The sequence below is a fragment of the Vanellus vanellus genome (assembly GCF_965231255.1).
Source record: "Vanellus vanellus genome assembly, contig: HAP1_SCAFFOLD_33, whole genome shotgun sequence".
In the NCBI taxonomy this organism is placed as follows: Eukaryota; Metazoa; Chordata; class Aves; order Charadriiformes; family Charadriidae; genus Vanellus; species Vanellus vanellus.
In genome coordinates, this window is record NW_028128339.1 from 1,004,994 (window position 1) to 1,287,680 (window position 282,687).

The 282,687-nt window shown below is 52.4% G+C and overlaps 6 protein-coding genes and 2 long non-coding RNA genes across 8 annotated transcripts; 4 read left to right on the plus strand and 4 right to left on the minus strand.

Annotated features, from left to right (window-relative positions):
* Positions 1 to 14,600: 14,600 nt before the first annotated feature.
* Positions 14,601 to 15,833, minus strand: LOC309684564. Its single transcript, XR_014270306.1, has 3 exons — positions 15,775 to 15,833; positions 15,233 to 15,328; positions 14,601 to 14,662 (listed from the first exon to the last, which is right to left on the minus strand). It is a non-coding gene; the product is annotated as an uncharacterized lncRNA (long non-coding RNA).
* A 25,074-nt stretch (positions 15,834 to 40,907) lies between these two features.
* Positions 40,908 to 68,683, minus strand: LOC309684575 (electroneutral sodium bicarbonate exchanger 1-like; the record flags this gene model as incomplete). The annotated part of the gene is made up of 26 exons (XM_082500462.1): positions 40,908 to 40,995; positions 41,506 to 41,603; positions 42,020 to 42,154; positions 42,256 to 42,429; positions 43,707 to 43,775; positions 44,568 to 44,819; positions 45,416 to 45,577; positions 45,931 to 46,044; positions 46,747 to 46,908; positions 47,792 to 47,897; positions 48,000 to 48,245; positions 49,130 to 49,263; positions 49,398 to 49,572; positions 50,062 to 50,153; positions 50,318 to 50,464; positions 50,899 to 50,986; positions 51,360 to 51,517; positions 51,648 to 51,757; positions 51,904 to 52,092; positions 53,045 to 53,205; positions 53,397 to 53,532; positions 53,936 to 54,079; positions 54,791 to 54,872; positions 63,566 to 63,637; positions 65,262 to 65,391; positions 68,664 to 68,683. The coding sequence occupies 26 exons, from the start codon at positions 68,681 to 68,683 to the stop codon at positions 40,908 to 40,910; spliced, it is 3,444 nt and encodes a 1,147-aa protein (XP_082356588.1).
* A 16,738-nt stretch (positions 68,684 to 85,421) lies between these two features.
* On the plus strand, positions 85,422 to 196,453 carry LOC309684576 (sentrin-specific protease 2-like; the record flags this gene model as incomplete). The annotated part of the gene is made up of 8 exons (XM_082500463.1): positions 85,422 to 85,445; positions 192,949 to 193,026; positions 193,742 to 193,873; positions 194,289 to 194,492; positions 194,620 to 194,699; positions 195,194 to 195,278; positions 195,725 to 195,820; positions 196,391 to 196,453. 8 exons carry the CDS (start codon positions 85,422 to 85,424, stop codon positions 196,451 to 196,453), a joined length of 762 nt encoding a protein of 253 aa, XP_082356589.1.
* Positions 196,454 to 204,281: 7,828 nt separating this feature from the next.
* On the plus strand, positions 204,282 to 205,697 carry LOC309684577 (inositol 1,4,5-trisphosphate receptor-interacting protein-like 1; the record flags this gene model as incomplete). The annotated part of the gene is made up of 1 exon (XM_082500464.1): positions 204,282 to 205,697. The coding sequence occupies one exon, from the start codon at positions 204,282 to 204,284 to the stop codon at positions 205,695 to 205,697; it is 1,416 nt and encodes a 471-aa protein (XP_082356590.1).
* An 8,883-nt stretch (positions 205,698 to 214,580) lies between these two features.
* On the minus strand, positions 214,581 to 217,651 carry LOC309684578 (T-cell activation Rho GTPase-activating protein-like). The gene is made up of 9 exons (XM_082500465.1): positions 217,626 to 217,651; positions 217,233 to 217,394; positions 217,045 to 217,148; positions 216,486 to 216,681; positions 216,141 to 216,258; positions 215,868 to 216,013; positions 215,215 to 215,306; positions 214,969 to 215,130; positions 214,581 to 214,600 (listed from the first exon to the last, which is right to left on the minus strand). Exons 1-8 carry the CDS (start codon positions 217,644 to 217,646, stop codon positions 214,986 to 214,988), a joined length of 984 nt encoding a protein of 327 aa, XP_082356591.1. The 5' UTR covers positions 217,647 to 217,651; the 3' UTR covers positions 214,581 to 214,600; positions 214,969 to 214,985.
* Positions 217,652 to 219,068: 1,417 nt separating this feature from the next.
* Positions 219,069 to 223,167, minus strand: LOC309684596. The gene is made up of 4 exons (XR_014270308.1): positions 223,076 to 223,167; positions 222,788 to 222,954; positions 219,388 to 219,429; positions 219,069 to 219,094 (listed from the first exon to the last, which is right to left on the minus strand). It is a non-coding gene; the product is annotated as an uncharacterized lncRNA (long non-coding RNA).
* A 2,455-nt stretch (positions 223,168 to 225,622) lies between these two features.
* LOC309684579 (acrosin-like) lies at positions 225,623 to 228,156 on the plus strand (the record flags this gene model as incomplete). Its single annotated transcript, XM_082500466.1, has 4 exons — positions 225,623 to 225,631; positions 226,728 to 226,926; positions 227,184 to 227,323; positions 227,797 to 228,156. The coding sequence occupies 4 exons, from the start codon at positions 225,623 to 225,625 to the stop codon at positions 228,154 to 228,156; spliced, it is 708 nt and encodes a 235-aa protein (XP_082356592.1).
* A 19,776-nt stretch (positions 228,157 to 247,932) lies between these two features.
* LOC309684580 (electroneutral sodium bicarbonate exchanger 1-like) lies at positions 247,933 to 270,991 on the plus strand (the record flags this gene model as incomplete). The annotated part of the gene is made up of 24 exons (XM_082500467.1): positions 247,933 to 247,962; positions 256,444 to 256,525; positions 257,208 to 257,351; positions 257,755 to 257,890; positions 258,081 to 258,241; positions 259,159 to 259,347; positions 259,494 to 259,603; positions 259,735 to 259,892; positions 260,266 to 260,353; positions 260,787 to 260,933; positions 261,098 to 261,189; positions 261,680 to 261,854; positions 261,989 to 262,122; positions 263,009 to 263,254; positions 263,357 to 263,462; positions 264,346 to 264,507; positions 265,210 to 265,323; positions 265,677 to 265,838; positions 266,435 to 266,686; positions 268,137 to 268,205; positions 269,469 to 269,642; positions 269,743 to 269,877; positions 270,296 to 270,393; positions 270,904 to 270,991. 24 exons carry the CDS (start codon positions 247,933 to 247,935, stop codon positions 270,989 to 270,991), a joined length of 3,252 nt encoding a protein of 1,083 aa, XP_082356593.1.
* Between the last annotated feature and the right edge of the window lie 11,696 nt (positions 270,992 to 282,687).

Below are 282,687 nucleotides of genomic sequence, written 5' to 3' on the forward strand. Positions count from 1 at the left end.
AAAGCCTCCACGTGTAGGTATCAAGTTGAGATTGAGACTACTATTTCTGATTACCATGACTAAAATTTTATTTTTGACCTCAACCCTGACCAGAGGTGAAAGTCAAAGAGACGTACTTCCTATCCCAGCAAACAAGATAAGACTAAAGACACCCCAGTCCAGCTTTGCAGGTCAACCAAGTCAGTGCGCTAAAGATTTTGAGGCTATACCCAACACGTGAAAGGGGAAGAATCAAAACCGTATAGTGTAGTGTGCTCCTAATAGTCCAGAAACAAAATTAACGGCAGCGGAAAACACTTGGCGATAGCGCTACTCATCAAATAACGCTCCCGCTTTCCCGGGGAAAAACAACCTGGGCAAATACAGATATTGTTGAGGAAGTCATGTGAAGAGTGCTGAAGTTTCTCATCACAAAGAGCTCTATTTTCCTTGGGAATAACACAAGCTTACCCCTGCGATGGTTTCTTTCACTGCTCCTTCCTCTTCCGCAGAGTTTTCTTCTGGTGTGCAGTACCTGCCAGGAGAGGGAGAGAGAGAAGCGAGCTCTATATCCGTCCTGTCCCATGGAATTCTCAAGAATTCACCCTCTGGACAAGAAAGGCTTTTGCAAGGCTAAATACAGCACTAGTTTTTAAAGCGGGGAGAAGAATAGGGACAGAATTAGCTACAAAACAGGACTGCTGCAACTGAACCTCCCTCTGCTCCCATCTACGCTTTCTCCTCTCTCATGTAAGGGCAGGTCACTGCAGAAAGATGCGTGCATCTTACCGCCGTACAAAATCTCTCCCTGTAGCTGCACCTACTGCCCCCAAAAACCTGTTTCCATAAAGACCGCAAAGCCGTCGCAACTCACAGTCCTGCCAGCTCAGACAGCCAATACCAATGAGGCCGCTGGCCTCTCAAACCCAACTGCACGCTGCCTTTTTCCCCCTCCTAGGCAAACCCCAGGCATCCTTTGGGACTTACAAAGTCCCCAAAACTGCCTCAAGTCCCACCAGGCTTTACAAGCTCTCTAATCCTTCTGCTTAGGATGCGGGTTTCCAAGTGAAAGAAGTGAAATGTCAGCTCATTGATGGCTCGGCAGAACGACTCACAAACAAAAACGGATTCTGCACATCCAAGGACAACTTGGGACGGCCACCACTCGCACCCTTACTGGCTTTCTTCCCACAGCAAACACCACACCAGCACAACCCTCTTTGTCACGCAGCACGGCTCTCGCTTGTGTTGGAGATGCAACTGGCTTGCGAGCAATTCCGGAGCCGCAAGCTAGCTACTTCTCTTTCACAGCACTGAGACGATCAAAGACCGTTGGTCATCTTCGAGACTCTACCAGCGGCTGAAAGAGATACACGCGCAGAGCCAAAAGGAACAAGAAGCATCATTAGAAGAGACTCTACCTGATCGTATCACCTCTCTGCGACCGCTGCGGGCAGCAAACATCTATACATTCGACACCTGCACAGAAAAGCAGTAGTAAGAAAACAAGAAGTCGACTTTCAATCACCATCAGATGTACACAGCTCTCCATTTCTGAGTGATAAATAAAAAAAAAGGAAAAACTTTGAAGGATGACGGTATGGTCAGGAAGTTCGAATTCTGGCAAGCACTTTGAACTAGGAACGTCATCTGCGAGTGTGTAAGAAATGCCCTATTTGGATTTGACGTCTACCTACAAAGTGGAACGGATTGGAATCATGGGGATACTCACCGGTCCTGAGTGTTGCACGTGGATAGACGTCTCCTCCGTATTTTGGTTCTTCCCGGTGACTCACAGTCGCCACTGGTTCCTTGGAGGAGGCTTGAACACTTTGGGGCAGGAAACAAACAACAGAGGAGAATCACAATTTTTATACGGGGGGCATTTGTTATCAGTGCGTACCAATTCACACTGGCTTTTGGGGTTTTTCTTTAAGAAGAACAAAATATTCTTTGCACATCCGACAAATATCTGCATTAACCTGAGGAGGCCACTTTACTCTGTGGGACAAGACAGCGTTCATTTCAACCAGCCCTGACCAATTCTGCTCAATCTATTTGTTAAAGGTTATGCTGACGCTGAGAATGGCAATGTCCACAACATCCATACTGCTGGGACATTTTACTTCAGACCTGCCCTGCTCTGACCTCAGGGACTATATGCTCAGTAGCGGTTGGAGTGCATTAGACACCTTCCCCAGGAACTTCTCTGGTTTAGCTTCCTCTGAAAGGAATCTCTTTCTCAGGCTCCAGATCTGCTCCAAAATATGAGCCAAACCACAATAAGCAACGACTGGCAGATGAGACGCCGACAGCAGAGTCTTGACCTGCTCTCAAATGCAGTGCGCTTAAACTCAGCGCACCCAAAATTACATGAGAAACTCTCTTCTGTATCATTTTCATGGTATGGATTTTCATCTGCAGTGGCGGATTCTGGCGCAGCGCACTCCTTAACTGGTGGCCTCAGTGGTAAGAAGCTGTCTGGAGCAGCTTTGATGCTCTGTTTGCCCTTCCGGCTTGTGCTCAAAACATCAACGGCAAAAGAAACGGTATCAAGAGAACATTCCAATGTGCACCTCCACCACCACCTGCTTTGTCAAGCACGTACACCGATGACGATGGAGACAGACACGAGATGTTTATGACTTTCAGATGAAGACCTGCTGTCTTCAACTGGCTAATGGGGAAGTAGAGAGAAGTAAAAGTGAAAATCACAACAACTGCCTTGAAGATACGCTGTTGATTGTGTCCTCAGCCTCCTCTCAAGTTCAACGCTTCCTCTTACCGCAGACCTTTAATCTCTAGCTAATCTCCTGTGTCAATTAAGTAGCTGGATTTAAAGAAAAAGTTTAATATTGGTTCTTCGGGGGGGAAGCAGCTGACGACCTCCCTTACCATAGGCAGTAAACCTTTCGGGGAAGAAGTCAAAGAAAACGGAAGGATTTTTACCTCAGACGGGGAATTGTCTTGTCAGGACGAGAGAGTGGTTCCTTCGTCAAGCGAGCATGGGTCCCACACGGCATTTGACCTACGAGAGAAGAGCGTAAGGCATCGGTAAGTATAAAAGGAAACTGAAGAGGTTTATGAGTTTACAGTAACGAGCTTCACCAAAGATAAATTGTCATTTTCTCTCTCACATCATCATATGATTTGTGTTATGTCACTTTAGGACATTTTCAGGTTTTCACACCGGCAACTGCAGCAAGTTGCGCGCACAAGGTATTGCCAGCCGAAACCTGAAATACAAAAGGCTCCTCAGGATCTACTACCTAAAAGGACCATTGAAAACAATTTGCTTCTGGCAAGCTAACAGTGGACCTATCAGAACGGAAGGACTGCATCCAAGGCAGCTCTGGTACCGAGACGACCAGATCGACGCCCGGCTCCACTCCAGAAGCAATGCAAGGATGCGGGTAAGAAACAGAGGTCACGCTCAAGTATTCCCAGATGCTGCCTCGTCCCGTGCCTGCCATAATCCCTACAGAACCCTAGGGGTAGACTTGGACAGTACACAAGGTAGGGTGAAAATGAAACAAGTTGTACAACTTGATGTCAGCCTTACCAATTTGCAGCACGGCTACCTCGAGTGACGAAAATCGTGGTCTTTTAGTGGAAGGCTCTAAAGAAGTGGACCCAGGCTTAAAAGAAAACAACAAAAAAGCACCAGCGTGAGTGTAACCTGAATGTGAATCCCAGCAAACACACTTCCTGAGGCTTAGTCAGCTCTACTATGACTTGGGGACCATGACTTGCTGGTTCAGATTGCAGAAGGCGGCAAATCTTGGCAGGACCTTTGACAGGTACGCTTTAAATTTTGAATACAGGCTCTCATATGTGCAGCAATTAAAAGAATACAGTCTTGTCACTGAGTTATCACTCAGTCGGCTTCTAAACATTCCAAAGGGTGATAGTTCGGCCCTTGAGAAATATATTTTGTACAAATAAGAGTTAACGACTCTCTCAGGAACGAAGAACTAGAGCCCGACAGTCTCTTAGCCCTCTAATCCCATGGGGCAATAAGAAAAACTGCACTACACCTTTGAACCAAACTAGGCAGTCAAGGTGGCTCATTTTTACAGAGCCAAAGTCCTACAGGAACGCTCTCCTGGACTGGTGGATAATGAGCAGAAAGCGGTTTATCCAGAGCAAGTATGCAGTTTTTCTTGTCAGGTAGTGTATATTGATTCCTTAACCACAAGCTTGAGAAAGAGAATAACAGTTTGCAAACACACTAAAACTATAAACTTGAACCATTCTCAAGTATCTGGAAGACAACAAACAGTTTGCTCCTCCCGCAGCTGCCAGTGCCGGAGCAGAGGACGCAGGCTTGAGTAAGGCAAACCCAGCCCACATTAGAGCTGCCTGCTAGAAATGCAAAAGAACCACCTACTGCTGTACAGGCTCAGAGCAGGCTCAACCTCAAGATGCAGTAGGGAGAGCCGCTTGCTCTCGCACCTTGCACAGACCCTAACATTTCAAAGCCCTCGCTAACCTCTTCCGCAGACTCTGTGAATGGAGCATCTTCGCTGACGGAAGCCGCCGGGCGTTTGGTTGCCTCGGTCGGCAACTGCAGCACTGCAGAAACGTCAACTTTCTCTTTCTGCTCAGAGATGGAATAATCTAAAAAACAAAGACAGGCCGTATAAGAACAGGCTAGAAAACCAACAGAGGTACATTGCGAATACAGACAGGAGGGAGCACACAGCTTGGATTTAAGATACTCTTTCTGCTGACAGGCGCGGGCTCAGCGCCAGAGACCTGGGCTATCTCCTGCTGGCAGTAAAAGTATTGGGCCCTGCCACAGTCACCGCAGAGAACGTCCGTCATCTATAGGGCTAAGCCCTACCGGACACCCTCAAGCCATTGGCTATAGGCATAGAGAGCCACAAGGCAAGAAGCCAACAGCTTGAAAAGCCACCGTTTCAGGAACAATGCCAGAGCACAAAAGCCAGACTTTTCCAAGGGACACGAAACCTCAGAAAAATCGGGCATATTCAGTACTTGTGTAATGCGCGATACCTGATTTTTGCTTTTTCGGCGGAGTCTCGTCATCATCATCATCCACAACTATGCAAACGCTGAGGAAAGAACACACACAACAGTGTTTTGCAGCCCTAGGGAAGCTCCCAGCAGGCTGACTTCCCTTCACAGGGCCCAAACTTCCCAAGTTACTTTTCCTATCCCAAAGGTCTCCCCCTCCAAGCGCCCCTGGGATCATCTCAGGCACATACACCTAACTGCAGCCCTCCTCAACACCCCCCAACCTCTCCCAGCCAACGACCGCTCGCAGAGAGCTAATGATCCCGCTGCAGCACATTAGGCCTCTTTGGCTCATTCCGTTAATGCTTCCCAACATTTTACCTTTCTTCCTATCGCCAACAAATTAAGTTCGTTTCGGAAATCCCTACACTGAGTTGCAAAGAAAAGTCTAAGGAGGACAGGACATAAAAGGTGGGAAAGCAACTCGGGCATACGCCCACTTCAATCACTTTGTCCTTTGGGAATGGAGCACACAGGTTGGTCCGAGGTGGGTTTTTTCCTCTCTTTGCCCCCCCAAATGTCAGGACAGCCGGATCCTTTGAAGAACTCTTTGGTCTTTCTTACACAAAGGAATTTCTCTTGAACTGTTATGCCCCCGACCCCTGCTGATAGCATTGCTTCTGGCCGGGGAGATGGGGGGGGAGTGGGCGCCGGGGCGATGCCCGGGGGCGGCCCTGAGGCGGCGGGGCGGCTCGCTGCCCTGGGGGGCGGCCTCTTGCGCGGCGGCGGGGCCGGGGGCGGCGAGGAGGGCGCCGAGGGCCCCCCGCAGCCATTAGTGGAGGGGAGGCTGAGGGGGGAGAGAGGGGCGGGGCGGGGCGGGGCGGGGCGGGGCGGTGGATGCGCGCGCGCAGGCGCGCCGCCGTCTGTGCTCTGCCTGAGGGAGCCGTTAGCGGCCGCCCGGCCCGCTTCTGCCCCTGCCCTGCGGTGGGGCCGGGCCGGCGCCGTCCCGCCCGTCCCGCCTCGCCCTGCTCTGTCTGGGGGAGGCGCTTGCCCTTCTCCGGAAGCCCCGAGCCGGGCCCCGGCTGGCAGCTGGGCGCCGGGAGGCCGGGGAGTGCCCGGAGGAGGGGAAGAGGCCTTCGGGGAGAGGCCCCCACGGAGGCCGGAGGGGCCCCCCAGAAGCCCTCCAGAGACGGAGGGGCCCCCCAGAAGCCTCCCAGAGAGCGGAGGGGCCCCTCGGAGAGCGGAGAAGCCTTTCGGCGTCCCGCAGGCCTGAGGCGAGCGACAGCGGCCGGCGGCGCGGGCTCTCGCGCGCCCCCTCCTGCCTCCTCTGCCCTCGGTGGGTGAGGGAATGCCAGTCCCGGGCTTACCGAGCCCTTTCCTCCGCGCTCGCACGGCGCTTTGCGCCCCTCTGGCGGGGAGCTGCGCTCGCTGCACCCGGCTGCGCCATGGCTGCGGTGCGACTGGAAGGACGCGGACTGCGTTCGGCGTTCCACCATGGTGAGCGGCTGTGACGGAGCGGCGCCCGACCGCCGGCCGCGGGCAGCCCCGCTCGAGCCGCTGCTGCGGGGGCCGGCGAGCGTGTGGTGAGTGCTGAGCTGTGTGCTGGGGGGTTGGGCTGGCTCTTGGGGCGCTGCCTTGCTCCTAAGGGGGCTTTGAAATGCGGTGCTCGCCCCTCGTTAACGAGCTGTTTCCTGTGGGGTGGAAATGTGCGGCTGTTGCTGCAGCCCCGTCCTGGAGAGGCTTTTTTTCCAGGGCTGGGAGCGAGAGCGGCGTCCAGGCTGGGCAGGGGAGCCGGGTCTGCTCGTCCTCCAGCTGAGCAGTGGTGGTTTGCAGGTAGCATCCGGTTGCACTTGCTGGAATGCAGAGCAGGAGAGAGTTGTGTCGTGGTTTTCCCCTGCAGATGCGGGACACGGGCGGCAAGGTGGCAGCGTGGGGGGAGTGGGGGTAACTGGGAGCCCCCGTCTGCCTCCCAGCCCCATGGCGCTGGATGCAGCTCAGATGCACCCACGCTCTGTGAGGGGGGGTTTGAGGGCCTGAAGGGTTGTCCCCGTGTCCCTGCCGGGCTTATGGTGGTATCTTGCTGCTGTGCGTGGGTCTGGGGGTGGCCGGGAAGGGTCTGGCATGCTGGGGCCATCACTGACCCTCATTTTCTCTCCCACCATAGAGCTCCTCGGCGGAGCTCTCAGCCAGCTCTCGGCGGAGCTCCCCCAGCCAGCGCCTTCCCACATCAGCACCCTTTAGGTGCCTGTCCCCCCTCTCCAGGAGATCTTTGCTGGGGCACCTTGGGAGAGTGGGCAACCACTACCATGGGATGGTGGGATGGGGACAGCCACCTCCTTTGTCCCCTGTCCAGCTGGTGCCCTGACCCTCTCACTCTTCCATGCCCCCGCAGCTTCCGGAGCAAGAGGTTGTGAACGTGTTCATCGGGACGCAGGCGGTGGGGGCCATCATCGGGAAGAAGGGGCAGCACATCAAGCAGCTGGTGCGGTTTGCGGGTGCCTCCATCAAGGTGAGGAAGGCGCTGCGGGGCTGGTCCTGCGCTTCGTGCCTCAGTTTCCCCTCTGCACTGCCGAGGTCAGGGAATGGGAGTGTGCGGGGAGCAGTTTTGCTCCCCAACTTATCACAGAACGGTTGAGGTTGGAAGGGACCTTGAAGATCATGGAGTCCCACCCCCCTGCCCTGTTCAGGGACACCTCCCCCCAGCCCAAGTTGCTCCAAGCCCCGTCCAACCTGGCCTTGAACACCTCCAGGGCTAGGGCAGCCACAGCTTCTCTGGGCAAGCTGGGCCAGTGATTCACCACCCTCACAGTGAAAAATTTCTTCCTGTTATCTCCTCTAAATGTCCCCTCTTCCACTTTGAAGGCACTCCGCCTCGTCCTGTCACCCCATGCCCTTGTAAAAAGTCTCTCCCCAGCTCTCCTGTACCCGTTGGCATGGGCCCACCTCTCCCGCCTGTGTTTAGTAGAAGGCCAGGCCTGCAGCACCCTGGTTATGAGCCCGGCTCGGGTGGGAGGGGATGCTCCTGCATGGGGGGATTGCCCTGCGTTGTGGGGGGACATGCCACCGAGGGAAGGTCTTGCTGAAGCGGTGGCTGCACTCACGCTCCTTCTCCCCCATACTTCCCCAGATTGCACCGGCAGAAGGTCCCAAGGGCAGCGAGCGCATGGTCATCATCACAGGGCCGCCCGAGGCTCAGTTCAAGGTGCGCTGGGTGGGGGCTGTGGGTGTGGGGGACAGTAAGGGCCAAGTTGAGAGCGTCCCTGTGGTCAGCACTGTGCTGCCAGCCTGGCTTGGCCTCCCTCAGCGCCAGGGGAGCTCTTTGCTGGGTACCATGATTTTGATGCTGCTGGATGTGGGGACATTGTGAATGGACTCCTCGGTGCAGGCAAAGCCACCCGCATCCCACCTGGGTTCATCTTCCATAACCTTGTCTCCTGTGCACTCGAGCGGGATGGCGGCCCCCCCCCCCCAAAAATTGAGCCTCTCTCAAGGAGCGATGGAGGAAGCACAAGTTAAAAAAACCCAGAAACCTGAAATTAATTAGGGCTTGTCCGGGGTGAAAAGTTGGGAGCGGCGAGATGCTCGGTGGGGGCTCAGGGGTGGGTGGTGGTGGGAGAAACAGTGCCCTGACCCCCAACTCTTGCTTTTCCCTTCTCCTCCCCAAGACTGCACAGCGCAAGATGAGGGAAATGGTCCAGCAGGTGAAGCAGCAGGAGCAGAAACACGCTCCGGGAGCCCCGGCCTCGCAGCACAGCAAGTGATGCTCCTGTCGTGCCGCCCAGCACTGCCTGATGAATGTAACCCCACTGCCGGACAACCCCCTCCAACCTCCTCCACCACCCCCAGCAGGTCAGGGGAGCAAACCAAAGACCCGCCCAGACACACAGCCCCCCATTCCCGCGGCGCTGCGAGGATGCGCAGCTGAGGGGTACGGGGAGGGCTCTCTCCATCCCACAGCCTCCCCCTTCCTCCTCCGTCGCCTCCCGACGCTGTCCCTTTAGTTGGACTAACAGGGGCAGGTTTTGGTACCTCAGCACCTCACGCTTGTGTTTCCCTTTTAGAGATTTTGTGTGCCTTGTAAAACTGAGAGTTGGAGCATTTTTTTATTAATTTTTTTAATAAAAAAGAATGAGTTGGAAAAAACCATGTCGAGCGAGTGCGAGGCGGGAGAAGGAAAGCAATCCCAGGGGTGCTGACGTGCGGAAAGAAACTCCCCAACTCGGGGCGAGTTACAAAGCAGCATGTTTATTGCAGTGCTGGGTGCAAGGGGGATGGCTCCCAACTCGCCCAGGGGCTGGTAAAGCAAGCGTTCCTTTCTGATGCAAAGGCGTACGTATTCATTAGTGTAGGCTGGGAATAGGCACCACTCTGGTCATGATCTGTGGGTTGTTGTGGAGGAAGGCTCCCAGTCTTCCTGCCGGTGTACTTTTCCCCTTTGGCTCAAGAGTGCTGCTGTGGCTGAGCTCTGAGCCGCCAGACCGGTTCTCAGCAGATGGTTACTTCGCGCAGACAATAAGGCCCTGAATAGCCCTTCCTGTTCTCTGGATGGCTCTGGGTGGCTCTGCTCCTCTGCTGCTTCTAAGGTCGGGCTGCCCCAGTGTCATCATTGAGGAGCCTTTTGTCTATCCAGTTCTCACTTGTGGGTGTTCCTGCCCATGTCAGTGCCAGAGCTCTTCCGTAGGCTCCTTCTGCTAGCGGAGAGCCAGGGGCCGTTCCTTCAGGAGAAAGCTTGAGAAATGTTTAAAAAGAGAAAAGGGGGAAAAAAAAAAAGGGAAAGGAGGAAAAAAAAAGTGGGAAAAGAAAAAAGAGAAAAAGAAAAAAAGAGGGAAAAAGCAAAAAAGGTCAAAAGAAAAAAGGGGTAAAAGAGAATAAAGGGGGAAGCGAAAACATATTAAAAAAGAAAGGTAGAAAGGAAAAAAAACCAACCAAACCAAGCAAGGAAAGTGGGAACAGCTGCAGGGCAAGAGGAGGGACAGGAGCTGGGGGGGGGAGGTGGCAGTGCCGGCGCTGACCCCGGGGGCTGCGACACCACGTTTTTGTCCTCTACTGCAAAGTGTTGTGTGAAAAACAACCAAGCAAAACCCACCCAACGACAACATCAAAAACCAAAGAGAAATCTCTGCAGCTCACAGGAGCCTGAGCTTGCTCTCGGTTGCTTTCTTTCCAGTGTCTTGGGGGCGTCACAGCCGAGCTGAGATTGGGGTGTGGTGGTGGTGGGAGTTTGTCCCATGGCTGTGATGGGGGGAGAAGGGGTGGGCGGGGAGTGGGGGATGTGGTGTGGGGTTTTCTTTGGGTGATGGTGTTTTTTTGCCAGGCGTCGCTTTACCCAGTGGCTCAGGGAGGTGTTGGCATCACAAAGCCTGCGCTAAAGCGGGGTGGGGGCCTTGCCGCAGTTGGTTAGCAGAGCCAAAGTGGTTATTAATGGTTCTTAAGGGCGCCCTAATTATGCCCGTGTAACTGGGAAGCTCAGATGCCCCCTAAGCACCCCCCCCGGTGCTTCTCTAGCCAGGCGAGTGCTGGGCGTCCCCCCCTGCAGGAGAGGAGCGCACCTCCAGGGTGGGTAGAAGGGCATCACCCAAGAGGGAGAGGACCAAGATGGGGCTTGGGTGTCCTTGGGGTGGCCGGGTGGCGGGGTAGGGCTGCTGGGGGCTGCCACGATGAGGGACACCCCCATGCCTTTCTCCATGGCTCCCAGAGCTGTGCTCCCTCCCTCCCTCCCACCCATCCAGTGCCACCGGAGAGGTGGTGTCCCCCCTCCCGGGGCGGGCAGGGGCTGCTGCCACCCCACCTAACACCTCAACGCACCAAACCAGCTTTCAGCAGTCACAGCCACCCGGGCGCTGCCAAGGGGGCAGCAGGGGCTCCCCACAGGGGGTTTACAGAACACAGAGAGCGTCCGTACACCGCTGACCCCTCTCCAGGGGCGGATTTTCGGGATGCTGCTTGCTCATCTCATCACTGAACGACACCCCGATTGCCCCTGCAGCACTGTGTGACCATCGCTTCGCCGCTTCTGTGCTCCGATGCTCCTCCTGGCTCCAATCCTCTTCCTGGGGGATTGTGAGGGAGCGAAAATCCACATCGCTACATCCAACTTTTTTTCAGTTAAATAAAAAAAAAAGAATAAATCACCCTCTCTCATTACCAGGTAGAGGTTCGTTCCATTAAGGCTCTTTTTATGAAAATAAATATTTAAATTCTATAAAGAAATAAATACTTCTCTTTTCACATTAGATAACTCCCTGGAGACAGCAAAAAACAACCCAACACCACTGTGCACCAGTGTCCACCAGGGCTTTATACTTTTGTGGCTCTCATGTGCCAGGCCATCGAATCCACACAGTCCAATAAAGTCGGTTGTCCCTCTCCTCCTCCTGGCTGGAGGCAGGGCACCTCTACTGTTGACCGTAGTACCTACGATTATCAGATTGGTTCCTACCTGGTCCGTAGGATCACCTACCGTAGGTTGGAGCAACCTTCTTCCTGTAAGAATCCTTTCTTCTATCGACTTCATTTTGCAACTCAAGCACCCGTACCTGTAGGGCTGAGGTAGGTTCTCCATCCCACTTCTTCATGTCTTCTGCATATTCACAGAGGCAAACCCACAGGATATCTCGCATCAGCTTTGATTTGTCTTGAGTCGGAGGGTGGTTTTTCTCTTGAGTAGGAGGGCGTTTCCTCTTAGCAGCTGCAACATGAGTCTGTACAGGGAAAGAATGGAGTTTTTCCTCCACCTTGGTTAGTTTATCAAACAGTTTATCGGTTTGCTCAACTAATCTCTGGGTCATTTGCTCTATTTTCTCAGTCAGTTTCTCAGTCATTTTCTCGGTGGTCACAGTCAGCTTTTCTATGGCTGCCACAGAGAAGGGACCAGAGAGACTGTCTTCATACTGTCGTACCTTCTTAACCCCTTCATTTACAGTTGGTGTGTCAGTATCGGATCCTCCCCAGACCATTGTTGACAATGTGTGGGAATATGTTGATGGTGCACTTTGTACAAACTTTTTGAGCAGAGATCGTTTGCATGGCATTTCATCAGGGTCTACTGTCGCTTGCCCATCACTATAAATCACCTCTCGCACAGGCAGTTCTCTCAGGTACTTCATACCTTTTCCCATGTTGGTCCATTTACTTGGACGGCATTCGATATCGTCCTTGAAGGGATACCTGCGCTTTATGGCTGACACCAGTCGCCTCCAGAGACTGAGAGTGCTTGTCTTTCTCCCAATTTCTTTATCAATCCCTCCATCCTTGGCCAGGTTTCCCAATCGCCTAGCTTCTCTGCCATCTCAGTCTAGGGTATCTGCCCCGCTATCCCAGCATCGGAGCAACCAGGAGACAAGTGTTTCGCCTTCATGACGACTAAAGTCCTTCCTGATACTTCTCAGATCTTTCACGGAGAAGGATTGAACAACTCCCTCTACATCTGAGTCCTCCTGTGGGGAGGCTGCCCCAGAAGGGGCCTCTCCAGCATCTGCTCTAGAAGGACTCTGGCCTTTGTCTGTTTTCAAAGGTCTCTTTCCCTTCTGTGGTCTTGAAGGACCCTCCCCTGGATCTTGTTCAGAACCCTCCCCCAAGCTATGTGACTTGAGGTGGTCTTTGTGGTAAGGGGCAGGGGAAGGAGTTGACCTCCTCTTCCTGCTCCTGGTTACCGGGGCGGCTTGTACCGATTTTGATGGAGTTGGAGTAGTTTTGGTACTGGTTGTAGTGGCTGCAGTAGGTTGTGCCGGGAGAGGCGGCGGCGTGGCTTGTGCCGCTGCAGGGGGGGGCGCGGCTTGTGCCGGGACGGGCGGCGGAGGGGCCGGTGTTGTTGCGGTGGGGGGGGCGGCTGCCGGTGGTGCGGGTGCCGGTGCCGGTGCAGGCGGCGGCGGAGGCGCCTGTGCCGTGGCGGTGGGGGGGGCGGCTGCCGGTGGCGCCGGTGCCGTGGAGGAGGCGGCTGCCGGTGGTGCCGTTGCTCCGGGGGGGGGCAGCTGCCGGTGGCCCCGGTGCCGTGGGGGAGGCGGCTGCCGGTGGTGCCGTTGCTCCGGGGGGGGGCAGCTGCCGGTGGCCCCGGTGCCGTGGGGGAGGCGGCTGCCGGTGGTGCCGTTGCTCCGGGGGGGGCAGCTGCGGCCGGGCCGGGCGGGGCCGCGGTTCGCGCCGCTGCAGATCGCCGAGCGGCTGCGCGGGTCTGAGTGGCGGCAGCGCACGGTCCCCTCCAGCAGCCCCTGCACAGATGTTTCACAAGAAACCACCCCTGCACCACATTCAGGAGCATCAACAACAAAATCACGATCTTAACAAGGTACCAGTCCTTATCCTCAGAGCCCAGAAGGTTGCCATGCCCCAGCTCTGATGGGGTCACATCAGCATAATTATCAAAGGGCGAAGTAAACATTCCCCAGGTAGAAGAACCCTTTGATCCCTTTGGTCCCTTTTCTACTGAGCATGAGGCAGATGGGATGGAATACCCTGTTGGTCAGTTTTGGGTCACCTGTCCTGTCGCTCCTCCCCGCAGGTGGGACCCCACTATGCTTTTCCACTTCCGACCCTCCAACGGGGCAAATAACAAAGCTGGTTGGCCGTGGGGGTTATAGCAATAAGTATAAGCAAGAGCCTCTCTGCATCCCATGCCTGGGCATCAGCTGTAACCATTGCTCTTATCGCTCTGAGAGAGTGAACGCTGACGGCACAATAGGCAGTTAATTTCAGTTGGTAGAAGAGGCCCAGCTAAGAAGCCAAGTTACTGAACAAAATTGGTTCTCTTTTACCTCAAACCAGGACACAGGGAGAGTTTCCTTCCATTAAGGCTCTTTTTATTAAAATAAATATTTATATTATATAAAGAAATAAATACTTCTCTTTTCACATTAGATCACTCCCTGGAGGCAGCAAAAAAAGCCAACCCCAAACCAGCCCAAAGGACAGGGGCTTTGGTGAGAAATCAAGAGATGGTAAACGCTTTCTTTCCGTGGTCGTGACAAATCCAGTTTTAGGAATCAAGGAGATGGTAGATATTCCAGAAACAGAGGAAAACTCTCTTTGAGACGGTAGTTCAGCACGTTGTCCTTGGGAAGGTAAGGTGGGCAAACACAACTGTAACCACCACCACAGATGTTTCCCATTTGTCTGTAACGTGGTCGCGTGCGCTGCGAGGCGCGAGCGTGCGGCTCAGCCATGGAAGTTGACGATGTTCCTTCTTCACTCTGCCCTTAACGAGGTCACACCCACCTTTCTGGCTTTTGCTTAAGGTGCGTTAGCTAATTTCAAAGAGAGTTACTGTCTCCAAAATAAGGGGGGGTGGGGGGTGGTGGTGGGGAAATAAACTGTCTTAACCACTACTTCATAACTTGAAGAGGAAAACTTGTGTACCAAAACCCCAGAGTTACTGTCTCCAAAATAAGGGAGGTGGGGGGAATAAACCATCTTAACTTCTCCTTCATAAGCTAAAGAGGAAAACTTGTGTACCAAAACCCCAGAGTTACTGTCTCCAAAATAAGGGAGGTGGGGGGAATAAACCATCTTAACTTCTACTTCATAACCTAAAGAGGAAAATTCGTCTAAGAAATGTAACTAAAGGTCTAAGAAAACTAACTAAAGGCCTAAGAAAAGTAACTAAGGTCGAAGAAACGTAATCAAAATAAGAACTCTAAGAGTCCACGTGTCACAGCAGCTGTTGGTGGATTATCTCCCACACCATCTTCTTCCGGAAGTATGGCATGTGAGTCTGAAAAGAGAAGAGAAAGAAAAGAGAAATTAAATAATGACGTCACGGTAGAAAGAGGCGGCAAACACGCATAAACGCCCAGCGGAGTCCTTAATAGGAAGTTCCCTTTAGGAACTGTCAACCGTTTGGGTATAACACCCCACGCGGTTCCTAAGAGGGTGACACGACAACCCGACAAAACCAGATTGACTTGACCGCGCGACAGCTTACAAGCACGCTAATAAAAGACCCGTCTAAAACGAAATCAATAAAAAGAAGCGGTGTCTTGACTGGTCAAAGGGTAGAAGCCATTTCTCCAAAAGATACCGAGCCCAGATATGCCAAACCCGCTGGCGGCAGTATCTTGCCCAAGAGGAATCTCACCGGCAGCAGCTCCCAAAGGCGGGGATGGAGAACCACAGCTCTGCCCTGCCCAGGCCACTTGGAAGTTCTGATCCCAGCAACTACGCACCGAAACGGGGTACGAAACCTCAGCCCCTGCCCCGGACACAATGAAGAGCTGCTGCCTAACCTCCCTGGCTCCTGTCCCTGGGCGAGAGGGGCTTGGAGGGGTTTATGACCTTCACTCACCTGGCTAAAGTTGAATGGTTTCTCTCTGGCGATGTAATCTGCGTATTTACACATAAAGACGCCGCAGTCGCTTCCATTCAGCTGCTGAGGGATCTCCTAAGGAATGCAAAGAAGATGGAGGATTTCCCTCTGTCTCAAAAGAAAAGCAACTTGGAAGCAGCGCACATTACCCACACCGACACTGCGCTCACCGCACACTCCTGACCCTACTTGCCTAATCCCCAATACCCACTCCCGCCCACGAGGAACAGACCCAGTTCACTGCTCACCATCCCTCCCCTCTGCCTCCCGGACTCGGACACTACGATCCAAATTTTTGGCAGGCCCAGAAGGCGCAGCAGCCCTCCCCCCTGCGAGGTGTCTCAAGGTTCGCACCGCCTCTTTCTTAAGTGACCTTTCTTAAATCCGGTCTTTAGGGACTGCTTTTTACTATCAACTCCTCGAGAAACATCAGCTCAACCCTTTCTTTGCCACGGGCCAGGATCTGGGCCCCAAAGCAGCACTTACAGTTCCCATTTCAAACCCAAGGGGTGCTCACGTACACGTGGCTCCATGCTGTGAAGAGTCCACTCTGAAACATCCAGCTCCAGCTGTCTTTTTTCCCAGCTTTCTTTTTGCAGGTATTGGCTGGTTAAAACAAAAGGGAAAAAAAAAATCCCTTTTCATCTCTGTAATTTAGGCCAACAACAAAATAAAGCGGCTGAAGGATCACAGGAAGACGGACGGCAGGACGGTAAAATGTCAGAGGATCCTCACCGCAGCTGATTTAAGGCTGATTTTGAGGAAAAATCCCAATCTGAAACTTACAAACACGGGGAGAGGCTGTGAGCTAATGGTCAAGAACGAGGCCAACGACTCCATTGCTTCGGAGAGGTCAAAAAGCCCCAAATCACATGTTATCAGAGCACAAAGAGACAAACCAAGCAAGGAACTGTAATGCCGTAATTCCACCGGGTGCCTTGATCCCACATCCTGGGCTCCGACTAACAAAGTCGGCACACGTGTGCCACGGGTCTATGGCGTATTTGGCTGTGCCTCTCACGGGAAGGTGGCAGAATCCAGGCACCCCAGACCCTGGGTGCAGGGGACGCTGTGACAGCAGATAAGCAGTCGATGCCAGACAAGTCGCAGCAAGCAACGCCAAGATTCCTGCTTGGTTATCTACAAGCCACGTGAAAACTGGCAGTCGCCTTACAGGGACTAAATCTAAAACCCCTCTCCTCATTCACACCAGAAAAGCAGTGACGGAGCGGTTACTTACAGCAAAGTCTGACAAATCTTGTCCCCTTTCTGCCCAAGCGAGTCCAAGTACGTGATGGTGTTCTTCCTCAGATCTATGACCTGTTATTAAAAGGTGACCGTTAGGCAAAGCACAACCTTGTGCCGCACACCCCCCAACACCTACATGACTTCTCTTGCCAGTTTTTGCTCCCCGTCCAATTCTAAAGAAAAAGCCCGTGGGACTCACGGCTAGTGTCCAGTGTGCTCGCGAGTTCACAGGCACGAAGAGGATGTCCTGCTTAAAGACATCGACACTCTTGGTCCACCTTCTGACCGACTCGTAGCCCCCAGATGTTAGTTTCGGATAAAAGAAAGTACTAAACGCGTGGACTGCTGGATAGCCTTCCTTCTTGCCTCTTTCCATCAGCAGACCCATGTAGAAATTAACCACCTGTACCATAAAGAGGAAACGTGAGGTGTAAACATATGACGCTGCCTTCCCCAACCAAAAATACAGCACCACGTCTTTTCTGGCCACCCTTAAGCATGCAGCGGAGAGAACTCCAGCCTCAGCTGTCAGCTTTTGTTCCCAGGATTTCACACGGGGCTACATCGGCAGTTTGATCAAAACACCTGCCACCCACGCCAATAACCCGGACGAACTCCTGGAAGCTGCGTCATACAAGAAGTAACGGAACTTCCCGAAACGCTCGACCCTTCAACACCTCAAATAAGAAGTGTACAGAGATTTCTAGGCTCTGCAGCGGAGGTCGTCAAAGAACGTTGACGCGACTTCTGTACAGGGCGGAGGGGTATTTTTCAATAAAGGCTGAGTGAGACTAGCCCTGTGCTGCAGCTGGTTTTACCTCATCGTTTAGCCAGCAAAGGTTCCTGAGCGTGCGGATGTCTTCGCGAGTGACCTTTAGTTTGAAGGCACTGCTCATGATCTCATCTGGCTCACCTCTGCCAAATGCGGCACTGACCTCTCTCTCCATGGCCTGAAAGGAACAATTCAATGGGGAAGGACTTGTGAAACAGAGCATGGAGCACGCTGACCTGGGGGCAGCTTTCCACTGAAACACGGCCTGTAAATTCAGCTCAGGTGACAGAGCAACTGCCTTCGACGGTTTCTTGCCTCAGTGAGCGATAGCGCTTTTGCCTTGCTTGGTTGGTTTCAGCATCCTAACTTTGAACTTCACAGCCCAGGCTTGCTGCCGTTTCTTTTCACCAAGGACGTGGGGATAAAACCCGTCAACTTAGCAAACACGCTCAAGCAGCTGAAAATGGAACACAACTCTGGCAACCCCCTTTCCCAGGTGCTGCTGCGGCCCTCGCAATACCCAGGTTTAAGCCAACCCCAGCGGGCATCCTCCGTACCGAGGCAGCTAAGTCAGGAGCCTGAAAGAACGTGAAGGTGGGGGACTTCAAAGGGAACGGCAAAGGGGGAAACTGAGGCAGCCGTCCCGCTAACAGAAGGCCCACAAACCCTTAGGGCAGCACAACTGAAGGAGCGCGGGGAGCACACAAAATCCTTCAAAGCAGCTTTAGTGCTGACCCTCGCACTGTGAAGCCACAACCACAGCCACTCGCTAACAGGTTCAATGCAAGTTCTTCAGATTTCAAAGCGCCTTAAGAACCACCGAGAAGAAGAGGACTTCCTTGCAGCTCTGCCACAACCTTCTCTTTTGTCTCACAGACTGTCGCCTACGGTACCTCTGTGAGCGGAGGAAAGCGTTCCGCTGTTTTTCCCAATCTTGGCACTTTCTTTTCCTCCACATCGAGGCTGGCTGACTTTTTGGACGGAACAGGTGTAGGGTGTCCTCGGAATAAGGCATCTTCTAAGATTTCTGTGCCACGCTGCCTCTGTTAGACAAACGGACGTTAAGCTAGCAATCAAGCACAGATTTGTTTCCTTGGGGACAGGACAGAAAATCTTGCTTATATAGAAAACTGGAAGGGTTTTTGTACACCCATGCAACCAGCAAACTCCAAAGTTACTTCTTCTTGACGACTGCATTCCAACTGTGCACCCATGGAGTGCTGCACTCGGAGGCAAGAGAGGCAGAAAGCTCCTTTGCCTTGGGCTAGCGTTAAGAACCCCAGCAAAGCCTCCACGTGTAGGTATCAAGTTGAGATTGAGACTACTATTTCTGATTACCATGACTAAAATTTTATTTTTGACCTCAACCCTGACCAGAGGTGAAAGTCAAAGAGACGTACTTCCTATCCCAGCAAACAAGATAAGACTAAAGACACCCCAGTCCAGCTTTGCAGGTCAACCAAGTCAGTGCGCTAAAGATTTTGAGGCTATACCCAACACGTGAAAGGGGAAGAATCAAAACCGTATAGTGTAGTGTGCTCCTAATAGTCCAGAAACAAAATTAACGGCAGCGGAAAACACTTGGCGATAGCGCTACTCATCAAATAACGCTCCCGCTTTCCCGGGGAAAAACAACCTGGGCAAATACAGATATTGTTGAGGAAGTCATGTGAAGAGTGCTGAAGTTTCTCATCACAAAGAGCTCTATTTTCCTTGGGAATAACACAAGCTTACCCCTGCGATGGTTTCTTTCACTGCTCCTTCCTCTTCCGCAGAGTTTTCTTCTGGTGTGCAGTACCTGCCAGGAGAGGGAGAGAGAGAAGCGAGCTCTATATCCGTCCTGTCCCATGGAATTCTCAAGAATTCACCCTCTGGACAAGAAAGGCTTTTGCAAGGCTAAATACAGCACTAGTTTTTAAAGCGGGGAGAAGAATAGGGACAGAATTAGCTACAAAACAGGACTGCTGCAACTGAACCTCCCTCTGCTCCCATCTACGCTTTCTCCTCTCTCATGTAAGGGCAGGTCACTGCAGAAAGATGCGTGCATCTTACCGCCGTACAAAATCTCTCCCTGTAGCTGCACCTACTGCCCCCAAAAACCTGTTTCCATAAAGACCGCAAAGCCGTCGCAACTCACAGTCCTGCCAGCTCAGACAGCCAATACCAATGAGGCCGCTGGCCTCTCAAACCCAACTGCACGCTGCCTTTTTCCCCCTCCTAGGCAAACCCCAGGCATCCTTTGGGACTTACAAAGTCCCCAAAACTGCCTCAAGTCCCACCAGGCTTTACAAGCTCTCTAATCCTTCTGCTTAGGATGCGGGTTTCCAAGTGAAAGAAGTGAAATGTCAGCTCATTGATGGCTCGGCAGAACGACTCACAAACAAAAACGGATTCTGCACATCCAAGGACAACTTGGGACGGCCACCACTCGCACCCTTACTGGCTTTCTTCCCACAGCAAACACCACACCAGCACAACCCTCTTTGTCACGCAGCACGGCTCTCGCTTGTGTTGGAGATGCAACTGGCTTGCGAGCAATTCCGGAGCCGCAAGCTAGCTACTTCTCTTTCACAGCACTGAGACGATCAAAGACCGTTGGTCATCTTCGAGACTCTACCAGCGGCTGAAAGAGATACACGCGCAGAGCCAAAAGGAACAAGAAGCATCATTAGAAGAGACTCTACCTGATCGTATCACCTCTCTGCGACCGCTGCGGGCAGCAAACATCTATACATTCGACACCTGCACAGAAAAGCAGTAGTAAGAAAACAAGAAGTCGACTTTCAATCACCATCAGATGTACACAGCTCTCCATTTCTGAGTGATAAATAAAAAAAAAGGAAAAACTTTGAAGGATGACGGTATGGTCAGGAAGTTCGAATTCTGGCAAGCACTTTGAACTCGGAACGTCATCTGCGAGTGTGTAAGAAATGCCCTATTCGGATTTGACGTCTACCTACAAAGTGGAACGGATTGGAATCATGGGGATACTCACCGGTCCTGAGTGTTGCACGTGGATAGACATCTCCTCCGTATTTTGGTTCTTCCCGGTGACTCACAGTCGCCACTGGTTCCTTGGAGGAGGCTTGAACACTTTGGGGCAGGAAACAAACAACAGAGGAGAATCACAATTTTTATACGGGGGGCAATTGTTATCAGTGCGTACCAATTCACGCTGGCTTTTGGGGTTTTTCTTTAAGAAGAACAAAATATTCTTTGCACATCCGACAAATATCTGCATTAACCTGAGGAGGCCACTTTACTCTGTGGGACAAGACAGCGTTCATTTCAACCAGCCCTGACCAATTCTGCTCAATCTATTTGTTAAAGGTTATGCTGACGCTGAGAATGGCAATGTCCACAACATCCATACTGCTGGGACATTTTACTTCAGACCTGCCCTGCTCTGACCTCAGGGACTATATGCTCAGTAGCGGTTGGAGTGCATTAGACACCTTCCCCAGGAACTTCTCTGGTTTAGCTTCCTCTGAAAGGAATCTCTTTCTCAGGCTCCAGATCTGCTCCAAAATATGAGCCAAACCACAATAAGCAACGACTGGCAGATGAGACGCCGACAGCAGAGTCTTGACCTGCTCTCAAATGCAGTGCGCTTAAACTCAGCGCACCCAAAATTACATGAGAAACTCTCTTCTGTATCATTTTCATGGTATGGATTTTCATCTGCAGTGGCGGATTCTGGCGCAGCGCACTCCTTAACTGGTGGCCTCAGTGGTAAGAAGCTGTCTGGAGCAGCTTTGATGCTCTGTTTGCCCTTCCGGCTTGTGCTCAAAACATCAACGGCAAAAGAAACGGTATCAAGAGAACATTCCAATGTGCACCTCCACCACCACCTGCTTTGTCAAGCACGTACACCGATGACGATGGAGACAGACACGAGATGTTTATGACTTTCAGATGAAGACCTGCTGTCTTCAACTGGCTAATGGGGAAGTAGAGAGAAGTAAAAGTGAAAATCACAACAACTGCCTTGAAGATACGCTGTTGATTGTGTCCTCAGCCTCCTCCCAAGTTCAACGCTTCCTCTTACCGCAGACCTTTAATCTCTAGCTAATCTCCTGTGTCAATTAAGTAGCTGGATTTAAAGAAAAAGTTTAATATTGGTACTTCGGGGGGGAAGCAGCTGACGACCTCCCTTACCATAGGCAGTAAACCTTTCGGGGAAGAAGTCAAAGAAAACAGAAGGATTTTTACCTCAGACGGGGAATTGTCTTGTCAGGACGAGAGAGTGGTTCCTTAGTCAAGCGAGCATGGGTCCCACACGGCATTTGACCTACGAGAGAAGAGCGTAAGGCATCGGTAAGTATAAAAGGAAACTGAAGAGGTTTATGAGTTTACAGTAACGAGCTTCACCAAAGATAAATTGTCATTTTCTCTCTCACATCATCATATGATTTGTGTTATGTCACTTTAGGACATTTTCAGGTTTTCACACCGGCAACTGCAGCAAGTTGCGCGCACAAGGTATTGCCAGCCGAAACCTGAAATACAAAAGGCTCCTCAGGATCTACTACCTAAAAGGACCATTGAAAACAATTTGCTTCTGGCAAGCTAACAGTGGACCTATCAGAACGGAAGGACTGCATCCAAGGCAGCTCTGGTACCGAGACGACCAGATCGACGCCCGGCTCCACTCCAGAAGCAATGCAAGGATGCGGGTAAGAAACAGAGGTCACGCTCAAGTATTCCCAGATGCTGCCTCGTCCCGTGCCTGCCATAATCCCTACAGAACCCTAGGGGTAGACTTGGACAGTACACAAGGTAGGGTGAAAATGAAACAAGTCGTATAACTTGATGTCAGCCTTACCAATTTGCAGCACGGCTACCTCGAGTGACGAAAATCGTGGTCTTTTAGTGGAAGGCTCTAAAGAAGTGGACCCAGGCTTAAAAGAAAACAACAAAAAAGCACCAGCGTGAGTGTAACCTGAATGTGAATCCCAGCAAACACACTTCCTGAGGCTTAGTCAGCTCTACTATGACTTGGGGACCATGACTTGCTGGTTCAGATTGCAGAAGGCGGCAAATCTTGGCAGGACCTTTGACAGGTACGCTTTAAATTTTGAATACAGGCTCTCATATGTGCAGCAATTAAAAGAATACAGTCTTGTCACTGAGTTATCACTCAGTCGGCTTCTAAACATTCCAAAGGGTGATAGTTCGGCCCTTGAGAAATATATTTTGTACAAATAAGAGTTAACGACTCTCTCAGGAACGAAGAACTAGAGCCCGACAGTCTCTTAGCCCTCTAATCCCATGGGGCAATAAGAAAAACTGCACTACACCTTTGAACCAAACTAGGCAGTCAAGGTGGCTCATTTTTACAGAGCCAAAGTCCTACAGGAACGCTCTCCTGGACTGGTGGATAATGAGCAGAAAGCGGTTTATCCAGAGCAAGTATGCAGTTTTTCTTGTCAGGTAGTGTATATTGATTCCTTAACCACAAGCTTGAGAAAGAGAATAACAGTTTGCAAACACACTAAAACTATAAACTTGAACCATTCTCAAGTATCTGGAAGACAACAAACAGTTTGCTCCTCCCGCAGCTGCCAGTGCCGGAGCAGAGGACGCAGGCTTGAGTAAGGCAAACCCAGCCCACATTAGAGCTGCCTGCTAGAAATGCAAAAGAACCACCTACTGCTGTACAGGCTCAGAGCAGGCTCAACCTCAAGATGCAGTAGGGAGAGCCGCTTGCTCTCGCACCTTGCACAGACCCTAACATTTCAAAGCCCTCGCTAACCTCTTCCGCAGACTCTGTGAATGGAGCATCTTCGCTGACGGAAGCCGCCGGGCGTTTGGTTGCCTCGGTCGGCAACTGCAGCACTGCAGAAACTTCAACTTTCTCTTTCTGCTCAGAGATGGAATAATCTAAAAAACAAAGACAGGCCGTATAAGAACAGGCTAGAAAACCAACAGAGGTACATTGCGAATACAGACAGGAGGGAGCACACAGCTTGGATTTAAGATACTCTTTCTGCTGACAGGCGCGGGCTCAGCGCCAGAGACCTGGGCTATCTCCTGCTGGCAGTAAAAGTATTGGGCCCTGCCACAGTCACCGCAGAGAACGTCCGTCATCTATAGGGCTAAGCCCTACCGGACACCCTCAAGCCATTGGCTATAGGCATAGAGAGCCACAAGGCAAGAAGCCAACAGCTTGAAAAGCCACCGTTTCAGGAACAATGCCAGAGCACAAAAGCCAGACTTTTCCAAGGGACACGAAACCTCAGAAAAATCGGGCATATTCAGTACTTGTGTAATGTGCGATACCTGATTTTTGCTTTTTCGGCGGAGTCTCGTCATCATCATCATCCACAACTGTGCAAACGCTGAGGAAAGAACACACACAACAGTGTTTTGCAGCCCTAGGGAAGCTCCCAGCAGGCTGACTTCCCTTCACAGGGCCCAAACTTCCCAAGTTACTTTTCCTATCCCAAAGGTCTCCCCCTCCAAGCGCCCCCGGGATCATCTCAGGCACATACACCTAACTGCAGCCCTCCTCAACACCCCCCAACCTCTCCCAGCCAACGACCGCTCGCAGAGAGCTAATGATCCCGCTGCAGCACATTAGGCCTCTTTGGCTCATTCCGTTAATGCTTCCCAACATTTTACCTTTCTTCCTATCGCCAACAAATTAAGTTCGTTTCGGAAATCCCTACACTGAGTTGCAAAGAAAAGTCTAAGGAGGACAGGACATAAAAGGTGGGAAAGCAACTCGGGCATACACCCACTTCAATCACTTTGTCCTTTGGGAATGGAGCACACAGGTTGGTCCGAGGTGGGTTTTTTCCTCTCTTTGCCCCCCCAAATGTCAGGACAGCCGGATCCTTTGAAGAACTCTTTGGTCTTTCTTACACAAAGGAATTTCTCTTGAACTGTTATGCCCCCGACCCCTGCTGATAGCATTGCTTCTGGCCGGGGAGATGGGGGGGGAGTGGGCGCCGGGCCGATGCCCGGGGGCGGCCCTGAGGCGGCGGGGCGGCTCGCTGCCCTGGGGGGCGGCCTCTTGCGCGGCGGCGGGGCCGGGGGCGGCGAGGAGGGCGCCGAGGGCCCCCCGCAGCCATTAGTGGAGGGGAGGCTGAGGGGGGAGAGAGGGGCGGGGCGGTGGGTGCGCGCGCGCAGGCGCGCCGCCGTCTGTGCTCTGCCTGAGGGAGCCGTTAGCGGCCGCCCGGCCCGCTTCTGCCCCTGCCCTGCGGTGGGGCCGGGCCGGCGCCGTCCCGCCCGGCCCTGCTCTGTCTGGGGGAGGCGCTTGCCCTTCTCCGGAAGCCCCGAGCCGGGCCCCGGCTGGCAGCTGGGCGCCGGGAGGCCGGGGAGTGCCCGGAGGAGGGGAAGAGGCCTTCGGGGAGAGGCCCCCACGGAGGCCGGAGGGGCCCCCCAGAAGCCCTCCAGAGACGGAGGGGCCCCCCAGAAGCCTCCCAGAGAGCGGAGGGGCCCCTCGGAGAGCGGAGAAGCCTTTCGGCGTCCCGCAGGCCTGAGGCGAGCGACAGCGGCCGGCGGCGCGGGCTCTCGCGCGCCCCCTCCTGCCTCCTCTGCCCTCGGTGGGTGAGGGAATGCCAATCCCGGGCTTACCGAGCCCTTTCCTCCGCGCTCGCACGGCGCTTTGCGCCCCTCTGGCGGGGAGCTGCGCTCGCTGCACCCGGCTGCGCCATGGCTGCGGTGCGACTGGAAGGACGCGGACTGCGTTCGGCGTTCCACCATGGTGAGCGGCTGTGACGGAGCGGCGCCCGACCGCCGGCCGCAGGCAGCCCCGCTCGAGCCGCTGCTGCGGGGGCCGGCGAGCGTGTGGTGAGTGCTGAGCTGTGTGCTGGGGGGTTGGGCTGGCTCTTGGGGCGCTGCCTCGCCCTGCCCTTGCTCCTAAGGGGGCTTTTCAATGTGATGCTTTTAAATGGAGGGCTGGGAGCGAGAGCGGCGTCCAGCCTGGGCAGGGGAGCTGGGTCTGCTCCTCCCCGCCCTGAGCAATGCTGGTTTGCAGGTAGCATCTGGCTGCACTTGCTGGAACGCAGAGCAGGAGAGAGTTGTGTCCTGGTTTTCCCCTACAAATGCAGGACACAGACGAAAACATGGCAGTGGGGAGGGTGTGGGGGTAACTGGGAGCCCCCATGTGCCTCCCAGTCCCATCGCGCTGGGTCGGGGCTGCAGCTCACCCCAATGCACCCTCGAGTGCACCCACGCTCTGTGAGGGGGGGTTTCAGGGCCTGAAGGGTTGTCCCCGTGTCCCTGCTGGGCTCACGGTGGTGGCACGCTGCTGCGCATGGGGCTGGGAGTGGCCGGGAAGGGTCTGGCACGCTGGGGCTGTCACTGAGCATCGTTTTCTCTGCCACCATAGAGCTCCTCGGTGTACCTCTTGGGTGTGTATGGAGCCCCCCCCGGCCGGTGCCTTCCCCAATCAGCACCCAGTAAGTGCCTGGCACCCCTTTCCAGGAGATCTTCGCTTGGGCACCTTGGGAGGGTGAACAACCACCACCATCATGGGATGGTAGCATGGGGACAGCCACCTCCCTTGTCCCTTGTCTGGCTGGTCCCCTGACCCTCTCGCTCTTCTGTGCCTCTTCAGCTGCCGGAGCAAGAGTTTGTGAACCTATTCATCAGGACGCAGGTGGTGGGGGCCATAATCGGGAAGAAGGGGCAGCACATCAAGCAGCTGGTGCGGTTTGCAGGTGCCTCCATCAAGGTGAGGAATGCGCTGCGGGGCTGGTCCTGTGTTTCGTGCCTCAGTTTCCCCTCCCCACTGCCAATGGCAGGGAATGGGAGTCTGCGGGTTGCAGTGTTGCTCCCCAAATTATCGTAGAATGGTTTCGGTTGACAGAGACCTTGAAGACCATCCAGTCCCACCCCCCTGCCCTGATCAGGGACACCTCCCACCAGCCCAGGTTGCTCCAAACCCTGACCAACCTGGCCTTGAACACCTCCAGGGATGGAGCAGCCACAGCTTCTCTGGGGAACCTGGGCCAGTGATTTACCACCTTCACAGTGGAAAAACTTCCTCCTGATATCTCATCTGTATCTCCCCTCTTCCACTTTGAAGCCATTCCCCCTTGTCTTATCACTCCATGCCCTTGTAAAAAGTCCTTCCCCAGCTCTCCTGTAGCCCTTTAGGGACTGGAAGGGGCTCTAAGGTCTCCCCGGAGCCTTCTCTTCTCTGGGCTGAACCCCCCCCAACTCTCTCAGCCTGTCCTCCCAGCAGAGGGGCTCCAGCCCTTGCAGCATCTCCGCAGCCTCCTCTGGCCCATCTCCATCAAGTCCGTGTCCTTCTGCTGTTGGAACCGCCTGAGCTGGAGGCAGCAGTTGAGGTTCTCATCAATCAGCACCGCCAGGTCCTTCTCCCCAGGGCTGCACTCCATCCATTCTCCGCCCAGCCTGGATTTGTGCTGGGGATTGCCCCGACCCATGTGCAGGACCTTGCACTTGGCCTGGTTGAACTTCAAGAGGTTGGCATGTGCCCACCTCTCCAGGCTGTCATTAGTAGAAGGCCAGGTCTGCAGCACCCCAGTTATCAGCCCAGCTCAGGTGGGAGGGGATGCTCCTGCATGGGGGGGTTGCCCTGCGCTGGGGGGGGGACATCCCACTGAGGGAAGGTCTTGCCGAAGCGGGGGCTGTGCTCACGCTGCTCCCCCATCCCTTCCCAGATCGCCCCGTCAGAAGGTCCCGAGGCCAGTGAGCGGATGATCATCATCATGGGGCTGCCCGAGGCTCAGTTCAAGGTGCGCTGGGTGGGGGGGACAGTAAGGGACAAGATGAGAGCGTCCCTGTGGTCACCACTGTGCTGGCAGCCTGGCTTGGCCTCCCTCAGTGCCGGGGGAGCTCTTTGCTGGGTACAGTGGTTTTGATGCTGCTGGACATGGGGTCATTGTCAGCTTTGGGGATGGAGAGGCACAGCGGGCGCTGCCTGATGGTTTTCCTTCCTGTCCGTCTCCTCCCCAGGCCCAGGGGTGAATATTTGGGAAGCTGAAAGAGGAAAACTTCTTTAACGCGAAAGAAGAAGTGAAGCTTGAAGCCCACATCAAGGTGCCTTCCTTCGCCTCCAGCTGCGTGGTAGGCAAAGGTGGCAAGACAGTAGGTGTGTGGGGGTGTGTGCATGGGTGCCCCCCCCCCTCTTTGCCCCGGGGACGCAGAGTTGGGTGTCAGCTGTCACCCCTGCCCACCCCAGGGGGACAAATCCCGGGTGCACAGTGGTTTCAGCGATGTCTTGACCCTCAGCCCCCACGTCCTGGTGGTGGTTCTTGTTGGTCCCAAGGAAGGGGGAGACACACAGGGTGCCTGGTGCCGTGGTGACACCGACAGTGGAGGATTTTGGCTCTTCCACAAGAAAAACACTCTTGTGGTTCGCTCCAGGTGAACGAACTGCAAAACAACCAGTGCGGAAGTCCATGTGCCACGAGACCAAACCCCAGACGAGAACGAGGAGGTCATCGTTAAAATCATTGGGCATTTCTTTGCCAGTCAGGTACGGTTTGGCCGTGGCTTCACCTGATATTCCCCGGCCACTTTCATCCACCGAGGAAAGGCGCGGGGTGGCTGAGCCCAGCACCACCCGAGCGTCCTGCCGCTCTTCTTTCAGGTGGTCCCTGTGCCCCCAAGAGGCACTGAAGGTGTTTCAGTAGCTCCCCCCGGCTGTGGGAGTGCTGAAATTGAAGATTGGCTCGATTGAGCTAAAAATGGGTGTTTTGAATGCTGTGCAGAGCGGCACCCAGGGTGTGAATGGACTCCTCGGTGCGGGCAAAGCCACGCGCATCCCACCTGGGTGCATCTTCCATAACCTTGTCTCCTGTCCACTCGAGAGGGATGGTGGCCCCCCAGAAAAATTCAGGTGGTCTTGAGGAGCGGTGGAGGAAGCACAAGTTTAAAAAAAAAAACAAAAAACAAACAAACAAAAAACAAACAAACAAAAAACAAACAGACAAAAAAAAAAAACCTTGAAATTACTTACAGCTTGTCCAGAGTGACAAGTTGGGAGTGGCGAGATGCTCGGTGGGGGCTCGGGGGTGGGTGGTGGTGGGAGAAACAGTGCCCTGACCCCCACCTCTTGCTTTTCCCCTCTCCTCCCCAAGACTGCACAGCGCAAGATGAGGGAAATGCTCCAGCAGGGGAAGCAGCAGGAGCAGAAACACGCTCCGGGAGCGCCGGCCTCGCAGCACAGCAAGGGAGGCTCCCGCAATGATGCCCAGCACTGCCCAATGAATGTAACCCCACTGCCAGACTTTGCCCCCCCTCCCCCACCCCCAGCAGGTCAGGGGAGCAAACCAAAGACCCCCCCAAACACACCTCCCCCCCACCCCCCCATTCCACGTGGCACTGTGAGGATGCGCAACCGAGGGGTGTGGGGAAGGCTCTCTCCATCACCTCCCGACACTATCCCTTTAGTTGGACTAACATAGGCAGAGAGAGAGAGAAAGAGAGGTTTTATTATTCTTTTTTAAAAATTTTTTTATTTCCTAAAAGCCACCCGGTTTTCATCCCAGGCACGGCCAGAGGAGCTCACCCAGTGTTCAGGGGGGGAGGTTGGGCTGCGTCACGCAGCGCAGCGGCTCATCAGTTTTTAGAATTAATGTAACAATAACGAAACTAACGGCGATTTTTAAGTTTTTTAAGGATTTTAATTCTTTATTTATTTCATTTCAGAGGGGGTGGGGGCAGGAGGAGGATGTTTATTTTTTAGCACAAGCCGGCTTTTCTAGAGGTTAAAGAAAGGCCGTGCTCGGCCGTAAACACTTTGGGGAATGATCCCGGTTGTAAGGAGAGAAGGGGGAAAGAGGGGCAGGGGTGGAAAGCCAGATTTCCAAGAGGTTGTCAGCCCAGGGCTGGGGGAAAAAAAAAAAACACACTAGCAAAATAATATTTTTTTTTTTAATTTCAAAAATAAAACGCATACAACCCTCAACCCCAGATGACACACACACAACCACACACAAAAACTACCTCAGGGTTTACCTCAGCACATTGCGCTTCTGTTTCCCTTTTAGAGATTTTGTGTGCCTTACAAAACTGATAGCTGGCACATTATTTTTGTTTCTTTTCTTAATAAAAAAAAAAAAGAGTTGGAAAACACACTCTACTGAGTGCGAGGCGGGAGAAGGAAAGCAATCCCACGGGTGCCAGAGCTCTTCCATAGTCTCCTTCTGCTGGCTGAGAGCCAGGGGCTGTTCCTTCGGAGAAAGCTTGAGAGATGTTTAAAAAGAGAAAAAGGAAAAAAAAATAAAAGAAAAAAAGGGGGGGAGGAAAAAAACGAGGGGAAAGAAGAAAAAAGGGAAAAAGAGATAAAAAGGGGGGAAAAGAAAAAAAAAAAAAGGGAAAAAAACCAACAACCCCAAATTAAAAAAAAGAAAGGTAGAAAGGAAAAAAACCCCTAAAAAACCCAAGCAAAGTAAGTGGTGAAAGCCGTCGGGCAAGAGGAGGGACGAGAGCCAGCGGTGAGGGGGCGGTGCCAGCGCCGGCCCCGGGGGCTGTGACACCACACTGCAAAGTGTTCTGTGAAAAAAAAACAAACAAATCCCATCCAACGACAACAACATCAAAAAACAAAGAGGAATCTCTCCAGCTCACACGAGCCTGAGCTCGCTCTCCGCTGCTCTCTTTCCAGTGACTCGGGGGGGGGGGAGGGGGGTGGGTCATAGCTGAGCTGAGAGTGGGGTGGTGGTGGGAGTTTGCCCCATGGCTGTGATGGGGGGAGAAGGGGTGGGTGGGGAGTGGGGGATGTGGTGTGGGGTTTTTGAGGGTGGTGTGGGTTTTTTTGCCAGGTGTCGCTTTACCCAGTGGCTCGGGGAGCGTGACGAAACGGGAAAAAGGACTTCACTGAGAGGTTCAAATTAACAATTTCTTTGGACTTCACTCACAGGTCCAATACGTCACTATTGCAAGTTCTGTGTGTGCGATGGCGATTGCACTATTGCGGTTTAGAAGCAATTAGCGGGATCCACTATTGCGAGCTACAAATGCCCCCGACAAGTAGCAACACAAACCACAAGGGCGCTAGATATTAATGCCTTAGAAGAGCGCACCAGTTACAAACTCAATCGCATGCCCTATACCGTACGGATGTTTCTTAGTCACTTACCCTCTCTCTCTCAGGTGAGGTCACTCCATCCCTGGGAAGTTACCCTGTAACGTCCATCGTCCTGGATGGGGGGGCGGATCTCCTAGGGGCCAGCTGTTTCCTTGGAGGATTCCCCATTTGTCTCCCCAGACCCTGCGGTTTATATTTCCTGACTCGGTGAGGGTGCAGGATTATGCCCGAGTGGATTACACTGTCTGGGATATTTCCCTCTGGTGGTGCCATAACGAAGTCTCTGTTGCCAGTTTGTGATGTCCAGCGCTCAGCGTCACGGGAAGAGTGGTGGGATGGGACTCGGGGCATTTTGATTGTTAAGGCCCATTTGGTTTTGGTTGTTCTGTGCCATCTTGAGATAAGCCCGGGCTGAGCTGTTTTGCAGCTCCCCCCACGTTCTCTCTGCACAGCCAAGGCACGGCGGGGATGGAGCTGAGTGGGATGGCAGCTCCCTGCCCCTCACCTCTGGTGCTCTGAAACCGGCTTGGCTGGCTGCTCCCACACAGGGAGGCGTGTGCATCAGGAAGCCTGCGCTAAAGTGGGGTGGGGGCAGTTGGTTAGCAAAGCCAAAGTGGTTATTCATGGTTATTAATGGCACACTAATTACGCCCGTGTAATGCGGAAGCTCAGATGCCCCCTAACCACCCCACCCCCCTGGTGCTTCTCTAGCCAGGCGAGCGCTGGGCGTCCCCCCCGCAGGAGAGGAGCGCAGCTCCGGGGTGGGTGGAAGGGCATCACCCTCTTGTGGTTCGCTCCAGGTAAACGAACTGCAAAACTTAACCAGCGCGGCAGTCATTGTGCCACGAGACCAAACCCCAGACGAGAACGAGGAGGTCATCGTTAAAATCATTGGGCATTTCTTTGCCAGTCAGGTACGGTTTGGCCGTGGCTTTACCTGATCTTCCCCGGCCGCTTTCATCCACCGAGGAAAGGCGTGGGGCTTGCTGAGCCCAGCACCACCCGAGCACCCTGCCACTCTTCTTTTGGGTGGTCCCTGTGCCCCCAAGAGGCACTGAAGGTGTTTCGGTAGCTTCCCCCCGACTGTGCAAGTGCTGAAATTGAAGATTGGCTCGATTGAGCTAAAAATGTGTGTTCTGGAGGCCGTGCAGAGCAGCGCCCAGGGTGTGAATGGACTCCTCTGTGCAGGCAAAGCCACCCGCATCCCACCTGGGTGCATCTTCCATAACTGCACAGCGCCAGATGAGGGAAATGCTCCAGCAGGTGAAGCAGCAGGAGCAGAAACACGCTCCGGGAGCCCCGGCCTCGCAGCACAGCAAGGGAGGCTCCCGCCGTGCCGCCCAGCACCGCCCGATGACTGTAACCCCGCCGCCAGACATCCCCCCCCCCCCCCAGCAGGTCAGGGGAGCAAACCAAAGACCCGCCCAAACACACAGCCCCCCATTCCCCGCGGCGCTGCGAGGATGCACAGCCGAGGGGTACGGGGAGGGCTCTCTCCATCCCACAGCCTCCCCCTTCCTCCTCCCTCGCCTCCCGACGCTCTCCCTTTAGTTGGACTAACGTGGGCAGGTTTGGGTACCTCAGCACCTCACGCTTGTGTCTCCCTTTTAGAGATTTTGTATGCCTTGGAAACCTGAGAGTTGGAGGGTTTTTTTTTTAATTTTCTAATAAAAAAAGAAACGAGTTGGACAAAACGATGGGAATAGGCAGCACTGTGGTCATTCTCTCCGGGGCGTTGTGGAGGAAGGCTGCCAGTCTTCCTCCCAGTGTACTTTTCCCCGTTGGCTCCAGACTGCTGCTGGGGCTGAGCTCTGAGCCGCCAGAGCGGTTCTCAGCAGACGGTCACTCGGCGCAGACAATGAGGCCCTGAATAGCCCTTCCTGTGCTCTTGATGGCTCCGGACGGCTCTGCTCCTCTGCTGCTTCTAAGGTGGGGCTGCCCCAGTGCCCTCACTCAGGAGCCTTTTGTCTGTGCAGGTCTCACTTGTGACAGGGGGTGGGGGTGTTGCCAAACTAACTGCTGTGCTGCGATGTGGGAGTGGGTGTTCCTGCCCGTGTCAGTGCCAGAGCTCTTCCGTAGGCTCCTTCTGCCAGCGGAGAGCCAGGGGCCGCTCCTTCGGGAGAGAGCTTGTTTAAAAAGAGGGGAAAAAAAAAAGGGGGGGGGGGGGGAAGTGGGAAAAGAAAAAAGGGGAAAAAGAAAAAAAGGGGGAAAAATGAAAAAGAAAAACAGGGGAAAAGGCGGGGGGAGAGAAAAAAAAACGGGGGGGGGGGGGAAGGGGAAACAGAAAAAAGGAGGAAAAAGCAAAAAGGGGAAAAAGAAGAAAAAGGAGGGGGAAGCAAAAAACGAAAGGGAGAAAAAAGAAAAAGGGAAAACGGAAAAAAACCCCACATATTAAAAAACAAAGGTAGAAAAGAAAAAAAACCAAACAAACCAAGGAAGGAAAGTGGGAACAGCCGCCGGGCAGGAGGAGGGACAGGAGCCGGGGGAGGGGGGGGGGGGGGGAGGGGGGGGGAGGTGGCGGTGCCAGCGCCGGCCCCGGGGACTGCGACACCACGTTTTTGTCCTCTGCTGCAAAGTGTTCTGTGAAAAACAAACAACCAAATCCCACCCACCGACAACATCAAAACCCAAAGAGAAATCTCTGCAGCTCACACGAGCCTGAGCTCGCTCTCCGTTGCTCTCTTTCCAGTGTCTCGGGGGGGTCACGGCCGAGCTGAGATTGGGGGGAGTGGTGGTGGGAGTTTGCCCCATGGCTGTGATGGGGGGAGAAGGGCTGGGTGGGGAGTGGGGGATGTGCTGTGGGTTTTTTTGGGGGGTGGTGGTTTTTTGCCAGGCGTCGCTTTACCCAGTGGCTCGGGGAGGTGTTGGCATCAGGAAGCCTGTGCTAAAGCGGGGTGGGGGCCTCGCCGCAGTTGGTTAGCAGAGCCAAAGTGGTTACTAATGGTTATTAATGGTGCACTAATTACGACCGTGTAACTGGGAAGCTCAGATGCCCCCTAACCACCCCCCCCCCCGGTGCTTCTCTAGCCAGGCGAGTGCTGGGCGTCCCCCCCGCAGGAGAGGAGCGCACCTCTGGGGTGGGTGGAAGGGCGTCACCCAACGGGGAGAGGACCAAGATGGGGCTTGGGTGTCCCTTGGGGTGGCCGGGTAGGGCTGCCACGATGAGGGACACCCCCACGCCTTTCTCCATGGCTCCCACAGCTCTGCTCCCTCCCTCCCTCCCTCCCACCCATCCAGTGCCACCGGAGAGGTGGTGTCCCCCCTCCCGGGGTGGGCAGGGGCTGTTGCCACCCCATCTAACACCTCAACGCACCAAAGCACCTCACTGGGGGAGGGACCCTGTGCCTGGTAGCCCCGTGCTCCCCAGCACTGTAAGGATGGGGCTGAGCCCCCACCACGGCCACCCTGTGCAAACCAAAGACCCCCACACAGACCCCCCCACCCCCATTCCCCGTGGCACTGCGAGGATGCACAGCCGAGGGGTACGGGGAGGGCTCTCTCCATCCCACAGCCTCCCCCTTCCTCCTCCCTCGCCTCCCGACGCTATCCCTTTCGTTGGACTAACACAGGCAGAGAGAGAGAGAAAGAGAGGTTTTATTATTCTTCTTTTTTTTTTTAATTTTTTATTTCCTAAAAGCCACCCGTTTTTCATCCCAGGCATGGCCAGAGGAGCTCGCCCAGCATTGAGGGGGGGAGGTTGGGCTGCGGCACACAGCGCAGCGGCTCGTCAGTTTTTAGAATTAATGTAACGCTAACGAAACTAACGGCGATTTTTAAGTTTTGCAAGGATTTTAATTCTTTATTTATTTATTTATTTTCAGAGGGGGCCGGGGCAGGAGGGGAACATTTGTTTTTTAGCAAATGCCGGCTTTTCTAGAGGTTAAAGGAAAGGCCGTGCTCAGATGTAAATGCTCCCCTCCAGCGTCCTGGATGGGGGGGACAGATCTCCGAGGGGCCAGCTGTATCCTTGGAGGATTCCCCATTTGTCTCCCCAGACCCTGCGGTTTATATTTCCTGACTCGGTGAGGGTGCAGGATTATGCCCGAGTGGATTACACTATCTGGGATATTTCCCTCTGGTGGTGCCATAACGAAGTCTCTGTTGCCAATTTGTGATGTCCGGCGCTCAACGTCACGGGAAGAGTGGTGGGATGGGACTCGGGGCATTTTGTTTGTTAAGGGCCATTTGGTTTTGGTTGTTCTGTGCCATCTTGAGATAAGCCCGGGCTGAGCTGTTTTGCAGCTCCCCCCAAGTTCTCTCTGCACAGCCAAGGCACGGCGGAGATGGAGCTGAGTGGGATGGCAGCTCCCTGCCTCTCACCTCTGGTGATCTGAAACCGGCTTGGCTGGCTGCTCCCACACAGTGTGTTACTGGCTTGCCCAGCAGGTAAAGAACCCAGATTTGGGACACCACTGGTGTGTCCGTAAGGGGTCCTGGGCGGCCCTTATGGGGTCCTGGGGGGGACTCTTGCAGGCCAGAGGGAGTCTGGGGCAGCCCTTCAAGGATCTGGGGGTCCCCTCTGGTGCCTCTGGGGAGGGTTTTGTGGCTGGAGAGGGCTGAGCTGGTTTCCAGAGGTGCTTCCTCCCTTTCTCCAGCCCACCCAGCTCCCCCGACACCACCACCCCCCCAGGTTGGTGGGTGCCTGCAGTGCCAGCCTGTCCCACTGGGTCGGGCACTGAGGGGGGCACAGCCCCAGCCGCGGGATGGCAGGATGAACCACAGCACCAGGGATAGAGACCAACATTTTATTTCTTTAACATTTCCCACGGCGGGCACCCCAGGGTTGCGCGGCTGCACCCTGCAGCCTGTGCTCGCTGGCCAACTCGGAGGACTGCAGCAGCCTGTTGAGGAGCAGCTTCTCTTCTCAGAGCTCCCTCTACCACTTCCTGGAGACCTGGCCCAGTGCAGCAACAGAGCCAGTGGTGCTCACACACTCAGGACACACCCGCTCTCCCATGGCTGCTAGTGGCGCAGTGGGGAAAACGGGGCCGGTCCTGGGCCAGGAGCCTCCACAGGAGCTGCCAGCAGGGACGGAGAAAGAGTGGGTTTCCAGGCAGGGGACGGGACTGAGTGTGGAAGCATACGCTGTGGAGCTCTGAGCTGCTGCGTGGTGCCAGGTCTATCCAACGTCAGGCAGTACGTTCCCAGGAGACGTCACCGCTGACAACTCTTCCGAGGAAGTGGGGCCATTTCTGTAGTCGTAGCCTGCCTGGAGAAACAGCCCCACGGAGCCAATAGTCTGCTGAGCAGCAAGGGAGCAGAGTCGCTGACTCTCAACCAAGGACTGAAGTACAGCAACACACTCTATTGCCTTCCCCCTTCGCCCGCTGCCTCCCACAGTCTAGAAGAAAAGAACCAGGGAGCTCCAAAGGAGGGGACCCCTCCCCCACTCCCCCAAATCTGCCCAACATCCCCAAAGCTCCCCAAAGATACGGGACTCCTCCCACACACCTCCACTCCCCACACCGACAACCCTCCCCCTCCCCCAACGCTCCAAAAAGCAGCAGTCCTTAGGGCAGACTCCTTAAGCTGACTCCACAGCTACGGCTCCCCGTCGGCTCTGGGGGAGACAAGGGGGCCCCGGGGGTCTCCGTGGGCTTTAAGGGGGTCCCAGGGCTGCCCACGGGCTCCCAGCAATGCCCGTGCCCACCACCCACCCCCGCTTCAGGGGGCCCAGCGCTGACACCCCCCCGACCCATCTCGGGGGTACCTGGGGGGATTCGGCCGTGGGCTGGAGGCGGGCGAAGGGGGCACGGCCGGGCTGACCTGCCGGGGGGGGCTGAGAGCGGAGCCCAGAGCGGAGCCAAGCGCCCGGCCAGGCCGGCCCCGGGCACCCTGCGCTGCGGCCGGGGCTGCCGCCACCTGCGGGGAGCGAGCGGGGGGTGAGGGGGCGGCAGCGGGGGACGGGGGAGCCTGAATCGGCCCTGTCCTCCCCGGGGACCCCCCACTCGGCTCTGTCCCTCCCAAAAAGGCCCAGGCCGCCCCCCGAGCCCCCCAGCCCGGTCCCGCCACCCCACAAACCCCCCGAACTGGCCCCGGAGACCTCCGTACCACTCCTGCCGCTGCCGCTGCCGCCGCCGCCGCCGCCGCCCCGTCCCACCCCGCTCCCGCTCCCGCTCCCGCCCCCCTCGGCCCTGGTCCCCCCATCTCTCCCGGTACCGAACGCCGCAGCTCCCGACCACCGCCGCACAACGGAAACGTTCTCCTTCGCGTCCGCCCACCCGCGCATGCGCCGAGGGGCAGATCCGGGCCACGCCCCCCAACGTCGCCGCGGCAACGGCGGGCGAGAGGGGCGGGGCCGCGCCGAGGAGAACGAGGCCCCCTCAGCCCCGCACCACCGCTTCTTACCGCCCCGGGCACTGCGAGGCCGAAACCAGCGCAGCCCTCCCCCAAATGCGCCGGGACCCCCCTAAACCAGCCCAATCCTCCGCAAAATGAGCCGGGACTCCCTGAAATCAGCTCAGCCCTCCCCAAAATGAGCCACACATCCGCCTGCAGAGCTCCGCCAGCCCCCCCGACGGACATCACAGGGGTGGGGGGAAAGAAAACAACCAGAAAGGTACTGAAAATAACGTGGAGACGGTGCTTAGAGATCCTTCCGAGAGGCAAAACACGGCCTTTGTTCTCATTTTTGAACACGGGGTTTCGCAGTGCTTCGCGGGCAGTGGTTATCCAGGGGCATCAGCTATCCCGGGAAGCGAACGTTCCCATCCCGTGTGGCAAAAGTCCACTCGCATGAATAACTTAGACAAAACCCGCCCACAAAAGGACAAGAGGCACCTTTGGTCACCCTTTGCTTGAAGCTTCGCTAAAACTGTATCCTCAGATTGGCCCTGTCCTGCAGTTTCTTTCCCAGAGTTTTGCCCCAAACCCACGCTTCTAGCCCCGCTCCCCAAGCCCTCCCTCGGGGCCCACCACCTTTCCCCAGCCCGGCCTGTCCTTAAAGCTTTTCTTTCCACACACAGCCCTTTCCACTCAGCTCCCTCCGGGGCCTCCTCTCTCACAGGCACCTCACAGCCCTGCAAACCTCCTCTCCTTCGCCTCTCCCACTCACGAAAACCCCTTCCCCCCTCACAAACACCCATTCCCCTCACTCCCCCCTCACACGCTCACTCCCACACCCCCAACCATTCCCCCCACCATTCTCCCCTCCCCCCTCGACTCTTCTCTCTTCTCTCCTCTCTCCTCTCCTCTCCTCTCCTCTCCTCTCCTCTCCTCTCCTCTCCTCTCCTCTCTCCTCTCCTCTCCTCTCCTCTCCTCTCCTCTCCTCTCCTCTCCTCTCCTCTCCTCTCCTCTCCTCTCCTCTCCTCTCCTCTCCTCTCCTCTCCTCTCCTCTCCTCTCCTCTCCTCTCCTCTCCTCTCCTCCTTTTTTCTTCTCCTACCCCTCTCTCTGCCCATGGGCAGCCCTGGGACCCCTTTAAAGCCCACGGAGAGCCCCGGGGCCCCCTTGTCTCCCCAGAGCCCACCGGGAGCCGTAGCTGTGGAGTCAGCTTAAGGAGTCTGCCCTAAGGACTGCTGCTTTTTGGAGCGTTGGGGGAGGGGGAGGGTTGTCGGTGTGGGGAGTGGAGGTGTGTGGGTCCCTTCTGCCAAAGTGCAGTGAGAACCACGTTCACTGAACCCCCATTCTACATGGACAAGGTCAGTTGGATGTATAGGACCAAGTTGTTGGAATAACCTCAGCTCTTTTATTAGCAATTCCAAGGCATTGGTATGTTGGTCAGTCCATTCCCAGGATTTTCCCTTCCTGAGCAAATCATCAAGGGGCGAGCAATGATGGAAAAGCCAGGGGTGTGTTTACGCCAACAGCTTAAAGTTCCTAGAACTTGCTGTAACTCCTTCACACTGGGTGGATTCTGCCCCTGTTCTGGTTTTTTTTAGGGTATCTTGAGGGACTGAAGCAGCTCCTTTAATCCACCAGAGCCCCAGGAATTGCACTTCCTGCGGCGGTCCTTGACACTTGGTGGGGAACGGCCCCAGTTTCAGATCTGACCTTGGGGGATGAAACCAGGCTTGGGTCCAGTGGGATTTGATTCCTAAAGCAACTACAGCAGCAGCTTTGAGAGGGATTTTTCCTCCCGACTCCTCCCCATAAAATTCCCCTCTGCACAGGGAAATATTAAATCCTCCCAAAATACGGAGCCGGCTGTGGGATCACGGGGCCCGAAGGGGGGGACAGGCGCAGCACTGTGTCCCACAGTCAGCCCGGGGGGTCACAGCCACCTTTTAGGTGGCTCAGAGTCACGTTGTTAACCAAGACCTCAGCTTTCATTTAATTAAAAATAAATACATAAATATATAAATAAATAAAAATCTCACCCTGTAAGCAGCAAAAACCCCCGAGCTTCAAATGCAGGAGAGGGCCGCGCCGGGGAAATCTGCTTTGATTTTAAGTAAGGACTTTTGGAGGCAGCTGCCAAGGTTTTGTGGCCCCCGGGGAAGGGGGAGATGCAGAGCCGGACTCAGCCCGCTCTGCCCCAAAACCGGCCGCGTTTTCCCTCCAGGGTGACTTTCTTCTTTTCCGTCTCCGCTGGAGTGATGCCTGGCACATGCTGAAAACCATCCCAGGCTCTGGCCCCGGTCCCGGCCAGGAGGAAGTGAAGCTCAGCCCCACTCCCTCCTTTTACAGGGAGGAAAACAAAATGGAAAAAAAAACCCAAATTGCTCTATATTAGAAGTGTATAATTCCATTTTAAGGGCAGGGCAGCAACAGGGCTGGTACCACAGCCCCCCAGCCCCACAGCCACTGTGGGTCACCAGTGCAACGATTAAATTAAAGTTTCTTTTGGGAAGGGGGGAGAGACGGGGACTCTCCTGCACCGGGACCTTTCCCCTCCGGGGAGGCAGAGCCGGAGCAGCGAGCACAGTCCTGCCCGGCGGGCAGCGTGGAGGGGACACGCACGGGCATCCTGGAGGAACAGCAGCAAGGAAACCCCGGTGCTGCACCTTTCCCTTCCTCCGAGCCTTTTTCTTTTCCTCTTTTTAAGGGCTCAACCAGTTTCTTCCCCCTCCGACCGTCACCGTGGGGCACTGGCACCAGCCGCTTTGCAAAACCCCATCCCGTAAAAGCCGCCTGATTTTGGCCCTGTTTGGGGATGCGCCGCTTCCATCCTTACAGAGCAAACTGATAGATGATTTGTTTTTCTCCCCCCTCCCCATTTAGCAAGAAGCACCAACGTGCCGTTGTCGTTTTGGGTCGGTTTGCTGCAGAAAAAGGCTCCCACGGGGGACGGGATAAGCCGATGGCAGGAGGGTCCCTGCACCCATCCCACCGCTGCTGGTGGAGGGCGGCAAGGGGACCTTTTCTTCGGGGTTGTCCTCTCCTCCCAGGCTCTGTGGCCCCACGCCGCAGCCCAACGACCCCCCCGAGATGGGAAGAGAGCACGAGAACCATCTCTGCTCAACAGCTTCTTCCTGCAAAGGGGCAGGAAAAAGGAGGAGGAAAAGGCACCTTCCCACTTGCCTCTGGGCTCATCCCACCCTGCGAGAGAGACGCGGCTTTGCGAGGAGAGGGGAGGAGGAAAAAACACCACAGAGAGAGAGCCAGGGAGGGAAAAGGAAGGAAAGCGGAGGGGCAGCGGAGGGGCAGCCCGGGGACACAGAGCCCCAGGTCTCGCCTGGCCGCTCCCGCCACCACCCGGCGGATTGGAGGGGTTTGATCTGAAGCGCTGCCTTATATTAATTTAACAGCCGGGGGAGGAGAAGGCGCCATTTCTGCCTTTTGCAGCTTCCAGGCTGACGGCAGAGCTGAAACAAGAAAAATAATTATAATAAAAACAAACAAACAAACAAACAAAAATTAAAAAAAAACTCCAATGTAAAACTGGAGCGCAGGGAGCAAATGCTTTTCCTTCGCCTCGGCCCAACCGCTCGGGCGCTCCGCGCTGCCCCGCCACGGAGGGCATCCCTCTCCTGCCAGGGAGAGACAGAAGGGCGAACTGAAGGCAGGACCCCAAACCAGACCCGAAAACCTGGTCGCGATGAAGAAGAAAGTGGAGAATGCATCACATACAACAGAAACATTCAGAGTTTATTTTGGGGGAACAAAAAGAGAAACAGAAGAGGAGGAGTGAGATATTAAAAAAATAGCACTGAACGATGAAGCGGCAGCAGTCCCTCTACCGCTACAAAGCGGCAACAACCCACACACGAACACACGGAGGCGGAACACCACCGAACTCCCACTGACTGTCATGTGCACCTCAGTTTGCTGCTCTGGAGAGAGGGAATGCCTGAAGCACACCAAGGACAGCTGAAACCATCGCCGTGGCTTAAAGGGGAATCCGCCAACTGGAAAACAAAATAAAAGCGGTTTCTGCCCATGTCTGCATGGGCACATCCCCGAGTCATGTTCTCACGCCTCTCCTTCAAAGTCAAGATTCCTACACATGAAAACTGGAGTTGGGGGGAAGGAGGAGAGAGAAAAGGAGGGAGAGCGTCATCAGTGGGGCTGTTGCCCCGCTCGTGGGACCACGCCGGCAGAGAGGAGCTGGTTCGCGTGCCGCAGCCCTCGCCGCTTGCTCGGCATTGCAGGCAAAAAAAAAAAAGCCGTAGGCACGTGCCACCGCTCGCAGAGGAGCACGGCCACGTTCCCACGCGATCCTTTACCTCTTTCCTCCCCAGATTCAGACTGTTTCCGTGCTCATAGTGAGAGCCTTCCACACGGTTGTTTTTGATATCTCTTCCGAGATATTAATCTCCGAAGGATCAGTCCTGCAATAAATATTTGAGACAGCAATCTGTGACTGTGGGAACTGACGCCACCCAGCGCATCAGCACCAGCAAGAGGAACGGGGGGGAGGAGAACCAAAGCTGCGCATAAGCACAGCGGGTTGGGCGGGAGGAGGAGGTTTGGAAGGCGAGCCGGAGAGCCGCAGAGCTACAGCTCTGTGCAAAGGCTCTGCACAGAATCCCAGACTGGTCAGGGCTGGAAGGGCCCTCTGGAGCTCCCCCAGTCCCACCCCCACCAGAGCAGGGGCACCTACAGCAGTGGCACAGGACACCTCCAGGCGGGTTTGGAATGGCTCCCGAGTGGGAGACTCCCCCACCTCTCTGCGCAGCCTGTGCCAGCGCTCTGCCGCCCGCCCTGCCCATAAATTTGCTCTTCCCACCAAGCTGAGTGCATGGCGCTGGGATGCTCAGCAAAGATAAACGTGGAGAAAATTCTGCCAACCCCCTTCAGGCTAATCTTGCCGGGGGTCCTGCTGCTTGGTGGGGCTTTACCTGTCGCTGCTTGGCTTTGGGATATCCGCGGTGCTGCTCTTGCCCAGCTGCAGCCGAACGGAGTTTGCAGCAGCAGCTTCCATCATCTCCTGGGACTCCTGACATAAAAAGGGACAAATCAAAGTTCTCTGTCTATGATCGAAGTGGAGATAAACTAAACACCCAGCAAAAGCCACGTGCTGCTCTCTCCTTCTGACCTTCTGTTAGCGCAGCCGGGGAAAGACCTTTCACTCCAAACATTTTGGGAGGGGGTTAAAACCACCCTTATGAGCAAATCTTTTCATCATAATTATAATGTTTATTATAAATGGCACCTTTAAAAATTATACCGCTATTCAAGTGTTAAGCTCACTGCTAATTTAAAAACAAGGTTATGATGCGGGATCCAGGCTGTCAGGATCTATTTCTATTGAGTTTGGATCTTCCCCCAACATTTCAAGAGAAGCTGTGACAGAAAGAGGCAATCTCAGAGCCCGTGGGAGACACCCACCCCCGAGCACCCAGCAAGCATCACCTCTTCTTCTTTGGCTTCATTTTTGGCATCGGCCAACTTCTTCCTGCTTTCTGGCATAAGGTCATCCAAAAAGCTGAGCTCCCGCTTTGAGAAGCAGAAGTCCATCACTTTCCGGACAAACACGAGAGCCAAAACCTTCACAAAATAAGAGGGAAGAGGGGGTTGAGGTGTGAGATGATGCTACGTCTCACTCTGACGCTGCAAACGTCTCGCTGCCGAGCGGCACCGGCTCTTACCATCATGGGAAAGATGATGGCAGCACGGGACACCTTGATGGCCCAGAGCAGGACGAGGCAGATGAGCTGGATCACGGTGAAGAAATGCACCTTCCGCAAGGGAACGTGCCGCAGGTAGATGAAATCCGGCTGGTGTTTTGCCGGCATCCAAAAGAGCTTCAAGCGGTCGAAGAACTGCAAAATAAAAGCGGAAAAGTTACCCCTTGGGGCTGCGGAAAGTTTCCGGCCCTGTTGGGACGTGGAATGAGTTTTCAGGATCTCGCGTGCAGTGAGAAATCCTGGATCCCACTTTGTTCCTCCCGGGAGCAGCACCCGTTTTCCCTTTGCTCCATCTATAAACCAGTGTGTCCATGAGAGCTGCCCACCAAATTGCAATTATTCCACGTCCTTCTATTATAGAATCACAGAAGGGTTTAGGTTGGAAGGGACCTCGAAGATCATCCAGTCCCACCCCCTGCCTTGGGCAGGGACACCTCCCACCAGCCCAGTTTGCTCCAAGCCCCGTCCAACCTGGCCTTGAACACCTCCAGGGATGGGGCAGCCACAGATTCTCAGGGCAACCTGCGCTGGTGCCTCACCACCCTCACAGGGAAAAATTTCTCCCTGATATCTCATCTCAATCTGCCCTCTGTCAGTGTCAAACCATCCACCCTCGTCCCATCGCTCCCCTCCCTCATCCAGAGTCCCTCCCCAGCTCTCCTGGAGCCCCTTTAGGCACTGGAAGGGGCTCTGAGGGCTCCCCAGAGCCTTCTCTTCTCCGGGCTGAACATCCCCAACTCTCCCAGCCTGTCCTCCCAGCAGAGGGGCTCCAGCCCTCCCAGCAGCTCCGGGGCCTCCTCTGCCCCCGCTCCACCAGGTCCATGTCTCTCCTGTGCTGCAGCCCCCGAGCTGGAGGCAGCACTGCAGGGGGTCTCCCCAGAGCAGAGCACAGCAGAGGGCACAATCCCCCCCTCGCCCTGCCGGCCACACTGCTGATGCAGCCCAGGATGCAGTCGGCCTTCCGGGCTGCGATTGTGCATTGCCGGCTCATGGTGAACTTCTCATCAGTCCGCACCCCAGGTCCTCCTCAGACCATCTCACCCCCCCTCGCTGTTCTTCTATAAAAATATATTTTTAATATATTCTATTCTTCTGTTTGCTATTTGGCATTTCTCAGCCCACTGAATCCCCCAGCGAGGATTCCCACCGGCAGTAGAAATCGCCTTCGCTTTGCACTGAATTCCCCCATTTTCACCACACCAAACACTGCCCTGTCCCAAACCGTGACGCAGAGCGCGCTGAACTTGCCTGGTCCTCCCGCCCTACGTACCTCCTGTGCCCCCACCAATCTTCTCCTTATACAAAATACTTTCACTGCCTGCTTTTGGGGAGGTTTTCTCCCACACCACTGCTTTTTTCCTGCCTCTCTGGAGATGACACAGCAGGGAGCTGCACGCTGTAAGAGTCCGTACCTGAATCCCTCTGAGCGATGACACACCCATGTAGAGAAAGACACCGTAAAGCACAGGCATGGGTATAAACTGGGAAATTAAAAAAAAAAAGAATGCAATAATTTATTTTTTTAATTGCTTTTTCAGTATTACTGCTCTCTTCTAGAGGCACTGCCTAAAATTGCCTAAAACTTTCCAGTTTCCACAGGGTTAGAGATGTGTCACCTCTTAACCCGTAGAGGTTTTGTGTGTGCGAGTGAGTGAGTGAATGCTCTGCTTTAGGCTGAGCTTCTGAGTTACGTTTCATTAGAATAATCCTATTTTCCTGAAAGGTTGGAGGAAAATAGGTCATTTCACCAATGAAACTGTACACCACGTTCTGTGATGGGAGAAGAACATTTCTACACATTTTTGTGGCAACACGCAAAAGCGAAGTGCCTCCTTTTGCCTAGAGCTGTGGTGACTTTGTGGGAGGAACACACAAGGAAGCCCACGGGGATGATTTTGGTATGTTTAGCTACTGGGAACGGCTGTTGGGAGGCATTTGGGGGAGCCAATTGCATCCCATAAGGTGCTGCCTGCTTGAAAGAGAGCAGTGTACTGGTCTGAATCCGCTTCATCGTAACCCATAAACACAGGTGGGCCTGAGAGACACCTGGGAATTAAAGCAGTTGTCCTGCTCGCTTGCCTCGAGGACACCAAACTGGGGTGTGAAGGGCTGGAAAGTATAACTAAGGCTGGTTCCCACCGTGGGCCAAGCCTCAAGATTTGGGATCGCCTCCTCCTCTGCTCCACACCTACTCAGGCCTGGAGGGAGGGGATGGTTTTTGTCAAACCTCCAAAAAGCTCACGCTTGTTGGGCGTTTTGCATTTTCCTCTTACCTTTAACACCGAAGTGAAGAAGACAGAGCAGCCCATGAGCACAAAGATCATCAAGCCGGTGACTCTCTGCTCTCGTATCCCCAGAAACTTGGGTTGTTCTCCTGGAGCTGAGCAGCCAGACTCCACTTTGAGGCTATTGACGTGGGTGATGGACAGGACAGTCGCAGCCACAAACCAGGGCAGCCCCATCACGGAGCACACCCCGAGCATCACGGCCACCATGAAAAGGTCCAGGTGGTACCCGCATCCTTTCTGTGGGCAGCAAAACAAGGAACAGAGCATCTCACAGCACAAGAGCGAGGACAACGTCGCGACTCAGACTCAAACCCTACTTGGGCGCAAGTCACCCTCTTGAAAATTTAAGAGAAGAATTGGCAAAAATAAGGATGGATCCGGTCTTTGCGCAAGCACCTTGCATGAAAATCTGGCAGGAGTTCAGACCAAGTGGATTTGGGAGGTTTGTGCAATAGCTACTTCTCAAACAAACACACAAACAAACAGACTATTTTCATTCATAAAGAAATTTCTACTGCTTGTAAGCAAGATGTGACCCTGAGTTATCCCTGGCAGTGCGTCAAAACAGTTCGTTCCCCCAGCTCCTGCTGGCATTCTGAAACAAAAACACGCTTCTATAGTGCTCGAAAATTAATTTGCTCCTCCAAAAGATTGCTCATCTGAACTGCCCTCGTTTGCTCCCTGTGACATCACTAATCCAGCAGAGCATCCTGCCACACAGCCTGACCTTGTCCCAAACCAACGCCTTCACAAAGCACTTGGCATAGGAGCTTCTCCCCACACCTGCAGCCCAGAGTGGGGTGGGGATGGGGTCAGCTCTTGCAGCCCCTTACCTTCAGCTTGTGCTCCTTCCTGTTGACAATGACAGCCGTGATCTGCTGGTCCATGAATATCAAGATGGTGCAGAGCAGAGCTGGGATGGGCGCGGCCAACACCGTCCACCAAGGGTTGGGCCCTATGGGGTTGACCAACCACCCGCGGTCGTCTCTGGTAGGCTGCAACAAAGCCAAAACACACATCAGGATCAACTCCCAGCCCAGCCACTTCACTGGCTTTGATTTTCCTCTCCATCGCTGTGCCGCCTCATCTCCTGGCCCTGCCTTCGTGTCACCCTCTCCTACGGGGTTCAGCAGTGCCAGCGTCCTCGTCGCAAGCACCTATAGATACTTCTGTAGGTATCAAGTTTTGGGGCTGGCGTCTTCTTTCCAGAAGGAAACGATGCATTCGGAGGTGGAAGAGGAGATGGTAACACCACCAGCATCCCCAGACTCAGCCCTGTCCTGTCCCAGCATCACCCTGTGGCATCCCCAAGGGCCGAAAGCGGCTCCACACCAAAACACCCCATTACCTTGAACATGTGGGGGACGTGGAGCTTCGGCGATGGGATCCCAACCAGGAAGTCAATGAGGACCATGATGACGATGGTGAGGAAGACACCAAAGTCACTGACTGTGGACCGTACCTGGGGCAAGAAAGCAGAGCTGAAAGGGACAGCACAAACGGGGCCATACCGTGAGATGGAAAAGTTAAAGACATCAACAGCATTAAGGCTGGTTAACAAATTCCCACCACTCTGAGAAGATGCAGCCAAATCCCTCGTTTGGATAGTGTTGCTGTGTTTGTACCTGCAAGATCTGGTGTCAGGCAATAAAAAAAGTTTAATTAGGTGGAAAAGGGTGGTTTAAATTCAAACTTAAAAAAAAAGCCAATAAATATTAAAAAATAATGAAACAGACGTCTGCCACTACAGCTGCACTCACAGCTACAATGGGAATAAGGCACTGAGGCATCATTTGCTCCTCAAAAGGAAGAAACAGTGTCTTTTGTGTCTTTTTCTATGGCAGTTCCTCATTTGAATCAACTTTCCCCTTGGGCACACAAGGTGAAAAAAACCACAAATGAAAATACAACAAACAACCAACTTTGGAAGACCGATTTCCCACTGCCTGGGGAAAAAACCACTCCGGGGCACGTCACGAGGCAGGTGGGAAACGCTACGATCGTTTTGCACTCCTGGAAATGAGTGAGAGACATCCAAGTTTGGCCTTCAAGGTCCAATATTTCCCAGTTTGACCAAGCGGTGGCAAACACTGCTTAGTGCTCCGGGAAAGCCATTTTGGGAAATGAGTGTGGAGACTGCTGCTGGCCACCGTCTTCTACCTACTCTGGTCGGGAAGTAGCGGCTGGTTTTAAACTTCTTCAATAAGCCTGACAGGACAAAGGTGGAGAAGAAGAGGATGCAGCACCAGAAGAGGACATCGGGCGTGTAGGGGCCATCGTGTCCACAGGCAGGTCCACGAAACTCTCCATGCAAATACCGACATTCCTGGGGAAACAGAGCATCAGGACACAAAGGTAGTGCACATGCGTCAAGGAAACCTCGGATAACTAGGGGGTTTGGAGGATCTTGCTCCAAGATCTGTGACCTCGGGACTGCTGCAGCTAGCGGAGATTTATATTTAACGATCAACAGCAGCTGAATAAGTGACACATGGAACTACACAGACAGCGGAGAGAGGAGATGTGATGGGACACTGTACCACAGACCTATGGCACATCCTCTGCTTGAACAGCAGGTAACCGTGGCTGAAGAAGACACCAGAGGGGAAGGAAACACTGGGAACTCTTGGGGAGAGTGAAAGAGGGAACGGGGAAGGAGGGCTAAGACAACAGTGACAGGAAAGGAGAAGAGACAAATTGTCCCTTCCCAGGGTCGGGCTCACAGGACACGGCCAAGGGGGGTGAAGATGTCCATAAGAGCGTCCCACCCTGTGCCTGAGCTCTGCTTCCAGCAACAATGGCCCAAGGGGCTGCTCAGACATGCAAGTTTATGCACGTACCTTCAGACAGCGCTGAGTAAGAAAGCAAGGCCTGGAGTTACTAGGAACCAATGAAGGAAGCTAATTACAGCCTTCAAGCATGAACTTAAGTCCTCCAACTTCTCCAATAACCAAAGCACCCACTGAACCTTGCTCCCAGACAGAACCGCTGTCCTGAGGATAACAGTTATTGCCCACCATGTCGGGGATGAGGTGAACTCTCCTTCCCAGGCCCAAGGAGGTTAAACACACTGAAGTAATGACTTTTCAGAGCAGCACTGGCACAAGTTGAAGCCCACCATCACCTGAAGGGCTCTGAGCTTTGCACCAGGCCAGTGCCCCTGGACCCTGCGGCCGCGGCACGAGGAAGCAGTGACTCGGGGCACTTACAGTCACCGTGAGGTTCTCCCAGGTGATGCCAGACACATTGATCTTGTTGCTCTCCCAGAACTGCAGGGTTTCGTTGCTGGGATGGGTCGGTGCCTCACACTTACAGCTGGGAGGAGAGAAGCCAAGACAGGGGTGAGGGGAAGGCGATGGAGGTGCAGCCCTGAGCTCCTGCCAAGGGGCAGCGGCACTTTAGGAGGAAGAAACCCACTAGGAGATGGTGAGGAAGTCCAGCTTGCTGTGCGTGTGCACAGGGTAGGTCTCTCGCAGGTGACTCAGCTTCTCCAGAGCCTCATAGATGAAGATGATGCAGATGAGGGAGGCGAAGGCTTCTTCGGTGAAGCGGGTGATGTAGCACACCAAAGAGCTAGCATCGGTGGCCACCAGCACTATGCAGAAGAAGGCGGTCCACAGCCCGATGCATGCCCGGAGAGAGAGATAAGAGAGCGCGTAGTCCCTGGGAAAGCAAAAGAAAACGCAGGGTGGAGAGGGCAGCAAGAGACTCCGAGCCGTGCCTTCCTTCGGGGAAAGTCGGCAGCAATTCAGGAGCGTGTCAAGGCTGCGGATGGTAAATGCAGTTTCCGGTCCTACTACAGACAGCCTCGGGGCTGCGGCACAGGGTGTGGGCCCGCAGGAGGAGAGGCTAATTAATCCTTATTTAACAATGACCTTGTGTTAATGCCTCGGAGGCTAATTGAGGTCAGGTCCCTGTTGTGGAAGGTGGTGTTCTCCCACATCACCCCAATGCCCTAACAGCGAAACCGGCTGGGTTTGCACCCAGTTACCTGCTGCCAGCAAGTTGGGGCTTCATAATAAATTTAATTGCAATAAGGGGGTTAATCTCCCATCACAGTTGCCACAACAAAAAGACTGTCATGGAAAATATCCATTTCGCGTGAAAAGCTCCTGCTTTCTCAAAAATCATCAAAACATTTGACCAGAAAACTCTTTGGATATGTGGGTAAAATATATTTCCACTTCCAGCAAAAATCATACAAAAAAGTGCCCGAGTTTGTACTGAGAGGAAAGCAAATCTTCCCTCATTCCCAAACCAGAGTCATTTGTCTCATCTTCCCTGTGCAGCCCATCTCGGGCATCCACATCCTTGTGGTTTCTCCTCCTCCTGCTCTTTCACTTTAACCCTAAAAAACCCGAACCACCCATCCATCCTTCAGAGACTGAGGGCTCCTGCACCGTCACATACTAAAGCAGCAGCGCGTGATGTCTGTGACACAGAAGACAACTTAAATCTACCAACTACCACTAAGAAAAACATCCTTTCTCCATCCCTGCCTTCTTCCAAAGGCGCTCGCAGCACCTGGCCGCAGAAGCCAGCCTTACTTGCAGAATTTGTAGAGGATCTTCTCGAACACGAGGACGGGGCCGGTGCTGCCGAGGATGGTGAGAGGTTGGCCAGCAAAGAGGGAATACACCACGCCGGTCATGGATGCGCCCAGCAGCGACTCCATGGCACTCTGTCCGGGGAAGAGAGGCAGCAGCGAGTAATTAAATCATTAGGGGGAAAAAAACAAGTGCAAATTCACTGCAGCAAGGACTTTTGCATGAGTGTTGTCCTCCCCCGTGCCACCCAACAGAGAGAGGTGCTCACTATGTGGCCGTTGGTCGCCTCCCCCAGCAGTCCCCCGAAGGTGATGATGGGGGACATGCAGGCACAGTAGAGGAACAGGAAGGACGCCAGACACTGCAGGCTCAGACCATCCCGAAAGTCACTCCAGAACCAGGGGGCTTTTCGCTTCACATCCCGGATCAAACCGCCAAAGAGCCTGGAGGAAGGAAAAAAAAAACAAAACAACATTTTCGTGGAAGACAGCGTTGAGTTTTCTTGGCTGAGGAAGGACAATCACAAGCACAGAGTAACTTCCGTTGCTAAAAAGAAGTCTCCTTCTCCCATTTTAGCCCCAGTAGAAACTGAGGCATACAAAAAACCCCTCCAACAAAAAGAAAAGGAGACCAAACCTGAGAGCCCGTCCCCTCTTATTGCAACAGTCCCTCACTTTGAGAAGCAGCAGAGCTCTACCTGGAGGTACTTACACATCTGCTTCCACCCCAAAGCAAGAAAACCTGTGTGCAACCATGCTGCGGCTCAGCCCAGCTGCCCGAATGTCCCACCCACCCAGCCCAGGGGACCAAGCTGGGAACCTGGAGCCCCTTCACTGACCCAGTTAACCCCAAAACTCTGCTAGAAGGGAGGTGCACACTCAGATTTTAGGGGCAAACAGAAAAACACCCCACCAAACTATTTCAGTTCACACCTTCCTGTCCGCTCCAGTTCAGGACCGCTGTGTTTCTCCAGCTTGCTGTGAGAAGCGCTGTCATCGAGAGCTTCTGGCAACTTCCTTTTTTCCTGTTAAAATGCAAATAAGATAAAGATATGTCTTTGCAGCCACTGGCTTGTTTTGCTTTTTGGGCTGGGTACGTGACCTGTGAATTTGGGCCCCTGAGCAGCACCCCCAGCTGTGCTGCCCTCCTGCCTGTCCTCCTCGTGCCTCCTTCTGCCGCAGCACTCACCTGCGAAGGGACGTTTTTCGGGGGCTCAATTCGGATGGAGGGATCCCACTCTCCTGGCGGCAAAACCATGACCTGATCCAGAAACTCATCGATGCCAGCCACCAGGTCAGCCCGGTTCTTGGCTTTATAGGCAACGTCGTGGAAAACCTGCCGTAGGAGACAACCTGGTGAGAGCATGACCCATCTCGGATGTCCTAACCAGTGTAATAAGCTCTTGGCTAAATGCAAGGTCATTTCCCCCAAATCGCCTGTTGGAAGTGGCAGGAAATATTCCCCCCAAAGCAAAAATCTGTGCATCACAGTATTTGTAACCATCTCCACCAGGCTCCCGTCCCCCATGGCACACCACAGCCTTCTGCTTCAAGAGGAGAAGTTTCACTGGCCCTGGCAATGCCACCACTGGGGACAGCATGCTGGGGACCCTGGGGAGAAGGATGAGGCGCGGGCTGCAGCCCAGGTGGGATTTTAGCCTCCTGCAGGCAGCTAAGAGAGACAACAAACCCTCTTCCTCACTACTACAGAGACAGGGAGAGGTGAAGCCCCAAAAAAATGACCCAGAGATATCTCTTATCTCGTCACACCTCATCCGTCATGATAGTAGCCATGGACCTGCCGATCTCATGGTACTGATGGGCTTTTCCTCCTGGTCCAAGCAAAACAAACAGGAACCTAGGCAAGAAAACCAAAATGAGAGAGAAGAACATGGCCTCACTCAAAGGGCACCCAAGGAAATCCCTGGGAGCTCCCAGCCCAGAGCGTGGCTCCAGGGGGGACGTGTAGGCTCACCGACTCCGGTGATGAATTTGAAACGCATCAAAACCAAACACAAATTTGAGGTTTGGACCAACTTTCATTAAAATTGGCCAATGGGTTTAAAAGCTCCAGCAGGGAAGGGAGGAATGAAAGCAGGGAGATGTGGGTGGGAGAAACGTGCTTGCTCCCACTGGCTGTGTTCCCCTGGGACGCCCAACTGATGCATGAATTTGGTGTTTTGTTGTGGTGTTTTTTTTTTAAATAAAAACTTTGCGCTTCTCATTCAGACCTCGTTGGGATGGGAACTTCCATCATGCCCGAGAGGAGGACAGCTGGGCTCAGGCGGACAAATGCCACGATGGGCTGGCGAAGGAAATCCAGCTCTCCTACGAGCACGCTGCACGCTTCAGCCCCGGTGGGAATTTTCTTCATGAAGCGCAGCTCCGCCTGGGCACGACAAGGGATTTTCAGCCATTACCCCAAAAGCAAAGCCCACAGCACTCTGCAGAACACTCTGCAGCCAAGTTTGCAAGAGCAAATCTGGCCTAAAAGCGTAAGAAAGCTACGAGTGTCTCACCTTGCTTAGATCCATCGGATGGCTGTCATGGTTCACCCCATTTTTAGCTTCTGCAGTGGTGGGAGATGGATGAGGAGTGAGTGTTTGGGTTGGGAGGAGAAAGAAAGACACTGAGAAAGACAGGCAAGGAGCAATCGGGACACTTCTCCTTTGCCGGGAGAAGTCTAATGGGGCCAAAGCCCTGCAGAAACCTTCACCTGGTGCCAAAGCCTGGCAGAAACCCTCACTGGGTACCAAACCCTACAGGAACCCTCACCTGGCTTGCCAAGGGGATGCACGTCTAACTGCTTCTTGCTCATGTCAGCAAATGAGCAGACGATGGGGAGAAGGTTGTTTCTTTTCTTCTCGTTCTGATGGTGATGCTTCTTCAAAAGCACTTCTCGAACTTTCGCCCGCGTGCACTCATCAAACTCTGCGGACTGCTCTTGCTGGCCCAGGATCATATCTGGAGATGGCAACGGGAAACGAAGCCGTCAGAGCAGAAAGTCCCCAAGCCCCCGACCCCTCAAGCCCCCGGCGAAGGCTGCGCCACGCAGGATACCCTAACGCGGGCTCAGCCTTGCTTAGCAAGACGTTTTAATGCAGTTCAGCCTTTGCAGCGAAAGGAAGAATTCTCTTTTGCTAAAAGCCATCATCAAAGTGCTTATTCATCACTCCGCTCAGATAATTATTCCCCATCCTAGATAATGACATTTTTTTGCCCGATCTGGCGTTTCTAGACAGACTCTCTAGACTCGACACATTTCAACAAATTATAAGCAATCTCTATCACAGACTTTCCCAGAGTTTCCTTTGCCCATCGACTGCAATTTGGCAAGCCCGGGGAGAAACGTGCTAATAACGGCTCCGATTTCTCCAGCTCTTGCAAGGGCTGAATGGAGACCTGCCAGTCAAAGATAATTTCTCCAAAGCCGCTTTTTCAATTAACTTCAATTATCTTCCCCACAGAAATATGCTGCTTGGTCACCTGCCAGATAAACTCTGCCTTTAAAGCTCTTAAATCCTGGATGTTAAGGCAATAGGAAAAAAAACCAAAACAAAGAACGGGAGGAAACAGCTTGTAGTAAGTAGTTTATTTAAGGAGGTTCAGCTCTTAGGCAGACTCCGTGTTCCTGAGAGCAGCCTGCCAAGCCCTGACACTCCTTTCTGGCCGGAGAATATTCTCTAATCGCCTCTCTGACCCCACAAATTGCTTTCAAAAGGCTCCCATACTGGGAGAAAAAGCTGATGTGACTGTTGTACACCCAGTCTACATCCAAAAAGCAACCCACCACTTAAAAACACAGCGGAGGTTCTGGAAAAGGACGTGCCATTGGGGCAGGGTTTGATACGGGAGTGAAGGGCACCGCGGCAAATTGAGCTCGGCCGTTCCCGGCGGGACGCAGTGCGCTCAGTACCTGCGATCTCTTCGATGCTGTTGGCACAAACATCCAGCAGCACTGTCCCGTTCATGATGCAGCTCCGCAGCTCAAAGAGGCTGTGCAAGGACAGCGTGGCCACGTAGGGCTTGCTCCAGCGCTCACCACCATCTTCCACGTCCTCCTCAAACTTCAGCCACCTGCGGACATCGGGCACGATCAGCCCCGTTGCAAGAAAATAGCCTCAGCTCTGCAACCCCTTTGGTGCAGCTACGGGGCGGCAAGAGGAGAAGGCTCCGCGCATCGGCACCTGCAGCTGCAAAAGCTTCGCGTCCCGGAGAGCGGAAGGCAGAGCCCACAGCTGCCACCGCAGCCGGCAGCAGGGATTTACCTTGCCGTTTCCTTCCACTCGGCATCTTCACCCTCCTTCAGGAAGATCTCATCCAGCTCAGTGAACAAGTGGTGGGGAACGTGCTGCTCGTCCTCCTCGGTGCTGAGGATGAACTGCACCCGCTGGGATGGGGTGTCTGGGGGCAGAAGATAAATCCCGTTACCACACCTGCATTCGACCCATCACGCTCACACACAAAGTGGCCATCGATCGGCACCAGTTCAGCCCTAAATATTGGGCTAGCCCCTCTCCCCCGGGTCTGGCCGGGCTTGCACAGAGCCACGGAGAAGGAGAAGCATCTGTTCCACCTCTGCATAAGGACGGGCCACTTTCCTTCCCCACGTTTCCATTTTTAATGGCAGGATCCCTCTAAGGAAGACCAGCCTCAATCCATTATGCCTTCAACTGCCTCCCAAATAACGCCACTTTCCCTCAGAAGAACAGCAAACCACACAAATCAGCCACACAGACCTGCTTGCAGAGGACCCCGGCACCCATGCAGCCCCGAGAAGGCTCGTGAACGCTGCGGCGGGACTTACAGTGGTAGCCCTGCTCCGTCGGGGCACAGTCCTTCTCCCTTTCCTTCTTCTGATGCTTCTGGCGGTGGGGTCGGTGGTGCCGGTGGCACCGGTGGCTTTGCCTCACCAGAGGCATCCGCACGCCCACGGACAGGGTGCGGTGGCCTGCAAAAAAAGCAGTGTTCGCATCACTCTCGATATTGCGGAGACGGTTGACGCCGCTGCCACGATTAAACCAGCACATCCATCCCAGGAGGAAACACCAACTTCTCTTCGTTTTAGTTTCACTGCATCCCCGAATGTCAGAGACCCCTCCCTTTTTCCAAGCCTGTTTTACTCTAACTTTGCAACAACAGAGCAACAACAAGCGATGGCTCCAGGTCACCTAAAAGTGCCCTGAAAGTATCAACCCTTGTCTAAAATTCCAGCTTCGGCTGGACAACACTCAGGCCTGCTCATTAAGCAGCGACAGAAGGTAATTATTTTTAAAATCTTTGTATGGCACAAGGCAACAAGAGGATATCCAATCAGTCCTGTGATAATGAAGTCTGGAACAAAAAAAAAAGAAAATCACAGCCCTGTGTCTGCAGCCATCAACTTATTCTCCTGACCTCTCCAAGCCAAGAGCAGCCTCTGAGAAAACAAGCTGGGAACTACCAAGCTCTGTGGCCAACGCTCACACCGCAGATGCCACGGGGGCTTTTTCCCCTCTGTCTAAAAGCCATAATATTAAAACAATGTGAAAATAAATGTGCTTGTTTATTTAGAAGCACGCCACGTTTCGCTGCAGGTGATGCGTATGCTGAGCACGGGACGCAGCAGGGACTTTGCGCGACGGGAAAACGCGTGGGACTGGTGGCACCTCTCCCGACTCACCTTCCAGCTCCTCCTTCTCATAGTGAATATTGACAATGGTGCTCGTTCTTCCCTGGTCAATCACCGCCTCCTCGTCGTGTCTCTGTTTAGTGAGGAGAAGAAGATATAAGTTGGGGCCAGGTGAGGAGAGCTCCCTTACGTCCTCCCAGTCATCACCCATCCCTGCGCCACGCGAGCCCAAGAGCATCACACCTCCGTGTGTCTCCTCCTCCAGGCACAGCCCTAAAAACACGGACTTGGAGGTTTTTATTCCCATACCCAAATAAAACCACCTGTAATGTCACCTGTATTGTATATACTGTGAGTCTGGAAGGATTTACTAAAAGGGGAGAGAGTTGAGTGTTTCAAACCAAAACCAAACCTCCTGCTTTGTTCTTGTGGTTCCTTTCGAAACAATAAAATTAAAAAAGGGATTTCCAAACTGGGAGTGGAGTGGGGTGGGGTGGGGGAACCCAACTCCACACTTTTGATCACAGCCAGTTTCATTCTCCAAACGTGATACCTGCAGAACTCACTAGATGGCACTTGGCCACAGGACATGGCCACCACCAACCTCCAAAGGCCCTCAAGAACCTGCAAGGGTGAAGCTTCGACTTCAGCCCAACCAGGCTCGGGCTTCTCTTGCTGCAAGCAAGACTGCGTTTTTCTCCTCAAAAGAAAAGCCAAAGGCTAACAGCTAATGCCCTCCTTGGCTGAAATACCACTGCCAGCGCTGCACAAAGAGCATCTGTGCCTTAAAAGCCAAAGGAGAACTACAGGCGTTCTCTTCTCCCCTTGTCCCTGGGCTGGGGAAGGGCATCACCGGGATCACCACGCTCAAAGAAATAAAAACCCAACCACATCTCACACTCGAGTCGCAACTGCAACTTTGAAAGGGCCTCCAGGAAACACTTCGCTTTAGAGAAGAGCAAAATACCGGAAATCTGCTTTTTATCCCCCAAATCCCTGCTTTGACTGAATGGCATCACCTGCCGCTGCGCAGCAGCAACGCTCGGGAAGCTCACACCTCCCCCGCTCACCAGTTAATTTAATGAGCAAAAGGAACAAACGTTCCCATCTGGAAATGAGTTTTTTCTGGCCCCCGAGTACTAATTTCAAAGCTGACTTGCTGCGACCTCCCCACCAGCTCCCGGCACTCGCCCACGTCACCCGGCAGCCGGATTATGACGCGCCTGTGGCTTTCTCGTCCTCTCTCCCACGACGATCTCCACCACCCTCTGTCCCTTCTTAGCAATGCGTCTACTCCCCTCCAGATTTACCGGAAAAAAAACTCAAAACCCCAAACCCCAACCTCAGAAAAGGCATGGGACAAAAGGGGCTTAATCAAATCGCTTTAAATGGCAATTTTAGTAAAATCGTTACTTAAGTAAAACACCAATTTGAATTAAATCACAATTTAAGTAAAATAGCCACCGAAATAAAACCCCAATTTGAATTAAATCGCTATTTAAATTAAATCGCAACTTAGATACAATCACAATTGAAATAAAATCGCAATTTAAATACAACGGCGAGCTTGAGTGTGTTACAGGGGTGTCAGAGTGGGAATAAACGGAGCGATTTGGGCATCACAGCTCCCCAAATCCCCCCCGAGCGACATGGGGAATGTCTGCTTCTCTCTCAGAAACCATTTTGGCTCCGTGCTCCCACCCACGATGCTAAACCTGCCCCCGGCAGGGCACAAAGCATCGTCCCCCCCGCATCCTTCCCTGCTCTGGCGACATGCCAGTGGGATTTTGGGAAGTCTCCCCCCCTTTTTGGGGGATGCGCAGCCCCTCGGCACACCCCTCCCACCTGTAACTCTTCCAGAAGTGTCATTTTGGGACCCTCCTCCTGCTTCATCCTCAAGTCGGTCACCGGTTTTGGGGGATAACTGAGCCTCCAGATCAATCAGAGGACCAAACCCTCCGACTGCAGCCCAGTGACTCCCAGTCTGCACCATCTCCAGCACATAAACAGCGACCGTTGCTGGGATCGGAATGTTCAGGGTGACCCCGGCAGTTATTTAAAGCCATACACCCCAATACTGATCCTGCTTGGAAAACTTAGCGGATGGGGAGAAACCTGCTCTGTTTTGAGGAAAAACTATCCAGAATAGAGAAAAGGGGTGGAAACGCTGCATCTCGGCAGGGCAAAAGGTGTCACACAGTGTTTGAGTGTACTTGAAAGCCCAAACTGCCAAAAGACCATGTGAGGCACAAACCGCTGGGGAAATGCCCGTTATGGGGCAGCCCTGATTTTCATCAACATTTCCTGCATCAAATCAGGGTGTTTCAGGGAGGTCTCCCTTTGGCACGGCCTCCGTCCCTTCTCGGCTTCCATAAACCCTCGTTAGCCAGACCAAGTCCTACGCCGTATGGAAATGTCCAGAGAAGCCCCATGTTTTACTCTCCTGGCTTCCGCCAGCTATCTCCAGCCCTACTTTATGTTCCGAGCAGAGCTAATCCCTCATTTCCAGCCTACAGATTCATTTGTTGTCATGAACTTCCTCCCCGGCGCTGCTCAGCACAAAGGTTAACGGCCCCGGCTCGCCCTGAAAGGTTACATGGGATGTAAAAATAACACAGCGAAGGAGGGTGACACCGAGGGCTAATCCGTTAAAATCCCATCGGGATCCAAGCTCAGATCTCTGCTGCTTTTTTATTATTTAGTATTAAAGCTTCAGGCACAAAGACAGGAGGAAAGAAGCCAAGTGGGTCCGTGGCAAGATGCTCCGAGCATCCCATCGCCCTTCCCCAGTTGTTGCAGCATCCCCGAAATCGTGGCAAACCTCGCACAGAGATGCCACCGAAGGAAACGGTGCCACTCAAAACCCTCTTTTTCCCCGATTAAGCCACTCAAATGGACTCAGAAAGGTTATTTCATTGAGGAAATCGCTGGAGGATTTAAGAATTTAATAAGTCTATGGGATCTGTAGATGTGTGGGCTTGGGATGGGACAGAGCAGGACGGAGAGATGCCTCCAGAAAGCAAATTATCCCATCCCAGGATGGGTACCAGCACTCACAGACGCTTCGCCTTCCCTCTTTGTCCTTTGCCGCCGCTGCCAGGTGCTTGGAAAACATCAAATCATCGAAACTGGGCTGGGAAAGGGGATGGCGAGCTCACTTTTGAGTTTCGGAGCAGAGGGTGTTGTTCCCTCTCAAGAAAACTTCTCCAAATTATTATTTTGCTGCAGGGTTTTTTTTGTCCCAGCAGGAGGGAGAGGGACTTTTGACTGTCCTGCCTCAGTTTACCTGTCTCAGTGCAACTCCTCCGGTTAGAAAGAAAAATCTTTCCCTGGGGAAGCTTTGGTGTAATTGAGGATGAGGAAAAGCACAAAGCAGAGGTTCAGGTCCGGCTTTGAGTCCTCCCGGTGCCGGGGGAGGCCAAAAGCATCACACAAGCAGGCAAACCTCCCACCTCGGCCCTCTCATCCCGTCACACGCAAGCTGGACTGGCCACCAGCAGCCGGAGGGAGGATTGATGTAATTAATCTCGCACAAAATGTAATTAATAACACTGATCCCAGTGTTATAAGGGGATGAGGGGCCAAACTGGGGGAGCTGCTTTGGTGGCGGAGCAGGAGACCCCCCTCCTCGCCCCTCTCCATCTCCATCCTACCCAGACGAAGCCACCGGTCCTGTGGCTCCCTCCTTTGCTATCGTGGGGATCAGCACCGTCCCCTGCAGGGACCCCTCTGGCTCCTGAGCCAGGATTTGGGCTGTGACGGGGACTGGACCTGGGAGAGGACACATCTCCAGAGCCCCAAAGTGGGGCTGTGAGGGGGGACACACACGCAGGTCACAGCTGAGCATCACCAGGACGTGACCGTCATCCCTTGCTGGCGGAGACGCAAATTCCTCTCAGTCTTTCCCGTGAGCTGTAATTTCAGGGCAGATTAATTAATTGCCCACCTCTCGTTTGCACCTGAGAGCACCTCCTGCAGCCGGGTCCCATGGGTGCAGCAGGGGGGCGGACAGGCCCTCCCCCAGGCCAAGGAGATGCAGAAAGATGGGGGGACCACCCAGCCACCTCCTGCCTGCACCCCGACACCGGGCACATCCGCGCGAGCGCCCGGTGGGACAATAGCTGAGGTGACCGGGTGGCATGGGGCTCTGCGGGGACAGTGGCCTTTGTCCCCCTGCTCTGAAGGGCCGCAGCATCACCAGGGGGTCACATCGAGATGCGGAGGAGGGGACAAGGAGGGGGGGGTCTGGTGGGGAGACCCCCAACAGGCATCGCCCAGGTGCCTCCCTCCCACACCCACCTTGGGTACCCCTCACCTCCCCCTTTGCGCCCCCACCCCTCCGCCTTGCAGATGCCTTACACCCACCTTCAGGGGCCTGCTGCCCCCCCTCCTTGCACACCCCCAGCACCCCATTTTAGACACCTACCCCCCTCCTTACCCCCTCCAACCTTGCAGATGCCCTTCACTCCCCTTTCCATGGCCCTCACAGCACCACCCCCCTTCTATTGCCTCTCGTAGATTTCTGCCATCCAAGTAGAAGGCAAATTAATTTTTCTTATTTTCTCTTTTGACTGATTCCCTGTCCAATCAATACACCAAGGAGTAGATCGCATGTAATGCCATTCTCCATGTTCTGCCGTCTTCCAAACTGAAGGGAACTGCATTCGAGAAAGTGCTCGAAAGCCCAGCAGTTATCTGTTTTGGACCTGCACTTAAAGGAGATGCAGTTTCTCAGCCCCAGCCTGAGAAGCGAGCTGCACCAGCCAGTGAGAACCACGCTATTGCGGGTTTGCAACCACCAGTCCCCATCTGCCACCCAGTCTGGGGTGCCAAACTCGGATTCCAAAGCCACAGGCGCAGATGCCGGCAGCCAGCTGCCTGCTCGCAAGGACCCATGCGCCAGCGCCCCGTCTCAGAGCAGCTACGACATCCTTCTGGGGTAGGACCCGATGGAGAGCATGCCCGAGATCCACCAGCAACTGGAAAACTACATCCTGGAGCCCCTCTGCAAGCGCAGCACCAGCTGCTGCGCTGGTGGAAGAAGAACGAGCATCGCTTCCCGGCCATGGGGCAGCTGAGCAGGCAGTACCTCGCCATCCCCGCCACCGCCCTCCTGCCAGACCAGGCCTTCGCTGCCGGGGAAAGCGCCCTGAGCATTGGTGCACTGTCCTTGTGCCGGAGAATCTGGTCCAAATTCTGTTCTTGTATCCGCCATTCTGATTTTTTAGAATCAATGTGAAACAGCAACAAGACTTGGAACAGGAACTGGCACGCGGAGCCCTTCCCTGGGTCAGCGGAGGTTTAAATCGACCCGCGGGGTTTTGGACGCCACAGTTAGATACAGTGCCGGGTATTTTTCCCAAGCTCCCGCCTTTTTGGCATCGCTTTGGCAGCACTGGCAGTGAGGAGCAGGCTTAGGGAAGAGGTGTGAACACGCCAATGCCTCTTCTGACTTCTAGGGTAGTTTTTTTATAAATACAAGTGATGGGAAACAAAAGGAGAATGTTCGTACCCGCTCTGCAAAGCGGGCGCTTCGGGGAAAGAAGTTTACCATGGCCCAGACCTGAAGATCAATACTTTAAAGACAAAACAGAACCAAAATACAGATTTGCTTCAACCGGGCGGGAATATTCAGCCACACAAAAAAAAAACCAAACCAAACCAAAACAAAACAAAAAAAAAAACAAAAAAAAACCAAAGCCATGAAAATCAGGTGGCCTGGCAACGAAAAGTAAACCTTTTCTCCCTCCCAGTACACCGCCAGCAGAGACCAGCCCCCTTCTTTAGATGTCATTCCCTGAACTAACCCAACCACCATTGTCACTGCCAAACGCTGCGTTATTTGTGCAAACAAACACCGATGGGTGCTACAGCGCAGCACGAAAGGCCAACGCCGACTCTGGCAAATAACCAAGAGGCCTCGCAGACATCCAATGCCTTCACCCGCCCCAATCCTGCTGCCGGCTTTGTCATGGCAGTGCCGCTGCGCTCTCCAGTGGGAAAACCAACCCGGGAACAGCACTGTGTGGCGCAGGCCCAGGTTCTCCTTTGCTTCGCACCACCAACCGCACACAGAACGGGTTTTGACGGCTTCGATTATTTCTGGCTCAAACCCAGCAAGAGCAGCCCCAGGACTTGAACGTTCAACAGCTCATTTTAATAAATTGAGGAGAACACATAAAAAAAAAACCAACTTACTCCTCTCAGAAGAACAACAAACCTTACTCCTATCAGAACAACACTAAAGCCTAAAACTAAGAGCTAAAAGATGCCTAACTAAGACCGAAAATCTACACGTCACTATCACCTAAGGGGGAAACACTATTAAATACAATACCTTATTCTCTGCTGTTCTTATCTTCTGGGTCTTTCTGGAGCGGGGGTGACCTCGTGGTGGTGGACCCTCCGCAGAGCTCAGGCGCTGCCGAAGGCGAGAGATGGTGGGTGGGGTTTTCTTAGTGGAGGAAAGGGACCTGGTTGCTGGGCTGAACCGGCAGTTGCCCAGTTGCCAAAGGGAGGAGGTCACCCTCTGGGCTTCTGCCAGCTTCGCTGCCCTTTGAAGACATCTCCAGGGCCTTCTGATCCTCCCGTGGGCGATGGTATTTCACATGCGCGTTCCTCCCGTTGACTGTCCCAAACACCCTGGAAGGGAAAAAACAAACGGGGATTTTTAACTCCTTTTCTAAGAAAAAAAAATTCGTTAGACGACGTTTCATTACTTCTAATTTTGTGAGTTTCTTGTGCGTTTTGCTGCGTGGTGCCATACAGTCTCTGCCGGTACCCCCGGCTGGGTGGGACCTAGGTGGTTAAACACGGCAGATCATTGGGGATTAAAATAGGAGAATTAACATCACGATGGATTAAAATCGGGTCGGACTGAAACTCGAGTGGCTCTGCGTGGCACGAGCGATGTCGCTTGGCACGAGCGACTGCAGCGCGGGAGCCCTCGGGCCGCAAACCGCAAGAAGAAACTTCAGTGGAACCTTTTTCTCAGCCAAACAAAGGAGAAACGCTGGGTTTCTCGCCCAAGGAGATGAACCGCCCTGAGCCTGTAATGGGAGGAAAGGGCCTTCAAAGAGAGAGAGAGAAACCGTTGTGGCTGCAGTCAGCGGGAGACGGAGGAGCCCCGAGTGCAGGGAGACGGGAGGAGGATGGAACTGAGCAGGAACAATCCCAACAGGTTCGTTGCTCCAACGGGCACAGAGGAAAAGCAGCTGTTAAACAAATGGTGGTGACAACACGTGGCAGCGTGCGGCATGGGACAGGTGCCCCAACACCTCAGGGAAGAGACCGTGAGGCCTTCAAAGGCACAGGAAAACACAGCAGTTTCGGCTAAAAGTCCAACAAAAGCAGCAGGTGGCAGCGGGACAGGGGGAATCCTCCAGCTGCCCTTAGTTCTGCTCCCCCCCGGCCATCTCGGAGAGTTTCCATCTGTTTGAGCCCAAAGCAGTGAGTTTCAAGAAGAAAAAGCGAGCAGCTCACCTTCCACACTGCCCGCAGGGAAACCCAGCTGCATCGCCTGCGCCCCCAGCCCCACGCGGAGCGTCCCCGGGATGGCGGGAGGGACTGCCTGTGCCACGGGGCATCTTTTCGCTGCTCTTCCGCTTTCTTTTGGCATTCTCCTTCGGCCCGAGCCGGCGCCTCTTCTTCGGGCTGCAACCAGCCTGTAAAGCAGACAGCCTGTGCTCATTTCTCCATCTCCTCAGCAAGGGGGACAGCTAAAGCGAAAAACTGGCTGGAAACATCCCCAAACGGCCCAGACACTGAGGGGTTTATTTGTGTGCTGGGTGGAACGCGTTCTATCAGCCCCAGCCTGCCCCGCTGAGCTCCTCTGAACGTTAAAACAGCCAAAACAATGCCGAAATTCGAAAGGGAGGATGGGGTGCAAAGACAGATGGTGAAAGAAAAAACGTATTATTTCCACTGTCCTCAGCAGAACAGTAGAATTTCTGAGAACTGAAGTGACATGCTTACCCAGTGGCTGCCACCAAAAAAAACCCTAAATAATATATATTTCTGTGAGCCACATTTCTGCTTCCTGGCAAGGAACGTTTTGGCAACACCCGCGCAGAGGCGGGTCCCCGGCAGTTCCTCTTCCAGAGCACTGGGACATTACAAAACATCCCCGAAAATCATCAGCAGCAGCAAGTTTAATGCGAAGGGTATCGTTTCCCAGAGCCCGGGAGAAGGCGATCATGGAGGAGCGGCATCTCGCACCCACCCCCAGCGGTTTTCCTACCTTCTCTTCAGCCTCCTCCACCTCATCCGTGCCTCCCTGGAGCCTTTTGGCTATCTGTCCAGGTCGGGTGGCGCCAAACCTGACGTGTTTTTTCCAGGTATAGTAATATTCCACACACTGGGCCACGGTCTTCGTCTGAATCTGTCGGGAGAAAACCAGAAGCGATCGATGAGGGAAATAGCGCAGCAAAACACCGAAGGCACAGACCCAGGACGGATCTATCCAGTGCTCTTTGTCTGTCCCCCCCTGCGTCTGCAGTTCCCACAGGTGAGATCAGGCTGAAAACGAGCCCCCTTCTTCTGAAAGGGCCATAAAGAAGCCTTGGGAGAGCAGAACTGTACATTACACGCCGATGGTCAGCGGAACGTGTCATTATTCTTTTAATATTTCCCATATTTTGTACCGGAGAGATTAAATATTGTTTGGTAATTACACATTAGGGAAAATTATGTTTCGTACCAGTGTCTTTTTAGCATGAAGCTGCATCCCAAGGACAGGATTCTGACACGCCGATCAAAAGACTTTTCTGGGTTAAAACTCCCCTCCACGCAACCAACCCGTGACCCGCCTCGGACTAACTGCTTTACCTTCTTCTGTATCAGGTGGAAATTCTTCTTATGCACATAAAAAGCCTCTTTAAACAACTGCTCCTCCAGGGGCGTCCAAGTGTCTGAGCCTGGGAAGAAACAGCCACGTGCAAATGATTAGACCACTCGCAGCCTACCTGAAATCCGCACAAGTTATTCATCACACATCCACATCTCTCCTCCTTTGGAAAGTGATTAGCCAATGCCGCAGGGAGTTCGTTAGCACGAGCAGTTATGGCTGCCAGCAGAGCTGCCGTGAAGCCGGCGTGCAAAAGGAGGAGCGTACGGCAGCGTGGGGCATCACTGCACAGGACAGCAGTGGGCTGGAACACAGGGACAAGGCACTCCCCGCGCCAAAAGGCCCCCGGAACAGATTAAAACGACTATTTTCCCTGCCCCGAAGAACACGAACCGCTGCTCGCATGTTTCTAAAAATCACTTCTTTCAATCAGAACAAAGGGAACGGCAGTACCCGCTCGCATTCCCAGAGAAGCAACAAGCTCTGCTTCCGCTTTACCTGCGTAGTGATAATCAGCCAGGGGATGGGATTCAGGTCGCTGGGGTGCCCCAGACTGCAACATCTCCAGACCCTCCTGCGGGAGTTCAGAGAACAAGACTTAGATTCCCCCTCAGGAGGGACCTCAACTCTTCAGCCCACTGTGGGAAGACGGTGCTCAGTCGATGCTCAGAAACAGCGCGTCGGGGTCACCTCCGCCCATGGCAGTTGATGGGAATATTTCCTCAATCCACACTGATGTGTTTTAAGAAACCAGAACCTGCGCAGATCTCCGGGGACCAAGCTGTGGCACCCCAACAGCCATTGCTTGCTGCTGGAGTCCTTCTGGGCTCGTCCCTGCTGCAGGCAGAGCTGCCTGCAGGAGTAGGAGGACTTCTATTCTCCAAATTGGCACAGAATTGACAAGAGACACAACAAGCTCTCATTGATACACAGGGTCTGTCATCCCACAAGACCTTAATGCAGAGGGCGGCCAACAGGCAGCACGCAAGAACTCTGCCCCTTTAGCAAAGGGACTGGAGCCTGTGGAACAGAAAACTCAGGAGCGACTCCCAGCTCACCCCAGTAACAAAGGCTGTCCTAGTCCGGTAGGAATTCGAAAATAGCTGCTTCTTACCAGAGCTTCATGCAGGCAGTGCAAGGCGTGCTCCAGGTTGCCTCTTCCCCCCGGCACCATATTGGAGCAGGCGAAATTGAGCAGATTTGTCACTAGAAATGCAACAAAAACCAACAGAAAGTCAGTTCCCATCAAGAAAGAGGAAAAGATACGATACAAGGCCGAGGGCAAACAGAGCAGACAGACTGGAGACCCAGAAAAGGCACTGAAAAAAAGGCAGGTTATCCGCTATCGCTCTCTCTCCCTTCAGAGCAGCTTTGGGACCAGAAGCTCCAGAGACAGATCTCCCCTCTACCAAGGTCGCTGCAGTTGAGGTGGGACAGCTACAAACACCCCTGACCGTCTCTCCCAGAGGACGCGACTCAGAGCACCACCGGTTATCTGTTCACTGTCCCATCAGATCTGAGCACCCTCGGGTGCTACCAGCCATGAAGGCAGTCAATGAAAGGAGGGAGAGGGTCCCAACAGACAAACAGCTGCTGTGAAAACGTGCAGTTTTCGACCCTTAGTATCTCGGGGGGGAACTGACAAGAAAAACGTTAAGAGAAACCTCTGTCCTGTGTTTCCGGGTTTGTTGCGATGTCTCCCCAGGGCTTCCACACTAGCGACGCTCCCTCCTCCTCCTCTTCCAAACGGGATCTCTCCTGCAGGTCTGGGATCTCTGCCTGAAAGTCGCTGCCAATGTTGACGTGTCTGAAATCGTTAAGGCAGAGGAGGTGAGAAAGCAGAGCTGGGAACAGCACGATAGCACGCACCCGCTTCAAAGGAGGGGATGTGTCAGGTACGGCAGTTATTTCCCAGCACAGCGTCACCAACTGCCCTCTAACAACTCCCACAGCCCCTTCTCACCACCAACAGCATTACCGTTCCACCACGTGAGCCCTTTTGCGCCCCATCGGGCAAGAAAATTGCCGCTTCCTTCCTCAAAAGCCTGAGCAAACTCGCAAAGTTCACTCCAAGAGCCACAGCCAGCAGCAGAAGAGCTGCGACGGTGGGCCAAGACCACCGTCGGAATGTTGTGTAGAAGGCGGGAGGCCGGCAACCGGCATCATGAGGTCAGCCTGAGTGGCAAGCCCAGCCTGGGCTAGCACTGGCCATTTCTGGCCAGCACAGGGGTATACTCCAGCCAAAAATAACCCTCCATTACCCTCCGCAGTGCTGTGGGGCAGTGGGAGAAGTGGCCGAGCCACAGGGAGAAGGTCAACGGCAACAGTGAGGGCTGGCAGAGCCCCGGCGCCGAACCAACCACGCACCCACTCCTCAGCCCCCTTTCCCCAGGGTTTGCGGTTATTCTGATCGCTGGGCCGGAACTCACGGCCCAATGCGGATTTTAGAGTTAACCTTCATTGGCCAAAACACAAAGTCCCCGTCCATTCTGCCCGAAAGATATATGAAAAAACCCGCTCACGGTAAAAATCATTGAGACCATCCTTTAGCCTTCTTCGCCACCCTCATCATTGAACACCGCTCCCCATTCTCCCAGAATGTCCCTCCTTTCGGGGAAATCTCTCACTGGACACGGAAGGTGTGGAGATGGACCCTCCGGATCTCCTGGCACAGCTGCCCCTCACCTGGGTTACAGTCGGCCCCGCAGGGATTGAGCCATTCAGGGCTTTTTCCAATCCAAAGCCAGGAGCGGAGCAAAAGCCCGGTGGGCTGTTTCCATCCCCTCTGCCACAAAAGCAATCCCAAAGGAGAAAGGCACATCCTTTTTCACTTTTCCAGACTTTCTTTGCAAGGCACGAGTCTTTTAACAATATAGTTTAATCACCGTCAACATTAGATCCGCGCTTGCATTCACTCAGTAGAGCTCACTGCCTGTCTAGCTGGGAAATCTCTGCTGCTCAATTAGCGGCAAAAGATGGGAACTGAAGAAAAATCCCCAGCGGGACATCAATCCCTGGCGTTATCACGATACAGCCTGAAATAAGAGATGCGGTTAAGATCCATTCTCCTTCCAGCGACTACGTGAATTGCACCCATTGACAAATACGTATAAATATTTGTTTCAAAGTTACAGATGTCGCTTTTTAATTGCGACACCAAAAAGGAATAACCTGCATTAAAAATGCCAGGAGTGTTTTCTTCCCATACCGTGCTGGAATTTCTGAAAAATCCCGTTTCCTGCACAGAATAACACATCGTTTGTGGATAAGAAATAGCGAACTCAGCGTTTGGGGAAGGTGAGCTCCAAAGTGCTGAGGATTCATCTCTCCATTCACAGGAGGAAGATAGCAAAGGCAGTCAAAGCTTCCCAGCACAGCATCCTTACTGCCTGCCTGTTCCTATAGCCCGGGAGATCCTTGGAGACTTCCCACAGGGAAAGGGAGGAGGGGGCTGACCACCAAGGCCGGCTGGACCACGTAATGATTGTCACCACATTCGTTTCTTGCCAAAGAACGATGAAATTCATCCATCTGAACAAGACAGCAGGTCCCTTCCCTGCCATGGTTCCAGCGCTGGAGGAAAGGTGCCTCTCCCGAGGCTGCATTGGCATGGCACTGCTACACAGAAGGACAGAGATTTTTAAATCTCTTTATTTCTTCCAGGGAAAAACTTGCTTTCTCACTCAGTAAAGGACAAGCTCCCCAGGCCGGGCAGGAAGGCGGCACAGCCACGATTTACTTACAGAGAAAGGACCAGAGGGGTGTGCGGTCCCTGCGCCCAAGGAAAGCTGCCATTGCCAAAGCAGAGGGCAGGACGTGTCTCATCTTCAGCAGAGAGAACCGAGTCACAGAGTCACTCTAAAAAAAAAAGAATTAACCACAAAATTAGCTAATGGTTTCCTAAACCTAAACTCAGGCCCTGTCTCCATGATTATAATACAATAATGGTCTTAACAGGCAGGCAGCTCACCAGGAATGAGATGGAGAGTGACCCCCATATTCCCCTGGAAACCCTTCGGCCAGGCAAGACCCTGAACGCCCTCCCAGATTGTCGGTTCTTTACCTCCACGAGGAACTTGTGGCCTTTTATTGTCATATTGGGTGACCAGAACAAGCCCCGCCATTCCTTATTCCAGCCTTAACAGCCTTCAGCGTTTCACTCCGGTCACCTCCCTGTCCCACTTCCGTCCCTGCACAATTTTTAAGATGGCGACTCAGAAATTAGGTCTTCTGGTTCTCATTGAAACACGCATTAATTCATACAACCAAAAGCTAGGCAAATGAAAAGGCCATAGAATCAGTGAGGTTGGAAGGGACCTTTAAGATCATCAAGTCCAACCATTAACCTACCCTGATAAAAACACCACCACTCCTAAACCATGTCCCTAAGCAGCTCATCTACCCTTTTCTTAAACACCTCCAGGGATGGTGAATCCACCACCTCTCTGGGCAGCTTATTCCAATGTTTAATAACCCTTTCAGTGAAAAAATGCTTCCTAACATCTAATCTAAACCGGCCCTGACATAACTTGAACCCATTTCCTCTTGTCCTATCACTTGTCGCCAGGGAGAAGAGGTCGGCTCCCATCTCTCTAAAACCTCCTTTCAGGTAGTTGTAGAGGGTGATAAGGTCTCCCCTCAGCCTCCTCTTCTCCAGGCTAAACAACCCCAGATCCCTCAGTCGTTCCTCATAAGGTTTGTCCTCCAATGTTAAACCTCAGCCCCCAGGGAAAAGAAATGTGCCCGACGAGGGGCTAAAAGGCACTCTGGCAAACCACCCCCCTCTCCAAACTGCAGTTTGCTCTAGGAAACTGACAAGTTTTCTTCCTCTGCGGCCTTAGCGAGGCTGTAGATTTTTCCACCCTGCAGGGAAAGAAACAATCCTCAAAAACAGATGTTATTCTGCCTGCAAGGAAAGCTTTAAAATAGGCATTCTGCCTTTAAAAAAAGAAAAATAAACGGAACATCTGAGCTGGTTTCTCCATGAAAATAACACTTTGCACTTGCACGGCAAAGCAACGCTCATTAACCAATCTCATAAAGCTTCGAAGGCATTAAGAAACACTCCCAGTAACACACATGCGAAGAGGAATCCCCATTTACGCACCCCGGCTATATCAAACCGCACTATTTCCCTCACAAGCTGTGATGGAAATGGGCCACGCTCCCATTCCTTGGCTCCAGAGCTCCGGCAATGCCGGGATCATGCCGACACTCAGCTGCTGTGGGCATCAGCTCTGCTAACACCCCGCTGACGGGCCAGCGACAGGAATCTGGGAGCAGGAAGGGGATTGTACCACCCAGGCTCCCCAAAATCCCACGCAGGTAAGAGGAATGCAAATCTCAGGCTCCCCTAAGCCAACACATTTCTCACCGTGACTGCTGCACTAACACCCAGAGCAGTTTTTAAGCAGCACGCACCGGGTTTAACCTCTGCACTTGAGAAATACCCTGCCCTGAGGGCTGCCGGTCCCCTTGGCCCAATGCAGGAGGCAGCAGCAAACCCCTCCAGACAGGGCAAGAGGTGCTTCTAAGAGTGACATCCAGCTAATAACCAAAAAGCACTTAAACCAACCCCAAACTGTGGAGACATTTAGTCTCGGGCCAGCAGCAGCATGTTGCTCAGTAAGGCACGCTTCCACAACTCCCCTCAATTAACCGTCACCTCCAGAGCCCGATCTGTGAAGGTGAGAAGTTCCTTTAGGTTGACTCTTGACGTCCCTTTCCCTCCCACAGGCAACAAGACCCCAAGTATTTCCACTTGAGAGTGTGGTTCCCCTTCCATGGGCACCCAGCTCGCTCTGCAGTTTTGGATTATCACCGACCTTCAACGTAACAAATTTTACCATTTTTCCACCCCTCTTTCTTGGGAAAAGACAGAGGGAATGAGACAACTCCAAACCGCTCTCTTTTATTTGATCTGCAGCGATTTGACCTGGTATTTGATCTGCAGCAACCTGACAACCCCAGCACTTCCCGCTGGATTAGGCTTTGGGAAACAATTCAAGGGTCCCAACTACAAGTAAGGACCACGCGTAAGGAACGAGCCGTTACTAATTGGCGAATCAGTAAAAACACCAGCCCCAATCATGAGGAGAAAGTCTCATTTTTCAGTCATGGATTTTCATGTGTTTTGTTTTCAGGCCACCCAAAGAGCGCGCGCTTTTATAGCCATCAGCAATTAAGTTCTCTGTCCCCTCCAGAAAAGCCTTTTCCTAAAGGCGCTCTCCTTCCAAGGGCAGACCCACAAAAAGAAGCCCTCTCTGCTTAATCCATTTCACAGAGAATTTCAAATGCAAAATAGAATTGAACAGGACATCTTTTCCCCGCTTCCGGGAAAGCCAGTAATAGAGACCTTGGCAACATATTTAGCAAATCTATCATTGTAATGCCTTTGCATTGCCCATTTCCACCTGGAGAGCAGGCTGAAAGGACTCTCATAAAAGAAAAAAAAACAAACCATCCACAAAACATATTCCTGTCTAGGAGGTAATTTTATGAAAATAGGACAGAAGTGAAATTCCTGTGAAACAGAGGGGTTATGATTGTTACCATCTTCTTCAGCCTTAACGATTTGAACGTCTTTTTACAGGTACAAGGCAACAAGAAACATTCTCAAGGTGCAAAAAAAAAATACAACTAGTCACCTCTTTACCCCAAAGATCTTTTCACCACACGGATTCCACCACCAATACACAGCTGCTAAATATCCCCAGCTGCTGCCGATCCGTAAGAAACCCTTCAAAATAAAAGAGAACGCCGAGCCCGGCACGCTGACGGTGCTGCCAGGGCTGTGAGTCAGAGCTGGACATAGTCGCAGCCCCTGAGGTTGAAATCAGCCCCATGTTTAGGCACAATGCGGGGTTTTAAGCCTCGCTACAAACCAGCCCCCTGCTTCTCAAGAAAAACAGGGAGATTCACCTTGAAATAAACCACTTTCTTGATGCCGCATGGGCGCTGGTCCATGGCTGCTGCCGCCCTTAGGGCCAGTTCCATGGGGCTTCGCTTGACCTGGAGCAGAACTCGAGGGCGTGAGGACAACGAGCCCCCTACACAAAATCTGAAAAAAGGAAAAGTTCAATAAGATTTGCTCTTACTCACCCACTGTAATAAGTAATTTAGCAAAAGAATTTTGCTTCAGCTAAAATGGATGTGTGTTCGCTATGGCTTCAGCTAAAGATGGGTATATGCTTGCTATGCGTTTGATAGATGTGTGCTCGCTATGGCTTCAGCTAAAGATAGTTATGTGCTTGCTATGCGCTTGGGAAAGGGGATAGTGTTAGATAGGGTATCAGACGAAACCAACAGTTGGAGGCACCGAACCATTGCAAAACAAAGGGTGGTGTCTCTAGCTAAGACAACCACAGAAGTGTAAGGAGTGAAGAAGCCACAAGAAGGACATGGTGATAAAGACTTTGGCCCTCCCTCCATGGACTATCAGGAAGACCCCAGAGGAAGCATGCCGCCTGGGAAGGGGGCATGTTGCATTCCCAGAACTCATTGACTATGTATTTGGGGGCATGTTGCATTCCCAGAACTCATCGATTATGTATTTGGGGGTGGGTCGCGTTCCAAAAACTCATTGACTATGCAAACTATGTTCCAAGAAGAAACATGAATAATTATAAGGAATATGAAATAAAAACAAGCGGTTGTAAAGGGAAAAATGAGACACAGGAGGAGAAATCCCCTGTGTAACTCCCAGCGCTGCAATAAATATTCTTTGCTCCACCGAATTTGCCCCGGACTAAAATTCAATACAGTGAGCGCGTTTCTCACACCCACCAAAGCCTAACCACTACAACTGGCCCTTTCACAACCAGGCCTGATCGCAGAAGAAAACTGAAATATCCCAATTCCCAGTTCACACACAAGGCGTGGAGCTGCCCAGACCCCACGTGTGGGCTGGGGAGATGGGGGGCTCTTCTTCTCAAAACCCGCAGGAAGAGAAAGGGCAGGAGTGTTTTCCCAGCCCTGGAAGAGGTGTGGGGAGAAGGTGGGAGGGAGGAAAAGGCTGCCCAGGAGCGGGGTTGGGGGAAGGAGAGGGCTCCATCCATAGGGGAAACGCTGTTCCTGGCCACACAGGCAGCTGTGGGACCACCCTGGGGATGGATTTGGGGGCTTTCCCTGAGGGAAACCCCTTTCCCGGACACACAGGAGGCTGTGGAGCCGCCCGGGGGACAGAGTTGGGGGCTCTCCCTGAGGAGAGCCTGTGGGGAGGAGGGAGGCGGGGGCCGCCCCAGGGCCGGGGCCACTCCTGGAAGGGGAGGGGGGGATCTCCAGCCGCCCACGCGGGGCTGCCCGAAGCCTGAGGAGATGAAAAGAAGAGGAAAAAAGAGGAAAATTCCCTCACCGCCATCGCCTCTCACAGCCCCGGCCCTCCCCGCCGCGCCTCATGGCGGCTGTGTGCGGTGTCACCTGAGCGGGGGGCGGGGGCTGAGGCAGGAAAAGGCGAGAGGGGGAGGGAAGGGAAGGGCGGCGCCATTTTGATGAGAGGAGAGGGAAAGGGGGGCCGAGAGATGGGGTGGGCGGGAGATGGGAGAGGAGGAAGAGAGGATGGTGGGGGGTGTGGGAGCGAGTGTGTGAGGGGAATAGGTGTTGCGTGAGGGGGGAAGCGAGGGGGGAATGGGTTTTCGTGAGAGGGAGGTTTGCAGGGCTGTGAGGTGCCTGTGAGAGAGGAGGCCCCGGAGGGAGGTGAGTGGAAAGGGCTGTGTGTGGAAAGAAAAGCTTTAAGGACAGGCTGGGCTGGGGAAAGGTGGTGGGCCCTGAGGGAGGGCTTGGGGAGCGGGGCTAGAAGCGTGGGTTTGGGGCAAAACTCTGGGAAAGAAACTGCAGGACAGGGCCAATCTGACTATACAGTTTTCACAAAGCTTCAAGCAAAGGGTGACCAAAGGTGCCTCTTGTCCTTTTGTGGGCTGGTTCTGTCTAAATTATTCATGCGAGTGGATTTTTGCCTCACGGGATGGGAACGTTCGCTTCCCGGGATAGCTGATGCCCGTGGATAACCACTGACCGCGAAGCACTGCGAAACCCCGTGTTCAAAAATGAGAACAAAGGCCGGGTTTTGCCTCTCGGAAGGATCTCTAAGCACCGTCTCCACGTTATTTTCAGTACCTTTCTGGTTGTTTTCTTTCCCCCCATCCCCGTGATGTCCGTCGGGGGGGGCTGGCGGAGCTCTGCAGACGGCTGTCCGGCTCATTTTGGGGAAGGCTGGGCTGGTTTCGGGGGTCCCGGCGCATTTGGGGGAGGGCTGGGCTGGTTTCGGCCTCGCACTGCCCGGGGCGGAGAGAAGCGCTGGGGGGCGTGGCCCGGGTTTCCCTTCGGCGCATGCGCGGGTGGGCGGAGGAGAGGGGGAGCGTTTCCGGTGTGCGGCGGCGGTCGGGAGCTGCGATGGTCAGTACCGGGGGAGACGGGAGGACCGGGGCCGAGGGGACCGGAAGCGCAAGCGGGACCGTGCGCGGGCGGGGCGGCGGCGGCGGCGGCGGCGGTGGTGTCCAGGGCCAGTTCGGGGGATTTGTGGGGTGGCGGGACCGGGCTGGGGGGCGCGGGGGGCGGTCTGGGCCTTTTTGGGGGGGGGCAGAGCCGAGTGGGGGGTCCCCGGGGGAAACAGGGCCGATTCAGGCCCCCGCTGCCGCCCCCTCACCCCCCGCTCGCTCCCCGCAGGTGGCGGCAGCCCCGGGAGCAGCTCCCAGCCCCGCGCCGCAGCCCCCCACCCCTCCCCACGCTGCGGCACAGTGCGGTGCAGCAGTCGCCTACCTGGAGCCGCTTGGTCCGTAGCACAGAAGAGACCGCGCTGAGCCCCATCAAAAGCATCACGCGCGGAGCCAGGTGAGCTGTGGGGGGGACGTTGGAGTCCCTCCTGGCACCAGCTGCGGTGCAGCCGCGCAACCCTGGGGTGCCCCCCATGGGAAATGTTAAAGAAATAAAATGTTGGTCTCTATCCCTGGTGCTGTGGTTCATCCTCCCATCCCGCGGCTGGGGCTGTGCCCCCCTCAGTGCCCGACCCAGTGGGACAGGCTGGCACTGCTGGCACCCACCAACCTGGGGGGCAGGGTGGTGTCGGGGGAGCTGGGTGGGCTGGAGAAAGGGAGGAAGCACCTCTTGCAACCAGCTCGGCCCTCTCCAGCCACAAAAGCCTTCCCAGAGGCACCAGAGGGGACCCCCAGATCCTTGAAGGGCTGCCCCAGACTCCCTCTGCCCTGCAAGAGTCCCCCCCAGGACCCCATAAGAGCAGCCCAGGACCCCTTACGGACACCCCAGTGGCGTCTCAAATCTGGGTTCTTTACCTGCTGGGCAAGCCAGTAACACACTGTGTGGGAGCAGCCAGCCAAGCCGGTTTCAGAGCACAAGAGGTGAGAGGCAGGGAGCTGCCCATCCCATCCCACCACTCTTCCCGTGACATTGAGCACCGGACATCACAAATTGGCAACAGAGACTTCGCTATGGCACCACCAGAGGGAAATATCCCAGACAGTGTAATCCACTCGGGCATAATCCTGCACCCTCACCGAGTCAGGAAATATAAACCGCAGGGTCTGTGGAGACAAATGGGGAATCCTCCAAGGATACAGCTGGCCCCTAGGAGATCCGTCCCCCCCATCCAGGACGCTGTACAGGGTAACTTCCCCGGGATGGAGCGACCTCACCTGAGAGAGAGAGGGTAAGTGACTAAGAAACATCCGTACGGTATAGGGCATGCGATTGAGTTTGTGACTGGTGCACTCTTCTAAGGCATTAATATCTAGCGCCCTTGTGGTTTGTGTTGCTACTTGTCGGGGGCATTTGTAGCTCGCAATAGTGGATCCTGCTAATTTCTTTTAAACCGCAGTAGTGTAATGGCTATCGCACACACAGAACTTGCAATAGTGATGTATTGGACCTGTGAGCGAAGTCCAAAGAAATTGTTAATTTGAACCTCTCAGTGAAGCCCTTTTTCCCGTTTCGTCCCACTCCCCGAGCCACTGGGTAAAGCGACACCTGGAAAAAAAACCCACACCACCCCAAAAAAACCCCACACCACATCCCCCACTCCCCACCCACCCCTTCTCCCCTCATCACAGCCATGGGGCAAACTCCCACCACCACCACCCCCCAATCTCAGCTCGGCCGTGACCCCCCCCCCCCCCCGAGATACTGGAAAGAGAGCAACGGAGAGCGAGCTCAGGCTCTTGTGAGCTGGAGAGATTTCTCTTTGTTTCTTGATGTTGTCGTTGGGTGGGGTTTGGTTGGTTTTTTTCACAGAACACTGCAGTGTGCTGTCACAGCCCCCCGGGCCGGCGCTGGCACCGCCACCTCACCCCCGGCTCTCGTCCCTCCTCTTGCCCGGTGGCTTTCACCCCTTTCCTTGCTTGGTTTGGTTGTGTTTTTTTTTTCCTTTCTACCTTTCTTTTTTTTTTATATTTAGGGGTTTTGTTTCCTTTTCCTTTTTTCCCCCCCCCCCCCCCCTTTTTTCCTTTTCCCTTTTTTTCTTTTTCCCCCTTTTTTCTTCCCCCCCTTTTATCTCTTTTTCTCTTTGTTCTTCTTTCCCCTCTTCCCCCCCCCCCCTTTTTTTCTTTTGTTTTTTTCTTTTTCTCTCTTTAAGCATCTCTCAAGCTTTGTCCGAAGGAACGGCCCCTGGCTCTCAGCCAGCAGAAGGAGACTATGGAAGAGCTCTGGCACCCGTGGGATTGCTTTCCTTCTCCCGCCTCGCACTCAGTAGAGAGCGTGTTTTCCAACTCTTTTTTTTTATTAAGAAAATAAACAAAAATAATGCTCCAGCTATCAGTTTTGTAAGGCACACAAAATCTCTAAAAGGAACAGAAGCGCAATGTGCTGAGGTATGAAAACCTGAGGTAGTTTTTGTGTGTGGATGTGTGTGTTTCATCTGGGGTTGGGGGTTGTGTGTGTGTTACTTTTGAAACTAAAAAAAAAATTAATATTTTTGCTAGTGTTGGTTTTTTTTCCCCCCCAGCCCTGGGCTGACAACCTCTTGGAAATCTGTTTTTCCCCCCCTGCCCCTCTTTCCCCCCTTCTCTCCTTGCAACTGGGATCTTTCCGCAAAGTGTTTACGGCCGAGCACAGCCTTTCCTTTAACCTCTAGAAAAGCCGGCTTGTGCTAAAAAACAAACATCCCCCTCCCGCCCCCACCCCCTCTGAAATGAAATAAATAAATAAATAAAATAAAATCCTTACAAAACTTAAAAATCGCCGTTAGTTTCCTTATTGTTACATTAATTCTAAAAGCTGATGAGCTGCTGCGCTGTGCGCCGCAGCCCAACCTCCCCCCCTCTACGCTGGGCGAGCTCCTCTGGATACGCCTGGGATGAAAACCGGGTGGCTTTTAGGAAATAAAAAATTAAAAAAAAAAGAAAAGAATAATAAAACCTCTCTTTCTCTCTCTCTCTGCCTCTGTTAGTCCAACGAAAGGGACAGCGTTGGGAGGCGAGGGAGGAGGAAGGGGGAGGCTGTGGGATGGAGAGAGTCCTCCCCGTACCCCTCGGCTGTGCATCCTCGCAGCGCCGCGGGGAATGGGGGTGGGGGGGTCTGTGTGGGGGTCTTTGGTTTGCACAGGGTGGCCGTGGTGGGGGCTCAGCCCCATCCTTACAGTGCTGGGGAGCACAGGGCTACCAGGCACAGGGTCCCTCCCCCAGTGAGGTGCTTTGGTGCGTTGAGGTGTTAGATGGGGTGGCACAGCCCCTGCCCACCCCGGGAGGGGGGACACCACCTCTCTGGTGGCACTGGATGGGTGGGAGGGAGGGAGGGAGCAGAGCTGGGGGAGCCATGGAGAAAGGAGGGAGCAGAGCTGTGGGAGCCATGGAGAAAGGCGTGGGGGTGTCCCTCATCGTGGCAGCCCCCAGCAGCCCTACCCCGCCACACGGCCACCCCAAGGGACACCCAAGCCCCATCTTGGTCCTCTCCCCGTTGGGTGATGCCCTTCCACCCACCCCGGAGGTGCACTCCTCTCCTGCGGGGGGGACGCCCAGCGCTCGCCTGGCTAGAGAAGCACCGGGGGTTGGTTAGGGGGCATCTGAGCTTCCCCATTACACGGGCCTAATTACTGTGCTGTTAATAACCATTAATAACCACTTTGGCTCTGCTAACCAACTGCGGCGAGGCCCCCACCCCGCTTTAGCACAGGCTTCCTGATGCCAACGCCTCCCCGAGACACTGGAAAGAGAGCAATGGAGAGCGAGCTCAGGCTCCTGTGAGCTGGAGAGATTTCTCTTTGGGTTTTGATGTTGTCGGTGGGTGGGATTTGGTTGGTTGTTTTTCACAGAACGCTTTGCAGTAGAGGACAAAAACGTGGTGTCGCAGCCCCCGGGGCCGGCGCTGGCACCGCCACCTCCCCCCCCCCTCCCCCCCCCTCCCCCCTCCCCCCCCCTCCCCCCTCCCCCGGCTCCTGTCCCTCCTCCTGCCCGGCGGCTGTTCCCACTTTCCTTCCTTGGTTTGTTCGGTTTTTTTTCTTTTCTACCTTTGTTTTTTAATATGTGGGTTTTTTTTTTTCTTTTTCCTTTTTTCTTCTTTCTTCCTTCTGTTTTTCACTTCCCCTTCCTTTTTTCCCCTTATTTCTTCTTTTTTCACTTTTTTCCCCTTTTTCCCCCCCCCCCCTTTTTTCCCTTTTTTTTGCTTTTCCCCCCTTTTTTGTTTCCCCTCCCCCCCCCCGTTTTTTTTCTCTTTTTTCCCCTTTTTTCTTTTCCCACTTTTTTTTTTCATCCCCCCCCCCCTTTTTTTTTTCTCTTTTTAAACAAGCTCTCTCCCGAAGGAGCGGCCCCTGGCTCTCCGCTGGCAGAAGGAGCCTACGGAAGAGCTCTGGCACTGACACGGGCAGGAACACCCACTCACACATCGCAACACAGCAGTTAGTTTGGCAACACCCCCACCCCCTGTCACAAGTGAGACCTGCACAGACAAAAGGCTCCTGAGTGAGGGCACTGGGGCAGCCCCACCTTAGAAGCAGCAGAGGAGCAGAGCCGTCCGGAGCCATCAAGAGCACAGGAAGGGCTATTCAGGGCCTCATTGTCTGCGCCGAGTGACCGTCTGCTGAGAACCGCTCTGGCGGCTCAGAGCTCAGCCCCAGCAGCAGTCTGGAGCCAACGGGGAAAAGTACACTGGGAGGAAGACTGGCAGCCTTCCTCCACAACGCCCCGGAGAGAATGACCACAGTGCTGCCTATCCCCATCGCTTTTCCAACTCGGTTCTTTTTTTATTAGAAAATTAATAAAAAAAACCCTCCAACTCTCAGGTTTCCAAGGCACACAAAATCTCTAAAAGGGAGACACAAGCGTGAGGTGCTGAGGTACCCAAACCTGCCCACGTTAGTCCAACTAAAGGGACAGCGTCGGGAGGCGAGGGAGGAGGAAGGGGGAGGCTGTGGGATGGAGAGAGCCCTCCCCGTACCCCTCGGCTGTGCATCCTCGCAGCGCCGCGGGGAATGGGGGGCTGTGTGTCTGGGCGGGTCTTTGGTTTGCTCCCCTGACCTGCTGGGGGTTGGGGGGGGGGGGGGGAATGTCTGGCGTTGGGGTTACACTCATCGGGCAGTGCTGGGCGGCACGGCGGGAGCCTCCCTTGCTGTGCTGCGAGGCCGGGGCTCCCGGAGTGTGTTTCTGCTCCTGCTGCTTCACCTGCTGGAGCATTTCCCTCATCTTGCGCTGTGCAGTCTTGGGGAGGAGAAGGGAAAAGCAAGAGGTGGGGGTCAGGGCACCGCTTCTCCCACCACCACCCACCCCTGAGCCCCCACCGAGCATCTCACTGCTCCCAACTTGTCACTCTGGACAAGCTGTAATTAATTTCAGGTTGTTTGGTTTGTTTTTTTTTAACTTGTACTTCACTCCTCAAGAGAGCCTGAATTTTTGGGGGGGTAGCCATCCCACCAAAGTGGACAAGAGACAAGGTTATGGAAGATGCACCCAGGTGGGATGCGGGTGGCTTTGCCCGCACCGAGGAGTCCATTCACACCCTGGGTGCTGCTCTGCACAACATCCAAAACACCCCTTTTTAGCTCAATCATGCCAATCTTCAATTTCAGCGCTCACACAGCCGGGGGGAGCTACCAAAACACCTTCAGTGCCTCTTGGGGGCACAGGGACCACCCAAAAGAAGAGTGGCAGGTCGCTCGGGTGGTGCTGGGCTCAGCCACGCCACGCCTTTCCTCAGTGGATGGAGGTGGACGGGGAAGATCGGGTAAAGCCACGGCCAAACCGTACCTGACTGGCAAAGAAATGCCCAATGATTTTAACTATGACCTCCTCGTTCTCGTCTGGGATTTGGTCTCGTGGCACAATGACTTCTGCACTGGTTAAGTTTTGCAGTTCGTTCACCTGGAGCGAACCACAAGAGGGTTTTGTTGTGGAAGAGCCAAAAACCTCCACTGCCGGTGTCACCACGGCACCAGGCACCCTGTGTGTCTCCCCCTTCCTTGCGACCAACGAGAAGCACCACCAGGACATGGGGGCTGAGGGTCAAGACGTCGCTGAAACCACTGTGCACCCGGGATTTGTCCCCCTGGGGTGGGCAGGGGTGATGGCTGATGCCCAACTCTGCATCCCCGGGGCACCACCACCTACCATTTTGCCACCTTTGCCTATCACACGGCCGGCGGCGAAGGAAGGCACCTTGGTGTGGGCTTCAAGCTTCACTTCTTCTTTCGCGTTAAAGAAGTTTGCCTCTTTCAGCTTCCCAAATATTCATCCCTGGGCCTGGGGAGCAGACGGACGGAAGGAAAACCATCAAGCAGCGCCCGCTGTGCCTCTCCATCCCCAAAGGGGACGATGTCCCCACGTCCAGCAGCATGAAAACCACTGTACCCAGCAAAGAGCTCCCCCAGCGCTGAGGGAGGCCAAGCCAGGCTGGCAGCACCGTGGTGACCACAGGGACGCTCTCATCTTGTCCCTTAGTGTCCCCCCCACCCACAGCCCCCACCCAGCGTGACCATCCGCTCACTGCCCTCGGGACCTTCTGACGGGGCGATCTGGGGAGGGATGGGGGAGAGGGAGCATGAGCGCGGCCCCCACTTCGGCAAGACCTTCCCTCGGTGGGATGTACCCCCCCAGCGCAGGACAACCCCCCCATGCAGGAGCATCCCCTCCCACCCGAGCCGGGGTGATAACCTGGGTGCTGCAGGCCTGGCCTTCTACTAACGACAGGACGGAGAGGTGGGCGCATGCCAACCTCATGAAGTTCAATGAGGCCCAGTGCAAGGTCCTGCACGTGGGTCAGGGCAATCCCAAGCACAAATCCAGGCTGGGCGGCAAATGGATGGAGCACAGCCCTGGGGAGAAGGACCTGGGGGTGCTGATTGATGAGAAGCTCAACATGAGCCGGCAACACGTGATCGCAGCCCAGAAAGCCACCCATATCCTGGGCTGCATCAGAAGAAGTGGGGACAGGGGGGAAAGCAGCAAGGGGTGCGTGCCAGCACCCCAACCCAAGTCAACCCAACCCAAAGCCTCGTCAACTCTTCCATGTCTCAAATCCATCAGAAACTTCCCCTGGCAGTAGACACAACTCTCTCCTGCTCTGCGTTCCAGCAAGTGCAACCAGATGCTACCTGCAAACCACCATTGCTCAGGTGGAAGAGGAGCAGACCCAGCTCCCCTGCCCATGCTGGATGCCGCTCTCACTCCCAGCCCTCTAGTTAAACCCGCTGTGCCAAGGTTGTGCTCCCTCTCACATTGAGCCCGTGCTCCCCGTGTCCACCCTCTGCTTCTGGCCACGGGCTGCTCCATGGCTCCTACACCAACATGTTCTCTCCTGCCCAGCCACTCCTCAAGGCCAGCGTGGACACCGCACCTCCTCACTTCCCTCCCTTCACCAGGAGCCTCATTCCTTCTCCTCCATCCTTGCCAGGTCTCTCGAGCTCCACAGTTGAAGCTACACCAACCGGCCCCAGGTCCTGCTGAGAGTGCAGTCAGAAATGACCACTCCACGGTGTGAAACGTAAAGTACTTGGGTGGAAGGAGCAGAGTCCTCACCAGGGTGGCTTCAATAAGGTCCCACAAAGCTTTGGGCTGAAGGGGGTCCCACCAAATGCTGCCCTTTGGGACATCTGCCCAGCTCTTCTCCAGCACGCCAACAAACGCTCAACCAGACACTTCCCCAAGATCGCGCTTGCTCGGGCGGTCGCCACGGGCAGAGCATCCTCCCGCACGGCCAGACCAACCGACCCTTCTCAGTGCCCTCCGGGGCCACCGCGCATATCACACTCACACGCCCCTCCGCACCACCAGCCTGGCACTCACCCTTCTCCTCCGACCGCTCTGCTGCTGGCGGTGCCAGGAGAAGAAAACAGCACAAGTAAACTTCAGACAACAGCACAAGTGAACTTCAGAACTCAGCTTGGCCACTGCAGTTAAAGACAATAAGAAGAGATTCTTTGAGTATATCAATAGAAAAAGGAAGACTAGGGAAAATGTAGGCCCACTGGCGAATGAGACAGGTGCCCTAGTGGTGGAAGACACAGAGAAGGCAGAGTTCCTGAATGCCTTCTTTTCTTCGGTCTTCACTGCTAAAGCTGTCCCTCATGAATCCCACACTCTGAAGGCAAGGGAGAAGGTCTGGAGAGAGGAAGATTTTCCCTCAGTTGAGAAGGACCGTGTCAGAGACCACTTGGCCAAGCTGGACATTCATAAGTCCATGGGCCCTGATGGCATGCATCCGCGAGTGCTGAGAGAGCTGGCGGATGTTATTGCTGGACCACTCTCCATCGTCTTTGAACGGTCATGGAGAACAGGAGAGGTGCCTGAGGACTGGAGGAAGGCTGACATCACTCCGATCTTCAAAAAAGGCAAGAAGGAGGACCCAGGGAACTACAGACCAGTTAGTCTCACCTCTGTCCCTGGGAAGGTAATGGAGCAACTCATTCTGGATGTCATCTCCAAACACGTTGAGGAACAGCAAGTTATTGGAAGTGGTCAACATGGATTTACCAAGGGTAAATCATGCTTGACCAATCTGATAGCTTTCTATGATGTTATGACTGGTTGGCTGAATGAGGGGAGAGTCGCAAATGTCATCTACCTTGACTTTAGCAAGGCTTTTGACACTGTCTCCCATGACATCCTCATTAGGAAGCTGAGGAAGTATGGGCTAGATGAGGTGACAGCGAGGTGGATTGAGAGTTGGCTGCGGGACAGAACTCAGAGGGTTGTGATCAGCGGCACAGAGTCTAGTTGGAGGCCTGTAACCAGTGGTGTCCCCCAGGGGTCAATACTGGGTCCAATTTTGTTTAATATATTCATTAATGACCTGGATGAGGGGACAGAGTGTATCCTCAGCAAGTTTGCTGATGATACCAAACTGGGTGGGGTGGCTGACACCCCAGAGGGCCGTGCTGCCATCCAGCATGACCTGGACAGGCTGGAGAGCTGGGCAGAGAAGAACCTAATGAGGTTCAACAAAAGCAAGTGCAAGGTCCTGCACCTGGGGAGGAAGAATGCTAGGCACCACTACAGGTTAGGGGCGGACCTGCTGGGAAGTAGCTCGTAGGAGAAGGATCTGGGGGTCCTGGTAGACAGTAAATTATCCATGACCCAGCAATGTGCCCTTGTCGCCAAAAAGGCCAATGGAATCCTGGGCTGCATAGGGAAGAGTGTGGCCAGTAGGTGGAGGGAGGTCATTCTCCTCCTCTACTCTGCACTGGTGAGGCCACAACTGGAATACTGTGTCCAGTTTTGGGCTCCCCAGTTCAAGAGGGACAGGGAACTGCTGGAGCGAGTCCAGCGAAGGGCAACTAAGATGATTAAGGGCTTGGAGCATCTCCCTTATGAGGAAAGGCTGAGAGAGCTGGGACTCTTTAGCCTGGAGAAGAGAAGGCTGAGGGGAGACCCTTACGGACACCCCACTGTCCTCCCAAATCTGGGCTCTTTACCTGCTGGGCAAGCCAGTAACACACAGAGCAGAGGTATTTCTCTGTTTATGCCATTAATGCACAGAAATGGGTGCTTGTCCCAAAACGGGAGCGCTCACACCTTAGTTCCAAAAAGCTTCACCTTTACACATTGATTATTACATATTCAAACAATTCATACATATTCACTGTTATTCCCTCCAATGATTGGTCGAGGTTTCTTTGCTTCCCACATAAATGAGTGCGCAGACTCTGTCTTCTTTTTCCACTCTTATGTTTTTAATAGGTGGTATCGTTTGGGGAGGTGGTCAATGAGTGGGTTGCCACCATCTCCCCCTGCCGGAACTCCCTTTTACCTGCTTTTCCTCTGATCTCGGCAGTTTCAAGTGGGTTTCTGGGTTTGCTGACCAGGCCTACAGTTCGTCGCTCTCTTGATAGGAATACCCTGCTTATCAACAGTGCTACACTGTCTGCTGGGTAGTTCCTTAACTGAATCATAGAGAAATCGTGTCTACTAACTATTTCTCTATTTTGAGATAAGGTAAATAACTAGTGTTGGGGCAGTAGAGAGGACTTGAGCAGCAGCAGGTTTCCTTTGTTGCTTCAATTACATTTTACATTTAATTTTCCTGGTTTATGTCGATTTTACTACAACAATTCCCTCCCTTTGAGACTTAGCCAAGTCTTTCTGTACTTCAGTGAGCCTCATTTCCTATCCCGTATCACTAATACATAAGGTTGAGATAATTGCATGATAACGATACTCTTAAGACATCAAAACAAAACACAAACAAAAATCACTACGATCACAAAAATGATTTGGTTTCACAATAGGCTTTGCAGCCATCCGGTCCGGGCAAACTCAAAGCCAAGCAAGATCTCGTTCAACCATCCGACTTCTATTGCCTCTCATAGATTTCTGACATCCAAGCAGGAGGCAAATTAATTTTTCCTATCTTCTCTTTTGACTGATTCCCTGTCCAGTCCATACACCAAGGAGTAGATTGCACGTAATGCCATTCTCCGTGTTCTGCAGTCTTCCACACTGAAGGGAACTGCATTCCCCGAGGGAATCGATCACATGGTCCTGTTTGCTTAACCAATACAGGTTGCTGGGTCTCGTTAATATGCCAACACCAATTTTTAGAATCATTCCCCAGAACCTTCCATTTCCCTAATCCAAATCCCCTTTCCTTTTTCAAATTAAATCTTAATATTCCAGTTCCACTCATGAAGATGGTATCAAAGGTCCAATTCAAAGCGAGGGTTCAAATTCCCTGCTCCAAAGGAGAGTTTGCTGTCTTTGGTAAAGGCAGACATGCTGTAATTGAACCCATGTTGGGGATTTTACTACAGCACCAGGACACCGCAGCGGACACGCAGTGTCCTCAAGGGCCCGTCCAGCACAAACCAGGAAACCAAAAAAGGGACCCCCGACCCAAAGAGGCCTCTGATTTGGGCAGCGCTTCCAGGAGATGCGGCTTCTCAGCCCCAGCCTGAGAAGCGAGCTGCACCAGCCAGTGAGAACCACGCTGTTGCGGGTTTGCAACTGACAGTCCCCATCTGCCACCCAGTTTGGGGTGACAAACTCGGATTCCAAAGCCGAGGGCGCAGATGCCAGCAGCCAGCTGCCTGCTCGCAAGGACCCATGCGCCAGCGCCCCATCTCAGAGCAGCTACGACATCCTTTTGGGGAAGGACACCATGGAGAGAACCCCGAGATCCACCAGCAACTGGAAAACTACATCCTGGAGCCCCTCTGCAAGAGCAGCACCAGCCGCTGCGCTGGTGGCATAGCAACGAGCATCGCTTCCCGGCCGTGGGGCAGCTGAGCCGGCAGTACCTCGCCATCCCCGCCACCGCCCTCCTGCCAGACCAGGCCTTCGCTGCCGGGGAAAGCACCCTGGAGCATCGGCGCGCTGTCCTGGCGCCAGAGAACCTGCGCCACATTCTCTTCTTGCATCAGAACTTTTTGGAAGCGGTGCGGAACAGCAGCAAGACTTGCAGCAGGAAACTGCACGTGGAGCCCTTCCGTGGGGTAGCAGTGGTTTAAATCCACATACGGGGCTTTCGGACCTGTATTTCAATACTGTGCTGGGTATTTTCCCCAAACTCCCACCTTTTGGCATCGCTTTGGCAGCACCCGCAGTGAGGAGTGGGCTTAGGGAGGAGGTGTGAACACAATGCCGCTTCTTTAATTTTCAGTTCTTTTTACGTACAAGTGATGAGGAGCAAAAGGAGAATGTGCCGTTAATGTTAATTACCTAATCTAACTCTACTAAATGTGTTTATACTTCAGCTCCCGGGTTGCCTTGTTTTACCCGATTCCCTTTCCCGGGTGGGGAGGGCTCATCGGGTGATAGAATGATTGCCTAAATGACAATAAATTGTTATGGGTCTCTCCAACCATAACAGCACCACCAACCCAGCAGAATGAGTTTTAATTGCTTAAATGCTTTACAGCACAAACAGCAAGAGCAGTCCCAGAACTTTTACATTCACCAACCCAATTTAATAAGTTAAAGACATAAAATTTGCAGTTCATTGCATGCTGTTGATTGCATGCTTTTGATTGCAGAAGCAAGGGCGGTCACAATTATGCCATGGGGGGTGATGATGTTGCTCCTCCTCCTCCTCCTCCGATTGCGCTTCCTCCTCCTGGGAGGTGCCTTCTTCCTCCATGGTTGCTGGAAGCGGCTCTGTGGCATCCCACGGCAAGCTGAGCAGCTATCCGCCTCCCTGCGCCGGCTGCTCCCTGGCAGGCAGATGCGCTTGGGCTCCACGCTGTTCTCTCGTGGGCTTACAGCCATGCGCTGTGTGCTGTCGATCGTGGAAGCGAGGTCACTCGCACCTGTGCCATGAGGAGTGACATTCCTCCTCCGCTGCTTGCGCTTTCTCCTCCTGGCAGGTGCCTTCCTCCTCCCTGGTTGCAGGGAGTGGCTCTGTGGCCAAAGTGGACGGCCATCTGCCTCACTGCCCTGGCTGTTCCGTGGCAGGCAGATGCGCTTGAGCTCCATGCCGTCTTCTGGTGAGCTTATGGTCAGGCGCTCCATGCCTCTGATTATAATATCGAGGTCATCCGCGCTTGTGCCATCAGGAGTGGTGTGCTGCCTCTGCTCATTGAGCTTCCTCCTCCTGGGATGAGCCTGCCTCCTCTGCGGTTGCGGGGAGTGGCTCTGCAGCGTTCCACACAAAGGTGGGCAGCCATGCGCCTCGCTGCTCCAGCTCCTCTTCCTTCCAAGCATGCTTGGCATCCGAGGGCCTGGAAGCTCGGCAAACTGTGGGCCAGCTGCAGGGACCCCTGCTTTTATAGGTCCCCAAGAACAGGCAGTGTGAGGTGGCTGATGACATCAGGAAGCCATTGTGATGTTGATTGGGACTGTGGCTGATGCGTGTGGCCAACTATGGTATGTTTGGGCGTGAGGGGGCTGTGGCCTGAAACATGCCCAAATGTGGGAAGAGGAGGAGGGTCGAGGGGGCTGAAAGCCTCTTTCCTGGGGCTCGTTCCTGCCCGCCATGTTGCTTGCCCGAGAGAAAGGCCACCCCTTGGGCATAGGGATCACCTTCCAGCTCCCCTCATGAGCCCTGGGCTCCAGCTCTCTCCTCATCCCGTAGCTGGGGTCTCAACAACATGGTGGCAACAGTGTTCCAGGAGGGCTGGGGGTCCTCAGTGCCCTCCCACCGACCCAGTGCCCTGCAAGTGGCAAAGCCCCCCGTGCTTGATAGTGGCTCTTCATCTGAAGTAAGGGCCTGGGTGGTAGTGCGACAGGCCGCCTTCCACAAGGTTGTGGCTGTCGCTGCCCATCTGGGGAAGGCAGGACAGCTCACCTTCGAAGAACCACAGAAGCATAGAGGTTGGTAGAGACGCTTGGAGGTCTTCAGTCCAAGCTTCTGCTCAGAGCAGCCACAGCTGGATCCCGTTGCTTGGGACTTAGTTCAGTCATGTTTGGGTACCCTCAAGGACAGGCTTCACAACCCCTCTGGGCCCTTGTGCTGTGTCTGAGGAGCCTCATGGTGACAATCTTTTCATTTTGTCTAGCTGGGATTTCTTCTGTTCAGCTGTAGTCACCAGTTGGGTCCACCCCGAGCCTCCTCTTCTTGATGCAGACCAGAGGCAGCTCCCTCTGCCTGCCTCTTGTGTGCCCCTCACCATCCCAAAGGCTTTGGGCTGGGCCCACAGCAAGTCTTTTCTTGGGCTGTGGAAACCAGGAGGGGGACAGAAGAGTCCAGATGAAGTTTCCCAAGTGCCAAAGAAGAGAGGAGGCATTTCAATTGCATTTTCTGGTGTCGTTTAATTGTCTGGGTTTTTTTTTAATGGTTTATTGCACAGTCTTCTTCCATGTTGTCAGTCACTTCTGTTGCTCTTTTCCTTAAAATGTGTTCATGTAAGGCACTGGGGCATTTGGATACAATGAAGGAAGTCTGTCCCTTTGTGTCCTTTGCCATTGATTTGTGAGGAGAAGAGCAAGGGGGAAGGAAGAGGAGGACAATCAGCAAATGGTTGCGGTAGCTCAAGAAATCCCTTAACTTGAAGCTGTTATCCAGCAACCTAATCAAACCAAGACCTCTTCCCATTGCAGTTTCTCTCATGGGACCTGTGCTGTGCTTTTTATCGTCTGGACTCTAAGTAGCTACAGATTTTATAAATATTTTTCCAGCTCCCCTGGTGATGAGTTTGCAAAGAGAGTGACAGTTCCCTGTTCATGCAGATTGATTTCTGAGGTGCATTGGGGTAAGGACAGTTTTCCAGCCTATTTGGAGCCAAGTGTTGAATCTGACTGGGGCCAGTAGGTGGAGGGAGGTCATTCTCCCCCTCTACTCTGCACTGGTGAGGCCACAACTGGAATACTGTGTCCAGTTCTGGGCTCCCCGCTTCAAGAGAGATGGGGAACTACTGGAGAGAGTCCAGCATAGGGCAGCTTAGATGATTAAGGGATTGGAGCATCTCCCTTATGAGGAAAGGCTGAGAGAGCTGGGACTCTTTGGCCTGGAGAAGAGAAGGCTGAGGGGAGACCTTCTTATTGCTTCTAAGTATCTAAAGGGTGGGTTGAAGGAGGATGGAGCCAGACTCTTTTCAGTGGTTCCCAGTGACACGGCAATAGGCACAAGTTGGAAGTTCCATTCAAATACAAGAAAAAACCTTCTTTAAGGTTAGAGTGATCGAGCACTGGATCAGGCTGCCCAGGGAGGTTGTGGATTCCCCTTCTCTGGAGATCTTCAAGACCCACCTGGATGCAGTCCTGAGTCATGTGCTCTAGGTAATCCTGCTTTAGCTGGGGAGCTGGACTAGATGATCTCTAGAGGTACCTTCCAACTCTGAAAATTTCATGATTCCTGAAAACCAAACCTTACTCCTATCAGAAGAAAAACAAACCTTACTCCTATCAGAAGAACACTAAAGCCTAAAACTAAGACCTAAAAGATGGCTAACGAAGACCTAAAACCTACACGGGACTATCACCTAAGAGGGAAACGCTATTAAATACGATAACTATTTCTCTGCTGTTTGCTTCTTCTGGGTCTTTCTGGAGTGGGGGCGACCTCGTGGTGGTGGATCCTCTGCAGAGCCCAGGTGCTGCCCCCATGCTAGAGGTCGGTGGGGTTTTCTAAACAGACTAAATTGACCTTGTTGGTGGTCTGAGATGACAGTTGCCCAGTTGCCAGCTGGAGGAGGTCACCATCTGGGCTTCTCTCGGCTTCGCCTCCCTTTAAAAAAACTGCTGGGGCCTTCCAATCATCCCGCGGGTGATGGCATTTCATGTGAGGATTCCTCCCATTGATCTTCCCAAACACCCTGGAAGGGAGAAAACAAACGGGAATTTTTAATTTCTTTTTTTAGTTTCTTAGACCACGTTTCATTAGTTTTATTTTGTGAGTTTCTGCTGTGTTTTGCTGCGTGGTCCTACACGGTTTCTGCCGGTACCCCTGGCTGGTGGGACCTTGCTGGTTAAACAAGAGAGATTGTTGGGGATTAAAATAGGAGAATTAACGGTGCGATTGCTTAAATTTAAGGTGGATCGAAACTTGAGCAGCTTTGCTGGGAATGAGTGATGTTGCTTGGCACGAGTGACTGCAGCGTGGAAGCCCTCGGACCGCAAACCGCAAAAAGGAACTTTAGTGGAACCTCTTCTTAGTGAAAATAGAGAAACGCTGGGATTCTTCCACAACCAGATGAAGCAGAGCAAGCCTGTAATTCGAGGAAAGGGCCTTCAAAGAGAGTGAGAAAGCGTTCCAGCTGAAGTCAGCAGGAGACAGAGGAGACCCAAGTGCGGATTAGATGGGAGGAGGGTGAAACTGCACGAGTAGAAACAATCCCCACTGCATTGTCGCTCCAATCAGCGCAGAGGAAAAGCGGCTATTAAAAATATTGCTGGGACAAAAAGTCGGTGCATGCAGAACACAGAGGTGCCTGAACACCTCAGGGAATAGACCTTCTAAGGCACTGGAAGACAAGCGACAGGGCACTCTGTTCGGAGATACCCAGCTTGAGCTGGAACAAAGCCACTCTGGGGCAGAGACGGGGCTCCGGACTCTCCTTCCCAGTCGGAAGCTGAGGCTGGATACAGCCACACCGGGACTCCTCTCCCAGAGGAGGTGAGAAAGGAAAGGGGGTCTGGTCCCAACCTCGTGACTCGGCGGGAGGGTCTCCCCACGTCAGAAAACACAGAGCTTTGGGTTTAAAGTCAAACAATACCGCCAGAAGGCTGTGGGGCAGGGGGAACCCTCCAGCTGCCCTTAGCTCAGCTCCCCCTGGGTGCCTTTAAAAGTTTCCATCGGTTTGAGCCCAAAGCAGCAGGTTTCAAGAAGAAAAACGACCAGCTAACCTTCCACACTCTCTGCAGGGAAACAGCCACATCGCCGGCGCCTCCACCCCAGCACGGAGACTCACGTGGGCGTCTTTTCACAACTCCTCTGCTTTTTCTTGGTGTTTTCCTTCGGCCCAAGCCGGCGCCTCTTCTTCGGGCTGCAAGCAGCCTGTAAAGCAGACAGCCTTTAGTTATTTCTCCTTCTCCTCAGCAAGGGGGACAGCTAAAGTGAACAACTAGCTGGAAACATCCCCAATGGCCACAGCAGCGAGGGGTTTCTTTTTGTGCTGGGTGTAACGCGTTCTGTCAGTGCCAGCCTGCCCTGCTGAACTCCTCTGAACACGAAACAGATGAAAAAATGCTGAAATTCGATGGGAAGGAAGGGGTGCAAAGACAGACCTTGAAAGAAAAACCATAAAATTCCTACTGTCCTCAGTGGAACAGCACTTTCCTCCACAGAAGTCTGTACAACGGGTTTAAAGTGTAGAAGTACTGAGCACTGAAGTGACGTGGTTACCCAATTTCTACCAACGAAAAAAAAAAATTCTGTGAACACAATTCCCGTTTCCTGGGAAGGAATGTTTCGGCAACCCCTGTGCAGAGCTGTGTGACAAGCAATTCCTTTTATGGAGCACTGGGATGTTACGGAACATCCCTGAAAATCAGCAGCAGCAAGTTTAATGTGAAGGGGATTATTTCCCAGAGCCCGGGATGATAGCTTCATCGAGGAGCGACATCTCGCACCAACCCCCGGCAGTTTTTCTACCTTCTCTTCAGCCTCTTCCACCTCCTCCTTGTTTCCCTTCAGCTTTTCTTCTGTCCATTCAGCTTGACTGCTGGCAAATCTGACACGTTTTTTCCAGGTGTAGTACTATTCGACACACTGGGACACGGTCTTCGTCTGAATCTATTGGGAGAAAAACAGAAGCGATTGATGAGGGAAAGACTGCAGTAAAACATTTAGGGCACAGACACAACAAATCTATCAAGCGCTGTTTGTCTGTCCCCCCTTGTCTCTGGTTCTCACAGCACAACGTATGGGAGAGATCAGGCAGAAAATGAGCCTCCTTCTTCTGAAAGGGCTGTAAAGAAGCCATGGGAGGGCAGAACTGTACGTTATATGCCGGTGGTCAGGGGAACGTGTCAGTATTCTTCTTTTAGTATTTCTGATATTTTGCACCAGAGAGATTAAGTATTCTGTGGTCATTACACATTAGGGCCAATTATGTCTTGTACTGGTGTCTTTTTAGCGTGAAGCGGCATCCCAAGAACAGGATTCCAACACACCATTCAAAAGACGACTTTTCTGGGTTAAAACTCCCCTCCATGCTAACAACCCAAGACCCGCCTCGGTCTAACGGCTTTACCTTCTTCTGTATCAGGTGGAAATCCTTCTGGTGTACAGAAAAGGCCTCTTTAAATAACTGCTCCTCAAGAGGCGTCCAAGTGTCTGCGCCTGGGAAGAAACAGAGACACGGAAACGATTAGACCACTTGCAGCCTCACGGAAAACCGCACAATTTTTTCGTCACGCATTAAAATCTCTCCTCCTTCGGAGAGCAATTATGCAATGTTGCAGGGAGTTCGTTAGCAGAACCAGTTATGGCTGCCGGCAGAGCAAGCCCTGCACGCAGTAAAGCCAGCATACGAAGGAAAGGAGTGTACGGTGGCGTGGGGCGTCACCGCACAGGAAAACAGTGGGCTAGAACATAGGGATAAGGAATTCCCCATGCCAAAACCCCACCAGAACAGATTAAAATGACTGTTTTCCCCGCCCCAAAGAACACGAACCGCTGCTCGCATGTTTCTAAAAATCACTTCTTTCAATCAGAACAAAGGGAACGGCAGTACCCGCTCGCATTCCCGGAGAAGCAACAAGCTCTGCTTCCACTTTACCTGCGTAATGATAATCAGCCAGGGGATGGGATTCAGGTCGCTGGGGTGCCCCAGACTGCAGCATCTCCAGACCCTCCTGCGGGAGTTCAGAGAACAAGACTTCGATTCCCCCTCATGAGGGGCCAAAAGGTCAACTCTTCAGCCCACTGTGGGAAGACGGTGCTCAGTCGATGCTCAGCAACAGCGCGTCGGGGTCACCTCTGCCCACACGGGAGTTGATGGGAATATTTCCTCAATCCACACTGATGTGTTTTAAGAAACCAGAACCTGCGGAGATCTCCGGGGACCAAGCTGTGGCACCCCACCGGCCACCACCTCCGGGAGAAGACTGCTCGCTGCTGGAGTCCTTCTGGGCTCATCCCTGCTGCAGGTAGAGCCTCCTCGTGCAGACGCAGCAGACGCCGAGTCCTCTGCTGCAGCTCAGCACTGTGAAATCCCTTCTCCGAAGAAGAGGGAGCAAAGCAGACCCGCTCGGGGGTTCACTGGGGTCAGGCTGGAGGCGTTTGCTCAGCAAGGAGAGCCCAGGGACGGTGCAGTTGTCAAGCACAGGACGTTTCTCCGGGGTAGACCTCGGGTTTTAGCGAATATTCCTTCATTCCCAGCACTGGGAGTAGGAAGACTTCTATTCTCCCAATTGTCACAGAATTGACAAGAGACAAAACAAGCTCCTATTGATACATGGTGTCTGTCACCGCACGAGACCTTAACGCAGATGGCGGCCAACAGGCAGCACGCAAGAACTCTGCCCCTTTAGTAAAGGGATTTGAGCCTGCGGAAAAGAAAACTCAGGAGCGACTCCCAGCTCACCCCAGTGCTAAAGGCTGTCCTAGTCCAGCAGGAATTCGAAAACAGCTGCTTCTTACCAGAGCGTCATGCAGGCGGTGCAAGGCATGCTTGAGGTTGGCTCTTTCCCCCGGCACAACGTTGGAGCAGGAGAAGTTGAGCAGATTTGTCACTAGAAATGCAACAAAACGCAACAGAAAGTCAGTTTCCATCAAGAAGGGAGAAAAGGTGTGATCCAAGGCAGAGGGCAAACAGAGCAGACAGACTGGAGACCCAGAAAAGGCACCGAAAAAAAGGCAGGTTATCCGGTATCACTCTCTCTGCCTTCAGAGCAGCTTTGGCACTGGCAGCTCCAGAGACAGATCTCGCAGTTGAGGTGGGACAGCTACAAACGGCCCTGGCCGTCTCTCCCAGAGGACGTGACTGACAGCGCCACCGGTTGCTATCTCTTCACTGTCCCACCAGATCTGAGCACAGATCACACACATAACGACATGGATTCTGCCACCAATACACAGCTGCTAAATATCCCCGGCTGCTGCCGATCTGTAAAAAAACCTCCAAAATACAAGAGAACGCTGAGCCCGGTGCAGTGACAGTGCAGCCAGGGCTGTGAGTCGGAGCTGGACGGAGTCGCAGCCCCTGAGGTTGAAATCAGCCCCACGTTTAGGCACAACCCGGGGTTTTAAGCCTCGCTACAAACCAGCCCCCCGCTTTGGAAAAAAACAGGGAGATTCACCTTGAAATAAACCATGTTCTCCATGCCAAAGGGGTGCTGGTCCATGGCCACTGCCGCCCTTAGGGCCAGTTCCATGGGGCTTCGCTTGACCTGGAGCAGAACTCGAGGGTGTGAGGACAACGAGACCCCTAAACAAAACCTAAAAAAAGGAAAAGTTCAATAAGATTTGCTGTTCCTCACCCATCTAACCCTAACCACTACAACTGGCCTTTAACAACCATGCCTGATCACAGAAGAAAACTGAAACATCCCAATTCCCAGTTCAAACACAAGGCGTGGAACTGCCCAGACCCCACGTGTGGGCTGGGCAGACGGGGGGCTCTTCTTCTCAAAACCCGCAGGAAGAGAAAGGGCAGGAGTGTTTTCCCAGCCCTGGAAGAGGCTGTGGGGCTGCCCCAGCGCTGAGGTGTGGGGAGAAGGTGGGAGGGAGGAAATTCTGCCCAGGAGTGGGGTTGGGGGAAGGAGGGGGCTCCAGCCCTGAGGGAAATGCTGCTCCTCCTTTTATGAATTGGAAACTGGGATGATCATCATTCCGCTATTGCAGACGCTTCACAAGCAATTGAACAGAGACAAACAGATCGCACTCATAGAGTCTCTGCTGTGCTTTGGCCGGTGCGACAAGCCAAACCCCACTGCTTCTGGCTCCTCACTTGAAAGGCAAGGACGTACTTTGCTTTCATATCAGTAATGTTGTGAAAACTCAGAAATCACGGGTTAGTCATACAGTCAGAATTACATGTCTGCACACCAACAAAACTGCTCTTTCAGACTACTCAGCGTTGCTTACAATCTTGCAGGGTTTCGGCTGGGCAAGTTTGAAGAGCGCCTTTACATTTCCTAGGTGGGGAGGGGCATGTTGCTTTTACTAAAAAGACTGAATTGTAAACATTTCTGTCAAACAGTTACCTGAAGAGTTGTTTTATACTTAGACAAGGGGTTTGCATGTGGATTTCTTCTCCTCCAAGCTGGTGCGTTGTAAGGTCCTGAAGTGTATTTGTCTATAGAAAAAAACATAGACGTTGCCTCTTAATTCCGGCTACATGAGAGACGAGATAGAGGTCCAGGAAAGACTCTCCGTCTGATACGTGAATTGAATGTTACATCAGCTGAAGTGTCAATGAAGGCATCAGGTGAATCCTACATTGTCTCTCACATACAAGCTGGTATTAAATACAGACTTTCTCTCTGGTAAAGATAATTTGTAACTTGCAGTGTTTGCATCAGGCTCACAGGATCTTCCAAATGAGGCAATTCTGCCACGGACATCCTTGACCTGAACAAAGTGAATGTTGCCATGCTGAAAACCTTCCCAAAGGCATCGAGTGCTTTTAGATTCAACAAGTCTATAATCCAATCCCCTCCTTTATCTCTGCTTGTGAAAGCACTAGAGGCAAGGCAACATGATGGTTTTGTTCTAGGCAGTTGATTTGCATCAGAGCATGCTGCATAATGACTAACCATTTTCTGTAGCGCTTGGTTAAAAAACATTATCATTAATACTCTGATTTGCTGTTGATTCCAGACTATTTCCATTAATTCCAATTACTAATTGCACAATAATCTCAAAAGTTGCAATTTATACAAAACGTGTAAGTATTACCGTAGTTTTCCATTTAGGTGCAAAATCTTCTATTTATGTCAAGCTGGTTCTTTTGTTTGGAGCTTTTCCCACCACATGGCTCAGGCACTGCTGAAAATAAAGGTAGAGAAAATGGTAATGGTTGTCTCTATGATAAAAATGCTGATCACCTTTTTTTTTTTAAATGCTTTATCCTTTTGTAACCTGGAAATTTGATAAGATGTATTCTTCACTTGAAGAATGTTTTCTCTGTAATCTCTGTACAAATCTGTCCACATTTCATCAACGTAGAAATTCTATTCTTCAACTACTCTTCATCCCTGAGATGAACCAGTGATGTTGGGATTCATTTAACTTAAATTTATTCATCTGAAAGTAGGGGTTACTTTGTCTGAACGAAGGTTCCTTGTATTGGAAATTAAGGCAGGGAGGCACCTGAAGAGGAGAACCCAGCTTAGGAGAGATGACTGGAACTGGCAAGATAAAATCACCTGATTAACTTATGATTATTTACATTATTTACCACTTAATTTCTTGATGAAGTGACAGATGAAAAACCACAATTATCCAGAGAAACCATGGAAACGGAAAGTAGAAAGGCAAAAAAACCCCAGTGATGTACTGTACTAGATTGCATGAAGCTCTATTAGCAATGTAAAAATAAAGTGAAAGATGTACAATTATTGTTATGTCTGAAAAAGATTGCCAAAAAGAAAGATACAAGACAGAATCCCACCTGTAGGCTTCTTGTCAAATTTATGACATAGTACATACTATCAAGAGGAAACGGAAAAAAGATGAAGGAAAATATCATAGAATCGTAGAATCGCTGAAGTTGGAAGGGTCCTTTAAGATCATCAAGTCCAACCATTAACCTACCCTGACAAAACCACTTCTAAACCATGTCCCCGACTACCACATCTACCCTCTTTTTAAACACCTCCAGGAATGCTGAATCCACCACCTCCCTGGGGAGCCTATTCCAATGTTTAACAACCCTTTCAGTGAAAAAAATGTTTCCTAATATCCAATCTAAACCTCACCTGACATAACTTGAATCCATTTCCTCTCGTCCTATCAGTTTTCACCAGGGAGAAGAGGTCAGCTCCCACCTCTCTACACCCTCCTTTCAGGTAGTTGTAGAGGGTGATAAGGTCTTCCCTCAGCCTCCTTGTCCCCAGGCTAAACAACCCCAGTTCCCTCAGTCGTTCCTCATAAGATTTGTCCTCCAGACCCCTCATCAGCTTTGTAGCCCTTCTCTGGACATGCTTCAACACCTCAATGTCCTTCTTGTAGTGAGGGGCCCAAAACTGAACACAGTACTCGAGGTGGGGCCTCACCAGTGCCGAGTACAGGGGGATGATCACTTCCCTAGTCCTGCTCACCACACTATTCCTGATACAGGCCAGGAAGCCGTTGGCCTTCTTGGCCACCTGGGCACACTGCCAGCTCATGTTCAGCCAGCTGTCCACCAACACCCCTGGTCCTTTTCTGCCGGGCAGCTTTCCAGCCACTCTGCCCCAAGCCTGTAGCATTGCATGGGGTTGTTGTGACCCAAGTGCAGGACCCGGCACTTGGCCTTCTTGAACCTCATACTATTGGCCTCACGCCATTGGTCCAGCCTGTCCAGATCCCTCTGCAGAGGCATCCTACCCTCAAGCAGATCAACACACCCGCCTAGCTTAGTGTCATCTGCGAACTTACTGACAGTGCATTCGATCCCCTCATCCAGATCATTGATAAAGGTATTAAAGAGAACTGGTCCCAGCACCGAGCCCTGGGGGACACCACTTGTGACCGGACACCAACTGGATTTAACTCCATTCACCACCACTCTCTGGGCACGGCCATCCAGCCAGTGTTTGATCCAGTGAAGAGGACAACTGTCCAGGCCATGAGCAGCCAGGAGAATGCTATGGGAAACGGTGTCAAAAGCTTTGCAAACATCCAGGTCAATACCATCCACAGCTTTTCCCTCATCCACTAAGTGGGTCATCTTATCATAGGAGGAGATCAGGTTTGTCAGGCATGACCTGCCTTTCACAAACCCATGCTGACTGGGCCTGATCACCCCGTTCTCCGGCATGTGCCGTGTAATGGCACTGAGGATGACCTGTTCCATGACCTTCCCAGGCACCGAGGTCAGACTGACTGGCCTGTAGTTCCCTGGATCCTCCTTCCGGCCCTTCCTGTGGATGGGTGTCACGTTTGCCAACCTCCAGTCAGCTTGGACCTCCCCAGTTATCCCGCACTGCTCATAAATGATGCAAAGTGACCTGGTGAGCGCTTCCACCAGCTCCTTCAGTACCCTTGAGTGGATCCCATCCGGCCCCATTGATTAGTGCACCTCCAGGTGCTGAAGCAGGTCCCTCACCATTTCCCTTTGGATTACAGGGGCTTCGTTCTGCTTCCCATCCCTGTCTTCTCGCTCAGGGTTCTGGGTACTCAGGGAACGACTGGTCCTACTGCTGAAGACTGAGGCAAAGGCGGCATTAAGTACCTCAGCCTGTTCCTCATCCTTGGTCACTATGTTACCGGCCTCATTTACTAGAGGAGAGAGATTAGTCCTCTTTTTAATGCTAATATATTTATAGAAACTTTTTTTGTTGTCCTTGACAACAGAAGCCATGTTTACTTCCAGCTGGGCTTTGGCCCTCCTGATTTTTTCCCTACATAGCCTCACTACCTCTTTGTAGTTCTCGAGTGGCCTGCCCTTCCTTCCAAAGTCCATAAATCCTCTTTATTTCCCTAAGTTGCAACCCTAGCTCCCTGTTCAGCCAGGCCGCTCTTTTTCCCCAACGGCTGCATGAATGGCAGGAAGAATGAATTCAGTCCTCCATCCAACATAAATCATGTGAAAAAACAACAGTATAAATCACAAACATTTAGAGTACGTTTAAATCAATAACAGAAATTTGAGTAAGACCCAAGCCCTTGTTTATTCAAGATGAAAAATAATCCTAAATAATGAAAACAGTCACAAATCCATCATAATAAAGACTCCAGAGAAATCCTAGCTGTGGAAAAATACCATGCAAAGCAAGCATTCTTTCGTCCCCTGCTGGGAGGAAAAAAGTTGAACAAGAAACATTTCTTGAGAGGAAATGGAAATTTTACTGCAAAACTAGTACTATTGCTATCGATATTTAGATATCAATTAAAATGAAAAGTTAAAGGTGGACTAATCCACAGCTTATTGCATATTTCAAAAGAGTAAATCTCATAAAAGATGCTGTAAAAAGTGGGGATGAGTATGTTAGTGCACATCGGCAAATCATTGCATTCATCCTTTTTTGTTGGCAGAGACATGAATTCCTGCTATGAAGGTGGCTAAATTATTGTTCATGAACTGTCTGACTAACTGTAAAGCTTTATAAAGCTTTACATTTCTCCCGATGCATACCGCTGCAATCTGCGTCTGAAAATTGTGATGGATCAAATTTACTCTTGCCCGTATTTAGGCAGAAATAACTTAAAAGTCACCTGCAGGGGCAAAATCAAAAGCAGCACAATACAGACAGATATATTTGAGGCATTTTGAGAATCTCGTGCAAGCAGGAACCCACCTGTACGTCCACTGAACTTTGGTTTTGGGGTGACGGTGACAGTAGGGTACACTACATGTGCTGCTCGTCAAGGTTCTGAAGAATTGAAATAAGCCTTTCTTCCAGTTTCCCTCACTAAGGTGCAGAAGAAGCAGTTTCATCATCTTTACGTTGACCTCTTTGTTGGTGATGTGGTTTTACTTTGGGGTCTGAAGCATGATATCCTAAAAGGGGAAAAAAAAAAACCTTAAACAATAACGTTGTGCTGTTACTCAAAATTTGACACATTGCAGGAGACTGGAGGCTGGAAGACAAGATTAAATAAATGTTCTTTGTCGTTAGTCCAATCCAAATATGGACTGTCCATCTTTGACCCTGAGAACAGAAATTAACTAGGTGGTGCTAAATCATCTAACAGTTTAGTCAATGAAAAGGAATAAGCCAACTGTTTTCTCCAAATACCTTTGCCTGTTACTGCATTAGGTGAGTTTCTTGGCTCCGCAGAAATCCATTTCTTTTCTTTTACTTCTTTACAGTGACTGTTCTTTACCAGCTCAGTGTGGTTTGTTTCTGAGGGATTAAAATAACACATATTTACTTTTTTAAGAAGCATACAAAATTTTCTTATGATGAGAAATGCTACGATGTTTTGAAAACCTAATGTCCAGCTTCATGAAGCCTTCTTGGGTGGATCACGTTTTCACGTGTTAATTATTCTAAAAGTCTCACTCCGCCAAAAGAAAGCAAATGTTGCTATATTGCCTCTAGCAGAGTTCCCGGTCGCAAAATCTTGAAAGCAAACTCAAAAACTGACTATAAACACAAAGATCAACATTACTTTGAACTCCTACCATTGCTTTGATCAGTGTTGGCTCAGAGTGCTTCTCATTATGAATTAGAAAATCTTCATGAATATTGCATTTAGGGTTTACCATTTAAAACTACAAACATTTGCTTTAAACCAAATATGTGTTTGTAATAACTGAGAATCAAAAGTGGCATGCAATTTATATGTGTGTCACAGGGGGAACAAAACCTTTTCCAAAGTCAGTGTAACACCTGAATGGAAGCCAATGCAAACGGACTCCAAAGTGCAAGGTGACAACTTGTGAGCTTGAGCCGCATGTCCTTACAAGAAAACTCGCTTAGCAATAAAACAGGAGCCTTAATATGTTCCTGTCTACCAGTGCTTATTGCTCATCCCTTGCCCACGAGGTGTGCTTTGCCTCTGTCTCGGTTGTATCAGCTCAGCTGTGTGTTGCCCTGCAAGCTGAAAAACTAAAATGACATGGGATGAAAACAACTTCACTTTATTAAAGGATAATTTAAATCCTCAGTGATACAGTTTCTAGCATGGGCCCACGCATAATTCTAACAGCTGAACGGGCATTGCTGACAAATTGGCATTGGTGACAAACAACATTGCAGAAATACCATTGTATGGCGAAAGATTCAACCTTCATATAGTACCTTTACCTCTGACGTCAACATACCTAGTGAATAAGGGTATTATACTATAGACAGGTCTTTTTTATAGCTCCACAGAACCATTTTCTTTTCCAAGATTAAGCAGAAAACAAATCGATTGGAATCAGCATAGAGGATTCCTTTTTTACTATAATCCTAAAACAAGCAGAATCATAAATGGTGTTTTGGATTGTTATAATTAATGAAGCAGCATGAGAAAGAGTCTCTAGAATGTAAAGAAAAAAGAATAACTCAAATACAAAATGATGAAGTTTAATGTGTGCCTATTCAGTTATTTACCACGTGATGTTCAGCAATGAGAAGTGATGCTTAAGTATATTACCTCCATTTTCAAAGGATCTGTGGTCTGTTCTGGGAAGACTCTCTGTGGGTACTCTCCTTCCGGAACATTCTCCTTCTCTTTTTGTGCTGCTAATGTTTGTAGGAATTGTATTACCATTGCCTGGAAAGGCAACAGAAAGAATGTTTGAGCTGCTTGTGTGTAAGCACAGGGAACGGCACTGCCGTCCTCTTCCTCCCACCCCTATGAGCTAATGATGTGTTCAGGGCAATGTCCTTGAACCTCTCCGTCTATATTCTTCTTTCTCTATTGTTAGTTACCTGGATGCTGTCTGGTGTACCTCGAGCACCTGATGCGTACCTCCCACGCTCTCTAAGAAAATATAGGTCAATACACAGGTTAAAGAAGACTATGGCTCCAAAGTAAAGAACCAGCTACAAATAACCCGCTCGTTCTTTAGCCTCTCACTTTTCGTGAATGGTATTTGGGAACCCTATCTGATTGAATTTATGGCATTTTCAAGATGCGTGTCATCATAGTACCTGTGATGTGCCTCAGAGAATTCAATTAAAGAAGCGGTTTGGGGAAACATCTCTATCCTTTTCTTGGAAGGTATCTGTCTTTTCAGACTCTCTCAACAGCAGCTGTGAACACAAACGCCTCATCCACTCCGCTCCTCTCAGTGCTGACCACCTGCCCAGGTACATCCTTTCTCTGCACTGTATCGGTGGCATGCGGACCTCTGGAACATCCATGGTTGAGCCCATGGAGACCAACGCATGCCAAAGGACACCCCCTGGCTGAACTATGAATTACTTCTTCTATCTCTAGCATCTAGACACATCCTGGCAGTTTGTGAACATAACAAAATACTGCCAATGATGAGGCTACTGGTGGCAGAGGTAAGCCCACTTCGAACTACAAACGGAACCTCACAAAGCAAGTGGCACTATAAAGTAGCCACAGTGCTCTTCGCCCGGCCCCTGCTACTCTGCCTGTTCTTCCTTTTCTCCTGCTAATGTAAATTAAGCAGTTAGTTCCTCTCAGTTCAGGCCACAATGCAGCAGAAATTGTGGACTTCTGCTTCAGTTTATGGGGTGGCTGAAAGCCAAACTCTGTCCTTTTTTTCTTTTTGCTCCAAAACTGCAAAGTAATATCAGGTGAAAATTTACCTGCAGTAAACAGATTGATACATTTTATACACTGCCAAATCTACTCTAGAATTCTCTTGTGAAAAGGATGAAGCCTATCCACCAAGGTACTTAGGTGTCAGTATTTTAATTTGCTGTATGTGACTAGCTTCTAAGTGCACTTTATGGAGGGTTATGCTCTTTCCTCGACCGTAGTCTGACTGGTTCTGTAAGGCCCATGTTCTGTGAGATATCAACTACATGCAAATCTGTTTCACCCGATGGAAGTGGAAAATGCACAGCACATCACATGCTCAAACATGTGGACGTCAAAGCTTTTGGGAACTCAGGGACTGATCCTGCTCACATTGAATTTAACAGAGGGTGCAGACTGGCTAAAAGAAGCAGAACTGGTACATAACATAGAACAACTTCTGCCGTCTTGCAATGAAAGAAAATTTCACTTCAGATTGGTTTTATGGAGAGTGTATAGCGTCCAGCGCATTTGCAGGCAAAGAAAAGTAATCTCATCTAAAAATTATGAAATACATCATAATTAGGTACCTTTCACGTTGGGATACTTTGATGCAATTGCTTCTCTTTCCCGAGGTAGTGCCTCGCATCTTTTCCCTTCAACACATGTGTTCCTCTGCCACAGAGCAATCACCTCCTATAGGAAAGAAGTCTCACAGTCATCTGTACTCAAGAGCACCCTGAGAAATGAGAACAATGCAAAGACTCTGCTCTTCTTATAATTACATGAAGTTTATAACAGGAATGAATAAAAATATGCATAGAATTCCACAAAACCAAATAGATGATTCACTAAGGCTCACAAAAAGTTAGATAAACAGTCCACTTCGAAAGCTTTCTATAAATATGGGTATAAAGAGAGATTTCATTCTAGAATTTTTTCTCATCTCTATCCTTTTCTCGGAATGTACGTAGTTATAAATGAAGATATATCTTAAAAGCGATATTCATATATTGTTACTGATTTCCTTGTTTATAGTCTAAATATATTGAAATACTTGCCAGAAATAGCTTATCAAAACTATGTTAATAACAAACATTTTAAATGTAGAAATGAGAAGAAAATAATGTTGCCCAATTCTATTTAACAATTTAGGCTGGCAAAAACGATCAGTCGAAAAACTGTGACTTCACTTGTCTGCATTATTCAAAATTGAGACAGATTTTCCATTCCCAATTTTTATCAGCACATCATCCTACTCAAATCTGCTTTACATAGAACAGTATTGTGGGAAACCTCGGCTGGTCCGAGGCATCAGAATGCGAGTTTAACATTGACCTTGAGCAGATATCCGTGTACCCTTGAAGAGACTGGGGAGTCCTGAGAAGAGCTAAGTAAAAAGATAAGGGTTGGCAAACATCCTGGCTTTGACCAGAGCATGAACAGCGTGTGATGTGAGAGCGTATGGGGCAAAAGTAGAATGCTGAATATATGCATAGATAAGCACCTGGGTAAGAGAATATAAAAAAACACTGCTTGTTAAATGAAGAAATTGGATTGCTGCAACTTGATGTCCAGTGTCGTGTCCATCCCAACAACAACAACTGGTGACCCCGACGTGATTCTAAGGAAGAAGACGACTGGAAATAGTCGTGGGGACGGAGCCCAGTGAAGCTGAGGACAGCGGGCAGAGCTGTTAATGGATCCGGATCATATTTAAGAAGACACCTGTAGTAGGTGAGCCACCGGGGACATGGGAGGGAAGTTAACTAAGGAGGAGCAGACTAGACTCTCCACATGGACGCTGTTGTTGAAACGGCAAGGTGTAATCCTCCCTGAAGTGACTTTGCAAAAAATGCTATTGTGGGGAAAAGAACGGGGAGTAAAAGTAACATCGGTTACAGCATTTAGTATAACGCAATGGACAAAGCTGGGGCAGACTTTATTTGAGGAAGCTACGCGCGGCTCAAAAACGGCTGTTGAGTTGTTAACTACGTGGCGACTTTTATTAGAGACATTAAAGAACTTTAGGTAGCAGAGAGATTTAGCAGGAGGGAGTGAACAGCCGTCCGCAGCCCCTGCGCTGTTTGCCTCTAAACCTCGTGTTGATGATTTAAAGGGGCAGGAGATTGCTGCTCGGGAAAATAAAGGACTGCTCCCGATGAACACAAAAGATAAACAATATAAATATGTATTACCTTGCGACCAAGCTGCAAGTGAAGGTGCTAACCGATCGGGATTTGTATTGCCTAGAGACCAAGTCGAGAGCAGTGAAGAGATCCAAAAGACCCTTCCGGAGGAGGTGCTCATCCCTTGTGAACCTCATAATCCACCGTTCCCTTATCCACCTTTGCCCCCTGAATCGGACAATGAGGAGGAAAGCAATTTGATCGACTGGGGCTATTCCCCTCCAGTTTCTGTCCCTTCTGCCCCACCTCCCCCTTGGCCTTCTCACACTGATGTAAAATCGCAAATAGAACAAGGGGGTCCTCTCTGTTGTTCAAAGTATCCCCGAACTTGGGACTTACCACCAGTTCAAGCGACGGTTAAACCCCGAAACCCTGTCCGATTTTGGAGGGAGGTGAAGCAAAAAGCGATGGAATTGGGTGAATGGGACTTGCTGGAGAAAATACCTGTTTCACTTTCTCATGCCGAGTCTCCTAGTACTGAAATTGCCGAGCCTGCTGCTTTTCCTGTAGTATACAATGACCCTGCATCAGGCAGCCCCATGAACATATGCCCTATTCCTGGAAAGTGATTCAGGATTTGCAGAACGCTGTTGCTCAGTACGGCCCGAACTCTCCTGCAGTAATGCAACTCATAAGATTGCTGTCCTTAGAAGCGATGACTCCTTATGATATTCAACACCTCGCTCAGATTATTTTTCAGCCGGTGCAGTTAACAGTTTTTAGAAGCATTTGGCAACAAAGAGCTGAGGCACAAGCTGTGGCTAACTTACAGTTTCCGCAAGGGGACCCTCGCTACGGTAATGGCGCTGAAGTATTAACAGGGATGGGTCAATTTAATAATCCACAGCACCAGGCGCAATGGCCCCCCCTTGTGTTAGAACAAGTGAAGCAAGTAGGAATTGAATCATTAATCCGTACTGCCGAGTCGGCAGAGCCAAAACAGAAATATACCACTATTAAGCAAGGTACTCGTGAAGCATTTCTTCCGTTTGTTGAGAAACTGCAGGCAGCCATTGAGCGACAGGTGTTTGGCACTCACCTCCGTGAGATGCTACTGAAACAGCTAGCCCGAGGTAACGCGAACGCGGACTGCCAAAAAATAATTGAAGCTTTGCCAGGTGATCCCACCTTAGAGGCCATGATAACCACATGTGCTAAAGTTGGGTCTATGGAACATAAAATGACTGCACTTGCAACAGCAACGGCAGTAGTGCGTGTGCAAAGCCTAAAATGTTATGGGTGTGATCAGTCGGGCCATGTAAAAGCAGAGTGCCCTAGAAAGAAGCCACAGAGAACTAGCCCTCAAAAGCAGAGTACAGGAGGTGCTGCAAGCATGATGTGTCATCGATGTGGAAGAATGGGACATATTGCTAAGCAATGTCGCTCAAAATATCACTTTAATGGGCAACCTATACCATCGGGAAACGGCAAGAAGAGCACGAAAGGGTGTGCGCAGACACAAATACCCCGCCTCAACAATCCGTTCCTGGGAGTAGTGCAAGAGCAACCCTCTGTGACAGGCTATCAGGAGAGACAAGAGGGGCAGCCGGGATGGATGGATGTATCTACTGCCGAAGCAGTGACAATAAGTACGAAAGAGGTACACAAGGTGCCCCAGGACGCTTGGGGACCAATTGGCAAAGGTTTAAGTGCCTTACTCATAGGAAGATCTAGTACCACCTTACAAGGCCTCATGGTATATGTCGGAGTGATTGATGCTGATTACACAGGACAAATACGTGCCATGGTATCAACAGCTACACCACCTGTGACTACTGAGAAGGGAACTCGACTTGCTCAGTTAATCCCATTTCAAAGTTGTGTTCCATGAACAAACTACGTTACACGTGGTAATGGTGGTTTTGGCTCTACAGGAAAGCCACAAGTCTATTGGGTGCAGAGAGTATCTAATCAATGCCCACAAATGCATTGTGTTCTTGAACTTAATGATGCCACCCCCAAGAAGATCTGACTGACTGGATTATTAGACACTGGAGCAGATGTGACGATCATCTCTTTACGGGAGTGGCCTGTTGCTTGGCCATTAACCTCCAATGCCTTGGGAGTGGCAGGACTCGGAGGAGTTGCCAACAGTTATATGTCCACTAACCCTATTGTGATTGTAAACTCAGAAGGGCAAAGGGCTACAGTGCGGCCATATGTGACCTCAACTCCTTTAAACCTATGGGGAAGGGACTGCTTAGGCCAATGGGGAGTTCGCATAACTACGGATTTTTAGTCGGGGCCACTGTATTGCAGGGTGTTTCTCAACCCACTTTAGCTCTAAAATGGCTAACAGAAAAACCGGTGTGGGTTGATCAGTGGCCCCTTGGCAAAGAGAAATTAACGGCCCTGCAGTCTCTGGTAACGGAACAACTTGTTGCAGGACACATAGAGGCCACACATAGCCCTTGGAATACCCCAGTATTTGTTATCAAAAAGAAATTGGGGAAATGGAGATTGTTGCATGATTTGAGAAAGATTAATGATGTCATGGCAACAATGGGAGCACTACAACCGGGATTACCTTGGCCTACTATGATACTTATGGGGTGGGAAATTGTTGTAATAGATTTAATTTTTTTTTTTTTACCATCCCTCTGGCAAAACAAGACAAAGAAAAATTTGCATTTACTGTTCCGTCTGTGAATAACATGGAGCCTACCAAAAGGTATCAGTGGAAAGTGTTGCCACAAGGTATGAAAAACTCACCTACATTTTGTCAATGGTCTGTAGCAAAAGCGTTGACCATTTACCTTCACACCCACTGATTTAATTGGGCACACAAATAACCTTTGGACAAAAAAAAAAAAAAAAACTCAGTCGTAGGAAATCCAGTGGAGGGCCCCACAGTGTTCACAGATGGGTCAGGAAAAACTGGAAAAGCTGCCATTGTCTGGAGACAAGGAACACAATGGCGACATAAGATTGAACATCAGGAAGGTTCGCCCCAAGTCGTAGAACTACAAGCAATGACCATGGTGTTTCAGAGTTTCCCCGGCCCAGTCAACATTGTGACAAATTCAGCTTATGTGGCCGCTCTGGTACAACATTTAGATAAAGCTGTTTTAGGTAATGTAACTAATGAATTACTGTTTGATGTATTGAAACTGTTATGGATAACAATGCAGAGGCGACAGCAGGAATATTATGTGATGCACATTAAAAGTCATACCCAGTTACCAGGATTTATTGTAGAAGGCAGTGCACAAGCTGATGCTTTAGTATCTGCAGTGGCCCTGGGACCTGTGCCCAATGTTAAACAGCAAGCGATAGCATCGCATAGTTTTTATCATCAGGGATATCGTGCTTTAAAACGTCAGTTTAATCTTAGTAATACTGAAGCCCGCAATATTATTGCGGCCTGCCCCGATTGTCAAGATGAACATGTACCTGTATATTATGCCACCAATCCACGAGGATTACGCGCTTTACAGCTTTGGCAAACTGATGTCACACATATTACTGAATTCGGCCGTTTGAAGTATATACATGTATTGATCGATACCTTTTCTTCTGCCCTCGTAGCCACTGCTCACACTGGAGAATCAGCTCGAGATGTCTTACGCCACTGGCAGCGTGCATTTTCTGTTTTAGGTGTCCCACAACAGATCAAAACTGATAACGGTCCTGCTTATGTATCGCAAAAGGTAGCTTGTTTTTTACAACTCTGGGGCGTGACACATGTCACAGGCATCCCCCACTCACCCACGGGTCAGAGTATTGTTGAGCGTGCACATGGAATTCTGAAACGCCTTTTACAAAAACAAAAAGGGGGAATGATAGGGGAAAGCCCTGAAGCACGATTAACTAAAGCTGTATATGTATTAAACTTTTTGCAGCTTGCTGATGATACTCCTGCTGCGATGCCACCCCTTCTTCGGCACTTTGGTTGCTTGTGACCCAGGAACGGGTGGGTCCTGGAGCAAAAGTGCTGCTGTGAGACCTAATAATCGCAGCATCCTTTTTAGCCCCTGGAGTGGCATCAGCTAGAGCGTGCTACGCTTAACAAGCTTGGGTGTTGGCTGGGTAAGCAATCTAATGCTACATCTTCAGCTTTAAGTAGTTTACTACTAGATGTAGACTCAGACATGCCACACTGCAGAATCGAGCTGCAATAGATTTTCTGTTGCTGGCTCAAGGTCATGGTTGTCAAGATTTTGATGGAATGTGCTGCATGAACTTATCAGACCATTCTCAATCTATTCATGCACGCATACAAGAGTTAATGGAATGAATGAAAAAGTTAAAGGAAGGGGATGGGTTCTTCTCTTTTGATCACCTTTTGCAAAACTGGGGACTCTCGGGATGGCTGGTTTCAGTGGTCAAAGCAGGATTAATAATATTGTTGATAGTTGTAGTTGTGCTAATGATGGTGCCATGTCTCATCTCCCTACTGCAAAGGGCCCTGCAGCGGGTGATGGGGGCGGCATTTGTAGCACAAATACAAAAAGGGGGAATTGTGGGAAACCTCGGCTGGTCCGAGGGATCAGAATGCGAGTTTAACATTGACCTTGAGCAGATATCCGTGTACCCTTGAAGAGACTGGGGAGTCCTGAGAAGAGCTGAGTAAAAGGATAAGGGTTGGCAAACATCCTGGCTTTGACCAGAGCATGAACAGCGTGTGATGTGAGCGCGTATCGGGCAAAAGTAGAATGCTGAATATATGCATAGATAAGCACCTGGGTAAGAGAATATAAAAAAACACTGCTTGTTAAGTAAAGAAATTGGATTGCTGCAACTTGATGTCCAGTGTCGTGTCTGTCCCAACAACGACACAGTATTATCAAGATTTTATCCCACACATTTACACAAAACAAACAATAATAATCTTTTTTATTAAAAGTGGCAGGTCAGTGGCAATTCTTCATGCCTAATCTACTGATTACTCTGGTGTCTTGTCATGTTAAGAACATAACTCTCCCTCCTATAGTGGAATTATATTGTTACTGATTCATTGCATAAACTAGTTATATTTTCTTCAGTTATGCCACTTAGCCAAGAATAAGGATAAACATATTAAAGGAGGTAAATATTTATTAGCTTGTCTTCCTCTGACCTTAATTATGTTGGATAAAGCCCAACATTCAAAACAAAACGGAACTCTCTTGTTACTACCTTTTACAAGACACTTCAAGGGGGTATTTATTTAATCTACATTTAGTAATATAAAAGTTTGGTGTATCACTGCATCTAATCCTGTAGACACTCAAGACAGCCAGCAGAGAGCACGGAGCACCTCTGGGAAAGTGAGTCATAGAATCATAGAATCATAGAATCATAGAATCAGTGAGGTTGGAAGGGACCTTTAAGATCATCAAGTCCAACCATTAACCTACCCTGATAAAAACACCACCACTCCTAAACCATGTCCCTAAGCACCTCATCTACCCTTTTCTTAAACACCTCCATGGATGGTGAATCCACCACCTCTCTGGGCAGCTTATTCCAATGTTTAATAACCCTTTCAGTGAAAAAATGCTTCCTAATATCCAATCTAAACCTGCCCTGACATAACTTGAACCCGTTTCCTCTTGTCCTATCACTTGTCGCCAGGGAGAAGAGGTCAGCTCCCATCTCTCTAAGACCTCCTTTCAGGCAGTTGTAGAGGGTGATAAGGTCTCCCCTCAGCCTCCTCTTCTCCAGGCTAAACAACCCCAGATCCCTCAGTCGTTCCTCATAACGTTTGTCCTCCAGACCCTTCACCAGCTTTGTAGCCCTTCTCTGGACACGCTCCAACACCTCAATGTCCTTCTTGTAGTGAGGGGCCCAAAACTGAACACAGTACTCGAGGTGAGGCCTCACCAGTGCCGAGTACAGGGGGATGATTACTTCCCTAGTCCTGCTCACCACACTATTCCTGATGCAGGCCAGGATGGTGTTGGCCTTCTTGGCTGCCTGGGCACACTGCTGGCTCATGCTCAGCCGGCTGTCCACCAACACCCCCAGGTCCTTTTCTGCCAGGCAGCTTTCGAGCCACTCCGCCCCCAGTCTGTAGCGCTGCATGGGGTTGTTGTGACCCAAGTGCAGGACCCGACACTTGGCCTTGTTGAACCTCATACCATTGGCCTCAGCCCATCTGTCCAGCCTGTCCAGATCCCTCTGCAGAGCCAATCTACCCTCAAGCAGATCAACACGCCCCCCTAGTTTAGTGTCGTCTGCGAACTTACTGAGGGTGCATTCGATCCCCTCATCCAGATCGTTGATAAAGATATTAAAGAGAACGGGCCCCAGCACCGATCCCTGGGGGACACCACTCGTGACTGGACACCAACTGGATTTAACTCCATTTACCACCACTCTCTGGACATGGCCATCCAGCCAGTTTTTTACCCAACGAAGAGTATACCTGTCCAGGCCATGAGCAGCCAGTTTCTCCGGGAGAATGCTATGGGAAACGGTGTCAAAAGCCTTGCAAAAATCCAGGTAGATAACATCCACAGCTTTTCCCTCGTCCACCAAGTGGGTCACCTTGTCATAGAAGGAGATTAGGTTTGACAGGCATGACCTGCCTTTCACAAAGCCATGCTGACTGGGCCTGATCACCCTGTTCTCTTGCATGTGCCGTGTGATGGCACTGAGGATGATCTGCTCCATGACCTTCCCAGGCACCGATGTCAGACTGACTGGCCTGTAGTTCCCTGGATCCTCCTTCCGGCCCTTCTTATGGATGGGCGTCACATTTGCCAACCTCCAGTCAGCTGGGACCTCCCCGGTTATCCAGGACTGTTCATAAATGATGCACAGTGGGCCGGTGAGCACTTCCGCCAGCTCCCTCAGCACCCTTGGATGGATCCCATCCGGCCCCATAGATTTGTGCACCTCCAGGTGCTGAAGCAGGTCCCTCACCATTTCCCTTTGGACTACAGGGGCTTCACTCTGCTCCCCATCCCTGTATTCTAGCTCAGGGGTCGGGGAATTCAAGGAACAACTGGTCCTACTGCTGAAGACTGAGGCAAAGACGGCATTAAGTACCTCAGCCTTTTCCTCATCCTTGGTTACTACGTTACCAGCCCCATCTACTAGAGGACAGATATTATCCTTGGTCCTCTTTTTATTGCTAATATATTTATAGAAACTTTTTTTGTTGTCCTTGACAACAGAAGCCAGGTTTAGCTCTAGCTGAGCTTTGGCCCTTCTGATTTTTTCCCTACATCGCTTTACTACCTCTTTGTAATCCTCCTGGGTGGCCTGCCCTTCCTTCCAAAGGCCGTATATCCTCTTTTTTTCCCTAAGCTGCAACACTAGCTCCCTGCTTAGCCAGGCCGGTCTTTTTCCCCGACGGCTTGTCTTACGGCACACGGGGATAGCCTGCTCCTGCGCCTTTAGGACTTCCGTCTTGAAAGACATCCAGGCTTCCTGGGCTCCTTTGCCCTGGAGGACTGCCTCCCAGGGGACTTTGTCAACCAGGCTCCTGAAGAGCCCAAAGTCCGCTTTCCGGAAGTCCAAGGTGGCAGTTCTGCTGACCCCCTTCCTTGCTTCTCCCAGAATTGAGAACTCTATCATTTCATGGTCACTGTTGCCAAGACGGCCTCCGACCATCACATCCCCCACAAGACCTTCCCTGTTTACAAACAACAGATCCAGCAGGGCACCTTCCCTAGTTGGCTCTTTCACTAGTTGTGTTAAGAAGTTATCCCCAGTACCTTCCAGGAACTTTCTAGACTGTTCCCTCCCTGCTGTATTGTATTCCCAGCAGATGTCCGGCAAATTGAAGTCTCCCACGAGGACTAGAGCTCGCGATCTTGAGACTTATCCCAGCCGTTTATAGAATATTTCATCTGCCTCCTCATCCTGGTTGGGCGGTCTATAACAGACTCCTACTACAATATCTGCCTTGTTAGCCCTCCCTCTGATCCTTACCCATAAACACTCAATCTCATTATCACCATCATTTAGTTCAAGACATTCATAACACTCCCTGACATACAGGGCCACCCCCCCGCCTCTCCTCGCTTGCCTATCCTTCCTGAAGAGTCTATAGCCATCCATGGCAGCACTATAGCTATGCGAGTCATCCCACCATGTTTCTGTGATGGCAACTACATCGTAATTACCCTGGTGTACAATGGCTTCCAGCTCCTCCTGTTTGTTGCCCATGCTACGTGCATTAGTGTATAAGCACTTCAGCTGGGCTATTGGTCCTTTCTCCTTTTTACTGGAGGGAGCTGAAGTTCTGCCATCCCCAGACATCTCTCACCTGTCTTTGGCACTGTCTTATGATTCAATAAATAGCCTCAAAAGAGTGCCTATATCTCTCCATTTCCAACAGAGAGCCTACACGAGAAATTTAAACTACATTCCTAACCTTAGGGTGGCTAAACTTAGACCACACAAATCTTGATCATGAAGAAAAACTCAGGGAGTCACCACGTGTGTGACAATATATATAGAATCATAGAATCATAGAATTGTCTAGGTTGGAAGAGACCCTTGGGATCATCGAGTCCAACCATCTACCCTACTCTACAAAGTTCTCCCCTACACCATATCCCCCAACACCACATCTAAACGTCTTTTAAACACATCCAGGGATAGTGACTCAACCGCCTCCCTAGGCAGTCTATTCCAATGCCTGACCACTCTTGCTGTGAAAAATTCTTTCCTAATGTTCAGTCTAACTCTACCCTGTTAGAGCTTGAAGCCATTCCCTCTTGTTCTGTCATTAATTACCTGTGAGAAGAGACCAGCACCAACCTCTCTACAGTGTCCTTTCAAATAGTTGTAGAGAGTGATGAGTTCTCCCCTCAGCCTCCTCCTCCTCAAACTAAACAGTCCCAGCTCCTTCAACCGCTCTTCATATGATTTGTTTGCTAGGCCCTTCACCAGCTTCGTTGCCCTCCTCTGCACTCCCTCCAGCACCTCGATATCTCTCTTGTATTGAGGTGCCCAAAACTGGACACAATACTCGAGGTGTGGCCTCACCAGTGCTGAGTACAGGGGCACAATCACCTCCCTACTTCTGCTGGCCACGCTATTTCTAAGACCAGCCAGGATGCCGGTGGCTTTCCTGGCCACCTGGGCGCACTGCCGGCTCATATTCAGCCCCTTGTCAATTAGAACCCCCAGGTCTCTTTCTGCCAGGCAGCTTTCCAGCCACACCTCCCCAAGCCTGTAGCACTGCACGGGGTTATTGTGGCCCAAGTGCAGGACCTGACACTTGCCCTTGTTGAAACTCATACCATTGATGTTGGCCCAATGATCCAATCTAAGTCTCTCTGTAGAGCTTCCCTATCCTCCTGGGAATCAACACTCCTGCTTAACTTGGTGTCATCTGCAAACTTGCTGATGATACACCCTATGTCCTTATCGAGATCATCAATAAAGACGTTAAACAGAAATGGTCTCAACACTGAGCCCTGAGGCACACCACTTGTGACCGGCCGCCAGCTGGATTTAAATCCATTGAGCACCACTCTTTGGGACCTTCCAGTCAGCCAGTGCTTGATCCAGCAGATCGTATGCTCATCCAGGCCGTGCGAAGCCAGTTTTTCCACAAGAATTGTATGGGGGACAGTATCGAATGCTTTTCGAAAGTCCAGGCATACAATATCAACAGCCTTTCCCCCGTCCAATATTCTGGTTATCTTGTCGTAGAAGGAGATGAGGTTCGTTTGGCAGGACCTGCCTTCCACAAACCCATGCTGACTAGGCCTGATCCCCTGGTAACTAGGCCTGATCCCCTGGTACTAGGCCTGATCCCCTATATATATGGGGAAAAATTAAAAGTGTTTCTATCCTCTTTGTAATATGCTATCTTTCATCATCACTAAGTTCAAAAAGCGGGGAGGATGGGCAAATGATGTCATAGTTTCTCCCTCTAACAGTAATTTAAAAACTGGTAAACATTGTCTGAGAAGATGGAAAGTACTTGCCTTTCTGCAAGTCTCGCCCGGTCGCTTCCAAGGGTAATAGCTCATTTTCCTGAGGTGAAGACACAGTTTTTGTTGATTGGTGTTTGTGAGGGTACGGAATCTTGTAATACTCAGCTAAATATATCCCAAGAGGGAAAAAAAATGCAAAGTTTACTATATTGGCAGCACTGCTGTTTAGGAAGGAGTGACTAATTCCATACTTACCAGATTTATAGCACATTTCCTTTATTGCTCTTTCCTCTTCAATATCTGCAGCAGTCTTAGGCACCCAATTAGAAACGTCTATAGGATAGATTTTTAAAAGATTACTAGTTATCTATACAAAGGCCTTCAATAATTCTTAAGAATCAAATACCATAATGAATTTCATTTTTGTCATGGGTGTTTCTTTTCTGACTGCAACCTCTGCTTCTGGACAGAAAAATGATTCCGTAATATTAGGTATTGCCAAGTGCAATGGAATTGCAGTTACAACACCTAGTAAGAAGTTAATGTTTGTTGATTTAAAATGAGTGAAAAAAAATCTTCAGTACTTATTTGCAAAACAGTCCTTCATTTACACCCAAAAGGAAATCTTGTGACTAAACATGTCCCCAGGGAGTGCTTGTCACAAAACCTCTGCCCAAAGTTACTGTCCAGCAGAGCTGGTGAAATGAGCGCTCCTTATCTGTCTCAGTTCAGGCTACTAAGACGAGCAAAGCCCTGCTCTTTCTGTTGTTGAAGTTAACGTGGCCAACTCAGACTGAAACCGAGTTTGGAGGCCCTAACAGGCAGCCCTGCCCGCTCACCCAAAGGACAGCGGGAAAAGGAAAGGCTGCTCGGGGCTGCCTGAGAACTAGCACCGTCATTTGCAGGGTGCATGCAGGAGAGTAGGTTGTTCTCTCACGCTCTGGGAATGTGCAATTCATTCCATCACTATGAATCTCTCATCTCTGAGTGAGATACAGTCAACGGTTTAACTACAGTTCACAAAAAGGGAATAAATAATAATGTAAATATATACATATAGACACTGCAGTTAATCTAGTGAAGAGTTTTGTCTGGTTTCTCTTCGCTAGACTCGAGAGTAACTTTCTGCAATAAAATGAGACCTCCTTCAGAGTTTAGGAAATCAGTCAAACAAATTATTTAAGTTGAGGTCACTCGGCTATCTTTTGTAAACAAACCTGTGACTTCACCTTCAGTGATGAGTGTCTACAGCCCCTGTTCCAAAGTTTGTTTCCCGGGAAAGAAGTACCTCCTGAATTTGTGATTTCATCCCCAAATTCTGAGAATTTTTGAATGGTGGATCACATCATCTGAATAGTGGATCACATTTTAAACTTCATTGAATGAAAAAGAAGTGAATTGTACCACCATTGAAATATACAGCTAGGCAATTCACAGGAGTTAGAAAACATTGCCTCACTCACATCTGGGAACTACCAGTTCCAATATTTTGAGGATTAGCTGGAAGCTATTTCCAAAACTTGTCAACAACTCTTTTCTAACAATGTAATTGTTATTATAATACATCAGTTGTGATGTATACACTGCAAGAGTCCAAAAAACCTATTCTGCTTCCTTGTAAAAGAGAGAAAAAAACTCTTTATAGTTCTCTTCCTCTTTGTCATCCTCTTCATCCTCCTCGTCGTTGAGGTTTATAATCAGTGGAGGGTGAACGGGTAGTAAAATATTCTTTTGATTTCTGAGTGATTCTTGATGATGGGCCGGAGGCAGAATCCCTTCTTGTACACCCTGTGGCAATGGGGCATCTGCAGACAAGAACATTATATTTATTTTATTAGGAGGGAACTAGAATAACAAGTCCAGGTTCAGACCAGCAGGTACAGTTTTTAAATCATTATATTGAAGGAATCATTAAATAGATAGATTGTGCCTTTTAGGAAAAATCTTCTGCGGAAGTTGACGTCTTCCAACTACAAGAAAGTAGGAAAGACGCTCTCTTCCGAGAGCATCTTCCAACTACAGAGAGTAGGAAGAATCACGGGCACTCACTCCTCTGACTGGAGAGATGAGGCAGTGCTGAATAAGGCCGTTTGAAAAGAGGAACATTTTGACCAGGATGACCTCCCTCCACCTGCTGGCCACACTCTCCAGCCTGGCCAGGTCACGCTGTATGGTGGCACAGCCTTCCGGCGTGTCAGCCACTCCTCCCAGTTTTCTGACATCAGCAAACTTGCTGATGGTACACTCTATCCCTTCATCCAGGTCACTGATGACTATATTGAACAGGACTGCATCCTGTACTGACCCCTGAGGGACACCACTTCTTACTCACCTCCAACTAAGCTCTGCAACACTAACCGCAACCCTCTGAGCTCTATCTGTCAGCCACAAGTCAATCATTATTAATTGAATTATTATTCATAGTATTAAAAAAATATTATACTTGTAATATTAGCAGACTAATAATAGATAATCATGTCTTTTTATAATTACATTATATTGTTATTCATATAAAAATATCATTCGATGTATAATTATAATAAATTGTATTATTAATAATATTAATGTATTCTTATTAAGGACTGGTTCAGTGACATTTTCCCCAGAACAACAGCAAGCAACTCACAAGGACTGGAGGAGCAGTAGATGGAAAGGTCACTTTCTGCGCCTTAGTAGTCAGCTTCAGTGAATTCGTATTTTGCCGTATTTTACTCCTGCGGAAAGAGGATTTAGTGAGTGAGTCAGCAGGTGATTAGTGAGTACCACTGGGTTGTGTCTTTCCCACGTAGGCAGAAAGCCTCCCCCCGATGTTTTAGGCAAAACCCCTCCATTTAACCCAAACCCTAAGTTTTACTCTAGAAAGCCACTAGCGTAACAGAGGCGGTCTCATTTCACTCAAGTGCAGCCTACAGATTGTCTTGCCGAGTTTGTGCAGATGCTCTGCAAGCACAAGTCTACAGCAGAGGTGAGCAGAAGACAGAATTTCAGCTCTCTGTCCCAACAGCCCCCAACAGCTAAGGTCCTGTACCTGATGCAGACCATAGCTTTGATTTCCCTTTAAAAAACAAGCAAACAAACAGAAGAACCACCACCAGAAACAACAAAGCAAACACCACAGATCAGAATTTGACACTGAAGCCACGTGACCCCTCTGCCCCCTACGCTTATTCCCTAACGCGACTGCGCTTTCATTCCAGAGTGGCAATCCCCATCCTACGTGGCTAAGCTCACAAAAGTTCCTAAAGTCACTTTTGACACTATGCTCTTTTTCACCTCGCTCGGTGCACCTGGACAGACAGACGTAGGTGCCGAGCGTCTTGGTACAGAACACACACGCAGCCTTCCCGACAGAGGGAGGCAGTCGTAAACAAGACGCTTTCCAGCGTGCCGCACCGCTTATCCCTCCCAGCACCAATTTCAGAATCACAGAATTGCAATAAAGAGGAAGGCCATCCCCAATCACCGGAGGTCGTCTGGGCCAGCCCCGCTGCTCCAGCAGGGCCACCTGTAGCGGGCTGCCCAGGACCGTGTCCAGGCGGCGGTTGAATACCTCATTCTGAAACATACTTTTACAAAGATGCAACGGACTGAAAATAAAAATGATGAAAAATGGTAAGTCTATTTGTGTTGTTCAAGCTGACCAATTTGCAGCTCTATATACAATCAGGATTCTGTGCATTATATTAAAAATATCAAAGAAATAAGATGAAGCGTGGGCATTTTCTGTTATTCCAGTTGCTGTTATTCTTCCGCATATCTTGCTTGCCTAGGAGCAGCATGTGTATCCTAGCAAACCCATTTTAATAACACTCCTGCAGATCAGATTTGTTGTATTTCATGCCAGAGAAAGTAAGATACAACACTTTACCTTGATAGAGCCTTTGTCAGTGTCCAGAATAGGATATTATTAGCCCTGGGTAGTGTAAGCCAAATCAAACTTAAATTCGTTTAACAAGATTTCTAAGTATTAAAACGAATCAATGCACTTTTCGTATTTGCAATGTTATTGTGCAGCACACGAACTTTGAATTCATCCATATTGCAGTAAAAAGGAAAAGGCCTGCGTCCATTTTCTCTTTCTGATTGTTGGACGTTGCTCTTCTACAGGATGCCCTTGTCCGCAGTGCCTCTTAGGCACAGTCTCTGACTCACACCAGACCCAATGTCATGCCTATGTGGTGGGCACGGCAGCACCAGCTGCCTGGCGCCGACACGGGGGAAGTGGAAACTGCACTGGAAGCAGTATGGGCACTCACAGAAAGAGCACACAACCCCTTGCCATGGGGTTAGTTAGGCTCAACATGCCCAGATATGACAGGCTACCCTTTCCTGGGGGAATTTCAGGAACTCAAGGTGTTTGCTTCTGACTAGAGGTCTCTCTGGAGTTCTCTGGTGACACCTGTCCACAGCTCTGGAGATAAGGCCCCTGGTTTAGTCCACTTCTTCATCTGTCTATGACACGCCATGCCGACTCGCTGAAATGAGCAGTGCTGGTACAGGCACGGCCGCAGCAGAACCCCTTTTTGGCAGCAAACCGGGCCTTTCTGGAGCTTTTATGAGGCAGGAAAGGCTGGGCCAGTGCAGGGACACTCGCAGGGTGTTATCAGGATGGCTGTGACAAGCCAAGGGACGACACTCCAAGGTATGAGGAATGGGGCGCGAGCGAGGGCCCTCAGCCTCTTGCTCCAAGATGTGCTGGGTATACTGCAGCACACTCGTAGTCTTAGGAAGAGGAGCCAGGGGCTCCTGAGGCAATAGGAGCCAATGGGGAAACACAGGTAAACACCTCAAAGGAAGGCCACCTGGAGAACAGCACAAAGGAACTGCAGCCATTCCAGCCACTAAGTCACCTTCAACGGGGACCCAGCTTAAGTGCCTCTATGCAAACGCACATGGCGTGGGGAGTAAACAAGAGGAGTTAGAGACGTGTGCACACCTCCAGGTCCATGATCTCATTGGCATCACAGAGACGTGGTGGGACGGCGCCTATGACTGGAGTGTTGGAATAGAGGGATACGGGCCCTTTAGGAAGGACAGGCAGGGGAAACAAGCAGGGGGTGTTGCCCTCTATGCCAATGACCACCTGGAGTGAGTGCATGGAGCTCCACCTAGGGATAGATGAGGAGCCAACCGAGAGTTTGAGAGTCAGGATTAAAGGGAACCAATCTTTGTCGGTGACAAGGATGGTGGGATTGAGTGCACCTTCAGCAAGTTTGCCATTGACACCAAGCTGCCTGGAGTGGTTGACACGCTGGAAGGAAGGGATGCCATCCAGAGGGACCTGGACAGGCTGGAGAGGTGGGCCCATGCCAACCTCATGCAGTTCAACAAGGCCAAGTGCAGGGTCCTGCACCTGGGTCGGGGCAATCCCAAGCACAAATGCAGGCTGGGCAGAGAATGGATGGAGAGCAGCTCTGAGGAGAAGGACTTGGGGTTGCTGACTGACGAGAAGCTCAACATGAGCCGGCAACGTGTGCTCACAGCCCAGAAGGCCAACCATATCCTGGGCTGCATCAAAAGAAGCGTGGCCAGCAGGGCGAGGGAGGGGATTCTGCCCCTCTACTCCATTCTTCTGAGACCCCACCTGGACTATTGTGTCCAGCTCTGGATGCCTCCACATAAGAAGGACATGGACCTGTTGGAGCGGGTCCAGAGGAGGGCCACGAAGATGATCAGAGCACCTCTGCTGGGAGGACAGGCTGAGAGAGTTGGGGGTGTTCAGCCTGGAGAAGAGAAGGCTCGGGGGAGACCTTATAGCAGCTTTCCAGCATCTGAAGGGGGCCTACAAGAAGGCTGGAGAGGGACTTTTTACAAGGGCATGTAGTGATAGGATGAGGGGTAATGGCTTCAAACTGGAAGAGGGGAGATTTAGATTAGACATGAGGAAGAAATTTTTCACTCTGAGGTTGCTGAGCACTGGCCCAGGTTGCCCAGAGAAGTTGTGGATGCCTCATCCCTGGAGGTGTTCAAGGCCAGGGTGCATGGAGCTTTGAGCTGGGGGAGGTGGGAGACCTCCCTGGTCTAGTGGGAGGTGTCCCTGCCCATGGCAGGGGAGTTGGAACAGGATTATCTTTAAGGTCCTTTCCAACCTAAACTATTATATTATTCTATGGTTCGATGACTTGCTCTCACTTTGGCTTCCCCCGATTTCTGACATCTGTCTTGGTTCCCTGCCCTGGAGTCTTACCCCGTTCCAGGTTCCGGCTGTCTACTAGGACTCCTGGTAGACAAGAGCTCTTCTTAGAATGGACTGAGGGAAGAATCCCAACTTATAATTATGTTTTTTCCATAAATACTCTGATTTTCAGATATTATACTGCCTTGTACACTAGTACTGTACTTCAATAGCCTGCATCCAGTGTTCAAGCCTGAAAAATTTATTCGAAACGATGAACTGGAAGTACACCTGCACACACCGCATTGTAATCTGATGTTATCTGTCTGAGGGGGGTCTCATCCATCTCACATGTTGTGCTCTGTCAACAGATATTGCTACTCGTGGCCCTACCAACCTCCTCCCACCACCACACACACTACTTTTCGTTTCTCTTACATCATCACCTGCCTACTCACCACTTTTACTACTAGAAAGATTTGATCTAGCAAATACCCAAGTAAAGCAACACTTTTACTCTGTGGACCTTGGCAACCTCAATTGCTGTTTGCGAGTTCATCTTTCATGTCACTGACACTTAGGAAGATCCCTAAAATGACAGCTAAAAAAATCATACGCAACCCTATTCAAATGCCAATACAATTTCCTTTCTTTGCCTTCAACTTGCTGGGATAGCAGATCATACCTGATTTCTTTGCCATGGTGCACATCTTGACCTTAACATATACGACATAAGCACAGGAAGTAAGCACTAGGAGTACATTCTCCTGCATCTACTTACTCTCATGAACAAATTGTTGACAATATGTTTTTACTCACTGTTGCTAGGTGGCAAAAAAAGTCCATTTATATAACGAGGTTTGCTATGATGGAATGCACAAGTGATCCTCAGACAGCCTGAGGGTTGTCTTTCCTAGAAACAGGAGATGTTGCTGTTCTTCTGCTGCAGGAGAAAACAGTTTTCAGGTATTGTAAATACAACAATAAAAAATGACTAAACGGATTAATACGGGGTGTGCTGCTGTGAACACAGCCAAGAGTTTTTTTCACAGCGACAGAATCTGCACCTGGAACCCCTTATGTGCGGTTTTTAACTTGTGTGTTCTTTGGGTATCTGAGCAGAGTTCCCAGGAGAAATTGCCCATAGTTTAGATGATCATTAGCTCTTCTCACCACTTCCAAAGATCAGATATTTGATCTACAGATGCTGCCATAAGCCAGGCAGAGTGACATATCAACTTCTAACTTTACACAATAAACCTCACTTTCAACATGACATGTCAAGAAAATCAAGGATACAAACCACTCTAAAATCTACAGCATTTACCTGTGCATAGCGGCAATAAAAATGGAAACAGCAGTCATTCCCAGCTGTGGCCATTTTCCCCTTTTGTGCTTCTCCTCCACTCTCTTAATACTGCCAGCACATACATGAAAACATTAAAGCTATCAACAGTCAGGCAAACCGTGTTCTCATCCTGAAAGCAGTACTTTTCTTTCAAAAACTAAACTATATTTTCTGCCAAAACTATTTTGCCCCTTCACCGAACACCTTTAAACCTCCAAATGGTTTAGCAGTACCGATGATCAAGGTCCAGGTCACGGGAATACTCACTGGTGCTGTTTAATTCAATGCCACAGATGCTGCCAAAAGCTCTCCCTCAGACAGCATCCCACGCTGACATACGCAGGGGCGGTTTCTTCACACTGCCTCAATGATACAAGAGGGGCTCAGTATCTCCAGAATACAGCCTAGAGAGCATCTGGCGTCAAGACAAGTGTTCACTTGTAATTAATTTTTTCCATTACTGTGACGAACAGGTAGAAGGGGTGTGTGGGGTTTTTGTTTGCTTGTAAACTTCTTACTTTTAAATAAAAAAGGGAACAAAAGACATCAAGTATCTACAAAGACACAGGCCTGTAAAAACTACGTGAAAACTAGTAACAACTACGCCTGCTTGAACCCTTGAAAAGCTTGTGAGAACAGCGAGTTGGAGCTCACGCTGCTGCTAACAAGGACTTTCTCCCGCCCTGTGGCGCCTGCATCCCCTGCTTGTGTCCCTCTGCCCGGGCGTTGCTGCGGAGACGCCCCAATTTGCAAGGTATTGAGATCACATTTGTTCTTTGTCTTTCATCCGTGGTCTTGTGGTCGTTCCTGCGTCCTGCCCGAGTCGGCTCACACAGAAGCCTTTTGATTGTATCCCTTTCCTTAACGTGTGACCAATGCTGTATTATTGATCATTTTTATTAATCTTTCCACGGGGGGGGGCGTTGCAGTCCCTCCTGGCACCAGCTGTGGTGCAGCTGCGGAACCCTGGGGTGCCCCCCATGGGAAATGTGAAAGAAATAGAGACCAACGTTTTATCCCTGGTGCTGTGGTTCCTCCTCCCATCCCGTGGCTGGGGCTGTGCCCCCCTCAGTGCCCGACCCAGTGGGACAGGCTGGCACTGCTGGCACCCACCAGCCTGGGGGGGGTGGTGGTGTCAGGGGAGCTGGGTGAGCTGGGGAAAGGGAGGAAGCACCTCTTGAAACCAGCTCGGCCCTCTCCAGACACAAAACCCTCCCCAGAAGCACCAGAGGGGACCCCCAGATCCTTGAAGGGCTGCCCCAGACTCCCTCTGGCCTGCAAGAGTCCCCCACAGGACCCCATAAGGGCCACCCAGGACCCCTTACGGACACCCCACTGTCCTCCCAAATCTGGGTTCTTTACCTGCTGGGCAAGCCAGTAACACACAGAGCACAGGTATTTCTAAGTTTATGCCATTAATCGCAGAAATGGGTGCTTGTCCCAAAACAGGAGCGCTCACCTTAGTTCCAAAAATCTCCACTTTTACACATTGATAATTACATATTCAAACAATTAATACATATTCACTGTCATTCCCTCTAATGATTGGTTGAGTTTTCTTTGCTTCCCATGTAAATGAGTGCGCAGACTCTGTCTTTTTCCACTCTTATGTTTTTAATAGGTGGTATCGTTTGGGGAGGTAGTCAATGAGTCGGTGGTCACCATCTCCCCCCGGACGGAACCACCTTTTACCTGCTTTTCCTCTGATCATGGCAGTTCCAGGTGGGTTTCTGGGTTTGCTGACCAGGCCTACAGTTCGTCGCTCTCTTGATAGGAATACCCTGCTTACCAACAGTGCTACACTGTCTGCTGGGTAGTTCCTTAACTGAATCATAGAGAAATCGTGTCTACTATTTCCCTATATTGAGATTAGGTAAATAACTAGCGTTGGGGCAGTATAGAGGACTTGAGCAGCAGCAGGTTTCCTTTGTTGCTTCAATTACATTTTACATTTAATTTTCCTAGTATATGTCGATTTTACTACAACAATTCCCCCCCCTTGAGACTTAGCGAAGTCTTTCTGTACTTCAGTGAGCCTCATTTCCTATCCCGTATCACTAATACATAAGGTTGAGATAATTGCTTGTTAACGATACTCTTAAGACATCCAAACAAAATACAAACAAAAATCACTACGATCAAAAAAATCATTGGGTTTCACAATAGGCTTTGCAGCCATCCGGTCCGGGCAAACTCAAAGCCTTCAAGATCTCGTTCAACCATCCGACTTCTATTGCCTCTCGTAGATTTCTGCCATCCAAGCAGGAGGCAAATTAATTTTTCCTATCTTCTCTTTTGACTGATTCCCTGTCCAATCCATACACCAAGGAGTAGATTGCACGTAATGCCATTCTCCGTGTTCTGCAGTCTTCCACACTGAAGGGAACTGCATTCCCCGAGGGAATCGATCACATGGTCCTGTTTGCTTAACCAATACAGGTTGCTGGGTCTCGTTAATATGCCAACACCAATTTTCAGAATCATTCCCCAGAACCTTCCATTTCCCTAATCCAAATTCCCTTTCCTTTTTCAAATTAAATCTTAATCTTCCGGTTCCATTCATGAAGATGGTATCAAAGGTCCAATTCAAAGCGAGGGTTCAAATTCCCTGCTCCAAAGGAGAGTTTGCTGTCTTTGGTAAAGGCAGACATGCTGTAATTGAACCCATGTTGGGGATTTTACTACAGCACCAGGACACCGCAGCGGACACGCAGTGTCCTCAAGGGCCCGTCCAGCACAAACCAGGAAACTAAAAAAGGGACCCCCGACCCAAAGAGGCCTCTGATTTGGGCAGCGCTTCCAGGAGATGCGGTTTCTCAGCCCCAGCCTGAGAAGCGAGCTGCACCAGCCAGTGAGAACCATGCTTTTGCAGGTTTTCAACTGACAGTCCCCATCTGCCACCCAGTCTGGGGTGCCAAACTCGGATTCCAGAGCCGCAGGTGCAGATGCCGGCAGCCAGCTGCCTGCTCGCAAGGACCCATGCGCCAGCGCCCCGTCTCAGAGCAGCTACGACATCCTTTTGGGGAAGGACACCATGGAGAGAACCCCGAGATCCACCAGCAACTGGAAAACTACATCCTGGAGCCCCTCTGCAAGCGCAGCACCAGCCGCTGCACTGGTGGCATAGCAACGAGCATCGCTTCCCCGCCGTGGGGCAGCTGAGCCGGCAGTACCTCGCCATCCCCGCCACCGCCCTCCTGCCAGACCAGGCCTTCGCTGCCGGGGAAAGCACCCTGGAGCATCGGCGCACTGTCCTGGCGCCAGAGAACCTGCGCCACATTCTCTTCTTGCATCAGAACTTTTTGGAAGAGGTGCGGAACAGCAGTGAGACTCGCAGCAGGAAACTGCACGTGGAGCCCTTCCGTGGGGTAGCAGTGGTTTAAATCCACATACGGGGCTTTCGGACCTGTATTTCAATACTGTGCTGGGTATTTTCCCCAAACTCCCACCTTTGGGCATCGCTTTGGCAGCACCCGCAGTGAGGAGCGGGCTAAGGGAGGAGGTGTGAACAAAACGCCGCTTCTTTGATTTTCAGTTCTTTTTACGTACAAGTGATGAGAAGCAATAGGAAAATGTGCTGTTAATGTTCATTACCTAATCTAACTCTACTAAATGTGTTTATACTTCAGCTCCCGGTTTGCCTTGTTTTACCCGATTCCCTTTCCCGGGTGGGGAGGGCTCATCGGGTGATAGAATGATTGCCTAAATGACAATAAATTGTTATGGGTCTCTCCAACCATAACAGCACCAACAACCCAGCGGAACGAGTTTTAATTGCTTAAATTAGTTACGGCACAAACAGCAAGAGCAGTCCCAGAACTTTTACATTCACCAACCCAATTTAATAAGTTAAAGACATAAAATTTGCAGTTCATTGCATGCTGTTGATTGCATGCTTTTGATTGCAGAAGCAAGGGCGGTCACAATTATGCCATGGGGGGTGATGATGTTGCTCCTCCTCCTCCTCCTCCGATTGCGCTTCCTCCTCCTGGGAGGTGCCTTCTTCCTCCATGGTTGCTGGAAGCGGCTCTGTGGCATCCCATGGCAAGCTGAGCACCTATCCGCCTCCCTGCGCCGGCTGCTCCCTGGCAGGCAGATGCGCTTGGGCTCCACGCTGTTCTCTCGTGGGCTTACAGCCATGCGCTGTGTGCTGTCGATCGTGGAAGCGAGGTCACTCGCACCTGTGCCATGAGGAGTGATGTTCCTCCTCCGCTGCTTGCGCTTTCTCCTCCTGGCAGGTGCCTTCCTCCTCCCTGGTTGCAGGGAGTGGCTCTGTGGCCAAAGTGGACGGCCATCTGCCTCACTGCTCTGGCTGTTCCCTGGCAGGCAGATGCGCTTGGGCTCCACGCCATCTTCTGGTGAGCTTATGGTGAGGCGCTCCATGCCTCTGATTATAATATCGAGGTCAGCCGCACTTGTGTCATCTCCTGGTGAGCTTATGGTCAGGTGCTCCATGCCTCTGATTATAATATCGAGGTCATCTGCGCTTGTGCCATCAGGAGTGGTGTGCCGCCTCTGCTCATTGAGCTTCCTCCTCTGCGGTTGCGGGGAGTGGCTCTGCGGCGTTCCACACAAAGGTGGGCAGCCATGCGCCTCGCTGCTCCAGCTCCTCTTCCTTCCAAGCATGCTTGGCATCCGAGGGCCTGGAAGCTCGGCAAACTGTGGGCCAGCTGCAGGGACCCCTGCTTTTATAGGTCCCCAAGAACAGGCAGTGTGAGGTGGCTGATGACATCAGGAAGCCATTGTGATGTTGATTGGGACTGTGGCTGATGCGTGTGGCCAACTATGGTATGTTTGGGCGTGAGGGGGCTGTGGCCTGAAACGTGCCCAAATGCGGGAAGAGGAGGAGGGTCGAGGGGGCCGAAAGCCTCTTTCCTGGGGCTCGCTCCTGCCCACCATGTTGCTTGCCCGAGAGAAGGGCCACCCCTTGGGCATAGGGATCACCTTCCAGCTCCCCTCATGAGCCCTGGGCTCCAGCTCTCTCCTCATCCTGTAGCTGGGGTCTCAACAACATGTTGGCAACAGTGTTCCAGGAGGGCTGCCCTCCCACTGACCCAGTGCCCTGCAAGTGGCAAAGCCCCCCGTGCTTGATAGTGGCTCTTCATCTGAAGTAGGGGCCTGGGTGGTAGTGCGACAGGCCGCCTTCCACAAGGTTGTGGCTGTCGCTGCCCATCTGGGGAAGGCAGGACAGCTCACCTTCGAAGAACCACAGAAGCATAGAGGTTGGTAGAGACACTTGGAGGTCTTCAGTCCAAGCTTCTGCTCAGAGCAGCCACAGCTGGATCCCGTTGCTTGGGACTTAGTTCAGTCATGTTTGGGTACCCTCAAGGACAGGCTTCACAACCCCTCTGGGCCCTTGTGCTGTGTCTGAGGAGCCTCATGGTGACAATCTTTTCCTTTTTATCTAGCTGGGATTTCTTCTGGGCCTAGTGCCACTTGTTCAGCTGTAGTCACCAGTTGGGTCCACCACGAGCCTCCTCTTCTTGATGCAGACCAGAGGCAGCTCCCTCTGCCTGCCTCTTGTGTGCCCCTCATCATCCCAAAGGCTTTGGGCTGGGCCCACAGCAAGTCTTTTCTTGGGCTGTGGAAACCAGGAGGGGGACAGAAGAGTCCAGATGAAGTTTCCCAAGTGCCAAAGAAGAGAGGAGGCATTTCAATTGCATTTTCTGGTGTCGTTTAATTGTCTGGGTTTTTTTTTAATGGTTTATTGCCCAGTCTTCTTCCATGTTGTCAGTCACTTCTGTTGCTCTTTTCCTTAAAATGTGTTCATGTAAAGCACTGGGGCATTTGGGTACAATGAAGGAAGTCTGTCCCTTTGTGTCCTTTGCCATTGATTTGTGAGGAGAAGAGCAAGGGGGAAGGAAGAGGAGGACAATCAGCAAATGGTTGCGGTAGCTCAAGAAATCCCTTAACTTGAAGCTGTTATCCAGCAACCCAATCAAACCAAGACCTTTTCCCATTGCAGTTTCTCTCATGGGACCTGTGCTGTGCTTTTTATCGTCTGGACTCTAAGTAGCTACAGATTTTATAAATATTTTTCCAGCTTCCCTGGTGATGATTTTGCAAAGAGAGTGACAGTTCCCTGTTCATGCAGATTGATTTCTGAGGTGCATTGGGGTAAGGACAGTTTTCCAGCCTATTTGGAGCCAAGTGTTGAATCTGACTGGGGCCAGTAGGTGGAGGGAGGTCATTCTCCCCCTCTACTCTGCACTGGTGAGGCCACAACTGGAATAATGTGTCCAGTTCTGGGCTCCCCACTTCAAGAGAGATGGGGAACTACTGGAGAGAGTCCAGCATAGGGCAGCTTAGATGATTAAGGGATTGGAGCATCTCCCTTATGAAGAAAGGCTGAGAGAGCTGGGACTCTTTGGCCTGGAGAAGAGAAGGCTGAGGGGAGACCTTCTTATTGCTTCTAAGTATCTAAAGGGTGGGTTGAAGGAGGATGGAGCCAGACTCTTTTCAGTGGTCCCAGTGACAGGACAACGGGCACAAGTTGGAAGTTCCATTCAAATACAAGAAAAAACCTTCTTTAAGGTTAGGGTGATCGAGCACTGGAACAGGCTGCCCAGGGAGGTTGTGGAGTCCCCTTCTCTGGAACATCTTCAAGACCCGCCTGGATGCAGTCCTGAGTCATGTGCTCTAGGCAATCTTGCTTTAGCAGGGGAGCTGGACTAGATGATCTCTAGAGGTCCCTTCCAACTCTGAAAATTTCATGATTCCTGAAAACCAAACCTTACTCCTATCAGAAGAAAACCACACCTTACTCCTATCAGAAGAACACTAAAGCCTAAAACTAAGACCTAAAAGATGGCTAACGAAGACCTAAAACCTACACGGGACTATCACCTAAGGGGGAAACGCTATTAAATACGATAACTATTTCTCTGCTGTTCGCTTCTTCTGGGTCTTTCTGGAGTGGGGGCGACCTCGTGGTGGTGGATCCTCTGCAGAGCTCAGGCGCTGCCCCCATGCTAGAGGTCGTTGGGGTTTTCTAAACAGAGTAAATTGACCTCGTTGGTGGTCTGAGATGACAGTTGCCCAGTTGCCAGCTGGAGGAGGTCACCATCTGGGCTTCTCTCGGCTTCGCCTCCCTTTAAAAACGCTGCTGGGGCCTTCCAATCGTCCCACAGGCGATGGCATTTCATGTGAGCGTTCCTCCCATTGACCTTCCCAAACACCCTGGAAGGGCAAAAACAAACGGGAATTTTTAATTTCTTTTTTTAGTTTCTTAGACCACGTTTCATTAGTTTTATTTTGTGAGTTTCTGCTGTGTTTTGCTGCGTGGTCCTACACAGTTTCTGCCGGTAGCCCTGGCTGGGTGGGACCTTGCTGGTTAAACAAGAGAGATTGTTGGGGATTAAAATAGGAGAATTAATGGTGTGATTGCTTAAAATTAAGGTGGATTGAAACTTGAGCAGCTTTGCTGGGAATGAGTGATGTTGCTTGGCACGAGTGACTGCAGCGTGGAAGCCCTTGGGCCGCAAACCGCAAAAAGGAACTTTAGTGGAACCTCTTCTTAGTGAAAATAGAGAAATGCTGGGATTCTTGCACAACTGGATGAAGTGGAGCAAGCCTGTAATTCGAGGAAAGGGCCTTCAAAGAGAGTCATGAGACAGAGGAGACCCAAGTGCGGATTGGATGGGAGGAGGATGAAACTGCACGAGTAGAAACAATCCCCACTGCATTGTCGCTCCAATCAGTGCAGAGGAAAAGCGGCTATTAAACAAATCGCTGGGACAAAAATTCAGTGCACGTGGCACGCACAGGCACCTGAACACCTTGGGGAATGGACCGTGAGGCCTTCAAAGGCACCAGAAAACAAGCGAGAGGGCACTCTGTTCGGAGATACCCAGCTCGAGCTGGAACAAAGCCACTCTGGGGCAGAGCCAGCGCTCCGGACTCTCCTTCCCAGTCGGAGGCTGAGGCTGGATACAGCCGCGCCAGGACTCCTCTCCCAGAGGAGTAGAGAAAGGAAAGGGGGACTGGTCCCAACCTCGCGACTCGGCAGAAGGGTCTCCCCACGTCAGAAAACACAGAGGTTTGGGTTTAAAGTCAAACAATACCGCCAGAAGGCTGTGGGGCAGGGGGAACCCTCCAGCTGCCCTTAGCTCTGCTCCCCCTGGGCGCCTTTGAAAGTTTCCATCGGTTTGAGCCCAAAGCAGCAGGTTTCGAGAAGAAAAACGACCAGCTAACCTTCCACACTCTCTGCAGGGAAACAGCCACATCGCCGGCGCCTCCACCCCAGCACGGAGACTCACGTGGGCGTCTTTTCACAACTCCTCTGCTTTTTCTTGGTGTTTTCCTTCGGCCCAAGCCGGCGCCTCTTCTTTGGGCTGCAAGCAGCCTGTAAAGCAGACAGCTTTTACTCATTTCTCCTTCTCCTCAGCAAGGGGGACAGCTAAAGTGAACAACTAGCTGGAAACAACCCCCAACGGCTACGGCAGCGAGGGGTTTCTTTTTGTGCTGGGTGTAACGCATTCTGTCAGTGCCAGCCTGCCCTGCTGAACTCCTCTGAACACGAAACAGATGAAAAAACGCTGAAATTCGATGGGGAGGAGGGGGTGCAAAGACAGACCTTGAAAGAAAAGCCGTATAACTCCTACTGTCCTCAGTGGAATAGCCCTTTCCTCCACAGAAGTCTGTATAACGGGTTTAAAGTGCAGAAGTACTGAGCACTGAAGTGATGTGGTTACCCAATTTCTACCACCAAAAAAAAAATATAAATTCTGTGAACCCAATTCCTGTTTCCGGACAACGAAAGTATTGGCAACCTCTGTGCAGAGCCAGCTCACCAGCAATTCCTTTTATGGAGCACTGGGATGTTACGGAACATCCCTGAAAATCAGCAGCAGCAAGTTTAATGCGAACGGGATTATTTCCCAGAGCCCGGGACGATAGCTTCATTGAGGAGCGACATCTCGCACCAACCCCCGGCAGTTTTTCTACCTTCTCTTCAGCCTCTTCCACCTCCTCCTTGTTTCTCTTCAGCTTTTCTTCTGTCCATTCAGCTTGACCGCTGGCAAATGTGACACATTTTTTCCAGGCGTAGTGGTATTCAACACACTGGGACACAGTCTTCGTCTGAATCTATTGGGAGAAAAACAGAAGCAATTGATGAGGGAAAGACTGCAGGAAAACATTTAGGGCACAGACCCACAACAAATCTGTCGAGTGCTGTTTGTCTGTCCCCCCTTGTCTCTGGTTCTCACAGCACAACGTATGGGAGAGATCAGGCAGAAAATGAGCCTCCTTCTTCTGAAAGGGCTGTAAAGAAGCCATGGGAGGGCAGAACTGTACGTTATACGCTGGTGGTCAGCGGAACGTGTCAGTATTCTTTTAGTATTTCTGGTATTTTGCACCAGAGAGATGAAATATTCTGTGGTAATTACACATTAGGGCCAATTATGTCTTGTACCGGTGTCTTTTTAGCATGAAGCAGCATCCCAATAACAGGATTCCAACACACCATTCAAAAGACGACTTTTCTGGGTTAAAACTCCCCTCCATGCTAACAACCCAAGACCCGCCTCGGTCTAACGGCTTTACCTTCTTCTGTATCAGGTGGAAATCCTTCTGGTGTACAGAAAAGGCCTCTTTAAATAACTGCTCCTCAAGAGGCGTCCAAGTGTCTGCGCCTGGGAAGAAACAGAGACACGGAAACGATTAGACCACTTGCAGCCTCACGGAAAACCGCACAATTTTTTCGTCACGCATTAAAATCTCTCCTCCTTAAAGAGAAATTAGCTAACGCTACAGGGAGTTCTTTAGCAGAAGCAGTTACGGCTGCCAGCCAGCAAGCCCTGAACGCCATAAAGCCGGCGTACGAGGGAATGGAGGAGCGTACGGTGGCGTGGGGCATCACCACACAGGAAAACAGTGGGCTGGAACACAGGGACGAGGAATTCCCCATGCCAAAACCCCACCAGAACAGATTAAAATGACTGTTTTCCCCACCCCAAAGAACACAAACCGTTGCTCGCATGTTTCTGAAAGCCACATTTTTGAATCGGAACAAAGGGAACAGCAGTACCCGCTCGCATTCCCGGAGAAGCAACAAGCTCTGCTTCCACTTTACCTGCGTAATGATAATCAGCCAGGGGATGGGATTCAGGTCGCTGGGGTGCCCCAGACTGCAACATCTCCAGACCCTCCTGCGGGAGTTCAGAGAACAAGACTTCGATTCCCCCTCATGAGGGGCCAAAAGGTCAACTCTTCAGCCCACTGTGGGAAGACGGTGCTCAGTCGATGCTCAGCAACAGCGTGTCGGGGTTACCTCCCCACATGGGAATTGATGGGAATATTTCCTCAGTCCACACTGATCTGTTTTAAGAAACCAGAACCTGCGGAGATCTCCGGGGACCAAGCTGTGGCACCCCACCAGCCACCACCTCCGGGAGAAGACTGCTCACTGCTCAAGTCCTTTTGGGCTCATCCCTGCTGCAGGTAGAGCCTCCTCGTGCAGACGCAGCAGACGCCGAGTCCTCTGCCGCAGCTCAGCACTGTGAAATCCCTTCTCCGAAGAAGAGGGAGCAAAGCAGACCCGCTCGGGGCTTCACCGGGGTCAGGCTGGAGGCGTTTGCTCAGCAAGGAGCGCCCAGGGACGGTGCAGTTGTCAAGCACAGGGCGTTTCTCCGGGGTAGACCTCGGGTTTTAGCGAATATTCCTTCATTCCCAGCACTGGGAGTAGGAAGACTTCTATTCTCCCAATTGTCACAGAATTGACAAGAGACAAAACAAGCTCCTATTGATACATGGTGTCTGTCACCGCACGAGACCTTAACGCAGATGGCGGCCAACAGGCAGCACGCAAGAACTCTGCCCCTTTAGTAAAGGGATTCGAGCCTGCGGAAAAGAAAACTCAGGAGCGACTCCCAGCTCACCCCAGTGCTAAAGGCTGTCCTAGTCCAGCAGGAATTCGAAAACAGCTGCTTCTTACCAGAGCGTCATGCAGGCGGTGCAAGGCACGGTCGAGGTTGGCTCTTTCCCCTGGCACAACGTTGGAGCAGGCGAAGTTGAGCAGATTTGTCACTAGAAATGCAACAAAACGCAACAGAAAGTCAGTTTCCGTCAAGAAGGGAGAAAAGGTGCGATCCAAGGCAGAGGGCAAACAGAGCAGACAGACTGGAGACCCAGAAAAGGCACCGAAAAAAAGGCAGGTTATCCGGTATCGCTCTCTCTGCCTTCAGAGCAGCTTTGGCACTGGCAGCTCCAGAGACAGATCTCGCAGTTGAGGTGGGACAGCTACAAACGGCCCTGACCGTCTCTCCCAGAGGACGTGACTGACAGCACCACCGGTTGTTATCTCTTCACTGTCCCTCCAGATCTGAGCACAGATCACACACATAACGACATGGATTCTGCCACCAATACACAGCTGCTAAATATCCCCGGCTGCTGCCGATCTGTAAAAAAACCTCCAAAATACAAGAGAACGCTGAGCCCGGTGCGGTGACAGTGCAGCCAGGGCTGTGAGTCGGAGATGGAAGGAGTCGCAGCCCCTGAGGTTGAAATCAGACCCACGTTTAGGCACAACCCGGGGTTTTAAGCCTCGCTACAAACCAGCCCCCCGCTTTTGAAAAAAACAGGGGGATTCACCTTGAAATAAACCATGTTCTCCATGCCAAAGGGGTGCTGGTCCATGGCCACTGCCGCCCTTAGGGCCAGTTCCATGGGGCTTTGCTTGACCTGGAGCAGAACTCAAGGGTGTGAGGACAATGAGACCCCTAAACAAAACCTAAAAAAAGGAAAAGTTCAATAAGATTTGCTGTTACTCACCCACCAAAGCCTAACCACTACAACTGGCCCTTTCACAACCATGCCTGATCACAGAAGAAAACTGAATTATCCCAATTCCCAGTTCACACACAAGGCGTGGAGCTGCCCAGACCCGATGTGCGGGCTGGGCAGACGGGGGGCTCTTCTTCTCAAAACCCACAGGAAGAGAAAGGGCAGGAGTGTTTTCCCAGCCCTGGAAGAGGCTGTGGGGCTGCCCCAGCGCTGAGATGTGGGGAGAAGGTGGGAGGGAGGAAAAGGCTGCCCAGGAGTGGGGTTGGGGGAAGGAGGGGGCTCCAGCCCTGAGGGAAATGCTGCTCCCGGCCTCGCAGGAGGTCGTGGGGCCGCCCCAGAGATGGGGTTAAATTCTGAGTGATGCCCAATTCACCACTATCAGGCACGTTTAATATATATCAAACTGTTACGGTTCTGGGTACACTAATAGCGCACTGCACCTTCAGCCCAGTCGTGCTCATGAACTAACACGGCCACACTTCGGTCGAGTTGCGTGAGAAACCCAAACGACGAGCTGCCTACACAGTGCAGTTTGCTCAAACAACAGAGACACGAGTTCCTTTGGATTGCCGGTGACAGTGACTGTCTGCAAAGCCCGTGTGAATACTACAGATGTCAGTAATACAGCTTGGTTAGAAATGCGCTAAGCTACAAAACCACTCTGTAGAGATCTCTAGGTTTCCTGGGGAAGCACTTGGTACAGCCAAGTGTTTGCATCTTACCCACGAGCGTCCTTATGGGGGGAAGAGAGGCTCAGGCCGTCGACTGGTCCCAGAAGTCCACGATGGTGTCTTCCCTCACATCCCCCCTTTCTTGGGCTATTTTTATACTTTTTTTTTTATCTTCAAGTTGGAGTTTGAGTGACTCGAGTCATAAATACTTTCATTACGGTTGGTGTAAAATTTTCTCACCTCGCATTTAAAGGTATAGTTTACTAACAATTCAGGGCGCAGACTCAAGCAGGAGTGGTCGCACCTTGGAGACGTGTAGCTTTTGGGATGGAGGTGTGTTTTGGTATTATAATGACATTATAACGAGCAAAGTTCACCAAAGGACAACATTTCATCAAAAAAATGACAGATCGTTGGCTCAGCGGAACAAGTAGCAGTTTATCAGCTCCATAAGACCTCCGAGGGCTCCGTTTGGCCCTCAAGTTCCCAGTTTATCACAGGGGTTTAGCTGCAGTGTCTCCACTCTGCTCCATCCTTCGCACTGTTTTTCTTCCCTGGTGCCATCTCTTTCCCATGTTTGCTGGATTATCACAGGGTTTGGCCTTGGAGTCTCCACCCCACTCCACTCCCCGTGTTGCTCTGCAAGCAATATTGTACAGGGAATCGCAGATGTAGCGGATTCTTCACACACTGGCTGCGGCTGCGTTCTACCCTAGAAACCTTTTGATTTTATACCTTTCCTTAATGTGTGACTAGTGCTGTATTATTGATCATTTTTAGTAATTATTTCACAACAGGTACAGGTTTGGCCCATGTCAGCTGAAAATCTCAAGAAATCCCTCAGTGGGTGATAACTGGGACTCGAGGGGGGTTGACTTGCCCCGGCCCTCCAGTCCTCGAGGTGTCTGTCTGAATAGTGTCCTGACTCAGGGGAGGTGCTGGCCACAGCTCACTGCCATCCAGGAGAGCTCTAAGGGTCTCACTAGAATCGCTGATTATAGGGTCTGAGATAATTTACTTTCATTTCCACTCCAGCCCAACTGGACGATGGAATATTCTGGTACTTTCCACTAGTTGTGCAAGTCCAGAACTTGCCAGACCTGCAAGTTCTGGTATCGCCCCCTTTTGGGCCATGACCCAGGTACAGATGTGGTAGGCTGTCAGAGAGCGACAGTCCCAAGGGACACCGGAGGCAGGAGCCAGGCATGTTGCAGGGGTGCCTTAACGCTCTGGTCCTTTCTCTTTGGCAGATACATGTGCCTGACACCTCCTGGGTTGGTTTGTAGCCCAGGGATGGGGAATTGCACCAAGCACCGAGTGGCCAAAGTGGGGCGGGGGGTGGTGGTGGTGTTGCACCACCACACCACAGTGTTTGGGAGCTCAGCCTCAGCTGCGAGTTTCAGTTATGGTCAGGATTCGGGTACGGAGAGCCACAAAGCCTCCGGCTCCAGGGACTGTGGGGCTGGAAAAGGCACGCCAAGGGGAGCATGGCACTCCAACAGCATTGCTCCCTCCACACCTTTATCAATTCTTCCTCTCAGTCTTTACCCAGTCTTTTGTACTTTAAAATACATGTAAAAGCATTTTTCAGTTAATTCTGAAAGTTTTCTTGTGAAGTTCTTTCAGTTCACAGTTCTGATGCCCAGCAAAAATGGCAAAATCTCAAGATCAAACTGAGACTGAGCACCCAAACATCTGACAAACAGCTGAACCATCTCAGAATCTGGCTTTCACACCAAAACAGCTACTTCCTAGAATGCATTACTATTGCTGTTTACGTTAAAAGTCCTCTGAAACTGCTAAGTAAAACTAATCGTATTTATTCATATTAGTAATTATACATTAAAACATAGTCTGTAACAATCATTTCAACTGGAAGCTTTCAGAGCAGAGTAAACTTAGTGAATGTATTGATGACATTTATATGTGACCATGCAGAGCATACTTTTTAAATTTGTAATCAGTTTTGAAACTTTGTGGTGTTCTTCCCGCATCTTATTTTTGGAATTTGCAGTTTTATCATCTTTTTCCAGTGGATCCAGTTTTTCCAATTGATAACTTCCTTCTTTCCATTTAGATTTTTCTTGTAAATTGAAGTACTCGCTTCATCTCTTTCTCCTCTCCATGTATTCTTCTCCTTTTCTATTCACTTCTGTGTCTTCTTGGCTCTGCTGTCAAAATAGAGACAGAACATTTTGTGCATGATTTGTTGGAGTAAAACTATGTGCTCTTTCAGAAACGCTTTAAGAGGTAAACTTTCAACATGAGACATGAGATAGAGGTTCTAACCTCTGCTTTTGAGACACTTGTAAAATGTTTCCATGGTCCTTAGGGTGTCTCGGGAATGTTTTGTAGCCTGAGTCCTTTTATGAATTGGAAACTGGGCTGATCACCATTCCGCTATTGCAGACGCTTCACAAGCAATTGAACAGAGACAAACAGATCGCACTCATAGAGTCTCTGCTGTGCTTTGGCCGGTGCGACAAGCCAAACCCCACTGCTTCTGGCTCCTCACTTGAAAGGCAAGGACGTACTTTGCTTTCATATCAGTAATGTTGTGAAAACTCAGAAATCACGGGTTAGTCATACAGTCAGAATTACATGTCTGCACACCAACAAAACTGCTCTTTCAGACTACTCAGCGTTGCTTACAATCTTGCAGGGTTTCGGCTGGGCAAGTTTGAAGAGCGCCTTTACATTTCCTAGGTGGGGAGGGGCATGTTGCTTTTACTAAAAAGACTGAATTGTAAACATTTCTGTCAAACAGTTACCTGAAGAGTTGTTTTATACTTAGACAAGGGGTTTGCATGTGGATTTCTTCTCCTCCAAGCTGGTGCGTTGTAAGGTCCTGAAGTGTATTTGTCTATAGAAAAAAACATAGACGTTGCCTCTTAATTCCGGCTACATGAGAGACGAGATAGAGGTCCAGGAAAGACTCTCCGTCTGATACGTGAATTGAATGTTACATCAGCTGAAGTGTCAATGAAGGCATCAGGTGAATCCTACATTGTCTCTCACATACAAGCTGGTATTAAATACAGACTTTCTCTCTGGTAAAGATAATTTGTAACTTGCAGTGTTTGCATCAGGCTCACAGGATCTTCCAAATGAGGCAATTCTGCCACGGACATCCTTGACCTGAACAAAGTGAATGTTGCCATGCTGAAAACCTTCCCAAAGGCATCGAGTGCTTTTAGATTCAACAAGTCTATAATCCAATCCCCTCCTTTATCTCTGCTTGTGAAAGCACTAGAGGCAAGGCAACATGATGGTTTTGTTCTAGGCAGTTGATTTGCATCAGAGCATGCTGCATAATGACTAACCATTTTCTGTAGCGCTTGGTTAAAAAACATTATCATTAATACTCTGATTTGCTGTTGATTCCAGACTATTTCCATTAATTCCAATTACTAATTGCACAATAATCTCAAAAGTTGCAATTTATACAAAACGTGTAAGTATTACCGTAGTTTTCCATTTAGGTGCAAAATCTTCTATTTATGTCAAGCTGGTTCTTTTGTTTGGAGCTTTTCCCACCACATGGCTCAGGCACTGCTGAAAATAAAGGTAGAGAAAATGGTAATGGTTGTCTCTATGATAAAAATGCTGATCACCTTTTTTTTTTTAAATGCTTTATCCTTTTGTAACCTGGAAATTTGATAAGATGTATTCTTCACTTGAAGAATGTTTTCTCTGTAATCTCTGTACAAATCTGTCCACATTTCATCAACGTAGAAATTCTATTCTTCAACTACTCTTCATCCCTGAGATGAACCAGTGATGTTGGGATTCATTTAACTTAAATTTATTCATCTGAAAGTAGGGGTTACTTTGTCTGAACGAAGGTTCCTTGTATTGGAAATTAAGGCAGGGAGGCACCTGAAGAGGAGAACCCAGCTTAGGAGAGATGACTGGAACTGGCAAGATAAAATCACCTGATTAACTTATGATTATTTACATTATTTACCACTTAATTTCTTGATGAAGTGACAGATGAAAAACCACAATTATCCAGAGAAACCATGGAAACGGAAAGTAGAAAGGCAAAAAAACCCCAGTGATGTACTGTACTAGATTGCATGAAGCTCTATTAGCAATGTAAAAATAAAGTGAAAGATGTACAATTATTGTTATGTCTGAAAAAGATTGCCAAAAAGAAAGATACAAGACAGAATCCCACCTGTAGGCTTCTTGTCAAATTTATGACATAGTACATACTATCAAGAGGAAACGGAAAAAAGATGAAGGAAAATATCATAGAATCGTAGAATCGCTGAAGTTGGAAGGGTCCTTTAAGATCATCAAGTCCAACCATTAACCTACCCTGACAAAACCACTTCTAAACCATGTCCCCGACTACCACATCTACCCTTTTTTTAAACACCTCCAGGGATGGCGAATCCACCACCTCCCTGGGGAGCCTATTCCAATGTTTAACAACCATTTCAGTGAAAAAAATGTTTCCTAATATCCAATCTAAACCTCACCTGACATAACTTGAATCCATTTCCTCTCGTCCTATCAGTTTTCACCAGGGAGAAGAGGTCATCTCCCACGTCTCTACACCCTCCTTTCAGGTAGTTGTATAGGGTGATAAGGTCTCCCCTCAGCCTCCTTTTCTCCAGGCTAAACAACCCCAGCTCCCTCAATCGTTCCTCATAAGATTTGTCCTCCAGACCCCTCATCAGCTTTGTAGCCCTTCTCTGGACACGCTTCTACACCTCAATGTCCTTCTTGTAGTGAGGGGCCCAAAACTCGAGGTGGGGCCTCACCAGTGCCGAGTACAGGGGGATGATCACTTCCCTAGTCCTGCTCACCACACTATTCCTGATACAGGCCAGGAAGACGTTGGCCTTTTTGGCCACCTGGGCACACTGCCAGCTCATGTTCAGCCAGCTGTCCACCAACACCCCCAGGTCCTTTTCTGCCGGGCAGCTTTCCAGCCACACTTCCCCAGGCCTGTAGCGCTGCATGGGGTTATTGTGGCCCAAGTGCAGAAACTGGCACTTGCCCTTGTTGAAACTCATACCATTGATGTTGGCCCAATGATCCAATCTATCTAAGTCTCTCTGTAGAGCTTCCCTATCCTCCTGGGAATCAACACTCCTGCTTAACTTGGTGTCATCTGCAAATTTGCTGATGATACACCCTATGTCCTTATCGAGATCATCAATAAAGATGTTGAACAGAAATGGTCCCAACACTGAGCCCTGAGGCACACCACTTGTGACCGGCCGCCAGCTGGATTTAAATCCATTGAGCACCACTCTTTGGGACCTTCCAGTCAGCCAGTGCTTGATCCAGCAGATCGTATGCTCATCCAGGCCGTGCGAAGCCAGTTTTTCCACAAGAATTGTATGGGGGACAGTATCGAATGTTTTTTGAAAGCCCAGGTATACAATATCAACAGCCTTTCCCTTGTCCAATATTCTGGTAATCTTGTCATAGAAGGAGATGAGTTTCGTCTGGCAGGACCTGCCTTCCACAAACCCATGCTGACTAGGCCTCACCCCCTGGTAACTAGGCCTGATCCCCTGGTACTAGGCCTGATCCCCTATATATATGGGGGGAAATTAGAAGTATTTCTATCCTCTTTGTAATATGCTATCTTTTATCATCACCAAGTTCAAAAAGCGGGGAGGATGGGCAAATGATGTCATAGTTTCTCCCTCTAACAGTAATTTAAAAACTGGTAAACATTGTCTGAGAAGATGGAAAGTACTTGCCTTTCTGCAAGTCTCGCCTGGTCGCTTCCAAGGGTAATAGCTCATTTTCCTGAGGTGAAGACACAGGTTTTGTTGATTGGTGTTCGTGAAGGTACGGAATCTTGTAATACTCAGCTAAATATATCCCAAGAGGGAAAAAAAATGCAAAGTTTACTATATTGGCAGCACTGCTGTTTAGGAAGGAGTGACTAATTCCATACTTACCAGATTTATAGCACATTTCCTTTATTGCTCTTTCCTCTTCAATATCTGCAGCATTCTTAGGCACCCAATTAGAAACATCTATAGGATAGATTTTTAAAAGATTACTAGTTATCTATACAAAGGCCTTCAATAATTCTTAAGAATCAAATACCACAATGAATTTCATTTCTATCATGGGTGTTTCTTTTCTCACTGCAACCTCTGCTTCTGGACAGAAAAATGATTCCGTAATATTAGGTATTGCCAAGTGCAATGGAATTGCAGTTACAACACCTAGTAAGAAGTTAATGTTTGTTGGTTTAAAATGAGTTAAAAAAAATCTTCAGTCCTTATTTGCAAAACAGTCCTTCATTTACACCCAAAAGGAAATCTTGTGACTAAACATGTCCCCAGGGAGTGCTTGTCACAAAACCTCTGCCCAAAGTTACTGTCCTGTAACAAACATGTCCCCAGGGAGCGCTTGTCACAAAACCTCTGCCCAAAGTTACTGTCCTGTAACGCCTGCCAGCAGAGCTGGTGAAATGAGCGCTCCTTATCTGTCTCAGTTCAGGCTACTAAGATGAGCAAAGCCCTGCTCTTTCTGTTGTTGAAGTTAACGTGGCCAACTCAGACTGAAACCGAGTTTGGAGGCCCTAACAGGCAGCCCTGCCCGCTCACCCGAAGGACAGCGGGAAAAGGAAAGGCTGCTCGGGGCTGCCTGAGAACTAGCACCGTCATTTGCAGGGTGCATGCAGGAGAGTAGGTTGTTCTCTCACGCTCTGGGAATGTGCAATTCATTCCATCACTATGAATCTCTCATCTCTGAGTGAGATACAGTCAACGGTTTAACTACAGTTCACAAAAAGGGAATAAATAATAATGTAAATATATATATATAGACACTGCAGTTAATCTAGTGAAGAGTTTTGTCTGGTTTCTCTTCGCTAGACTCGAGAGTAACTTTCTGCAATAAAATGAGACTGCCTTCAGAGTTTAGGAAATCAGTCAAACAAATTATTTAAGTTGAAGTCACTCAGCTATCTTTTGTAAACAAACCTGTGACTTCACCTTCAGTGATGAGTGTGTAGAGCCCCTGTTCCAAAGTTTGTTTCCCGGGAAAGAAGTACCTCCTGAATTTGTGATTTCATCCCCAAATTTTGAGAATTTTTGAATGGTGGATCACATCATCTGAATAGTGGATCACATTTTAAACTTCATTGAATGAAAAAGAAATGAATTGTACCACCATTGAAATATACAGCTAGGCAATTCACAGGAGTTAGAAAACATTGCCTCACTCACATCTGGGAACTACCAGTTCCAATATTTTGAGGATTAGCTGGAAGCTATTTCCAAAACCTGTCAACAACTCTTTTCTAACAATGTAATTGTTATTATAATACATCAGTTGTGATGTATACACTGCAAGAGTCCAAAAAACCCATTCTGCTTCCTTGTAAAAGAGAGAAAAAAACTCTTTACAGTTCTCTTTCTCTTCGTCATCCTCTTCCTCCTCCTCGTCATTGAGGTTTATAATCAGTGGAGGGTGAACGGGTAGTAAAATATTCTTTTGATTTCTGAGTGATTCTTGATGATGAGGCAGAATCCCTTCTTGTACACCCTGTGGCAATGGGGCATCTGCAGACAAGAACATTATATTTATTTTATTAGGAGGGAACTAGAATATCAAGTCCAGGTTCAGACCAGCAGGTACAGTTTTTAAATCATTATATTGAAGGAATCATTAAATAGACAGATTGTGCCTTTTAGGAAAAATCTTCTGTGGAGGTTGACGTCTTCCAACTACAAGAAAGTAGGAAAGACGCTCTCTTCCGAGAGCATCTCCCAACTACAGAGAGTAGGAAGAATCATGGGCACTCACTCCTCTGACTGGAGAGATGAGGCAGTGCTGAATAAGGCCTTTTGAAAAGAGGAACATTTTGACCATTCTACGCTATTTTAAAAAGGCTGGCTGTCTCTTCCAGCTGGTGGATAGATTAATTTGAGGCAGAAACCTTCTTTCTTCCAATACCTTTTAAGATATTTACAGCTTAGGGAAACACACAATCAGTAATACCTGGGCTGAAGTGAGTGAGTTCAGGACCCCACCTGTGAAACTCGTTTAAACATGCTGAATAATAGGCAGGCCTGTATCGCTCCTCATGGCATCAGTTTTGGAGGATTTAGCAATGCTAAGATTACCTTTTTTTGGCTTGTAGACGTTCTTTTGCTATCAATTTTCTGAATCACAATTCTCTTTACTAAGTACAAAATGTAGATTTTGAGAAAGAATATCAAGTTCACAAAAATAATTTGCACTTAATTAGAAGAAAATCAGAAAAGATATTCTTTTCCTTAGGAATTTATATCTACCCGTAATATTTGCAGCAAAACCATTCCAGTACAGGGATAGCATTTTCTGAGAGCCAGGAAATGCAATGGACTGAAAATAAAAATGATGAAAAATGGTAAGTCTATTTGTACTGTTCAAGCTGACCAATTTGCAGCTCTATATACAATCAGGATTCTGTGCATTATATTAAAAATATCAAAGAAATAAGATGAAGTGTGGGCATTTTCTGTTATTCCAGTTGCTGTTATTCTTCCGCATCTCTTGCTTGCCTAGGAGCAGCATGTGTATCCTAGCAAACCCATTTCAATAACACTCCTGCAGATCTGATTTGTTGTATTTCATGCCAGAGAAAGTAAGATACAACACTTTATCTTGATAGAGCCTTTGTCAGTGTCCAGAATAGGATATTATTAGCCCTGGGTAGTGTAAGCCAAATCAAACTTAAATTCGTTTAACAAGATTTCTAAGTATTAAAACGAATCAATGCACTTTTCGTATTTGCAATGTTATTGTGCAGCACACGAACTTTGAATTCATCCATATTGCAGTAAAAAGAAAAAGGCCTGTGTCCATTTTCTCTTTCTGAGTGTTGAACATTGCTCTTCTACAGGATGCCCTTGTCCGCAGTGCCTCTTAGGCACAGTCTCTGACTCACACCAGACCCAATGTCATGCCTATGTGGTGGGCACGGCAGCACCAGCTGCCTGGCGCCGACACGGGGGAAGTGGAAACTGCACTGGAAGCAGTATGGGCACTCACAGAAAGAGCACACAACCCCTTGCCATGGGGTTAGTTAGGCTCAACATGCCCAGATATGACAGGCTACCCTTTCCTGGGGGAATTTCAGGAACTCAAGGTGTTTGCTTCTGACTAGAGGTCTCTCTGGAGTTCTCTGGTGACACCTGTCCACAGCTCTGGAGATAAGGCCCAGGAACAACTCTGGTTTAGTCCACTTCTTCATCCGTCTATGACACACCATGCCGACTCGCTGAAATGAGCAGTGCTGGTACAGGCACGGCCGCAGCAGAACCCCTTTTTGGCAGCAAACCGGGCCTTTCTGGAGCTTTTCTGAGGCAGGAAAGGCTGGGCCAGTGCAGGGACACTCGCGGGGTGTTATCAGGATGGCTGTGACAAGCCAAGGGACGACACTCCAAGGTATGAGGGATGGGGCGCGAGCGAGGGCCCTCAGCCTCTTGCTCCAAGATGTGCTGGGTATACTGCAGCACACTCGTAGTCTTAGAAAGAGGAGCCAGGGGCTCCTGAGGCAATAGGAGCCAATGGGGAAACACAGGTAAACACCTCAAAGGAAGGCCACCTGGAGAACAGCACAAAGGAACTGCAGCCACTCCAGCCACTAAGTCACCTTCAACGGGGACCCAGCTTAAGTGCCTCTATGCAAACGCACACGGCGTGGGGAGTAAACAAGAGGAGTTAGAGACGTGTGCACACCTCCAGGTCCATGATCTCATTGGCATCACAGAGACGTGGTGGGATGGCGCCTATGACTGGAGTGTTGGAATAGAGGGATACGGGCCCTTTAGGAAGGACAGGCAGGGGAAACAAGCAGGGGGTGTTGCCCTCTATGCCAATGACCACCTGGAGTGAGTGCATGGAGCTCCACCTAGGGATAGATGAGGAGCTGACAGAGAATTTATGAGTCAGGATTAAAGGGAACCAATCTTTTCGGTGACATGGATAGTGGGATTGAGTGCGCCTTCAGCAAGTTTCTCATTGACACCAAGCTGCCTGGAGTGGTTGACACGCTGGAAGGAAGGGATGCCATCCAGAGGGACCTGGACAGGCTGGAGAGGTGGGCCCATGCCAACCTCATGCAGTTCAACAAGGCCAAGTGCAGGGTCCTGCACCTGGGTTGGGGCAATCCCAAGCACAAATGCAGGCTGGGCAGAGAATGGATGGAGAGCAGCCCTGAGGAGAAGGACTTGGGGTTCTGACTGACGAGAAGCTCAACATGAGCCGGCAACGTGTGCTCACAGCCCAGAAGGCCAACCATATCCTGGGCTGCATCAAAAGAAGCGTGGCCAGCAGGGCGAGGGAGGGGATTCTGCCCCTCTACTCCATTCTTCTGAGACCCCACCTGGACTATTGTGTCCAGCTCTGGATGCCTCCACATAAGAAGGACATGGACCTGTTGGAGCGGGTCCAGAGGAGGGCCACGAAGATGATCAGAGCACCTCTGCTGGGAGGACAGGCTGAGAGAGTTGGGGGTGTTCAGCCTGGAGAAGAGAAGGCTCGGGGGAGACCTTATAGCAGCTTTCCAGCATCTGAAGGGAGCCTACAAGAAGGCTGGAGAGGGACTTTTTACAAGGGCATGTAGTGATAGGATGAGGGGTAATGGCTTCAAACTGGAAGAGGGGAGATTTAGATTAGACATGAGGAAGAAATTTTTCACTCTGAGGTTGCTGAGCACTGGCCCAGGTTGCCCAGAGAAGTTGTGGATGCCTCATCCCTGGAGGTGTTCAAGGCCAGGGTGCATGGAGCTTTGAGCAACCTGGTCTAGTGGGAGGTGTCCCTGCCCATGGCAGGGGACTTGGAACAGGATTATCTTTAAGGTCCTTTCCAACCTAAACTATTATATTATTCTATGGTTCGATGGCTTGCTCTCACTTTGGCTTCCCCCGATTTCTGACATCTGTCTTGGTTCCCTGCCCTGGAGTCTTACCCCGTTCCAGGTTCCGGCTGTCTACTAGGACTCCTGGTAGACAAGAGCTCTTCTTAGAATGGACTGAGGTCAAAATCCCAAATTATAATTTTTATTTTCCATAAATACTCTGATTTTCAGATATTATACTGCCTTGTACACTAGTACTGTACTTCAATAGCCTGCATCCAGTGTTCAAGCCTGAAAAATTTATTCAAAACGATGAACTGGAAGTACACCTGCACACACAGCATTGTAATCTGATGTTATCTGTCTGAGGGGGGTCTCATCCATCTCACATGTTGTGCTCTGTCAACAGATATTGCTACTCGTGGCCCTACCAACCTCCTCCCACCACCACACACACTACTTTTCGTTTCTCTTACATCATCACCTGCCTACTCACCGCTTTTACTACTAGAAGGATTTGATCTAGCAAATACCCAAGTAAAGCAACACTTTTACTCTGTGGACCTTGGCAACCTCAATTGCTGTTTGCGAGTTCATCTTTCATGTCACTGACACTTAGGAAGATCCCTAAAATGACAGCTAAAAAAAATCATACGCAACCCTATTCAAATACCAATTTCCTTTCTTTGCCTTCAACTTGCTGGGATAGCAGATCATACCTGATTTCTTTGCCATGGTGCATATCTTGACCTTAACATATACGACATAAGCACAGGAAGTAAGCACTAGGAGGACATTCTCCTGCATCTACTTACTCTCACGAACAAATTGTTGAGAATATGTTTTTACTCACTGTTGCTAGGTGGCAAAAAAAGTCCATTTATATAACGAGGTTTGCTATGATGGAATGCACAAGTGATCCTCAGACAGCCTGAGGGTTGTCTTTCCCAGAAACAGGAGATGTTGCTGTTCTTCTGCTGCAGGAGAAAACAGTTTTCAGGTATTGTAAATACAACAATAAAAAATGACTAAACAGATTAATACGGGGTGTGCTGCTGTGAACACAGCCAAGAGTTTTTTCACAGCGACAGAATCTGCACCTGGAACCCCCATGAGGAAAACGACTTTGTGGGTAAGTCATGCTAGATCCCCATGCTCTAGTCGTTGCCTGAAATGTGAACGTCCTCTTTTAAAAATTCTTGGTTTTAATTAACAGGGGAGGTGATTCAGTAGTCCAGGTATAACAGTATTATGGTGACAAATAGACACTTGGGTTTGTATCCTGGGTATGAACAACATCCCAGCTGACATCTGTAAGTGCCAAGTTGCCGGTTATTTCTTAACGGGTTTCTGTGTAATTTTTTAGAGGAAAACAAAGTCACATTTGAAAATATTTGAATATTTGAAGGTCAGTTTCACCCAGTTCCAGACATTAACAGCTGGCTCTAGGAGCAGCATCTCAAAACCACGCCGCTTTTGGTCTCTAGTCAGTACGACTGGGCCATCCCCTGAGACATGATGGGGTCTGGAGCCAAAGGCCATCACCCAGGTATCAACACCTAAATCCCCAGTGCTGAAATGGATGCAATGACAGAGAGCCCTACACACACCCCCGGATTTTCACCAGGTGCAATATAAATGTTTCTTTGAAGAACAAATCTGTTTTGAAGGACTTTGTGTTAAATAATGGATTTTGCAGAAATTCAGGTAGTTGCTATAAGCAGAAATTACAAACATGGACTATTTATTCAGAATCAATATAATGTTGGTTCAATAAGAAAGTGATGAGTTATCCTCATGTGCGGTTTTTAACTTGTGTGTTCTTTGGGTATGTGAGCAGAGTTCCCAGGAGAAATTGCCCATAGTTTAGATGATCATTAGCTCTTCTCACCACTTCCAAAGATCAGATATTTGATCTACAGATGCTGCCATAACCCAGGCAGAGTGACATATCAACTTCTAACTTTACACAATAAACCTCCCTTTCAACATGACATGTCAAGAAAATCAAGGATACAAACCACTCTAAAATCTACAGCATCTACCTGTGCATAGCGGCAATAAAAATGGAAATAGCAGTCATTCCCAGCTGTGGCCATTTTCCCCTTTTGTGCTTCTCCTCCACTCTCTTAATACTGCCAGCACATACATGAAAACATTAAAGCTATCAACAGTCAGGCAAACCGTGTTCTCATCCTGAAAGCAGTACTTTTCTTTCAAAAACTAAACTATATTTTTTGCCAAAACTATTTTGCCCCTTCACTGAACACCTTTAAACCTCCAAATGGTTTAGCAGTACCGATGATCAAGGTCCAGGTCATGGGAATACTCACTGGTGTTGTTTAATTCAATCCCACAGATGCTGCCAAAAGCTCTCCCTCAGACAGCATCCCACGCTGACATACGCAGGGGCGGTTTCTTCACACTGCCTCAATGATACAAGAGGGGCTCAGTATCTCCAGAATACAGCCTAGAGAGCATCTGGCGTCAAGACAAGTGTTCACTTGTAATTAATTTTTCCCATTACTGTGACAAACAGGTAGAAGAGGTGTGTGGGGTTTTTTTTGTTTGCTTGTAAACTTCTTACTTTTAAATAAAAAAGGGAACAAAAGGCATCAAGTATCTACAAAGACACAGGCCTGTAAAAACTACGTAAAAACTAGTAACAACTACGCCTCCTTGAACCCTTGAAAAGCAGGCGAGAACAGCGAGTTGGAGCTCACGCTGCTGCTAACAAGGACTTTCTCCCGCCCTGTGGCACCTGCATCCCCTGCGTGTGTCCCTCTGCCCGGGCGTTGCTGGGGAGACCCCCCAATTCGTGAGGTATTGAGATCACATTTGTTCTTTGTCTTCTGTGATCTTGTGGTCGTTCCTGCGTCCTGCCCGAGTCGGCTCACACAGAAGCCTTTTGATTGTATCCCTTTCCTTAACGTGTGACCAATGCTGTATTATTGATCATTTTTAGTAATCTGTGGAAACAGGGGGAGATTGGAGTCCCTCCTGGCACCAGCTGCGGTGCAGCCGCGCAACCCTGGGGTGCCCCCCATGGGAAATGTTAAAGAAATAAAATGTTGGTCTCTATCCCTGGTGCTGTGGTTCCTCCTCCCATCCCGCGGCTGGGGCTGTGCCCCCCTCAGTGCCCGACCCAGTGGGACAGGCTGGCACTGCTGGCACCCACCAACCTGGGGGGGTGGGGGTGTTGGGGGAGCTGGGTGGGCTGGAGAAAGGGAGGAAGCACCTCTTGAAACCAGCTCGGCCCTCTCCAGACACAAAACCCTCCCCAGAGGCACCAGAGGGGACCCCCAGGTCCTTGAAGGGCTGCCCCAGACTCCCTCTGGCCTGCAAGAGTCCCCCCCAGGACCCCATAAGGGCCGCTCAGGACCCCTTAAGGACACCCCACTGTCCTCCCAAATCTGGGTTCTTTACCTGCTGGGCAAGCCAGTAATGCACAGAGCAGAGGTATTTCTAATTTTATGCCATTAATGCGCAGAAATGGGTGCTTGTCCCAAAATGGGAGCGCTCACCTTAGTTCCAAACAGCTTCACTTTTACACATTGATTCTTACATATTCAAACAATTAATACATATTCACTGTTATTCCCTCCAATGATTGGTCGAGATTTCTTTGCTTCCCACGTAAATGAATGCGCAGACTCTGTCTTCTTTTTCCACTCTTATGTTTTTAATAGGTGGTATCGTTTGGGGAGGTGGTCAATGAGCCGGTGGTCACCATCTCCCCCCGGCCGGAACCACCTTTTACCTGCTTTTCCTCTGATCTCGGCAGTTCCAAGTGGGTTTCTGGGTTTGCTGACCAGGCCTACAGTTCGTCGCTCTCTTGATAGGAATACCCTGCTTACCAACAGTGCTACACTGTCTGCTGGGTAGTTCCTTAACTGAATCATAGAGAAATCGTGTCTACTAACTATTTCCCTATATTGAGATTAGGTAAATAACTAGTGTTGGGGCAGTAGAGAGGACTTGAGCAGCAGCAGGTTTCCTTTGTTGCTTCAATTACATTTTACATTTAATTTTCCTGGTTTATGTCGATTTTACTACAACAATTCCCTCCCTTTGAGACTTAGCCAAGTCTTTCTGTACTTCAGTGAGCCTCATTTCCTATCCCGTATCACTAATACATAAGGTTGAGATAATTGCTTGATAACGATACTCTTAAGACATCTAAACAAAACACAAACAAAAATCACTACGATCACAAAAATGATTGGGTTTCGCAATAGGCTTTGCAGCCATCCGATCCGGGCAAACTCAAATCCAAGCAAGATCTTCTTCAACCATCTGACTTCTATTGCCTCTCGTAGATTTCTGCCATCCAAGCAGGAGGCAAATTAATTTTTCCTATCTTCTCTTTTGACTGATTCTCTGTCCAAAGCCAATACGGGTTGCTGGGTCTCGTTAATATGCCAACACCAATTTTCAGAATCATTCCCCAGAACCTTCGATTTCCCTAATCCAAATCCCCTTTCCTTTTTCAAATTAAATCTTAATATTCCAGTTCCACTCATGAAGATGGTTTCAAAGGTCCAATTCAAAGCGAGGGTTCAAATTCCCTGCTCCAAAGGAGAGTTTTCTGTCTTTGGTAAAGGCAGACATGCTGTAATTGAACCCATGTTGGGGATTTTACTACAGCACCAGGACACCGCAGCGGACACGCAGTGTCCTCAAGGGCCCGTCCAGCACAAACCAGGAAACCAAAAAAGGGACGCCCGACCCAAAGAGGCCTCTGATTTGGGCAGCGCTTCCAGGAGATGCGGTTTCTCAGCCCCAGCCTGAGAAGCGAGCTGCACCAGCCAGTGAGAACCATGCTGTTGCGGGTTTGCAACCACCAGTCCCCATGTGCCACCCTGTTTGGGGTGCCAAACTCGGATTCCAAAGCCACAGGCGCAGATGCTGGCAGCCAGCTGCCTGCTCGCAAGGACCCATGTGCCAGCGCCCCGTCTCAGAGCAGCTACGACATTCTTCTGGGGAAGGACGCCATGGAGAGAACCCCGAGATCCACCAGCAACTGGAAAACTACATCCTGGAGCCCCTCTGCAAGCGCAGCACCAGCCACTGCACTGGTGGCAGAACAATGAGCATCGCTTCCCGGCCGCGGGGCGGCTGAGCCGGCAGTACCTCGCCATCCCCATCCACCACCCTCCTGCCAGACCAGGCCTTCGCTGCCAGGGAAGGTGCCCTGGAGCATGGGCGCGCCGTCCTGGTGCCAGAGAATCTGGTCCAGATTCTGTTTATGCGTCAGAACTTTGAGGTTTTTGAAGCCATACGGAACAGCAGCAAGACTTGCAGCAGGAATCCGCACGTGGAGCCCTTCCGTGGGGCAGCGGTGGTTTAAATCCACCCGCAGGGCTTTTGGACCTGTATTGCAATACCGTGCCAGGTATTTTCCCCAAATTCCCACCTTTTGGCATCGCTTTGGCAGCACCCGCAGCGAGGAGCGGGCTTAGGGAGGAGGTGTGAACACACCGCCGCTTCTTTGATTTTCAGTTTTTTTTACGAACAAGTGATGAGGAGCAAAAGGAGAATGTGCTGTTAATGTTAATTACCTAATCTAACTCTACTAAACATGTTTATACTTCAGCTCCCGGGTTTCCTTGTTTTACCCAATTCCCTTTCCCAGGTGGGGAGGGCTCATCGGGTGATAGAATGACAATAAATTGTTATGGGTCTCTCCAGCCATAACAGCACCACCAACCAAGCGGAACGAGTTTTAATTGCTTAAATTATTTACGGCACAAACAGCAAGATCAGTCCCAGAACTTTTACATTCACCAACTTAGTTAATAAGTTAATTTAATAAGTTAAATTTAATAAGTTAAAGACATAAAATGTGTTGCAGTTGATGACATGCTGTGGATTGCATGCTCTTGATTGCAGAAGCCAGGGCAGTCACAATTATGCCATGGGGGGTGATGATGTTGTTGTTCCTCCTCCTCTCCGATTGCGCTTCCTCCTCCTGGGAGGCGCCTTCCCCTTTCATGGTTGCTGGAAGTGGCTCTGTGGCATCCCACGGCAAGCTGAGCAGCTATCTGCCTCCCTGCGCCGGCTGCTCCCTGGCAGGCAGATGCACTTGTGCTCCATGCTGTTCTCTCGTGGGCTTACAGCCATGCGCTGAGTGCCGTTCATCGCGGAAGCGAGGTCACTCGCACCTGTGCCATGAGGAGTGATGTTCCTCCTCCGCTGCTTGCACTTTCTCCTCCTGGGAGGTGCCTTCCTCCTCCCTGGTTGCAGGGAGTGGCTCTATGGCCAAAGTGGACGGCCATCTGCCTCACCGCTCTGGCTGTTCCCTGGCAGGCAGATGCGCTTGGGCTCCACGCTGTCTCCTGGTGAGCTTATGGTGAGGCGCTCCATGCCTCTGATTATAATATCGAGGTCAGCCGCGCTTCTGTCATCTCCTGGTGAGCTTATGGTGAGGCGCTCCATGCCTCTGATTATAGAATCGAGGTCAGCCGCGCTTCTGTCATCTCCTGGTGAGCTTATGGTGAGGTGCTCCATGCCTCTGATTATAGAATCGAGGTCAGCCGCGCTTGTGCCATCTCCTGGTGAGCTTATGGTCAAGCGCTCCATGCCTCTGATTATAGAATCGAGGTCAGCCGCGCTTCTGTCATCTCCTGGTGAGCTTATGGTGAGGCGCTCCATGCCTCTGATTATAATATCGAGGTCAGCCGTGCTTCTGTCATCTCCTGGTGAGCTTATGGTGAGGCGCTCCATGCCTCTGATTATAGAATCGAGGTCATCCGCGCTTGTGCCATCTCCTGGTGAGCTTATGGTCAAGCGCTCCATGCCTCTGATTATAGAATCGAGGTCAGCCGCGCTTCTGTCATCTCCTGGTGAGCTTATGGTGAGGCGCTCCATGCCTCTGATTATAGAATCGAGGTCATCCGCGCTTGTGCCATCTCCTGGTGAGCTTATGGTCAAGCGCTCCATGCCTCTGATTATAGAATCGAGGTCAGCCGCGCTTCTGTCATCTCCTGGTGAGCTTATGGTCAAGCGCTCCATGCCTCTGATTATAGAATCGAGGTCATCCGCGCTTGTGCCATCTCCTGGTGAGCTTATGGTCAAGCACTCCATGCCTCTGATTATAGAATCGAGGTCAGCCGCGCTTGTGTCATCTCCTGGTGAGCTTATGGTCAGGCGCTCCATGCCTCTGATTATAGAATCGAGGTCATCCGCACTTGTGCCATCAGGAGTGGTGTGCCGCCTCTGCTTCCTCCTCCTGGGATGAGCCTGCCTCCTCTGCGGTTGCGGGGAGCGGCTCTGTGGCGTTCCACACAAAGGTGGGCAGCCATGCGCCTCGCTGCTCCAGCTCCTCTTCCTTCCAAGCATGCTTGGCATCCGAGGGCCTGGAAGCTCGGCAAACTGTGGGCCAGCTGCAGGGACCCCTGCTTTTATAGGTCCCCAAGAACAGGCAGTGTGAGGTGGCTGATGACATCAGGAAGCCATTGTGATGTTGATTGGGACTGTGGCTGATGCATGTGGCCAAATAGGGTATGTTTGGGCGGGGGGGGGGCTGTGGCCTGAAACATGCCCAAATGTGGGAAGAGGAGGAGGGTTGAGGGGGTCAAAAGCCTCTTTCCTGGGGCTCACTCCTGCCCGTCATGTTGCTTGCCTGAGAGGGCAACAGTGTTCCAGGAGGGCTGGGGGCCCTCAGTGCCCTCCCACCGACCCAGTGCCCTGCAAGTGGCAAAGCCCCCCGTGCTTCATATTGGCTCTTCATCTGAAGTAAGGGCCTGGGTGGTAGTGCGACAGGCCGCCTTCCACAAGGTTGTGGCTGTCGCTGCCCATCTGGGGAAGGCAGGACAGCTCACCTTCGAAGAACCACAGAAGCATAGAGGTTGGTAGAGACGCTTGGAGGTCTTCAGTCCAAGCTTCTGCTCAGAGCAGCCACAGCTGGATCCCGTTGCTTGGGACTTAGTTCAGTCATGTTTGGGTACCCTCAAGGACAGGCTTCACAACCCCTCTGGGCCCTTGTGCTGTGTCTGAGGAGCCTCATGGTGACAATCTTTTCATTTTGTCTAGCTGGGATTTCTTCTGGGCCTAGTGCCACTTGTTCAGCTGTAGTCACCAGTTGGGTCTACCCCGAGCCTCCTCGTCTTGATGCAGACCAGAGGCAGCTCCCTCTGCCTGCCTCTTGTGTGCCCCTCATCATCCCAAAGGCTTTGGGCTGGGCCCACAGCAAGTCTTTTCTTGGGCTGTGGAAACCAGGAGGGGGACAGAAGAGTCCAGATGAAGTTTCCCAAGTGCCAAAGAAGAGAGGAGGCATTTCAATTGCATTTTCTGGTGTCGTTTTATTGTCTGGGGTTTTTTTTAATGGACTATTGCCCAGTCTTCTTCCATGTTGTCAGTCACTTCTGTTGCTCTTTTCCTTAAAATGTGTTCATGTGAAGCACTGGGGCATTTGGGTACAATGAAGGAAGTCTGTCCCTTTGTGTCCTTTGCCATTGATTTGTGAGGAGAAGAGCAAAGGGGAAGGAAGAGGAGGACAATCAGCAAATGGTTGCGGTAGCTCAAGAAATCCCTTAACTTGAAGCTGTTATCCAGCAACCTAATCAAACCAAGACCTCTTCCCATTGCAGTTTCTCTCATGGGACCTGTGTTGTGCTTTTTATCGTCTGGACTCTAAGTAGCTATAGATTTTATAAATATTTTTCCAGCTCCCCCAGTGATGAGTTTGCAAAGAGAGTGACAGTTCCCTGTTCATGCAGATTGATTTCTGAGGTGCATTGGGGTAAGGACAGTTTTCCAGCCTATTTGGAGCCAAGTGTTGAATCTGACTGGGGCCAGTAGGTGGAGGGAGGTCATTCTCCCCCTCTACTCTGCACTGGTGAGGCCACAACTGGAATAATGTGTCCAGTTCTGGGCTCCCCAGTTCAAGAGAGACGGGGAACTACTGGAGAGAGTCCATGTCCTGGTTTGAGGTAAAACAGAACCAATTTTGTTCAGTAACTTCACTTCTTAGCTGGGCCTCTTCTAACAACTGAAATTAACTGCATATTGTGCAGAAAATGTTCACTCTCTCAGAGTGATAAGACCAATGTTTATAGCTGATGCCCAGGCATGGGATGCAGAGAGGCTCTTGCTTATACTTATTGCCAAAACAGCCAAGGCCAACCAACTTTGTTATTTGCCACGTTGGAGGGTCGGAAGCGGAAAAGCATAGTGGGGTCCCACCTGCAGGGAGGAGCGGACAGGACAGGTGACCCAAAACTGACCAACAGGGTATTCCATCCCATCTGCCTCATGCTCAGTAGAAAAGCTGAGGGATCAAAGGGTCACGGGCTCTTCCTTCAATGGCCGATGTCTGAGGAGGACTCTGTCTGCCTGTGATCCCAATCCTGACTCCAGATCCGGAATCCAGTTCCCGTCCGTCACTGAGTCCAGCCTGGGACTGCCCCAGTGCCAGCCGGTGACGTGATTGTCATCTCGGGAGCTTGATACGGTTTTGTATATATTTTTCATTATTTCTTTTTATTTTATTATTAATATTTCATTAAAGTAGTTTAGTTTCTTCTAAACTCGTAAGTCTCTTTTTCCTCCTCTGCCTCTCTCTTTGTAGAGGGGTAGAGGGCAGCATCTGTCAGTCCCGCCTGGGGTCCCTCGGGTCCCCAGTGGTGCATTTGGCCTAAACCACGACAGATTAATTGGCGCCCAACGTGGGGCCCGAACAGTGCTCCACCAGAGCTGTGATAAATTGTCCAAATAGTTTGAATTCCAGCTTGCTCAGAGATTAGAACAGACAGCTTGCATCATGTCGTTCTTAGACGAAATCGTGTATCATGCCTTTAAACAGCTTTGTTGGACCTTAATGCAGTCAGCTTGGTCTAACCTGTCAAATGTGTTGCAAACTTCATTTATTCTTTGTCTTTTTATGCGAAGGTTTAAAGGTGCTGTTTTGGTGTGGTTCGCAATTCAGATGTATAACACGATGAGTTGGGTCACGGCTCTACCTGTATATCTCGGGCATCAGGTGATGGATTCTGTTATTAGTTACACTTTCGGTTCTACCTGGGGAATGTTTACTTCGCCCTTTGATACTTATGCTGATGTGACACCCTCAGAGCTGGGGCATGGAAACCTTTTGGGCTCTGGTACCTTCTCAAGATCGTGATTTTGTTGTTGGTGCTCCTGAATGTGTTGCAGGGGTGGTTTCATAGGAAACATGGGCACAGGGGAAGCCGTAGGGGACTATGCGCTGCCGCCACTCAGACCCGCGCAGCCGCTCGGTGATCTGCAGCGGTGCAAACCGCAGCCCCGCCCGGCCCGGCCACAACCGCCCCCCCACCACAGCGGCACCGGCACCACCGGCAGCCGCCTCCCCCACGGCACCGGGGCCACCGGCAGCTGCCCCCCCCCCGGAGCAACGGCGCCACCGGCAGCCGTCTTCCGCACCGCCACGGCACAGGCGCCTCCGCCGCCGCCTGCACCGGCACCGGCACCCGCACCACCGGCAGCCGCCCCCCCCACCGCAACACCACCGGCCCCTCCGCCGCCCGTCCCGGCACAAGCCGCGCCCCCCCCTGCAGCGGCACAAGCCACGCCGCCGCCTCTCCCGGCACAACCTACTGCAGCCACTACAACCAGTACCAAAACTACTCCAACTCCATCAAAATCGGTACAAGCCGCCCCGGGAACCAGGAGCAGGAAGAGGAGGTCAACTCCTTCCCCTGCCCCTTACCACAAAGACCACCTCAAGTCACATAGCTTGGGGGAGAGTTCTGAACAAGATCCAGGGGAGGGTCCTTCAAGACCACAGAAGGGAAAGAGACCTTTGAAAACAGACAGAGGCCAGAGTCCTTCTAGAGCAGATGCTGGAGAGGCCCCTTCTGGGGCAGCCTCACCACAGGAGGACTCAGATGTAGAGGGAGTTGTTAAATCCTTCTCTAGGAAAGATCTGAGAAATATCAGGAAGGACTTTAGTTGTCATGAAGGTGAAACACTTGTCTCCTGGTTGCTCCGATGCTGGGATAGCGGGGCAGATACCCTAGACTGAGATGGCAGAGAAGCTAGGCGATTGGGAAACCTGGCTAAGGATGGAGGGATTGATAAAGAGATTGGGAGAAAGACAAGCACTCTCAGTCTCTGGAGGCGACTGGTGTGAGCCATAAAGCGCAGGTATCCCTTTAAGGACGATATCGAATGCCGTCCAAGTAAATGGACCAACATGGAAAAAGGTATTAAGTACCTGAGAGAAATGGCTGTGCGAGAGGTGATTTATAGTGATGGGCAAGTGATTGTAGACCCTGAGGAAATGCCATGCAAACGATCTATGCTAAAAAAGTTTGTACAAAGTGCACCATCAACATATTCCCACACATTGTCAACAATGGTCTGGGGAGGATCCGATACTGACACACCAACTGTAAATGAAGTGGTTAATAAGGTACGACAGCATGAAGACAGTCTCTCTCATCCCTTCTCTGTGGCAGCTATGGAAAAGCTGACTGTGACCACCGAGAAACTGACTGAGAAAATAGAGCAAATGACCCAGAAATTAGTTGAGCAAACCGATAAACTGTTTGATAAACTAACCAAGGTGGAGGAAAAACTCCATGCTTTCCCTGTACAGACTCATGTTGCAGCTGCTAAGAGGAAACGCCCTCCTACTCAAGAGAAAAACCACCCTCCGACTCAAGACAAATCAAACCCGATGCGAGATATCCTGTGGGTTTGCCTCTGTGAATATGCAGAAGACATGAAGAAGAGGGATGGAGAACCTACCTCAGCCCTACAGGCACGGGTGCTTGAGCTGCAAAATGAAGCAGATAGAAGAAAGGATTCTTACAGGAAGAAGGTTGCTCCAACCTACGGTAGGCGATCCTACGGACCAGGTGGGAACCAATCTGATAATCGTAGGTACTACGGTCAACAGTAGAGGTGCCCTGCCTCCAGCCAGGAGGAGGAGAGGGACAACCGAATTTATTGGACTGTGTGGATTCGACGGCCTGGCACATGAGAGCCACAAAAGGATAAATCCCTGGTGGACACTGGTGCACAGTGGTGTTGGGTTTTTTTTGCTGTCTCCAGGGAGTTATCTAGTGTGAAAAGAGAAGTATTTATTTCTTTATATAATTTAAATATTTATTTTAATAAAAAGAGCCTTAATGGAACGAACCTCTACCTGGTAATGAGAGAGGGTGATTTATTCTCTTTTTTTATTTAACTGAAAAAAAGTTGGATGTAGCGATGTGGTTTTTCGCTCCCTCACAGTCCCCCAGGAAGAGGATTGGAGCCAGGATGAGCATCGGAGCACAAAAGCCACGAAGCGATGGTCACACAGTGCTGCAGGGGCAATCGGGGTGTCGTTCAGCGGTGAGATGAGCAAGCAGCATCCCGAAAATCCGCCCCTGGAGAGGGGTTAGTGGTGTACAGACGCTCTCTGTGTTCTGTAAACCCCCTGTGGGGAGCCCCTGCTGCCCCCTTGGCAGTGCCCGGGTGGCTGTGACTGCTGAAAGCTGGTTTGGTGCGTTGAGGTGTTAGATGGGGTGGCAGCAGCCCCTGCCCGCCCCGGGAGGGGGGACACCACCTCTCCGGTGGCACTGGATGGGTGGGAGGGAGGGAGGGAGGGAGCAGAGCTCTGGGAGCCATGGAGAAAGGCGTGGGGGTGTCCCTCATCGTGGCAGCCCTACCCGGCCACCCCAAGGGACACCCAAGCCCCATCTTGGTCCTCTCCCCGTTGGGTGACGCCCTTCCACCCACCCCGGAGGTGCGCTCCTCTCCTGCGGGGGGGGATGCCCAGCGCTCGCCTGGCTAGAGAAGCACCGGGGGGGGGGGGGGGGGGGGAGGGGGGTGTGACTGGGGGCATCTGAGCTTCCCAGTTACAAGGGCGTAATTAGTGCACCATTAATAACCACTTTGGCTCTGCTAACCAACTGCGGCGAGGCCCCCACCCCGCTTTAGCACAGGCTTCCTGATGCCAACGCCTCCCCGAGCCACTGGGTAAAGCGACACCTGGCAAAAAACCACCACCACCTCAAAAACAACCCACAGCACATCCCCCACTCCCCACCCACCCCTTCTCCCCCCATCACAGCCATGGGGCAAACTCCCACCACCACCACACCCCAATCTCAGCTCGGCCATGACCCCCCCGAGACACTGGAAAGAGAGCAACGGAGAGCGAGCTCAGGCTCGTGTGAGCTGGAGAGATTTCTCTTTTTCTTGTGATGATGTTGTCGTTGGGTGGGGTTTGGTTGGTTTTTTTCACGGAACACTTTGCAGTAGAGGACAAAAATATGGTGTCACAGCCCCTGGGGCCACACTGGCACCGCCACCTCACACTGCCCCCCCCAGCGGCTTTCACCACTTTCCTTGCTTGGTTTTGTTTTGTGGTTTTTTTTTTTTTTTTTCTTACAACCTTTTTTTATATTTGGGTTGGGTTTTTTTTCCCTTTTTTTTTTTTCACCTTTCTTCCCCCCCCTTTTTTCTCTTTCTCCTTTGTTCTTTTCTCCTTTTTTCTTTTGCTTTTTTTCTTTTCCCCCTTTCTTTTTCTTTCCACCACTTTTTTTTCACCTTTTTTTTTCCTCCTTTTTAACATTTCTCAAGCTTTCTCCAAAGGAACAGCCCCTGGCTCTCAGCTAGCCAAAGAAGACTACGGAAGAGCATTGGCACCCGTGGGAGTGGTTTCCTTCTCCTGCTTCACACTCGGTTGAGATCGTTTTTTCCAACTCGTCTTTTTATTTTTTTAACAAATTAAACACAAAAAAAAGCTCCAAGTATCAGTTTTACAAGGCACACAAAATCTCTAGAAGGGAAACACAAACGCAAGGTGCTGAGGTATGAAAACCTGAGGTGTTTTTTTCTGTGTGGATGTCTGTGTGTCATCTGGGGTTGGGGGTTGTGTGTGCTTTATTTTTGAAATTTAAAAAAAATAATAATTTTGCTAGGTTTTTTGTTGGTTTTTTTTTTTTTTTTTTTTTTTCCCCAGCCCTGGGCTGACAACCTCTTGGAAATCCGGTGTTTCCCCCGTCGTGGTTTGGCCTCAGCCGGCAACAAAGAACCACGCGGCCGCTCGCTCCACTCCCGCAGCCGGGGGCAAAATCGGAAGAAAAAGGCAAAAAACTCGCGGGTTGAGATAAAGGCAGTTTAAGAGAAGAGCAACGGGAAGGGCAAACAATCCCAATAACAGCGGTAAAGGAATAGACGGACGCGATGACAGCGCCTCCGCGCACCGACCGGCCCCGCACCGCCGCAGCCCGCTCCCAGCCGCCACTTCCCGCCCCCTCCCCCGGCGAGCTCCCCCCAGCCCCGGGCATGGCTCACAGGGGATGGGATACCTGTGTCCCTGCCGGCTCCTCGGGGAAATTAACCCCATCCCTGCCGGAACCAGGACACCCCCCGCCCCTCTTTCCCCCCTTCTCTCCTGCAACCCGCATCTTTCAGCCGCGTCGGGGCGGTGATGGAGAGCGAAGGGACAGAGGGACAGCCGGGACAGGGGGACGCAGCAGATGCCAACCCCAGTTTGGGACTCAGGGAAGCAAAGAGGAAAGGGCGCGTGAAAGAGAAATGCCTCTTTGAGGAGACGGGATCCCTTCTCTTGGCTCATACAGGCACTGCTCTTCTCAAAGCCCTTAAGAAATCGCTTTTTAACGCTCCTTTAATTATTATGGGGGGTTTCACCCCCTGCTGGCAATCCTACATCCCTGCTCTACCGGGCATTAGAGAACCACTGGACTAGTTCCTGTCCTTGAACCTCGAGAAAAGCCGGCTTTGGCTAAAAACCAAACATCCTCCTCCCGCCCCCACCCCCTCTGAAAAAAAAAAAAAAAAAATTAAAATCCTTACCGCCTCCCCCACGGCACCGGCGCCACCGGCAGCCGCCCCCCCCACCGCCACGGCACAGGCGCCTCCGCCGCCGCCTGCACCGGCACCGGCACCCGCACCACCGGCAGCCGCCCCCCCCACCGCAACAACACCGGCCCCTCCGCCGCCCGTCCCGGCACAAGCCGCGCCCCCCCCTGCAGCGGCACAAGCCACGCCGCCGCCTCTCCCGGCACAACCTACTGCAGCCACTACAACCAGTACCAAAACTACTCCAACTCCATCAAAATCGGTACAAGCCGCCCCGGGAACCAGGAGCAGGAAGAGGAGGTCAACTCCTTCCCCTGCCCCTTACCACAAAGACCGCCTCAAGTCACATAGCTTGGGGGAGAGTTCTGAACAAGATCCAGGGGAGGGTCCTTCAAGACCACAGAAGGGAAAGAGACCTTTGAAAACAGACAAAGGCCAGAGTCCTTCTAGAGCAGATGCTGGAGAGGCCCCTTCTGGGGCAGCCTCACCACAGGAGGACTCAGATGTAGAGGGAGTTGTTCAATCCTTCTCCGTGAAAGATCTGAGAAGTATCAGGAAGGACTTTAGTCGTCATGAAGGCGAAACACTTGTCTCCTGGTTGCTCCGATGCTGGGATAGCGGGGCAGATACCGTAGATTGAGATGGCAGAGAAGCTTGGCAATTGGGAAACCTGGCCAAGGATGGAGGGATTGATAAAGAAATTGGGAGAAAGACAAGCACTCTCAGTCTCTGGAGGCGACTGGTGTCAGCCATAAAGCGCAGGTATCCCTTCAAGGACGATATCGAATGCCGTCCAAGTAAATGGACCAACATGGGAAAAGGTATGAAGTACCTGAGAGAACTGCCTGTGCGAGAGGTGATTTATAGTGATGGGCAAGCGACAGTAGACCCTGATGAAATGCCATGCAAACGATCTCTGCTCAAAAAGTTTGTACAAAGTGCACCATCAACATATTCCCACCCATTGTCAACAATGGTCTGGGGAGGATCCGATACTGACACACCAACTGTAAATGAAGGGGTTAAGAAGGTACGACAGTATGAAGACAGTCTCTCTGGTCCCTTCTCTGTGGCAGCCATAGAAAAGCTGACTGTGACCACCGAGAAAATGACTGAGAAACTGACTGAGAAAATAGAGCAAATGACCCAGAGATTAGTTGAGCAAACCGATAAACTGTTTGATAAACTAACCAAGGTGGAGGAAAAACTCCATGCTTTCCCTGTACAGACTCATGTTGCAGCTGCTAAGAGGAAACGCCCTCCTACTCAAGAGAAAAACCACCCTCCGACTCAAGACAAATCAAAGCCGATGCGAGATATCCTGTGGGTTTGCCTCTGTGAATATGCAGAAGACATGAAGAAGAGGGATGGAGAACCTACCTCAGCCCTACAGGCACAGGTGCTTGAGTTGCAAAATGAAGCCGATAGAAGAAAGGATTCTTACAGGAAGAAGGTTGCTCCAACCTACGGTAGGCGATCCTACGGACCAGGTAGGAACCAATCTGATAATCGTAGGTACTACGGTCAACAGTAGAGGTGCCCTGCCTCCAGCCAGGAGGAGGAGAGGGACAACCGACTGTATTGGACTGTGTGGATTCGATGGCCTGGCACATGAGAGCCACAAAAGTATAAAGCCCTGGTGGACACTGGTGCACAGTGGTGGTGCTTTTTTTTTTGCTGTCTCCAGGGAGTTATCTAATGTGAAAAGAGAAGTATTTATTTCTTTATATAATTTAAATATTTATTTTCATAAAAAGAGCCTTAAGGGAACGAACCTCTACCTGGTAATGAGAGAGGGTGATTTATTCTCTTTTTTTTATTTAACTGAAAAAAAGTTGGATGTAGCGATGTGGATTTTCGCTCCCTCACAATCCCCCAGGAAGAGGATTGGAGCCAGGAGGAGCATCGGAGCACAGAAGCCGCGAAGCGATGGTCACACAGTGCTGCAGGGGCAATCGAGGTGTCGTTCAGTGGTGAGATGAGCAAGCAGCATCCCGAAAATCCGCCCCTGGAGAGGGGTCAGCGGTGTACGGACGCTCTCTGTGTTCTGTAAGCCCCCTTTGGGGAGTCCCTGCTGCCCCCTTGGCAGTGCCCGGGTGGCTGTGACTGCTGAAAGCTGGTTTGGTGCGTTGAGGTGTTAGGTGGGGTGGCAGCAGCCCCTGCCCGCCCCGGGAGGGGGGACACCACCTCTCCGGTGGCACTGGATGGGTGGGAGGGAGGGAGGGAGCACAGCTCTGGAAGCCATGGAGAAAGGCGTGGGGGTGTCCCTCATCGTGGCAGCCCCCAGCAGCCCTACCCCGCCACACGGCCACCCCAAGGACACCCAAGCCCCATCTTGGTCCTCTCCCTCTTGGGTGATGCCCTTCCACCCGCCCTGGAGGTGCGCTCCTCTCCTGCAGGGGGGGACGCCCAGCACTCGCCTGGCTAGAGAAGCACCGGGGGGGTGCTTAGGGGGCATCTGAGCTTCCCAGTTACACGGGCATAATTAGGGCGCCCTTAAGAACCATTAATAACCACTTTGGCTCTGCTAACCAACTGCGGCGAGGCCCCCACCCCGCTTTAGCGCAGGCTTTGTGATGCCAACACCTCCCTGAGCCACTGGGTAAAGCGACGCCTGGCAAAAAAACACCATCACCCAAAGAAAACCCCACACCACATCCCCCACTCCCCGCCCACCCCTTCTCCCCCCATCACAGCCATGGGACAAACTCCCACCACCACCACACCCCAATCTCAGCTCGGCCGTGACACCCCCAAGACACTGGAAAGAAAGCAACCGAGAGCAAGCTCAGGCTCCTGTGAGCTGCAGAGATTTCTCTTTGGTTTTTGATGTTGTCGTTGGGTGGGTTTTGCTTGGTTGTTTTTCACACAACACTTTGCAGTAGAGGACAAAAACGTGGTGTCGCAGCCCCCGGGGTCGGCGCCGGCACTGCCACCTCCCCCCCCCCAGCTCCTGTCCCTCCTCTTGCCCCGCAGCTGTTCCCACTTTCCTTGCTTGGTTTGGTTGGTTTTTTTTCCTTTCTACCTTTCTTTTTTAATATGTTTTCGCTTCCCCCTTTTTTCTCTTTTACCCCTTTTTTCTTTTGACCTTTTTTGCTTTTTCCCCCTTTTTCCCCCCCTTTTTTTCTTTTTCTCTTTTTCATTTTCCCACTTTATTTTTCCTCCTTTCCCTTTTCTCTTTTTAAACATTTCTCAAGCTTTCTCCTGAAGGAACGGCCCCTGGCTCTCCGCTAGCAGAAGGAGCCTACGGAAGAGCTCTGGCACTGACATGGGCAGGAACACCCACAAGTGAGAACTGGATAGACAAAAGGCTCCTCAATGATGACACTGGGGCAGCCCGACCTTAGAAGCAGCAGAGGAGCAGAGCCACCCAGAGCCACCCAGAGAACAGGAAGGGCTATTCAGGGCCTTATTGTCTGCGCGAAGTAACCATCTGCTGAGAACCGGTCTGGCGGCTCAGAGCTCAGCCACAGCAGCACTCTTGAGCCAAAGGGGAAAAGTACACCGGCAGGAAGACTGGGAGCCTTCCTCCACAACAACCCACAGATCATGACCAGAGTGGTGCCTATTCCCAGCCTACACTAATGAATACGTACGCCTTTGCATCAGAAAGGAACGCTTGCTTTACCAGCCCCTGGGCGAGTTGGGAGCCATCCCCCTTGCACCCAGCACTGCAATAAACATGCTGCTTTGTAACTCGCCCCGAGTTGGGGAGTTTCTTTCCGCACGTCAGCACCCCTGGGATTGCTTTCCTTCTCCCGCCTCGCACTCGCTCGACATGGTTTTTTCCAACTCATTCTTTTTTATTAAAAAAATTAATAAAAAAATGCTCCAACTCTCAGTTTTACAAGGCACACAAAATCTCTAAAAGGGAAACACAAGCGTGAGGTGCTGAGGTACCAAAACCTGCCCCTGTTAGTCCAACTAAAGGGACAGCGTCGGGAGGCGACGGAGGAGGAAGGGGGAGGCTGTGGGATGGAGAGAGCCCTCCCCGTACCCCTCAGCTGCGCATCCTCGCAGCGCCGCGGGAATGGGGGGCTGTGTGTCTGGGCGGGTCTTTGGTTTGCTCCCCTGACCTGCTGGGGGTGGTGGAGGAGGTTGGAGGGGGTTGTCCGGCAGTGGGGTTACATTCATCAGGCGGTGCTGGGCGGCACGACAGGAGCATCACTTGCTGTGCTGCGAGGCCGGGGCTCCCGGAGCGTGTTTCTGCTCCTGCTGCTTCACCTGCTGGACCATTTCCCTCATCTTGCACTGTGCAGTCTTGGGGAGGAGAAGGGAAAAGCAAGAGGTGGGGGTCAGGGCACTGTTTCTCCCACCACCACCCACCCCTGAGCCCCCACCGAGCATCTGGCCTTCTACTAAACACAGGCGGGAGAGGTGGGCCCATGCCAACGGGTACAGGAGAGCTGGGGAGAGACTTTTTACAAGGGCATGGGGTGACAGGACGAGGCGGAGTGCCTTCAAAGTGGAAGAGGGGACATTTAGAGGAGATAACAGGAAGAAATTTTTCACTGTGAGGGTGGTGAATCACTGGCCCAGCTTGCCCAGAGAAGCTGTGGCTGCCCTAGCCCTGGAGGTGTTCAAGGCCAGGTTGGACGGGGCTTGGAGCAACCTGGGCTGGGGGGAGGTGTCCCTGAACAGGGCAGGGGGGTGGGACTCCATGATCTTCAAGGTCCCTTCCAACCTCAACCGTTCTGTGATAAGTTGGGGAGCAAAACTGCTCCCCGCACACTCCCATTCCCTGACCTCGGCAGTGCAGAGGGGAAACTGAGGCACGAAGCGCAGGACCAGCCCCGCAGCGCCTTCCTCACCTTGATGGAGGCACCCGCAAACCGCACCAGCTGCTTGATGTGCTGCCCCTTCTTCCCGATGATGGCCCCCACCGCCTGCGTCCCGATGAACACGTTCACAACCTCTTGCTCCGGAAGCTGCGGGGGCATGGAAGAGTGAGAGGGTCAGGGCACCAGCTGGACAGGGGACAAAGGAGGTGGCTGTCCCCATCCCACCATCCCATGGTAGTGGTTGCCCACTCTCCCAAGGTGCCCCAGCAAAGATCTCCTGGAGAGGGGACACAGGCACCTAAAGGGTGCTGATGTGGGAAGGCGCTGGCTGGGGGAGCTCCGCCGAGAGCTGGCTGAGAGCTATGCCGAGGAGCTCTATGGTGGGAGAGAAAATGAGGGTCAGTGATGGCCCCAGCATGCCAGACCCTTCCCGGCCACCCCCAGACCCACGCACAGCAGCAAGATACCACCATAAGCCCGGCAGGGACACGGGGACAACCCTTCAGGCCCTCAAACCCCCCCTCACAGAGCGTGGGTGCATCTGAGCTGCATCCAGCGCCATGGGGCTGGGAGGCAGACGGGGGCTCCCAGTTACCCCCACTCCCCCCACGCTGCCACCTTGCCGCCCGTGTCCCGCATCTGCAGGGGAAAACCACGACACAACTCTCTCCTGCTCTGCATTCCAGCAAGTGCAACCGGATGCTACCTGCAAACCACCACTGCTCAGCTGGAGGACGAGCAGACCCGGCTCCCCTGCCCAGCCTGGACGCCGCTCTCGCTCCCAGCCCTGGAAAAAAAGCCTCTCCAGGACGGGGCTGCAGCAACAGCCGCACATTTCCACCCCACAGGAAACAGCTCGTTAACGAGGGGCGAGCACCGCATTTCAAAGCCCCCTTAGGAGCAAGGCAGCGCCCCAAGAGCCAGCCCAACCCCCCAGCACACAGCTCAGCGCTCACCACACGCTCGCCGGCCCCCGCAGCAGCGGCTCGAGCGGGGCTGCCCGCGGCCGGCGGTCGGGCGCCGCTCCGTCACAGCCGCTCACCATGGTGGAACGCCGAACGCAGTCCGCGTCCTTCCAGTCGCACCGCAGCCATGGCGCAGCCGGGTGCAGCGAGCGCAGCTCCCCGCCAGAGGGGCGCAAAGCGCCGTGCGAGCGCGCAGGAAAGGGCTCGGTAAGCCCGGGATTGGCATTCCCTCACCCACCGAGGGCAGAGGAGGCAGGAGGGGGCGCGCGAGAGCCCGCGCCGCCGGGCGGTGCCGCTCGCCTCAGGCCTGCGGGACGCCGAAAGGCTTCTCCGCTCTCCGAGGGGCGCCTCCGCTCTCTGGGAGGCTTCTGGGGGGCCCCTCCGTCTCTGGAGGGCTTCTGGGGGGCCCCTCCGGCCTCCGTGGGGGCCTCTCCCCGAAGGCCTCTTCCCCTCCTCCGGGCACTCCCCGGCCTCCCGGCGCCCAGCTGCCAGCCGGGGCCCGGCTCGGGGCTTCCGGAGAAGGGCAAGCGCCTCCCCCAGACAGAGCAGGGCGAGGCGGGCCGGGCGGGACGGCGCCGGCCCGGCCCCACCGCAGGGCAGGGGCAGAAGCGGGCCGGGCGGCCGCTAACGGCTCCCTCAGGCAGAGCACAGACGGCGGCGCGCCTGCGCGCGCGCACCCACCGCCCCGCCCCTCTCTCCCCCCTCAGCCTCCCCTCCACTAATGGCTGCGGGGGGCCCTCGGCGCCCTCCTCGCCGCCCCCGGCCCCGCCGCCGCGCAAGAGGCCGCCCCCCAGGGCAGCGAGCCGCCCCGCCGCCTCAGGGCCGCCCCCGGGCATCGCCCCGGCGCCCACTCCCCCCCCATCTCCCCGGCCAGAAGCAATGCTATCAGCAGGGGTCGGGGGCATAACAGTTCAAGAGAAATTCCTTTGTGTAAGAAAGACCAAAGAGTTCTTCAAAGGATCCGGCTGTCCTGACATTTGGGGGGGCAAAGAGAGGAAAAAACCCACCTCGGACCAACCTGTGTGCTCCATTCCCAAAGGACAAAGTGATTGAAGTGGGCGTATGCCCGAGTTGCTTTCCCACCTTTTATGTCCTGTCCTCCTTAGACTTTTCTTTGCAACTCAGTGTAGGGATTTCCGAAACGAACTTAATTTGTCGGCGATAGGAAGAAAGGTAAAATGTTGGGAAGCATTAACGGAATGAGCCAAAGAGGCCTAATGTGCTGCAGCGGGATCATTAGCTCTCTGCGAGCGGTCGTTGGCTGGGAGAGGTTGGGGGGTGTTGAGGAGGGCTGCAGTTAGGTGTATGTGCCTGAGATGATCCCGGGGGCGCTTGGAGGGGGAGACCTTTGGGATAGGAAAAGTAACTTGGGAAGTTTGGGCCCTGTGAAGGGAAGTCAGCCTGCTGGGAGCTTCCCTAGGGCTGCAAAACACTGTTGTGTGTGTTCTTTCCTCAGCGTTTGCATAGTTGTGGATGATGATGATGACGAGACTCCGCCGAAAAAGCAAAAATCAGGTATCGCGCATTACACAAGTACTGAATATGCCCGATTTTTCTGAGGTTTCGTGTCCCTTGGAAAAGTCTGGCTTTTGTGCTCTGGCATTGTTCCTGAAACGGTGGCTTTTCAAGCTGTTGGCTTCTTGCCTTGTGGCTCTCTATGCCTATAGCCAATGGCTTGAGGGTGTCCGGTAGAGCTTAGCCCTATAGATGACGGACGTTCTCTGCGGTGACTGTGGCAGGGCCCAATACTTTTACTGCCAGCAGGAGATAGCCCAGGTCTCTGGCGCTGAGCCCGCGCCTGTCAGCAGAAAGAGTATCTTAAATCCAAGCTGTGTGCTCCCTCCTGTCTGTATTCGCAATGTACCTCTGTTGGTTTTCTAGCCTGTTCTTATACGGCCTGTCTTTGTTTTTTAGATTATTCCATCTCTGAGCAGAAAGAGAAAGTTGACGTTTCTGCAGTGCTGCAGTTGCCGACCAAGGCAACCAAACGCCCGGCGGCTTCCGTCAGCGAAGATGCTGCCGGCACAGAGTCTGCGGAAGAGGTTAGCGAGGGCTTTGAAATGTTAGGGTCTGTGCAAGGTGCGAGAGCAAGCGGCTCTCCCTAATGCATCTTGAGGTTGAGCCTGCTCTGAGCCTGTACAGCAGTAGGTGGTTCTTTTGCATTTCTAGCAGGCAGCTCTAATGTGGGCTGGGTTTGCCTTACTCAAGCCTGCGTCCTCTGCTCCGGCACTGGCAGCTGTGGGAGGAGCAAACTGTTTGTTGTCTTCCAGATACTTGAGAATGGTTCAAGTTTATAGTTTTAGTGTGTTTGCAAACTGTTATTCTCTTTCTCAAGCTTGTGGTTAAGGAATCAATATACACTACCTGACAAGAAAAACTGCATACTTGCTCTGGATAAACCACTTTCTGCTCATTATCCACCAGTCCAGGAGAGCGTTCCTGTAGGACTTTGGCTCTGTAAAAATGAGCCACCTTGACTGCCTAGTTTGGTTCAAAGGTGTAGTGCAGTTTTTCTTATTGCCCCATGGGATTAGAGGGCTAAGAGACTGTCGGGCTCTAGTTCTTCGTTCCTGAGAGAGTCGTTAACTCTTATTTGTACAAAATATATTTCTCAAGGGCCGAACTATCACCCTTTGGAATGTTTAGAAGCCGACTGAGTGATAACTCAGTGACAAGACTGTATTCTTTTAATTGCTGCACATATGAGAGCCTGTATTCAAAATTTAAAGCGTACCTGTCAAAGGTCCTGCCAAGATTTGCCGCCTTCTGCAATCTGAACCAGCAAGTCATGGTCCCCAAGTCATAGTAGAGCTGACTAAGCCTCAGGAAGTGTGTTTGCTGGGATTCACATTCAGGTTACACTCACGCTGGTGCTTTTTTGTTGTTTTCTTTTAAGCCTGGGTCCACTTCTTTAGAGCCTTCCACTAAAAGACCACGATTTTCGTCACTCGAGGTAGCCGTGCTGCAAATTGGTAAGGCTGACATCAAGTTATACGACTTGTTTCATTTTCACCCTACCTTGTGTACTGTCCAAGTCTACCCCTAGGGTTCTGTAGGGATTATGGCAGGCACGGGACGAGGCAGCATCTGGGAATACTTGAGCGTGACCTCTGTTTCTTACCCGCATCCTTGCATTGCTTCTGGAGTGGAGCCGGGCGTCGATCTGGTCGTCTCGGAACCAGAGCTGCCTTGGATGCAGTCCTTCCGTTCTGATAGGTCCACTGTTAGCTTGCCAGAAGCAAATTGTTTTCAATGCTCCTTTTAGGTAGTAGATCCTGAGGAGCCTTTTGTATTTCAGGTTTCGGCTGGCAATACCTTGTGTGCGCAACTTGCTGCAGTTGCCGGTGTGAAAACCTGAAAATGTCCTAAAGTGACATAACACAAATCATATGATGATGTGAGAGAGAAAATGACAATTTATCTTTGGTGAAGCTCGTTACTGTAAACTCATAAACCTCTTCAGTTTCCTTTTATACTTACCGATGCCTTACGCTCTTCTCTCGTAGGTCAAATGCCGTGTGGGACCCATGCTCGCTTGACTAAGGAACCACTCTCTCGTCCTGACAAGACAATTCCCCGTCTGAGGTAAAAATCCTTCCGTTTTCTTTGACTTCTTCCCCGAAAGGTTTACTGCCTATGGTAAGGGAGGTCGTCAGCTGCTTCCCCTCCCGAAGAACCAATATTAAACTTTTTCTTTAAATCCAGCTACTTAATTGACACAGGAGATTAGCTAGAGATTAAAGGTCTGCGGTAAGAGGAAGCGTTGAACTTGAGAGGAGGCTGAGGACACAATCAACAGCGTATCTTCAAGGCAGTTGTTGTGATTTTCACTTTTACTTCTCTCTACTTCCCCATTAGCCAGTTGAAGACAGCAGGTCTTCATCTGAAAGTCATAAACATCTCGTGTCTGTCTCCATCGTCATCGGTGTACGTGCTTGACAAAGCAGGTGGTGGTGGAGGTGCACATTGGAATGTTCTCTTGATACCGTTTCTTTTGCCGTTGATGTTTTGAGCACAAGCCGGAAGGGCAAACAGAGCATCAAAGCTGCTCCAGACAGCTTCTTACCACTGAGGCCACCAGTTAAGGAGTGCGCTGCGCCAGAATCCGCCACTGCAGATGAAAATCCATACCATGAAAATGATACAGAAGAGAGTTTCTCATGTAATTTTGGGTGCGCTGAGTTTAAGCGCACTGCATTTGAGAGCAGGTCAAGACTCTGCTGTCGGCGTCTCATCTGCCAGTCGTTGCTTATTGTGGTTTGGCTCATATTTTGGAGCAGATCTGGAGCCTGAGAAAGAGATTCCTTTCAGAGGAAGCTAAACCAGAGAAGTTCCTGGGGAAGGTGTCTAATGCACTCCAACCGCTACTGAGCATATAGTCCCTGAGGTCAGAGCAGGGCAGGTCTGAAGTAAAATGTCCCAGCAGTGTGGATGCTGTGGACATTGCCATTCTCAGCGTCAGCATAACCTTTAACAAATAGATTGAGCAGAATTGGTCAGGGCTGGTTGAAATGAACGCCGTCTTGTCCCACAGAGTAAAGTGGCCTCCTCAGGTTAATGCAGATATTTGTCGGATGTGCAAAGAATATTTTGTTCTTCTTAAAGAAAAACCCCAAAAGCCAGCGTGAATTGGTACGCACTGATAACAAATGCCCCCCGTATAAAAATTGTGATTCTCCTCTGTTGTTTGTTTCCTGCCCCAAAGTGTTCAAGCCTCCTCCAAGGAACCAGTGGCGACTGTGAGTCACCGGGAAGAACCAAAATACGGAGGAGACGTCTATCCACGTGCAACACTCAGGACCGGTGAGTATCCCCATGATTCCAATCCGTTCCACTTTGTAGGTAGACGTCAAATCCGAATAGGGCATTTCTTACACACTCGCAGATGACGTTCCGAGTTCAAAGTGCTTGCCAGAATTCGAACTTCCTGACCATACCGTCATCCTTCAAAGTTTTCCCTTTTTTTTTATTTATCACTCAGAAATGGAGAGCTGTGTACATCTGATGGTGATTGAAAGTCGACTTCTTGTTTTCTTACTACTGCTTTTCTGTGCAGGTGTCGAATGTATAGATGTTTGCTGCCCGCAGCGGTCGCAGAGAGGTGATACGATCAGGTAGAGTCTCTTCTAATGATGCTTCTTGTTCCTTTTGGCTCTGCGCGTGTATCTCTTTCAGCCGCTGGTAGAGTCTCGAAGATGACCAACGGTCTTTGATCGTCTCAGTGCTGTGAAAGAGAAGCAGCTAGCTTGCGGCTCCGGAATTGCTCGCAAGCCAGTTGCATCTCCAACACAAGCGAGAGCCGTGCTGCGTGACAAAGAGGGTTGTGCTGGTGTGGTGTTTGCTGTGGGAAGAAAGCCAGTAAGGGTGCGAGTGGTGGCGGTCCCAAGTTGTCCTTGGATGTGCAGAATCCGTTTTTGTTTGTGAGTCGTTCTGCCGAGCCATCAATGAGCTGACATTTCACTTCTTTCACTTGGAAACCCGCATCCTAAGCAGAAGGATTAGAGAGCTTGTAAAGCCTGGTGGGACTTGAGGCAGTTTTGGGGACTTTGTAAGTCCCAAAGGATGCCTGGGGTTTGCCTAGGAGGGGGAAAAAGGCAGCGTGCGGTTGGGTTTGAGAGGCCAGCGGCCTCATTGGTATTGGCTGGCTGAGCTGGCAGGACTGTGAGTTGCGACGGCTTTGCGGTCTTTATGGAAACAGGTTTTTGGGGGCAGTAGGTGCAGCTACAGGGAGAGATTTTGTACGGCGGTAAGATGCACGCATCTTTCTGCAGTGACCTGCCCTTACATGAGAGAGGAGAAAGCGTAGATGGGAGCAGAGGGAGGTTCAGTAGCAGCAGTCCTGTTTTGTAGCTAATTCTGTCCCTATTCTTCTCCCCGCTTTAAAAACTAGTGCTGTATTTAGCCTTGCAAAAGCCTTTCTTGTCCAGAGGGTGAATTCTTGAGAATTCCATGGGACAGGACGGATATAGAGCTCGCTTCTCTCTCTCCCTCTCCTGGCAGGTACTGCACACCAGAAGAAAACTCTGCGGAAGAGGAAGGAGCAGTGAAAGAAACCATCGCAGGGGTAAGCTTGTGTTATTCCCAAGGAAAATAGAGCTCTTTGTGATGAGAAACTTCAGCACTCTTCACATGACTTCCTCAACAATATCTGTATTTGCCCAGGTTGTTTTTCCCCGGGAAAGCGGGAGCGTTATTTGATGAGTAGCGCTATCGCCAAGTGTTTTCCGCTGCCGTTAATTTTGTTTCTGGACTATTAGGAGCACACTACACTATACGGTTTTGATTCTTCCCCTTTCACGTGTTGGGTATAGCCTCAAAATCTTTAGCGCACTGACTTGGTTGACCTGCAAAGCTGGACTGGGGTGTCTTTAGTCTTATCTTGTTTGCTGGGATAGGAAGTACGTCTCTTTGACTTTCACCTCTGGTCAGGGTTGAGGTCAAAAATAAAATTTTAGTCATGGTAATCAGAAATAGTAGTCTCAATCTCAACTTGATACCTACACGTGGAGGCTTTGCTGGGGTTCTTAACGCTAGCCCAAGGCAAAGGAGCTTTCTGCCTCTCTTGCCTCCGAGTGCAGCACTCCATGGGTGCACAGTTGGAATGCAGTCGTCAAGAAGAAGTAACTTTGGAGTTTGCTGGTTGCATGGGTGTACAAAAACCCTTCCAGTTTTCTATATAAGCAAGATTTTCTGTCCTGTCCCCAGGGAAACAAATCTGTGCTTGATTGCTAGCTTAACGTCCGTTTGTCTAACAGAGGCAGCGTGGCACAGAAATCTTAGAAGATGCCTTATTCCGAGGACACCCTACACCTGTTCCGTCCAAAAAGTCAGCCAGCCTCGATGTGGAGGAAAAGAAAGTGCCAAGATTGGGAAAAACAGCGGAACGCTTTCCTCCGCTCACAGAGGTACCGTAGGCGACAGTCTGTGAGACAAAAGAGAAGGTTGTGGCAGAGCTGCAAGGAAGTCCTCTTCTTCTCGGTGGTTCTTAAGGCGCTTTGAAATCTGAAGAACTTGCATTGAACCTGTTAGCGAGTGGCTGTGGTTGTGGCTTCACAGTGCGAGGGTCAGCACTAAAGCTGCTTTGAAGGATTTTGTGTGCTCCCCGCGCTCCTTCAGTTGTGCTGCCCTAAGGGTTTGTGGGCCTTCTGTTAGCGGGACGGCTGCCTCAGTTTCCCCCTTTGCCGTTCCCTTTGAAGTCCCCCACCTTCACGTTCTTTCAGGCTCCTGACTTAGCTGCCTCGGTACGGAGGATGCCCGCTGGGGCTGGCTTAAACCTGGGTATTGCGAGGGCCGCAGCAGCACCTGGGAAAGGGGGTTGCCAGAGTTGTGTTCCATTTTCAGCTGCTTGAGTGTGTTTGCTAAGTTGACGGGTTTTATCCCCACGTCCTTGGTGAAAAGAAACGGCAGCAAGCCTGGGCTGTGAAGTTCAAAGTTAGGATGCTGAAACCAACCAAGCAAGGCAAAAGCGCTATCGCTCACTGAGGCAAGAAACCGTCGAAGGCAGTTGCTCTGTCACCTGAGCTGAATTTACAGGCCGTGTTTCAGTGGAAAGCTGCCCCCAGGTCAGCGTGCTCCATGCTCTGTTTCACAAGTCCTTCCCCATTTAATTGTTCCTTTCAGGCCATGGAGAGAGAGGTCAGTGCCGCATTTGGCAAAGGTGAGCCAGATGAGATCATGAGCAGTGCCTTCAAACTAAAGGTCACTCGCGAAGACATCCGCACGCTCAGGAACCTTTGCTGGCTAAACGATGAGGTAAAACCAGCTGCAGCACAGGGCTAGTCTCACTCAGCCTTTATTGAAAAATACCCCTCCGCCCTGTACAGAAGTCGCGTCAACGTTCTTTGACGACCTCCGCTGCAGAGCCTAGAAATCTCTGTACACTTCTTATTTGAGGTGTTGAAGGGTCGAGCGTTTCGGGAAGTTCCGTTACTTCTTGTATGACGCAGCTTCCCGGAGTTCGTCCGGGTTATTGGCGTGGGTGGCAGGTGTTTTGATCAAACTGCCGATGTAGCCCCGTGTGAAATCCTGGGAACAAAAGCTGACAGCTGAGGCTGGAGTTCTCTGCGCTGCGTGCTTAAGGGTGGCCAGAAAAGACATGGTGCTGTATTTTTCGTTGGGGAAGGCAGCGTCTTATTTTGACACCTCACGTTTCCTCTTTATGGTGCAGGTCGTTAATTTCTACATGAGTCTGGTGATGGAAAGAGGGAAGAAGGAAGGCTATCCAGCAGTCCACGCGTTTAGTACTTTCTTTTATCCGAAACTAACATCTGGGGGCTACGAGTCGGTCAGAAGGTGGACCAAGAGTGTCGATGTCTTTAAGCAGGACATCCTCTTCGTGCCTGTGAACTCGCGAGCACACTGGACACTAGCCGTGAGTCCCACGGGCTTTTTCTTTAGAATTGGACGGGGAGCAAAAACTGGCAAGAGAAGTCATGTAGGTGTTGGGGGGTGTGCGGCACAAGGTTGTGCTTTGCCTAACGGTCACCTTTTAATAACAGGTCATAGATCTGAGGAAGAACACGATCACGTACTTGGACTCGCTTGGGCAGAAAGGGGACAAGATTTGTCAGACTTTGCTGTAAGTAACCGCTCCGTCACTGCTTTTCTGGTGTGAATGAGGAGAGGGGTTTTAGATTTAGTCCCTGTAAGGCGACTGCCAGTTTTCACGTGGCTTGTAGATAACCAAGCAGGAATCTTGGAGTTGCTTGCTGCGAGTTGTCTGGCATCGACTGCTTATCTGCTGTCACAGCGTCCCCTGCACCCAGGGTCTGGGGTGCCTGGATTCTGCCACCTTCCCGTGAGAGGCACAGCCAAATACGCCATAGCCCCGTGGCACACGTGTGCCGACTTTGTTAGTCGGAGCCCAGGATGTGGGATCAAGGCACCCGGTGGAATTACGGCATTACAGTTCCTTGCTTGGTTTGTCTCTTTGTGCTCTGATAACATGTGATTTGGGGCTTTTTGACCTCTCCGAAGCAATGGAGTCGTTGGCCTCGTTCTTGACCATTAGCTCACAGCCTCTCCCCGTGTTTGTAAGTTTCAGATTGGGATTTTTCCTCAAAATCAGCCTTAAATCAGCTGCAGTGAGGATCCTCTGACATTTTACCGTCCTGCCGTCCGTCTTCCTGTGATCCTTCAGCCGCTTTATTTTGTTGTTGGCCTAAATTACAGAGATGAAAAGGGATTTTTTTTTTTCCTTTTGTTTTAACCAGCCAATACCTGCAAAAAGAAAGCTGGGAAAAAAGACAGCTGGAGCTGGATGTTTCAGAGTGGACTCTTCACAGCATGGAGCCACGTGTACGTGAGCACCCCTTGGGTTTGAAATGGGAACTGTCAGTGCTTCTTTGGGGCCCAGATCCTGGCACGTGACAAAGAAAGGGTTGAGCTGATGTTCCTCGAGGAGTTGATAGTAAAAAGCAGTCCCTAAAGACCGGATTTAAGAAAGGTCACTTAAGAAAGAGGCGGTGCGAACCTTGAGACACCTCGCAGGGGGGAGGGCTGCTGCCCCTTCTGGGCCTGCCAAAAATTTGGATCGTAGTGTCCGAGTCCGGGAGGCAGAGGGGAGGGATGGTGAGCAGTGAACTGGGTCTGTTCCTCGTGGGCGGGAGTGGGTATCGGGGATTAGGCAAGTAGGGTCAGGAGTGTGCGGTGAGCGCAGTGTCGGTGTGGGTAATGTGCGCTGCTTCCAAGTTGCTTTTCTTTTGAGACAGAGGGAAATCCTCCATCTTCTTTGCATTCCTTAGGAGATCCCTCAGCAGCTGAATGGAAGCGACTGCGGCGTCTTTATGTGTAAATACGCAGAGTACATCGCCAGAGAGAAACCGTTCAACTTTAGCCAGGTGAGTGAAGGTCATAAACCCCTCCAAGCCCCTCTCGCCCAGGGACAGGAGCCAGGGAGGTTAGGCAGCAGCTCTTCATTGTGTCCGGGGCAGGGGCTGAGGTTTCGTACCCCGTTTCGGTGCGTAGTTGCTGGGATCAGAACTTCCAAGTGGCCTGGGCAGGGCAGAGCTGTGGTTCTCCATCCCCGCCTTTGGGAGCTGCTGCCGGTGAGATTCCTCTTGGGCAAGATACTGCCGCCAGCGGGTTTGGCATATCTGGGCTCGGTATCTTTTGGAGAAATGGCTTCTACCCTTTGACCAGTCAAGACACCGCTTCTTTTTCTTGATTTCGTTTTAGACGGGTCTTTTATTAGCGTGCTTGTAAGCTGTCGCGCGGTCAAGTCAATCTGGTTTTGTCGGGTTGTCGTGTCACCCTCTTAGGAACCGCGTGGGGTGTTGTACCCAAACGGTTGACAGTTCCTAAAGGGAACTTCCTATTAAGGACTCCGCTGGGCGTTTATGCGTGTTTGCCACCTCTTTCTACCGTGACGTCATTATTTAATTTCTCTTTTCTTTCTCTTCTCTTTTCAGACTCACATGCCATACTTCCGAAAGAAGATGGTGTGGGAGATAATCCACCAACAGCTGCTGTGACACGTGGACTCTTAGAGCTCTTCTTTTGATTACGTTTCTTCGACCTTAGTTACTTTTCTTAGGCCTTTAGTTAGTTTTCTTAGACCTTTAGTTACATTTCTTAGACGAATTTTCCTCTTTAGCTTATGAAGTAGAAGTTAAGATGGTTTATTCCCCCCACCTCCCTTATTTTGGAGACAGTAACTCTGGGGTTTTGGTACACAAGTTTTCCTCTTTAGCTTATGAAGTAGAAGTTAAGATGGTTTGTTCCCCCCACCTCCCTTATTTTGGAGACAGTAACTCTGGGGGTTTGGTACACAAGTTTTCCTCTTCAAGTTATGAAGTAGTGGTTAAGACAGTTTATTTCCCCACCCCCACCCCCACCCCCCCCCACCCCACCCCTTATTTTGGAGACAGTAACTCTCTTTGAAATTAGCTAACGCACCTTAAGCAAGAGCCAGAAAGGTGGGTGTGACCTCGTTAAGGGCAGAGTGAAGAAGGAACATCGTCAACTTCCATGGCTGAGCCGCACGCTCGCGCCTCACAGCGCACGCGACCACGTTACAGACAAATGGGAAACATCCGTGGTGGTGGTTACAGTCGTGTTTGCCCAACTTACCTTCCCAAGGACAACGTGCTGAACTACCGTCTCCTCAAAGAGAGTTTTCCTCTGTTTCTGGAATATCTACCGTCTACTTGATTCCTAAAACTGGATTTGTCACGACCACAGAAAGAAAGCGTTTACCATCTCTTGATTTCTCACCAAAGCCCCTGTCCTTTGGGCTGGTTTGGGGTTGGCTTGTTTTGCTGCCTCCAGGGAGTTATCTAATGTGAAAAGAGAAGTATTTATTTCTTTATATAATATAAATATTTATTTTAATAAAAAGAGCCTTAATGGAAGGAAACTCTCCCTGTGTCCTGGTTTGAGGTAAAAGAGAACCAATTTTGTTCAGTAACTTGGCTTCTTAGCTGGGCCTCTTCTACCAACTGAAATTAACTGCCTATTGTGCCGTCAGCGTTCACTCTCTCAGAGCGATAAGAGCAATGGTTACAGCTGATGCCCAGGCATGGGATGCAGAGAGGCTCTTGCTTATACTCATTGCTATAACCCCCACGGCCAACCAGCTTTGTTATTTGCCCCGTTGGAGGGTCGGAAGCGGAAAAGCATAGTGGGGTCCCACCTGCGGGGAGGAGCGACAGGACAGGTGACCCAAAACTGACCAACAGGGTATTCCATCCCATCTGCCTCATGCTCAGTAGAAAAGAGACCAAAGGGATCAAAGGGTTCTTCTACCTGGGGAATGTTTACTTCGCCCTTTGATAATTATGCTGATGTGACCCCATCAGAGCTGGGGCATGGCAACCTTCTGGGCTCTGAGGATAAGGACTGGTACCTTGTTAAGATCGTGGTTTTGTTGTTGATGCTCCTGAATGTGGTGCAGGGGTGGTTTCTTGTGAAACATCTGTGCAGGGGGAGCTGGAGGGGACCGTGCGCTGCCGCCACTCAGACCCGCGCAGCCGCTCGGCGATCTGCAGCGGCGCGAACCGCGGCCCCGCCCGGCCCGGCCGCAGCTGCCCCCCCCGGAGCAACGGCACCACCGGCAGCCGCCTCCCCCACGGCACCGGGGCCACCGGCAGCTGCCCCCCCCCGGAGCAACGGCACCACCGGCAGCCGCCTCCTCCACGGCACCGGCGCCACCGGCAGCTGCCCCCCCCGGAGCAACGGCGCCACCGTCAGCCGTCTTCCGCACCGCCACGGCACAGGCGCCTCCGCCGCCGCCTGCACCGGCACCGGCACCCGCACCACCGGCAGCCGCCCCCCCCACCGCAACAACACCGGCCCCTCCGCCGCCCGTCCCGGCACAAGCCGCGCCCCCCCCCGCAGCGGCACAAGCCACGCCGCCGCCTCTCCCGGCACAACCTACTGCAGCCACTACAACCAGTACCAAAACTACTCAAACTCCATCAAAATCGGTACAAGCCGCCCCGGTAACCAGGAGCAGGAAGAGGAGGTCAACTCCTTCCCCTGCCCCTTACCACAAAGACCACCTCAAGTCACATAGCTTGGGGGAGAGTTCTGAACAAGATCCAGGGGAGGGTCCTTCAAGACCACAGAAGGGAAAGAGACCTTTGAAAACAGACAAAGGCCAGAGTCCTTCTAGAGCAGATGCTGGAGAGGCCCCTTCTGGGGCAGCCTCCCCACAGGAGGACTCAGATGTAGAGGGAGTTGTTCAATCCTTCTCCGTGAAAGATCTGAGAAGTATCAGGAAGGACTTTAGTCGTCATGAAGGCGAAACACTTGTCTCCTGGTTGCTCCGATGCTGGGATAGCGGGGCAGATACCGTAGATTGAGATGGCAGAGAAGCTAGGCGATTGGGAAACCTGTCCAAGGATGGAGGGATTGATAAAGAAATTGGGAGAAAGACAAGCACTCTCAGTCTCTGGAGGCGACTGGTGTCAGCCATAAAGCGCAGGTATCCCTTCAAGGACGATATCGAATGCCGTCCAAGTAAATGGACCAACATGGGAAAAGGTATGAAGTACCTGAGAGAACTGCCTGTGCGAGAGGTGATTTATAGTGATGGGCAAGCGACAGTAGACCCTGATGAAATGCCATGCAAACGATCTCTGCTCAAAAAGTTTGTACAAAGTGCACCATCAACATATTCCCACCCATTGTCAACAATGGTCTGGGGAGGATCCGATACTGACACACCAACTGTAAATGAAGGGGTTAAGAAGGTACGACAGTATGAAGACAGTCTCTCTGGTCCCTTCTCTGTGGCAGCCATAGAAAAGCTGACTGTGACCACCGAGAAAATGACTGAGAAACTGACTGAGAAACTAGAGCAAATGACCCAGAGATTAGTTGAGCAAACCGATAAACTGTTTGATAAACTAACCAAGGTGGAGGAAAAACTCCATGCTTTCCCTGGACAGACTCATGTTGCAGCTGCTAAGAGGAAACGCCCTCCTACTCAAGAGAAAAACCACCCTCCGACTCAAGACAAATCAAAGCTGATGCGAGATATCCTGTGGGTTTGCCTCTGTGAATATGCAGAAGACATGAAGAAGTGGGATGGAGAACCTACCTCAGCCCTACAGGCACAGGTGCTTGAGTTGCAAAATGAAGCCGATAGAAGAAAGGATTCTTACAGGAAGAAGGTTGCTCCAACCTACGGTAGGCGATCCTACGGACCAGGTAGGAACCAATCTGATAATCGTAGGTACTACGGTCAACAGCAGAGGTGCCCTGCCTCCAGCCAGGAGGAGGAGAGGGACAACCGACTTTATTGGACTGTGTGGATTCGATGGCCTGGCACATGAGAGCCACAAAAGTATAAAGCCCTGGTGGACACTGGTGCACAGTGGTGTTGGGTTGTTTTTTGCTGTCTCCAGGGAGTTATCTAATGTGAAAAGAGAAGTATTTATTTCTTTATATAATTTAAATATTTATTTTCATAAAAAGAGCCTTAAGGGAACAAAACTCTACCTGGTAATAAGAGAGGGTGATTTGTTCTTTTTTTTATTTAACTGAAAAAAAGTTGGATGTAGCGATGTGGTTTTTTGCTCCCTCACAATCCCCCAGGAAGAGGATTGGAACCAGGAGGAGCATCGGAGCACAAAAGCCACGAAGCGATGGTCACACAGTGCTGCAGGGGCAATCGGGGAGTTGTTCAGTGGTGAGATGAGCAAGCAGCATCCCGAAAATCCGCCCCTGGAGAGGGGTTAGTGGTGTACGGACGCTCTCTGTGTTCTGTAAGCCCCCTGTGGGGAGTCCCTGCTGCCCCCTTGGCAGCGCCCGGGTGGCTGTGACTGCTGAAAGCTGGTTTGGTGCGTTGAGGTGTTAGGTGGGGTGGCACAGCCCCTGCCCGCCCCGGGAGGGGGGACACCACTTCTCCGGTGGCACTGGATGGGTGGGAGGGAGGGAGGGAGCACAGCTCTGGGAGCCATGGAGAAAGGCGTGGAGGTGTCCCTCATCGTGGCAGCCCCCAGCAGCCCTACCCCGCCACCCGGCCACCCCAAGGGACACCCAAGCCCCATCTTGGTCTTCTCCCCGTTGGGTGACGCCCTTCCACCCACCCCGGAGGTGCGCTCCTCTCCTGCGGGGGGGACGCCCAGCGCTCGCCTGGCTAGAGAAGCACCCGGGGGGGGGGGATGGGGGTGGGTGACTGGGGGCATCTGAGCTTCCCAGTTACACGGGCGTAATTAGTGCACCATTAATAACCATTAGTAACCACTTTGGCTCTGCTAACCAACTGCGGCGAGGCCCCCACCCCGCTTTAGCACAGGCTTCCTGATGCCAACACCTCCCCGAGCCACCGGGTAAAGCTGCGCCTGGCAAAAAACCACCACCACCCCAAAAAAAACCCACAGCACAGCCCCCACTCCCCACCCACCCCTTCTCCCCCCATCACAGCCATGGGGCAAACTCCCACCACCACCACCCCCCAATCTCAGCTCGGCCATGACCCCTCCGAGACACTGGAAAGAGAGCAACGGAGAGCAAGCTCAGGCTCGTGTGAGTTGCAGAGATTTCTCTTTTTCTTGTGATGATGTTGTCGTTGGGTGGGGTTTGGTTGTTTTTTTTTCACGGAACACTTTGCAGTAGAGGACAAAAATATGGTGTCACAGCCCCTGGGGCCACACTGGCACCGCCACCTCACCCCCCCCCCCCCTTCGCTCCCGTCCCTCGTCCCTCCTCTTCCCAGCGGCTTTCACCACTTTCCTTGCTTGGTTTTGTTTTGTGTTTGTTTTTTTGTTTTTTTTTTTTTCTTACAACCTTTTTTTATATTTGAGTTGGGGTTCTTTTTCCCTTTTTTTTCCGCCTTTCTTCCCCCCCTTTTTTCTCTTTCTCTCTTTTTTTTTCTTTTCTCCTTTTTTCTTTTGCTTTTTTTTCTTTTCCCCCTTTTTCTTTCCACCACTTTTTTCCCCTTTGTTTTTCTCCTTTTTAACATTTCTCAAGCTTTCTCCAAAGGAACAGCCCCTGGCTCTCAGCTAGCCAAAGGAGACTACGGAAGAGCATTGGCACCCGTGGGAGTGGTTTCCTTCTCCTGCTTCACACTCGGTCGAGATCGTTTTTTCCAACTCGTCTTTTTGTTTTTAACAAATTAAACCAAAAAAAAAGCTCCAAGTATCAGTTTTACAAGGCACACAAAATCTCTAGAAGGGAAACACAAACGCAAGGTACTGAGGTATGAAAACCTGAGGTGTTTTTTTCTGTGTGGATGTGTGTGTGTCATCTGGGGTTGGGGGTTGTGTGTGCTTTATTTTTGAAATTTAAAAAAAATAATAATTTTGCTAGGTTTTTTGTTGGTTTTTTTTTGTTTTTTTTTTTTTTTTCCCCAGCCCTGGGCTGACAACCTCTTGGAAATCCGGTGTTTCCCCCGTCGTGGTTTGGCCTCAGCCGGCAACAAAGAACCACGCGGCCGCTCGCTCCACTCCCGCAGCCGGGGGCAAAATCGGAAGAAAAAGGCAAAAAACTCGCGGGTTGAGATAAAGGCAGTTTAAGAGAAGAGCAACGGGAAGGGCAAACAATCCCAATAACAGCGGTAAAGGAATAGACGGACGCGATGACAGCGCCTCCGCGCACCGACCGGCCCCGCACCGCCGCAGCCCGCTCCCAGCCGCGACTTCCCGCCCCCTCCCCCGGCGAGCTCCCCCCAGCCCCGGGCATGGCTCACAGGGGATGGGATACCTGTGTCCCTGCCGGCTCCTCGGGGAAATTAACCCCATCCCTGCCGGAACCAGGACACCCCCCGCCCCTCTTTCCCCCCTTCTCTCCTGCAACCCGCATCTTTCAGCCGCGTCGGGGCGGTGATGGAGAGCGAAGGGACAGAGGGGACAGCCGGGACAGGGGGACGCAGCAGATGCCAACCCCAGTTTGGGACTCAGGGAAGCAAAGAGGAAAGGGCGCGTGAAAGAGAAATGCCTCTTTGAGGAGACGGGATCCCTTCTCTTGGCTCATACAGGCACTGCTCTTCTCAAAGCCCTTAAGAAATCGCTTTTTAACGCTCCTTTAATTATTATGGGGGGTTTCACCCCCTGCTGGCAATCCTACATCCCTGCTCTACTGGGCATTAGAGAACCACTGGACTAGTTCCTGTCCTTGAACCCCGAGAAAAGCCGGCTTTGGCTAAAAACCAAACATCCTCCTCCCGCCCCCACCCCCTCTGAAAAAAAAAAAAAAAAAATTAAAATCCTTACCGCCTCCCCCACGGCACCGGCGCCACCGGCAGCCGCCCCCCCCACCGCCACGGCACAGGCGCCTCCGCCGCCGCCTGCACCGGCACCGGCACCCGCACCACCGGCAGCCGCCCCCCCCACCGCAACAACACCGGCCCCTCCGCCGCCCGTCCCGGCACAAGCCGCGCCCCCCCCTGCAGCGGCACAAGCCACGCCGCCGCCTCTCCCGGCACAACCTACTGCAGCCACTACAACCAGTACCAAAACTACTCCAACTCCATCAAAATCGGTACAAGCCGCCCCGGGAACCAGGAGCAGGAAGAGGAGGTCAACTCCTTCCCCTGCCCCTTACCACAAAGACCACCTCAAGTCACATAGCTTGGGGGAGAGTTCTGAACAAGATCCAGGGGAGGGTCCTTCAAGACCACAGAAGGGAAAGAGACCTTTGAAAACAGACAAAGGCCAGAGTCCTTCTAGAGCAGATGCTGGAGAGGCCCCTTCTGGGGCAGCCTCCCCACAGGAGGACTCAGATGTAGAGGGAGTTGTTCAATCCTTCTCCGTGAAAGATCTGAGAAGTATCAGGAAGGACTTTAGTCGTCATGAAGGCGAAACACTTGTCTCCTGGTTGCTCCGATGCTGGGATAGCGGGGCAGATACCCTAGACTGAGATGGCAGAGAAGCTAGGCGATTGGGAAACCTGTCCAAGGATGGAGGGATTGTACCTGAAAGAACTGCCTGTGTGAGAGGTGATTTATAGGGATGGGCAAGCGATAGTAGACCCTGATGAAATGCCATGCAAACGATCTCTGCTCAAAAAGTTTGTACAAAGTGCACCATCAACATATTCCCACCCATTGTCAACAATGGTCTGGGGAGGATCCGATACTGACACACCAACTGTAAATGAAGGGGTTAAGAAGGTACGACAGTATGAAGACAGTCTCTCTGGTCCCTTCTCTGTGGCAGCCATAGAAAAGCTGACTGTGACCACCGAGAAAATGACTGAGAAACTGACTGAGAAACTAGAGCAAATGACCCAGAGATTAGTTGAGCAAACCGATAAACTGTTTGATAAACTAACCAAGGTGGAGGAAAAACTCCATGCTTTCCCTGGACAGACTCATGTTGCAGCTGCTAAGAGGAAACGCCCTCCTACTCAAGAGAAAAACCACCCTCCGACTCAAGACAAATCAAAGCTGATGCGAGATATCCTGTGGGTTTGCCTCTGTGAATATGCAGAAGACATGAAGAAGAGGGATGGAGAACCTACCTCAGCCCTACAGGCACAGGTGCTTGAGTTGCAAAATGAAGCCGATAGAAGAAAGGATTCTTACAGGAAGAAGGTTGCTCCAACCTACGGTAGGCGATCCTACGGACCAGGTAGGAACCAATCTGATAATCGTAGGTACTACGGTCAACAGCAGAGGTGCCCTGCCTCCAGCCAGGAGGAGGAGAGGGACAACCGACTTTATTGGACTGTGTGGATTCGATGGCCTGGCACATGAGAGCCACAAAAGTATAAAGCCCTGGTGGACACTGGTGCACAGTGGTGGTGCTTTTTTTTTTGCTGTCTCCAGGGAGTTATCTAATGTGAAAAGAGAAGTATTTATTTCTTTATATAATTTAAATATTTATTTTCATAAAAAGAGCCTTAAGGGAACGAACCTCTACCTGGTAATGAGAGAGGGTGATTTATTCTTTTTTTTTTATTTAACTGAAAAAAAGTTGGATGTAGCGATGTGGATTTTCGCTCCCTCACAATCCCCCAGGAAGAGGATTGGAGCCAGGAGGAGCATCGGAGCACAGAAGCCGCGAAGCGATGGTCACACAGTGCTGCAGGGGCAATCGAGGTGTCGTTCAGTGGTGAGATGAGCAAGCAGCATCCCGAAAATCCGCCCCTGGAGAAGGGTCAGCGGTGTACGGACGCTCTCTGTGTTCTGTAAGCCCCCTTTGGGGAGCCCCTGCTGCCCCCTTGGCAGTGCCCGGGTGGCTGTGACTGCTGAAAGCTGGTTTGGTGTGTTGAGGTGTTAGGTGGGGTGGCAGCAGCCCCTGCCCGCCCCGGGAGGGGGGACACCACCTCTCCGGTGGCACTGGATGGGTGGGAGGGAGGGAGGGAGCACAGCTCTGGAAGCCATGGAGAAAGGCGTGGGGGTGTCCCTCATCGTGGCAGCCCCCAGCAGCCCTACCCCGCCACACGGCCACCCCAAGGACACCCAAGCCCCATCTTGGTCCTCTCCCTCTTGGGTGATGCCCTTCCACCCGCCCTGGAGGTGCGCTCCTCTCCTGCAGGGGGGGACGCCCAGCACTCGCCTGGCTAGAGAAGCACGGGGGGGGTGCTTAGGGGGCATCTGAGCTTCCCAGTTACACGGGCATAATTAGGGCGCCCTTAAGAACCATTAATAACCACTTTGGCTCTGCTAACCAACTGCGGCGAGGCCCCCACCCCACTTTAGCGCAGGCTTTGTGATGCCAACACCTCCCTGAGCCACTGGGTAAAGCGACGCCTGGCAAAAAAACACCATCACCCAAAGAAAACCCCACACCACATCCCCCACTCCCCGCCCACCCCTTCTCCCCCCATCACAGCCATGGGGCAAACTCCCACCACCACCACACCCCAATCTCAGCTCGGCCGTGACACCCCCAAGACACTGGAAAGAAAGCAACCGAGAGCAAGGTCAGGCTCCTGTGAGCTGCAGAGATTTCTCTTTGGTTTTTGATGTTGTCGTTGGGTGGGTTTTGCTTGGTTGTTTTTCACACAACACTTTGCAGTAGAGGACAAAAACGTGGTGTCGCAGCCCCCGGGGTCGGCGCCGGCACTGCCACCTCCCCCCCCCCGCTCCTGTCCCTCCTCTTGCCCCGCAGCTGTTCCCACTTTCCTTGCTTGGTTTGGTTGGTTTTTTTTCCTTTCTACCTTTCTTTTTTAATATGTTTTCGCTTCCCCCTTTTTTCTCTTTTACCCCTTTTTTCTTTTGACCTTTTTTGCTTTTTCCCCCTTTTTCCCCCCCTTTTTTTCTTTTTCTCTTTTTCATTTTCCCACTTTATTTTTCCTCCTTTCCCTTTTCTCTTTTTAAACATTTCTCAAGCTTTCTCCTGAAGGAACGGCCCCTGGCTCTCCGCTAGCAGAAGGAGCCTACGGAAGAGCTCTGGCACTGACATGGGCAGGAACACCCACAAGTGAGAACTGGATAGACAAAAGGCTCCTCAATGATGACACTGGGGCAGCCCGACCTTAGAAGCAGCAGAGGAGCAGAGCCACCCAGAGCCACCCAGAGAACAGGAAGGGCTATTCAGGGCCTTATTGTCTGCGCGAAGTAACCATCTGCTGAGAACCGGTCTGGCGGCTCAGAGCTCAGCCACAGCAGCACTCTTGAGCCAAAGGGGAAAAGTACACCGGCAGGAAGACTGGGAGCCTTCCTCCACAACAACCCACAGATCATGACCAGAGTGGTGCCTATTCCCAGCCTACACTAATGAATACGTACGCCTTTGCATCAGAAAGGAACGCTTGCTTTACCAGCCCCTGGGCGAGTTGGGAGCCATCCCCCTTGCACCCAGCGCTGCAATAAACATGCTGCTTTGTAACTCGCCCCGAGTTGGGGAGTTTCTTTCCGCACGTCAGCACCCCTGGGATTGCTTTCCTTCTCCCGCCTCGCACTCGCTCGACGTGGTTTTTTCCAACTCAGTCTTTTTTATTAAAAAAATTAATGAAAAAATGCTCCAACTCTCAGTTTTACAAGGCACACAAAATCTCTAAAAGGGAAACACAAGCGTGAGGTGCTGAGGTACCAAAACCTGCCCCTGTTAGTCCAACTAAAGGGACAGCGTCGGGAGGCGACGGAGGAGGAAGGGGGAGGCTGTGGGATGGAGAGAGCCCTCCCCGTACCCCTCAGCTGCGCATCCTCGCAGCGCCGCGGGAATGGGGGGCTGTGTGTCTGGGCGGGTCTTTGGTTTGCTCCCCTGACCTGCTGGGGGTGGTGGAGGAGGTTGGAGGGGGTTGTCCGGCAGTGGGGTTACATTCATCAGGCGGTGCTGGGCGGCACGACAGGAGCATCACTTGCTGTGCTGCGAGGCCGGGGCTCCCGGAGCGTGTTTCTGCTCCTGCTGCTTCACCTGCTGGACCATTTCCCTCATCTTGCACTGTGCAGTCTTGGGGAGGAGAAGGGAAAAGCAAGAGTTGGGGGTCAGGGCACTGTTTCTCCCACCACCACCCACCCCTGAGCCCCCACCGAGCATCTGGCCTTCTACTAAACACAGGCGGGAGAGGTGGGCCCATGCCAACGGGTACAGGAGAGCTGGGGAGAGACTTTTTACAAGGGCATGGGGTGACAGGACGAGGCGGAGTGCCTTCAAAGTGGAAGAGGGGACATTTAGAGGAGATAACAGGAAGAAATTTTTCACTGTGAGGGTGGTGAATCACTGGCCCAGCTTGCCCAGAGAAGCTGTGGCTGCCCTAGCCCTGGAGGTGTTCAAGGCCAGGTTGGATGGGGCTTGGAGCAACCTGGGCTGGGGGGAGGTGTCCCTGAACAGGGCAGGGGGGTGGGACTCCATGATCTTCAAGGTCCCTTCCAACCTCAACCGTTCTGTGATAAGTTGGGGAGCAAAACTGCTCCCCGCACACTCCCATTCCCTGACCTCGGCAGTGCAGAGGGGAAACTGAGGCACGAAGCGCAGGACCAGCCCCGCAGCGCCTTCCTCACCTTGATGGAGGCACCCGCAAACCGCACCAGCTGCTTGATGTGCTGCCCCTTCTTCCCGATGATGGCCCCCACCGCCTGCGTCCCGATGAACACGTTCACAACCTCTTGCTCCGGAAGCTGCGGGGGCATGGAAGAGTGAGAGGGTCAGGGCACCAGCTGGACAGGGGACAACGGAGGTGGCTGTCCCCATCCCACCATCCCATGGTAGTGGTTGCCCACCCTACCAAGGTGCCCCAGCAAAGATCTCCTGGAGAGGGGGGACAGGCACCTAAAGGGTGCTGATGTGGGAAGGCGCTGGCTGGGGGAGCTCCGCCGAGAGCTGGCTGAGAGCTATGCCGAGGAGCTCTATGGTGGGAGAGAAAATGAGGGTCAGTGATGGCCCCAGCATGCCAGACCCTTCCCGGCCACCCCCAGACCCACGCACAGCAGCAAGACACCACCATGGGGCTGGGAGGCAGACGGGGGCTCCCAGTTACCCCCACTCCCCCCACGCTGACACCTTGCCGCCCGTGTCCCGCATCTGCAGGGGAAAACCACGACACAACTCTCTCCTGCTCTGCATTCCAGCAAGTGCAACCGGATGCTACCTGCAAACCACCACTGCTCAGCTGGAGGACGAGCAGACCCGGCTCCCCTGCCCAGCCTGGACGCCGCTCTCGCTCCCAGCCCTGGAAAAAAAGCCTCTCCAGGACGGGGCTGCAGCAACAGCCGCACATTTCCACCCCACAGGAAACAGCTCGTTAACGAGGGGCGAGCACCGCATTTCAAAGCCCCCTTAGGAGCAAGGCAGCGCCCCAAGAGCCAGCCCAACCCCCCCGCACACAGCTCAGCACTCACCACACGCTCGCCGGCCCCCGCAGCAGCGGCTCGAGCGGGGCTGCCCGCGGCCGGCGGTCGGGCGCCGCTCCGTCACAGCCGCTCACCATGGTGGAACGCCGAACGCAGTCCGCGTCCTTCCAGTCGCACCGCAGCCATGGCGCAGCCGGGTGCAGCGAGCGCAGCTCCCCGCCAGAGGGGCGCAAAGCGCCGTGCGAGCGCGCAGGAAAGGGCTCGGTAAGCCCGGGATTGGCATTCCCTCACCCACCGAGGGCAGAGGAGGCAGGAGGGGGCGCGCGAGAGCCCGCGCCGCCGGCCGCTGTCGCTCGCCTCAGGCCTGCGGGACGCCGAAAGGCTTCTCCGCTCTCCGAGGGGCCCCTCCGCTCTCTGGGAGGCTTCTGGGGGGCCCCTCCGTCTCTGGAGGGCTTCTGGGGGGCCCCTCCGGCCTCCGTGGGGGCCTCTCCCCGAAGGCCTCTTCCCCTCCTCCGGGCACTCCCCGGCCTCCCGGCGCCCAGCTGCCAGCCGGGGCCCGGCTCGGGGCTTCCGGAGAAGGGCAAGCGCCTCCCCCAGACAGAGCAGGGCCAGGCGGGCCGGGCGGGACGGCGCCGGCCCGGCCCCACCGCAGGGCAGGGGCAGAAGCGGGCCGGGCGGCCGCTAACGGCTCCCTCAGGCAGAGCACAGACGGCGGCGCGCCTGCGCGCGCGCACCCACCGCCCCGCCCCTCTCTCCCCCCTCAGCCTCCCCTCCACTAATGGCTGCGGGGGGCCCTCGGCGCCCTCCTCGCCGCCCCCGGCCCCGCCGCCGCGCAAGAGGCCGCCCCCCAGGGCAGCGAGCCGCCCCGCCGCCTCAGGGCCGCCCCCGGGCATCGCCCCGGCGCCCACTCCCCCCCCATCTCCCCGGCCAGAAGCAATGCTATCAGCAGGGGTCGGGGGCATAACAGTTCAAGAGAAATTCCTTTGTGTAAGAAAGACCAAAGAGTTCTTCAAAGGATCCGGCTGTCCTGACATTTGGGGGGGCAAAGAGAGGAAAAAACCCACCTGGGACCAACCTGTGTGCTCCATTCCCAAAGGACAAAGTGATTGAAGTGGGTGTATGCCCGAGTTGCTTTCCCACCTTTTATGTCCTGTCCTCCTTAGACTTTTCTTTGCAACTCAGTGTAGGGATTTCCGAAACGAACTTAATTTGTTGGCGATAGGAAGAAAGGTAAAATGTTGGGAAGCATTAACGGAATGAGCCAAAGAGGCCTAATGTGCTGCAGCGGGATCATTAGCTCTCTGCGAGCGGTCGTTGGCTGGGAGAGGTTGGGGGGTGTTGAGGAGGGCTGCAGTTAGGTGTATGTGCCTGAGATGATCCCAGGGGCGCTTGGAGGGGGAGACCTTTGGGATAGGAAAAGTAACTTGGGAAGTTTGGGCCCTGTGAAGGGAAGTCAGCCTGCTGGGAGCTTCCCTAGGGTTGCAAAACACTGTTGTGTGTGTTCTTTCCTCAGCGTTTGCATAGTTGTGGATGATGATGATGACGAGACTCCGCCGAAAAAGCAAAAATCAGGTATCGCGCATTACACAAGTACTGAATATGCCCGATTTTTCTGAGGTTTCGTGTCCCTTGGAAAAGTCTGGCTTTTGTGCTCTGGCATTGTTCCTGAAACGGTGGCTTTTCAAGCTGTTGGCTTCTTGCCTTGTGGCTCTCTATGCCTATAGCCAATGGCTTGAGGGTGTCCGGTAGGGCTTAGCCCTATAGATGACGGACGTTCTCTGCGGTGACTGTGGCAGGGCCCAATACTTTTACTGCCAGCAGGAGATAGCCCAGGTCTCTGGCGCTGAGCCCGCGCCTGTCAGCAGAAAGAGTATCTTAAATCCAAGCTGTGTGCTCCCTCCTGTCTGTATTCGCAATGTACCTCTGTTGGTTTTCTAGCCTGTTCTTATACGGCCTGTCTTTGTTTTTTAGATTATTCCATCTCTGAGCAGAAAGAGAAAGTTGACGTTTCTGCAGTGCTGCAGTTGCCGACCAAGGCAACCAAACGCCCGGCGGCTTCCGTCAGCGAAGATGCTGCCGGCACAGAGTCTGCGGAAGAGGTTAGCGAGGGCTTTGAAATGTTAGGGTCTGTGCAAGGTGCGAGAGCAAGCGGCTCTCCCTAATGCATCTTGAGGTTGAGCCTGCTCTGAGCCTGTACAGCAGTAGGTGGTTCTTTTGCATTTCTAGCAGGCAGCTCTAATGTGGGCTGGGTTTGCCTTACTCAAGCCTGCGTCCTCTGCTCCGGCACTGGCAGCTGCGGGAGGAGCAAACTGTTTGTTGTCTTCCAGATACTTGAGAATGGTTCAAGTTTATAGTTTTAGTGTGTTTGCAAACTGTTATTCTCTTTCTCAAGCTTGTGGTTAAGGAATCAATATACACTACCTGACAAGAAAAACTGCATACTTGCTCTGGATAAACCACTTTCTGCTCATTATCCACCAGTCCAGGAGAGCGTTCCTGTAGGACTTTGGCTCTGTAAAAATGAGCCACCTTGACTGCCTAGTTTGGTTCAAAGGTGTAGTGCAGTTTTTCTTATTGCCCCATGGGATTAGAGGGCTAAGAGACTGTCGGGCTCTAGTTCTTCGTTCCTGAGAGAGTCGTTAACTCTTATTTGTACACAATATATTTCTCAAGGGCCGAACTATCACCCTTTGGAATGTTTAGAAGCCGACTGAGTGATAACTCAGTGACAAGACTGTATTCTTTTAATTGCTGCACATATGAGAGCCTGTATTCAAAATTTAAAGCGTACCTGTCAAAGGTCCTGCCAAGATTTGCCGCCTTCTGCAGTCTGAACCAGCAAGTCATGGTCCCCAAGTCATAGTAGAGCTGACTACGCCTCAGGAAGTGTGTTTGCTGGGATTCACATTCAGGTTACACTCACGCTGGTGCTTTTTTGTTGTTTTCTTTTAAGCCTGGGTCCACTTCTTTAGAGCCTTCCACTAAAAGACCACGATTTTCGTCACTCGAGGTAGCCGTGCTGCAAATTGGTAAGGCTGACATCAAGTTATACGACTTGTTTCATTTTCACCCTACCTTGTGTACTGTCCAAGTCTACCCCTAGGGTTCTGTAGGGATTATGGCAGGCACGGGACGAGGCAGCATCTGGGAATACTTGAGCGTGACCTCTGTTTCTTACCCGCATCCTCGCATTGCTTCTGGAGTGGAGCCGGGCGTCGATCTGGTCGTCTCGGTACCAGAGCTGCCTTGGATGCAGTCCTTCCGTTCTGATAGGTCCACTGTTAGCTTGCCAGAAGCAAATTGTTTTCAATGGTCCTTTTAGGTAGTAGATCCTGAGGAGCCTTTTGTATTTCAGGTTTCGGCTGGCAATACCTTGTGCGCGCAACTTGCTGCAGTTGCCGGTGTGAAAACCTGAAAATGTCCTAAAGTGACATAACACAAATCATATGATGATGTGAGAGAGAAAATGACAATTTATCTTTGGTGAAGCTCGTTACTGTAAACTCATAAACCTCTTCAGTTTCCTTTTATACTTACCGATGCCTTACGCTCTTCTCTCGTAGGTCAAATGCCGTGTGGGACCCATGCTCGCTTGACTAAGGAACCACTCTCTCGTCCTGACAAGACAATTCCCCGTCTGAGGTAAAAATCCTTCCGTTTTCTTTGACTTCTTCCCCGAAAGGTTTACTGCCTATGGTAAGGGAGGTCGTCAGCTGCTTCCCCTCCCGAAGAACCAATATTAAACTTTTTCTTTAAATCCAGCTACTTAATTGACACAGGAGATTAGCTAGAGATTAAAGGTCTGCGGTAAGAGGAAGCGTTGAACTTGAGAGGAGGCTGAGGACACAATCAACAGCGTATCTTCAAGGCAGTTGTTGTGATTTTCACTTTTACTTCTCTCTACTTCCCCATTAGCCAGTTGAAGACAGCGGGTCTTCATCTGAAAGTCATAAACATCTCGTGTCTGTCTCCATCGTCATCGGTGTACGTGCTTGACAAAGCAGGTGGTGGTGGAGGTGCACATTGGAATGTTCTCTTGATACCGTTTCTTTTGCCGTTGATGTTTTGAGCACAAGCCGGAAGGGCAAACAGAGCATCAAAGCTGCTCCAGACAGCTTCTTACCACTGAGGCCACCAGTTAAGGAGCGCGCTGCGCCAGAATCCGCCACTGCAGATGAAAATCCATACCATGAAAATGATACAGAAGAGAGTTTCTCATGTAATTTTGGGTGCGCTGAGTTTAAGCGCACTGCATTTGAGAGCAGGTCAAGACTCTGCTGTCGGCGTCTCATCTGCCAGTCGTTGCTTATTGTGGTTTGGCTCATATTTTGGAGCAGATCTGGAGCCTGAGAAAGAGATTCCTTTCAGAGGAAGCTAAACCAGAGAAGTTCCTGGGGAAGGTGTCTAATGCACTCCAACCGCTACTGAGCATATAGTCCCTGAGGTCAGAGCAGGGCAGGTCTGAAGTAAAATGTCCCAGCAGTGTGGATGCTGTGGACATTGCCATTCTCAGCGTCAGCATAACCTTTAACAAATAGATTGAGCAGAATTGGTCAGGGCTGGTTGAAATGAACGCTGTCTTGTCCCACAGAGTAAAGTGGCCTCCTCAGGTTAATGCAGATATTTGTCGGATGTGCAAAGAATATTTTGTTCTTCTTAAAGAAAAACCCCAAAAGCCAGCGTGAATTGGTACGCACTGATAACAAATGCCCCCCGTATAAAAATTGTGATTCTCCTCTGTTGTTTGTTTCCTGCCCCAAAGTGTTCAAGCCTCCTCCAAGGAACCAGTGGCGACTGTGAGTCACCGGGAAGAACCAAAATACGGAGGAGATGTCTATCCACGTGCAACACTCAGGACCGGTGAGTATCCCCATGATTCCAATCCGTTCCACTTTGTAGGTAGACGTCAAATCCGAATAGGGCATTTCTTACACACTCGCAGATGACGTTCCGAGTTCAAAGTGCTTGCCAGAATTCGAACTTCCTGACCATACCGTCATCCTTCAAAGTTTTTCCTTTTTTTTTATTTATCACTCAGAAATGGAGAGCTGTGTACATCTGATGGTGATTGAAAGTCGACTTCTTGTTTTCTTACTACTGCTTTTCTGTGCAGGTGTCGAATGTATAGATGTTTGCTGCCCGCAGCGGTCGCAGAGAGGTGATACGATCAGGTAGAGTCTCTTCTAATGATGCTTCTTGTTCCTTTTGGCTCTGCGCGTGTATCTCTTTCAGCCGCTGGTAGAGTCTCGAAGATGACCAATGGTCTTTGATCGTCTCAGTGCTGTGAAAGAGAAGCAGCTAGCTTGCGGCTCCGTAATTGCTTGCAAGCCAGTTGCATCTCCAACACAAGCGAGAGCCGTGCTGCGTGACAAAGAGGGTTGTGCTGGTGTGGTGTTTGCTGTGGGAAGAAAGCCAGTAAGGGTGCGAGTGGTGGCCGTCCCAAGTTGTCCTTGGATGTGCAGAATCCGTTTTTGTTTGTGAGTCGTTCTGCCGAGCCATCAAGGAGCTGACATTTCACTTCTTTCACTTGGAAACCCGCATCCTAAGCAGAAGGATTAGAGAGCTTGTAAAGCCTGGTGGGACTTGAGGCAGTTTTGGGGACTTTGTAAGTCCCAAAGGATGCCTGGGGTTTGCCTAGGAGGGGGAAAAAGGCAGCGTGCAGTTGGGTTTGAGAGGCCAGCGGCCTCATTGGTATTGGCTGTCTGAGCTGGCAGGACTGCGAGTTGCGACGGCTTTGCGGTCTTTATGGAAACAGGTTTTTGGGGGCAGTAGGTGCAGCTACAGGGAGAGATTTTGTACGGCGGTAAGATGCACGCATCTTTCTGCAGTGACCTGCCCTTACATGAGAGAGGAGAAAGCGTAGATGGGAGCAGAGGGAGGTTCAGTTGCAGCAGTCCTGTTTTGTAGCTAATTCTGTCCCTATTCTTCTCCCCGCTTTAAAAACTAGTGCTGTATTTAGCCTTGCAAAAGCCTTTCTTGTCCAGAGGGTGAATTCTTGAGAATTCCATGGGACAGGACGGATATAGAGCTCGCTTCTCTCTCTCCCTCTCCTGGCAGGTACTGCACACCAGAAGAAAACTCTGCGGAAGAGGAAGGAGCAGTGAAAGAAACCATCGCAGGGGTAAGCTTGTGTTATTCCCAAGGAAAATAGAGCTCTTTGTGATGAGAAACTTCAGCACTCTTCACATGACTTCCTCAACAATATCTGTATTTGCCCAGGTTGTTTTTCCCCGGGAAAGCGGGAGCGTTATTTGATGAGTAGCGCTATCGCCAAGTGTTTTCCGCTGCCGTTAATTTTGTTTCTGGACTATTAGGAGCACACTACACTATACGGTTTTGATTCTTCCCCTTTCACGTGTTGGGTATAGCCTCAAAATCTTTAGCGCACAGACTTGGTTGACCTGCAAAGCTGGACTGGGGTGTCTTTAGTCTTATCTTGTTTGCTGGGATAGGAAGTACGTCTCTTTGACTTTCACCTCTGGTCAGGGTTGAGGTCAAAAATAAAATTTTAGTCATGGTAATCAGAAATAGTAGTCTCAATCTCAACTTGATACCTACACGTGGAGGCTTTGCTGGGGTTCTTAACGCTAGCCCAAGGCAAAGGAGCTTTCTGCCTCTCTTGCCTCCGAGTGCAGCACTCCATGGGTGCACAGTTGGAATGCAGTCGTCAAGAAGAAGTAACTTTGGAGTTTGCTGGTTGCATGGGTGTACAAAAACCCTTCCAGTTTTCTATATAAGCAAGATTTTCTGTCCTGTCCCCAAGGAAACAAATCTGTGCTTGATTGCTAGCTTAACGTCCGTTTGTCTAACAGAGGCAGCGTGGCACAGAAATCTTAGAAGATGCCTTATTCCGAGGACACCCTACACCTGTTCCGTCCAAAAAGTCAGCCAGCCTCGATGTGGAGGAAAAGAAAGTGCCAAGATTGGGAAAAACAGCGGAACGCTTTCCTCCGCTCACAGAGGTACCGTAGGCGACAGTCTGTGAGACAAAAGAGAAGGTTGTGGCAGAGCTGCAAGGAAGTCCTCTTCTTCTCGGTGGTTCTTAAGGCGCTTTGAAATCTGAAGAACTTGCATTGAACCTGTTAGCGAGTGGCTGTGGTTGTGGCTTCACAGTGCGAGGGTCAGCACTAAAGCTGCTTTGAAGGATTTTGTGTGCTCCCCGCGCTCCTTCAGTTGTGCTGCCCTAAGGGTTTGTGGGCCTTCTGTTAGCGGGACGGCTGCCTCAGTTTCCCCCTTTGCCGTTCCCTTTGAAGTCCCCCACCTTCACGTTCTTTCAGGCTCCTGACTTAGCTGCCTCGGTACGGAGGATGCCCGCTGGGGTTGGCTTAAACCTGGGTATTGCGAGGGCCGCAGCAGCACCTGGGAAAGGGGGTTGCCAGAGTTGTGTTCCATTTTCAGCTGCTTGAGCGTGTTTGCTAAGTTGACGGGTTTTATCCCCACGTCCTTGGTGAAAAGAAACGGCAGCAAGCCTGGGCTGTGAAGTTCAAAGTTAGGATGCTGAAACCAACCAAGCAAGGCAAAAGCGCTATCGCTCACTGAGGCAGGAAACCGTCGGAGGCAGTTGCTCTGTCACCTGAGCTGAATTTACAGGCCGTGTTTCAGTGGAAAGCTGCCCCCAGGTCAGCGTGCTCCATGCGCTGTTTCACAAGTCCTTCCCCATTTAATTGTTCCTTTCAGGCCATGGAGAGAGAGGTCAGTGCCGCATTTGGCAAAGGTGAGCCAGATGAGATCATGAGCAGTGCCTTCAAACTAAAGGTCACTCGTGAGGACATCCGCACGCTCAGGAACCTTTGCTGGCTAAACGATGAGGTAAAACCAGCTGCAGCACAGGGCTAGTCTCACTCAGCCTTTATTGAAAAATACCCCTCCGCCCTGTACAGAAGTCGCGTCAACGTTCTTTGACGACCTCCGCTGCAGAGCCTAGAAATCTCTGTACACTTCTTATTTGAGGTGTTGAAGGGTCGAGCGTTTCGGGAAGTTCCGTTACTTCTTGTATGACGCAGCTTCCCGGAGTTCGTCCGGGTTATTGGCGTGGGTGGCAGGTGTTTTGATCAAACTGCCGATGTAGCCCCGTGTGAAATCCTGGGAACAAAAGCTGACAGCTGAGGCTGGAGTTCTCTGCGCTGCGTGCTTAAGGGTGGCCAGAAAAGAGGTGGTGCTGTATTTTTCGTTGGGGAAGGCAGCGTCTTATTTTGACACCTCACGTTTCCTCTTTATGGTGCAGGTCGTTAATTTCTACATGAGTCTGGTGATGGAAAGAGGGAAGAAGGAAGGCTATCCAGCAGTCCACGCGTTTAGTACTTTCTTTTATCCAAAACTAACATCTGGGGGCTACGAGTCGGTCAGAAGGTGGACCAAGAGTGTCGATGTCTTTAAGCAGGACATCCTCTTCGTGCCTGTGAACTCGCGAGCACACTGGACACTAGCCGTGAGTCCCACGGGCTTTTCCTTTAGAATTGGACGGGGAGCAAAAACTGGCAAGAGAAGTCATGTAGGTGTTGGGGGGTGTGCGGCACAAGGTTGTGCTTTGTCTAACGGTCACCTTTTAATAACAGGTCATAGATCTGAGGAAGAACACGATCACGTACTTGGACTCGCTTGGGCAGAAAGGGGACAAGATTTGTCAGACTTTGCTGTAAGTAACCGCTCCGTCACTGCTTTTCTGGTGTGAATGAGGAGAGGGGTTTTAGATTTAGTCCCTGTAAGGCGACTGCCAGTTTTCACGTGGCTTGTAGATAACCAAGCAGGAATCTTGGAGTTGCTTGCTGCGACTTGTCTGGCATCGACTGCTTATCTGCTGTCACAGCGTCCCCTGCACCCAGGGTCTGGGGTGCCTGGATTCTGCCACCTTCCCGTGAGAGGCACAGCCAAATACGCCATAGCCCCGTGGCACACGTGTGCCGACTTTGTTAGTTCTTGACCATTAGCTCACAGCCTCTCCCTGTGTTTGTAAGTTTCAGATTGGGATTTTTCCTCAAAATCAGCCTTAAATCAGCTGCAGTGAGGATCCTCTGACATTTTACCGTCCTGCCGTCCGTCTTCCTGTGATCCTTCAGCCGCTTTATTTTGTTGTTGGCCTAAATTACAGAGATGAAAAGGGATTTTTTTTTTTCCTTTTGTTTTAACCAGCCAATACCTGCAAAAAGAAAGCTGGGAAAAAAGACAGCTGGAGCTGGATGTTTCAGAGTGGACTCTTCACAGCATGGAGCCACGTGTACGTGAGCACCACTTGGGTTTGAAATGGGAACTGTAAGTGCTTCTTTGGGGCCCAGATCCTGGCCCGTGGCAAAGAAAGGGTTGAGCTGATGTTTCTCGAGGAGTTGATAGTAAAAAGCAGTCCCTAAAGACCGGATTTAAGAAAGGTCACTTAAGAAAGAGGCGGTGCGAACCTTGAGACACCTCGCAGGGGGGAGGGCTGCTGCGCCTTCTGGGCCTGCCAAAAATTTGGATCGTAGTGTCCGAGTCCGGGAGGCAGAGGGGAGGGATGGTGAGCAGTGAACTGGGTCTGTTCCTCGTGGGCGGGAGTGGGTATCGGGGATTAGGCAAGTAGGGTCAGGAGTGTGCGGTGAGCGCAGTGTCGGTGTGGGTAATGTGCGCTGCTTCCAAGTTGCTTTTCTTTTGAGACAGAGGGAAATCCTCCATCTTCTTTGCATTTCTTAGGAGATCCCTCAGCAGCTGAATGGAAGCGACTGCGGCGTCTTTATGTGTAAATACGCAGATTACATCGCCAGAGAGAAACCATTCAACTTTAGCCAGGTGAGTGAAGGTCATAAACCCCTCCAAGCCCCTCTCGCCCAGGGACAGGAGCCAGGGAGGTTAGGCAGCAGCTCTTCATTGTGTCCGGGGCAGGGGCTGAGGTTTCGTACCCCGTTTCGGTGCGTAGTTGCTGGGGTCAGAACTTCCAAGTGGCCTGGGCAGGGCAGAGCTGTGGTTCTCCATCCCCGCCTTTGGGAGCTGCTGCCGGTGAGATTCCTCTTGGGCAAGATACTGCCGCCAGCGGGTTTGGCATATCTGGGCTCGATATCTTTTGGAGAAATGGCTTCTACCCTTTGACCAGTCAAGACACCGCTTCTTTTTCTTGATTTCGTTTTAGACGGGTCTTTTATTAGCGTGCTTGTAAGCTGTCGCGCGGTCAAGTCAATCTGGTTTTGTCGGGTTGTCGTGTCACCCTCTTAGGAACCGCGTGGGGTGTTGTACCCAAACGGTTGACAGTTCCTAAAGGGAACTTCCTATTAAGGACTCCGCTGGGCGTTTATGCGTGTTTGCCGCCTCTTTCTACCGTGACGTCATTATTTAATTTCTCTTTTCTTTCTCTTCTCTTTTCAGACTCACATGCCATACTTCCGGAAGAAGATGGTGTGGGAGATAATCCACCAACAGCTGCTGTGACACGTGGACTCTTAGAGTTCTTATTTTGATTACGTTTCTTCGACCTTAGTTACATTTCTTAGGCCTTTAGTTAGTTTTCTTAGACCTTTAGTTACATTTCTTAGACGAATTTTCCTCTTTAGGTTATGAAGTAGAAGTTAAGATGGTTTATTCCCCCCACCTCCCTTATTTTGGAGACAGTAACTCTGGGGTTTTGGTACACAAGTTTTCCTCTTTAGCTTATGAAGGAGAAGTTAAGATGGTTTATTCCCCCCACCTCCCTTATTTTGGAGACAGTAACTCTGGGGTTTTGGTACACAAGTTTTCCTCTTCAAGTTATGAAGTAGTGGTTAAGACAGTTTATTTCCCCACCACCACCCCCCACCCCCCCTTATTTTGGAGACAGTAACTCTCTGTTTCTGGAATATCTACCATCTCCTTGATTCCTAAAACTGGATTTGTCACGACCACGGAAAGAAAGCGTTTACCATCTCTTGATTTCTCACCAAAGCCCCTGTCCTTTGGGCTGGTTTGGGGTTGGCTTTTTTTGCTGCCTCCAGGGAGTGATCTAATGTGAAAAGAGAAGTATTTATTTCTTTATATAATATAAATATTTATTTTAATAAAAAGAGCCTTAATGGAAGGAAACTCTCGCTGTGTCCTGGTTTGAGGTAAAAGAGAACCAATTTTGTTCAGTAACTTGGCTTCTTAGCTGGGCCTCTTCTACCAACTGAAATTAACTGCCTATTGTGCCGTCAGCGTTCACTCTCTCAGAGCGATAAGAGCAATGGTTACAGCTGATGCCCAGGCATGGGATGCAGAGAGGCTCTTGCTTATACTTATTGCTATAACCCACACGGCCAACCAGCTTTGTTATTTGCCCCGTTGGAGGGTCGGAAGCGGAAAAGCATAGTGGGGTCCCACCTGCGGGGAGGAGCGACAGGACAGGTGACCCAAAACTGACCAACAGGGTATTCCATCCCATCTGCCTCATGCTCAGTAGAAAAGGGACCAAAGGGATCAAAGGGTTCTTCTACCTGGGGAATGTTTACTTCGCCCTTTGATAATTATGCTGATGTGACCCCATCAGAGCTGGGGCATGGCAACCTTCTGGGCTCTGAGGATAAGGACTGGTACCTTGTTAAGATCGTGATTTTGTTGTTGATGCTCCTGAATGTGGTGCAGGGGTGGTTTCTTGTGAAACATCTGTGCAGGGGGAGCTGGAGGGGACCGTGCGCTGCCGCCACTCAGACCCGCGCAGCCGCTCGGCGATCTGCAGCGGCGCGAACCGCGGCCCCGCACGGCCCGGCCGCAGCTGCCCCCCCCGGAGCAACGGCACCACCGGCAGCCGCCTCCTCCACGGCACCGGCGCCACCGGCAGCCGCCCCCCCCACCGCCACGGCACAGGCGCCTCCGCCGCCGCCTGCACCGGCACCGGCACCCGCACCACCGGCAGCCGCCCCCCCCACCGCAACAACACCGGCCCCTCCGCCGCCCGTCCCGGCACAAGCCGCGCCCCCCCCTGCAGCGGCACAAGCCACGCCGCCGCCTCTCCCGGCACAACCTACTGCAGCCACTACAACCAGTACCAAAACTACTCCAACTCCATCAAAATCGGTACAAGCTGCCCCGGTAACCAGGAGCAGGAAGAGGAGGTCAACTCCTTCCCCTGCCCCTTACCACAAAGACCACCTCAAGTCACATAGCTTGGGGGAGAGTTCTGAACAAGATCCAGGGGAGGGTCCTTCAAGACCACAGAAGGGAAAGAGACCTTTGAAAACAGACAAAGGCCAGAGTCCTTCTAGAGCAGATGCTGGAGAGGCCCCTTCTGGGGCAGCCTCACCACAGGAGGACTCAGATGTAGAGGGAGTTGTTCAATCCTTCTCCGTGAAAGATCTGAGAAGTATCAGGAAGGACTTTAGTCGTCATGAAGGCGAAACACTTGTCTCCTGGTTGCTCCGATGCTGGGATAGCGGGGCAGATACCCTAGACTGAGATGGCAGAGAAGCTAGGCGATTGGGAAACCTGGCCAAGGATGGAGGGATTGATAAAGAAATTGGGAGAAAGACAAGCACTCTCAGTCTCTGGAGGCGACTGGTGTCAGCCATAAAGCGCAGGTATCCCTTCAAGGACGATATCGAATGCCGTCCAAGTAAATGGACCAACATGGGAAAAGGTATGAAGTACCTGAGAGAACTGCCTGTGCGAGAGGTGATTTATAGTGATGGGCAAGCGACAGTAGACCCTGATGAAATGCCATGCAAACGATCTCTGCTCAAAAAGTTTGTACAAAGTGCACCATCAACATATTCCCACACATTGTCAACAATGGTCTGGGGAGGATCCGATACTGACACACCAACTGTAAATGAAGGGGTTAAGAAGGTACGACAGTATGAAGACAGTCTCTCTGGTCCCTTCTCTGTGGCAGCCATAGAAAAGCTGACTGTGACCACCGAGAAAATGACTGAGAAACTGACTGAGAAAATAGAGCAAATGACCCAGAGATTAGTTGAGCAAACCGATAAACTGTTTGATAAACTAACCAAGGTGGAGGAAAAACTCCATGCTTTCCCTGTACAGACTCATGTTGCAGCTGCTAAGAGGAAACGCCCTCCTACTCAAGAGAAAAACCACCCTCCGACTCAAGACAAATCAAAGCTGATGCGAGATATCCTGTGGGTTTGCCTCTGTGAATATGCAGAAGACATGAAGAAGTGGGATGGAGAACCTACCTCAGCCCTACAGGCACGGGTGCTTGAGCTGCAAAATGAAGCAGATAGGAGAAAGGATTCTTACAGGAAGAAGGCTGCTCCAACCTACAGTAGGCGATCCTACGGACCAGGTAGGAACCGATCTGCTAATCGTAGGTACTACGGTCAACAGTAGAGGTGCCCTGCCTCCAGCCAGGAGGAGGAGAGGGACAACCGATTTTATTGGACTGTGTGGATTCGATGGCCTGGCACATGAGAGCCACAAAAGTATAAAGCCCTGGTGGACACTGGTGCACAGTGTACCCTATTGCCATCGAATCATAAAGGGGTAGAAACTGTCACCATTTCTGGAGTGACAGGCGGATCTCAAGAAATGACTGTATTAGAAGCTGAAGTGAGCCTAACTGGGAATAAATGGGAGAAACACCCCATTGTTACTGGTCCAGATGCTCCGCGCATCCTTGGCATAGACTATCTCAAGAGAGGGTATTTTAAAGACCCAAAAGGGTATCGGTGGGCTTTTGGTATAGCAGCTGTAGAGACTGAGGATGTTACACAGCTGTCTACCTTACCCGGTCTTTCAGATGACCCTTCTGTTTTGGGACTGCTGAGGGTTGAAGATCAGCAGGTGCCAATTGCTACTGCCACGGTGCTTCGACGACAGTATCGCACCAACCGGGACTCCCTGATTCCCACCCATAACCTGATTCGCCGGCTAGAGAGCCAAGGAGTGATCAGCAAAACTCGCTCACCCTTTAACAGCCCTATATGGCCAGTGCGAAAGTCTGATGGGGACTGGAGATTAACAGTAGACTATCGTGGCCTGAATGAAGTTACACCACCACTGAGTGCTGCTGTGCCAGACATGCTACAACTTCAGTATGAACTGGAGTCAAAGGCAGCCCAATGGTATGCTACCATTGACATTGCTCATGCCTTTTTCTCTATTCCTTTAGCAGCAGAGTGCAGGCCACAGTTTGCTTTCACCTGGAGGGGTGTCCAGTACACCTGGAATCGACTGCCCCAGGGGTGGAAACACAGCCCTACTGTTTGCCATGGACTGATCCAGACTGCACTGGAGAAGGGTGGAGCTCCAGAACACCTACAATACATCGATGACATCATTGTGTGGGGTAATTCAGCGGAAGTAGTTTTCCACAAAGGTAGGGAAATAATTAAGATTCTTCTGAAAGCAGGTTTTGCCATTAAAAGAGATAAGGTCAAGGGACCTGCACGAGAAATCCAGTTTTTGGGAATTAAGTGGCAAGATGGCCATCGCCAGATCCCAATGGATATAATTAACCGAATAACATCTATGTCCCCACCTACTAACAAAAAGGGAACACAAGCCTTTTTAGGTGTTGTGGGTTTCTGGAGAATGCATATTCCAGCTTACAGTCAGATTGTGAAACCTCTCTATGAAGTGACTCGAAAGAAAAATGAGTTTATGTGGGGCCCTGAGCAACGACAAGCCTTTGAGCAAATTAAACAAGAGATTGTGCATGCAGTAGCCCTTGGACCAGTCCGAACTGGACGGAACATTAAAAATGTGCTCTCCACCGCAGCCGGGGACAATGGCCCTACCTGGAGCCTTTGGCAGAAAGCACCAGGGGAGACTCGAGGTCGACCCCTGGGATTCTGGAGTTGGGGATATAGAGGCTCCGAGGCCAACTATACTCCAACTGAGAAAGAAATCTTGGCAGCATAGGAAGGAGTTAGAGCTGCTTCAGAAGTAATTGGTCCTGAGGCACAGCTCCTCCTGGCGCCCCCATTACCAGTACTGGGATGGATGTTCAAGGGTAAAGTTCCCTCTACTCATCACGCCACCGGTGCTACCTGGAGTAAGTGGGTTGCCTTAATCACGCAGCGAGCTTGAATAGGGAACCCAAATCACCCAGGAATGGTAGAAGTGATCACAAATTGGCCCAAAAGCAAAGACTTTGGGATGCCACCAGAGGAGATGGTGACACGTGCTGAGGAAGGTCCACCATATAATGAACTCTCAGATAATGAGAAACAGTATGCCTTGTTTACTGATGGGTCTTGTCGTATTGTAGGAAAACATCGAAGGTGGAAAGCTGCTGTGTGGAGTCCTACAGGACGAGTGGCAGAAGCTGCTGAAGGACAAGGTGAATCGAGTCAATTTGCAGAGGTAAAAGCCATCCAGCGGGCATTAGATGTTGCTGAACAAGAAAAGTGGCCAATACTCTATCTCTATACTGACTCATGGATGGCAGCAAATGCTCTGTGGGGGTGGTTAAAGCAGTGGAAGCAGAGCAACAGGCAGCGCAGAGGTAAACCCATCTGGGCTCCTGAACTGTGGCAAGACATTGCTGACTGGCTAGCGAACCTAGTCGTAAAGGTACGTCACCTAGATGCCCATGTATCCACGAGTCGGGCCATCACAACAACATCAAAACAATCAGCAAGCGGATCAGGCTGCTAAAATTTTCCAGACAGACTTGGTCTGGGAACATAAAGGTGAACTATTCTTAGCTCGGTGGGCCCATGACACTTCAGGTCATCAAGGAAGGGATGCAACATATAAATGGGCACGTGACCGAGGGGTGGATTTAACCATGGACACTATTGTGCAGGTTGTCCACGACTGTGAAACATGCGCCGAAATCAAGCACTCTAAATGGTTAAAACCCTTGTGGTATGGGGGACGATGGCTGAAATATAAGTCTGGGGAGGCTTGGCAAGTTGATTACATCACACTCCCTCAGAGTCGCCAGGGTAAGCACTATGTGCTTACAATGGTGGAAGCAAGCACAGGATGGTTGGAAACCTATGCCATACCTCATGCCACTGCCTGGAATACCATCCTGGGCCTTGAAAAGCAAGTCTTGTGGCGACATGGCACTCCAGAAAGAATTGAGTCAGACAATGGGACTCATTTTGAAAACAATCTTATAAGTAATTGGGCAAAAGAACATGGCATTGAGTGGATATATCATATCCCCTATCATGCACCCACTTCTGGGAAGATTGAGCAATACAATGGACTGCTAAAAACCACCCTAAAAGCTATAAGAGGTGGAACCTTTAAAATTGGGACAAGCGTTTAGAGCAAGCTACCTGGCTAATTAACACCAGGGGATCCATCAATCGAGCTGGTCCTGCTCAATCAGACCTTTTACATACTGTAGGAGGAGATAAGGTCCCTGTGGTGCATGAAAGGAATTTGTTTGGGAAAACTGGGTTTCTCCTGCTTCAGGCAAAAGCAAACCCATTCGTGGGACTGTTTTTGCTCAAGGACCTGGATGTACTTGGTGGGTGATGCTGAAGGATGGAGAAGTTCAATGTGTACCCCAAGGGAATTTAACCCTTGGTGAGAATACTCAATCCTGAGCTGTATCACTACATAATACTAACAGTGTTCAATAAGTGTTTTTCAGGATAACACAGGGGTGATAAAACCTGAGCTAGCTTCATCAAGTGGTGTCCAGCAAGCTCTTCAAGATGAACATGCTACCCATGGGCACGAACCGGAATGAATTTCATACCATCTTTCCTGCCCTGAGATGAGATCCTGCAATCATGAACTAAATGGGCTTAAACTTTTGTATATAAACGTAAACCACAGATAAGTGACCTGCATGTATCCATATCATATATATAATCTGTGTGCGTGTAAATTTGATAGATAAAAGTAATAGTAATCTGAGCAAGATGCAAATGGTGTGGAATAAGGGGTGGAATGTCCTGGTTTGAGGTAAAACAGAACCAATTTTGCAAAGAAGCAATCACTAAACTGTCAGTTATAAATCTGGTGAACCTGTCAGGTAGTGAAAGGCCAAAATCCACAGTGATTTCATCATTTCATCTCAATGTCTAACCACATTAGGAAATGTCATCAGGTATTCTTTTTTTTTTTCTCTATCCATTCCTGTGAAGTGAAAAATAAATTTCTGTCTATGAAAAAACCTTCCCTCCATTCAGCATTCCTTGCTGTGTGGCTAATAAAGTTACTTAAGTGAATAAAGCCTGAGATGTACATAAGCACTCATATACTGAAGAATGAACATAAGCATGAAATAAGCACGAATGTACTGAAGTTTAGAATCTGGTAGTTTCTCCCCCCTTAATTTGCTTTTGATGGTTATGTTATTAGGAAACCCTAATTGCCCAGGAATGGTAGAAGTGATCACAAATTGGCCCGAAGGCAAGGCCTTTGGGGTGCCACCAGAGGAGGTGGTGACACGTGCTGAGGAAGCTCCACCATATCATGAACTCTCATTCTCTCAGCTAATGAGAACCAGCATGCTCTGGTTACTGATGGGCCTTGTCGTACTGTAGGAAAGCATCAAAGGTGGAATGCTGCGGTGTGGAGTCCTACAGGATGAGTGGCAGAAGCTGCTGAAGGACAAGGTGAGCGGAGTCAATCTGCAGAGGGAAAAGCCATCCAGCTGGCGTTAGCTGTTGCTGAAGGAGAAAAGTGGCCAAGACTCTCTCTCTCTCCTGACTCCGGGACAGTGGCAAATGCTCTGTGGGGGCGGCTAAAGCAGTGGAAGCAGAGCAACTGGCAGCCCTGTCCTGCTGGCTGGGCCTGTACTCTGTGTCTGTCGGGGCTCTGGTTGCCGGGGGCAGCTGTGAGGCGCTGAGGCGGGGAGGCTGGTTGGCGGCCATGCCAGTGATGCGCTCTGGTGCTTGTGACATCAGAGGGGCCGCGTCACAATGGGGGCAGCTATAAAAGGCGCCCGCAGGCAGCGCTGCCCCAGCACAGCCTGAGCCAGAGGTGAGTGCGCAGGCGGCGGGAGGCTGAGCCGGAGCGGAGCCCGGGCAGAACGGCGGGCCCCCGGGGGGGTGGGTTCTCATCCTGCATCAAGGGCCCAGCCGCTGGCAGGAGCGCCTGGGGCCGGGCACGCTGCCACCGCCACCGCCCGGGCTGGGCGCAGGCCTTGCTGCCCCCCAGCTGCCTCGCCCCCTCTCCTGCCTGCCCCCAGCTCCCTGCAGTGCAGCGGCAGGGCCCTTGCGCCACCACCTCCTGCCCTCCCAGCCCCACTAAACCCCTTCTCTCCCTCCTCCCACAGGCCATGGCTGACACAACCTTCCTCACCTTGCTCGTGCAGAGCATCCTCCAGCTCCTGCACATGGTCTGCCAGGAGCTGGGTGAGGCCACCTGCGGGCACATGCGGCAGCACGCGCAGCAGCTGAACCAGCCCAAGACTCGGCTGCTGCAGGACATGGAGCAGAGTGCCTCGGCCTGGGGAGACCTGCTCTTCGCTGCCTTGCAGCACTGGCAGGTCTGGGCGCTCGCTGCAGTCCTCGTCCTGATCTTCAGGCTCTGCCGGCACCTCAGCAAAAGGAGCCCCCAGCCAGGCAGCAGCGCTGCAGAGGAGGAGAGCTCCAGCAGCAGCACAGAGTGCGGCAACGAACAATGTGCAGGAGAAGGTTCTGGCGACTATGAGAAGCGTGTGTTTGGGAGGTTTGCAAAGCGCATCCGGTCGTCAGTGCAGCGCCTGGCCTACAGGAGCCGCGTGGTGGAGGAGCTGGTGGGCGACCTCCTGGCTGTCCTGCAAGAGCGCTTGTCCAACAGTTTCTTCCCGGTCCTGCAGCCAGCCATCGGGGTGGGCAGCGCCTTCGAAGGTTGGAGTCCCCGTGGGCGTGATGCTGTGTACCACCTGCTTGTGCCCCTTAAGCCCCCCCGTGGGCACGTTTTCCACCTGGAGCTGGGCACTGCAGCGGAGATGCCGGCAAAGAACTCCCGCGTCCGCGTGGAGCTGGCGTGTACCTGCAGCAGGGATCAGCTGGTGGAGAACACGCCGTTCTACCTCCACCACCCCCAGGAGGAGGAGCTGAGGAAAAATCCGTCTGCCAGCCTCCTCGGCACCCTCTGCACCAGCTCCTACCTGGATGTGCACAAAACCGCCCAGTGGTTGCAGAACCTGGTGAGCTCAGCCTGGGAAGAGATGCCTCAGGCGCAGCACTACAGCATGAAGGTGCTGCCTTCCAGCCGCTCCTGCAAGCTGCAGCTGACGAACGCCTCCGGGAAAAGCATCCTCATTGACATCACGTTTGGGGTGCGGCGAGGTGACTCAGACATCTTCCTGAGCAGCCAGGAGACTACAGAGGCCATCCTTACCCCCAGCACAACGTGGGTAGAGAGCTACGCGGTGGCAGAGGTGAAGTTCTTCAGGCATGTGGCCAGGCAGGCCCCACACGACACCGCCCACCTCAAATGCCTCCAGCTCTTTGCCGCTATCCTGCTGGGCACCAGCTTTTCCACCGCTATCTTCAAGACGGTTGCCATGCACCTCCTCAACACCTTACCCGTGTCGAGCTGGAGCAGGAGGGAGTTCCTCATGCGGCTGCAGGATATCCTGTGGTACCTGCGCGGCTGCCTGCACGACAGACGCCTCGACCACTTCTTCTTTGCTAATGAGAACATGCCCGAGGACATCGTCTTGCCCCCAGCCCTCCAAACAGCGGAGCCACTCAACCTCTTCCAGCGCCTGCTGCATGACCCAGCCGCCCACGCCAAGGCAATGCGTGAGGCCGATGAGCTGCAAGATCGGCTCACAAGCCTGCTCTTCTACGGACACTGAAAGAGCTCCTCACGCACAGAGCTCTCTTAGTGTCCCCTAGATACTCCCCTGGTGCTGCGGAACTGAGCACGCTGGGCACGCACAACACGCTACTCAGTCCGCTCTGGGAACTGCTGCCACACCTTTCCTCTGCAGCAGAACCGCACTCTGGGGAGTGGGACGCGATGCGGCTGGAGTCGCCCTTGCAAGGAGCCTTGCGACAGAGACTCCTGTTACCATGGGCCCAGCCACCACCCTGTCCCTCGCGGAGCTTTACTCTGTACATAGATGTCAATAAATCATTTGTTTCACACACAAACGTGCGTCTGTGCGTGTGTGGGCATCGGTTTTGGGGGGAAGGCGGGCATAGGTGCTGAGCGCTCGGCTGCCCTAGAGTGGCGGAGCATTTTGCTGAAGAGCTGATGCGGTGGCTCTGCTTTCACTGATTGTGGAGCTAAGGCTGCCACCTGTCTCTGCTCCAGCACTGGGGCAATGGCAATCACTTGTCCCCCTCCACAGCTCTCTGGATGGCTCCATAGGTAGGGAGTCTGCAGTGCCTTCCTTGGGAGCCATACACAAAGCACGCCCTGGTAGCCCGACAGCCCTTGGATGACCCCTGTGGGGTGGCTAGGACCCTGCCCGAGTGGGGAGCCCTGTGCACAGGGAAGAAGTGTCACGACTGCCGAGCAGGGCTCTGCCTCCTGTACAAGTACCAGGTTCATTCTCCATACCCTCGCGGCACCTGCACAACCACCTCCCTGCGGCTGCTGGCCCGCTGCCCCCACCACCACCTCCTGCCCTCCCAGCCCCACTCAGCCCCTTCTCTCTGTGTGGGAGCAGCCAGCCAAGCCGGTTTCAGAGCACAAGAGGTGAGAGGCAGGGAGCTGCCATCCCACTCAGCTCCATCCCCGCCGTGCCTTGGCTGTGCAGAGAGAACTTGGGGGGAGCTGCAAAACAGCTCAGCCCGGGCTTATCTCCAGATGGCACAGAACAACCAAAACCAAATGGCCTTTAACAAACAAAATGCCCCGAGTCCCATCCCACCACTCTTCCCGTGACGTTGAGCGCCGGACATCACAAACTGGCAACAGAGACTTCGCTATGGCACCACCAGAGGGAAATATCCCAGACAGTGTAATCCACTCGGGCATAATCCTGCACCCTCACCGAGTCAGGAAATATAAACCGCAGGGTCTGGGGAGACAAATGGGGAATCCTCCAAGGATACAGCTGGCCCCTCGGAGATCCGCCCCCCCCATCCAGGACGCTGTACAGGGTAACTTCCCCGGGATGGAGCGACCTCACCTGAGAGCGAGAGGGTAAGTGACTAAGAAACATCCGTACGGTATAGGGCATGCGATTGAGTTTGTGACTGGTGCACTCTTCTAAGGCATTAATATCTAGCGCCCTTGTGGTTTGTGTTGTCACTTGTCCGGATCATTAGCAATAGTGGATCCCACTAATGTCTTTTAAACCGCAATAGTGTAATCGCCACCGCACACACACAACTTGCAATAGTGACGTATTGGACCTGTGAGTGAAGTCCAAATACATTGTTAATTTGAACCTCTCAGTGAAGTCCTTTTTTCCTGTTTCATCACAGGCATGATGCCCATCAGGGGGGCTGGCAGGGGCTGTGCAGGCAGGATGTCCGTCGGGGGGGCTGGCGGGGGCTGTGCCGGTACGGTGTACAGCAGGAGGGCAGCGGGAGCTGTCGTAGGAGCCAGCGGAGTCTGGATGTGATCACCGCCTGCCATAGAGGCCGCTGGCAGCTGTGAGCGGTAGGAGTCGGCGGGGTCTTTGCCGGATGTTTCCCTCTGCCGCAGATCCAGCCAATGAAAAAGATCAAACCCTCAAAACTTAACCCGAGTACAACAATCAAAAGTTTCCAAGGGTATTCCAAACTCTCAAAAACTGTTACTATTGATGACATCGGTACATCTAAATTCTCAAGAGACATCCTCTCCTTTGCTAAATGACCCGTAACATAACCCAATGCACAATGGTCAGCAAAGGACTCCCACTGTCCCAAGATGGGTCTGACCACTGCAATTCTCGAGGTGCTATTATATAAGTGACAAATAACGGAAAGATTACAAACGACCTGATAACATAGCAAAATACCGCCACACAAAATAACAAGGCAATGTTTTTGAGTCCACACTGAGAAACGATAAGCTGCCCTAAAGGAGAGAGAAAGAGCAATGACCTCCCCCACAGCTCCCATAGCTCCTGACCTAAGTTTATACAAAGATAGCGGAGAACTCTGACCAGGTTCCTTCAAAACCTTTCCAACAGAGTCATAGTGACTTTTCAAGGAATCCAATCAAATCTTTTTAAAACTTCAACCCTTCAGAATTTTCTAATTAAAACCTACAGTTCTCCCAGCACTATTTAAATTAAGTGCAAAATATCACATTGAGTGCCAAACCCATTACAATACCACATTGGGCACCAAATTTGTTATAGTTTGAGAGACCCATAACAATCTGTTGTCATTTAGACAATCATTCTATCACCTGATGACCCCTCCCCACCTGGGAAAGGGAAATTGGGAAAAACAAGAAAACCCGAGAGCTGAAGTATAAACAGATTTAATAGAATAAGATTAGATAATTAACATTAACAGCACTAAAGAACTGATATTGATCCCGACACCAATACAGAATATGCAAAGATTATACTCAGCCAATTCTATCAGTAGGAAGCTGTGCACTCCCAGCAGTGGACAGCTAATGTGGGACACTGCGAGTGCTACGGCTTCAGGAGGAAGGGAAGGCCTCAGGGCTCCGGCACCAGGGCACGAAGTTCTCAGGATGGCAGCCATCAAGGGAGAGAGAGAACTTCGCAGCAAACTTTCTAATTTATAATGAGTGTGACGTTGATGGTATGAAATAATCCTGTTGGCCAGCTTGGGTCAAGTGCCCGGGTCTCGCTGCTCCTCATCCACGCACCTGGCGAGCTCGAAAACACTGAGACCTTGAGACCCACACACCACAGCTGGCTGTAAAGTCACTATTTTCACAAATTCAGACACTGGAGCCTTCTAAAAGTGCAGTTTTCCCAAGTGTTAGAAGAGAAATTAGTCTTGTGTCGCTCAAACCAGGACAATAAGGTGTCCCTGAGCCCATCCCAGGCTCACGTTATCTAAGTGCGGATATCCCACTTGTGAGCACAGAGGGTTGAACAACAATTAGTGTGATAGATGTGTTGTCCTCACCCCAGGTGCAAGTCACTTGGGTGAGTTTACAGTCCTCCTCGCCAATCTTCCATTACTTTCCCACATTCCACCCCCTCGCTCAAGAGACCGCTTCTCCTGGAGCTGACAAAGTTGGAAATGTTCATTCAAACATGCGGGGTGTAATACAGAGTAATTTACAGAAGCATGAAATAAACACACGTAGCAAAATGAATAAACATCTCTACAGTAATGCTTTGAATCAGGTGTCCAATTCTTCCTGTCAAGAAATTAAACCCCTCAGCCAGCCGGGCACCACCAGTGGGTTGTTTCACTGGATGCATTTTGTCCTGGAGAATTTTGCATGTCTTGCTTCATGCTGGCTGCTTCATCGGTTATGTTGGAACAATGTGTGTTTTCAAAGTCGAAGCAGCGTTTCTGACGTCGAGGGAGGAAACAGTCCACCATCAGTTGGGGTTGTGATATTCGTTGGCGGATAACAGCCGTTACCTACTCAGGAGAGAGAGCAATGAGAGACATTAACACCAAAATCACATAGCACAGTGTAGTTCTACAGTACAGCTGCTGGGGTTGGTATGCCACAGAAACAAGGTACCAAAAGATCTGCAGCTGCTCATCTTCCCTTGATACAAAAGGCAGATGAGTTAGTGACAGTAGAGGCTGACCAAATCTCAGTATTTGCGTGTTGGTGTGTCAGAGCTGTACCCAGGGCATGCGCTCGTAGCACAAGACTACAAAGCCCGAGGAGCCAACCTGTGACAGGGGAGAAAAGCATCAGTGTCATCTCCTTCCAGTGATACATTGCATTGCTCCAGCTCCTTCAGCAACATTACTCCGGGTTTGATACCCTGATGTGGGGTAATTGCCCACACAGACTGGAGAGCTGTGGCATGCACTTTTTCAGATGGAACTTCAATGGGATGCTGTGTTTGCAACACTGTTCCAGTGCCGTCTCCTCTGGGTAAGATGCAGGTATTTGTCGAAGATACCTGAAATACAAGAACTCGAGAATCTGATATGAACAAGTGATGTCAAATAAGAGGAGAAGTTGGGGTGTAATGTAGAGTGCAGCCTTGTAATGCCTTGGACCAAAATCCTACAGGTGGTAAATGGGAGCACCTTCCTCACTCGGTTGCTGTGCTAGCGATAAGCAATGTCCCCCATTATAGAGCTCTCACTGCCAACACCTTCCCACCAGGAGAAGGATGGTGGCAGATTCTCCCAACAGCTCTTCCTTGCACCACCTTCATACCTTTGTCAATAACTTTTTGTCAGGACAACCCGAGAGGTCCAAACCCTCAGGGCACGAGGATGCTCAGGGGCAAGTCGCCAGTGCACACGCGCTCGAGCAGTGGCTGTCGTGCTGCTGTGCTGCACCCTGAGCATCCAGCCTGGCTGACACACAGGTGCAGTCTCCAGGTGTCCAGCTTAGTGCTCCAAGGAGCTTCATGGCCAGAACTGCCCAATTAACACCCTGTTAATGATGTGCTCTGGCACTTCTACACCAAACTGAAACCACACAGCTCATGAAGTATCTGAGATGAAAACTAACGTCTCAAATTTCGTACTGGAGAGGAAGGACTTCCAAAATTTTCCAAAAGGGGACCCGCGAAAATTCTCCTTCTCGTTGCCACGTGAGGAGAGGCTGTGAGAGCTGGCACTCCTCAGCTGGGAGAAGAGAAGACTGGGGGTGGGGGTGGGTGGGGTGTCTTATCAATGTGTATAAACACCTGCTGAGAAGGAAACAAGAAGAGGGAGCCAGGCTCTGCTTAAAGAGTGTGCACTGAGAGGACCAGAGGAAAGGGGCACCAATTACAAGACAGGATATTCCAGCCGCACATGAGAAACCAGTATTTTAATCTTGGGGTGATATATTTTACTGGATCTAGGTGATGCTCCTTGAGCAGAGGGGTTGGACCAGTCTCCACAAGTCTCACACAGTCTCCACAACCTCAGCCGCTCTGTGTGATTCTCTGCTTTGGTGAGACTCCTAAAGCCTTTGAACTAAGCCCTGATGCCCCCTGGAAAGGATTCTGGGACAAGGGATGATCCCAAACTCCTCCAATACCATTCATCACAAAACATCTGCCTAGTCCAGAACATCGTACGGCAGACACAGTCAGGAGAGAGAAAATATCCTTTTATTGTGGGTATAGAATCATAGAATCATAGAATCAGTGAGGTTGGAAGGGACCTTTAAGATCATCAAGTCCAACCATTAACCTACCCTGATAAAAACACCACCACTCCTAAACCATGTCCCTAAGCAGCTCATCTACCCTTTTCTTAAACACCTCCAGGGATGGTGAATCCACCACCTCTCTGGGCAGCTTATTCCAATGTTTAATAACCCTTTCAGTGAAAAAATGCTTCCTAACATCTAATCTAAACCGGCCCTGACATAACTTGAACCCATTTCCTCTTGTCCTATCACTTGCCGCCAGGGAGAAGAGGTCAGCTCCCATCTCTCTAAAACCTCCTTTCAGGTAGTTGTAGAGGGTGATAAGGTCTCCCCTCAGCCTCCTCTTCTCCAGGCTAAACAACCCCAGATCCCTCAGTCGTTCCTCATAAGGTTTGTCCTCCAGACCCTTCACCAGCTTTGTAGCCCTTCTCTGGACACGCTCCAACACCTCAATGTCCTTCTTGTAGTGAGGGGCCCAAAACTGAACACAGTACTCGAGGTGAGGCCTCACCAGTGCCGAGTACAGGGGGATGATTACTTCCCTAGTCCGGCTCACCACACTATTCCTGATGCAGGCCAGGATGGTGTTGGCCTTCTTGGCTGCCAGGGCACACTGCTGGCTCATGCTCAGCCGGTTGTCCACCAACACCCCCAGGTCCTTTTCTGCCAGGCAGCTTTCGAGCCACTCCGCCCCCAGTCTGTAGCGCTGCATGGGGTTGTTGTGACCCAAGTGCAGGACCCGACACTTGGCCTTGTTGAACCTCATACCATTGGCCTCAGCCCATCTGTCCAGCCTGTCCAGATCCCTCTGCAGAGCCAATCTACCCTCAAGCTGATCAACATGCCCCCCCAGTTTAGTGTCGTCTGCGAACTTACTGAGGGTGCACTCGATCCCCTCATCCAGATCGTTGATAAAGATATTAAAGAGAACGGGCCCCAGCACCGATCCCTGGGGGACACCACTCGTCACTGGACACCAACTGGATTTAACTCCATTTACCACCACTCTCTGGACACGGCCATCCAGCCAGTTTTTTACCCAACGAAGAGTATACCTGTCCAGGCCATGAGCAGCCAGTTTCTCCAGAAGAATGCTATGGGAAACGGTGTCAAAAGCCTTGCAAAAATCCAGGTAGATAACATCCACAGCTTTTCCCTTGTCCAGCAAGTGGGTCACCTCGTCATAGAAGGAGATCAGGTTTGACAGGCATGACCTGCCTTTCACAAACCCATGCTGACTGGGCCTGATCACCCTGTTCTCTTGCATGTGCCGTGTGATGGCACTGAGGATGATCTGCTCCATGACCTTCCCAGGCACCGATGTCAGACTGACTGGCCTGTAGTTCCCTGGATCCTCCTTCCGGCCCTTCTTATGGATGGGCGTCACATTTGCCAACCTCCAGTCAGCTGGGACCTCCCCAGTTATCCAGGACTGTTCATAAATGATGCACAGTGGGCCGGTGAGCACTTCCGCCAGCTCCCTCAGCACCCTTGGATGGATCCCATCCGGCCCCATAGATTTGTGCACCTCCAGGTGCTGAAGCAGGTCCCTCACCATTTCCCTTTGGACTACAGGGGCTTCACTCTGCTCCCCATCCCTGTATTCTAGCTCAGGGGTCGGAGAATTCAAGGAACAACTGGTCCTACTGCTGAAGACTGAGGCAAAGACGGCATTAAGTACCTCAGCCTTTTCCTCATCCTTGGTTACTACGTTACCAGCCCCATCTACTAGAGGACAGATATTATCTTTGGTCCTCTTTTTATCGCTAATATATTTATAGAAACTTTTTTTGTTGTCCTTGACAACAGAAGCCAGGTTTAGCTCTAGCTGAGCTTTGGCCCTTCTGATTTTTTCCCTACATCGCTTTACTACCTCTTTGTAATCCTCCTGGGTGGCCTGCCCTTCCTTCCAAAGGCCGTATATCCTCTTTTTTTCCCTAAGCTGCAACACTAGCTCCCTGCTTAGCCAGGCCGGTCTTTTTCCCCGACGGCTTGTCTTACGGCACACGGGGACAGCCTGCTCCTGCGCCTTTAGGACTTCCGTCTTGAAAGACATCCAGGCTTCCTGGGCTCCTTTGCCCTGGAGGACTGCCTCCCAGGGGACTTTGTCAACCAGGCTCCTGAAGAGCCCAAAGTCCGCTTTCCGGAAGTCCAAGGTGGCAGTTCTGCTGACCCCCTTCCTTGCTTCTCCCAGAATTGAGAACTCTATCATTTCATGGTCACTGTTGCCAAGACGGCCTCCGACCATCACATCCCCCACAAGACCTTCCCTGTTTACAAACAACAGATCCAGCAGGGCACCTTCCCTAGTTGGTTCTTTCACTAGTTGTGTTAAGAAGTTATCCCCAGTACCTTCCAGGAACTTTCTAGACTGTTCCCTCCCTGCTGTATTGTATTCCCAGCAGATGTCCGGCAAATTGAAGTCTCCCACGAGGACTAGAGCTCGCGATCTTGAGACTTCTCCCAGCCGTTTATAGAATATTTCATCTGCCTCCTCATCCTGGTTGGGCGGTCTATAACAGACTCCTACTACAATATCTGCCTTGTTAGCCCTCCCTCTGATCCTTACCCATAAACACTCAATCCCATTATCACCATCATTTAGTTCAAGACATTCATAACACTCCCTGACATACAGGGCCACCCCCCCGCCTCTCCTCGCTTGCCTATCCTTCCTGAAGAGTCTATAGCCATCCATGGCAGCACTATAGCTATGGGAGTCATCCCACCATGTTTCTGTGATGGCAACTACATCGTAATTACCCTGGTGTACAATGGCTTCCAGCTCCTCCTGTTTGTTGCCCATGCTACGTGCATTAGTGTATAAGCACTTCAGCTGGGCTATTGGTCCTTTCTCCTTTTTACTGGAGGGAGCTGAAGTTCTGCCATCTCCAGACATCTTCCTAAGGAGCCCGGTTACGCCCCCTGTCTTTTCCAAGTCTAGTACCAGCACCCCACTTTCAGGCTTTTTGCTAGCAACCTTGGATCTATCCCCATCCCCCTTCAAACCTAGTTTAAAGCCCTGTCAACGAGCCCTGCCAACTCCTGCCCTAAGACCCTTTTCCCCCTCTGAGACAGGCTTTTTCCGTCTGCTGCCAGAAGGCCTGGTGTCCTGAAAAGCAGCCCATGATCAAAGAACCCAAAATCCTGCCGACGACACCAGTCTCTGAGCCAGGCATTGATCAGCTGATATTTCCTGTTAATCTTCTCATCCATCTGTGCAATTGTTGGGATAGAAGAAAACACTACTTGTGCTCCTGATCCCTTAACTAGCTGTCCCAGGGCCCTGAAGTCTCTCTTCATCGCCCTCAGGCTCCTTCCTAGAATTTCATCATTACCTAACTGAAAGATCAATAAAGGGTAGTAGTCAGTAGGCCTGACTAGGCTAGGGAGTTTCCTCCGGATATCCTTAACTCTGGCCCCAGGAAGACAGCAGACCTCCCTACAGATTGGGTCCGGTCTACATATGGGACCATCCCATCAAGTATCAAGTGAGGGAGCCCGGGAGTCACAGGGGTTCAGGCAGTAACAGGAAATCGGCACCTATAACGAAAGAGTCAGAAGCACAGATAAACCCACGAAAGAAGAAGAGGCATGACGCTGTTCCCCTTTCCTTGGGGAACACAGCTGGCCAGGAATGGTTTATAGCCCAGAAGAGAGAGCGACTGCTGGCAGTGACTGTGGGAGGGCTCTGGCGCCTTATCCCCATGGGTAACACCCTGAGCGCCCCGCGAGTGTACAGGAGGTGCGCCGTGGCCCTGTGCCACACAGCAGCACTCCATGGGCAGCCCCTCGGGAGTTACTTCCAAGCCCTGCGCAGCACTATCCCTCACCGTCCCTCGCCCGCGAGTTCGGCTGACCAAGAGCAGTGTCCGAGTGGTGAAAGATGGGCAGCAGAGCCTGGTACGCACCTGGGCTTCTTCACCTTCTAGACCTGCCTGATTTTTTTCCAGTCCCCATCTTTTCCTATCTTCCTTCTTTTCTTGTCTTGTTGGCATTCCCTCGCCTCTGCCCAGGCCTCCTTTCTCTTTCTTTTTCTTTGGTTTTCAGTTTCCTGGCAGGAGCCTGCAAACCTTTCCATCCCAGTGTGATTAGACAGGTAAAGCCAGGATCAACCAGAACCAGTTCTTGGTTTAACCAAAGCTGACTCATTTTACCTTTTTTCCTCTGAAAGGCTCTTTAGTTCTTCTGCACGTACCGGGGAGTCTACCGTGGTCTCTGGGGTGACTGGAGGCAAAGCAACGGGTGCCTAAAACAGGAATGTCAGCGTTAGCAGGTGGCATGGGACGGCCTGGAGTAGCAGGTGACTGTTTGGCAAATGGCTCCCTTGGCCCTGCAGAGAAGATCCCTTCGGCTGGTTTGCATCAGCCCTTTCTTCCAAGGGCCTCACTTTGGAACACAGTGTTCACGCGGGTGTGTGACACTCAGTTCGTTTGTTGGGGTCACTCAGCGGGGAGCCCGCGGTCCCTCTCACGCCAAGAAAAGGCGTGCCCACGTCATTCTGCCGGGGTTTCTTCTGCCCTCCCAAGACAGAGCTCTGCGGATACCCCTTTGGTGCAATCCCACCTTCTGCGGTGGGAGGCCTTGCTTTGGAAATGTGTCTTTCTGTAGGTGTTTCCTTTGATGCCTAACCCATTTGAGAAACAACCTTTCCTCTTTTAATTACAGTGTATCATTCTGGGGGATAAATAAACACACACAAAGCGATGTGAGATGGAATGCCAGGAAGAGGCACAGCAGCTACTTGGACTCCTCAGGAACTACCTTCCACACGAGACAGGTTGTCTCAGTGGTTGTGGAGCTGCCATACCTCTGCTGTTTCTGATCCCACCACTGTGTCTGCCCCTGCTGCTTTCTGGAGGACGAGCAGAGAGGGCGGTGTGTCCAGGAAGGCTTTTGCCTGGTGCTCCACATCTGCTTTGCCTCCACGGCCATGTTGCTCTTCCAAAGGCAGCTCTGGAGAGCAAAAGCAGGTGCAGCAAAGGGACTTGTTGGAAGTGGGCAACAGCTAAAGCAAAACCCACCCAAAGCCCTACAGCACCTGCCTGCTCAGGCTGTGACAACCCTCAGGGCCTCCTCATACCTGTGGGTCTGCCCACGGGTGCTGGCACCTCCTCAGCTGAGGGACTGGAAAGGCCAGCCATCTTCTTCCCAAAGATTTCATGGCAGTTTTCAGTCAGAAACTCCACCAGCGTCTTCACCTGCACACATGACAGCCTTGGTTTCAGCGCAGGTGCCTGAAAACGCGTCAAGCAGCCTTTCCTACTCCTGACCCCTGCCTCTGCGCAGAAGGCTGTCGCTGCGGGGCTGCTCTTCCAGGTAGCCACCCCACCAGCGCTTGTTGGAGAAAGGGGGCAGCCAGGGACCTCTGCACAGCCAAGCTCTGATGGGCCAGGAAGGCTGCAGCTGGCTGGTCAATACAGCGTACCTTCTCAGACACCTCCAGCATGGCCTCCAGTGGGAGCAGGTCCTCGTTGGGTGGGCTCAGCAGGTTCGGCCCAACGCAGATGGCCAGATTGCTGCAGCTCATCCTGCTGGTGGACGCGTTGTGGCCAATATGCTGGAGAAGGGACAGCAGCCGTTCAAGAAGGAGGAGATTTGCTGTAGGCAACTTGCCGGCCACCCTGAGGGAACAGGAACACAATGTTTAAAAAGTCAATGTTGCCCACAGCTGTCCCCGAAACTTGCACAAGGCAGGTGGGAGCCAGCGGCTGTGCTCTGCAGCTTTCCAGGTGCTCTCAGCCAGCGGTCAGTGCTCCTGCGCTTCAGGAAGGAAGCACGGCATTGCTCTCCAGCTCCTGATTTCCCCCAAGCCCACGCAAGGGAAGGCTCCCTGTCTGTGTGCTTTTCCCCAAAACCCAACTCCACCCCCCAGCAACACTGGGCTGCCAGGAAACACACGCTTTTTAAGGAGCCTGTCCCTTTGCAGGCAAGTCCCAGGCCTCTACCAGTTGCTGCTCAAAAGGCAAGCTGCTGGCCACACTTACGCTTTCAGCTCTTCCACCTTCTTGCTTGGCTTCTCCATGGCTTGCATCCAGTCACCATAGAGGTCAACGACGAGGAGCTTGGCAGGGATGCTTCGGAGGAAGTCCTGCAGTGCCAAGAGCTCCAGGTGAGCCTTTGAACACTCTAGGCCAGCCAGGAGCTCTTCCAGCTGCAGGTCAGAAGCGCTCACCTTCAAGATGATGGCCAGCAGGAGCACAGGCTGGCTGCCCAGGTCGACATCTGCGCCGCTGTCGAGGGCCTCCTTCAGCTCCCGAACTGCTGTCCCGCTGGCAGCTCTCCGGAATATTCCCTCCGTCGACGGTCCTTGTTGGTGCAGGATATTCAGGAGCTCCTGCAGGAGACGCAGCAGAACAGTTGCTTGGCTGAAGAGCTGCCTTCTGACAGCAGTGGCCATGGCCAGAGCTCTGCCCCAGACCCGGCTGCCTCCCCTGCAAAGGGGCTGGGGCCAGAAGCATGAGCCAGGGGTGAAGAGCCCAATGCCCCGTCCTCGGCGCTCCTCAGGACACTGCCCCTCCGGAGCAGCCGGAGGGAGGGCTGGGGCCCCCTGTCCAAACTGGCTTACCTGGATGGGCTGGGGCAGCATGCCATCATCCCCACAGAGGGCTGCAAGGGGCTGTCCAAAGAGTGCCCTGTGGCAGTCTGCCTGCCCGGGAGCCTGGGCAGCGAGCGGGGTCCGCCGCAAAGCAAAGGGCCAGGGCAGCCCTCTCCTCCTCCTCCTCCCTGTCCCTCCTGCCACAAAGGAAAACACAGCAAGAGCCCCTCAGTGGAGACCACCGGAGCAGCACTCTTGGAGCCTGCCCTGCCCTGCCCTGCCCTGCCCTGCCCTGCCCTGCCCTGCTCTGCCTGCAGCACAGTGATGAGTGGTGCAGCAGGACGGGCAGGGAGCCAACAGCTGGAACCGCCTCTGCTGCTCAGCGGCTCCAGCTCGAGGCTCCTGACAGCCAGCGTGCCACCGGGACAGCCTGGCCCAGCCCTCGCCCTGCCCTCCACCAAGCTCTGCGCAGCAGCAGAGGCTCCGTCTCCTCGGAGAACCACATTCAGCAGCCGCTGCCCAGCGAGAGTCCTTCCTCGTCCAGGTGACATCCTTCTTTGGGGGGCCAAACCTGCATGGCAACACTCAGGGGACAAGTGAGCAGAGCTCCTGCTGACTCCAGCCGAGGGGCAGAGAGCCATCTGCCTGGCTCTCGGGATGGAGCAGAGGCAGGCATCACCTCGAGCGCACTGCCCTGCACGCAAGGGACACATGTCAGGTGGGAGCAAAGGGACCTCAAGGGCTCAGCTCTCTCCTGCTCTACAGCGATGGGGACCGACTTGCTCAAGGCGAAGGGCAGCTGCAGCAGCATCCCGTCTTCTGCAGAAGTGCTGGTTGCAGAAGCAAAGGTGCCTTTCCTCACCTTTTTTTCCAAAACTCACCTTCCGAGTGGCAACGTCCCCCTTCTTTGCCAGAAGGGACTGGCAGAGGCCCTTGCTTGAGATCACCCTGCAAGAACCAGGCTGTGCTTAGAGAGCAGCCCTGCAGCAGAAAGGGCCACCAGCAAGCTGCCACCCGGCACCAGCAGCCTGAGCGTGGCAGAGCTGGGACCATCAGCCCTGCCAGACTCTCTGCCCCGTGCAGCAGGTTTCCTCCCAGCGTCACCAGCAAGGACGTGCCAGTGTTCCTGGTGGCTCGCCAACCCTCTCAGCTCCCCAGGTGGTACCTTGGGACCCTCCCGCAGAAGCTCACCCCACTCGCCAGAGATGCCTGGCACTCCAGCACAGCGAGAGGTGGGTGAAAGGCAGCCACTCTCACCTTTGCCTGGCCCTTGATCAGGGTCTCCAGGCTCCTGGTGCTTAATGTCCTCCACTGGGCAAGAGAGAAGGAGTGGAGGAAGGTGAGAAGCGATGCCTCTGCTGCTCGGCTGGAGGAGCAGTGCTCAGGGGACAGAGCTGAGATGAGAGACACTCACAGCATGGCGGTTGCTCAGCTTCTTCTCTAGGAGTTTGAGGGAGGGCAGTCGCGTCACCCGGGCTCTCTTCACTCCACCTGGTGGCCTATGCAGCAGAAGAGAAAGAGTGAGCCCCAAGCCACCTCTTCTCTCTCCAGTGAAAGGGATCCTGACCCTCCTTGGGTACCACCCCAGCGCCAAGCAGAGAACAGAGCTGCCTGCAGAGCTCCTGCCTGCCAAGCACTCCACCCTACTTCTCCCTCTTCTCCTCCTTGCTGTAAACAGAGGAAGAAGAGGCTTTCCGTTCCCGCTCATCCCTCGCCTGCCCAAGAGCTGCCCACAGCCATGCACAGCTGTGTTCCCCCATACGGATGCACCTGGAGCATCCCCTCCGCTTACCCCAGCAGCGTGTCTACCCACAGCTCCTTCACCACACATGAGCTGCAGAAAGAGAGGAGAAACAGCGTCAGGCCCCACTGACCCCCAGCCCGTGGGCAGAGTGTGTGCCTGCACAGCCCTGCCCTGTGGGGAGGGACACAGTGGCAGGATGAAGACCCATGGGGCAGGACAGAGGCGCTGCCAAAGCCCTGGCTCCCTCTGTCATGCCAGAGCAGCTGCTTTTGGCCTTCCCTTCTGGTGACCAAAAGGTGACCAGGGGATGCAGGACACAGAAATGCCCCCACCCCTCTCCTTCCAGCTGCCTGCAGGCCCACCCCTCAGCCCTCAGCCCTCACCCGGCCAACCCGGCCTCCCTCCTTCCCTGCCGGTGTACTGCCTGCTCCCTGCCCAGGGTCTGCACGGCGGCCAGAGGCCCTTCACAGGATGGCGTGGGCATGGTAGGGATCCTCTCCTGTTTCTTGCCAGCCCTGACTGCAGCTGCCAGACCCCAGAGACGATGGGGGCCAGCACCGCCCTGCACCGCCCAGCCCGTGGGATGTGGCATCATGACTTACTTGAAAGTGGCAAGGCAGTAGCCAACGGAAACTCGGGGGGGGACCTGGGGGCAGAGCTGGGCTGGGGGTTCTCTCCAGTAGGGCCATGTCTGTCTGGCACTGGGGAGCCCAGGGGTGGACGCAGCAGAAGGTAAGCATCACCTCCCTCCACCTGCTGCTATGGCTTTGCCTATTGCAGCCCAGGACACAGTTCACCTTCCTGGCCCTGAGGGCACTTTGCGGGCTCCAAATCGGTCAGCACGGGGTCCGCTGTGAGCCCAGGTGTCCAGCTGGGTTTCCCCAAGCATATACTGGTGCAAGGGCTCGTTCCTCCCCGCGTGCAGGACTTGGCTCTTCCCCTTGTTGAACTGTACGAGGTTCCTGCCAGCCCCTTTCTCCAGCCTGTCAACCCCCTCTGCTTGGCAGCACCACCCTCCAGTGCATGAGCCTCTCCTCCCGGTTTTGTGCCACCTGCAAGCTGTCTGAGGGGGCGCTGCCCCATCCTCCACATCACTGAATGCCAACAGGACCCACATCGTGCAGCGCAGGGGGTTGCAGACATGCACCTTGATGTGGCACGACTTGTCACAGAAGGTTCAGAAATTTAGGGGAAAAATCCATGTGATTTTTTTATTATCTATACAGTGCTTCCCCTTTTTATTCATTCAAGCTATTAAAAGGTGTTCAAACTGTCTCATTTTTCATTTGAACATCACGTCTCTTCATAGTTCTGATGTTACGTGGAACATCGGATCAGGTTGTATTCTTGCATAGATCGTTAGACAGTAGGTAGCCGAGATTATTTGATAGTAGGTAGCAGATTACCTGCATTAGTTGTGCTAACAGCAGTGGCAGGAGGTTGCATTTAGCGCCTGAGCCAAAGGATAAAAATCCAAGGGCTCCACTGAACTCAGTGGGCTTTTGATCAGCAGATTGAATTCGCCACATTCAGAAAAAGAAAAGGTACATGAGAAAGGCGTGTTCTACCTGGACTGTCACAATGCACGTTTTAGGAGGTATGAAGCTAAATTATTCTAGCCCTTCCCTTCACCCCCTTCCAAAAAACACAAAGCACTAGAAAAAAAAAAAAAAAAAACAACTTCCAGAGCAATGGGGCTTCTAATAGCCAAGTAATTTTCTCCGTATCATTCCCATTCAACGAGCCACTTTGTCTGCTGGGTACCAACGTAAGACTCTTCCAGGAAAAAGTAAACAAAGAAAAAAACTTGTTGCACAGGCAGTTACCGCTGCTATGCTATGGAAGATGCAGAATTCCTCCCTCATCCAGAACGTTCCACCTACACGCAAAACCGTGCTAACGTTTTCCTCCATCTCAACAACTCACAGGTGCCTCTTCCCTGGGAAAGTCTTTCCTCTGTCACGCTGTGGGGATGGCTGATCATAGGCAATGCAAGCCCCAAGCCTCAGCTGCCATCTGAGGCCACCATCCTCCTTTGGCCATGAGCAACAGCTCAAATTCCTTTTCAGTTTTAGCACAATCTATTCCTGAATAGCCACAGTTGCTAAAAGCTTTCTGTGTCCTGGATTGGTGGTTTGCAGGACCACCTCCTGGCTCCACGTGAACCAAGGCTAGCGACAGCTGGATTTCAGGGAGGTCATTCAGGTTTGATCCTTTGTCCCCCGAACCATCCCCACAGGCCCAGCAGCACTGAAAGTCACAGCGGGCTGTGCGTGAGCAACCTGCTCCACTGGACTTTTGCCTCAGTCTTCACTGGCAAAGACTGCAGCCACACTACCTGTGAGGCAGAAGGCAAAGGCAAGGACTGGGAAAATGAAGAACTACCCACTGTAGGTGAAGATCAAGTCTGAGACCACCTGAAGGTGCACAAGTCCATGGGATCTGATGGGCTCCAAGGAGACCTTAGAGCCCCTTCCAGCCCCTAAAGGGACCCTACAGGAGAGCTGGGAGGGACTTTTTACAAGGGCATGTAGTGATAGGATGAGGGGGAATAGTTTCAAACCGGAAGAGGGTAGATTTAGATTAGATATTAGGAAGAAGTTTTTCACTCTGAGGGTGATGAGGCTGCCCAGGGAAGTTGTGGAGGCCTCATCCCCGGAGGTGTTCAAGGCCAGGTTGGACAGGTGGAGCAACCTGGTCTGGTGGGAGGTATCCCTGCCCAGGGCAGAGGGGGGTGGAACTGGATGATCTTCAAGGTCCCTTCTGACCTAAACTGGTCTGTGATTTTCTGATGATAAGGAAGGAGCGAGACAAAAAGGAGGATGGGTACAGGGAGTGAGACATACAGGATGAGAGAGAAAAAGCAGGACAGGGAAGAGGCCAGAGAGACTGAAAAACAGAGGGATGCAGAGCGGGACAAAGAGGCAGAGAATGAAAAAAAAACATCAATGTGCTTCAGGACAGAGACAAAGAAAGAGAAAAAGAGGAGCAGGGAGCAGGACAGAGAAGGAACAAGAAAAAAAAAAGGGACAGGTAGAATGGAAGAGAAAGAGAGGGGCCAGAGACTAGAGCAGGGGCAGGCTGCAGGATACAAGAATCGCCAGATGAAGAGAGGTACAGGGAAGCAAAAGAGTGACACCAGCAAGGGAAAGGCCGGGAGGCACAGCCACAGGGAGGGACCCGGACGCGGCAGAGGGGCGACACAGCCCCAGGGGCACAGGACTCAACGCAGTTCCTGCTCTTGGTGCTACCAGCAGAATTTGACAGTTCAGGCGCTTCTGTCTCTACCTCTCTCAGCTCTTACAACACGAAGCTTCCCAGAGACACAGCCTCGCACATGCACACTCACACTATATGGCCGTACCATACTTTTGGTTACGGATATGGACCCCACGGTGCATGTTGCGATCAGGTCTGCTGAGGACCACTCACAGGGACCCTTCCTCACCTGGAGAGGGCGGCTGTCTCTTGTCTGCAGCTGGGGGCAGCTTCCAGCTCCATCCCCTTTGTGTCCTTCTCCAGCAGCTTCACCTTTTCTGATCAACTTCAGCCGGAGCCAGAGGCAGCCACCAACATCCCACGGGGAGGGACGGACAACTGAGCCCTCAGCGCGGCCTCAGGGAGAGGGAGAGAACGGCGATCCCCTCAGCCGGCTCCGGGCTGGAGCCCCTCCTGCTGCAGGAGCTGCTGCAGACACCGCTCCTTCCCCGCGCGGGCGCTGACAGCACTGCGTTACCGGGGATGGAGCGCGCCCGAGGCCCAGCTGGCTGCTGCCAGGACAGGCCGTGGGACGGCCTGGGGCTGCGGGAGAGCCCTCGGGGGAGGCGCTGGGGCCGGGGCAGCTGAGGGGGGTGAGCGGGGCCGGGGCGGCTGAGGGGGGCTCAGGGGGTCGGGGGGCCCGCTGCCTCTGCCCGGCTCCGGCTGAGCGGGACCCCATCGCTGCGGGCGGTTCGGGGCAGCCCCAGCCCTCCCCTCAGCCTGCGGGGCCACGGCAGCTGCCGGCGTGCCCCGGGCAGGAACATGGCCGCCGGGCAGCCCCGTGCCCCGAGACTACAGCTCCCGGCATGCCCCGGGGCGCGCCTGCTCCCAGCATGCCCCGCGTGCACTTTCCCGCCCTCGGGCCCTGCGGGACACCGCCCCCGCCCCCCGCAGCAGCCATGGCCGCCTCCCCGGGGCTGCCCCGGCCCAGGGCCAGGCCCCGGAGCCCCGGTGGGGCCGGGAGGAGGGGCGGGAGGGAGGGGGAGAGCGGGGAGAGGGGTGGGACGGGGCGGTGGGGTGGGGTGGGTGGAGAGGGGCGAGAGATTAGAGAGGGAGGGGAGAATACATAGGGGAGAAGGACAGAGCAGAGAGAGAGGAGGGGGACGGGGAGCGGAGAGGGATAGAGGGAGGTGTGAGAAGCGCCCTCACTATTGAATTTTAGTCCGGGGCAAATTCGGTGGAGCAAAGAATATTTATTACAGTGCTGGGAGTTACACAGGGGATTTCTCCTCCTGTGGCTCCTTTTTCCCTTTACAACCGCTTGTTTTTATTTCGTATTCCTTATACTTATTCATGTTTCTTCTTGGAACATAATTTGCATAATCAATGAGTTTTCGGAACATAAACCAACCCTTAATTACATAATCAATCAGTTCTTGAAATGCAACTCAGCCGTCAATTTACATAATCAATAAGTTCTTGCAATGCAGCCCACCCCCGAGCACGCCCCTCCCAGCGGCGCAGGCGCTGTTCCTCAGGGGTCTCCTGGTGGTCGTTGGAGGGAGGTTTGAAGTCTTTATCGCCATGTCCTTCTTGTGGCTTCTTCATTCCTTACACTCCTGTGGTTATCTTAGCTAACAACACCACCCTTTGTTCTGCAAGTTTCTGTACTTCCAACTGTTGCTTTCGTCTGATATCCTGTCTAACACTATCCCTTTCCCAAACACACAGCGAGCACAGACCCATCTTAGCTGAAGCCATAGTGAGCACACATTCATTTGAGCTGAAGCAAAATTCTTTTGCTAAATTATTTATTACAACAGCAACACACACTGACACACCCCCCGACTGCATAGGAACACACACACTGACTACAGACCAACACACACTAACACCCCACACACGCCCCCACCACACATGGAACACCACACGTAATGCACACAGTGCTCGTGCACGTCATGCACAGAGCGTGGAAGGCATGCACATGCAGCACGCGCACACACACACAGTGCGGGCACACACAGCCTGCCAGCATACGCACAAAATGCCCGCACACACGGCACACGCTCCACCCAGTGAACGCATACCTGCAGTGCGCACGCTCACAGGCTCATCTACACCACACTGCACGTAAACAGTGTGCACCCACCGTGTGGGTACCGGGACACGGAGTGCACCCAGACACCGAGTGCACCCACACACAGGGCACACACGATGCGTGCACACACAGAGTGCAGCACACAAACTGACGTGCCGGCATTTCCCAGTCCCTGAAGGGCCGACAGGAGAGCTGGGGAGGGACTTTTTACAAGGGTGTGTAGTGACAGGATGAGGGGGAAGGGCTTCAAACTGGAAGAGGGGAGGTTTAGAATAGATCTTAGGAAGAAATTCTTGATTGTGAGGGTGTTGGACCCTGGCGCAGGTTGCCCAGAGAAGCTGTGGCTGCCCCATCCCTGGAAGTGATCAAGGCCAGGTTGGTCAGGGCTTGGAGCAACCTGGGCTGGTGGGAGGTGTCCCTGCCCAGGGCAGGGGGGTTGGAACTTGATGGTCTTCAAGGTCCCTTCCAACCTAAACCATTCTGTGATTCTGTGTGTGCGCCCAGGCGTGCGCATAGGTACAGAGTGCAGCATGTGGGGGTGCTGGACTCGTCCCACACGCACATCACCACTTGCCTGCTGCGGCTGTAGCCAGATGGGCCCCTCAACACCCAAAACCGTGCATGCTGCCTGTAGCACTTCTGTTCTCTGGTGTATGTGTTTTGGGAAGGCCCTGGTGGCACAGGGCTGCAGAGAGCGGGGTGGCAGTGAACTTCCCCAAGAGGCCGCGATGCCACACGGGGTTTTTTGCTGCCAGCTGTCAGCAGGCAGCGCTCGCAGCCAGGCGCTGCTGCCTGCCGCGGGGCCTGCACAGCCGCGTCCCACCGGCAGAGCATTCAGCCGGGGTCTGTCGGGGGTGTGCCATGCCGGCTTCTGCCTCCCCTCCTGCCGGGAACCCCCCATGGTGCCCCCCCTTCTGCCAAGAGGCCACCGGGCCCGGTGCCCGGAACCAGCGACTCTGTGACATCAGCCCTGGGAACAAGAGCACCATGGGCAGCGTGAGCACTGCGGGCACTACGTCGGCTGCGGCACTGGTGGCGACAGGCCCTCGGTTCGCTTCTTGCAGGTGCCACGTGCCGCCACTGGCAGCAATGAAACTGCTCCTCGTCGTCGTCCTGCTGGCCCTGTGCTGGCCTGTGCAAGGCGCGTGGGACAGCTGTGGGTAAGTGGCCCCAGGCTCTGGGGGGGAGCTTGGGCAACCCTGATGGGGCTCACTGGAGGGAGCCCGCTTGTCCCCCGTGGCCACAGCTTCCCCAACCCCGCCTGGGAGCCTCAGATCCTGGCCAGCACCCCGGCTGCTGGCACAGCTCCTCTACGGGGCTCAGGCAGAAACAGGGGCGCCCGCACGCCCGCCCCAGGGGGTTCCCTGGCCCTGCTGTCCGTGCAGCGCCTTGTGGGGAGGGAAGAGGGCTGACCTTCAGCCTGAACCGCAGCACGCCATGGAGCAGGACAGTCATGAGTTTCTGGTTACAGAGGGACCTGCGGGCTCCGGCCCATGGCTTACCAGTACGGCATGTCGCGCGTGGTGGGTGGCACCAATGCCCGTCCAGGAGCCTGGCCCTGGATCGTCAGCATCCAGGACCCCTGGGAAGCAGGCACGGGGCACATCTGCGGAGGGTCCCTCATCAGCCCACAGTGGGTCCTCACGGCGGCACACTGTTTCATCGAGGCCAGGTAAGGAGGGCCAGGGAAGGGGGCTGTCCCCACCACCCTCGCGGGTGCCCTGCGCGCAGCACCGCCTGCTACTCCCATCCCCATTCCTGCCAGTACGCCCAGTGCCTGGGCACTGCCGAGCCCAGCCCAGAGACTGCTCAGGAGAAGGCTGGGCTCGGGCCACTGCTTCCTAGCAGCCTCCAGCGCCACATGGCTCGTGCCTAAGGCATGCCAGGGCGGTGGCAGACTGCGTGGCACTGCTCTCCTCTCTGCCCTGGGAAGCAGAAGGCAGGGAACGGCGGGGCTGCTGCAGCGCGTGGCTCCGCTCCCTCTGACCCCCCTCTCCATCTGCCTTCCAGGCACATCAGCATGTGGCGCGTGGTGATCGGGGCCACCCAGTTGACTCGGCTGGGCCCCGGGACCCAAGTGCGCCATATTAAGCGGCTGCTGGTTCACGAGCACTACAGGAATATCACGCAGAGGAACGACATCGCCCTGCTGGAGCTGGACCAGCCGGTCCAGTGCAACTACTACACCCAGCTTGCCTGTGTGCCCGACGCCTCACTTAGAGTGTCAGAGCTGCGCACCTGCTACGTCAGCGGTTGGGGCGCCACCACTGCAAGATGTGAGTTCCCCAAAAGTGCTGGTGTCCTGAGTGCAAGCTCGGCACACTGGGGAGAGGGGTTGGGCTTCCCGAGAGCAGAGGCGAAAGCCGCAGTCAGGCTGTGGGGACGTATGCCTCCGGAGAGAATGGGCTGACCCACCGCCCAAAGCCAGACAGAGGGGAAACACGGGCACAGTGCCTTCAGGACGCAAAGCCAAGCCCTAGGGAAGGGGTTCACCCAGGCAGGGTGGGAGCTGCTGGGGCTTCATTGCTTTCTGTGCTCACAGCTGCAGGGTCAACGGATGTCCTGCAGGAGGCCAAGGTCCAGCTCATTGATGTCAACCTCTGCAACAGCAGCGGGTGGTACAGAGGGGCCATCCACAGCCACAACCTGTGTGCTGGCTATCCGCAGGGTGGCATCGACACCTGCCAGGTAGGACGTGCTGCAAGTCAAGCCCCAGCAGCACCGGCAGCCCTCTCGCAACGCCCAAACATCGCCCGGCACATGCTTGGCCTGGCAAGTCACCCTGCTACTGCTGGGTCTCCACCGCTGCTGGTGCTCACCTCCCCTTCCCCAGCTGCAGGTCCTTGCCCAGTGCCCGCCTTGTCCCAGAGCCCGGGGACGCTGCCCAGAAAGCCCATCCTGTGCTCCCGGCAGCCCATAGGTCCAGATCCCAAAGCATCCCCCTTCCACACAGCCGGGAGCACTGTGCAGAGATGAGAGAGCGCCCGACCTTACAGGCCCTCCACCCCCTCCCAGACGAGGCTCTGTAGGCTCCAGCGCCGGAGCAGAGCCGTTGTGTGCAGTGAGCAGAGCTCTGGCAGGTGCTGGGAGAGAGAAGGAGCCGGCCAGAGCGCTGACAGCGGCCACCCAACACCACCTCAACCCTCTCTCCTCCCCTGCAGGGTGACAGCGGTGGTCCTCTGGTATGCAAAGACAACAACGCGGACTACTTCTGGCTTGTTGGGGTGACCAGCTGGGGGAGAGGCTGTGCCAGAGCCAAACGGCCCGGAGTCTACACCTCCACCCAGCACTTCTACGACTGGATCCTGGTCCAGATGGGACTGAGCCCAGCAGTAAGGGGTACTCCAACAGCACGGGCTTGGAGTCATTTTCTCACTGCCTCAACCCCCTATCAGAGGCCAAGGCCAACACCAACACCACCGGGCACGATTAGCTCCTGCCCATTTCCACTCCAGAAGTTGGTGGAATTCTTTACTCGGGTGCAGGAGCTGCTGCAGGTCCTGTGGGGGAAAAAGGCTTGAGCAGCGTGACGAAGAGGCTCCAGAGCAGGCCGCCCTGTTCCACGACCATTTCCTTCCGGGGCAATGCCTGCTGAGCCAAAGGCAGCCTCAGTGCCAAGGCCTGCTCTGTCCTGCCCGCGCTCCTCTGAGCGCAGAAGGGCTGATCTTGACTCGGTTGTAGAAATAAAGTTCCTGATTTTCACAGCTGAGCGTGCTTGAGTCCAATTCAGTCTCCGGTGCAAGGCAAGGACTTGCATGCCCGGCGCCTGCCGACGAGGCTGCAGGCAGACAGCAGGGCACGAAGGGAGAGTGACTCCGAAGGGCTGAAACGGTGCCTGGTCAGAGAGGAGGGTGCTCAGAGCCACCATGGGGTGGAGAAGACTGGCACATGGAGGATAGGAAACAGTGATGTGCAGACAACTTTAGGCGGACGCTTTAAGGCACACAGCTGGAGATTAGGGTCCAGCGTAAGCCATAGCTAATTGAACATGGGCACAGCAGGTTTAAATCAAGGGCTGGGAGCAAGAGCGGCGTCCAGCATGGGCAGGGGAGCTGGCTCTGCTCCTTCTCCACATGAGAAATGGTGGTTTGCAGGTAGCATCTGGTTGCACTTGCTGGAACACAGAGCAGGAGAGAGTTGTGTCTACTGCCAGGGGAAGTTTCTGATGGATTTGGGACATGGAAGAGTTGACGAGGCTTTGGGTTGGGTTGACTTGGGTTGCTTGCTGCTTTCCCCCCTGTCCCCAGACCAGGTCTTGGGGGAACATCTTCCTCAGCCTTGGCTTTCTCTTCTCTTGGACCTGGAAAAGTGAAACGATGATGGAAATCAGAGCCAAACCAGACATGGTGCTCAGTTCTCGCCAATCCCCTACTTTCTGTGCAGGGGACTGATGGTGGTCACAGCACGGTTTCAGCTTTGCGGGGTTGCGGCTGCTCTGAAAGGCCGTTGGGGCCAGTTTCCCCCTACAAAGGCAGGACACAGGCAGAAACATGGCAGCGGGGAGGAACTGGGGGTACCTGGGTGCCCCCGTCCGCCTCCCAGCCCCGTTGTGCTGGGTTGGGGCCACAGCTCACCCCAATGCACCCTCGGGTGCCCCCGTGCTCCATGAGGGGGGGTTTCAGGGCCTGAAGGGTTGTCCCCGTGTCCCTGCCGGGCTCATTGTGGTGGCACGCTGCTCTGCGTTGGGCTGGGGGTGGCTGGGAAGGGTCTGGCACTCTGGGGCCGTCACTGACCCTCGTTTTCTCTCCCACCATAGAGCTCCTGGGCGTACCTCTCGGGTCTGTACGGAGCCCCCCTGGCCGGCGCCTGCTCCAGGCTGAACAACCCCAACTCTCAGCCTGTCCTCCCAGCAGAGGGGCTCCAGCCCTTCCAGCATCTCTATGGCCTCCTCTGGCCCTGCTCCAGCAGGTCCATGTCTTTCCTATGTTGGGGGCTCCAGAGCTGGACACAGTACTCCAGGTGGGGTCTCCCCAGAGTGCAGCAGAGGGGCAGAACCACATCCATCGCCCTGCTGGCCCACTTCTTCTGATGCAGCCTGGGATACTTTCTGGGCTGTGATCACTCGTTGCCATCTCATGTTGAGCTTCTCATCAGTCAGCACCCCCAGGTCCTTCTCCCCAGGGCTGCACTCCATCCATTCTCCACCCAGCCTGGATTTGTGCTTGGGATTGCCCGAACCCAGGTGCAGGAGCTTGCACTTGGCCTGGTTGAACTTCATGAGGTTGGCATGGGCCCACCTCTCCAGCCTGTCATTAGTAGAAGGCCAGGCCTGCAGCACCCTGGTTATCACCCTGGCTCGGGTGGGAGGGGATGCTCCTGCATGGGGGGGTTGTCCTGCGTTGGGGGGGTACATCCCACCGAGGGAAGGTCTTGCCGAAGTGGGGGCCGCGCTCATGCTCCCTCTCCCCCATCCCTCCCCAGATCGCCCCGGCAGAAGGTCCCGAGGCCAGCGAGCGGATGGTCATCATCATGGGGCTGCCCGAGGCTCAGTTCAAGGTGCGCTGGGTGGAGGCTGTGGGTGGGGGGACAGTAGGGGCCAAGTCAAGAGCGTCCCTGTGGTCACCACTGTGCTGCCAGCCTGGCTTGGCCTCCCTCAGCGCCGGGGGAGCTCTTTGCTGGGTACCATGGTTTTGATGCTGCTGGACGTGGGGACATCATCAGCTTTGGGGATGGAGGGGCACAGCGGGCGCTGCCTGATGGTTTTCCTTCCTGTCCGTCTCCTCCCCAGGCCCAGGGGTGAATATTTGGGAAGCTGAAAGAGGCAAACTTCTTTAACTCGAAAGAAGAAGTGAAGCTTGAAGCCCACATCAAGGTGCCTTCCTTCGCCGCCGGCCGTGTGATACGCAAAGGTGGTGGTGCCCCGGGGACGCAGAGTTGGGCATCACCCATCACCCCTGCCCACCCCAGGGGGAGAAATCCCGGGTGCACAGTGCTTTCAGCAATGTCTTGACCCTCAGCCCCCATGTCCTGGTGGTGGTTCTCGTTGGTCCCAAGGAAGGGGGAGACACACAGGGTGCCTGGTGTCGTGGTGACAGCAGCATTGGAGGATTTTGGGTCTTCCACAACAGAAGCCTCTTGTGATTTGCTCCAGGTGAATGAACTGCAAAACTTAACCAGTGCGGAAGTTCATGTGCCACGAGACCAAACCCCGGACGAGAACGAGGAGGTCATTGTTAAAATCATTGGGCATTTCTTTGCCAGTCAGGTACAGTTTGGCCGTGGCTTTTCCCGATCTTCCCTGGCCGCTTTCATCCACCGAGGAAAGGCGCGGGGTGGCTGAGCCCAGCACCACCCGAGCGACCTGCTGCTCTTCTTTTGGGTGGTCCCTGTGCCCCCAAGAGGCACTGAAGGTGTTTCAGTAGCTCCCCCCAGCTGTGTGAGCGATGAAATTGAAGATTGGCTTGATTGAGCTAAAATTGGGTGTTTTGGATGCCATGCAGAGCAGCACCCAGGGTGTGAATGGACTCCCCGGTGCGGGCAAATCCATGTGCATCCCACCTGGGTGCATCTTCCATAACCTTGTCTTCTGTCCACTTTGGCGGGATGGCAACCCCCCAAAAAATTCAGGCTCTCTCGAGGAGTGAAGCACAAGTTAAAAAAAAAAAAAAAAAAAAAAAAACAAAACCAAACAACCTGAAATTAATTACGGCTTGTCCAGAGTGACAAGTTGGGAGCGGCGAGATGCTCAGTGGGGGCTCGGGAGTGGTTGGTGGGGGGAGAAACAGTGCCCTGACCCCCAACTCTTGCTTTTCCCTTCTCCTCCCCAAGACTGCACAGTGCAAGATGAGGGAAATGGTCCAGCAGGTGAAGCAGCAGGAGCAGAAACACGCTCCGGGAGCCCCGGCCTCGTAGCACAGCAAGGGAGGCTCCCGCTGTGCCGCCCAGCACCGCCCAATGAATGTAACCCCGCCACCGGACACCCACCCCTCCCAAATCCTCCTCCTCCACCCCCAGCAGGTCAGGAGAGCAAACCAAAGACCCCCCCAAACACACAGCCCCCCATTCCCCGCGGCGCTGCGAGGATGCGCAGCTGAGGGGTACGGGGAGGGCTCTCTCCATCCCACAGCCTCCCCCTTCCTCCTCCCTCGCCTCCCGACGCTGTCCCTTTAGTTGGACTAACGTGGGCAGGTTTGGGTACCTCAGCACCTCACGCTTGTGTTTCCCTTTTAGAGATTTTGTGTGCCTTGGAAACCTGAGAGTTGGAGTATTATTTTTTTTTAATTTTTTAATAAAAAAAAAAAACGAGTTGGAAAAGCGATGGGGATAGGCACCACTGTGGTTATTCTCTCCGGGGCGTTGTGGAGGAAGGCTGCCAGTCTTCCTCCCAGTGTACTTTTCCCCGTTGGCTCCAGACTGCTGCTGGGGCTGAGCTCTGAGCCGCCAGAGCGGTTCTCAGCAGACGGTCACTCGGCGCAGACAATGAGGCCCTGAATAGCCCTTCCTGTGCTCTTGATGGCTCCGGATGGCTCTGCTCCTCTGCTGCTTCTAAGGTGGGGCTGCCCCAGTGCCCTCACTCAGGAGCCCTTTGTCTGTGCAGGTCTCACTTGTGACAGGGGGTGGGGGTGTTGCCAAACTAACTGCTGTGTTGCGATGTGTGAGTGGGTGTTCCTGCCCGTGTCAGTGCCAGAGCTCTTCCGTAGGCTCCTTCTGCCAGCGGAGAGCCAGGGGCCGCTCCTTCGGGAGAGAGCTTGTTTAAAAAGAGAGGAAAAAAAAAAGGGGGGGGGGGGGGGGGTGAATTGTGGGAAAAGAAAAAAGGGGAAAAAGAGAAAAAAAGGGGAAAAAAGTGAAAAAAGGAGAAAAGTGAAAACGGGGGAAAAGGTGAAAACAGAGAAAAAAGGGGGGGGGGGAGCAAAAAAAAGGGAAAAAGAAAAAAGGGGAAAAAGAGAAAAAAGGAGGGGGAAGCAAAAAACAAAAGGGAGAAAGAAGAAAACCCCACATATTAAAAAAGGTAGAAAGGAAAAAAAAAAAAAACAAACAAACCAAGGAAGGAAAGTGGGAACAGCCGCCGGGCAGGAGGAGGGACAGGAGCCGGGGGAGGGGGGGGCGTGGGGGGAGGTGGCGGTGCCAGCGGCGGCCCCGGGGGCTGCGACACCACGTTTTTGTCCTCTACTGCAAAGTGTTCTGTGAAAAACAACCAACCAAATCCCACCCACCGACAACATCAAAACCCAAAGAGAAATCTCTGCAGCTCACACGAGCCTGAGCTCGCTCTCCGTTGCTCTCTTTCCAGTGTCTCGGGGGGGTCACGGCCGAGCTGAGATTGGGGGTGGTGGTGGTGGGAGTTTGCCCCATGGCTGTGATGGGGGGAGAAGGGGTGGGTGGGGAGTGGGGGATGTGGTGTGGGGGTTTTTTGGGGGGTGGTGGTTTTTTGCCAGGCGCAGCTTTACCCAGTGGCTCGGGGAGGTGTTGGCATCAGGAAGCCTGTGCTAAAGCGGGGTGGGGGCCTCGCCGCAGTTGGTTAGCAGAGCCAAAGTGGTTACTAATGGTTATTAACGGCACAGTAATTAGGCCCGTGTAATGGGGAAGCTCAGATGCCCCCTAAACAACCCCCCCCCCCGGTGCTTCTCTAGCCAGGCGAGCGCTGGGCGTCCCCCCCGCAGGAGAGGAGCGCACCTCCAGGGTGGGTGGAAGGGCATCACCCAACAGGGAGAGGACCAAGATGGGGCTTGGGTGTCCCTTGGGGTGGCCGGGTGGCGGGGTAGGGCTGCTGGGGGCTGCCACGATGAGGGACACCCCCACGCCTTTCTCCATGGCTCCCACAGCTCTGCTCCCTCCCTCCCTCCCACCCATCCAGTGCCACCGGAGAGGTGGTGTCCCCCCTCCCGGGGTGGGCAGGGGCTGGTGCCACCCCATCTAACACCTCAACGCACCAAAGCACCTCACTGGGGGAGGGACCCTGTGCCTGGTAGCCCCGTGCACCCCAGCACTGTAAGGATGGGGCTGAGGCCCCACCACGGCCACCCTGTGCAAACCAAAGACCCCCCCAAACACACAGCCCCCCATTCCCCGTGGCGCTGCGAGGATGCACAGCCGAGGGGTACGGGGAGGGCTCTCTCCATCCCACAGCCTCCCCCTTCCTCCTCCCTCGCCTCCCGACGCTATCCCTTTAGTTGGACTAACACAGGCAGAGAGACAGAGACAGGGACAGAGAGGTTTTATTATTCTTTTTTTTATTATTTTTTTATTTCCTAAAAGCCACCGGTTTTCATCCCAGGCATGGCCAGAGGAGCTCGCCCAGCGTTGAGGGGGGGAGGTTGGGCTGCGTCACGCAGCGCAGCGGCTCATCAGTTTTTAGAATTAATGTAACGATAACGAAACTAACGGTGATTTTTAAGTTTTGTAAGGATTATAATTATTTATTTAATTAATTTCAGAGCGGGTGGGGGCAGGGGCAGAGGGGGTGTTTGTTTTTTAGCGCAAGCCGGCTTTTCTAGAGGTTAAAGGAAAGGCCGTGCTTGGATATAAATGCTTTGGGGAAAGATCCCGGTTGCAAAGAGAGAAAGGGGGAAGAGCCAGATTTCCAACAGGTTGTCAGCCCAGGGCTGGGGGGAAAAAAAAAAAAACAAAACACTAGCAAAATTATTATTTTTTTTTAATTTCAAAAGTAACACACACACAACCCCCAATCCCAGGTGACACACACATCCACACACAAAAACTACCTCAGGTTTTCGTACCTCAGCACATTGCGCTTCTGTTTCCCTTTTAGAAATTTTGTGTGCCTTGTAACACTGATAGCTGGAGCATTATTTTTGTTTATTTTCTTAATAAAAAAAAAAAAAAAAAGAGTTGCAAAACACGCTCTCTACTGAGTGCGAGGCGGGAGAAGGAAAGCAATCCCACGGGTGCCAGAGCTCTTCCATAGTCTCCTTCTGCTGGCTGAGAGCCAGGGGCCATTCCTTCGGAGAAAGCTTGAGAGATGTTTTTTTTTTCTTTTTCTCTTTTTAAACAAAAGAAAAAAATGGGGGGAGAAAAAAAAAAAGAGGGGAAAGAAGAACAAAGAGAAAAAGAGATAAAGGGGGGGAAGAAAAAAGGGGGAAACAGAAAAAAAGGGAAAAGGAAAAAAGGGGGGGGGGAAGATAAAAAAAAAGGAAAAGGAAACAAAACCCCCAAATATAAAAAAAGAAAGGTAGAAAGGAAAAAACAAAACCAAACAAACCAAGCAAGGAACGGGGTGAAAGCCATCGGGAAGAGGAGGGACAAGAGCCGGGGGTGAGGTGGCGGTGCCAGCGCCGGCCCCGGGGGCTGTGACACCACACTGCAAAGTGTTCTGTGAAAAAAACCAACCAAACCCCACCCAACGACAACATCAAAACCCAAAGAGAAATCTCTCCAGCTCACACGCTCAGGCTCGCTCTCCGTTGCTCTCTTTCCAGTGTCTCGGGGGGGTCATGGCTGCGCTGAGATTGGGGGGTGGTGGTGGTGGGAGTTTGCCCCATGGCTGTGATGGGGGGAGAAGGGGTGGGTGGGGAGTGGGGGATGTGGTGTGGGGTTTTTTTGGGGGGGTGGTGGTTTTTTTGCCAGGTGTCGCTTTACCCAGTGGCTCGGGGAGTGTGACAAAACGGGAAAAAGGGCTTCACTGAGAGGTTCAAATTAACAATTTCTTTGGACTTCGCTCACAGGCCCAATACGTCACTATTGCAAGTTCTGTGTGTGTGATGGCGATTACACTATTGCGGTTTAAAAGAAATTAGTGGAATCCACTATTGCGAGCTACAAATGCCCCCGACAAGTAGCAACACAAACCACAAGGGCGCTAGATATTAATGCCTTAGAAGAGTGCACCAGTCACAAACTCAATCGCATGCCCTATACCGTACGGATGTTTCTTAGTCACTTACCCTCTCTCTCTCAGGTGAGGTCGCTCCATCCCGGGGAAGTTACCCTGTAACGTCCAGCGTCCTGGATGGGGGGGACAGATCTCCTAGGTGCCAGCTGTATCCTTGGAGGATTCCCCATTTGTCTCCCCAGACCCTGCGGTTTATATTTCCTGACTCGGTGAGGGTGCAGGATTATGCCCGAGTGGATTACACTGTCTGGGATATTTCCCTCTGGTGGTGCCATAGCGAAGTCTCTGTTGCCAGTTTGTGATGTCCAGCGCTCAACGTCACGGGAAGAGTGGTGGGATGGGACTCGGGGCATTTTGTTTGTTAAGGGCCATTTGGTTTTGGTTGTTCTGTGCCATCTGGAGATAAGCCCGGGCTGAGCTGTTTTGCAGCTCCCCCCAAGTTCTCTCTGCACAGCCAAGGCACGGCGGGGATGGAGCTGAGTGGGATGGCAGCTCCCTGCCTCTCACCTCTGGTGCTCCGAAACCGGCTTGGCTGGCTGCTTCCACACAGTGTGTTACTGGCTTGCCCAGCAGGTAAAGAACCCAGATTTGGGACGCCACTGGGGTGTCCGTAAGGGGTCCTGGGGGGGACTCTTGCAGGCCAGAGGGTGTCTGGGGCAGCCCTTCAAGGATCTGGGGGTCCCCTCTGGTGCCTCTGGGGAGGCTTTTGTGTCTGGAGAGGGCCGAGCTGGTTGCAAGAGGTGCTTCCTCCCTTTCTCCAGCCCACCCAGCTCCCCTGACACCACCCCCCCCCCAGGTTGGTGGGTGCCAGCAGTGCCAGCCTGTCCCACTGGGTCGGGCACTGAGGGGGGCACAGCCCCAGCTGCGGGATGGCAGGATGAACCACAGCACCAGGGATAGAGACCGACATTTTATTTCTTTAACATTTCCCATGGGGGGCACCCCAGGGTTGCGCGGCTGCACCGCAGCTGGTGCCAGGAGGGACTCCAACATCCCCCCCACAGCTCACCTGGCTCCGCTCGTGATGCTTTTGATGGGGCTCAGTGCGGTCTCTTCTGTGCTACGGACCAAGCGGCTCCAGGTAGGCGACTGCTGCACCGCACTGTGCCGCAGCGTGGGGAGGGGTGGGGGGCTGCGGCGCGGGGCTGGGAGCTGCTCCCGTCTCACCCAGCTCCCGGGGTCCTGCAGAGGGACTGGAAGAAGCCAAAGCAAGGGACGACGGACGCGAGAGCCCGCCCAGAGGAGCAGAGCAGTGAGTGGCCCTGGCACCGAGCACCATGCAAACAGCCCACACCCCACGGCAGCCCTGAGCCGGGGCTGTGCCGGGGGCTGCCGGCCGCTCACTCCGTCCCCTCCCTCAGCAGCTTCTCGGCTAGCGGATGAAGGATGGGAGCTCAAGTCGACACAGGAGAAGCAGGGAGTGTGGGGGAGACCCCCAGATCCTGCCCCAGACCCTCAGCCCGTGCCCTGCCTGCGCTGGGCAGCCCTGCCCGCCTGCTGAGGAGGGGGTGCTGCCCGCGGGCCCCGACGGAGGAGACGGGGTGCAGCGGGTCTCTTCTCTCTCCTCCTCTGCAGGGCAACCGAGGAGGGAGCACCGGGCCCCACAGGACCCACTGGGCTCCCTGCCAACCATATACCATCTGAGCAGTGATGCCTCTCTCTACCCCCTGACCCCCCCAAGCCCCCAGGTCCCCCTGCCCTCCTCTGCCGCCTATAGGTCCTATCAGTGGGGACAGCTCCTTCTGGTCCAGGGAACCCCCCGGGATCCTGGGCCCCCCAAGGGCTACCGCAAGAGCCCCTGCAGCCTGTGCTCGCTGGCCAACTCGGAGGACTGCAGCAGCCTGTTGAGGAGCAGCTCCTCTTCCCAGAGCTCCCTCTACCACTTCCTGGAGACCTGGCCCAGTGCAGCAACAGAGCCAGTGGTGCTCACACACTCAGGACAACCCCGCTCTCCCATGGCTGCTGGTGGGGCAGTGGGGAAACTGGGGCTGGTCCTCGGCCAGGAGCCTCCACAGGAGCTGCCAGCAGGGACCAAGAAAGAGCGGGTTCCCAGGCAGGGAACGGAACTGAGCGTGGAAGCATACGCTGTGGGGCTCTGAGCTGCTGCGTGGTGCCAGGTCTATCCAACGTCAGGCAGTATGTTCCCAGGAGACATCACCGCTGACAACTCTTCCAAGGAAGTGGGGCCATTTCTGTAGTCGTAGCCTGCCTGGAGAAACAGCCCCACGGAGCCAATAGTCTGCTGAGCAGCAAGGGAGCAGAGTCGCTGACTCTCAACCAAGGACTGAAGTACAGCAACTCACTCTATTGCCTTCCCCCTTCGCCCGCTGCCTCCCACAGTTTGGAAGAAACCAACCAGGGAGCTCCAAAGGAAGGGACCACTCCCCCACTCTCCCAAATCTGCCCAACATCCCCAAAGCTCCCCAAACATACGGGACTCCTCCCACACACCTCCACTCCCCACACCGCCAACCCTCACCCTCCCCCAACGCTCCAAAAAGCAGCAGTCCTTAGGGCAGACTCCTTAAGCTGACTCCACAGCTACGGCTCCCCGTCGGCTCTGGGGGAGACAAGGGGGCCCCGGGGCTCTCCGTGGGATTTGAGGGGGTCCCAGGGCTGCCCACGGGCTCCCAGCAATGCCCGTGCCCACCACCCACCCCCGCTTCAGGGGGCCCAGCGCTGACACCCCCCGACCCATCTCGGGGGTACCTGGGGGGACTCGGCCGTGGGCTGGAGGCGGGCGAAGGGGGCACGGCCGGGCTGACCTGCCGGGGGGGGCTGAGAGCGGAGCCAAGCGCCCGGCCAGGCCGGCCCCGGGCACCCTGCGCTGCGGCCGGGGCTGCCGCCACCTGCGGGGAGCGAGCGGGGGGTGAGGGGGCGGCAGCGGGGGACGGGGGAGCCTGAATCGGCCCTGTTCTCCCCGGGGACCCCCCACTCGGCTCTGTCCCCCCCAAAGAGGCCCAGGCCGCACCCCGAGCCCCCCAGCCCGGTCCCGCCACCCCACAATCCCCCGAACTGGCCCTGGACACCTCCGCACCACCGCTCCTGCCGCCGCCGCGCCGCCCCGCCCGCCCACTCTCCTTCTCCTGCTCCTGCTCTCCTCGGCCCCGGTCCCCCCCTCTCCCCCGGTACCAAACGCCGCAGCTCCCGACCGCCGACGCACACCGGAAACGTTCTCCTTCGCGTCCGCCCAACCGCGCATGCGCCGAAGGGCAAACCCGGGCCACGCCCCCCAGCGTCGCCGCGGCGAAAGCGGGCGAGAGGGGCGGGGCCGCGCCGAGGAGAACGAGGGGGCCGGGCCCCACCGCAGCCCCGCACCGGGCACTGCGAGTTCGAAACCATCCCTGCCCTCCCCAAAATCAGCCGGGACCGCCCGAAACCAGCCCAGCCTTCTCCAAAATGAGACGGACGTCCGCCTGCAGAGCTCCGCCAGCCCCCCCGACGGACATCACGGGGATGGGGGGAAAGAAAACAACCAGAAAGGTACTGAAAATAACGTGGAGACGGTGCTTAGAGATCCTTCCGAGAGGCAAAACACGGCCTTTATCCTCATTTTTGAACACGGGGTTTCGCAGTGCTTCGCGGGCAGTGGTTATCCAGGGGCATCAACTATCCCGGGAAGCGAACGTTCCCATCCCGTGTGGCAAAAGTCCACTCGCATGAATAACTTAGACAAAACCCGCCCACAAAAGGGCAAGAGGCACCTTTGGTCACCCTTTGCTTGAAGCTTCGCTAAAACTGTATCCTCAGATTGGCCCTGTCCTGCAGTTTCTTTCCCAGAGTTTTGCCCCAAACCCACGCTTCTAGCCCCGCTCCCCAAGCCCTCCCTCAGGGCCCACCGCCTTTCCCCAGCCCAGCCTGTCCTTAAAGCTTTTCTTTCCACACACAGCCCTTTCCACTCACCTCCCTCCGGGGCCTCCTCTCTCACAGGCACCTCACAGCCCTGCAAACCTCCCTTTCCCGAAAAGCCATTCCCCCCTCACGCAACACCTATTCCCCTCACACACTCGCTCCCACCCCCCCCACCATCCTCTCTTCCTCTCTCCTCCCCCTCCCCCCATCTTTCGCCCCCCCTTCCCCTCTCCTCCCATTCAAAATGGCCCTTCCCTCCCCCTCTCGCCTTTTCCTGCCTCAGCCCCCGCCCCCCGCTCAGGTGACACCGCACACAGCCGCCATGAGGCGCGGCGGGGAGGGCCGGGGCTGTGAGAGGCGATGGCGGGGAGGGAATTTTCCTCTTTTTTCCTCTTCTTTTCATCTCCTCAGGCTTCGGGCAGCCCCGCGTGGGCGGCTGGAGATCCCCCCCTCCCCTTCCAGGAGTGGCCCCGGCCCTGGGGCGGCCCCCGCCTCCCTCCTCCCCACAGGCTCTCCTCAGGGAGAGCCCCCAAATCTGTCCCCTGGGCGGCCCCACAGCCTCCTGTGTGTCCGGGAATGGGGTTTCCCTCAGGGAGAGCCCCCAAATCCATCTCTGTCATTGCCCTACAGCCTCCTGCATGGCTGGGAGCAGTGATTCCCTCAGGGATAGATCCCCCCTCATCCCCAAACCTATCCCCAGGGTGGTCCCACAGCCTCCTGCATGGCTGGGAGCAGTGTTTCCCTCAGGGAGAGCCCCCAAATCCATCCCCAGGGTGGTCCCACAGCCGCCTGTGTGGCCAGGAACGGCGTTTCCCCCATGGATGGAGCCCTCTCCTTCCCCCTACCCCACTCCTGGGCAGCCTTTTCCTCCCTCCCACCTTCTCCCCACAGCTCTTCCAGGGCTGGGAAAACACTCCTGCCCTTTCTCTTCCTGCGGGATTTGAGTAGAGCCCCCTGTCTTCCCAGCCCACACGTGGGGTCTGGGCAGCTCCACGCCTTGTGTTTGAAGCGGGAATTGGGATATTTCAGTTTTCTTCTGCGATCAGAAATGGTTGTGAAAGGGCCAGCTGTAGTGGTTAGGCTTTGGTGGGTGAGTAACAGCAAATCTTATTGAACTTTTCCTTTTTTTCAGATTTTGTGTAGGGGGCTCGTTGTCCTCACGCCCGCGAGTTCTGCTCCAGGTCAAGCGAAGCCCCATGGAACTGGCCCTAAGGGCGGCGGCGGCCATGGACCAGCGCCCCTTTGGCGTCGAGAACGTTGTTTATTTTGAGGTGAATCTCCCTGTTTTTCTTGAGAAGCGGGGGGCTGGTTTGTAGCGAGGCTTAAAACCCCGGGTTGTGCCTAAGTGTGGGGCTGATTTCAACCTCAGGGGCTGCAACTCCGTCCTCAGGGGCTCCGACTCACAGCCCTGGCAGCACCGTCATTGCGCTGGGCTCAGCGTTCTCTTGTATTTTGAAGGGTTTCTTACGGATCGGCAGCAGCCGGGGATATTTAGCAGCTGTGTATTGGTGGTGGAATCAGTGTGGTGAAAAGATCTTTGGGGTAAAGAGGTGAATAGGTGGTGTTTTTTTTTTCACCTCGAGAATGTTTCTTGTTGCCTTGTACCTGTAAAAAGATGTTCAAATCGTTAAGGTGTTCAAATCGTTTCATAAAATTACCCCCTAGACAGGAATATGTTTTGTGGTTGGTTTGAGGTTTTTTTATGAGTCCTTTCAGCCTGCTCTCCAGGTGGAAATGGGCAATGCAAAGGCATTACAATGATAGATTTGCTAAATATGTTGCCAAGGTCTATATTAGTGGCTTTCCCTGAAGCGGGGAAAAGACGTCCTGTTTAATTCTTGTTTGCATTTCAAATTCTCTGTGAAATGGATTAAGCAGAGAGGGCTTCTTTTTGTGGGTCTGCCCTTGGGAGGAGAATGCCTTTAGGAAAAGGCTTTTCTGGAGGGGACAGAGAACTTAATTGCTGATGTCTCTAAAAGCGCGCCCTGTTTGGGTGCTTTGAATTTTCCAGTGTGGGAAAAGCCGCAGAAGTGTGTATTTCTGTCCAGCTGCAGAGAAATGGGTAATACTGAGCCCTACAATAGCTTGGTTGTTTTTTTTCCCCTGTGTGATGACTGGTGTGGAGGGAGTTTGTACCAAAGAGTCAACTTCTGATTGTGGGCAGCCCCTGTTTTAGGAACTGTTGCGCAGATTGCTTATCGATGCAACTGCTGCCGCGACTCCCGCACTCCCTGCTGCTGTCAAGCTTTTATTACTTGTTCTGAAAAGCTCTCGAAATACGTGCTGAGCTGCGCGGCTCCCCCGAGCCAGGTGGCCACGGCCACTGCCTCCTCGGCTCCTGTTGGCCATGGCTGACTATTTTCAGCAGGATTCGAATATGTCTGTGTGCTCCTCCTGCCTTTTTAGCCATCTGTTATTTGAGTTTGGGACTCGGAGGCCTTACTGTCTTCCTGCGCTCTGTTTTTTATCACTGTTGACAGTTCTGGATTCACCAATAACAGTACTCAGCGCTTACATCTGGAACTCCCTGAAAACAATGAACTCATTGATCCAGGGCCAAAGGTTTAGAAATAAACGGAACAAGGTCAAGCCTTGGGATCTTTAGTAACGTGATTCAGAGCCTCTCACCTGGCTTCTTGGTGGAGCTGGCACAGAGGTTGGTGATAATCCAAAACTGCAGAGCGAGCTGGGTACCCGTGGAAGGGGAACTGCACTCTCAAGTGGAAATACTTGGGGTCTCGTTGCCTGTGGGAGGGAAAGGGACATCAAGAGTCAACCTAAAGGAACTTCTCACCTTCAGAGATGGGGCTCTGGAGGTGACGGTTAATTGAGGGGAGTCGTGGATGCGTGCCTTACTGAGCAACATGCTGCTGCCGGCCCGAGACTAAATGTCTCCAAAGTTTGGGATTGGTTTAAGTGCTTTTTGGTTATTAGCTGGATGTCACTCTTAGAAGCACCTCTTGCCCTGTGTGGAGGGGTTTGCTGCTGCCGCCTCCTGCATTGGGCCGAGGGGACCGGCAGCCCTCAGGACAGGGACTTTCTCAGGCGCGGAGGTTAAACCTGGTGCATGCTGCTTAAAAACTGCTCTGGGTGTTAGTGCGGCGGTCACGGTGAGAAATGTGTTGGCTTAGGGGAGCCTGAGATTTGCATTCCTCTTAAGTGCGGGGGATTTTGGGGAGCCTGTGTGGTACAATCCCCTTCCTGCTCTCAGATTCCTGTTGCTGAGCCGGCAGCGGGGTGTTAGCAGAGCTGATGCCCGTAGCAGCTGAGGGTCGGCATGATCCCGGCATCGCCGGAGCTCTGGAGCTGAGGAATGGGAGCGTGGCCCATTTCCATCACAGCTTGTGAGGGAAATAGTGGGGTTTGATATAGCCGGGGTGTGTAAACGGGGATTCCTCTTTGCACGTGTGCTTACAGGGTGCACGCACGTGTGTTACTTGGAGTGTTTCTTAATGCCTGTGAAGCTTTACGAGATTGGTTAATGAGCGTTGCTTTGCTGTGCAAGTGCAAAGTGTTATTTTCCTGGAGAAACCAGCTCAGATGTTCCGTTTATTTTTCTTTTGTTGAAGGCAGAATGCCTATTTTAAAGCTTTCCTTGCAGGCAGAATGACATCTGCTTTTGAGGATTGTTTCTTTCCCTGCAGGGTGGAAAAATCTACAGCCTCGCTAAGGCCGCAGAGGAAGAAAACTTGTCAGTTTCCTGGAGCAAACTGCAGTTTGGAGGGGGGGGTGGTTTGCCAGAGCGCCTTTTAGCACCTCGTCGGGCACATTTCTTTTCCCTGGGGGCTGAGGTTTAACATCGCCTTTTCATTTGCCTAGCTTTTGGTTGTATGAATTAATGGGTGTTTCAATGGGAACCACAAGACCTAATTTCTCAGTCGCCATCCCCAAAATTGTGCAGGGACGGAAGTGGGACAGGGAGGTGACCGGAGTGAAACGCTGAAGGCTGTTAAGGCTGGAATAAGGAATGGCAGGGCTTGTTCTGGTCACCCAATATGACAATAAAAGGCCACAAGTTCCTAGTGGAGGTAAAGAACCAACAATCTGGGAGAGCATTCAGGGGCTTGCCTGGCCGAAGGGTTTCCAGGGGAATACGGGGGTCAGTCTCCATCTCATTCCTGGTGAGCTGCCTGCCTGTTAAGACCGTTACTGCATTATAATCACGGAGGGAGGCCCTGAGTTTAGGTTTGGGAAGCCATTAGCTAATTTTGTGGTTAATGCTTTTTTTTTTTTAGAGTTAGTCTGTGACTCGGTTCTCTCTGCTGAATATGAGACACGTCCTTCCCTCTGCTTTGGCAATGGCCGCTTTCCTTGGGCGCAGGGACCGCCCACCCCTCTGGTCCTTTCTCTGTAAGTAAATCGTGGCTGTGCCGCCTTTCTGCCCGGCCTGGGGAGCTTGTCCTTTACTGAGAGAGAAAACAAGTTTTTTCCGGGAATCAAAAAAGAGATTTAAAAATCTCTGTCTTTCTGTGCAGCACTGCCATCCCAATGCAGCCTCGGGAGAGGCACCTTTCCTCCAGCGCTGGAACCATGGCAAGAAAGGGACCTGCTGTCTTGTTCAAATGGATGAATTTCATCGTTCTTTGTCAAGAAACGAATGTGGTGACAATCATTACGTGTCCAGCCAGCCTTGGTGGTCAGCCCCCTCCTCCCTTTCCCTGTGGGAAGGCTCCGAGGATCTCCCGGGCTATAGGAACAGGCAGGCAGTAAGGATGCTGTGCTGGGAAGCTTTGACGGCCTTTGCTATCTTCCTCCTGCGAATGGAGAGATGAATCCTCAGCGCTTTGGAACTCACCTTCCCCAAACGCTGATTTCGCCATTTGTTATCCACAAACAATGTGCTTTTCCGTGCAGGAAATTAATTTTTCAGAAATTCCAGCACGGTATGGGAAGAAAACACTCCTGGCATTTTTAATGCAGGTTATTCCTTTTTGGTATCGCAATTAAAAAGCGACATCTGTAACTTTGAAACAAATATTTGTACGTATTTGTCAATGGGTGCAATTCACGTAGCCGCTGGAAGGAGAAGGGATCTTAACCACCTCTGTTATTTCAGGCTGTATCCTGATAACGCCGGGGATTGATGTCCCGCTGGGGATTTTTCTCCAGTTCCCATCTTTTGCGGCTAATTGAGCGGCAGAGATTTCCCAGCTAGACAGTCAGTGAGCTCTACGGAGTGAATGCAAGCGCGGATCTAATGTTGACGGTGATTAAACTATATTGTTAAAAGACTCCTGCCTTGCAAAGAAAGTCTGGAAAAGTGAAAAAGGAGGTGCCTTTCTCCTTTAGGATTGCTTTTGTGTCAGAGGGGATGGAAACAGCCCACCGGGGTTTTGCTCCGCTCCTGGCTTTGGCTTGGAAAAAGCCCCGAACGGCTCAATCCCTGCAGGGCCGACTGTAACCCAGGTGAGGGGCAGCTGTGCCAGGAGATCTGGAGGGTCCATCTCCACACCTTACGTGTCCAGTGAGAGATTTGCCCGAAAGGAGGGAAATTCTGGGAGAATGGGGAGCGGTGTGCAGTGATGAGGGCGGCAAGGAAGGCTAAAGGGTCTTGATGATTTTTACCGTGAGCGGGTTTTTTCATATATCTTTTGGGCAGAATGGATGTGTTTAGGCCAATGAAGGTCAACTCTAAAATCCGCATTGAGCCATGAGCTCCGGCCCAGTGGTCAGAATAACCGCAAACCCTGGGGAAAGGGGGCTGAGGAGCGGGTGCACGGTTGGTTCGGCACCGGGCCTCTGCCAGTCCTTGCTGTTGCTGTTGACCTGCTCCCCATGGCTTGGCCACTTCTCCCACTGCCCCACAGTGCTGCAGAGGGTAACAGAGGGGTTATTTTGGCTGGAGTATACCCCCGTGCTTGCCAGAAATGGCCAGTGCTAGCCCAGGCTGGGCTTGCCACTCAGGCTGACCTCATGCCGGTTGCCGGCCTCCCGCCTTCTACACAACATTCCAACGGTGGTCTTGGCCCACCGTCGCAGCTCTTCTGCTGCTGGCTGTCGGTCTCAGAGTGAACCTCGCCAGTTTGCTCAGGGTTTGAGGAAGGAAGCGGCAATTTTCTTGCCCGATGGGGCGCAAAAGGGCTCACGTGGTGGAACGGTAATGCTGTTGGTGGCGAGAAGGGGCTGTGGGAGTTGTTAGAGGGCAGTTGGTGACGCTGTGCTGGGAAATAACTGCCGTACCTGACACGTCCCCTCCTTCGAAGCGGGTGCGTGCTATCGTGCTGTTCCCAGCTCTGCTTCCTCACCTCCTCTGCCTTAACGATTTCAGACACGTCAACGTCGGCAGCGACTTTCAGGCAGAGATCCCAGATCTCCAGGACAGATCCCGGTTGGAGGAGGAGGAGGAGGGAGCGTCGCTGGTGTGGAAGCCCTGGGGAGACATTGCAACGAATCCGGAAACACAGGACAGAGGTTTCTCTTAACGTTTTTTTTGTCAGGTTCCCCCTGAGATACTAAGGGTCAAAAACTGCACGTTTTCACAGCAGCTGTTTGTCCGTTGGGACCCTCTCCCTCCTTTCCTTGACTTCCTTCGTGGCTGGTAGCACCCGAGGGTGCTCAGATCTGATGGGACAGTGAACAGACAACAACCGGTGGCGCTCTCAGTCGCGTCCTGTGGGAGAGACGGTTTGTAGCTGTCCCACCTCAACTGCAGTGACCTCGGGAGAAGGGAGATCTGTCTCTGGAGCTTCTGGTCCCAAAGCTGCTCTGAAGGGAGAGAGAGCGATAGCGGATAACCTGCCTTTTTTTCAGTGCGTTTTATGGGTCTCCAGTCTGTCTCCTCTGTTTGCCCTCGGCCTTGTATCGCACCTTTCCCCCTTTCTTGATGGGAACTGACTTTCTGTTGGTTTTTGTTGCATTTCTAGTGACAAATCTGCTAAATTTCACCTGCTCCAATGTGGTGCCGGGGGGAAGAGGCAACCTGGAGCATGCCTTGCACCACCTGCATGAAGCTCTGGTAAGATGCAAATATTTTCGAATTCCTACCAGACTAGGACAGTCTTTGGTACTGGGATGAGCTGGGAGTCGCTCCTGAGTTTTCTGTTCCGCAGGCTCGAATCCCTTTGCTAAAGGGGCAGAGTTCTTGCGTGCTGCCTGTTGGCCGCCGTCTGCATTAAGGTCTTGTGGGATGACAGACCCTGTGTATCAATAAGAGCTTGTTCTGTCTCTTGTCAATTCTGACAATTTGGAGAATAGAAGTCCTCCTACTCCTGCAGGCAGCTCTGCCTGCAGCAGGGACGAGCCCAGAAGGACTCCAGCAGCGAGCAGTGGCCGTTGGGGTGCCACAGCTTGGTCCCCGGAGATCTGCGCGGGTTCTGGTTTCTTAAAACACATCAGTGTGGATTGAGGAAATATTCCCATCGACTGCCGTGGGCGGAGGTGACCCCGACGCGCTGTTGCTGAGCATTGACTGAGCACCCTCTTCCTACAGTGGGCTGAAGAGTTGAGGTCCCTCCTGAGGGGGAACCTAAGTCTTGTTCTCTGAACTCCCGCAGGAGGGTCTGGAGATGCTGCAGTCTGGGGCACCCCAGCGACCTGAATCCCATCCCCTGGCTGATTATCATTACGCAGGTAAAGTGGAAGCAGAGCTTGTTGCTTCTCCGGGAATGCGAGCGGGTACTGCCGTTCCTTTTGTTCTGATTGAAAGAAGTGATTTTTAGAAACGTGCGAGCAACGGTTCATGTTCTTCGGGACAGGGAAAATAGTCGTTTTAATCTGTTCCGGGGGCCTTTTGGCGCGGGGAGTGCCTTGTCCCTGTGTTCCAGCCCACTGCTGTCCCATGCAGTGATGCCCCACGCTGCTTTACGCTTCTCCTTTTGCATGCCGGCTTCACGGCAGCTCTTCCGGCAGCCATAACTGCTTGTGCTAACGAATTCCCTGTGGCATTGGCTAATCACTTTCCACAGGAGGAGAGGTGTGGATGTGTGATGAATAACTTGTGCGGATTTCAGGTAGGCTGCGAGTGGTCTAATCATTTGCACGTGGCTGTTTCTTCCCAGGCTCAGACACTTGGACGCCCCTGGAGGAGCAGTTGTTTAAAGAGGCTTTTTATGTGCATAAGAAGAATTTCCACCTGATCCAGAAGAAGGTAAAGCTGTTAGACCGAGTTGGGTTGCGGGTTGTTAGTGTGGAGGGGAGTTTTAAGCCCGAAAAGTCGTCTTTTGAACGGCGTGTCGGAATCCTGTCCTTGGGATGCAGCTTCATGCTAAAAAGACACCGGTACGAAACATAATTTTCCTAATGTGTAATTACCAAAGAAATTTAATCTCTCCGGTACAAAATATGGGAAATATTAAAAGAATAATGACACATTCCGTTGACCATCGGCGTATAATGTACAGTTCTGCCCTCCCAAGGCTTCTTTACGGCCCTTTCAGAAGAAGGGGGCTCGTTTTCGGCCTGACCTCACCTGTGCGTTGTGCTGTGGGGACTGCAGACAGAGGGGGGGACAGACAAAGAGCACTGGATAGATTTGTTGTGGGTCTGTGCCTTCAGTGTTTTCCTGCAGTATTTCCCTCATCGATCGCTTCTGTTTTTTTCCTGACAGATTCAGACGAAGACCGTGGCCCAGTGTGTGGAATATTACTACACCTGGAAAAAACACGTCAGGTTTGGCGCCACCCGACCAGGACAGACAGCCAAAAGACTCCAGCGAGGCATGGATGAGGTGGAGGGGGCTGAAGAGAAGGTAGGAAAACTGCCGGGGGTGGGTGCAAGATGCCCCATGGACGCATTGTCTCGGGCTCTGGGAAACGATCCCCTTCACATTAAACTTGCTTCTGATGATTTTCGGGGATGTTTCGTGACGTCCCAGTGCTCCGTCACAGGAACTGCCGGTGATCCGCCTCTGTGTGGGTCTTGCCAAAATGTTCCTTGCCAGGAAGCAGAAATGTGGCTCACAGAAATACATATTATTTAGGGTTTTTTTTTGATGGCAGCCACTGGGTAAGCATGTCACTTCAGTTCTCTGTAATTCTACTGTTCTGCTGAGGACAGTAGAAATAATATGGTTTTTCTTTCACCATCTGTCTTTGCACCCCATCCTCCCCGTTGAATTTCAGCATTGTTTTGGCTGTTTTAGCGTTTGGAGGAGCTCAGCGGGGCAGGCTGGGGCTGATAGAACGCGTTCCACCCAGCACACAAATAAACCCCTCACTGCCTAGGCCGTTTGGGGATGTTTCCAGCCAGTTTTTCGCTTTAGCTGTCCCCCTTGCTGAGGAGCAGGAGAAATGAGCACAAGCTGTCTGGTTTACAGGCTGGTTGCAGCCCAAAGAAGAGGCGCCGGCTCGGGCCCACCAAGAAGCAGAAGAGCAGCGAAAAGACGCCCCGTGGCACAGGCAGTCCCTCCCGCCATCCCGGGGACGCTCCGCACGGGGTTGGAGGCGCAGGCGATGCAGCTGGGTTTCCCTGCGGGCAGTGTGGAAGGTGAGCTGCTCGCTTTTTCTTCTTGAAACTCACTGCTTTGGGCTCAAACAGATGGAAACTCTCCGAGATGGCTGGGGGGGAGCAGAACTAAGGGCAGCTGGAGGATTCCCACTGTCCCGCCGCCACCTGCTGCTTTTGTTGGACTTTTAGCTGAAACCGCTGTGTTTTCCTGTGCCTTTGAAGGCCTCACGGTCTCTTCCCTGAGGTGTTGGGGCACCTGTCCCGCGCCGCACATGGCCACGTGTTGTCACCACCATTTGTTTAATAGCCGCTTTTCCTCTGCGCCTGTTGGAGCAACGAACCTGTCGGGATTGTTCCTGCTCAGTTCCATCCTCCTCCCGTCTCCCCTGCACTCGGGGCTCCTCCGTCTCCCGTTGACTGCAGCCACAACGGTTTCTCTCTCTCTCTTTGAAGGCCCTTTCCTCCCATTACAGGCCTGGGGCGGTTCATCTCCTTGGGCGAGAATCCCAGCGTTTCTCCTTTGTTTGGCTGAGAAAAAGGTTCCACTGAAGTTTCTTCTTGCGGTTTGCGGCCCGAGGGCTCCTGCGCTGCAGTCGCTCGTGCCAAGCGACATTGCTCGTGCCACGCAGAGCCACTCGAGTTTCAGTCCGACCCGATTTTGATCCATCGTGATGTTAATTCTCCTATTTTAATCCCCAATGATCTGCCGTGTTTAACCAACGAGGTCCCACCCAGCCGGGGGTACCGGCAGAGACTGTGTGGCACCACGCAGCAAAACGCACAAGAAACTCACAAAATTAGAAGTAATAAAACGTCGTCTAACAAATTTTTTTTTCTTAGAAAAGGAGTTAAAAATCCCCGTTTGTTTTTTCCCTTCCAGGGTGTTTGGGACAGTCAACGGGAGGAACGCGCATGTGAAATACCATCGCCCACGGGAGGATCGGAAGGCCCTGGGGACGTCTTCAAAGGGCGGCGAAGCCGGCAGAAGCCCAGAGGGTGACCTCCTCCCGTTGGCAACTGGGCAACTGCCGGTGCAGCCCAGCAACCAGGTCCCTTTCCTCCACTAAGAAAACCCACCCACCATCTCTCGCCTCTGGCAGCGCCTGAGCTCTGCGGAGGGTCCACCACCACGAGGTCACCCCCGCTCCAGAAAGACCCAGAAGATAAGAACAGCAGAGAATAAGGTATTGTATTTAATAGTGTTTCCCCCTTAGGTGATAGTGACGTGTAGATTTTCGGTCTTAGTTAGGCATCTTTTAGCTCTTAGTTTTAGGCTTTAGTGTTGTTCTGATAGGAGTAAGGTTTGTTGTTCTTCTGAGAGGAGTAAGGTTTTTTTTTTTTTATGTGTTCTCCTCAATTTATTAAATTGAGCTGTTGAACGTTCAAGTCCTGGGGCTGCTCTTGCTGGGTTTGAGCCAGAAATAATCGAAGCCGTCAAAACCCGTTCTGTGCGGTTGGTGGTGCGAAGCAAAGGAGAACCTGGGCCTGCGCCACACAGTGCTGTTCCCGGGTTGGTTTTCCCACTGGAGAGCGCAGCGGCACTGCCATGACAAAGCCGGCAGCAGGATTGGGGCGGGTGAAGGCATTGGATATCTGCGAGGCCTCTTGGTTATTTGCCAGAGTCGGCGTTGGCCTTTCGTGCTGCGCTGTAGCGCCCATCGGTGTTTGTTTGCACAAATAACGCAGCGTTTGGCAGTGACAATGGTGGTTGGGTTAGTTCAGGGAATGACATCTAAAGAAGGGGGCTGGTCTCTGCTGGCGGTGTACCGGGAGGGAGAAAAGGTTTACTTTTCGTTGCCAGGCCACCTGATTTTCATGGCTTTGGTTTTTTATTTTTTTTTTTTTTGTTTGTTTGTTTGTTTTGTTTTGGTTTGGTTTTTTTTTTGTGTGGCTGAATATTCCCGCCCGGTTGAAGCAAATCTGTATTTTGGTTCTGTTTTGTCTTTAAAGTATTGATCTTCAGGTCTGGGCCATGGTAAACTTCTTTCCCCGAAGCGCCCGCTTTGCAGAGCGGGTACGAACATTCTCCTTTTGTTTCCCATCACTTGTATTTATAAAAAAACTACCCTAAAAGTCAGAAGAGGCATCGGTGTGTTCACACCTCTTCCCTAAGCCTGCTCCTCACTGCCGGTGCTGCCCAAGCGATGCCAAAAAGGCGGGAGTTTGGGAAAAATACCCGGCACCCTATCTAACTGTGGTGTCCAAAACCCCGCGGGTCGATTTAACCCCCCACTGACCCAGGGAAGGGCTCCACGTGCCAGTTCCTGTTCCAAGTCTTGTTGCTGTTTCACATTGATTCTAAAAAATCAGAATGTGGATGCAAGAACAGAATTTGGACCAGATTCTCCGGCACCAGGACAGTGCACCGATGCTCCAGGGCGCTTTCCCCAGCAGCGAAGGCCTGGTCTGGCAGGAGGGCGGTGGCGGGGATGGCGAGGTACTGCCGGCTCAGCCGCCCCACGGCCAGGAAGCGATGCTCGTTCTTCCACCAGCTGGTGCTGTGCTTGCAGAGGGGCTCCAGGATGTAGTTTTCCAGTTGCTGGTGGATCTCGGGCATGCTCTCCATTGGGTCCTACCGCAGAAGGATGTCGTAGCTACTCTGAGACGGGGCGCTGGCGCATGGGTCCTTGCGAGCAGGCAGCTGGCTGCCGGCATCTGCGCCCGTGGCTTTGGAATCTGAGTTTGGCACCCCAGACTGGGTGGCAGATGGGGACTGGTGGTTGCAAACCCACAACAGCGTGGTTCTCACTGGCTGGTGCAACTCGCTTCTCAGGCTGGGGCTGAGAAACTGCATCTCCTTGAAGCGCGGGTCCAAAACAGAGGCGATAACTGCTGGGCTTTCGAGCACTTTCTCGAATGCAGTTCCCTTCAGTTTGGAAGACGGCAGAACACGGAGAATGGCATTACACGCGATCTCCTCCTTGGTGTATTGATTGGACAGGGAATCAGTCAAAAGAGAAAATAAGAAAAATTAATTTGTTTTCTACTTGGATGGCAGAAATCTACGAGAGGCAATAGAAGTCGGATGGTTGAACAAAATCTTGCATGGCTTTGAGTTTGCCCTGAGCTGACAGCTGCAAAGCCTATTGTGAAACCTACTCATTTTTGTGATCGTAGTGATTTTTGTTTGTGTTTTGTTTAGATGTCTTAAGAGTATCGTTATCAAGCAATTATCTCCCCCCCAGCCCCGCCATGCCCACCAGCAGCAACGGGCCGATGGGATCCTCAGCTGTCAGGTGGGGGGCAGCGGCACCAGGGCAGGGAGGGCGATGCCTGGTACCCCCGGGCGGGCCATGCCGACGGTGTGGCTGGAGAATGCTCCATGGCTGCTCACTGCGGCATTTCTCATGGCTGGGGGGAAACACGTTGGGAGCAGGGGGTGGGGGTGAATGGGGGAGGCAAAGCATCTGCAAGGGGCTGTGAGGGCCATGGAAAGGGGAGTGAAGGGCATCTGCAAGGTTGGAGGGGGTAAGGAGGGTGGTAGGTGTCTAAAATAGGGTGCTGGGGGTGTGCAAGGAGGGGGGACAGCAGGCCGCTGAAAGGGGGTGTAAGGCATCAGCAAGGCATCTGCAAGGCAGAGGGGTGGGGGCTCAAAGGGGGAGGCGAGGGGTACCCAAGTTGGGTGCGGGAGGGATGTGAGGAGGGGAGGAAGGCACCTGGGCAATGCCTGTTGGGGGTCTCCCCACCAGACCCCCCCTCCTCCGCATCTCGATGTGACCCCCTGGTGATGCTGTGGCCCTTCAGAGCAGGGGGACAAAGGCCACTGTCCCCACAGAGCCCCATGCCACCCGGTCACCTCAGCTATTGTCCCACCGGGCGCTTGCACGGATGCGCCTGGTGTTGGGGTGCAGGCAGGAGGTGGCTGGGTGGTCCCCCCCTCTTTCTGCATCTCCTTGGCCCGGGGGAGGGCCTGTCCGCCCCCCCGCTGCACCCATGGGACCCAGCTGCAGGAGGTGCTCTCGGGGGCAAACGAGAGGTGGGGAATTAATTAATCTGCCCTGAAATTACAGCTCACGGGAAAGACTGAGAGGAATTTGCGTCTCTGCCAGCAAGGGAAGACGGTCATGTCCTGGTGATGCTCAGCTGTGACCTGCGTGTGTCCCCCCCTCACAGCCCCACTTTGGGGCTCTGGAGATGTGTCCTCTCCCAGGTCCAGTCCCCGTCACAGCCCAAATCCTGGCTCAGGAGCCGGAGGGGTCCCTGCAGGGGATGGTGCTGACCCCCACGATAGCAAAGGAGGGAGCCACAGGACCGGTGGCTTCGTCTGGGTAGGATGGAGATGGAGAGGGGCGAGGAGGGGGGTCTCCTGCTCCACCACTAGAGCAGCTCCCCCAGTTTGGCCCCTCATCCCCTTATAACACTGGGATCAGTGTTATTAATTACACTTTGCGCGAGATTAATTACATCAATCCTCCCTCCTGCTGCTGGTGGCCAGTCCAGCTTGCGAGTGACGGAATGAGGGGGCTGAGATGGGAAGTTTGCCTGCTCGTGCGATGCTTTTGGCCTCCCCTGGCACCGGGAGGACTCAAAGCCGGACCTGAACCTCTGCTTTGTGCTTTTCCTCATCCTCAATTACACCAAAGCTTCCCCAGGGAAAGATTTTTCTTTCTAACTGGAGGAGTTGCACTGAGACAGGTAAACTGAGGCAGGACAGTCAAAAATCCCTCTCTCTCCTGCTGGGACAAAAAAAACCCTGCAGCAAAATAATAATTTGGAGAAGTTTTCTTGAGATGGAACAACACCCTCTGCTCCGAAACTCAAAAGTGAGCTCGCCATCCCCTTTCCCAGCCCAGTTTCGATGATTTGATGTTTTCCAAGCGCCTGGCAGTGGCGGAGAAGGACAAAGAGGGAAGGCGAAGCGTCTGAGTGCTGGTAGCCATCCTGGGATGGGATAATTTGCTTTCTGGAGGCATCTCTCTGTCCTGCTCCGTCCCATCCCAAGCCCACACATCCACAGATCCCATAGACTTATTAAATCCTTAAATCCTCCAGCGATTTCCTCAATGAAATAACCTTTCTGAGTCCATTTGGGTGTCTTAATCGGGAAAAAGAGGGTTTTGAGTGGCACCGTTTCCTTCGGTGGCATCTCTGTGCGAGGTTTGCCGCGATTTCTGCTGCAACAACTGGGGAAGGGCGATGGGATTCTCGGAGTGTCTTGCCACGGACCCGCTTGGCTTCTTTCTCCTGTATTTGTGCCTGAAGCTTTAATACTAAATAATAAAAAAGCAGCAGAGATCTGAGCTTGGATCCCGATGGGATTTTAAAGGATTAGACCTCGTTGTCACCCTCCTTCGCTGTGTTATTTTACATCCCATGTCACCTTTCAGGGCGAGCCGGGGCTGTCAACCTTTGTGCTGAGCAGCGCCAGGGAGGAAGTTCATGACAGCAAATGAATCTGTAGGCTGGAAATGAGGGATTAGCTCCGCTCGGAACATAAAGTAGGGCTGGAGATAGCTGGCGGAAGCGAGGAGAGTAAAACATGGGGCTTCCCTGGACATTTCCGTACGGCATAGGACTTGGTCTGTCTAACGAGGGTTTATGGAAGCCGCGAAGGGACGGAGGCCGTGCCAAAGGGAGACCTCCCTGAAACACCCTGATTTGATGCAGGAAATGTTGATGAAAATCAGGGCTGCCCCATAACGGGCATTTCCCCAATGGTTTGTGCCTCACGTGGTCTTTTGGCAGTTTGGGCTTTCAAATACACCCAAACACTGTGTAACACCTTTTGCCCTGCCGAGATGCAGCGTTTCCACCCCTTTTCTCTATTCTGGATAGTTTTTCCTCAAAACAGAGCAGGTTTCTCCCCATCCGCTAAGTTTTCCAAGCGGGATCAGTATTGGGGTGTATGGCTTTAAATAACTGCCGGGGTCACCCTGAACATTCCGATCCCAGCAACGGTCGCTGTTTATGTGCTGGAGATGGTGCAGACTGGGAGTCACTGGGCTGCAGTCGGAGGGTTTGGTCCCCCGATTGATCTGGAGGCTCAGTTATCCCCCAAAACCGGTGACCGACTTGAGGATGAAGCAGGAGGAGGGTCCCAAAATGACACTTCTGGAAGAGTTACAGGTGGGAGGGCTGTGCCGAGGGGCTGCGCATCCCCCCAAAAGGGGGGGAGACTTCCCAAAATCCCACTGGCATGTCACCAGAGCAGGGAAGGATGCGGGGGGACGATGCTTTGTGCCCTGCCGGGGGCAGGTTTAGCATCGTGGGTGGGAGCACGGAGCCAAAATGGTTTCTGAGAGAGAAGCAGACTTTCCCCATGTTGCTCGGGGGGGATTTGGGGAGCTGTGATGCCCAAATCGCTCCCTTTATTCCCACTCTGACACCCCTGTAACACACTCAAGCTCGCTATTGTATTTAAATTGCGATTTTATTTCAATTGTGATTGTATCTAAGTTGCGATTTAATTTAAACAGTGATTTAATTCAAATTGGGGTTTTATTTCGGTGGCGATTTTACTTAAATTGTGATTTAATTCAAATTGGTGTTTTACTTAAGTAATGATTTTACTAAAATTGCCATTTAAAGCGATTTGATTAAGCCCCTTTTGTCCCGTGCCTTTTCTGAGGATGGGGTTTGGGTTTTTGATTTTTTTTTCCGGTAAATCTGGAGGGGAGTAGACGCATTGCTGAGAAGGGACGGAGGGTGGTGGAGATCGGCGTGGGAGAGAGGACGGGAAAGCCACAGGCGTGTCATAATCCGGCTGCCGGGTGACACGGGCGAGTGCCGGGAGGTGGCGGGGAGGTCACAGCAAGTCGGCTTTGAAATTAGTACTCGGGGGCCAGAAAAAACTCATTCCCAGATGGGAACGTTTGTTCCTTTTGCTCATTAAATTAACTGGTGAGCGGGAGGTGTGAGCTTCCCGAGCGTCGCTGCTGCGCGGCGGCAGGTGATGCCATTCAGTCGAAGCAGGGATTTGGGGGATAAAAAGCAGATTTCTGGTGTTTTGCTCTTCTCTAAAGAGAAGGGTTTCCTGGAGGCCCTTTCAAAGTTGCAGTTGCGACTCGAGTGTGAGACGTGGTTGGGTTTTTATTTCTTTGAGCGTGGTGATCCCGGTGATGCCCTTCCCCAGCCCAGGGGCAAGGGGAGAAGAGAACGCCTGTAATTCTCCTTTGGCTTTTAAGGCACAGATGCTCTTCGTGCAGCACTGGCAGTGGTATTTCAGCCAAGGAGGGCATTAGCTGTTAGCCTTTGGCTTTTCTTTTGAGGAGAAAAACGCAGTTTTGTGTGGAAAGCAGGCTTGCAGCAAGAGAAGCCCGAGCCTGGTTGGGCTGAAGTCGAAGCTTCACCCTTGCAGGTTCTTGAGGGCCTTTGGAGGTTGATGGTGGCCATGTCCTGTGGCCAAGTGCCATCTAGTGAGTCCTGCAGGTATCACTTTTGGAGAATGAAACTGGCTGTGCTCAAAAGTGTGGAGTTGGGTTCCCCCACCCCACTCCACCCCAGTTTGGAAATCCCTTTTTTAATTTTAATTTTTCGAAAGGAACCACAAGAACGAAGCAGGAGGTTTGGTTTTGGTTTGAAACACTCAACTGTCTCCCCTTTTAGTAAAGCCTTCCAGACTCACGGTATATACAATACAGGTGACATTACAGGTGGTTTTATTTGGGTATGGGAATAAAAACCTCCAAGTCCGTGTTTTTAGGGCTGTGCCTGGAGGAGGAGACACACAGAGGTGTGATGCTCTTGGGCTCGCGTGGCCGCAGGGATGGGTGATGACTGGGAGGACGTAAGGGAGCTCTCCTCACCCGGCCCCAACTTGTACCTTCTTCTCCTCACTAAACAGAGACACGACGAGGAGGCGGTGATTGACCAGGGAAGAACGAGCACCGCTGTCACTATTCACTATGAGAAGGAGGAGCTGGAAGGTGAGTCGGGAGAGGTGCCACCAGCCCCACGCGTTTTCCCGTCGCGCAAAGTCCCTGCCACGTCCTGTGCTCAGCGTATGCATCACCTGCAAATAAACAAGCACAGTTATTTTCACATTGTTTTAATATTATGGCTTTTAGACAGAGGGGAAAAAGCCCCCATGGCATCTGCGGTGTGAGCGTTGGCCACAGAGCTGGGTAGTTCCCAGCTTGTTTTCTCAGAGGCTGCTCTTGGCTTGGAGAGGTCAGGAGAATAAGTTGATGGCTGCAGACACAGGGCTGTGATTTTCTTTTTTTTTTGTTCCAGACTTCATTATCACAGGACTGATTGGATCTCCTCTTGTTGCCTTGTGCCATACAAAGATTTTAAAAATAATTACCTTCTGTGGCTGCTTAATGAGCAGGTCTGAGTGTTGTCCAGCCAAAGCTGGAATTTTAGACAAGGGTTGATATTTTCAGGGCACTTTTAGGTGACCCGGAGCCATCGCTTGTTGTTGCTCTATTGTTGCAAAGTTAAACAGGCTTGGAAAAAAGGATGTCTCTGACATTCAGGGATGCAGTGAAACTAAAATGAAGAGAAGTTGGTGTTTCCTCCTGGGATGGATGCGCTGGTTTAATCGTGGCAGCGGTGTCAACCGTCTCCACAATATCGAGAGTGATGCGAACACTGCTTTTTTCGCAGGCCACCGCACCCTGTCCGTGGGCGTGCGGATGCCGCTGGTGAGGCAAAGCCACCGGTGCCACCGGCACCACCGACCCCACCGCCAGAAGCATCGGAAGAAGGAACGGGAGAAGGACTGTGCCCCGATGGAGCAGGGCTACCACTGTAAGTCCCGCCGCAGCGTTCACGAGCCTTCTCGGGGCTGTGTGGGTGCCGGGATCCTCTGCAAGCAGGTCTGTGTGGCTGATTTGTGTGGTTTGCTGTTCTTCTGAGGGAAAGTGGCATTATTTGGGAGGCAGTTGAAGGCATAATGGATTGAGGCTGGTCTTCCTTAGAGGGATCCTGCCATTAAAAATGGAAACGTGGGGAAGGAAAGTGGCCCGTCCTTATGCAGACGTGCAATAGATGCTTCTCCTTCTCCGTGGCTCTGTGCAAGCCCGGCCAGACCCGGGGGAGAGGGGCTAGCCCAATATTTAGGGCTGAACTGGTGCCGATCGATGGCCACTTTGCGTATGAGCGTGACGGGTCGAATGCAGGTGTGGTAACGGGATTTATCTTCTGCCCCCAGACACCCCATCCCAGCGGGTGCAGTTCATCCTCAGCACCGAGGAGGACGAGCAGCATGTTCCCCACCACTTGTTCACTGAGCTGGATGAGATCTTCCTGAAGGCGGGTGAAGATGCCGAGTGGAAGGAAACGGCAAGGTAAATCCCTGCCACCGGCTGCGGTGGCAGCCGTGGGCTCTGCCTTCCGCTCTCTGGGACGTGAAGCTTTGCAGCTGCAGGTGCCAATGCGCGGAGCCTTCTCCTCTTGCCGCCCCGTAGCTGCACCAAAGAGGTTGCAGAGCTGAGGCTGTTTTCTTGCAACGGGGCTGATCGTGCCCAATGTCCGCAGGTGGCTGAAGTTTGAGGAGGACGTGGAAGATGGTGGCGAGCGCTGGAGCAAGCCCTACGTGGCCACGCTGTCCTTGCACAGCCTCTTCGAGCTGCGGAGCTGCATCAGCAACGGGATGGTGCTGCTGGATGTTTGTGCCAACAGCATTGAAGAGATCGCAGGTACTGAGCGCACTGCGACCCGCTGGGAACGGCCGAGCTCAATTTGCCGTGGTGCCCTTCACTCCCGTATCAAGCCCTGCCCCAATGGCACGTCCTTTTCCAGAACCTCCACTGTGTTTTTAAATTGTGGGTTGCTTTTTGGATGTAGACTGGGTGTACAACAGTCACATCAGCTTTTTCTCCCAGTATGGGAGCCTTTTGAAAGCAATTTGTGGGGTCAGAGAGGCGATTAGAGAATATTCTCCGGCCAGAAAGGAATGTCAGTCTGTGTAAGAGCTGAACCTCCTTAAATAAGCTACTTACTACAAGCTGTTTCTTCCTGTTCTTGGTTTTTTTTTTTCCTATTGCCTTAACATCCAGGATTTAAGAGCTTTAAAGGCAGAGTTTATCTGGCAGGTGACCAAGCAGCATATTTCTGTGGGGAAGATAATTGAAGTTAATTGAAAAAGCGGCTTTGGAGAAATTATCTTTGACTGGCAGGTCTCCATTCAGCCCTTGCAAGAGCTGGAGAAGTCGGGGCCGTTCTTAGCACATTTCTCCCTGGGCTTGGCAAATTGCAGTGGATGGGCAAAGGAAACTCTGGGAAAGTCTGTGCTAGAGATTGCTTATAATTTGTTGACATGTGTCGAGTCTAGAAAGTCTGTCTAGAAACGCCAGATCGGGCAAAAAAATCACATTATCTAGGATGGGGAATAATTATCTGAGCGGAGTGATGAATAAGCACTTTGATGATGGCTTTTAGCAAAAGAGAATTCTTCCTTTGGCTGCAAAGGCTGAACTGCATTAAAACGTCTTGCTAAGCAAGGCTGAGCCCGCGTTAGGGTATCCTGCGTGGCGCAGCCTTCGCCGGGGGCTTGAGGGGTCGGGGCTTGGGGACTTTCTGCTCTGATGGCTTCGTTTCCCGTTGCCATCTCCAGATATGATCCTGGGCCAGCAAGAGCAGTCCACGGAGTTTGATGAGCGCACGCGGGCGAAAGTTCGAGAAGTGCTTTTGAAGAAGCATCACCATCAGAACGAGAAGAAAAGAAACAACCTTCTCCCCATCGTCTGCTCGTTTGCTGACATGAGCAAGAAGCAGTTAGACGTGCATCCCCTCGGCAAGCCAGGTGAGGGTTCCTGCAGGGTTCGGTACCCGGTGAGGGTTTCTGCCAGGCTTTGGCACCAGGTGAAGGTTTCTGCAGGGCTTTGGCCACATTAGACTTCTCCCGGCAAAGGAGAAGTGTCCCGATTGCTCCTTGCCTGTCTTTCTCAGTGTCTTTCTTTCTCCTCCCAACCCAAACACTCACTCCTCATCCATCTCCCACCACTGCAGAAGCTAAAAATGGGGTGAACCATGACAGCCATGCGATGGATCTAAGCAAGGTGAGACACTCGTAGCTTTCTTACGCCTTTAGGGCCAGATTTGCTCTTGCAAACTTGGCTGCAGAGTGTTCTGCAGAGTGCGGTGGGCTTTGCTTTTGGGGTAATGGCTGAAAATCCCTTGTCGTGCCCAGGCGGAGCTGCGCTTCATGAAGAAAATTCCCACCGGGGCTGAAGCGTGCAACGTGCTCGTAGGAGAGCTGGATTTCCTTCGCCAGCCCATCGTGGCATTTGTCCGCCTGAGCCCGGCTGTCCTCCTCTCGGGCATGACGGAAGTTCCCATCCCAACGAGGTCTGAACGAGAAGTGCAAAGTTTTTATTTAAAAAATAACCACCACAACAAAACACCAAATTCACGCATCAGTTGGGCGTCCCAGGGGAACACGGCCAGTGGGAGCAAGCACGTTTCTCCCACCCACATCTCCGTGCTTTCATTTCTCCCTTCCCTGCTGGAGCTTTTAAACCCATTGGCCAATTTTAATGAAAGTTGGCCCCAAACTCAAATTTGCATTTGGTTTTGATGCATTTCAAATTCATCACTGGAGTCAGTGAGCCTACACGTCCCCCCTGGAGCCACGCTCTGGGCTGGGAGCTCCCAGGGATTTCCTTGGGCGCCCTTTGAGTGAGGCCATGTTCTTCTCTCTCATTTTGGTTTTCTTGCCTAGGTTCCTGTTTGTTTTGCTTGGACCAGGAGGAAAAGCCCATCAGTACCATGAGATCGGCAGGTCCATGGCTACTATCATGACGGATGAGGTGTGACGAGATAAGAGATATCTCTGGGTCATTTTTTGGGGGCTTCACCTCTCCCTGTCTCTGTAGTAGTGAGGAAGAGGGTTTGCTGTCCCTCTTAGCTGCCTGCAGGAGGCTAAAATCCCACCTGGGCTGCAGCCCGCGCCTCATCCTTCTCCCCAGGGTCCCCAGCATGCTGTCCCCAGTGGTGGCATTGCCAGGGCCAGTGAAACTTCTCCTCTTGAAGCAGAAGGCTGTGGTATGCCATGGGGGACGGGAGCCTGGTGGAGATGGTTACAAATACTGTGATGCACAGATTTTTCCTTTGGGGGAATATTTCCTGCCATTTCCAACAGGCGATATGCGGAAAATGACCTTGCATTTAGCCAAGAGCTTATTGCACTGGTTAGGACATCCGAGATGGGTCGTCCTCTCACCAGGTTGTCTCCTACGGCAGGTTTTCCACGACGTTGCCTATAAAGCCAAGAACCGGGCTGACCTGGTGGCTGGCATCGATGAGTTTCTGGATCAGGTCATGGTTTTGCCGCCAGGAGAGTGGGATCCCTCCATCCGAATTGAGCCCCCGAAAAACGTCCCTTCGCAGGTGGGTGCTGCGGCAGAAGGAGGCACGAGGGGGACAGGCAGGAGGGCAGCACGGCTGGGGGTGCTCCTCAGGGGCCCAAATTCACAGGTCACGTACCCAGCCCAAAAAGCAAAACAAGCCAGTGGCTGCAAAGACATATCTTTATCTTATTTCCATTTTAACAGGAAAAAAGGAAGGTGCCAGAAGCTCTCGATGACAGCGCTTCTCACAGCAAGCCGGAGAAGCACAGCGGTCCTGAACTGGAGCGGACAGGAAGGTGTGAACTGAAATAGTTTGGTGGGGTGTTTTTCTGTTTGCCCCTAACATCTGAGTGCGCACCTCCCTTCTAGCAGAGTTTTGGGGTGAACTGGGTCAGTGAAGGGGCTCCAGGTTCCCAGCTTGGTCCCCTGGGCTGGGTGGGTGGGAGATTTGGGCAGCTGGGCTCAGCCGCAGCATGGTTGCACACAGGTTTTCTTGCTTTGGGGTGGAAGCAGATGTGTAAGTACCTCCAGGTAGAGCTCTGCTGCTTCTCAAAGTGAGGGACTGTTGCAATAAGAGGGGGTGGGCTCTCAGGTTTGGTCTCTTTTTCTTTTTGTTGGAGGGGTTTTTTGTATGCCTCAGTTTCTACTGGGGCTAAAATGGGAGAAGGAGACTTCTTTTTAGCAACAGAAGTTACTCTGTGCTTGTGATTGTCCTTCCTCAGCCAAGAAAACTTAATGCGGTCTTCCACAAAAATGGTTTATTTTTTTTTTTTTTCCTTCCTCCAGGCTCTTTGGAGGTTTGATCCGGGATGTGAAGCGAAAAGCCCCCTGGTTCTGGAGTGACTTTCGGGATGGTCTGAGCCTGCAGTGTCTGGCGTCCTTCCTCTTCCTCTACTGTGCCTGCATGTCCCCCATCATCACCTTCGGGGGACTGCTGGGGGAGGCGACCAACGGCCACATAGTGAGCACCTCTCTCTGTTGGGTGGCACAGGGGAGGACAAAACTCCTGCAGAAGTCCTTGCTGCAGTGAATTTGCACTTGTGTTTTTCCCCCTAATAATTTAATTACTCACTGCTGCCTCTCTTCCCCGGACAGAGTGCCATGGAGTCGCTGCTGGGCGCATCCATGACCGGCGTGGTGTATTCCCTCTTTGCTGGCCAACCTCTCACCATCCTCGGCAGCACCGGCCCCGTCCTCGTGTTCGAGAAGATCCTCTACAAATTCTGCAAGTAAGGCTGGCTGCTGCGGCCAGGTGCTGCGAGCGCCTTTGGAAGAAGGCAGGGATGGAGAAAGGATGTTTTTCTTAGTGGTAGTTGGTAGATTTAAGTTGTCTTCTGTGTCACAGACATCACGCGCTGCTGCTTTAGTATGTGACGGTGCAGGAGCCCTTGGTCTCTGAAGGATGGATGGGTGGTTTGGGGTTTTTAGGGTTAAAGTGAAAGAGCAGGAGGAGGAGAAACCACAAGGATGTGGATGCCCGAGATGGACTGCACAGGGAAGATGAGACAAATGACTCTGGTTTGGGAATGAGGGAAGATTTGCTTTCCTCTCAGTACAAACTCGGGCACTTTTTTGCATGATTTTTGCTGGAAGTGGAAATATATTTTACCCACATATCCAAAGAGTTTTCTGGTCCAATGTTTTGATGATTTTTGAGAAAGCAGGAGCTTTTCAGGCAAAATGGATATTTTCCATGACAGTCTTTTTGTTGTGGCAACTGTGATGGGAGATTAACCCCCCTTATTGCAATTAAATTTATTATGAAGCCCCAACTTGCTGGCAGCAGGTAACTGGGTGCAAACCCAGCCGGTTTCGCTGTTAGGGCATCAGGGTGATGTGGGAGAATACCACCTTCCACAACAGGGACCTGACCTCAATTAGCCTCCGAGGCATTAACACAAGGTCATTGTTAAATAAGGATTAATTAGCCTCTCCTCCTGCGGGCCCACACCCTGTGCCGCAGCCCCGAGGCTGTCTGTCGTAGGACGCGGAAACTGCATTTACCATCCGCAGCCTTGACACGCTCCTGAATTGCTGCCGACTTTCCCCGAAGGAAGGCACGGCTCGGAGTCTCTTGCTGCCCTCTCCACCCTGCGTTTTCTTTTGCTTTCCCAGGGACTATGCGCTCTCCTATCTCTCTCTCCGGGCATGCATCGGGCTGTGGACCGCCTTCTTCTGCATAGTGCTGGTGGCCACCGATGCTAGCTCTTTGGTGTGCTACATCACCCGCTTCACCGAAGAAGCCTTCGCCTCCCTCATCTGCATCATCTTCATCTACGAGGCTCTGGAGAAGCTGAGTCACCTGCGAGTGACCTACCCTGTGCACACGCACAGCAAGCTGGACTTCCTCACCATCTCCTAGTGGGTTTCTTCCTCCTAAAACGCCGCTGCCCCTTGGCAGGAGCTCAGGGCTGCACCTCCATCGCCTTCCCCTCACCCCCGTCTTGGCTTCTCTCCTCCCAGCTGTAAGTGTGAGGCACCGACCCATCCCAGCAACGAAACCCTGCAGTTCTGGGAGAGCAACAAGATCAATGTGTCTGGCATCACCTGGGAGAACCTCACGGTGACTGTAAGTGCCCCGAGTCACTGCTTCCTCGTGTCGCGGCCGCGGGGTCCAGGGGCACTGGCCTGGTGCAAAGCTCAGAGCCCTTCAGGTGATGATGGGCTTCCAACTGTGCCAGTGCTGCTCTGAAAAGTTGTTACTTCAGTGTGTTTAACCTCCTTGGGCCTGGGAAGGAGAGTCCACCTCATCCCCGACATGGTGGGCAATAACTGTTATCCTCAGGACAGTGGTTCTGTCTGGGAGCAAGGTTCAGTGGGTGCTTTGGTTATTGGAGAAGTTGGAGGACTTCAGTTCATGCTTGAAGGCTGTAATTAGCTTCCTTAATTGGTTCCTAGTAACTCCAGGCCTTGCTTTCTTACTCAGCGCTGTCTGAAGGTACGTGCATAAACTTGCATGTCTGAGCAGCCCCTTGGGCCATTGTTGCTGGAATCAGAGCTCAGGCACAGGGTGGGACGCTCTTATGGACATCTTCACCCCCCTTGGCCGTGTCCTGTGAGCCCGACCCTGGGAAGGGACAATTTGTCTCTTCTCCTTTCCTGTCGCTGTTGTCTTAGCCCTCCTTCCCCGTTCCCTCCTTCCCCGTCCCCAAGAGTTTCCAGTGTTTCCTTCCCCTCTGGTGTCTTCTTCAGCCACGGTTACCTGCTGTTCAAGCAGAGGATGTGCCATAGGTCTGTGGTACGGTGTCCCATCACATCTCCTCTCTCCGCTGTCTGTGTAGTTCCATGTGTCACTTATTCAGCTGCTGTTGATCGTTAAATATAAATCTCCGCTAGCTGCAGCCATCCCGAGGTCACAGATCTTGGAGCAAGATCCTCCAAACTCCCTAGTTATCCGAGGTTTCCTTGCCGCATGTGCACTACCTTTGTGTCCTGATGCTCTGTTTCCCCAGGAATGTCGGTATTTGCATGGAGAGTTTCGTGGACCTGCCTGTGGACACGATGGCCCCTACACGCCCGATGTCCTCTTCTGGTGCTGCATCCTCTTCTTCTCCACCTTTGTCCTGTCGGGCTTATTGAAGAAGTTTAAGACCAGCCGTTACTTCCCGACCAGAGTAGGTAGAAGACGGTGGCCAGCAGCAGTCTCCACACTCATTTCCCAAAATGGCTTTCCTGGAGCACTAAGCAGTGTTTGCCACCACTTGGTCAAACTGGGAAATATTGGACCTTGAAGGCCAAACTTGGATGTCCCTCACTCATTTCCAGGAGTGCAAAACGATCGTAGCGTTTCCCACCTGCCTCGTGACCTGCCCCGGAGCAGTTTTTTGCCCAGGCAGTGGGAAATCGGGTCTTCCAAAGTTGGTTGTCTGTTGTTTTTTTGTTTGTGTTTTTTTTTCACCTGGTGTGCCCAAGGGGAAAGTTGATTCAAATGAGGAACTGCCATAGAAAAAGACACAAAAGACACTGTTTCTTCCTTTTGAGGAGTAAATGATGCCTCAGTGCCTTATTCCCATTGTAGCTGTGAGTGCAGCTGTAGTGGCAGATGTCTGTTTCCTTATTTTTTAAGTTATTGGCTTTTTTTTAGGGTTTGAATTTAAACGACCCTTTTCCACCTAATTAAACTTTTTTTATTGCCTGACACCAGATCTCGCAGGTACAAACACAGCAACAGTATCTAACCGAGGGATTTGGCTGCATCTTCTCAGAGTGGTGGGAATTTGTTAACCAGCCTTAATGCTGTTGATGTCTTTAACTTTTCCATCTCACAATATGGCCCCGTTTGTGCTGTCCCTTTCAGCTCTGCTTTCTTGCCCCAGGTACGGTCCACAGTAAGTGACTTTGGTGTCTTCCTCACCATCGTCGTCATGGTCCTCATTGACTTCCTGGTTGGGATCCCGTCGCCGAAGCTCCACGTCCCCCACATGTTCAAGGTAATGGGGTGTTTTGGTGTGGAGCCACTTTCAGCTCTTGGGGATGCCACAAGGTGATGCTGGGACAGGACAGGGCTGAGTCTGGAGATGCTGGTGGTGTTACCATCTCCTCTTCCACCTCCAAATGCATTGTTTCCTTCTGGAAAGAAGACGCCAGCCCCAAAACTTGATACCTACAGAAGTATCTATAGGTGCTTGCGACGAGGACGCTGGCACTGCTGAACCCCGTAGGAGAGGGTGACACGAAGGCAGGGCCAGGAGATGAGGCGGCACAGCGATGGAGAGGAAAATCAAAGCCAGTGAAGTGGCTGGGCTGGGAGTTGATCCTGATGTGTGTTTTGGCTTTGTTGCAGCCTACCAGAGACGACCGCGGGTGGTTGGTCAACCCCATAGGGCCCAACCCTTGGTGGACGGTGTTGGCCGCGCCCATCCCAGCTCTGCTCTGCACCATCTTGATATTCATGGACCAGCAGATCACGGCTGTCATTGTCAACAGGAAAGAGCACAAGCTGAAGGTAAGGGGCTGCAAGAGCTGACCCCATCCCCACCCCACTCTGGGCTGCAGGTGTGGGGAGAAGCTCCTATGCCAAGTGCTTTGTGAAGGCGTTGGTTTGGGACAATGTCAGGCTGTGTGGCAGGATGCTCTGCTGGATTAGTGATGTCACAGGGAGCAAACGAGGGCAGTTCAGATGAGCAATCTTTTGGAGGAACAAATTAATTTTCAAGCACTATAGAAGCGTGTTTTTGTTTCAAAACGCCAGCAGGAGCTGGGGGAACGAACTGTTTTGACACACTGCCAGGGATAACTCGGGGTCACGCCTTGCTTGCCAGTGGTAGAACTTTCTTTATGAATGAAAATAGTCTATTTTGTTTGGTTTTTTTTTTTGAGAAGTAGCTATTGCACAAACCTCCCAAATCCACTTGGTCTGAACTCCTGCCAGATTTTCACGCAAGGTGCTTGCGCAGACCGGATCCATCCTTATTTTTGCCAATTCTTCTCTTAAATTTTCAAGAGGGTGACTTGCGCCCAAGTAGGGTTTGAGTCTGAGTCGCGACGTTGTCCTCGCTCTTGTGCTGTGAGATGCTCTGTTCCTTGTTTTGCTGCCCACAGAAAGGATGCGGGTACCACCTGGACCTTTTCATGGTGGCCGTGATGCTCGGGGTGTGCTCTGTGATGGGGCTGCCCTGGTTTGTGGCTGCGACTGTCCTGTCCATCACCCACGTGAATAGCCTCAAAGTGGAGTCTGGCTGCTCAGCTCCAGGAGAACAACCCAAGTTTCTGGGGATACGAGAGCAGAGAGTCACCGGCTTGATGATCTTTGTGCTCATGGGCTGCTCTGTCTTCTTCACTTCGGTGTTAAAGGTAAGAGGAAAATGCAAAACGCCCAACAAGCGTGAACTTTTTGGAGGTTATACAAAAACCATCCCCTCCATCCAGGCCTGAGTAGGTGTGGAGCAGAGGAGGAGGCAATCCCAAACCTTGAGGCTTGGCCCACGGTGGGAAGCAGCCTCAGTTATACTTTCCAGCCCTTCACACCCCAGTTTGGTGTCCTCGAGGCAAGCGAGCAGGACAACTGCTTTAATTCCCAGGTGTCTCTCAGGCCCACCTGTGTTTATGGGTTCCGATGAAGCGGATTCAGACCAGTACACTGCTCTCTTTCAAGCAGGCAGCACCTTATGGGATGCAATTGGCTCCCCCAAATGCCTCCCAACAGCCTTTCCCAGTAGCTAAACACACCAAAATCATCCCCGTGGGCTTCCTTGTGTGTTCCTCCCTGTTACGGTTTGAGAGACCCATAACAATCTGTTGTCATTTAGACAATCATTCTATCACCCGATGACCCCTCCCCACCTGGGAAAGGGAAATTGGGAAAAACAAGAAAACCCGAGAGATGAACTATAAACAGATTTAATAGAATAAGATTAGATAATTAACATTAACAGCACTAAAGAACTGATATTGATCCCGACACCAATACAGAATATGCAAAGATTATACTCAGCCAATTCTATCAGTAGGAAGCTGTGCACTCCCAGCAGTGGACAGCAAATGTGGGACACTGCGAGCGCTGCGGCTTCAGGAGGAAGGGAAGGCCTCAGGGCTCCGGCACCAGGGCACGAAGTTCTCAGGATGGCAGCCATCAAGGGAGAGAGAGAACTTCGCAGCAAACTTTCTAATTTATAATGAGTGTGATGTTGATGGTATGAAATAATCCTGTTGGCCAGCTTGGGTCAAGTGCCCGGGTCTCGCTCCTCCTCATCCCTGCACCTGGCGAGCTCGAAAACACTGAGACCTTGAGACCCACACACCATAGCTGGCTGTAAAGTAAATATTTTCACAAATTCAGACACTGGAGTCTTCTAAAAAAGCGAAGATTTTCCCAAGCATTAGAAGAGAAATTAGTCCTGTGTCTCTCAAACCAGGACACTCCCACAAAATCACCTCAGCTCTAGGCTAAAAGGAGGCACTTCGCTTTTGGGTGTTGCCGCAAGAATGTGTAGAAATGTTCTTCTGCCGTCACAGAACGTGGTGTACAGTAGCATGGGTGAAATGGTCTATTTTCCTCCAACCTTTCAGGAAAACAGGATTATTCTAATGAAACGTAACTCAGAAGCTCAGCCTAAAGCAGAGCATTCACTCACTCACTCGCACGCACAAAACCTCTACAGGTTAAGAGGTGACACATCTCCAACCCTGTGGAAACTGGAAAGTTTTAGGCAATTTTAGGCAGTGCCTCTAGAAGAAAGCACTAATACTGAAAAAGCAATTAAAAAAATAAATTATTGCATTCTTTTTTTTTTTAATTTCCCAGTTTATACCCATGCCTGTGCTTTACGGTGTCTTTCTCTACATGGGCGTGTCGTCACTCAGAGGGATTCAGGTATGGACTCTTACAGCGTGCAGCTCCCTGCTGTGTCATCTCCAGAGACGCAGGAAAAAAGCAGTGGTGTGGGAGAAAACCTCCCCAAAAGCAGGCAGTGAAAGTATTTTGTATAAGGAAAAGATTGGTGGGGGCACAGGAGGTACGTAGGGTGGGAGGACCAGGCAAGTTCAGCGCGCTCTGCGTCACGGTTTGGGACAGGGCAGTGTTTGGTGTGGTGAAAATGGGGGAATTCAGTGCAAAGCGAAGGCGATTTCTACTGCCGGTGGGAATCCTCGCTGGGGGATTCAGTGGGCTGAGAAATGCCAAATAACAAACAGAAGAATAGAATATATTAAAAATATATTTTTATAGAAGAACAGCGAGGGGGGGTGAGATGATCTGAGGAGGACCTGGGGGTGCGGACTGATGAGAAGCTCACCGTGAGCCGGCAATGCACGATCGCAGCCCAGAAGGCCGACCACATCCTGGGCTGCATCAGCAGAGTGGCCGGCAGGGCGAGGGGGGATTGTGCCCTCTGCTGTGCTCTGCTCTGGGGAGACCCCCTGCAGTGCTGCCTCCAGCTCGGGGGGCTGCAGCACAGGAGAGCCATGGACCTGGTGGAGCGGGGCCAGAGGAGGCCCCGGAGATGCTGGGAGGGCTGGAGCCCCTCTGCTGGGAGGACAGGCTGGGAGAGTTGGGGGTGTTCAGCCTGGAGAAGAGAAGGCTCCGGGGAGTCCAGTGCCTAAAGGGGCTCCAGGAGAGTTGGGGAGGGACTCTGGATGAGGGAGGGGAGCAATGGGACGAGGGGGGATGGTTTGACACTGACAGAGGGCAGATTGAGATGAGATATCAGGGAGAAATTTTTCCTGTGAGGGTGGTGAGGCACCAGCGCAGGTTGCCCTGAGAATCTGTGGCTGCCCCATCCCTGGAGGTGTTCAAGGCCAGGTTGGTCGGGGCTTGGAGCAACCTGGGCTGGTGGGAGGTGTCCCTGCCCAGGGCAGGGGGTGGGACTGGATGATCTTCGAGGTCCCTTCCAACCTAAACCCTTCTGTGATTCTATAATAGAAGGACGTGGAATAATTGCAATGTGGTGGGCAGCTCTCATGGACACACCGGTTTATAGATGGAGCAAAGGGAAAACGGGTGCTGCTCCCGGGAGGAACAAAGTGGGATCCAGGATTTCTCACTGCACGCGAGATCCTGAAAACTCCTTCCACGTCCCAACAGGGCCGGAAACTTTCCGCAGCCCCAAGGGGTAACTTTTCTGCTTTTATTTTGCAGTTCTTCGACCGCTTGAAGCTCTTTTGGATGCCGGCAAAACACCAGCCGGATTTCATCTACCTGCGGCACGTTCCCTTGCGGAAGGTGCATTTCTTCACTGTGATCCAGCTCATCTGCCTCGTCCTGCTCTGGGCCATCAAGGTGTCCCGTGCTGCCATCATCTTTCCCATGATGGTAAGAGCCGGTGCCGCTCGGCAGCGGGACGTTTGCAGCGTCGGAGTGAGACGTAGCATCATCTCACACCTCACCCCCTCTCCCTTCTTATTTTGTGAAGGTTTTGGCTCTCGTGTTTGTCCGGAAAGTGATGGACTTCTGCTTCTCAAAGCGGGAGCTCAGCTTTTTGGATGACCTTATGCCAGAAAGCACGAAGAAGTTGGCTGATGCCAAAAATGAAGCCAAAGAAGAAGAGGTGATGCTTGCTGGGTGCTCGGGGCTGGATGTCTCCCTCGGGCTCTGAGATTGCCTCTTTCCGTCACAGCTTCTCTTGAAATGTTGGGGGAAGATCTGAACTCAATAGAAATAGATCCTGACAGCCTGGATCCCGCATCATAACCTTGTTTTTAAATTAGCAGTGAGCTTAACACTTGAATAGCGGTATAATTTTTAAAGGTGCCATTTATAATAAACATTATAATTATGATGGAAAGATTTGCTCATAAGGGTGGTTTTAACTCCCCCCCCCAAAATGTTTGGAGTGAAAGGTCTTTCCCCGGCTGCGCTAACAGAAGGTCAGAAGGAGAGGGCAGCACGTGGGTTTTGCTGGGTGTTTAGTTTATCTCCACTTCGATCATAGACAGAGAACTTTGATTTGTCCCTTTTTATGTCAGGAGTCCCAGGAGATGATGGAAGCTGCTGCTGCAAACTCCGTTCGGCTGCAGCTGGGCAAGAGCAGCACCGCGGATATCCCAAAGCCAAGCAGCGACAGGTAAAGCCCCACCAAGCAGCAGGACCCCCGGCAAGATTAGCCTGAAGGGGGTTGGCAGAATTTTCACTGCGTTTATCTTTGCTGAGCATCCCAGCGCCATGCACTCAGCTTGGCGGGAAGAGCAAATTTATGGGCAGGGCGGGCGGCAGAGCGCTGGCACAGGCTGCCCAGAGAGGTGGGGGAGTCTCCCACTCGGGAGACATTCCAAACCCGCCTGGAGGTGTCCTGTGCCACTGCTGTAGGTGCCCCTGCTCTGGCGGGGGTGGGACTGGGGGAGCTCCAGAGGGCCCTTCCAGCCCTGACCAGTCTGGGATTCTGTGCAGAGCCTTTGCACAGAGCTGTAGCTCTGCGGCTCTCCGGCTCGCCTTCCAAACCTCCTCCTCCCGCCCAACCCGCTGTGCTTATGCGCAGCTTTGGTTCTCCTCCCCCCCGTTCCTCTTGCTGGTGCTGATGCGCTGGGTGGCGTCAGTTCCCACAGTCACAGATTGCGCTCTCAAATATTTATTGCAGGACTGATCCTTCGGAGATTAATATCTCGGATGAGGTGTCGAAAACAACCATGTGGAAGGCTCTCACTATGAGCATGGAAACAGCCTGAATCGGGGGAGGAAAGAGGTAAAGGATCGCGTGGGAACGTGGCCGTGCTCCTTTGCAAGCGGTGGCACGTGCCTACGGCTTTTTGTATTTTTTTGCCGGCAATGCCGAGCAAGCGGCGAGGGCTGCGGCACACGAACCAGCTCCTCTCTGCCGGCGCGGTCCCACGAGCGGGGCAGCAGCCCCACTGATGACGCTCTCCCTCCTTTTCTCTCTCCTCCCTCCCCCCAACTCCAGTTTTCATGTGTAGGAATCTTGACTTTGAAGGAGAGGCGTGAGAACGTGACTCGGGGATGTGCCCACGCAGACATGGGCAGAAACCGCTTTTATTTTGTTTTCCAGTTGGCGGATTCCCCTTTAAGCCACGGCGATGGTTTCAGCTGTCCTTGGTGTGCTTCAGGCATTCCCTCTCTCCAGAGCAGCAAACTGAGGTGCACATGACAGTCAGTGGGAGTTCGGTGGTGTTCCGCCTCCGTGTGTTCGTGTGTGGGTTGTTGCCGTTTTGTAGCAGTAGAGGGACTGCTGCCGCTTCATCGTTCGGTGCTATTTTTTTAATATCTCACTCCTCCTCTTCTGTTTCTCTTTTTCTTTTGTTCTCCAAAAATAAACTCTGAATGTTTCTGTTGTATGTGACGCATTCTCCACTTTCTTCTTCATCGCGACCAGGTTCTCGGGTCTGGTTTGGGGTCCTGCCTTCAGTTCGCCCTTCTGTCTCTCCCTGGCAGGAGAGGGATGCCCTCCGTGGCGGGGCAGCGCGGAGCGCCCGAGCAGTTGGGCCGAGGCGAAGGAAAAGCATTTGCTCCCTGCGCTCCAGTTTTACATTGGGTTTTTTTTTGGAATTTTTGTTTGTTTGTTTGTTTGTTTTTATTATAATTATTTTTCTTGTTTCGGCTCTGCCGTCAGCCTGGAAGCTGCAAAAGGCAGAAATGGTGCCTTCTCCTCCCCCGGCTGTTAAATTAATATAAGGCAGCGCTTCAGATCAAACCCCTCCAATCCGCCGGGTGGTGGCGGGAGCGGCCAGGCGAGACCTGGGGCTCTGTGTCCCCGGGCGGCCCCTCCGCTGTCCCTCCGCTTTCCTTCCTTTTCCCTCCCTGGCTCTCTCGCTGTGGTGTTTTTTCCTCCTCCCCTCTCCTCACAAAGCCGCTTCTCTCTCGCAGGGTGGGATGAGCCCGGAGGCAAGTGGGAAGGTGCCTTTTCCTCCTCCTTTTTCCTGCCCCTTTGCAGGAAGAAGCTGTTGAGCAGAGATGGTTCTCATGCTCTCTTCCCATCTCGGGGGGGTCGTTGGGCTGCAGCGTGGGGCCGCGGAGCCCGGGAGGAGAGGACAACCCCGAAGAAAAGGTCCCCTTGCCGCCCTCCACCAGCAGCGGTGGGATGGGTGCAGGGACCCTCCTGCCATCGGCTTATCCCGTCCCCTGCGGGAGCCTTTTTCTGCAGCAAACTGACCCAAAGCAACAACGGCACGTTGGTGCTTCTTGCTAAATGGGGAGGGGGGAGAAAAACAAATCATCTATCAGTTTGCTCTGTAAGGATGGAAGCGGCGCATCCCCAAACAGGGCCAAAATCAGGCGGCTTTTACGGGATGGGGTTTTGCAAAGCGGCTGGTGCCAGTGCCCCACGGTGACGGTCGGAGGGGGAAGAAACTGGTTGAGCCCTTAAAAAGAGGAAAAGAAAAAGGCTCGGAGGAAGGGAAAGGTGCAGCACCGGGGTTTCCTTGCTGCTGTTCCTCCGGGATGCCCGTGCGTGTCCCCTCCACGCTGCCCTCCGGGCAGGACCGTGCTCGCTGCTCCGGCTCTGCCTCCCCGGAGGGGAAAGGTCCCGGTGCAGGAGAGTCCCCGTCTCTCCCCCCTTCCCAAAAGAAACTTTAATTTAATCGTTGCACTGGTGACCCACAGTGGCTGTGGGGCTGGGGGGCTGTGGTACCAGCCCTATTGCTGCCCTGCCCTTAAAATGGAATTATACACTTCTAATATAGGGCAATTTGGGTTTTTTTTTCCATTTTGTTTTCCTCCCTGTAAAAGGAGGGAGTGGGGCTGAGCTTCACTTCCTCCTGGCCGGGACCGGGGCCAGAGCCTGGGATGGTTTTCAGCATGTGCCAGGCATCACTCCAGCGGAGACGGAAAAGAAGAAAGTCACCCTGGAGGGAAAACGCGGCCGGTTTTGGGGCAGAGCGGGCTGAGTCCGGCTCTGCATCTCCCCCTTCCCCGGGGGCCACAAAACCTTGGCAGCTGCCTCCAAAAGTCCTTACTTAAAATCAAAGCAGATTTCCCCGGCGCGGCCCTCTCCTGCATTTGAAGCTCGGGGGTTTTTGCTGCTTACAGGGTGAGATTTTTTATTTATTTATATATTTATGTATTTATTTTTAATTAAATGAAAGCTGAGGTCTTGGTTAACAACGTGACTCTGAGCCACCTAAAAGGTGGCTGTGACCCCCCGGGCTGACTGTGGGACACAGTGCTGCGCCTGTCCCCCCCTTCGGGCCCCGTGATCCCACGGCCGGCTCCGTATTTTGGGAGGATTTAATATTTCCCTGTGCAGAGGGGAATTTTATGGGGAGGAGTCGGGAGGAAAAATCCCTCTCAAAGCTGCTGCTGTAGTTGCTTTAGGAATCAAATCCCACTGGACCCAAGCCTGGTTTCATCCCCCAAGGTCAGATCTGAAACTGGGGCCGTTCCCCACCAAGTGTCAAGGACCGGCGCAGGAAGTGCAATTCTGGGGCTCTGGTGGATTAAAGGAGCTGCTTCAGTCCCTCAAGATACCCTAAAAAAAAAACAGAACAGGGGCAGAATCCACCCAGTGTGAAGGAGTTACAGCAAGTTCTAGGAACTTTAAGCTGTTGGCATAAACACACCCCTGGCTTTTCCATCATTGCTCGCCCCTTGATGATTTGCTCAGGAAGGGAAAATCCTGGGAATGGACTGACCAACATACCAATGCCTTGGAATTGCTAATAAAAGAGCTGAGGTTATTCCAACAACTTGGTCCTATACATCCAACTGACCCTGTCCATGTAGAATGGGGGTTCAGTGAACGTGGTTCTCACTGCACTTTGGCAGAAGGGACCCACACAGCTCCACTCCCCACACCGACAACCCTCCCCCTCCCCCAACGCTACAAAAAGCAGCAGTCCTTAGGGCAGACTCCTTAAGCTGACTCCACAGCTACGGCTCCCGGTGGGCTCTGGGGGAGACAAGGGGGCCCCGGGGCTCTCCGTGGGCTTTAAAGGGGTCCCAGGGCTGCCCATGGGCAGAGAGAGGGGTAGGAGAAGAAAAAAGGAGGAGAGGAGAGGAGAGGAGAGGAGAGGAGAGGAGAGGAGAGGAGAGGAGAGGAGAGGAGAGGAGAGGAGAAGAGAAGAGAAGAGAAGAGAAGAGAAGAGAAGAGAAGAGTCGAGGGGGGAGGGGAGAATGGTGGGGGGAAGGGTTGGGGGTGTGGGAGTGAGCGTGTGAGGGGGGAGTGAGGGGAATGGATGTTTGTGAGGGGGGAATGGGTTTTCGTGAGTGGGAGAGGAGAAGGAGAGGAGGTTTGCAGGGCTGTGAGGTGCCTGTGAGAGAGGAGGCCCCGGAGGGAGGTGAGTGGAAAGGGCTGTGTGTGGAAAGAAAAGCTTTAAGGACAGGCTGGGCTGGGGAAAGGTGGTGGGCCCCGAGGGAGGGCTTGGGGAGCGGGGCTAGAAGCGTGGGTTTGGGGCAAAACTCTGGGAAAGAAACTGCAGGACAGGGCCAATCTGAGTATACAGTTTTAGCGAAGCTTCAAGCAAAGGGTGACCAAAGGTGCCTCTTGTCCTTTTGTGGGCTGGTTTTGTCTAAGTTATTCATGCGAGTGGACTTTTGCCACACGGGATGGGAACTTTCGCTTCCCGGGATAGCTGATGCCCCTGGATAACCACTGCCCGCGAAGCACTGCGAAACCCCGTGTTCAAAAATGAGAACAAAGGCCGTGTTTTGCCTCTCGGAAGGATCTCTAAGCACCGTCTCCACGTTATTTTCAGTACCTTTCTGGTTGTTTTCTTTCCCCCCACCCCTGTGATGTCCGTCGGGGGGGCTGGCGGAGCTCTGCAGGCGGATGTGTGGCTCATTTTGGGGAGGGCTGAGCTGATTTCAGGGAGTCCCGGCTCATTTTGCGGAGGATTGGGCTGGTTTAGGGGGGTCCCGGCGCATTTGGGGGAGGGCTGCGCTGGTTTCGGCCTCGCAGTGCCCGGGGCGGAAAGAAGCGGTGGTGCGGGGCTGAGGGGGCCTCGTTCTCCTCGGCGCGGCCCCGCCCCTCTCGCCCGCCGTTGCCGCGGCGACGTTGGGGGGCGTGGCCCGGATCTGCCCCTCGGCGCATGCGCGGGTGGGCGGACGCGAAGGAGAACGTTTCCGTTGTGCGGCGGTGGTCGGGAGCTGCGGCGTTTGATACCGGGAGAGATGGGGGGACCGGGGCCGAGGGGGGCGGGAGCGGGAGCGGGAGCGGGAGCGGGGTGGGACGGGGCGGCGGCGGCGGCAGCGGCAGGAGTGGTACGGAGGTCTCCGGGGCCAGTTCGGGGGGTTTGTGGGGTGGCGGGACCGGGCTGGGGGGCTCGGGGGGCGGCCTGGGCCTTTTTGGGAGGGACAGAGCCGAGTGGGGGGTCCCCGGGGAGAACAGGGCCGATTCAGGCTCCCCCGTCCCCCGCTGCCGCCCCCTCACCCCCCGCTCGCTCCCCGCAGGTGGCGGCAGCCCCGGCCGCAGCGCAGGGTGCCCGGGGCCGGCCTGGCCGGGCGCTTGGCTCCGCTCTGGGCTCCGCTCTCAGCCCCCCCCGGCAGGTCAGCCCGGCCGTGCCCCCTTCGCCCGCCTCCAGCCCACGGCCGAGCCCCCCCAGGTACCCCCGAGATGGGTCGGGGGGTGTCAGCGCTGGGCCCCCTGAAGCGGGGGTGGGTGGTGGGCACGGGCATTGCTGGGAGCCCGTGGGCAGCCCTGGGACCCCCTTAAAGCCCACGGAGACCCCCCGGGGCCCCCTTGTCTCCCCCAGAGCCGACGGGGAGCCGTAGCTGTGGAGTCAGCTTAAGGAGTCTGCCCTAAGGACTGCTGCTTTTTGGAGCGTTGGGGGAGGGGGAGGGTTGGCGGTGTGGGGAGTGGAGGTGTGTGGGAGGAGTACCGTATCTTTGGGGAGCTTTGGGGATGTTGGGCAGATTTGGGGGAGTGGGGGAGGGGTCCCCTCCTTTGGAGCTCCCTGGTTCTTTTCTTCCAAACTGTGGGAGGCAGCGGGTGAAGGGGGAAGGCAATAGAGTGTGTTGCTGTATTTCAGTCCTTGGTTGAGAGTCAGCGACTCTGCTCCCTTGCTGCTCAGCAGACTATTAGCTCCGTGGGGCTCTTTCTCCAGGCAGGCTACGACTACAGAAATGGCCCCACTTCCTCGGAAGAGTTGTCAGCGGTGACGTCTCCTGTGAACGTACTGCCTGACGTTGGATAGACCTGGCACCACGCAGCAGCTCAGAGCTCCACAGCGTATGCTTCCACACTCAGTCCCGTCCCCTGCCTGGGAACCCGCTCTTTCTCGGTCCCTGTTGGCAGCTCCCGTGGAGGCTCCTGGCCCAGGACCGGCCCCAGTTTCCCCACTGCTCCATCAGCAGCCATGGGAGAGCGGGGGTGTCCTGAGTGTGTGAGCACCACTGGCTCTGTTGCTGCACTGGGCCAGGGCTCCAGGATGTCGTAGAGGGAGCTCTGAGAAGAGAAGCTGCTCCTCAACAGGCTGCTGCAGTCCTCCGAGTTGGCCAGCGAGCACAGGCTGCAGGGTGCAGCCGCGCAACCCTGGGGTGCCCGCCATGGGAAATGTTAAAGAAATAAAATGTTGGTCTCTATCCCTGGTGCTGTGGTTCATCCTGCCATCCCGCGGCTGGGGCTGTGCCCCCATCAGTGCCCGACCCAGTGGGACAGGCTGGCACTGCGGGCACCCACCAACCTGGGGGGGTGGTGGTGGTGGTGTCGGGGGAGCTGGGTGGGCTGGAGAAAGGGAGGAAGCACCTCTTGAAACCAGCTCAGCCCTCTCCAGCCACAAAACCCTCCCCAGAGGCACCAGAGGGGACCCCCAGATCCTTGAAGGGCTGCCCCAGACTCCCTCTGGCCTGCAAGAGTCCCCCCCAGGACCCCATAAGTGCCGCCCAGGACCCCTTACGGACACCCCAGTGGCGTCCCAAATCTGGGTTCTTTACGTGCTGGGCAAGCCAGTAACACACTGTGTGGGAGCAGCCAGCCAAGCCGGTTTCAGAGCACCAGAGGTGAGAGGCAGGGAGCTGCCATCCCACTCAGCTCCATCTCCGCCGTGCCTTGGCTGTGCAGAGAGAACTTGGGGGAAGCTGCAAAACAGCTCAGCCCGGGCTTATCTCCAGATGGCACAGAACAACCAAAACCAAATGGGCCTTAACAATCAAAATGCCCCGAGTCCCATCCCACCACTCTTCCCGTGACGTTGAGCGCCGGACATCACAAATTGGCGACAGAGACTTTGCTATGGCACCACCAGAGGGAAATATCCCAGATAGTGTAATCCACTCGGGCATAATCCTGCACCCTCACCGAGTCAGGAAATATAAACCGCAGGGTCTGGGGAGACAAATGGGGAATCCTCCAAGGATACAGCTGGCCCCTCGGAGATCTGTCCCCCCCATCCAGGACGCTGGAGGGGAGCATTTACAGCCGAGCACGGCGTTTCCTTTAACCTCTAGAAAAGCCGGCATTTGCTAAAAAACAAATGTTCCCCTCCCGCCCCGGCCCCCTCTGAAAATAAATAAATAAATAAATAAAATCCTTGCAGAACTTAAAAATCGCCGTTAGTTTCGTTAGCGTTACATTAATTCTAAAAACTGACGAGCCGCTGCGCTGTGTGCCGCAGCCCAACCTCCCCCCCTCAATGCTGGGTGAGCTCTTCTGGCCATGCCTGGGATGAAAAACGGGTGGCTTTTAGGAAATAAAAAATTAAAAAAAAAAAGAAGAATAATAAAACCTCTCTTTCTCTCTCTCTCTGCCTGTGTTAGTCCAACTAAAGGGACAGCGTCGGGAGGCGAGGGAGGAGGAAGGGGGAGGCTGTGGGATGGAGAGAGCCCTCCCCGTACCCCTCGGCTGTGCATCCTCGCAGTGCCACGGGGAATGGGGGTGGGGGGGTCTGTGTGGGGGTCTTTGGTTTGCACAGGGTGGCTGTGGTGGGGGCTCAGCCCCATCCTTACAGTGCTGGGGCGCACGGGACTACCAGGCACAGGGTCCCTCCCCCAGTGAGGTGCTTTGGTGCGTTGAGGTGTTAGATGGGGTGGCAACAGCCCCTGCCCGCCCCGGGAGGGGGGACACCACCTCTCCGGTGGCACTGGATGGGTGGGAGGGAGGGAGGGAGGGAGGGAGCAGAGCTGTGGGAGCCATGGAGAAAGGCGTGGGGGTGTCCCTCATCGTGGCAGCCCTACCCGGCCACCCCAAGGGACACCCAAGCCCCATCTTGGTCCTCTCCCCGTTGGGTGACGCCCTTCCAACCACCCCAGAGGTGCGCTCCTCTCCTGCGGGGGGGACGCCCAGCACTCGCCTGGCTAGAGAAGCACCGGGGGGGGTGGTTAGGGGGCATCTGAGCTTCCCAGTTACACGGGCGTAATTAGTGCACCATTAATAACCATTAGTAACCACTTTGGCTCTGCTAACCAACTGCGGTGAGGCCCCCACCCCGCTTTAGCACAAGCTTCCTGATGCCAACACCTCCCTGAGCCACTGGGTAAAGGGACGCCTGGCAAAAAAACACCACCCCCCAAAAAAACCCACAGCACATCCCCCACTCCCCACCCACCCCTTCTCCTCCCATCACAGCCATGGGGCAAACTCCCACCACCACTCCCCCCAATCTCAGCTCGGCCGTGACCCCCCCCGAGACACTGGAAAGAGAGCAACGGAGAGCGAGCTCAGGCTCGTGTGAGCTGGAGAGATTTCTCTTTGGGTTTTGATGTTGTCGGTGGGTGGGATTTGGTTGGTTGTTTTTCACAGAACACTTTGCAGCAGAGGACAAAAACGTGGTGTCGCAGCCCCCGGGGCCGGCGCTGGCACCGCCACCTCCCCCCATGCCCCGACCCCCCGGCTCCTGTCCCTCCTCCTGCCCGGCGGCTGTTCCCACTTTCCTTCCTTGGTTTGTTTGTTTTTTTTTCTTTTCTACCTTTGTTTTTTAATATGTGGGGTTTTCTTCTTTCTCCCTTTTGTTTTTCGCTTCCCCCTCCTTTTTTCTCTTTTTTCCCTTTTTTTCTTTTTCCCTTTTTTTTGCCTTTTCCCCCTTTTTTCTGTTTCTCCTTTTCCCCGTTTTACTTTTTCTCTTTTTTTACTTTTTTCCTCTTTTTCCTCTTTGTTCTTTTTCCCTTTGTTTTTTTCCTTATCTCCCTTTTTTCTCTCTTTCTCCCTTTCCCCCGTTTTCACTTTTCTTATTTTTTCACTTTTTTCCCCTTTTTTTCTCTTTTTTCCCCTTTTTTCTTTTCCCACTTCCCCCCCCCCCCCCCCCCCCGCTTTTTTTTTTTCCTCTCTTTAAACAAGCTCTCTCCTGAAGGAGCGGCCCCTGGCTCTCCGCTGGCAGAAGGAGCCTACGGAAGAGCTCTGGCACTGACACGGGCAGGAACACCCACTCACACATCGCAGCACAGCAGTTAGTTTGGCAACACCCCCACCCCCTGTCACAAGTGAGACCTGCACAGACAAAAGGCTCCTGAGTGAGGGCACTGGGGCAGCCCCACCTTAGAAGCAGCAGAGGAGCAGAGCCGTCCGGAGCCATCAAGAGCACAGGAAGGGCTATTCAGGGCCTCATTGTCTGCGCCGAGTGACCGTCTGCTGAGAACCGCTCTGGCGGCTCAGAGCTCAGCCCCAGCAGCAGTCTGGAGCCAACGGGGAAAAGTACACTGGGAGGAAGACTGGCAGCCTTCCTCCACAACGCCCCGGAGAGAATGACCACAGTGCTGCCTATTCCCATCGTTTTGTCCAACTCGTTTCTTTTTTTATTAGAAAATTAATAAAAAAACCCTCCAACTCTCAGGTTTCCAAGGCATACAAAATCTCTAAAAGGGAGACACAAGCGTGAGGTGCTGAGGTACCCAAACCTGCCCACGTTAGTCCAACGAAAGGGATAGCGTCGGGAGGCGAGGGAGGAGGAAGGGGGAGGCTGTGGGATGGAGAGAGCCCTCCCCGTACCCCTCGGCTGTGCATCCTCGCAGCGCCGCGGGGAATGGGGGGCTGTGTGTTTGGGGGGGTCTTTGGTTTGCTCCCCTGACCTGCTGGGGGGGGGGAAGGGGGGGGGGATGTCTGGCGGCGGGGTTACAGTCATCGGGCGGTGCTGGGCGGCACGGCGGGAGCCTCCCTTGCTGTGCTGCGAGGCCGGGGCTCCTGGAGTGTGTTTCTGCTCCTGCTGCTTCACCTGCTGGAGCATTTCCCTCATCTGGCGCTGTGCAGTTATGGAAGATGCACCCAGGTGGGATGCGGGTGGCTTTGCCTGCACAGAGGAGTCCATTCACACCCTGGGCGCTGCTCTGCACGGCCTCCAGAACACACATTTTTAGCTCAATCGAGCCAATCTTCAATTTCAGCACTTGCACAGCCGGGGGGAAGCTACCGAAACACCTTCAGTGCCTCTTGGGGGCACAGGGACCACCCAAAAGAAGAGTGGCAGGGTGCTCGGGTGGTGCTGGGCTCAGCAAGCCCCACGCCTTTCCTCGGTGGATGAAAGCGGCCGGGGAAGATCAGGTAAAGCCACGGCCAAACCGTACCTGACTGGCAAAGAAATGCCCAATGATTTTAACGATGACCTCCTCGTTCTTGTCTGGGGTTTGGTCTCGTGGCACAATGACTGCTGCGCTGGTTAAGTTTTGCAGTTCGTTTACCTGGAGCGAACCACAAGAGGGTGACGCCCTTCCACCCACCCCGGAGGTGCGCTCCTCTCCTGCGGGGGGGACGCCCAGCGCTCGCCTGGCTAGAGAAGCACCGGGGCGGGGGTGGGGTGGTTAGGGGGCATCTGAGCTTCCGCATTACAGGGGCGTAATTAGTGTGCCATTAATAACCATGAATAACCACTTTGGCTTTGCTAACCAACTGCCCCCACCCCGCTTTAGCGCAGGCTTCCTGATGCACACGCCTCCCTGTGTGGGAGCAGCCAGCCAAGCCGGTTTCAGAGCACCAGAGGTGAGAGGCAGGGAGCTGCCATCCCACTCAGCTCCATCCCCGCCGTGCCTTGGCTGTGCAGAGAGAACTTGGGGGGAGCTGCAAAACAGCTCAGCCCGGGCTTATCTCCAGATGGCACAGAACAACCAAAACCAAATGGCCCTTAACAATCAAAATGCCCCGAGTCCCATCCCACCACTCTTCCCATGACGTTGAGCGCCGGACATCACAAACTGGCAACAGAGACTTCGCTATGGCACCACCAGAGGGAAATATCCCAGACAGTGTAATCCACTCGGGCATAATCCTGCACCCTCACCGAGTCAGGAAATATAAACCGCAGGGTCTGGGGAGACAAATGGGGAATCCCCCAAGGATACAGCTGGCCCCTCGGAGATCTGTCCCCCCCATCCAGGACGCTGGACGTTACAGGGTAACTTCCCCGGGATGGAGCGACCTCACCTGAGAGAGAGAGGGTAAGTGACTAAGAAACATCCGTACGGTATAGGGCATGCGATTGAGTTTGTGACTGGTGCACTCTTCTAAGGCATTAATATCTAGCGCCCTTGTGGTTTGTGTTGCTACTTGTTGGGGGCATTTGTAGCTCGCAATAGTGGATCCCGCTAATTGCTTTTAAACCGCAATAGTGCAATCGCCATCGCACACACAGAACTTGCAATAGTGACGTATTGGACCTGTGAGTGAAGTCCAAAGAAATTGTTAATTTGAACCTCTCAGTGAAGTCCTTTTTCCCGTTTCATCACGCTCCCCGAGCCACTGGGTAAAGCGACACCTGGCAAAAAAACCCACACCACCCTCAAAAACCCCACACCACATCCCCCACTCCCCACCCACCCCTTCTCCCCCCATCACAGCCATGGGGCAAACTCCCACCACCACCCCACTCTCAGCTCAGCTATGACCCACCCCCCCTCCCCCCCCCCCCGAGTCACTGGAAAGAGAGCAGCGGAGAGCGAGCTCAGGCTCTTGTGAGCTGGAGAGATTCCTCTTTGTTTTTTGATGTTGTTGTCGTTGGATGGGATTTGTTTGTTTTTTTTTCACAGAACACTTTGCAGTGTGGTGTCACAGCCCCCGGGGCCGGCGCTGGCACCGCCCCCTCACCGCTGGCTCTCGTCCCTCCTCTTGCCCGACGGCTTTCACCACTTACTTTGCTTGGGTTTTTTAGGGGTTTTTTTCCTTTCTACCTTTCTTTTTTTTTATTTGGGGTTGTTGGTTTTTTTCCCTTTTTTTTTTCTTTTCCCCCCTTTTTATCTCTTTTTCCCTTTTTTCTTCTTTCCCCTCGTTTTTTTCCTCCCCCCCTTGTTTTCTTTTATTTTTTTTTCTTTTTCTCTTTTTAAACATCTCTCAAGCTTTCTCCGAAGGAACAGCCCCTGGCTCTCAGCCAGCAGAAGGAGACTATGGAAGAGCTCTGGCACCCGTGGGATTGCTTTCCTTCTCCCGCCTCGCACTCAGTAGAGCGTGTTTTCCAACTCTTTTTTTTTTATTAAGAAAAGAAACAAAAATAATGTGCCAGCTATCAGTTTTGTAAGGCACACAAAATCTCTAAAAGGGAAACAGAAGCGCAATGTGCTG

Bases quoted from the DNA above. Each gene is read 5' to 3' on its own strand.
- LOC309684578 (XM_082500465.1), bottom strand. From the start codon at position 217,646: ATGCTGCCCCAGCCCATCCAG. The intron at 217,149-217,232 runs GTGAGCGCTTCT...TTGGCACTGCAG, and splicing joins TGCTGGCCATCATCTTGAAG to GACTTCCTCCGAAGCATCCC. The intron at 215,131-215,214 runs GTAAAATGAGTC...TGGGATGGAAAG, and splicing joins AGCCTTTCAGAGGAAAAAAG to GTTTGCAGGCTCCTGCCAGG.